The sequence below is a fragment of the Trichomycterus rosablanca genome, chromosome 9, assembly GCF_030014385.1.
Source record: "Trichomycterus rosablanca isolate fTriRos1 chromosome 9, fTriRos1.hap1, whole genome shotgun sequence".
NCBI classification, from domain to species: domain Eukaryota; kingdom Metazoa; phylum Chordata; class Actinopteri; order Siluriformes; family Trichomycteridae; genus Trichomycterus; species Trichomycterus rosablanca.
This window is the reverse complement of record NC_085996.1, coordinates 9,214,958-9,503,315: the sequence shown is the minus strand read 5'-3', so window position 1 is coordinate 9,503,315 and position 288,358 is coordinate 9,214,958. Positions and strand designations below refer to the sequence as shown.

The 288,358-nt window shown below is 41.0% G+C and overlaps 9 protein-coding genes across 11 annotated transcripts; 5 read left to right on the top strand and 4 right to left on the bottom strand.

The window, feature by feature from the left end:
* The first annotated feature begins 59,600 nt into the window (after positions 1-59,600).
* bach2b (BTB and CNC homology 1, basic leucine zipper transcription factor 2b) lies at positions 59,601-131,994 on the top strand. Its single transcript, XM_063001125.1, has 5 exons — positions 59,601-59,685; positions 104,913-105,167; positions 118,670-120,148; positions 130,751-130,963; positions 131,539-131,994. Exons 2-5 carry the CDS (start codon positions 104,925-104,927, stop codon positions 131,992-131,994), a joined length of 2,391 nt encoding a protein of 796 aa, XP_062857195.1. The 5' UTR covers positions 59,601-59,685; positions 104,913-104,924.
* Positions 131,995-142,767: 10,773 nt separating this feature from the next.
* On the bottom strand, positions 142,768-144,997 carry gja10b (gap junction protein alpha 10 b). Its single transcript, XM_063001839.1, has 2 exons — positions 143,573-144,997; positions 142,768-142,806 (listed from the first exon to the last, which is right to left on the bottom strand). Exons 1-2 carry the CDS (start codon positions 144,995-144,997, stop codon positions 142,768-142,770), a joined length of 1,464 nt encoding a protein of 487 aa, XP_062857909.1.
* A 1,585-nt stretch (positions 144,998-146,582) lies between these two features.
* On the bottom strand, positions 146,583-157,312 carry casp8ap2 (caspase 8 associated protein 2). The gene is made up of 10 exons (XM_063001953.1): positions 157,253-157,312; positions 155,777-155,870; positions 155,178-155,258; positions 154,950-155,056; positions 154,271-154,345; positions 153,979-154,094; positions 150,693-153,853; positions 148,127-150,590; positions 147,938-148,037; positions 146,583-147,823 (listed from the first exon to the last, which is right to left on the bottom strand). The coding sequence occupies exons 2-10, from the start codon at positions 155,829-155,831 to the stop codon at positions 147,761-147,763; spliced, it is 6,222 nt and encodes a 2,073-aa protein (XP_062858023.1). The 5' UTR covers positions 155,832-155,870; positions 157,253-157,312; the 3' UTR covers positions 146,583-147,760.
* Positions 157,313-161,074: 3,762 nt separating this feature from the next.
* On the top strand, positions 161,075-220,416 carry mdn1 (midasin AAA ATPase 1). Its single transcript, XM_063001838.1, has 101 exons — positions 161,075-161,326; positions 162,066-162,292; positions 162,822-163,046; positions 163,206-163,313; positions 164,208-164,400; positions 164,490-164,699; positions 165,606-165,737; positions 165,868-165,971; positions 166,162-166,276; positions 166,911-167,077; positions 169,619-169,700; positions 170,268-170,363; positions 170,689-170,801; positions 171,169-171,317; positions 171,955-172,015; positions 172,684-172,895; positions 172,998-173,101; positions 173,811-173,955; positions 174,052-174,148; positions 174,264-174,377; positions 174,731-174,878; positions 174,983-175,090; positions 175,194-175,345; positions 175,958-176,136; positions 177,051-177,406; positions 180,087-180,228; positions 180,323-180,457; positions 180,615-180,753; positions 180,884-181,022; positions 181,570-181,691; positions 181,777-181,915; positions 181,996-182,125; positions 182,273-182,545; positions 182,980-183,177; positions 183,293-183,501; positions 183,703-183,825; positions 183,964-184,161; positions 184,274-184,381; positions 184,876-185,064; positions 185,154-185,243; positions 185,663-185,926; positions 186,165-186,429; positions 187,167-187,326; positions 187,444-187,560; positions 187,713-187,921; positions 188,370-188,518; positions 188,622-188,821; positions 189,391-189,617; positions 189,802-189,915; positions 190,985-191,114; positions 191,295-191,401; positions 191,574-191,707; positions 191,966-192,126; positions 192,427-192,547; positions 192,638-192,854; positions 193,459-193,708; positions 193,818-193,944; positions 194,366-194,530; positions 194,894-195,105; positions 195,631-196,018; positions 196,120-196,232; positions 197,293-197,956; positions 198,059-198,220; positions 198,311-198,596; positions 199,230-199,468; positions 199,576-199,671; positions 199,785-199,879; positions 200,444-200,568; positions 200,730-200,912; positions 203,552-203,661; positions 203,760-203,833; positions 203,917-204,097; positions 204,256-204,409; positions 204,511-204,657; positions 204,909-205,035; positions 205,251-205,356; positions 205,722-205,837; positions 206,234-206,641; positions 207,206-207,429; positions 207,510-207,647; positions 207,803-207,981; positions 208,129-208,290; positions 208,895-209,032; positions 209,116-209,254; positions 209,470-209,648; positions 210,143-210,274; positions 210,381-210,519; positions 210,891-211,198; positions 211,289-211,456; positions 211,909-212,010; positions 212,107-212,305; positions 212,675-212,842; positions 213,515-213,672; positions 214,255-214,344; positions 214,494-214,609; positions 218,259-218,433; positions 218,536-218,609; positions 218,752-218,866; positions 219,070-219,136; positions 219,226-219,368; positions 219,546-220,416. The coding sequence occupies exons 1-101, from the start codon at positions 161,231-161,233 to the stop codon at positions 219,729-219,731; spliced, it is 16,629 nt and encodes a 5,542-aa protein (XP_062857908.1). The 5' UTR covers positions 161,075-161,230; the 3' UTR covers positions 219,732-220,416.
* A 3,778-nt stretch (positions 220,417-224,194) lies between these two features.
* Positions 224,195-236,793, top strand: katna1 (katanin p60 (ATPase containing) subunit A 1). Of its 2 annotated transcripts, none has more exons than XR_010013573.1 (11): positions 224,195-224,344; positions 227,810-227,973; positions 228,378-228,520; positions 229,353-229,533; positions 230,093-230,208; positions 231,702-231,807; positions 232,263-232,421; positions 232,517-232,643; positions 232,968-233,099; positions 233,373-233,530; positions 234,073-234,160. XR_010013573.1 is itself a non-coding variant. In XM_063001123.1 (11 exons), the coding sequence occupies exons 2-11, from the start codon at positions 227,812-227,814 to the stop codon at positions 235,569-235,571; spliced, it is 1,452 nt and encodes a 483-aa protein (XP_062857193.1). In that variant the 5' UTR covers positions 224,195-224,344; positions 227,810-227,811; the 3' UTR covers positions 235,572-236,793. The 2 variants fall into 2 exon arrangements, 1 of the variants encoding a protein (XP_062857193.1); XM_063001123.1 differs by lacking the exon at positions 233,373-233,530 and adding an exon at positions 235,373-236,793 and having other exon boundaries at positions 234,073-234,199.
* Positions 236,794-238,104: 1,311 nt separating this feature from the next.
* ginm1 (glycoprotein integral membrane 1) lies at positions 238,105-245,327 on the bottom strand. The gene is made up of 8 exons (XM_063001837.1): positions 245,181-245,327; positions 244,184-244,243; positions 242,785-242,884; positions 242,534-242,691; positions 242,081-242,240; positions 240,860-241,068; positions 240,072-240,235; positions 238,105-239,605 (listed from the first exon to the last, which is right to left on the bottom strand). The coding sequence occupies exons 1-8, from the start codon at positions 245,262-245,264 to the stop codon at positions 239,479-239,481; spliced, it is 1,062 nt and encodes a 353-aa protein (XP_062857907.1). The 5' UTR covers positions 245,265-245,327; the 3' UTR covers positions 238,105-239,478.
* A 2,767-nt stretch (positions 245,328-248,094) lies between these two features.
* On the bottom strand, positions 248,095-252,873 carry LOC134319860 (interferon-induced protein 44-like). The gene is made up of 7 exons (XM_063001122.1): positions 252,253-252,873; positions 251,372-251,423; positions 250,815-251,010; positions 250,427-250,579; positions 249,964-250,129; positions 249,658-249,758; positions 248,095-248,875 (listed from the first exon to the last, which is right to left on the bottom strand). The coding sequence occupies exons 1-7, from the start codon at positions 252,815-252,817 to the stop codon at positions 248,675-248,677; spliced, it is 1,434 nt and encodes a 477-aa protein (XP_062857192.1). The 5' UTR covers positions 252,818-252,873; the 3' UTR covers positions 248,095-248,674.
* Positions 252,874-254,528: 1,655 nt separating this feature from the next.
* On the top strand, positions 254,529-269,866 carry LOC134320534 (phospholipase ABHD3-like). The gene is made up of 9 exons (XM_063001948.1): positions 254,529-254,648; positions 256,620-256,780; positions 256,957-257,139; positions 257,678-257,723; positions 257,961-258,073; positions 265,106-265,279; positions 265,815-265,863; positions 266,069-266,234; positions 268,209-269,866. Exons 1-9 carry the CDS (start codon positions 254,529-254,531, stop codon positions 268,403-268,405), a joined length of 1,209 nt encoding a protein of 402 aa, XP_062858018.1. The 3' UTR covers positions 268,406-269,866.
* A 1,306-nt stretch (positions 269,867-271,172) lies between these two features.
* On the top strand, positions 271,173-287,947 carry prkg3 (protein kinase cGMP-dependent 3). Of its 2 annotated transcripts, XM_063001836.1 has the most exons (22): positions 271,173-271,370; positions 272,872-272,967; positions 273,194-273,256; positions 274,376-274,505; positions 275,156-275,322; positions 275,949-276,062; positions 276,240-276,345; positions 276,488-276,551; positions 277,151-277,228; positions 277,338-277,426; positions 278,034-278,099; positions 278,213-278,260; positions 278,612-278,653; positions 278,747-278,858; positions 279,019-279,155; positions 280,885-280,974; positions 281,446-281,587; positions 282,190-282,353; positions 283,027-283,143; positions 283,561-283,623; positions 284,134-284,209; positions 286,910-287,947. In XM_063001836.1, exons 2-22 carry the CDS (start codon positions 272,880-272,882, stop codon positions 286,994-286,996), a joined length of 2,043 nt encoding a protein of 680 aa, XP_062857906.1. In that variant the 5' UTR covers positions 271,173-271,370; positions 272,872-272,879; the 3' UTR covers positions 286,997-287,947. The 2 variants fall into 2 exon arrangements, with proteins under 2 accessions (XP_062857906.1, XP_062857905.1); XM_063001835.1 differs by lacking the exons at positions 271,173-271,370; positions 272,872-272,967; positions 273,194-273,256 and having other exon boundaries at positions 273,896-274,505; positions 278,609-278,653.
* The last annotated feature ends 411 nt before the right edge of the window (positions 287,948-288,358 follow it).

The window sequence follows — 288,358 nt, the reverse complement described above, 5'->3', positions numbered from 1 at the left end:
AGTGATACTCGGTGTCTCAAATAATTTGCTTCACCCTCTTTACGCCGAAGGTGGTCTGGCTATTTTTTATTTGTGAACCTCTGCTGATTTAGTCCTTCTTTCTTTCCTCTTATTTACAAGAGTTCAATCACATTGCGGGGCATTTTGAATGGACCACAAAAATCCAAGACATTTTCTGGGACGATCCGTCACGGACAGGTTCCCCAAATTCATGAAGTAATATAGACAGTCAGCCTTATAACATCATGCTATATAAATTAGGGCGGCATGGTGGCTCGGTGGGCAGCACTGTCGCCTCACAGCAAGAAGGTCCTGGGTTCGATCCCCAGGCCGGGTGGTCCGGGTTCTCCCTGTGTCTGCGTGGGTTTCCTCCAGGAGCTCCAGTTTCCTCCCACAGTCCAAAAACATGTAGTCAGATTAATTGGAGACACTGAATTGCCCTAGAGGTGAATGTGTGTGTGTGTGTGTGTGTGTCTGCCCTGCGATGGACTGGCGCCCCGTCCAGGGTGTTACTGTGTGCCTTGCGCCCATTGAAAAGCTGGGATAGGCTCCAGCCCCCCCGCTACCCTAATTGGGTATGTCGCTGATTGACTGACCAACCAATAACAAAGAAGGCAGCGTTCTCTTAGTGCTATTGGTTTAAACCATATTTTTTTTCCAGCAGCTGACAATTTGAATTGAGACTCGCCCATCCTCAGTGTAAATGTGCTACCTATAAATGAATGCGAAGAGCACTACAGACCCTTAATATTATTTAAATAATACACGACAGAATTATTACAAATTGTCAGTATGGAGTCGGACTGATTGTTAAATGCTACACACATGGATCTGCATTTAATGATATGGATATTTTGCATCATGTTCAGTTATAAAGGTTGAAATCCACTTATCATTGTATAATAACGACACTAATGTTAGGAAGAGCTGTAAGATAACTGTAGTCTTATTTTGATTAGCATTTTGAATGCTGAACTAGTTCACATTTATCAGTTAACTGTCTACTAATGATGGTTGGTTATTGGTTAAAAGAAATTGGCCAGTTTTGCATTTTATATATAGACAAAGTAAACTTTAAGCTGAGCTTATTAATATGTAGATTCAAGATTTTATTTTAATGCTTCATTTATGGGGAAGTATCAGACTTGGATATCAGGTCCAGTCCCTCACTTTTTCAGTTCTGTGTTGTAAATACCAGACTGTTGAGTTATGAATCAGCCTGTGGGCAGCCTGCATCATCTCATGCATATCTATTCTACATAAGATTTAATAATAGAAGTTGGGAACACTTTTGCCTTTACAGGGAAAACCCAGGTGTGTGTTTCAGCCCAGGGTGAGGGCTTGAATACTCACGTCTATTTTTACCCGTACAATACAGCCTGCTTTATGAATTGTTTCCCACGATGTAATCACCCTCTTCCTTTTTTGTTGCTGATGTATGTTTAGTGCATTGTGTCGAGTGAAGACGTAGTAATTCTGAAACAAAGCTAAAGTCAGTTCTTAGTCGTTTGTGCGATGGTATGACTATGTACCTGTGTGAAAAAAGAATGGCTTTCTTTTACCTGTGTTATTTTGTATGTTACACTGAATGGTTTCAGATTATAAAACACAGTCTATCACACAAAGAAAACTTGAGCAAACACAACAGATTTGTAAAAGCCATCCAGATATAGACTTTGTTCATCATAGTGCCGCTTAACCTGACTTTCCCTATGGGATTAATAAAGTGATTTATCTATCTATCTATCCATCCATCCATCCATCCATCCATCCATCTATCTAACCCAATTACACCTCAGCTTTAGTCCACAGACAAATTACCTGGGTTTATATCTCAGATCTCAGGGGTGCTACTGGCCGGCCGGGCATCTACACAGACACAATGTTTTAGGCAGGATGGCTGAAACCCTGTAGTGGATTTGGTCCATGTCCAGGGTGTTCCTGTCTTGTGCCCAGTGTTTTCCAATGATGAAATGAAATGTGTCTTAAAATATATAGGGACAGTGGTAGCATAGTGGGTAGAGCTTTGGGCTATCAACCGGAAGATTGGTGGTTCAAATCCAGGCTCTGCTAAGCAGCCACTGTTGGGTCCTTGAGCAAGGCCCTTAACCCTGTCTGATGCATGGGCACCGTACAATGCGCTCTGACCCCAGCTTCCAAACAAGCTGGGATATGCGAAGAAAGAATTTCATTGTACTGTACACATGTACAGTATACAGTGTATCACAAAAGTGAGTACACCCCTCACATTTCTGCAAATATTGTATTATATCTTTTCATGGGACAACACTATAGACATGAAACTTGGATATAACTTAGAGTAGTCAGTGTACAGCTTGTATAGCAGTGTAGATTTACTGTCTTCTGAAAATAACTCAACACACAGCCATTAATGTCTAAATAGCTGGCAACATAAGTGAGTACACCCCACAGTGAACATGTCCAAATTGTGCCCAAATGTGTCGTTGTCCCTCCCTGGTGTCATGTGTCAAGGTCCCAGGTGTAAATGGGGAGCAGGGCTGTTAAATTTGGTTTTTTGGGTACAATTCTCTCATACTGGCCACTGGATATTCAACATGGCACCTCATGGCAAAGAACTCTGAGATGTGAGAAATAGAATTGTTGCTCTCCACAAAGATGGCCTGGGCTATAAGAAGATTGCTAACACCCTGAAACTGAGCTACAGCATGGTGGCCAAGGTCATACAGCGGTTTTCCAGGACAGGTTCCACTCGGAACAGGCTTCGCCAGGGTCGACCAAAGAAGTTGAGTCCACGTGTTCGGCGTCATATTCAGAGGTTGGCTTTAAAAAATAGACACATGAGTGCTGCCAGCATTGCTGCAGAGGTTGAAGACGTGGGAGGTCAGCCTGTCAGTGCTCAGACCATACGCCGCACACTGCATCAACTCGGTCTGCATGGTCGTCATCCCAGAAGGAAGCTGACGCACAAGAAAGCCAGCAAACAGTTTGCTGAAAACAAGCAGTCCAAGAACATGGATTACTGGAATGCCCTGTGGTCTGACGAGACCAAGATAAACTTGTTTGGCGCAGATGGTGTCCAGCATGTGTGGCGGCGCCCTGGTGAGAAGTGCCAAGACAACTGTATCTTGCCTACAGTCAAGCATGGTGGTGGTAGCATCATGGTCTTGGGCTGCATGAGTGTTGCTGGCACTGGAGAGCTGCAGTTCATTAAGGGAAACATGAATTCCAACATGTACTGTGACATTCTGAAACAGAGCATGATCCCCTCCTTTCGAAAACTGGGCCTCATGGCAGTTTTCCAACAGGATAACGACCCCAAACACAACCTCCAAGATGACAACTGCCTTGCTGAGGAAGCTGAAGGTAAAGGTGATGGACTAAACCCAATTGAGCACCTGTGGCGCATCCTCAAGTGGAAGGTGGAGGAGTTCAAGGTGTCTTACATCCACCAGCTCCGTGATGTCATCATGGAGGAGTGGAAGAGGATTCCAGTAGCAAGCTGTGCAGCTCTGGTGAATTCCATGCCCAGGAGGGTTAAGGCAGTGCTGGATAATAATGGTGGTCACACAAAATATTGACACTTTGGGCACAATTTGGACATGTTCACTGTGGGGTGTACTCACTTATGTTGCCAGCCATTTAGACATTAATGGCTGTGTGTTGAGTTATTTTCAGAAGACAGTAAATCTACACTGCTATACAAGTTGTACACTGACTACTCTAAGTTATATCCAAGTTTTATTTCTATAGTGTTGTCCCATGAAAAGATATAATAAAATATTTGCAGAAATGTGAGGGGTGTACTCACTTTTGTGATACACTGTATGTATACATGACAAATAAAGTATATCTAAAAAAAAATGTAGTATGGTCAGTATCAACCATGGTTCGCTGGCCTTAAAGTACCCCAGCCCATCATACTATGTTACTCTCTTGCTTTAATACACCAGTTCTGAAGAATTAAACATGAATTAATCCATTTTAGAGTAACATGATTGTGTTTGAGCAGGATACCAGTACAACGTGTGAAGGAATGCAGGTAAAGATACTGAAGGACCAGTGTCCTAAAGTCTTAGTTTTCAAGACATACATTGGTAGTGAACTATGGTTTAATGGTACACAACTTGGCAGTAAGAGATGCCATAAAGGATACATTTTGTAGATCTTCATTGTTTATGGTTTAAACCCAATTCTAAAAAAGTTGGGACATTAGGTAAAACCCCAGTCTGCTTGTGTATGTCGATTTGCATTTCATTAGAATTCAGTATTGGTAATAATAATTAAAAAAAAATAAAAATGAAGCACCCATGCAAAAATAATTAAATAAAATAATAATAACACATGAATTACATGGCATCAGACCTCTGGCTCAGATGTGCAATTTAATCAGTTAATTGACAAGGTGCAAAGCAGATAAACACAGATGTGAGTCTAACATAAATGTTTGATTAGTGAAAACAATCACAGCTGGATCTTGGGATTAATTTCACAGTCTTGCGTTTGTATTTCATTTCCTGCTTTATTTTGTGGCTGGTATGGTGCAATAGTAAATGCCGTATTGATCGGTGTGATGCAATGTGGGTGCAAGCAGCACAAACCTGAAACGACTGCTCTGTTTCAGTGTGTGTGTGGTTAGTTTACACACGGTTGGTACTCAAGTCTCCCTGGCATGCTTCAGACAACTTGTAGAGGGCATCGTCATCATCTTTCTTGTTAGACAAGACAAAGGAAAAGTTCACTCTCAAATGTGCATCCTAGCTTTTATCTTGCCCCTGTAACCATGGAAACTGCCTGCAAGTAGGCTAACGGCAGTTGTATTTTTTTTAGTAACAGGTAAAATTTGGGTCAGAATATCTGTACGTTGGCCTATAAATTAGCTGCATGCTCTAGATCTGTTATTTCATTAATCAGACTGAATCCCCGACCAGCTGTTGAGGTGCGGACCAGGCGCTGGAGAATGAATGGCTGCACACACACAAAGCGCAGGAGACAAAGAGCCTGAGCTGATGGTGGTGTTGCTCTTTATTGCAGCAATATCGGAAATGATTGCACCCTTTATAGAGCACATGGAACAGTGTGGGACAGAAAAGCTCAAACTGTCCCATTGTGCATAGAGGTTATTTGAGTGCCTGGTCAGATGTAATCCAAGAACCCTTCCAAAACAGGTCTGTCATAAATTATAAGCTGCTAGAACATGCATGGCTAATTCTGTCCATAGTCAAGCAAGCTTTACATCACCATGAGCTTACAGGCTGCTGCTCAAGAATGATACCGTAAATCTCATTTGAGATCTGATGGTCACATGAACAAAAGCAGGAGCTGACTGAGCAAATTTGGCGTAATTGGTGTGGAATTGGTTCAAACCCAATTCTAAAAAACATTGGGACATTGGGTAAACTTCAAATAAAAATTAGGAAACATTTCATTTTCATCAACCACATTATTATGGTCAGAGTAAGGATGAGTTTGGTTTAACCGGAAACAATGCGTGCAAGGCAGGGTGAGAGTGTTCAGGTGTAAACAGGATACCCAGTTGCGAACAGCCATGTTTAGATGTCTAACAGTTTGGGGGGAAAAGCTCTTTCTGAGCCTCGTCATGTATGGAGAATCACGCTAAGCTCTCTGTATTCCTACGCCACTCAGACCGAGGCTCTGACTTAACACCTCAAACTGTTCCATTATGCATGGAGTACTTTTTATTTGTTGGGCCTTTCTTTTAAGTGGATGTATGAAGTCTTTGAGAGGTCTTTACTGATGTGGACTCCAAGAAATTTGAAGCAAGGGACTCCTTGATCAGGAGGAGATTATCGGGGGCGCCAATAATCATGCTGATTTCATCCCTGTAGCCTGTCTCATTATTGTTGTTGATTCGGCCTATCACATTCGATGGTGTCATCTGCAAACTTGATTACCTGTTAGGCTGTTGGGTTGCCAGGCAGTCAGGGGTGTAGAGTGAGTAAAGTAGGGTGCTCTGAACCAGCCTTGAGGGGTCTGCCTAGATCTGTTGGGTAGGAAATCTAGTATCCAATTACAAAGAGAAAGGTTAAGACCAAGAAAGAAAAATTCAACTGTTAGCTTGGAGAGGAAGATGGTGTTAAAGGCAGGACTGTAGTAATCAAGGTGTTTTTATGTTTCAGAGGAGTAGACCTTTTAGAGGGATATGGGATGATCAAGGTGGTCTTGAGACGTGTACGGACTATAGACTGGGACACTGAGAGGTTAAATATAACGGTGAGGACTTCAGACAGCTGGTCAGAGCATTCCCTGATTACCCGTCCTGGAATGCCATCCGGACCAGCAGCTTTCCATGTGCTGACTTTGCATAATGTTCCTCTAACTTCAGTAGTGGTCAGAGAAAGCACCTGTTCTCCTGGGAAGATGGCAGATTTGATGGCTGAGTCGAGGTTATCCTTGTCAAAGCAAGCAGAAAATAGATTTAGTTTGTCTGGGAGGGTTGAACAGGGTTGAGACTGTTGACAGTATGTTCAGCATACAGGTTGAACAGGAATGATAACAGAATGCAGCCTTTGCTTATTTTGCTAATGTGTAGGTGTAGGGCCCTACTAAACTCATGGAAAATGTGTCTAATTTAACGGATTAATTTAATTAATTTTCACAGATTTAATGGATTTTTAAAGAAAAGTGCAACATTTCAAGGCAGTCATTAAATAACGCTCATAAATTGAATTATAGGATAAATAAAAGCTACGATACACAGCACAGCCGACCTTAATAGTTGAAAGATAAAAAATCTCATTCGTGTTTTCAGCGTCCACAGAATTGGTTGGGAGTTTTCCAATCTTAATTACCTAAGTCGTGTTTTTAGCTGCTTTAGACTTCGACATCTTTAGAGTTTGCTGAGTTTATAAAGAAGTAAATAAACTGTACATAGACAAACTATCTGGAGCATAATAATGTTCTGGCTTGTTCTTTTGAGGTGCAGCACAGATATGATCACGTGTTTAAAGAAACACACTTTTCCATGGAATCCCCAAAGGACAAAATGCACTCAATACATAAACACATCAAACATTGTCTGCATTATACACCACAGAATAGTCAGTTACATTAACTTAATCGCTGTATGATTGCTAGAGTCGCCTACAACACACACTAACACACCACCACCATGTTATTGTCACTGCAGTGCTGAGAATGATCCACCATCTAAATAATACCTGCTCTGTGGTGGTCCTGTGGGGGTCCTGACCATTGAAGAACAGGGTGAAAGCAGGCTAAAAAGGTATGTAAAGAAATAGATGGACTACAGTCAGTAAGTGTTTCTATATTCTAAGTGGAGCTGATAAAATGGACAATGTGTGTAGAAACAAGGAGGTGGTTTTAATGTTATGGTTTATCTGTGTATATCGAGTAACAAAAACCAAGCGGTGTCTGTAACATCTGAAACTCAGTGATATAGTGTATATGACTTTGTGTGGGCGAATCAACAAGTGTGTACGTGGGTGTGAAAAAAAAGCGGATGAGCCCTCACACCTCACTGCTCCGAAAAACCAGTGAGTCATCTTTTAACTTGTTTGTTTAATGTCACCGTCACATCACACTCTCACACACATACAATCCTAAAGCGCTTCGTATTCATCTAGAATGACAATTACAGTGGGTTTATTTAGGAACCTATCCCGTTAATCCTGAGTGTCTGTGAGGAAACAGATTTGGGATTTTGCTCATGTATGAGTGACAGCACGTGACACTGCTTTACACACGCTGAGCTAGTGTTCCTGTGTAATACAGACACATGGGGATTATTCAGGAATACACAGGTAAAGTCAAACCATTGCTATCTGTGCATACCTGTGCTCCTTCACACAAATCAAGGGTCATAAAGATACAGTTTGTTCAGCTAGAAATCCAGTGACCTAAACAGAGACTCTGATCTCAACCCTTTTAAGCACCTTTAAAATGAATTACATTTTTTAGTTTTCTTAAAAATAGTGCGCTCTCTACATAGACTGCATTTTACGTCATCCTATGTGCACCCCCGAGAAAAAGGCTGTCCGAAATCCTAGATGCCTTAATATCCTCCCTAGTAAGGTATCTTAAAATTTCAACAGTATTTTGAGTGAAGAACGAGGGCGCATCCGAAGCTTAGTGCTGAAGGCAATCCCAGCATTCAGTGCGGCACGACTTTTCTCACCAAAAAATAACAAATGTGGCGGACGATGCAAAGCAAAGAACGGACTTATTTTCAAATGTAAATAAATTATCATTGGTTTTTAATTTGTATAAACGTGTACAACTGTATTTATTTGCAAGTTCGGACTTGTCGGGGACAGTTTAACCGTTTTCGGTACACGGAGGGAGATGTTTTTTGACATGCTAGCGTGTTGTGCCACCTCATCCCATTGGTTTGAAAGGCACGAGGCTAACTGTGTTAGCTTAGTAAGCAAAACTTGAAGTTATCGCTGTCTAAGTAGTGCGTTTGAAAAACCTGACTTATAAGTCCATGACTTATTAGAATCCTCTCTGCCTATGTAGACAATTAGACAGCAAGGCAGCTCACTAGGTTTTCGAACACACCCTACATCATGCAGAAACCCATGGCAACCAAGAGGAGGCTATCATTGCAAAGACAAGGACCAACTGCATATAAAGGCTCACAGTTTTCCAATGGCATGTCCAACAAGACTATGGTCCACATACCTTTGGCTATATAGTTAGGTCCATACTACATTCAAGGGAAAATGTGCTTAATTTTATGAACCTTGTTTTTCAAAAATCACGGACGATTGAATGTAAACCTAGAACATTCAGTGACGTTATCGTGTTTTGACACCCATCCTCTGTGTCCACAGAATTGGTTGGGAGTTTTCCAAACTCAGTTGCCTGAGTCGTGTTTTTAGCTGGTTTAGACCTTCGACATCTTGGACATTTTGACTAAGCGATTGCTAACTGAATTGCCGTAGGATTGCTTGGACATGTAAATGTGAAGCACTTGAATGGTACACAAATGAAAAATGTCACATCTGCTGAATCCCTATTAGAACAAAGGTTTTTTTTTAAATAAGATGCTATAGAAGGTAAGTGCATGTTGTTGCTTAGCCTTAGTAGTGCTTAGTAAAGAGGTTAGGAAGGTCTTTAATTTTCTTTTGAGGACAGTGAAGTCAAACAGACCAGGGGAGTTAATTGAATTCATTAATTATAAAGTGTGTCCCAATATTTTTCTCCATATAATGTACAGTACTACAAACACACAACCGTTACACTTGCCCACACTTGAAGAGCGCTGGATAGGCTGTGTGTGGTGTGTGGTGTGGAATATGAGTGAGGATGTGGCGACATTCCCCAAAGTGGGGAGACCATGTCAAACGGGTTAATCTAACATGTCAGCGTTTAGGAGACGAGCTGAACCCCAGCACTCTCCTGCATTTATCTACTCACTCACCTGTCACTCAGGGTACAAATGAACCTCTGACCTCTAAGAGAACATTTAATCCTTACCTGTCTTCTGTTCTGGTTCTCAATTTTTACCTGAATAGGAACCACATTTTTTTAATTTTAGTGTGGGCTGTTTGTTTGTTTCAAATATATACACCATGTTAGTGAAGGTATGTGAAAACCTGACAGTGAGCTTGTCGTACACTCCAAAATAATATGGACACCTCTCTTTTTTGCATTACAAGAATCTTTACTCTTTACAACTGAACATCCAGACAAACCTTCTCTCAGCATATGGGTGACTTCCCACCCTTGACAAGGAGACGACTTTTCCATGTACTTTTGTATGCATTTGTTTGAACAGACATTAAGATTTAAACTTGTTTAGTAATGGCTTTAAATTTCATTCCTAACTTCTGTTTACAGCTTTCTAGACTTCTAGACCATTCTAATGCTTGTGGCCATGTCGTATGAGCGCCGTTAAACTAGCCCTATTTATATTAGGAGTCACCGGTTGTAATCCAATTCAAAATAGCTTGCTTAAGAGGATGGCTCGATGGCTCGGTGGGTAGCACTGTCACCTTACAGCAAGAAGGTCCTGAGTTCGATTCCCAGGTGGAACGGTCTGGGTTCTTTCTGTGTGGAGTTTGCATGTTCTTCCTGTGTCCATGTGTGGGTTTCCTTCGGGTGCTCCGGTTTCCTCCCACAGTCCAAAGACATTCAGTCAGGCTTATTGAAGATAATACATTGCTCTAGGTATGTGTGTGTGTGTGTGTGGACTCGCCCGATTTAAGTACCCACCGTGACCCTGAATTGGATAAAGCGCTGGTAAAACAGACAATAAATGAATGAATAAATGTCTTGCATTGGATAGGCCTTGCTGCACCCCCCTCCCATTTATGCAAGTGCCCCCCCCCCCCCCCCCCCCCTAATATTTGGGGCAAAAAGATTGAATGCAATTAGCCCCTTTAACCGAACCACCGTGCCTCCCCCTTCAGCTAAATTGGTCTACAATTGCCAGTGTTTTGATGTTGACGTTTGTACAGCTTTGTGGTTTTTTGTGTATTGTTCTGTGTTTATGGGTGGGTGTAGGTGTGCACCTGGCTGTACAGGGAGGAAACCCTGCCTCGCACTGCAGGTAACCCGAGCAGGCTTGAGTCAGAGCGCGGTATTGTGAATGGCGGTTTGCATTCTTTCCCTCGAGGCTCCGCAATAATTGACGTAATCTCGGTCTCTGAAAGATCCACGCTGGCACGGCTCGACGTGCGCATCTTTCGGGTCTCTGTCAGGGCCTGCCTCACCTTATCGGCATTCTGGCAGGTTTCGCAGCGACCGCAAAAGCAATTAAGCTCGGGCCGAAATGAGTCATCGGCGGCCCAGGCGTGACTCCGTGCCCGAGCGTACTCCACTCGTCTTCATCTTCTAGAGGAGCTGTTTTGATTTTACACCAGACCTGATTGTTATGAGTCAGCGACTTTCGGCTTCGATTTGACATGCAATGAGTATTGCAAGTGCATTAGTGTGCTCCAAAGTTTCAGTTGAATTCATTCATTATTTGCATTATTTGCAGGAGTTGTGGCATTTATCTTGTTGTACTAATCTGTGACAGTGATTGGAATTGTAATCTGAACCCCTGCGCTTGTTGCACTTGTAGATCTGCATACGCAAAGCTAGTAAAATGTCCTTTATAGGGGCAGCCCATGACCTACAATGATTCAAAGGTTTTGGCACTTGTCATTTTCACCAGTTGATTCATCCTGTGAGTTGCACTGCTGAGACCCAAAGCAACAGTTCAGGGCCAAAAAACTAGACGTGTGTCTGATAAGCAAGGGCAAAATGATAGAAACTATTCAGTTGTAATCATTGCTGCTAAAAGTGATTCAGAGGTTCATTCATTCATTCATTCATTGTCTGGCTTACCACCACTTTATCCTGGTCAGGGTCACTGTGGGTCTGATTCATTGGCCGAACAGGTCGCCAGTCCATTAGAGAGCAAACACACACACACATTCACACTCAGGACAATTTCTAGTTACTTCAAATGGCCTGACCGCATGTCTTTGGACTTTTGGGAGGAAAACGGAGCACCTGGAGAAAACCCACATAGATATAGGAAGAACATCCAAACTCCACACAGATAGGACCCTGGCTGCCCAACTGGGGAATCGAACCCAGGCCCTTATTGCTGTGATGCAACAGCATTACCGACTGTATCACCATGCCACCTCCTTTACAATATTGCCCACTTCAATTCAGTTTAGACTTATTGATTTGTATCCTCATACCCATTGACATAACTCACTCACTCACTCACTCACCGTCTTAATCGCTTATCCAATTAGGGTCGCGGGGGGCGGGTGCTGGAGCCTATCCCAGCTTTCGCAATGGGCGCAAAGCACACAGTGACACCCTGGACGGGGCGCCAGTCCATCATAGGGCAGACACACTTACACACACACATACACACACCCGTTCACCTATAGGGCAATTCAGTGTCTCCAATTAACCTGACTGCATGTTTTGGGACTGCGGGAGGAAACCGGAGGTCCCAGAGGAAACCCACGCAGACACAGGGAGAACATGCAAACTCCACACAGAAAGGACCCGGATCGCCCCGCCTGAGGATCGAACCCAGGACCTTCTTGCTGTGAGGCGACAGTGCTACCCACCGAGCCACCGTGCCGCCCTTGACATAACTCATATACCTTAATATCCGAAATGCTTTAATTTTTATGTGAAATGTGAAATGTACGTTTTTCTAAAAGTTATATTATGGAAATGTACGAATCAGATTTAAATCTTTTAAATAGTTTAAATCTCAAGTGTCCACATGTGATCTATAGTTCTCCAAATATGGACTTATTCCAAAATATTAATGATTATGGACCTGCTGATGGTTCAGATGATTTTTTAGTTGTTTGGAGTTGATGTTTAAAGACTGTTTGGGCTTCTGTGACTCAGTTTAGGCTCATTTTTTCGTCAAGTTTTAGAACATGAAATCAATCAAATGCAAACAAACATATGATGGCACATGAGAAGAATTCATGATTATGTGATGATGAGACAGTATACAAGTCTCGACACGTTTACATGCTCTGGGAAATTTGGAAGGAGTTTCACAGCTGTTTTTTTCTGCTTTATGATAAATATGATATATATTCAAACACTTTTGATTTACATTATATGTCCAAACTTTTATGGACACCACTCCTTATTATTGAGTTTGGGTGTTTCAGCCTCATTTCTGACAGGTGCTTAGAATCAATTAATATTAAAGATAAATACAATAAAATCAATACAATCTCTAAACAGTCAAATGTAATCACTGTTAAACAAATATTGGGGTAGTAGTACCAATCAAGTTTGAAAGATTAGTAGTAGGCTAGCTTGAAGAGGTGAGTTTTAAGTTGGGATTTAAAAGTAGAGAAACAATCGATAGTACGGATATGGATTGGGAGGGTGTTCCAGATAGTGTATCCTTGAAGAGTTAATGGCTCATTAAAGTGTTATATTAATTGATTAATTTTTACTCATTGGTTCATCCTGGTCAGGGTTGAGGTCTCCCTTCTACTTTGGAAGGTGAGAAGAAATCTGAGGTCCTGGAGGAAAGCCATAAACACATGAGGAAAACATGCAAATTTTTTACAGACAGGGACCAAAAGTGGGAACTGAACTAAAAAGCTGGTCCAATACCAGTGTTCCGACTTGTGCTTGTCCTCCAAGGTGGGAGGAAAAAGCTTCCACGTCTTTCTCTCTGCTCTCCTTATCATTTTTACTCATTCAGCCACAAAGTCTGACCAAACCTCTGGGAGAATGTCCCAAAGGAATGGTCACAGTGATACAAAATTAATGCTCCTCAGTGTTTACCACTTATGCACATATTTTCTTCCTAATCTGCAAGAATATGGACACAGAACAAACCCGTTTATTTCCCTTCAAAAACAAATGTCCAGTCATGAACTTGTCATAATCTCTATGCTTCTTTTGTGAAAGCTGCACCCTGCTTCAGGCAACACTTAGGCAAACTTCCAAATGATGCTCATGGCCCAGTATTACAGGGGCACGATGGCCTGGGGCCAATCCTCATCTTTGGTCACTGTATTTGATGGATATGCACTCTGTCCAGGGTGTATTTGGATTGGTCTAATGCACAATGTTATTTGCACAATGGAATTCTGCAATTTATTACCATGGTGAAGTTAGGCAAAGAAGAAATAGGGTTTTTATTAGGGTTTTATGAAAACCCTCATAACCCCCTATTACTTTTAGTGAAGATATATGTTGAGTTTGAGGCAGTGGTTTGTGAAATGGTCTTTTCTGTTTGTGAGATTCATAGAAGAATAGTTAGCCAGGTTTGGTCTAGAAGAACTTAAATTGTCTGCACCTGTAACCTTAACCCCATTCAACATAGAATGAACTTGAACATCTACTGAAGGTCAAAAATGGTCCAACATTACTGCCAAACCTCAGAAATGCATTTTTGGTTCAAAACTGAATCCTTACATTCATATTCTGTGTCTAGAATGACTTCCTAGAATAACAGTTTATCTTCTAAAGTGCCTCAAACATACACAGCTGTATGATCATGCAGCTGTATGATCAGTCCTAATTACACACTCCAAGGAGTAAAAGTTCTCAGCTTATAAGAGACTTTTCTCAGCCAGATGTGCTGCAGAAATATGTGGGCTACTTAATGAAATAATCAAGCTCTTCTTCCCTACACACACACACTACACAAAAGACAAACACAACTACACAAAATGCTTTTAAGTAACAGCAGTAAATTAAGAGATTATTATTTAACAGGTCTGTTATTTATTTATGCCATGTTTTACACACTTTGGTTACATTCATGACAGAACAGGTAGTTACTCATTATACAAGATTTATCAGTTTACAAGTTTTAATGTCAAACACAGTCATGGACAATTTTGTATCTCAAATTCACCTCACTTGCATGTATTTGGACTGTGGGAGGAAACCGGAGCTCCCGAAGGAAACCCACACAGACACGGGGAGAACATGCACACAGAAAAGACCCGGACCACTCCACCTGGGGATCCAACCCAGGACCGTCTTGCTGTGAGGCGAAAGTACTACCCACCAAGCCACCGTGCCGCCCCCCCCTCACACAAACACACACTATGCAAAGTACAAACACAACTACAGAGAAAGCTTTTTAGTAACAACAGTAAATTAAGAGATTATTATTTAACAGGTCTGAAAACCTGTAATATTATATTTATTTGTATTACTAATATTATTATTATTATTATTATTATTATTATAGCTGTTGTTGTTTTAATCGTTATTTTATAGTTGTGTTGTTGTTATATTAATAGTATTATTTATTGTTTTAGTATTCTTATTGCCTTTATCAATATTAATGAGTTGTATTTGTATTGTTTATTATTATTGTTGTTGTTGTTTTGATTGTTATTTTATAGTTGTGTTGTTGTTATATTAATAGTGTTATTTATTGTTTTAGTATTTTATTGCCTTTATCGATATTAATGAGTTGTATTTGTATTGTTTATTGTTATTATAATTATTGCTTTGATTGTTATTTTATAGTTGTGTTGTTGTTATATTAATAGTATTATTTATTGTTTTAGTATTCTTATTGCCTTTATCAATATTAATGAGTTGTATTTGTATTGTTTTTATTATTATTGTTGTTGTTGTTATATTAATAGTATTATTTATTGTTTTAGTATTTTATTGCCTTTATCAATATTAATGAGTTGTATTTGTATTGTTTATTATTATTATTATTGTTTTGATTGTTATTTTATAGTTGTGTTGTTATATTAATAGTATTATTTATTGTTTTAGTATTCTTATTGCCTTTATCAATATTAATGAGTTGTATTTGTATTGTTAATTATTATTATTGTTTTGATTGTTATTTTATAGTTGTGTTGTTGTTATATTAATAGTATTATTTATTGTTTTTGTATTTTATTGTCTTTATTATTATTATTCAGTTGAATTAGTATTGTTTATTATTATTGTTGTTGTTGTTATTGCTAGTTATTATTATTATTATTATTATATGTATTATTATTATTATTATTATTATTTTATGTTGGTTTGCTTTATTCACAGCCTGTCGTTTTTTGTCCTGTCACTTTAATGAACATCGCTATGTGATTAATTAATCCATCATAAGTTTAGCTGATCCGGTTAACGGAGGAATCTTACCGGTGGTCGTTTGGTGGCCCTGATGCGCGCCGCCTCTCCACGCTGCGCGCTCCCGTTACTCGGATTCACTAAGCTCGTGTACGCACGCGGTTTAGCGCAGCAGCTCGCGCGCCGCTTGTGAATGAGCGAGGGGTGACGTCACCCGGCGAATGTCAACAATGTAGCGATTGAGTGGAGGGAGGGGGGAGGAGGGGGGGAGGAGGAGGAGGAGGCGTTCCGTTCAGTGTAACAAACAGAGGAGAGAGATCTGCACGCCGCATAGCATACCATCTACACACACACACATATATACACACACACACACACACACACACACTTCTACACACTGTACACACACGGGCGCGCGCTGACGTGTGCTAAACAAAACAAGGATCTGATCAATCCCAACTTGGCCGTGAAAGGAGAAAGAGAGATTTAGTTCTTGCACCGCCAGCATGGTGTTCCGTGCAGCCCGGGGGGCTTTAGGAGTACGCGAGGAAGTCATCATGTGAAGAGAAGCCCACTTCATTTGAGGATCGAGTATAAAAAGGGCTGAATTGCAGGGAAACGAAAGTGAGAAGGTGAGTGGCTGGCTTGTGTTTTTTTTTCCCTTTGCAGTGCGCGTAAAGGTGCAGATTTTTTAGAAGGATTCTTTCCTCCCTGGAAAGCGCATGCACTTACAAACTCGTGCTTTGTGTTGTGTGTGTGTTGTGGAGGACTGACGTTAGGTAATCCCACTGCTAGCTTCCAGCTTTTGATTGCACCGGTCTTCAGCAATGCACACCAAAACACGCGAAATCGAACCGCGTCCCAGATCGGAATAGTGCACCTTAGCGTCCACTGATAAGTACACTAATGCATTGTGCACAGCAGTTGTGTCAGCGCAGCGCAATAGTCGAACAGAATATTGCACATTTATATATTATGCAACTTGTGTTGTTATGGAGATTTGAAATCTGGTGCAGTTTTAAGGCAATATTAAGCAGTGCGGATTTTTGGAGCGCTGCCGGGAGTGAGAGAGATCCAGCGTGCCTCTTGTTTTCTGTGAGAAGAGAAAAGGAGCTGTCAACTGGAGAAGCAATCGGGGGAGCTAAAGAGGACACAATACAGAGAGCACAACCCCCCAACCAAGCACACACACACACACACACACACAAACACAAACACACACACACACACATTCATAGCATGAGACAGATTTTTACCTTCTGTCTGTTTGATCATTCTCATCGTTAAACTAATTAAAATAAAAGTAATAACAAATAGTTTACATTTATATTATTATTATTATTAGTAGTAGTAGTAGTAGTGGTGGTGGTAATAGTAACAGAAGTATTAGTGGTAATATATCTTTTATTAATTATTATTATTATTATTATTATTAGTTTTTAGTAGTTTTTATTATTGTCAATGTATTATCATTATCATTATTATTATTATTATTAGTAGTAGTAGTAGTAGTAACAAAAGTATTAGTGGTGATATATTTTTTATTAATTATTATTATTATTATTATCATTAGCAGTAGTTGTAGTAACAGTTGTGGTAGTGATAATATATTTTTTATTAATTTATAATAAATGTATAATTTATTAATTTATAATGTATTTTTTATTAATTATTATTATTATTACTTTTTAGTAGTTGTTTTTATTATTACTATATTATTATTATTATTATTAGTAGTAGTAGTAGTAGTAGTAGTGGTGGTAGTAGTAACAGAAGTATTAGTGGTAATATATCTTTTATTAATTATTATTAGTAGTAGTTTGTAGTAGTTTTTATTATTGTCAATGTATTATTATTATTATTATTAGTAGTAGTAGTAGTAATGGTAGTAGTTACAGAATTTTTAGTGGTAATACATTTTTTTTATTAATTATTATTTTTACTTTAAAGTAGTGGTTTTATTAGTATCAATGCATTATAATTTTTATAATTTTTATTATTATTAGTAGTGGTGGTGGTAGTAGTAGTAGTATTAGTGGTAAAATAATTTTGTATTTGTATTATTACTGTTTAGTAGTTGTAATTAGTGTCAATATAATATTATTATTATTATTATTTGTTATATTATTACAAAATAGATTTTTATCATGGTTATTTTTAGTATTTTTAGTGTTGTTATAAATGTATTATTATTATAATCATTATTATAGTCATTATTAGTGGTAGCATCAATTGTACTATCAGTAGTATCAACTACTGGTATTGGTAGCTGATAGTAGTATCAATCAAAAAAGAAATAGTTGGAAGCATGTGATTATTTTGACATTAGTGCTTTCTTTCCCATAGAATTCTATTAAGGCAAGAGAAAAAACAAGAGATTGCCTCTCCTAAAATATTCTTCATTGGTGACTGACTGTGTAAATAAAAAGCTGAATATGTGAGAGATTTAGTTCTGCTTGGAAATTGTTTTGCTCCGTTAAAGCCACACTGAGCGTATTGCACCGTCCTATTCACTGTTTGTTAATGAAGGCAGGAGGCAGTGAGCACTCTGGCTTTGTTCCTCTAGCACTGGTAGAGACCCGGAGCATTCCATTCCATTAATCTGCATTATTAGATCAGCAGAAATGTGTGCTGTGTAAGAGGGGCTGCAGGTCTCGTTCAGGAGGAGGGGTGAGCAGGGGGCTTAAAGAGGCACACAGCCATTTTTACCTGAGAAATTTGTTGGAATGTGGCCCCTGACATTGCACTGGTGTCTGATATTCAACCCAAGTGATTGATGACTAACAAATATGCAGGGTTGCCAGATTTGTAGTTTCTCTCCTTAAATATGTCATATGTGTCTATTACTGATCTGATCAGTTCTGTGAGAGTAGTTTTTTTATTCATTACAGTGCGCAGGAGTAATTCAGTAGGATGAAATTGAATGTTTGAGTGATTTGAGTGTTTGAGTAATATTTCATTTGAAAACTTGATTAATGATTATAGATCATTTTCTCAGATTTAATTTAACATAATCATTTATTAAATTTGATTAAAAATTTTAATGTGCAAATGTAATTTATTGGATTTCCTTCATTTATATTTACATCTTTGCATTTAAGCGGTCTTATTTTGGACACATTATAAAAAAAAGCACTTCTTTAGAAAATACACGTATGAATGGAAGAGTTGAAGGTAAATGAGGAAGAGGACAGCCAACAACAAGATGGGAGGATACGAGGATTAGAGGAACAATGAAAAATAGAAGAAACTCTATCCATATGGTCACCAGGAGTCAGAATTTTGAGAGCAATAATAAAATAATAATAATAATAATTTGGCTGATGAACTTCCCCTCTAGCTACAGCAGACTTGAAATTTATTTATATATTCAAAAGCAAATTTATTGCCACCTAGGTGGCACAGAGGTAAAAACACACGCTGAAACCAGAGCTGGGATCTCGAATACATCGTATTAAATCTCAGCTCTGCCTGCCGGCTAAGGCTGAGCGGCCACATGAACAACGATTGGCCTGTTGTTCAGATACGGGCGGGACTAAGCCGGATGGGGTCTCTCTCCCATGACTGGTGCAATTACGACCTCTGCTGGCTGATTGATGGCGCCTGCACAGAGATGAGAAAAGTGTTCTCTCAGGGTGTGTCTCTCCGTACACAACGCTGAGCTGCACTGCACTCGTCAAAGTGTAGGTGATAAGATGCATACGGCATGCTGCCCACGTGTTGGAGGGGGCGTGGGTTAGCTTTGTTCTCCTCAATCAGAGCAGGGATCGGCATTGGTGGAGAGGAAGCATGACGCAATCGGGCAATTTTATTACATTTTAATTTAATATTCTGGAAGACTTGGTTTAATTTTATTCCACTAGTGGAACACTAACTGACTATATGAAACACTATGTGGTTGAAGACATTGTCCAACACCATGTTGTTGGACATCCCATTGTAAATATATTGACATGCATATACAGTGTATCACAAAAGTGAGTACACCCCTCACATTTCTGCAAATATTTCATTATATCTTTTCATGGGACAACACTATAGACATGAAACTTGGATATAACTTAGAGTAGTCAGTGTACAGCTTGTATAGCAGTGTAGATTTACTGTCTTCTGACAATAACTCAACACACAGCCATTAATGTCTAAATAGCTGGCAACATAAGTGAGTACACCCCACAGTGAACATGTCCAAATTGTGCCCAAATGTGTCGTTGTCCCTCCCTGGTGTCATGTGTCAAGGTCCCAGGTGTAAATGGGGAGCAGGGCTGTTAAATTTGGTGTTTTGGGTACAATTCTCTCATACTGGCCACTGGATATTCAACATGGCACCTCATGGCAAAGAACTCTCTGAGGATGTAAGAAATAGAATTGTTGCTCTCTACAAAGATGGCCTGGGCTATAAGAAGATTGCTAACACCCTGAAACTGAGCTACAGCATGGTGGCAAAGGTCATACAGCGGTTTTCCAGGACAGGTTCCACTCGGAACAGGCTTCGTCAGGGTCGACCAAAGAAGTTGAGTCCACGTGTTCGGCGTCATATCCAGAGGTTGGCTTTAAAAAATAGACACATGAGTGCTGCCAGCATTGCTGCAGAGGTTGAAGACGTGGGAGGTCAGCCTGTCAGTGCTCAGACCATACGCCGCACACTGCATCAACTCGGTCTGCATGGTCGTCATCCCAGAAGGAAGCTGACGCACAAGAAAGCCCGCAAACAGTTTGCTGAAAACAAGCAGTCCAAGAACATGGATTACTGGAATGCCCTGTGGTCTGACGAGACCAAGATAAACTTGTTTGGCTCAGATGGTGTCCAGCATGTGTGGCGGCGCCCTGGTGAGAAGTACCAAGACAACTGTATCTTGCCTACAGTCAAGCATGGTGGTGGTAGCATCATGGTCTTGGGCTGCATGAGTGTTGCTGGCACTGGGGAGCTGCAGTTCATTGAGGGAAACATGAATTCCAACATGTACTGTGACATTCTGAAACAGAGCATGATCCCCTCCCTTCGAAAACTTGGCCTCATGGCAGTTTTCCAACAGGATAACGACCCCAAACACAACCTCCAAGATGACAACTGCCTTGCTGAGGAAGCTGAAGGTAAAGGTGATGGACTAAACCCAATTGAGCACCTGTGGCGCATCCTCAAGTGGAAGGTGGAGGAGTTCAAGGTGTCTAACATCCACCAGCTCCGTGATGTCATCATGGAGGAGTGGAAGAGGATTCCAGTAGCAACCTGTGCAGCTCTGGTGAATTCCATGCCCAGGAGGGTTAAGGCAGTGCTGGATAATAATGGTGGTCACACAAAATATTGACACTTTGGGCACAATTTGGACATGTTCACTGTGGGGTGTACTCACTTATGTTGCCAGCCATTTAGACATTAATGGCTGTGTGTTGAGTTATTTTCAGAAGACAGTAAATCTACACTGCTATACAAGTTGTACACTGACTACTCTAAGTTATATCCAAGTTTCATGTCTATAGTGTTGTCCCATGAAAAGATATAATGAAATATTTGCAGAAATGTGAGGGGTGTACTCACTTTTGTGATACACTGTATCTCTTTAATCTCTTTGCAGCTACAACAGTATCTATGCTTTTGTGAAGCCTTTACACAAGGTTGTGGAGTGTGTCTGTAGGAAACTGTGCCCATTCATTAGTCAGACACTGATGTTGGACTAGAAGGCCTGGCTTACATACTAGCTTTCGATTTATTCCAAAGATGCCCAGTAGAGTTGAGGCAACTGGATTTCCTTCACGGCAGACTCGTCAAACCATGTCTTTATGGGCCTCGATTTGTGGAAGCATGTCATTTATTTAACAGAATTTATTTTAATGCCTGTTAGCAGTGGGTTTGGTTTTATGCAGCCTTGGTACTAAAGTGCAATTGATTTGCTTTTGTCTTGACTTTTCTGTGTTCCTGCTTATTCATTGTTCCATAAACTGTAGCACTAAACAGCAGCGGGTCTGATTGGGACTCATGATAAGACTGTGTTGTGTGGTCCTGGGTGTTGGATCCATGTGTGGGATCCTGCAGTGCAGAATGTGCTGACATTTCCTAATCAGTGATGCAGCACTTTGTGCTCCACTGCAACTCCAGTGCGCTCCTTTGTCTGCTGGGTGCAACTGAATCCCCTTTATTATGGGGGTAGTCTGCTGCAAGCGACACGAGACAGAGGGCATTGGAGAAAGCTGACCCGCCTGTGCGGCCAACTATTGCAAAGCAATGATATTGTAGGAACATGTGAATTTTGGAAAAGTATGGTGGCAGAAATGTGAAATGTGAATATGTGTATGCAAATCTATTGGGGTAAAGCAGCTGTCTTTAGCCTTGGGGTCACACCTGCACGTTCAATTAACTGTGAGTGTTGCTAGCCATTTTTACACAGCCGTTAATGTGTAGATGTAGGCAAAGAAATCTTATTAATAGATGTTTTTATTTAACAAAATTCATTAGATTCATCTTGTCTTGATCACACTAGAATAGAATAGTATACTGCCAGGGTGTGGAGCAGGTAGACTATTGATTGGACGGTTGCTGGTTCAAGCCTCACCAAGGCCAGGTTGCCAGTACTGGGTCCTTAAGCAAGGTTCTGAATGTGTTCAGTCCTAATTTTGAGTTGCTCTCAAAAAGTCGCCGCTACATGACTTAAACGTATATGGGGCAGTGGTAGTTCAGCGGTTACTCGACTAGTAATCAAAAGGTCAAGGCCGCTGTTGGGCCCTTGAGCAAGGCATTTAACCTTTAGTAGCTCAAACTGTATCATTCACAATTGTAAGTTGCTTTGGATAAATTGCGTATTAAGATTAATGCATAATTGTAAGTGTATATGCAGATGTCAAAAGAAAACCATCACCATCTCCTCTTGCCCCATGCACCCCAGCCACTCCCTGTTCCAACATCAGAGCCAGAACCACCAGATTCAAGAACAGTTTTTACTTGCCAGCTGTTAAACACCTCACACCAGCAACACCAACCAGAACCAGAACACACACACTACAGACTGTTACTGATCTAGTCTCATCCTCCCAGTTTACTCAGCATATAGATCTACACACAGAGCTCCACAAGCTCATCTATACTATAGTGATCATAAGGTGCACTTGAAATGTAATTGTCTTTACACTGTTGTCTTTTTACTTTCAGTACTCAATAATAATTAATACAATATGTAGTCAGAATCAAAACTGCAGAGAAAAAAACAAATGAAGTTGAAGTTGAAGCTTGTGTATGCTGAAACTGCTTATCGTACCTTCAAAGGCGTCACCAGTCTCAGGTTAAAAGCACTTTGTAGACACGTGGAAGGTGATGTCTGTCTTGTGTGCCTGTATTTAATCACATAGATAGTTTATGAGATCGTGCTTCCACTATAAAAGGCTCATCAGTGTGTTAGTACAGGCAGTAAGTTACACGCTACGAAATGCTGAGTTCAGTTTACTTGTGTTGTGTGTGGGCTCGAGTTTTCCAGCTAGTGGATGCCTCATTGTGATGCCATAGTTAGTATACACTGATCAGCCATATGATTAAAACCACCTCCTTGTTTCTACACTCACTGTCCATTTTATCAGCTCCACTTACCATATAGAAGCACTTTGAAGTTCTACAATTACTGACTGTAGTCCATCTATTTCTCTACATACTTTTTTAAGCCTGCCTTCACCCTGTTCTTCAATGATCAGGACCCCCACAGGATCACTACAGAGCAGGTATTATTTAGGTGGTGGCTCATTCTCAGCACTGACATGGTGGTGGTATGTTAGTGTGTGTTGTGCTGGTATGAGTGGATCAGACACAGCAGTTTTTAAATATCGTGTCCACTCACTGTCCACTCTATTAGACACTCCTTTTTAGTTGGTCCACCTTGTAGATGTAAAGTCAGAGATGATCGCTCATCTATTGCTGCTGTTTGAGTTGGTCATCTTCTAGACCTTCATCAGTGGTCACAGGACGCTGCCCACGGGGCGCTGTTGCCTGGATATTTTTGGTTAGTGGACTATTCTCAGTCCAGCAGTGACAGTGAGGTGTTTAAAAACTCCAGCAGTGCTGCTGTGTCTTATCCACTCATACCAGCACAACACACACTAACACACCCCCACCACCTAAATAATACTTATTCTGTGGTGGTCCTGTGTGAGTTCTGACCATTGAAGAACAGCATGAAAGGGGGGCTAACAAAGCATGCAGAGAAACAGATGGACTACAGTCAGTAATTGTAGAACTACAAAGTGCTTCTATATGGTAAGTGGAGCTGATAAAATGGACAGTGAGTGTAGAAACAAGGAGGTGGTTTTAATGTTATGGCTGATCGGTGTATAAAGCATGAATACATGAGCTAATGGCTTTGGTAAGTGTTTGTGGTTTTCTTTAAAAAATGGCATAGCAAGTGTGTGGACAGACCTTAAATGGGTTCTTCCCTGGGCCACTGACTCATAATTGTAATATCGTATTCACCACATGGCCAAAAGTATTGGGACACCCACATTTACATTTATATGTGCTATTTGATGAGTTCTTGGATTTTCTTGGAAAGTCTTGATGATCAATGGCTAGGGATGGAGAGGTTCGAAAGCAGTAGAAAAAGACAAAATGGTTATGAAAAATTAGTTAATAAACTATTAATTATTTTGGCTAATTGTGTGTAAAGGTATGTAGGGATACAGTTAAATAAATCAGACTGTTAAATAACTCATACCCTTGCAATGAAATTTCCATAAAGAATGAATCATATTGTGTTTGTTTTATTAGGATGGAGGAAAAGAAATTCAGTTGCCCACATTAAGTGTACAATGGCAGGGACAACCCTGCCCTTTTTGCTTCTTGCTGGTAAGGTAGAAGCAAGCTGTACCATGTCAAGCAAGCTTTACCTTACCTTGGACTTGCAAGAAAGGAGCCTGTCTTCCTGCTTTTTTCTTTTTCTGAGCTTGCTTAACTGTGGACAGTGTCACCTGTGACCCAGAAGCTTCTGATTCGTCACAGATCTGGGGTTAATCAAGGATTCTTGGATTTTATCTGAGCTTTTAGACCAATTCACCTTTCTAGCAGCACTAAGGGGCAGTTTGAGTTCTTTTCTACTTTGGAAAAAGACTACTGTTCCATTAAATGTGTCACAAATCAGCGTTAGCTCTTTGATATAGCCCATACTACTTCTAGTGTTCAGCTTTATCTTACACACCTGTTAAAAATCGCCTCTAGTTAGAAACGGTGTCCACATGCTCTTGGCCATGTAGTGTATTTTAAGATTAATATGTTAACAACTTAAGTTCCTTGAGTTCTTGGCATGGCCACAAAGTCCCAGAAGAGATAACCCCCCCCTCCCCAAACCAGCCGCATTTTGGTGCTGGATTTAATCTCACAGGGACCAAAACAAGAACTGGTACCGCAGTGGAAAAGTGTGGAACAGGTCCAGATTGGGCACTAGTATTAGCACAAGCACCTAGTCATGGAATTAGGGCTTTTACACACGAGACTGTAATACAAAAGACAGATTGATGAGGCGGACTGTACAGGGAGGCTGTATTTGCTGACTCTGAGACTGTGTGTGTGTGTGTGTGTGTGTGCGTGCTGCACACAGCTGGTCCTGGCAGCGCTAATACTGCCTTGCAGTGGTGACGGATGATGAAAATGGACATGAGTGCCAGCCCAAAAACACACACACGCACACACTTGTGCCTGAATCTGGACTGAGTCAGACATGCCATTAAGATGATGTGTTGCAGAATTTGGAACATGTTTTCATTTGTGGGGTGTGGAAGGTCTTTTACAGTGAAAAGCTCTGTAGAGAACTCAGAAAGCTGATCATCTGATCATGTATGTTCACGTCAAGAGTTAGGATCAATTCAAAGCAACTTAAAGTTCCAGATTTTCTCCAAAAATAAATAAGAACCAAACACATGGAAGAGTGGTCTTCGCCAAGGTCAGGAAGAAACCCCACCATATGCTGGAATAGAACTTGGCTGGATGGTCAGACGTCATCCAAGAGCCGAATCAAAGCAAAATCAGATCTGTCGTGAATGAAGCCACTGGAGTATATGTCACAGAGTGACTCTCCACAGTCGAGCAAGCTTCACATCGCCCTTGGCTTAACGGTTGCCATGCAAGAATTAATCCATATGATCAGCCGATTTTGGTCAATTTTTAAGATGCTGATTTCAGAGCAGGATCATTCATCTTGCAGCTGGTTTGAGTGTGGACAGTATCGCTTCTGTTCCAGAAGCTTCTATTTCATTGCAGACCAGTTTTTTAGTGGTTCTTGGGTTACATCTGACAATCGAGAAACATTTCCTTTTTAAATAAGGTTACTTGAGTTCTGGTCTGGTGTTTTCCTTGAGTTCTTGGCATCCCAGACGAGACAGTTCTCCCACCCTTCCAGACCAGCAGAATTTTGATGCTGGAATCAAACTATGGGCATCATCACATCTGTTCCAGAAGCTTCTTTCAGAATAAGGTGACTTGAGTTCTGGTCTGGTCTGGTCTCCTTTGCCAAAGAGACCACTGTTCCATATAATATCTCTCCACGGGCAGTTGTTTGTACAAATGATCTCGAGACCCATCTGCCCATCATTTATCACTTGCTTAAACTTAGATGCAATGAAGAGCGGCCAGTTTACTTACTAGCATGTTTTGGGAGGTAGGAAGACAAAAGTACTTGGAGAAAATCCACACAAACAGTGACCGGAAATAATTATCAATCCTTGGTCTCCAGGACTTGTGTATCCATGTGGCAAATAAAATACTGAAGACGAAGACAATGAAAACAGGAACATAAGCAGTTAAGAATAGAAGAACAAGTAGAACTTGTTGGAGCTCCTCTACACACATCTAGGAAGCTGAGCTAGCGTGGACCCTAGAGCTCTGCAGCACTAACAGTACCTGCTGCACCGTGTGATATTTTATTAGCGTTGTTGTTTCGATCAGAGACGATTAAACGGACGTATGTGGGCGAGTCCTTACACACTTCTTCAGCATGTACACAACACACTGTTCCATTTCCTTACACTGCAGTGTGTGTGGTGCTCAGAGCGTCCACCAGCCTTCGGGCGTGCACATGACGATGTACAAAGGTCGAGAAGCTCTTGCTCTTCTTAGCAGGTTCTGCGTAGCTACAGCAGCACATGGTAATGAAACCTGAGAACCTGGTCTGACCACACACTTTCTCACACACTCATTCATGTGTTCATGTAGCTCATATGAACACTTGTTCTTTTACTCACACTCACTCCCTTACTGCAGTTCACACTCCTACATTTTTACATTTATCCAAAGTGACTTAAAGTACTGTGACAGTATATTATCTAGGCACTTGAGGGTCAAGGGCCCAACAGTGGCAACCTGACAGTAGTGGGGCTTAAACCAGCGACCTTTTGATTACTAGTCCAGTACCTTAACTGCTCGGCTACAACTTCTCTTATTTATTTATATGCCCTTATTATTACCATACACTGGTAAATATCAGTTGTTCATTTATTCAGACGTCCAGATACTTTCAGTCATATAGTGTTATTTTAAATATTCATATAAGGTTGAAGATTGTTGTTCAAAATGAATTTTACACTGTAACAGTGGCATTAACATTTACTTACTAACTGCTCATGTAGTGTGACTGGCATCACCTTAAAAGATGGGACACAAAGCTAAAATACATGACGACACATATTCACCCATTTATACCAAGAGGCAATATAGAACAGCCAAACCACCTTATGCATATTTTAGGCGACTGTCTATAATCATTGCAAACACCTCACAGACACTGACCAAAAAACAAGGATTGAACCCAAGTCCTTAGAACCCGTAATGCTTTGTGACACCCACTCCAGTCCCTGTGTAGCAGTTTAATATGCACGCTTACTGCTGCAGAGAGTTTAAGCTCTTTAGTTTGAGTCTTAGCTATCCTGGTCGGCTAATGCCTGCAGCAGACAAAATTGGCCTCCAGTCTGCTGGGTGGGAAAGACCGGACTGTAAGGGTGGGGTTATCAACCCTGTGTAAGGACCTTGGTTGCCCAGGACGCCTGTACAGAAAGTGGAAGAGGGAGGCCGACCTTACGTGCAAATCGACTGAAGTATGGGTAAATAAGAAGGGATTGGTGGACTGCGCACACATTGGGTGAATATACACCCTCCTTGTACACCATCGGGGTCACCAGCAGTGAATTGGCTACTCTAAATTGTGAGAAAAGGGGAAAAAATGCATTAAAATAAATAAATAAATAAATGTTCCAATTCATCCCAAAGCTGTACAATAGGGTTAAGATCAGGGCTTGGTGCAGGCAACACTGACTCCACGCTAAGCATGTCTTTATGGACCTCACTTTTGTGCATAGTCATACAGGAGAAGGAAATGGCCTTCCCCAAACTGTTGCCAAAGTTTCAAAGTTGAAGGATCTTGAAGCTGTTAGTAATATGTGTGGCTGAATCAGCTGAACTGACTAATTACGAAGGGTGTCTACTTACTACATACACACACTGTTGGCTTGTACACAAACAAACAGATGCGCACACACACAAACAAACCCAAGATGACACACACACACACACACACACACACACACACACACACACACATACACATACACATACACACACACACAGTTTCTAAGGAAATATTTGGGGGAAGCAGCACTGTCACTGGTCCCTGTTGGCACAAATGACTCATACACAGCCTTGCATGGTGACACTGGGTTCCCTCTAAATATAACACACACTGCGCTGCACTGCACACACACACACACACACACACACTGACAGGAAGTAAACAAAGTGCGCTGTACGTTTTCAGGAGAGCGCTCAGTTACAATCTAACTTAACACAGTCACCAGTGAAAATGAGCCGGGTGGAAGTTGGATGCGCGGGAAACCCGCTGCTCGGCCAAATCCTGCTATTAATACAGGCGTGAACTTTATTTCTGAATGAATCAGACATTAGCCGTTTATCCAGCTGAGTAAACACGACTCAATTATGCACTTGTTGTCTCAGTTTGAGCTCGTACTCGTGTTCTGTTCAGCTCCAAACAACCCAGATCAAACGGTTAATTACTGTAAAACTACATACAAGCCATGTTCATGTTCAAGAGGCTTTACTGTCATTTCAGCTTTATACAAGTTCCTCCAAGACCAGGGTGCAACACAAAACACAAGTGCAAACAACACAATATATACAGTACAGAAAGCATATATATGTACAACAGTTTAGGGAAGGTCCTTTTCTCTTCCCTGTTAAAGCATGACTGTGCCCCTGTGAACAAAGCAAGCTCTATAAAGACATGAAGAAACAAGCACATGGTCAGGTGTCCAAATACTTTTGGTCAAATGGTGTATGAAACAGACAAACCGGTTTAAATTCTCATTTCTTTTTTATTCTAAATATAAAACTACATTACATCAAAATTATTAATATTGTTAATACTAATAAAATGATAATAATAATAATAATAATAATAACAAAACAACAATAATAATAACAATAATAATAACAACAATAATAATAACAACAACAATAATAATAAAACAACAATAATAATAAAACAACAATAATAATAATAACAACAAAACAACAATAATAATAACAATAAAATAATAAAAATACAAATAATAATAATAAAATAATAATAATAACAACAACAATAATAATAATAATAACAAATAAAATAAAAAAGAGTGGAAGGTTTTACATTCGAGCATAAATGTTTATGATAAATTATGCCTTTAAATGACTGTTGAATTCTATTTATTTGATATTTTCTACATTTGAAACTAGTATTATATTTATTTTGTTAACAAAATAATAATTTAGTTTTTAACATGCATTATAAAAACATGTATGCTGTGCATTAAAGCAGATAAAATACATCATAAAAAATTGTATGATCTGTTTTATATGAATGCTGCATTTTTCCTAATGTCTGATTTAAGGGTGGTTACATGCTCATAATTAGTTAAAAATTTTCTTTATAGAAATATGGAACTAGAATAAATTCATATAAAATCATGCATTCATAATGAAGTGCACATAACACATTATCATTTCAATCTATACAGCACATTACTATTTCACCTGAATAATTGCAATGTTTACATTCAAGTAAATATAAAAAATCTAATATGTGTTTGGTAAATTTTTTCCTGCATTCATAATTAATTAGACTATGCTATAAGTCAGATATAATATCTTGTAATAGGTGTAAGTCTATAGCAGGTGTAAGTCTGTATAAGTACTGTAGTGTGGAACTATTTTTACATTTTGTTCAGAACGTAGTAACTGCTAATACGTGGGTAACACTCTGAATCCTCTGTTCATTCTGCATGACAAGGGATAATTAATGCAAAGCAACATTTAATTCTAGTAACAAACGCTGGATTGTATCAGCTCTGATCTGATTAGACCCAGTGTTTCAGGATGAAATCAGCTCTGATCTGATTAGACCCAGTGTTTCAGGATGACATCAGCTCTGATCTGATTAAATCCAGTGTTTCAGGATGAAATCAGCTCTGATCTGATTAAATCCAGTGTTTCAGGATGAAATCAACTCTGATCTGATACAATCCAGTGTTTCAGAATGAAATCAGCTCTGATCTGATTAAATCCAGTGTTTCAGGATGAAATCAGCTCTGATCTGATTAAATCCAGTGTTTCAGGATGAAATCAGCTCTGATCTGATTAAATCCAGTGTTTCAGGATGAAATCAGCTCTGATCTGATTAAATCCAGTGTTTCAGGATGAAATCAGCTCTGATCTGATTAAATCCAGTGTTTCAGAATGAAATCAGCTCTGATCTGATTAAATCCAGTGTTTCAGGATGAAATCAGCTCTGATCTGATTAAATCCAGTGTTTCAGGATGAAATCAGCTCTGATCTGATTAAATCCAGTGTTTCAGGATGAAATCAACTCTGATGTTATTAAATCAAGTGTTTCAGGATGAAATCAGCTCTGATGTTATTAAATCAAGTGTTTCAGGATGAAATCAGCTCTGATGTTATTAAATCAAGTGTTTCAGGATGAAATCAGCTCTGATCTTATTAAATCCAGTGAAATCAGCTCTGATCTGATTAAATCCAGTGTTTCAGGATGAAATCAGCTCTGATCTTATTAAATCCAGTGTTTCAGGATGAAATCAGCTCTGATCTTATAAAACCAGTGAAATCAGCTTTGATCTTTTTAAATCCAGTGTTTCAGGATGAAATCAGCTCATCTTTGCTGAGAGTGTGAGTGTGTTTTTCTCCGGTCTGTCATGGCAAAGCAGATATAAATGTAACTAAGCCCTGAGCCAAAGTTGGTCCTGCATTAAAACATATTTATGACACTTTTATATCTGCTTTCTTTTGCAATCCAAAAATAGCTTCATACTCATTTGTGGGTGAGTTTATTACCCCTTAAGTACTAAGAAACGTAAGAATGCACGATCAACATGTATCAACTTGGATCTTTTCATCTGAAGTTTTATCCACCAGCTGGTATGCAAAGTTGGAGGGAATTGGCTATGTCTTACACTAAATTGGATATGTCTTACACAAAATTTTGACTTAACAGCTTGTCATATTTGATACAGCACAATGCTTAATATCTATTCAAAATAACTTTGTCATCTATGCAGATAAAGTTGCATTAAGTCATCAGATCAGTAACAGCTTTGTACTGTTTGACCTCAGGTGAGAGCTTATTATCATCCATGATTATTCATCATTATGCACAAATGTTACACACTAGAGTTGTCTGTACTGTAGTTTCCAGCACTGCTGTGCTAAACACACACACACACACACTTACACACACACACTTTTGGTGTAGCTATTTATCAACATTTTCTCACATCAGGATTTTTTTCCGACCACATCCATCCCTCCTTCCACAGCTCCCTCCCTCCCGCCCAGTCTCCAACCGATGATCTCACCCTCTTCCCAGGAATCCGCTGATTGTTTTAAATACCTTCCACTCTGGCGCTGGACTGAACTGACTCGCAGATCGTTTCCCAGCCAGGAGTAGTGGAGGAAAAAAACAGAGAGAAACAGAGAAGCAGAACGAAAACAACCTTTGTCACAAAAACATCTTAGGCATGACTAGCCAGGTTTGCATAGGCTTGTTCGAATTTAGCTGAACGCCTTTAATCCGGTGTATAAAGAAAAGGAAAGACAGATTAAGATCAGGATCGAGGTATACATTTAGGCTGAATTATTACTGACTGCAGGCTGGATAAAATGCTGATTCAGGATGAAATCAGCTCTGATCTGATTAAATCCAGTGTTTCAGAATGAAATCAGCTGATATAACCCTGAAACACTGGATTTAATCAGATCAGAGCTGATTTCATCCTGAAACACTGGATTTAATCAGATCAGAGCTGATTTCATCCTGAAACTGGATTTAATCAAATCAGAGCTGATATCACCCTGAAACACTGGATTTAATCAGATCAGAGCTGATTTCATCCTGAAACACTGGATTTAATCAGATCAGAGTTGATATCATCCTGAAACACTGGATTTAATCAGATCAGAGCTGATTTCATCCTAAAACACTGGATTTAATCAGATCAGAGCTGATTTCATCCTGAAACACTGGATTTAATCAGATCAGAGCTGATTTCATCCTGAAACACTGGATTTAATCAAATCAGAGCTATCACCCTGAAACACTGGATTTAATCAGATCAGAGCTGATTTTATCCTGAAACACTGGATTTAATCAGATCAGAGCTGATATCATCCTGAAACACTGGATTTAATCAGATCAGAGCTGATTTCATCCTGAAACACTGGATTTAATCAGATCAGAGCTGATATCATCCTGAAACACTGGATTTAATCAGATCAGAGCTGATATCATCCTGAAACACTGGATTTAATCAGATCAGAGCTGATTTCATCCTGAAACACTGGATTAATCAGATCAGAGCTGATATCATCCTGAAACACTGGATTTAATCAGATCAGAGCTGATTTCATTCTGAAACACTGGATTTAATTAGATCAGAGCTGATTTCATCCTGAAACACTGGATTTAATCAGATCAGAGTTGATATCATCCTGAAACACTGGATTTAATCAGATCAGAGCTGATTTCATCCTGAAACACTGGATTTAATCAGATCAGAGCTGATTTCATCCTGAAACACTGGATTTATTCAGATCAGAGCTGATTTCATCCTGAAACACTGGATTTAATCAAATCAGAGCTATCACCCTGAAACACTGGATTTAATCAGATCAGAGCTGATTTTATCCTGAAACACTGGATTTAATCAGATCAGAGCTGATATCATCCTGAAACACTGGATTTAATCAGATCAGAGCTGATTTCATCCTGAAACACTGGATTTAATCAGATCAGAGCTGATATCATCCTGAAACACTGGATTTAATCAGATCAGAGCTGATATCATCCTGAAACACTGGATTTAATCAGATCAGAGCTGATTTCATCCTGAAACACTGGATTAATCAGATCAGAGCTGATATCATCCTAAAACACTGGATTTAATCAGATCAGAGCTGATTTCATTCTGAAACACTGGATTTAATTAGATCAGATTTAGCATTTCTTTATTCTCTGGCAAGTGACTATGCTGTTAAAATAATTAATTGAGTTAAACTTGCAATGCGTCCCATCACTTTTTGAAATGCATTGAACGAAATGCATCAGTTTTGTCTACCCAGAGACTATTCAAATTTAATAAATTACATTTTTGTAAACATTTCACTGTAGCAACAGGCAGCACAGAGTGAATGGTCAAAATCTTGGGAGTGTATTTATTTAATTCTTTTTAATATTAGTCATTTATTTACTGACTAATATTTCATTGTTAATACCATCAAAAGCTTTACCAAAATGTTTCGCCAGTTTGTGTGTTGTTTTGCACAGGAGATTTCATTCAAATCAGATACACTAAACGTGAAGGTAATCATCAGGTTCTCATGCATTTATATCTGTTGCAGAATATGCATGATACCGTGGCTGCGATCTCTGTAGCCGTTTTTCGCGAGCTCGGGTACATTGGTGATTTCTGAAGCGATGAACGAAAACAAGCAGATGATGCGGTTTTAGTTGTGCAGCTGGAGGTGGAGGTGGAGGTGTATCTGCGGGCCGATTGTGTTTGTTTGAATGTGGGTGGGTTGCTGGTGATTGTGCACCGTGAGTGTGCATGCATCCTGTGGGACCTGCACAGGTGGCACGGGTGGCGGTGGGGGGTTTAGAGGCAGACGTGGAGCTTTGTGACCACTTCCTGATTGTCAAATACAGTAAGTTACCTGGCTCAGATCCAGATCTGCTTATGTGTGTCTGCTGCTGCTGCTTTTATGAGCTGTTTTCTTACAAAGAAACATTAAGCTGCAGGGCATCATTGACTCTATGAAGTACCAGGAGATATAGAAATACAGAAATATCACTACTTCTGCCAAGAAAGTAAAACTCATATGATCAGGCTTTTGCCTATTTTTTTGCCGAAAGCGTATTTAAAAGATCTGGCGTGAGGTGATGATGAGCTAGGTGTCTGGAGCATATGCAAACGTTCTGGACGGATAAGTGCTCTCAGATCACATTATAAGAGAAGACTCAGCGATTAGTGATGTTGACAAAATAAGGTTGACAAAATAATGCAGCAGTACCAATAATTGAGGTCTTTTTTAATAGAAATAAACATTCCATAAACATTTTATATTGATTGTTTATATTGATGGCCATAGAACAACCGGACAGGTTTAGAGGACCAGACGAACCTTATGATGCAACCACTCTTTCCTGATATATTATATATTTGTGAATGATAATAGTCAAGTGAAGTCAAATTTATTTGTATAGAGCTTTTACAATGGACATAGTCTCAAAGCAACTTTACAAAATGCAGGACCAACAGACCAAAAATCCTTGTTGAGCAAGCCAAGGGTGACAGTGGCAAGGAAGAAACATTGAGAGGAACCATACTCAGCCGGGACCTAGCAAAAATAAATAAATAAAACCTCTGTACATACTGCTTCCCCAATTACCTCAATTTTTAGACCAGTCTACCAGTCTAGTCGTATCTCATTGCCTCCACTTTTGACAGAGGAAAGACAAGACCGACACTCATCCCTTCCGACACTTTGCAGTAGCCAACTACTTCTATTCACCTGTACAAGGTGGGTTCATATGGAGATCCATATCACGCACAGAGAGTCTCACTCTGAGAGAGACTCTCTCATTGGTGGTACTCTCACACTTCGTACATCCATATAGGCATCCGTCCTGCCTATACGGTATCAGAGCTGAGATTTGATCTTCCAAGTTCGACATGTCAGCACGGGTGTGCTTGCATGTTTTTCTGCTGTGCCACCCAAGCGCCTCCTAGTTATTCAATTTAAACAGCACTAAACCTGAATGAAAAATTCTGAATTCTCTTTTTTTTCAAGAATACGCCATGATCCCCCCACGATCCAATCAGTACTTGTATACAAGCAGTCAGAAAAGAATTACAGCTGGTCTGGAACTTCTACAGCTTTTTAGCAGCGTGAAATAAAGAAATGATTCCCTTTTACTGATATTTTCCACCTATTATGTGTGTCTGTGTGTCTGAATTTACATCGAATTTAGAGAAAGTACAAACAAAAAAGAGACGATTCTTCAGTCGAACAGCATCCTGTTTTCATTTGCTTGCCGACTAAACTAGACGACTGTGGTTTGTGCTCATTAGTAACATCTTTCCCCCCTTAAACGATTCAGTAGAAACAACAACAAATAGAAACAAACTGAAAGGTTGAAGGAAATAGCTGGTTTACTGAGATGTAAATGCATTATTTATTGTATATGAGAATATGAAGGCGTAAAAAGCTGATTTGCTTTGCATAAGTGGTGTCTCCCTGAAATTGGTCCTTCTGCTCTACATCGGAAAGCTTTGATAATAAATGGAGAATCTAATCAGATCCGACAATATCTACACTAAAAAATCAGCTGGTATTTCTCCAGAGCTTCTCTCTGTCTGCTGTCGCTGTCAGTCTAACCATCCGTCTGTCCAATCAACCCCTATAACACAACCGTCCCCGTCAGAACCTAAAACTGTGCTTTACAGTGTGTGTCTAATGCAAAACTTTGCCGGCTTGCTTTGGTTTCTCTGCACACTTTAATAACATGGTAGTGAATCTCAGGCATTAATTAAGAACAATACATTCCAGCTCTGTCTTTGCATTCACCTTGGAAGTGATCGATATCACACTGTCACTTTGATCGATTAGTGCTGAATAAAGAATAGCTTCAATATACTCCTGCAAAACTGATCTGATCTGTGGTAATAGAGGATTTAGATTTTTTACCAGTACAGGGTTTGACACTTTGGTTACATTCATGACAGAAACGGTAGTTACTCGAGGTTCTCGATTTCACAAGTTCATCAGTTCACGAGTTTTAATTCCAAACACAGTCATGGACAATTTAGTATCTCCAATTCACCTCACTTGCACGTCTTTGGACTGTGGGAGGAAACCGGAGCTCCCGGAAGAAACCCACGCAGACACGGGGAGAACATGCAAACTCCACACAGAAAGGACCAGACCGCCCCACCTGGGGATCGAACCCAGGACCTTCTTGCTGTGAGGCGACAGTGCTACCCACCGAGCCACCGTGCCACCATTTGAAGTGTAATTAAAACAATTTAAACAGCCTAGTTGTTAAGGTACTATACTACTGATTAGAAGGTCGTTGATTCAAGCCCCAATGAATGCAAATTACTTAATGCAATTTGAGAAATTAAGGGTTAAGGGCCTTGCACAGGTGCCCAACAGTGGAAATTTAAGAATTTAGATTTCTTAAAGATACAAGGTTTAAAGAATATTTGACGTGTTATTGTAGTTCCACCCAAATCACCCCTTCTTAAAAGTGCATTTAGTCAGGTGATCTCCAGGAGTTGCTTGTGATTGTCTATTATGAGTAGAAATTAAATGAGCAGTGATAAACAGCCTAGTGGTTAAGGTACTGGACTAGTGATTAGAAGGTTGTTGATTCAAGCCCAACTGTTGGGCCACTGAGCAGTGCTCTGAACTCTAAATTGCTTGCATTGTATCAGTCATATTAGTAATTGTAAGTTCTTTTATTTTTTGTTGCTGCATTTAGCAGATGCTTTCATCCAAAGCGACTTACAATTATGACTGAATGGAGTTTGAGCAATGAAGAGTTAATTGGGCCTTGCTCAGGTGCCCAACAGTGGTTATTTGGCAGTGGCGGGGCTTGAACTTTACAAATTACTAGGCAGAGCTACTACTGCCCACTGCGGTATTTGAGAATTTAGATTTCATTCGTTCTTCAAAGTGTGTTTATTCAGGTGATCACCAGGAATCGCTTGGAAAAAAGTAGCAGTTGTCTATTAGGAGTAGAAATGTAATAAGCAGTGGTGGCCTAGTGGTTATGGTACCGAACTAGCGATCAGAAGGTTGTTGATTCAAGCCCCACTGTTGGGCCAGTGACCAAAACCCTGAACTCTGCAAATTGCTTGCATTGTATCAGTCACATTTATAAGTTCCTTTATTTTTTTGCTGCATTTAGCAAATGCTTTTATCCAAAGCGACTTACAATTATGACTGAATGGAGTTTGAGCAATTAAGGGTTAAGGGCCTTGCTCAGGTGCCCAACAGTTGGGCTTGAATCAACAACCTTCTGACAACCTAGTCCTGTACCATAACCACTAGGCTATGTATCGCTCATACTAGAAAATCGCTACTTTTTTTAAGTGACTCCTGGAGACCAGCTGACTAACGCACTTTGAAGAATGTGGGATTTTAATGGAATTACAATTACACTTGAAATAGTACCTGCTGAGCTACCACTGCACTTAAATCAATGCATCTGCTAAATGCTATAAATGTAAATGCGCTCACTATAAAACTGAATCAGATGTGTATTATTAGATCTGATTAATAAAGTACAGTTATAATAAATGATCACAATGTCCAAATACTTAGAATGAATGATTAAATAAACACAAGGATGTGGAAAGTTCCACAAAAGTAACTGTGCTGTGGAAGCTTAGCAACTCATTTCAGTTCATGAGATTAGAATATTTTCATTAGCATGTTGCAGGGTGTGTGATTGTTCTAATAAACACTCATCACGATCAGGTCATCATAGTCGATGTTTTTTGTCAATAATGACATTAGTATTTCGGTATAAAGATTCCAGACGTGTTTCCAGTGTGTTATTTTCCATCCACATGTTGAAGTGTTTGTGTGGAAGATGTGATGTGTGTATTAGTACCGCTGTATAAAGGTTACACAGGGTTTGTTTACTAGCTAGCATTTATGAACTCACATTTGCTATACGACTGCTCTTTTCATTTCAGTTTCACTGTTTTTTTCCCACTGCAAAATAAAAGCGTTTAGTGTATTGGAGTGTATGGAGGTATGTGGGTGAGTGTGGGTTGGATGTCAAATTAGCCACATGTGATGCTAATGGATCTCAGTTTCTCATTTCCATGTTTATTTTAACCTTTTATTGATTTGTTTGATGACGTAAAGTACAATATTTACGTGAACGATAATTGTGAACGATTATATGAACAGATTCACTTAATACTTAGTAGTGTTGAAAAACGTCTAATTAATTCCTGCAGACTCGATTAGCCTGATTTATTCCTATAAACAAAGATTCTATTCACCTCTGGTGCAGTAACAAGGCTGTAAGCATGGCATGATGTTAAAAAGGCTTAAAACTGGAGCATGTGGCCCTCAGACACGGCGACCACACCAGTGGCACTACTGAGCCTCAAACCCTGGTGTCTGCGGAGGGTTTGAGGATTGTGATAGACTGCCAATCCACCCAAGCTCTCCAAAAATGTCATTTCATTTTACAGTGTTTTATTCTTAAAACAGCACCATGTAAAGAAAACATGTGTTGTGCTAAAATTCCACAAAACAAAGCTTCTAAAATTGTAATAAATATTAATTTTGATACCTGCTTAGTAATTAAGCTGCTTTCGACCATAGCCAGATGTTTCTCCTGCCCTGTTCTCGGCTCTTCACTCTGGTACGACTATTATCATCATTCTTCCATATATTTGATCTGGCACAGTTTTCACACCAGATCCCATTAACGACACAACCCTTTTATTTATCCGGGCTTGGGACTGGTATTAAAGGTGCACTGATGTGCTCCCACAATAGCTGGGTTCACGTTATGCCATACACCTTTTGTATTTTTGAGCCCAGCGTGGGATTCGAACCCGCAAAACTTTGAATTTCTGTTACCATCATGCCACACATGTTTTTCTTTCTACTGACACCTTTGAGATAATTTTTTTGTAAATAAGCCGTGCAGTAAAGTTCAAAACTTACTTAATTTAAAAATATGTTTTAATATGTTTTTATTCATTGTCAAATCAGGAATAAAATCTGTGTTTCTTAAAGTACTAACACATGATTTTATTTTTGTACAAATGAAGAAGTGTAACTTTGCTTTTAAAAGAATAAACAAAAATAATAAAATAATTAAAATAAGCAACACAGATCAGTGTACATCAGTGTTCAAACTAAAATGTACATTTAATTTTAACTGCACAGACAAATAAGTGGAGTTTAGTTTCAAATTATTTTCATTCAACCTTCCTAACATTTTAAATCAATTCAAAACAACCAAATGCATCAAACCTACACGCTCATGTTTAATGTCAGCATTTTGCTTTTTTAAAATAAGTAAACTGTGTTTAATTCATAGCTTTAGTATAACTGTCTTCTTGGCCTCCTGACAATCTATAAGATGGTATGACGTCTGTTAAACGATATAATGATTCCAACTGCTTATAATAAAAGCATAACAACAAAATGGTAAATGTGTCGATCATATAGAATCCAGCTGTTCAGTGCATAACGAAACAAATTGAAAGCTACTATTTTTCCCCACATATTTTCATTAATTTATTACTTTTGGATTAAAAAATAAAGTCATTTGAATACAAGACTTCTGTATTAATAGTCTGTAATTGTTTTTTTTATATTAATGATTTAAAAGTGAGTTACTTTAAGTGTTTCCTCACTTTACAGAAAATTCTCTTTCAGTTGTTTTACTAACAATCTGTTAACTACAATGTGCAAATGAAAATCTAGATGATATTTACTCATCTTATTTTTGAAACTCAGGAATGTTAATCCAAAGAACTGATAGAAACATCTGCGTTAGGACATGACAGGTTCAAACCCAGCTGTGTAATCAGTAATCTGTGCAGTCTGTCATCTCTACAGAAAGTGTGACTGTGAGTGATTATGATTAATACAGGAAATAGATGTAAAAATTTACCGTTGAGTGATTTGGTACCCGTGTAGCTGCCAGTCATGATGCGTAACACACAGTGCTTAGCGTGGTTTACACACACAGATACACAGTGAGGTTCATCTCCACGTGTCAGTGTTGCTGGAGCCGTCATTATAAACACTTCTGTAAGTCATTTACTGTTTTACTGATTAATATTGAGTGTGTTTTAGAAATGTTTTTTATCATCACGTTTATCATCTGGGGTATATATAAACTAGAAAATAGTAGCATAAGAAAAAAGATGTATTTTTAAATTGTAATAAATAATAAATTAGTAATAAATAAGTAATAAATGTTATTTAGTAATTCTAAAAACTATAATACAATTTTCAGTAAGATCTTACTTTGTGTTTAACTTTGAAGGTTTGTTGGATGGCTTTCAATAATGTGTTTAATTATTTAATAATCATTATGGTTTAATCATTGTATTATTATTTATTATTTTATTAAGAACAAAAAACAGGTCAGAGTATAAACCAATATGTTTATTTTTGATATAGTAGGGATAACAGGTGGCCTTGTCATTTGCATGTTGTGCTTAGTTTTCATGTACAGTGTACAGGAAGGCATCCACGGCTGTGTCCCAATCCAATTCATGCTCTACTAAATACATGACAAACTGGTACACAACCTTTTGTGTCGTTAATACGTTTAATATGATCAAGTCTTGCTTTGTTAGCAGCAGTCTATACAGATTTAAAAAAGGATGTTTTAATCTATTAGTGCATAATTGTATTATAATTACAGTAATGAAACTAATATTAATAGGATGTAATTACAGAGTAATGTACTGCCAGATCAAATTGTTCTTATAATGAATTTAAAACTGAAAAAACAGTGTAAAATAAGATAAAATAAATAAATAAAAATAAATGTTTAATAAATGTGATGTACAATATAATAAATAACAACAAGTGTTTAATCACTTTATTTAATAGACATCAACTGCATATTTCTACTTTTCTTCAGTTGTACACATAATTACTTTTAAAATTGTTATTATAATAATAAACAGAATTTTTGGGGGGTATTTATAAGCATAAACAAAGAATTTTATTTTAGAAAACGGTGAGGTGGAAGAGTGTTCAGGCGCCTCAATCAAGTATTACATTAGTATTTGTTTGCAAAGCCGTTGTTGAAAGTTACAGATTCGAGACATCATTATTAGCTTTTAGCAGCATTGTGGTTCACTTTTTATGCTTTCCTCTTGCCATACTCTCTTTAATTTCCTCTTTGTCTTACTTTTAAGGAAAATAACATTAGGAGATTGATTAGGCAGTGTAAGCACATTTTTGTTAATTTGGCTTTATGTTTGGGGTTGCTCATAATAAATGTCAGTAATGTCAGTTAACTTCTGAAATGTTTACTTTGTATTGTGGTATATTGATTGATTGATTGAGTACTTATATATATATATATATATATATATATATATATATATATATATATGTATGTAACTCAGGTCCTCAGGTGTCTTATATATATATATATATATATATATATATATATATATATATATTGAGTTGTGCTAAGACACCTGAGGACCTGAGTTTTTGTAGCCTATGACAATTACAGTTTTAGCTATTACTATACTAAAAGTAAATGTGTTCATATGGAATCATGAACTACTGTTATAATAATAATAAAAAATAATAATAATGTTCTGCCATCTCCGTCAATTAATAAACATTAAGTTTTTTTTTTATTTCTAATACAATATAATACCTTTAATAATATTTTTTTAAAAAACTTCACCCTGTAAAAAAAACTAAGGAAGGGCTAAAATGACGTTACAAAGTGACACGTTTATTACAGATGCTCAGACGACTTGGCTTTTTTGGTCACAGGTCCTCGACTTCTGCAGCTCTTACTGTGACTGGTTGGTACAGAGGCACTGAAAATGAGAGATCAAATTTAGCCAAGCAGCTTAATTCTGGCAACGGCGGGTAAATCTTTAACAGGAGCCGAATGACCCGAGTGACTTGCAGAAAGCCGAGAACTAAAACCTCGAGCTGAGCTATCACGAACAGATCTCCATGGAGCATACAATACGAGTTCCACCAAGACGCATCATCCTCTAAAGCAGAGAACTGAGTATTGTTAACAAATAAATATTAAAAAGACGTTTTATACAGGAAATAAGACTTCCTTTTTACAACTTCCTTTGCAGGTGCTACAATAACAACTGTCCAAATAAATATTAACCTGTGGGGTAACTGAATTATTATTTGTTTCCAGCTTGTTAGGAAACTGCTCACAGTTTTACACTAAGGTAAATTATACCTAAATGTAACTGTTTATGAGTGGCAGATGATATAGATTTTAATAGCAATAATAGTCACTAATATTAAAATAATAATAATAATAATGTCTTGAAGAAGTGCTTGTTTTATGGGTGTTTCTTGGAGGTTACTAGGGTTGTTCTATTTGGTTGCTAGGATGTTGCTAAGCAGTTGACATGGTATCTACGGTGGTTGTTATGGTTTCGCTATGGCATTTCAGATGGCTGCTATGGTGTTGCTTTGTGGTTGCTATTGTGTTATGTTAAAATGTTCCCAGGTGGTTGCTAGTGTGTTGCTAGGTGGTTGCTATGGAACCAAAAAGTTTGGTACTTTTGTCATGAAAAATGTCCTGAATTAATTTCACTAATCAAAGACCAAAATGAGTTTCACAGACAGCAACAAATTGCCTGCACAGACCTACTTCTGGTTAATAATTGGTTCATAAAGGTTGGTTCAAGGCGGTTCTTGGGTCACGTAGCAGTGCTGTGTAAGTACTACCACATGGACAGGGTCACCCCAGACACGTGACTCTGTATGAGTGAAGTGACATGGCATGTGTGGGAGCTGCCTCATTGCTTTCCCTGAGTTGATATGCAGCATGTGAACTGAGCTTCTATCTCCCAGCATGCTATTTATGTGTAGGGGGCTCGGGGCACTTATGAAAGAGACCATTGTGGAAGCCGTAGTAAGGCATGTTGCATGCGCTTATAAGTCAGAGTGGGCGAATTCGCTCCCATCATGCTGTAGGAACGTAGTTGAATGAGCGGATTGTGGGGCAAGATAAGCAGCCGAGTCTTTCGCTGACTTTGTTTTGCTTTCTCAAAAGTGCCACGTAAGACTCGGAATAACGCGGCTGTTTGTTATAGATGAAAAATTCAGTCATGATTTCAGCCAGTCATGTTGGAACTGCAGATGGTTTACATTAAATCTAGTGGCGAAAAATGGCCAAGAACTCCAGTCCCTAATGCAAAATCATGTTAGGGTCATTGCGGGTCTGATATTCCTTGAAAAGCAGTGGGGCATCGAGGCTCGGTGACTCAGAAAGCCTCGGATGTGAAGGCCGAGTTAAAGACCACCTCCAGAGTGTGATTCAGACCTTCAGACTTCACTAAACAATGACTGCCATTCAGTCGCTCTTTTTGTCCCTATTTTCTCCATTCTTCTCACCATTGATGGATGAAAGTCCAGCAGTAAAAGATTCCTCTGCACCCAGGGCTTCCCTGTCCGTGATGATGTAATGTTTTCAATGCACTAAAAGAAACATTTTATAGCGTGTAATGTCACAAACTCAGAAGAACCGACTCTATAATAGCTTACAGGTTGGTGAAGACACAAAGACCCTCAGTTACAAAGGGCTTGTGTTTATAAAATCTCAAACCTCAAACAAACATTGCAAAAAAGCCACAACGGCCCATTTAGACATAACCAATCTTGTCTGTATGTAGAAACCTGATGGGCCGATAGCACCATTAGAGACTTGAACCTCTGATCCCAGCAGTAGTCTGATTTGCTGCTGCGCCACCTGAGTGGCCTGTATAAAATCGATATATATATATAAAATATATGATATGCTTCTATGTTTGTGGCAAGTGTTTAGGGAAGGTCCTTTCCTGTTTCAGCATGACAAAACAAATGTACTCTTTTATTATAATCGTATAGACGCTAAACATCTTAAAATACCTGCAAGTGAGCATGTTGTAGGCAATATGTTTTGTTTTAAAGAAATTAACAATATAAACAATATTAATTGTCTGTAAAACACAATGAATGAATGAATATTTAATTTACTGTAGCATTACACTTAGATACCAGGACAGAAGTTAATTGTCCTGGTTTGGTACTTTCACCATGACAAATATCCTAAATTAATTTTACTAATCTTGTTTACTTCTATCTTTGCGGCAACTGTTTAGGGAAGGCCCTTCCTATTTCAGCATGACTGTTTATGTATGCAAGTTAATGTATAAAACAAATTGAGTTTTTTATTATAATTATATGGACACTAAACATCTTAAAATTGCCTGCAAGTGTGCATGTTATAAGCAATATGTTCTGTTGTAGAGAAAATAACAATAAATCTTGACGGAGGGAACAACAAACCGTTCCATTCCGTGGTGTAATTGTACTTCCGCACATCCACTATTAAGTTACGACAGATGAGTTTATCGGCTTTTATTTCTCTTATATTGTTGTATCGACCAGCTCACTTGTTTATGGGCGGAGTTAATTTTCAGCACATTGCTGCAAGATTGTGTCTCAAATCACATACGACCAGTGGCGATTTGTCTAAGACTGCAAGGGAAGCTCAGCTTCCCCTAAAATGTCCAAAATTAAATGGTCAAATATGGACAGTTGTGTTAACATTTCATTGACTACAAATGCGTTAGAACACGTTCATCTCGAAGACGAGTTTGTTCATAATCAGCTACTTATCACAAATCGACTGACTCGATTTTGTTAACTTCTCATACATTCGCGTAGCGTCAGTGCATTTACCCGTAGAAGCTGAGCGTCGTCACTTCAGTGGGACTGCATGGAAGGTTTTTTTTCATTGCGTTGAAACTCGCCGGTCATTGGATAAATGCCACGATTTTGTCCCGCCCCCGGACGCTGAGCGTCTCTGGGGGTGAATGGAGCTGTGGGCGGGTTTGGACGCTGAGCTTCTGCAAGATGATTGGAGGATCAGTCGAAAGGCTGAATCCCGTTTTGATTGACAGCTATTTTGAGATCTACACCTTCACTTAATCACTGGGGGCTTCAGTCCCATCGCGGATTTTTCCGAGTGAAGTCGAAAGACAAACTGCAACCCATTTCAGGCCATTTTCTTGAAAAGGAACGGAGGCCAGAATTTATGTGTAAATAAATTGAAAAATTTTATGATGTAAGCCGACAATGATCTTCCCCTCTTTGAAAGACCAGCAGCCGCCACTGCATACGACATACTAGGGCTGGGCGATATGACCAAAAATTTGTATCACAGTATTTTTTAAGATTATGGCAGTTTCACGGTATATCACGGTATGTTTTTCTTGTATCACTGGGACTTTTTATATGTGTGTGGCTTATTCTACTGTCATAAGTACGTAGAATATAAAACGTTTTAATTTCACCATGTATATAATGAAGGTTTTGAGTACTGTAATATTTGCTTGGCTCCACAAAATGACACAATATATAATGAAATCAATATGCAATAAATAAAAATTTTTTAATTAAGTATTGTACAATTACCCTTAGCTCTCCCTTTAACAAATAAAACCACATGTCCAACTTGACCACTGGTCTGTTGTAGAAAAGTGGACGACTTTAATGCTCTCCGCTTCCAGTTTGCTTATAACGTTGGTTTAGCAACTGACCTGAAGTATTTTCGCCCCGTAAGACATACCTGGAATCCAGTGTTTTAATTATTGCTCTGAAAGCTTCTTTCTCTACTCTCTATAGAGCAATGTTATATGATTTGCTGCCTACTGAAACCTACAGCTGTTGTATTAACTATGCTACGGTATGGCGGTATTTGAAAAATCCATACCGTATGAGGAATCAAAGACGGTATACAGACTGTACCGTCATACCGCCCAGCACTACGACACTAAATAATATTAATAGTATTAACGACACAAAAGGTTGTGTACCATGTATTCAGTAAAGCATGAATTGGATTGAGACACAGCCATGGATGCTTTCCTGTACACTGTACATTAGGACTAAGCACAGCATGCAAATGACAAGGCCACCTGTTAGCTCTACTATATTAAAAATAAACATATTGGTTTATACTCTGACCTGATGAGAGATGATATTGAAAGATTGTAATTAGCCGCTCCTGCATTTCTTTCACAGATCTGACAGGATGTTCATGATTCCGTTGCATCAAAAGTTTAAGACTAGTGATGTTTTTACTGAATGACAGAGTTTCATTTGCACAGATGGTCATGTATGCAGGCGTATGTTCCTTTAACACCTCATTCCTATTTTAATCTATGGAATAATTGCATTTTTGACGAATGCCACAACCGTCCACATGATCACAGCTTTAATATTACTGTCACTGCACAGCAGCTACTGCAGTCTGGTAACAATTTATATATATAGTTCAGACACTGTTGTGAATTTACTCACTTTGTGCCTTTGGTGTCATTATAAACACAGACATTGTTTTTTGTTTTGCCCTGTGAGATGATAGAAAAATGAGGCACCGTCTTCTGTTCCGTCTGTGTTTTGGTTTCATTCGTTGTCGACCCGGCCGCTGGTCCTCTGGGTTGTAACACTAGCTCACAGAACGTAGGTCATGAAAAACCAACTGTCCAGTCAGGAGACTGGTAGAGGTGAGAGTGATGTGGCTATTTTTGCACCCTACGTATCACATATCACCTCCAGCAATTTTTGTCAGGTGAAAGCAGGGTATGTGGGTCACTACTGGATAGCCTAGTCCCTGTTCCACGTTCAGGATCTATCCCTTTTGGATTTTCAGTTGACCTGGGAGTAAAATAAATATGTATTAAGGATTAAAATGGCATGGCTCTACCTAGTATGTGGGCACACTAATTCAAACTGTTGAGTTTAGGTGTGTTAACCACACTAACTGCTAACAGATGTATAAAAGTAATTATATAAACTTCTTTATATGAATTATGTGCTTCCAACTTTGTGGCAACAGCTAAGGAAATGATTTTTCTGTTGCAGCATGGCTGTTTAAAGCAAAGTTCATTAAAACATGTTTTAGTTTGGAGAACCTCCACACTGGCACGGCTGGTTGAGGGTGCTGAAGACTAACACGAGACCTGGGTTTGATCCACGTTTACAGGCACTGCCTCACCTTCAAAACTTCAAAACATGCAGCAAGTGGATTGGCTAATTTTAAATCAACCTAAGCTGCAAGTAAATGGAGGAGTGAATGTGTTGGTGTTAGTTGCCCTCCAAAAAATTGGCAACAGGTACAGGCCAGGGTGTATTCCTTTCCAGTGCCCAGTGTTACCAGTTGGCACCAGAGCCACTATAACGTTCACCAGTGGTTTATGAAGATAAGTACAGTGTTTCAGTCTCGTGATGCTTGCCTCAAAGTCTCTGCACTATGCATGGTCTTTCTTTACTTCACTTGCCTTAAGGGGTTTGGGTAAGGCTTTGCATTGTATCCTAGCGGTTAAGGTTAAGGACCAGTAATCAAAAGGTTGCTGGTTCAAGCCCCACCACAGCCAGGTTGCCACTGTTGGGCCATTGAGAAAGGTCCTTTACCCTCAGTTGTTTAGACAATTACAGTGGTACCTTGTAACTCATTTTACATTTTCAGCATTTAGCAGACGCTTTTATCCAAAGCGACTTACACAATGAGCTGAACACGATGAGCAATTGATGGTTAAGGGTCTTGCTCAGGGACCCAACAGTGGCAACTTGGTGGTGGCGGGGCTTGAACCGGCAACCTTCTGTTTACTAGTCCAGTACCTTAACCACTGAGCTATCACTGGCCCCACTCAACGTCCCCTAAACTTAAAATCTTTGAAACTCAATGCCCTTCGTCGAATATTTGGACCATGGAATGCATTAACAGGTTTCCCAAACATCCTTATGGGAAGAAATACCTTGAAACTCAACTCCTTTTAAACTCAACGCCAGTCCCAGAACCAAGTGACGTTGAGTTTCAAGGTACCACTGTACTGTCACAGTACTGTAAGTCGCTTTCGATAAAAGCATTTGCTAAATGCCAATAATGTAAATGTACATTAGAAGTAGGTCTTCAAAGCTTTTGGCCACCTCCAGGGTGGTCTGCCCGTTATATGTGTTCCTTTACTAATCATGCAGGTGCCTTGACCAAACAGCAAAAGCAGATAAGACGTTTTTCCACCTGAGCGTCCACAGATCCCTTTCTGGTAGGACAGATCTGTAGAATCCCTTTTCGGTCAGGGGTTGATTAATGTTTTGGAGCTTTTCTGTTGTTAAAACTTGGGTCCACGGTGGCAAAGTTTCTACTCAGTAGAGAAGGAATACTTTGACACTGGTGAACAGTCTGATTGTGGTGTGTAGGGTCAGTTCTACACACCACATACACTGGCCATATACACTGGAAATATCATTAGTGTGGTTTCACTTCAAATTTCAAATGACTCATTCTGACCTGTTGAACATTAGGGGTGAACTTGGGTGTGTGCTTTCTTGTCATGCCTGAGGCAATTTAAGGGTTGGAGATGAAGGTCAGAAAATCCCTCCTGTGTGTAAACAACCTGTGTAAAAGCAGTGTAATTCAGGCTGATCTTTCCATTGCGACTGTAGCCAGGGTGCCAGACTGGGACCAGATGTGCTGGTGGAACGTGAACACACGCTGGAGAAGCTGAAGGAGCTGGCTGCACGTCTGGAAAACAAAAATATTTAACAGAGTTACGTAGTGCAGGCACAGAGCCATGTGAGGGCCCTGGGTAATGTAACACACTGGTGTGAAAATATTAACACGTCGAAATTAGCTCACATTAGACCGACTGCTTGATTTTGAATGAACGGCTTATTTTAGGTCTCGCTACAGAATCTTTATTAGGTTAAAGTCAGAACTTTGTCAAGGTCTCTACAAAGCATTAATTTTGTTCCTTTTGAATAACAGTCATGCTGTTAGGACACAAAGAATGTACATTTATCTGTCTATGAGCTAAAGCTATAAGCTAATTGGGTTAATAACATTTAAGCTGTAGTTCATGGACAGATGTTGCTCCATTCTTGGTGCCCATAATAACAGCATGTTATTACCCACACACCATCATACTACAAAATATATTGTTCATTTGGTGTTTGCATAGCCTCCTAAACATTAGTAACTATGATTTACTACAGCTGATGACCTCTCTGTGTCAATTTGAATAGGGCTAGTTTAATTGTACCATTTATAAAGTCCATGGAACAGTGGTTGCCTGCCAAGATTAGCAAAAAAAATCAATTTTGCTAAATGGTAGTTTGTATGGATACTGAAATAGAATACCAAAATAAGGTATTTTATTCTTTAGAAGCTTCACTGTCCATAGTCAAGCATGCTTTACATTGTAAACCTCATACTTTTAATAACTCACTTTGAATTCCTGCTAAAAAAACATGTACTTAATACATCTCTGCACCTCTGGACCCAGCCCATGCTGGCTGAGTAGCACCCTACAGACTAGCATCCACTCCCATGTGTGATGTCACTGACTGCTTCTTTACACCAGCCAGCAGTGGATTGTCATAATGAGCCATTACACATATGCAGAGTCACACTATACTCCATATGTTCCACCGCTATTCCTGCTTAACCACACCTCAACCACACAGCAGGTATTCCCATTCCACCTTCCCTAAATAGAGCCAATGTGTCTATTTGATGGCTTGAAGTCTCCATGGTGGATAGCAAGCAGATTAGACAGCTGCACCAGCTGAGCGTCGATGATACTCAGGTGAAAGTGGTGATAGTATTGTGTCAAACTACAACAGCACTGAGATTATAAACTCTCCCTCTTTCTTTCCCATTATAACAGCAAGTTATTACCCACACATCATCATACTACAAAATATATTGTTCATTTGGTGTTTGCATAGCCTCTTAAACATTAGTAACTATGATTCACTACAGCTGATGGCCTCTCTGTGTCCATTGGAGAGATGCCATTCGAAATTTCATTGTACCTGTGACAATAAAGATTCTATTCATATTCAAATTCATTTGAACAGGGCTAGTTTAATTGCACCATTTAAAAAGTCAATAAACAATGGTTGCTTGCCAAGATTAGCAAAAATATCCATTTGCTGAATGGAAGGTTGTATGGATACTTGAATAGAATACCAAAATAGGGTATTTTATTCTTTAGAAGCTTCACTGATCTTTTAGCAGATTTGTGTTCTTCGACTGTTGTTTACTTAAACTAGAGAAATTAAATGTTTACTATGGAAGCACTTCTGTAAGTCACTCTGAATAAGAGCGTCTGCTAAATGCGGAAAATGTAAATGTAATGTTAGTTAAGCATGCTTTACACTGCTAGTGGTAGTTTGTGTATATCAAGCCAATGTGTCCATTTGATGGCTTGAAGTCTCCATGGTGGAAAGCAAGCAGATTAGACCGCTGCACCAGCTGAGCACCTGAACTGCCAAACCTAATCCAGTAATGATACTCTGGTGAATGTAGTCCTAGTATTCTGTCAAACTACAACAGCACTGAGATTATAAACTCTCCCTCTCTCTCTTTCGTAACCATTATTCGAGATTAAGTTCCAAGCTTTGACTTGTTGCTGGGATCTTCCCACTCTGATCACTGAGGTGTTGTGATCTGATCCATCCTGTATGAATTGGCTCATGTGGCGTGTGTGAAATGCGAGAGGTAGGAAGTCAATGAAAGCCGTGGGATTCCCACTCCTCAGGTGCCCGACGTTCTCGTATTCCTCTCGCTTTTTTTGGTCCTCTCTTGCTTTTTTTGGTCCTTCGTTCTTTCTTTCTCCGTTGGGAAACGGAAGCATTCGTTTCTGGAATGTGGCTTTTTCACGTGAAGGCGCCTTTTCGGTGGGAAAACCGGGGTGCCGAGGGGAGTCGTGTTTGGGTGTTTTTAGAGGGAAACAGAGCAAGGTTCATTCATCTAGTCGTCGTGGCTGCACGTTTTTTTCTTTCCTTTTCTTTTTAGCCAAATCCATTAGGCCTGACAAGCAAGTAATTCGAGCCAACACAAAGCTCCAGAGCCCCCTGTGCCTCTGTCTAATTTAAACCGAGTCCATTTCTTTTTCTCTCTCTCGCTCTCTCTCTCTTTCTGTGTCTTGTCTTGCTCCATCTGTGGCAGTAAGTGCTGACCAGACTGTGTCCAGTGACATCCAATATTACACCGGCGAGTGACAAGACAGTGGCTTAGTCTGCTTAATAAGGGCTGTTTAATCTACTCTATAAGCTCAACTGCAGTGCTAACAGTGTTGGATTATAACATAGGAGTTAGAGATTAACTAAATGGGTAAACAGATCTATTTATTTTAGACTGGTAATTATCAGAAGAAGTGATTTTTCTTTTATTAGGGTCCGGGCTTGGTCATTCTGAAATGCATTCTGGACACTGCTCCACTGCAGCAAATCCTGATTGTTCCCAATTGCCATATTTGTCTCACTTTAGCTTGTGTCAGCACCAGGCATGTCTGAATGTTTGCAGTGGGACACTTGGCAATTAGCTTGTTGAGTATCCTATTCCAAAACTAACTTTTGCAGCTTTAACAGTCTCCACTCTTCTGCCAAATCTTGGATTTTAGCGTTGGGAATTTGTGCCAATTCTGTAGAAATAGCATTTCCAAAGTCAGGTACTCATGTTGAAACGAGAAGGCTTGGTTTGCAATCAGTGTTCCAATTTATCCAAATATTGTTCCGTGGGCTTGAGGTCAAGGCTCTGCGCAGGTCGCTAGAGTTCCTCCACATCCAGCTTGTCAAACCATAATTAATAGATCCAGCTTTTTGCATGGAGGCTCAATGATGCCTTCGTTAAACTTGTGGGTGTGGCTGACACTCCTAAACTTAATGAACATAATAAAAAAAACGACATTTTGGATTTTATCTGTGGGAATTTGTGCCAATTCTGTAGAAATAAGTACTCATGTATGAGAAGACTTGCTTTGCGATCAGTGTTCCAATTTGCCCAAATAGTGTTGCGTGGGCTTGAGGTCAAGACAGGTCGCTGGAGTTCCTCCACACCCAACTTGTCAAACCATAATTAATAAATCTGACTTTTTGCATGGAGGCTCAATCATGCCTTCGTCAAACTCTTGGGTGTGGCTGACACTCCTAAATTTAATCAATTTAATAAAAAAAACCCGAAATCTTAGATTTTATCTGTGGGAATGTGTGCCAATTCTGTAGAAATAGGTACTCATGTTGGAACGAGAAGGCTTGGTTTGCAATCAGTGTTCCAAATTATCCAAATAGTGTTCCGTGGGCTTGAGGTCAAGGCTCTGTGCAGGTCGCTGGAGTTCCTCCACACCTAATTTGTCAAACCATAATTAATAGATCCAGCTTTTTGCATGGAGGCCTAATCATGCCTTCGTTACACTCGTGTGTGGCTGACACACCTAAGCTTAATCAACTTAGTAAAGGACGTGTCCACATACTTATGGTCATACGGTATATGTTAAATAAGTCTAGACGTACTGATAAAATCCTGGCAAAGACATCTGTTTTATAATTTTAAAATGCTGCGCTCTATGCTGAACCGCATCCCCCTGCGGACCTCCAGATCTGTTGAGTCATGTGAGCTCATGTACAGAGACTCACTACATTCCTCGAGAGAGAGAGGGAGAAAATAGAGAGAGTATGGGTGAAAGAAGGGGTGGAGTTGGGCCAGCTAGGGTCAGGGCAGCTGGCTAAGTGAGCATAGCGGGCGAGAGAGGAGTGGATAAAGAGTGAGAGAGAGAGTGCTGGCATTTCTTCTCAGTAGGTCTTGTATAAGGTAATGTCTTGTGTGTGTAAAGGGGTGGGCCGTGTGCACCGATTTATTTTAACACAGCAGGCAAAGGGGACGGGAGGAAACGAGCCGACTGCCATTACTCCGTCTTTCTCGCTCTCTTTTCATCTCTCTCCGTCCATCATTTTCCTCGTCCAGTCCCTCATCCCCCTGCTACCCAGCAGAAACATAGCAAAGCAAAGCAAATCCAGAACGAGCCAGAGTACACGAGAGGCAAGTCCCCGATGTGACCCGTTAGCCCTGCATGCTGCTGTCCGTGTACTCACCCACGATAGCATGGCCCCGCTGTGTCAGCGCTCTACCCGACGGACAGATATGGATGTGCTATTTCGGCTGGCCTGACGAGGCTACGCCAGACCCTAAGATGGCATTGTGCTAGAGCGAAGCCGCGGTGTCATGTTTCCGTTTAGCTGCGGAGCTTTACACGCTCGCTCTGATCAGATGAGTCATGCATTGCAATGGCTGAGATCTGATCAACATCAGATGTCCTGCAGGTCCCGTAGCTAAAATAAATCAGTGCATGTGTAGACAAGCTGGTCGGATCAGTGTTAGCCTTCAGTGGACTTAGTACTGAGGTCAATTAAAATAGAAGGACGTGATGACTGGCTGTTTGCCATGAAATGTTTGTTTTTACATGCAGAGTGGCTGATTTATTTATTTATTTATGTATTTTTTTGGATCCTCATATAAAGATGACATTAGATCAGATTTTATTTACATTATTAATATTTTAATACATCCTGGCTATGATGCACTATTGAAAATACATAATGCGTAAATATTTATACCATTCATTAAGCCACATTTTAGTTATATGGATGTACAGTGGTGCCAAAAGTCTGAGACCACTAGTGAAAATGCATTTTTCTTGACTTCAGTAGTAGTTTTTCCTTACCAGTCTCAAAGCTTTGCTACATTTACTTGAAGACTGAAGAAGATTTAGGGTTCTGATTGAAATGAATTTTCCTCCACTTACTTAACTTACCCCATTCATCATTTATGAGTAACAAAATCGCGTCACGGACCATTCCCATGTAATATAAATTCAAGTCAAGTCAATTTTATTTGTGTAGCGCTTTTTACAATGAACGTTGTCTCAAAGCAACTTTACAGAATCCAGGACCAGCAGACCAAAAACCCCTGTTGGGCAAGCCAAGGGCGACAGTGACAAGGAAAAACTCGCCCAACTAACTGAGTATGGAAAACTCCCAACCGATTCTGTGGACACAGGAGGGGGGAGGGTCAAAACACGGACAAGTATTTTCGGCCGCTCAGATGGCGCGGCGGTAGGGAGGTGTGGCTCTCCGTGCACAAGACTGATCTGCATATAACACTCGCCTCGTGCAGGTGAAAAGATGCAGTTGGCTACTGCTCACGTGTCGGAGGGGACGTGTGTCAGTTCGCTCTCCTCAATCAGGGGCGGGTGTTAGCACCAGTAGAGAGGAAGCATAACGCAGTTGGGGGAAAATTGGACGTGCTAAAAATCGGGAGAAAAAGGGAGAAAATGCATTAAATTAAGCAAATTTTCCCATAAAATTAGTGGGGCCCTATCTATGAGGCACATGACAGAAAAAGCTGAGCATTCAGTGACATCACAAGATGCTCTGGAATATTATAAAATCTTTTTGGGAGAACATGGATCATCAGATTTTGCACCGACTTGCAGAGTCCATTCCAGCTCGACTGCAATTTTGCTATTACAGCAAAAGGTGGAACATATGAAATGCTAGGAAGTTCTGAAATTCATGTATATTTTTAAGAAGTGCAGTTTTTAGTGCAGCAGCCTAAACCACGCTCTGTAACGCCAGTTCTCAGGGGTGTGTGAATGTGTTCTGATTGTGCTGCTGAGTGTGAGGTTCATTAGCCTCTGGATACGTCCTTGTGAAGGACACCACATTTCTCCAGACACTTTGAGAGAAACGTGTGTGAAACGTCATGCGTCGTGTCTCTGGGTACATCAGGACATAAAAAGAGGTTAAGGAGAAACGGGGCATGAGCGCTCAACCCACTTTTAGTCTATATTTGATCATGGCAAGCGAACTAATGAAAGTACGAAGAGAGCTGTTGAATTGGTTTCCTTGAACGTCAGTAGGAGTCGTGATTACATCTCCTCACATTCAAAAAATGCTTTTGAAGTATGAAAGAGGGTGTCGTGTTTGACGTTTACCCAACCGAAGGTTCTTGGTTTTTGTGAATAATCATGAGAACTTTGTGCAATTCAGTAAAAAAACAAACTGAAATCATTGACAGGGGAAAAATAGTAACTAAAAAAATGTGGTGTGCAAACCATCTTATGTGGCTGTGTTTAGAATTAACCAATCACATTAAAACTCATATTAGTAATCAATCTGCCATCAATTAAAGTGTCTCTGATTAATCCCTATTTCCTATTATTATTACCTATTATTTCCCTCCCTGACATTTCAGTTTGTCTTTTTAATTGAGTTGTACAGCTTATAGGTGAAGTTAGGGTGGAAAAAAGTTCTGAAATGATTCTTATTTGTTTACGTCACAAAAACCTGGGATTGTAACAGGGGTGTGAAGACTTTTTATATCCACTGTAGTTGCTTATTTATATTTTAGTAAATTGCGTCGTACCTATTCATCCAATTTTACGCTGCCCAGGCTGGAAACCACTATTGATTTTCCTTTTTTTCCATCAAGGTCAGGTAGCATTTATGGACAGAAAGTCATGGGTCAAAGGTTTTAATTTCCAACAGACAGTGTTTCCCACGGGTCACATTTACGGTCTGAGGATTCTGGACTTGATTTGTCTTGTATTTTGCATTTCTGCAGGATTGATTTGACTCCATGTGCATTTTTCACCTATTGATTGATCCTGTTTTTGCTGCTGTTTGGTTTTTGGATTAATAAGATTTGATTCAGCAATAAGTGGGAAGACTTTGACTTCCACCCTGATAAACTCATTTATTTGCTAATTAGTCCACAGTTAAATACACAAAGGAGCCGAAAAGAGAAATCATGCTAGAACTTGACATTTAAAAAATAAAAAACAATGCTGTGTTCACAATGGTGTTATTTATTAATCTTATTTCATTTTCATGTTTACCACTGCTTTATCCTGGTCAGAGTCATGGTGGGTCTGATTTTCTTCTAAATTACTAGCAGTTACACACCCTGGACAGAACACCAATCAAAGGTTTAATTAATAAGGTTAATTTCCTGGCAGGTTTGAACCAGCGATCTTTTGATTACTAGTCCAGTTCCTTAACCGCTAGGCTACAACTGCCCTTATCAACCTGCAAATGAAACGACACGTAAATAAGAAAATAAAGATCCATATATGGGCTTTGAAGATGCTAACACATTCTCACGTGAGAAATCTGCCATGTTGCTAGTTGCCACATATAGCTGTAACCATGGCGATGGCAGATCCGGAGCTGAACCTGCCATTAAAAATAAACGTATGGAACAATGAGATCTCCAGTGTACGAAAAAACGGGTACTGTAAGATATTAACCACAGGATAAAAATACATCATTCCAACGTCGTTAAAAAAAGGAAGTCAGATGTGACGGGCGCACTTACTTATGTCATGACCCAATATGTACATGAATAAATTCAGGAAGTTTTGTTAAACATGTAAAGCTTGGTGAAAATGTGTTGGATTTCTCCTGCTTTCTCTGCTTTGTATTCCAGTCTTGGCTGGAATATTTACATTCTCAGTCCTTGTTGGGCTCTCTGTGCTGTTGCATGTTGGCTAAGTCCCCAGAGGCTCTCGTAGCCTGTTTCCCATGGGAATCCTTTCAGCCTTTGGCTTTTCAATACACAGCATGAATTCGCAACATCTTCAGCGTACGTACTTCCACTTCCAGTGCAAATGGCTTTCAGCAAAATCCATGGGTTTCCTACCAAACTGGGAATGATTGTTTTTAAACCAATCACAGTATGTGCAGTATAGTGCAGTTGGCATGGCAATAGTAGTGGTAGTTTGATTGATAGCAATCATAGGGCTAGGGGTTTGAATTTCTGGGCCTTTCATTCTCTTTGCTCAAGAGGTGCTGCATGATGGTCAACCCTGCACAATGATCTTACCCCTCTTTCCAAAAGGCTGGGTTATGTGTAACATTAAAACCACCTCCTTGTCTCTACACTTACTGTCCATTTTATCAGCTCCACTTACCATACAGAAGCACTTTGTACAATTACTGACTGTAGTCCATCTGTTTCTCTACATACTTTTTCAAACTGCTTTCACCCTGTTCTTCAATGGTCAGGACCCCCACAGAGCATGTATTATTTGGGTGTTGAATCATCTCCTTGCTATGCTCTCCTGAGTCTTATTTTTCTAGCCGTTTTTTATTTAGTGGCGCCATGAACACCGACTTCTGCTAAGGCTGTAGGCATCTGCGCTTCTCTACAGTTTTTTTTGGATGTTTGGTGACTTCTTTGATGGGTTGTCTATGGACCTCAAAGTTTTGAAGCATCAGGCCAATCAGGCTTAGCTCAAGCGACTGAGTAACAGATGGGAACTACTTCCTGTTGGCCAAGTCTCACGTCCATATGACTTACGGTTTGGTCTGTGTGTTTCGTTGTATCGAAGAAAAAGAACAATAAAAAGAAAGAGAAATAAGAAATAAAAAGAAATAAGGAGGCAAAATCCTGACAAAAACGAAAGGGCTCCAAGATCTTTGGGAAAAAGCATCATGTCAATCAATCAGGTTTAGCACTTTTTCAAGTTTTCCCCAATTTGGAGATAGTTGCTCTCGTTGTGGTTGGATAGAGTCCAAAACCAAAGACTTTGTTCCTTACATAAATGAAACTAAAAATCGTAGCAAAATGAGCTGCATCTCAAACTGCTTACTACAGCACTACCATGTTTTGTCTTTTTGGGTTATACTATGTCGTGTACATATATTATGAGGTATCATGCTACTGGGACTTTAATTTCCTTCTGGATCAATAAAGTATCTATCTATCTATCCATCCATCCATCTCTGTAGCTCCTCGAGTCTCAGTAGTGATGATTATCAGCTCTCTATAAGCACATGCATTTGAATTGTTGAGTGGCGGCTACTCCGACTGTCCATTCCTACAATTAAATTAGCTCTCAGCCTGGAGGGCAGCTCTATCCGTTGTTGATGACTCAGCCTGGACTTATCGATTGGAGAGAGAATTGAATGCTGAAGCTCTAAGTCAAGCACTGCATGACCTTAAACCACACACCTACCAACATACTTACACACATTTTCATACACTGGTATACACTGCCATGGAAACCAGTGACCTTAAATACATTCATTTGCAGGGAAGCTTGTGAGGAATGGCTGCTTTCTTGATAAACCAATAACATTAAATCAAAATTTCTCAGTGGCATATTGTAAATCTTCTAATGTAAGGATAATGTGAGGTTATTTGTTCATGAGCTGAAGCTGAGATGACCCCTGTGCTTTGACCCCAGCCTCCAAACAAGCTGGGGTATGCGGAAAAAGAATTTCATTGTACTGTACACCTGTATATGTATATATGACAAATAAAGGCATTCTTCTCATTTGTGCTTGTACGCCGGTAATCACTGCTTGAGGCTATATTTCACCCTGAATTTGCTATCACTACCACTTCCACAATCGTCCCCCATCGTTAGCATAGGACATCCTCTTTTCCTCACTCTAAACTCATTGTCTGGTTACCTCCCGTTTCCTCCTGGAGCAGGCCAGGCCCTCAGGATGTTTTTCTTATGCATGAGAGTAAAGGGGGGCCTCTATAGGCAGGCAGCGGGTGTGGAAATATTGACACTGAGACGGGACTGGAGGAAAGTCAGCAACTTATTTACCACCGCTTCCTCTTCCCTAACACCACTTCATCTTCTGGCTATTTATTCCTCATGTCGTCTTTGTCTCCCATCATTCCTTTCTTTCACCATATTGATTGAGAGTCAGACTGATAGTGCTTGCTGATGTGTGATTGGTTGATCTAACACCATCCCCAACACACCTTGTCCCTGGACATCATTCTCCCCATGTGTAATAATAATAATGATAATAGTATATTGCAGGATTGGGAAGGATGGCGAAGCCCTGTGCATTGCACCCAGACCCTGACCACACTAAAATTAATACATTATATAATATGTGTGTACACATACACCGACGAGGCATAAAATTATGACTACTGACAGGTGAAGTGAATAACACTGATTATCTCTTCATCACGGCACCTGTTAGTAGGTGGGATATATTCGGCAGCAAGTGAACATTTCATCCTCAAAGTTGATGTGTTAGAAGCAGGAAAAATGGGCAAGCGTGAGGATTTGAGCGAGTTTGACAGGGGCCAAATTGTAATGGCTAGGCGACTGGGTCAGAGCATCTTCAAAACTGCAGCTCTTGTGGGGTGTTCCCAGTCTGCAGTGGTCAGTATCTATCAAAAGCGGTCCAAGAAAGGAACAGTTATAAACCGGCGACAGGGTCATTGGCTGCCAAGGCTCACTGATGCATATGGGTAGCAAAGGCTGGCCAAGAGACGAGCTCCTGTAGCTCAAATTGCTGAAGAAGTTAATGCTGGTTCTGATAGAAAGGTGTCAGACTCCATGCCTCGACGGGTCAGGGCTGTTTTGGCAGCAAAAGGGGGACCAACACAATATTAGGAAGGTGGTCATAATGTTATGCCTGATTGGTGTATATAAAATGTATATATTTATTTTATTAATTTATTTAGTTTATGTGCCTTTTACTAAATTTCCATCAACCACTTTCTCCTGGTCAGGTTCGTGATGGGTCTGATGGTATTTTGCTGTAGGATGGCACGGTAGCTCGGTGGGCAGCAGTGTCGCCTCACAGCAAGAAGGTCCTGAGTTCGATTTCCAGTTCCAGAGCGGTCCGATCATGTTTGGTTTCTGTGTGGAGTTTGCATGCTCACCCAGTGTCTGCAGGGGTTTCCTCCCGCAGTCCAAAAACGTGCAAGTGAGGTGAATTGGAAATACAAAATTGTCCATGACTAAAACTTGTCCATGACACTAAAAGGTGGAATAAAGGTGTAATACATTTTGGTTCTGGAACTAAGCAGATTTTCCTGAATGTTTTGCAGAACTGCTGTTTCTCTGTGGAAAAGTGTGGACCAGTTCCAGATTAAGCACTGCCTCTGGAACCAGCACCTGCACCTCGTCGCTGGAAAAGGGGTTATCCATGACCTGCTCCCAATAGTGGATAGCCGAAACATTGGGACAGACAGGAGCCCAGTGTCAGAAGACCTAGGGGTATGTACAAAGATTTACAGAGAAGATACTTCCTTGGTGCCACTGTGGCCTAGTCCATAAAATGGGTACTTTTGAAAGCATATTGTTTCTGGTCCATATTTGCAACTGCTGCATCAGAACAAAAAAGGGGGTCAGACACCTCGTCTGCATGCCTTCATTCTGGATGGCAAACTTTGGACAAAGGGACTAAGTCACTTTGGTATATACTGTATGGACAAAAGTATTCGGACACTCTTTCTAATTTTTGAATTCATGTGTTTAAGCCACTACAATTGCTAACAGGTGTAAAAAAATTAATTAAATAAAGGAAATTATTATGCTTCCAACTTTGTAGCAACAGTTTAGTTGCTCGATTTAAAGAAACTCCATTTACATTTTTGGCATTTAGCAGACGCCTTTATCCAAAGCGACTTACAGTACAGTTACAGTTACAGTTACAAGGTTAAGGATCTTGCTCAAGGGCCCAGCAGCAGCAACCTAGCAGTGGTGGGGCTTGAACCAGCAACCTTCTGATTACTAGTCCAGTAATGGATGCCTTAACCACTAGGCTACGGCAGTGACCTGCACAGAGCCCTGACCTTAGCCCAGCTGAACAGCCCCGGAATGAACTGGAATATCAATTGAGGTTTTCTTGACCAACATCATGCCCAGTGTACAAATGCTCTTTTGACTGAATGGGCACAAATTCCCACATACATACTTCTCAGAAGAAAAGATACATATACCACACAGAGGTCACTCTATTTTATTACCATTTGTTTTTGAAATGGGATGTCCAACATGCTGATGGACAGGTGTCCTTTTGGTTATATAGTGTATGTAATATTATCTAAATGAATGTGGACTAATTAGGACTAATTCCAGATGTTCTCATTTTGTTGTCATGTCAGACATGGTTTGTATCAGTGTTGCGGTTCTACTGAGTGTGGTCAGATTTGGACCGGTTTTCGGGTTCCCCTGTGTTGTTTTGTGGTAATTTTGTATTATGATGCTTCTGTACAGCAGGGACCAAAATGCCTCTGTGTTAATTTTGTTAAATTGTTGACATGATGAATAAATAAAACCGATGATAGTAAGGAAGCTGAATGACACGTTACTCACCTCACAGCCGAAACAGCTCAGCAGACACTGGTATAAAATCATGAATTCAGATGTAATGCAGGAACTGTTTCCATCACCTAGACAACCGTCGACTAAATATAGCGATGCTGTTAATACACTCGTACAGGGTGACATCAGTGTTCAACGTCTCAGCGCTCGAACACTTTCACATGCGCCTAGTGAACGTCCGATGAAATAGCTATCAAGCGATAAAAATGCCCATTTCTGGTATTTCTGAAATCCTGGTCAGGGTCCCAGTAGGTCCGGTACCATCTGGTATCAGAGGAAAGCACAAGGCAGAGTACACCCGGGACAGGGCATCATGCCATCACAGTGCATCACATACACGCTCTCTCACTGACGGATATCTAGGGGCAGAAAATGGCAGGAAACCTTTAGACCCGGGAGGAACCCACACAATCATGGGAAGAACATGCTAAACTCCTCCCAGACAGGTCTTCAGGATCCATGGTGCTATGCAACATCCAGCCTGTAAATGTTCTATAGAAAATTGGCATTTTGAGCTTTGTAATAATCAGCCATTAATTCATTCATTTTGGTCTGTTTTACCACAGCTTTATCCTGGTCAGGGTTGCTGTGGGTGTGATTCATTAAGTGAAAGGCAGGAAACACCCTAGACCATTACACACACACACACACACACCTATGGCAATGTAGTAGCTCCATATGGCCTGAATGCATGGCTTTGGACATGTGGGAGATTCACACAGACACAGGGAGAACATGCAAACTCCACACTGCAAGAACCCTGGGGAATCAAACCCAGGCTTTTCCCACAATGTTGTTTGCTATGGATTGTTATTAAATTAAGTTAATGTGGCACGTGGTCTCTTAGCATGAAGGAACATGTTCAATCTCAATCTTCAATCTGAGATTAAATACGTAGATGGAATTACTGCCCACATCTTTTTAAGACTTGGTCCTCTTGACCCCGTGCACTGCAAGTTTAGCGTTTTCTTCTCCTGCCACACCTACGTTAACCTGCACGGTTGACAAACAATGCTAGTAACCACGCCACTCACGAGGTAGCTGAGCGTAACCGTGTCAAATATGTCAGGACCTGTTTTCGTGTTTGTGAGAAGCCAGGTCAGCAGGAGGTTTACCGAAAGGTAAAGTATGAGGCAGCGTTTTCACTCACACACACACACACACACACACACACACACACACACACACAGCGTGTGTGTGCATGCGCTGCCTCCTGCTTCAGGAAGTCCGCTCACAGCAGACGTTAAACACTAAGTTCCTGTTTGTCGTGTGATTCCACCTAGAGCGACAGAACAGAGAAAACACACTTGGTCAAACCACAAAATCTGTTTGTAAAGTCACAGATCTTCCAGTGTCATACACATCTTAAAATATTCACCATCATTATCATCAGATGATCATCAGAAGATCATAACTGTGTACTTCACACAAATCTGCATAATTACATACCTTTATTATATCTATATCTATATTATTATTATTATTATACATATCTATATTATTATTAATATTATTATACATGTCTGGTATTCCCAATCTTATGCTCATGCTTTTTATTATTATTATTATTATTATTATTATTATTATTATTATTATTATTATTAATAATAATAATATTATTGTATATAATACTATGTATATAGACAAAATACCGTGTATTTTAATAGTTATAGTTATAATTATTATACTAACCATAGATATGTGTTATCTATCTATCTATTCATCCATCCACCATCCATCCGTCCACCATCCATCCATCTATCCATCCATCCATCCATCCATCTATTCATCTATTCATCTATCCATCCATCCATCCATCCATACACCATTCATCCATCCATCCATCCATCCATCCATCCATCCATCCATCCATCCATCCATCCATCCATCCATCCATCCATCCATCAGTTAAACCACCATGTCAACTCTCTGCAAAACCCAGACCTTGATTCTGAACACGTAAAAACAAAAGCTCAGGGTCACGCCTGACCCTCACACATAAAACCTCGTGTTTGGATCACGTCAGGTACGAGCTGATACTCCCAACAGAGCTTCAGGCATTCCGATCAGCATGCTACGAGGAAATGCTCCGCCCTGCCGTCTCAGCCAGACGGAGAGAGTGTTCATCTCAGCACTGTAACCATTACAGCACAGCAATTACCATCCCGCCTGTAAATCCCATCCAAGCCAAAACTGGTGGTTAAAGTAATTAGATTTTGGGAGACAAAACCCGGGAGCGGGGGCGTGTTTTTTGTTTTTTACTATTACACGAACAATTAAAGACAGGAACAACAAATGCCTGTGCAAGTCGTTTCAGAGGTACAGTAAATACTGTAATCATTTTCATGTTTTACTTCATCTTCATCCCGGTCAGGGTCACAATGAGTCAGGCTCTCTTGGAATCTATGGGACACCAGTTCATTGCAGAGTCTCGGTTGTTTGAGCCTAGGAATCTGGAGATGTGTGGCCCCAGTACTAACTACTGCATTTCCATGGTGACCATGATCAAGTTTGCAGTGAATGAAGAAACTTAAGATATGAAGGTGGCTTTCTTGGGTTGCCAGTGACGTCTGCGGTACTCCTTTCATTACTGTTGTTTTGCCAGTGTTGATTCGGATGTGTATCATATTTAACCCCCCCCCCCATTCCACTCTAGGCTAGATGCAATCCTACCCCTCATCCCTTTTCGGACATCCCACAGGCTCACGCCGTTGGCTCGTGCTCGTTATTTTTAGCAGCAGGGATAGTATTATAAGCCAGACGAGACTGATTTTGTTCGTTGTACACCTTCCATTATGTGAAATGGGATATTGTACCATGATGAACGAGGAAAGTGTGCCAGGGTGTAAATGATGTCACTACTTAAACTGAAAAAATAAGGGTTACTTATTTATTGTTCAGTGCAAACGTTTACAGACGTGTATAACTGCAGCAGTTTGTATTAGGGTTTTTTATTTTTATTTATTTATTTTTTATTTATATTTTTCCCTTTTTTTCCTCCAAATTTAGTAAGATGTATCTCATTCCAGTAGAGTTTGCAGCGTCTGAGCAGTATACATACAGGAACTAGTACAAGGATAAAAAACATGCTGTAAACACACCTGTTTCTCAGAACCAGTCTGCATTGTTTTTGTTGTTTGAGCAGGAAGTTGTTGTTGTGTTTGTTTGAAGGTAGGTAGGTCAGGGAGAGGGTTGAGGTGAGGTAAGGTCGGATACAGTGAATGAAAAGCACATTGCAGCTTACTTCTGTGCAAACTGGTAACACTGGCTCTCAGTTTTTACTGGCTGTAGTAGTTCTCTAAACAATCTAAACAAACATAACAAAAGTGCTCATTGATTGCTAACTGTAACATTGCCTTCTTTTCTTTACTATTTAATTTTGTCATACATAGAGGGTCAAATGTCTGAGAGCACTGATGAAAATAATCATATTTTGCATTTTTTAGAGTTTAAAACAATAAGTCCTTGGAGAAATGGACTTGAAGTTCAGATCTGTTTAGTATGTGGTATGTTTATACCTAAAATAGGTGAACCATGGCCTCTCAGGTGGTGCAGAGATAAAATCCGCTAGCACACCAGAGCTGGGATTTTAAATACATTGTATCGAATCTGAGCTCTGCCATCCGGCTGGGCTAGGCGGCTACATAAACAACGATTGGCTGTTGTTCCCAGGGTGGGATAAGCCAGACTAGGGTTCCTCATAACTGGTGCAATTACGACCTCTGCTGGGTGATTGATGCCACCTGCACAGAGTCAATGAATAATAGTGATCAGGGTGTGGCTCTCCGTACACAAAGCTGATCCACATATGAACTTGCCTCGTGCAGGTAAAAAGATGCAGTCAGTTGCGATGCTCCTCAGTCAGCAGTGGAGGGTTGTGTCAGTAGAGGTGAAGCGTAACGCATTCAGGGTAATTGGATATGACTAGATTAAAGGAGATAAATTGGTGAACCATGGCTGCAAACTTAAATAAGTGTCTGATGAGTAAATCAAACCCACCTGCTCGAGGTCGTCTGACCACAAGCTTCAATGGAATGGATGAGCCTCAAGGAACTCTGACCTTATGTAAAAAAGAATAAACAAGGTCACGTTCACTAATGTGCCTACTTGCTTTTCATGCTTTTCATTTATCAAGAGGAGCACGCTCCTCTCTCTGTATTCCTCTACCACCTCGACCAGCCTGTAGGACTTCATACTGAGCAAAATGACCAAAAGGACAATCATGGACAATCCTCCTAAGGTCAGTGGTTTCAGCCTTTATTGTTTTGATAAGCTTGGAGTGGAAAAACACTGTGATCAACAGCACTATAAGCACCTTGGGGATGAATCGGAACACTGATTGTGAGCCAGGCCTTTTTGTCTGAATTTGACCGCATGCACACAGTTTACCTGCAGAGATACACTGCACTAGCCCACTGACTCTGGTTTTTAGAGTTTGAATACCCAGAGGTGTTCAAACATAAACACAGACATAATTGGCTGTGTCTGAGGGGATGATGGCTGAGGTACTGTGATGGATTAGCATCCTGTTTGGGGTGCGTTTCTGCACTGCACCCAGTCATAACAGGGGATCAGATGGTAAAACATGAATAATCAATGAAATATAGAGCAGTGGTGGCTCAGTGGTGAAGGTACTGGTCTAGTAATCATAAGGTTGCTGGTTCAAGCCCCACCCCTACCGAGTTGCCACTGTTTAGCCCCTGAACAAGGCCTTTAACCTTCAATTGCTCAAATTGTACTCAGTCATAATTGTAGGTCGCTATGGATATAAGCCACTTCAAATGAGGCTTACTGACCAACATCAGCGCCCAGTTGACTGCATGGGCCAACTGTCTGTTGGCTGTTGTTCCAGCTGAAAAGATCACATAGACGTCACTTTAATTTAATACCATATATATATTATGTGCTTGTCTCCCATTTTCTCCCAACTTAGTGCAGTCAGTTTGTCTTCCACTGCTGGGGATCCCCATTTTTTTGCAGTTAAGGCGGGTATATTGCTGCTCACACCGCCTCCGACCCACACACAGCCCTTAACAAAACCCTTTTCCACCCATGCACTCTGCACAGGCGCCTCTATCCGTCAATCAGGGTCCTTACACAGCGTTTGAAGACCCCGCCCACATATTCCAGTCATCCCTCCCTGCAGGCACTGCCAATTATGCCTGCTAGATGGCGCCCAGGCGACCGGCAGCAGCGCTGAGTTTCGAACCGATGAGTTCAGAATCTCGGCGCTGGTGTGCTAGCGGAGTATCCCGCTACGCAACCTGGGCACATAGCATTTTTTATTGGAGCAATGATCTAGAACTTCATTTCATTTTTTAAAAATTCTTTTTTTAAACATTTCATAGTTTACGCTTGTTAAACGGCATTAGGTGTGCAAATGTGAAGTGAATATTTGCAATAACAAAAACAAAAGTGGTCGAACCCTCAGCAAGGGAAAAAAATACGGGAGCATGACGAGGCTTGTTGCAATGATGCAATGGTACCTTGATTAGTCACAGCTGTTTATGCGACGGTTACCCGACCGTCCGGTTTTTCAAAATGCACCTTAAAATGCGTTTCAGACTATAAATGTACAGATGGACAAAACCCCTTGTATGTATTGTTGGATGAATGGATGGGTGTCAAACTGATTTTCACCGAGGGCCACATCTGCATTATGGTGGCCCTCAAAGGGCCGATTGTAACGTATCCTGCTGTGATTGCAGTCTGCCTTTTAAGTCTTGGACAATTTATAGTTTTTTTTTGGAGGCTAAATTCTATGTTTGGTCACAAAATGCAGAATTTATACTGTATATTTGTAATGTATATCTACATTTATATTGTACTCCTTTACCACAGACACAGCCTCATAACACAAGAGACGTACCGGTTTTTCCTCTTGAAGCACAAACTTGTATTCACTTTCCCATTAAACTTGTATTCACTTTCATTAAATTACCTCCTTTTGCTTCAATTTTCTCTTCTTGTACATTTTGGGATTATTTGTAAATATTTCTCAACATCACTTGTTGGAAAATCGCCTCAGTTAAACACTGATGTGGAAATACTGCCATGTAGTGTTGGGATGTGTTCCCTTTGCGGCTCAAAAAATCGGCATGTTCTGTGGGAGATGCAGTTTATGTACAATTTTACGTTGTATTGTAAGTTGACAATTATACATCTTTTAAGCTCTTGAGGGCCACATAAAATTTGGCCCGCTGGCTGTGAGTTTAACACATGTGGTTTAAAGAAACTTCAGTGTCCTTGACCTTAACCTCACTGAACAGCTTTGGAATAAACTGGATCGATTGAGGCTTTCCTGACCAACATCAGTGCCAGCCATACAAATGCTCTTTCGACTGAATGGGCACAAATCCCCACAAACATACTTCAAAGTTGTGAGAAGCCAGAAGAGTGACTGTTGTTCCAGAAGAAAGGATGACATGGAGGTCACTCTATTTTATTTCCATTTGTGTTGGAAATGGGACATCCAACAAGCTCATGGTCAACCGGCCAAACACTGAACAGTTTATGACTTATGAGTGCATCTAAAGACCTAAAGCATTAGCTCTGTATTTAATGTCATAAAACAATACAGGAAACACTGAGGCTGAGCTTCATCTTCAACCCACACAAATTATTTCTTTTAACTTTTTTTTAATTGATTAAATGTTACCGAGGGCGGAAGAGAATTTCCAAACTGTAGCGAAGAGCCGCACTGCATCATATCATTTGAGTCGGTGGTTACGTGCTTGTGGGCCCCGATATCTCGTTCACAGGATGGAAAAACATCTTGGCATTTTAAGATCAGTGTTTTCTTTCAAATCCACCAACACATTAAAATATACAAATGAAATCAAGTTCATGCTGTCTGTGTAGGAGGATTTTCCACTGATCTACAGCTACTCTTCAAAGCACACATGTGTGGTGCAGTGGTGCTGTTCAAGGTCACGCTTTGTTGTGTTAGTAATGTATGTACAGATATGTGACAAATTAAAGGAAAAAAACAAACATGACATGGTACAGAACAGCATCCATGTACCATGGCATACATTCTATGCGTTCATAGCAGGCTGTAGTGTTTAATTAGTGTCATTTTTATAGTTTTAAAATTTAATGAGTATCCATATGCTGTTTTATCGTACAAAATGACCAAAAGTACAATCATGGACAATAATCCCAAAGTCAGTTGTTTCAGCCCCCATTGTTATGTATTATATTAAATATTAATATTATTATTATTATTACTATTATTATGTATATATTACAATGCATTTAGACCTAAAGCCAGATATGTAAATAGTTATAGTTATTATATTAACCATAGATATAAAAGTTTACTGATGTTCTTTGTTTTTTGCACAATGCTACTATTTGTAACTATTCATCTGTCTGTCTATCTATCTGTCTGTCTTTCTATATATCTGTCTGTCTATATATCTATCTGTCTATATATCTATCTATCTGTCTGATTGTCTATCTGTCTATCTATCTATTTGTCTGTCTATATATCTGTCTGTTTCTGATTGTTTATGTCTGTCTATATATCTGTCTGTCTGTCTGTCTATATATCTGTCTGTGTGCCTATCTATCTATCTATCTATCTATCTATCTATCTATCTATCTATCTATCTATCTATCTATCTATCTATCTATCTGTCTATCTATCTGTCTGTCTGTTTCTCTCTGTCTGTCTGTTTATCTATGTCATTCTTTTTTCCGTCTTCTTGTCTGTCTTTCCGTCTATCTGTCTTTCATTTTTTTCTGTCTGCTTGTCTGTCTTTCTATTTATCTGTCAGTCTATTTGTTTGTCTATCTATCTGTCGGTCTGTCTGTCTGTCTATTTGTCTTTCTTTTTTTCTGTCTGCTTGTCTGTCTTTCCGTCTATCTGTCTTTTTTCTGTCTGCTTGTCTGAATTTTCTATTTATCTGTCTGCCTATCTGTCTATCTGTCTGTCTATCTATCTGTCTGTCTGTCTTTCTATCTGTCTGTCTTTCTATCTGTCTGTCTGTCTGTTTCTCTTTGTCTATCTATCTGTCTGTCTTCATGTCTAAATGGCCTTGAATTTTGACCTTAAACGCACTTTAAAATCTCCCCAATAAAGACCACGTAGTTTTGAAATGGGATGCTGAACAAGGTTGGGTGTCCACATACTTTTGGTTTTTGATTTGCAGCCATGCTGGTAAAATCCTTTCCCCTCTATAAAACACAAGAGTAAAATATGTTGAGCAGTGCAGAGCAGTGCATTGGCATAGCAGGTAGTGTAGGTGCTGCACAGCATCACGGTTCTGGGAACCTGAGTTTGATCCTCACCAACACAGGAATGTGGATTACTTTTGGGATTGGGAAGCACAACATACTGTAATATGTTCCTGAAGATCAAATCCTGCATTAACAGAACACTTCTCACCTCAGTTTATCAGTTTTTTTTTTTTATTCAAGTCCGTGAAATGTGGCCTGAGTGTTTGATTTAAAATAAAGTGGACAGAGATCAAACTGGTAAACAGCAGTAGAAATCTGGAGAGAAGCCCAATGACATCATGGCATCGCTCCCCGGCTCCTGATCTCTTGGATTTCCATTGTGTTTCCTCCTCTCTCCTCCCCTTTCCTGCGCTCGTTGACACTCTCTGTGTATTGTTTTTGAAAGCATGGCCTCACCGAACCGTGTCCTCCCTGACCTCGTTCACCATCAGTCCTTCAGAGCGCTCTGAGGTGAGGCCGAAGCGTCATGAGCAGCGTTTATTCGATAACTGTTGATATATAGGGATGAAGGAGCTTTCGGACGTTGACAGATGTCTGTGCGTGGCGTATTACTGAATCATAAAATAGACGCCGGGACATCTAGCTCACTCAGCTGTTTTGCAAAAGGGGGATTTAGTGTTGATCTGGCATGTGTGAGTGCAGAAGAGGTCTGGCAATAGTATTTAATGTCTGTAGAGTGGCTACATCACTGCCCTTTAAAAATCACCTGTTTGCATTTTGTGCAATTTATTTTCTTTATTTACAAAGTTACACAGGGTGGCATTGTGCTGCAGTGGGTGGTGCTGTTGCCTTACAGCAAGGGTTCAATTCCCAGGGTTCCTTCTGTATGAAGTTTGCATGTTCTCCCTGTGTTTGTGTGGGTTTCCTCCAGGTTCTCCAGATTCCTTCAACACATCTAAAGTGTCCAACTGGAGCTACTAAAAATTGCTCTAAAGTGTGTGTGTGTGTGTGTGTGTGTGTGGTGTTTCCTGCCGTTCACCCAAAGAATCACACCTACTGCAACCCTAAGGTCCCTGGTTCAATCCTGAACTCCTTTTACTCTCTGATTGAGGATCAAGGGGCCCAGCAGTGGTAACCTGACAAATGTGGGGCTTGAACCAGCAACCTTCTGATTACTAATTCAAATAAATGAAATTCTGAACATTAATATGGAATCTTACTTAAACAAATATAATAGCTCACAATAATTACTCATATACTTTTGGATATACTTAGTTCCACGACACCCTTGCTGGCTGAGGAGGGCCCAGGTAATCGAGTGCCTCCTCTGACACCGGAAGTCTGGCTTAATCTTTACATACAGAGGAACACACTCCTTTCCTTTCTCCGCTGCTTGTCCCGGAACCTTGACCAGCCACTGGACTCACTGTGTCTGCTGAGTACATGGCAGTGGCACGTGGCAGTGGCAGTGGTGGGCTGTCATATTAGACTGGTTTGCCACCTCAAGCTCCTCAAAGATCTGGTATAAAGTGAAGTGAAAGGTTTCAGAATACTGCAGGATTTCTTTAATTCATTGGGATGGATCGCCTGAGGGGCTCACAGTGCTGAGAAAGAAAAAAACCTGCCTCTCCTGGAGTAATTTGGAATGAGTCCATCACTGTGGATTAGTAGCTCTTAAAGTCAGACACTGTCCTTAATAGAGGAGTCCCGAGTGTGTCTGTGCTCAGACAGGTGATGAATTATGGCTTGGGCTATTTCAGGAATGTGCGGCCCATCCTGAGGTGTAAGAACGCCTTCCTTCAATAAGTGCATGCTAATAGTGACACACTTGCACACTTTTTTCATGGTTTTGCAGCCTTTTTATATTTATGGAAGCTTTCCAGTCCAGCTTTAAAGCTGCACCTTCAAGATGCAATTTGTAACATATGTGAAGTTGGAGTGTTGGCGACCTCTCTGGTCAAAATGTGTTACTGCAAGCAAATTGCAAAAATAAATATTTCATAATCTGCTCACCTCTACCCCATTCAGATTCATTTTACGGTTGTGTGTAGTGCTGTAGGGTGAGAAGTAAATACCTGTTGATGTATCACACTATTTAATCAAAAGTATGTGGACGCCCAACATTACTAAGTTTAGGTGTTCCAATAGCCATATAAAATCTATGATATAATATCAATCTTTTGCTTCCGATTTTTGCTTCCAAAAAGGAAAGATCTTTTATGTTCCAGCATGACCGTGCCCCTGAGAACAAACCAAGGTCCATAAAGTGAGGTCCTGCCATTCGACAAAATGAATCAGATCTACCACAACTTTAAGGTCCCTGGTTCAATCCTGACCTCCTATTATTCTCTGATTGAAGATTAATAGACTTGTCAACAAGCTGGACCTTAAAGGGAGACCTTAAAGCAGCAGTATGTAACAAATATGAAGTTGGAGTGTTGGCGACCTCTCTGGTCAAAATGTGCTACTGCAAGCAAATTTCAAAAAAATATATAATTTTTTTTGTAATCGGAGTTGTGTTGCTCTCCTCTTCCCCATTTAGATTCATTTTATAGTTGTGTGTAGTGCTGTTGGTTGAGTAGTCAATCCCTAGTGATGTTTCACACTATTTAATCAAAAGTATGTAAACGCCCAACATTATTGGGTTTAGATACAGTACTTCCAGATACACTAGTTCCTATACATTTTTCAATATTGCTTCCAATTTTGGGACAACAGTTTAAAAAAGACCTTCCCTGTTTTGGCATGACCGTGCCCCTGAGAACAAAGTGAGGTCCATAAAGACCTGATTAAATTTGATATGTACCCTGATCCAGCTAAACTGGGATAATATGGAACGTTAAACATTGATGTCAGACAGTCTTTGTTGTCCTTGACACAAATGCTCTTTTAACTGAATCGAATGTTGATTGGGATCCAGACTTGTTCATCCAACATTAGTTCTATAAATGGTCACAAAGTCCCACAGATACACTCAAAAATGTGGAATTGCATAATGCATGTGGTTTTGCTATACGATGTCCAAAAAGACTTTTAATCATGTTTCTTTTGTACAAGCGTTCTTGCTTTCTTAGCTGCTTTAGTAACACAGTTTCATTCATTTGAACAAAAAATACATACTGCAGCTTTAAACCAGGCCTAACCCCTCATGTCAAACCCCAAAGCACTTTTCCTGTGGACGTTCGTTAAATTCCACTCAGATGTGCAACATTTCTGCTCTGCTCGATGAGGAATCGCTCGGGTTTCAGACTTAAGCCGTCTTGATCTGCATTCCTGCAGTTTTGGCCCCCAGTCAATCACAATCCACCTACTTTCAGGATAAAGGCTTGATTACTTGGATTTTACCACTAATTAACCTTTTGACAGCAGGATTAGTCATACAAGCGTTCAAATAAGACCTGTTTCCCTAACATTGCTTTCTGTCTAGTCTGGGCTTGTAGTGTAATTTAAAAAATGTAATGCCACTCATCAGGTTAGCTTTAGCTGTCTGTGTAACATTCGAGGACAAGATACTAAAACAAGACTTCACAAGGGCTATAGACTGTTAAAAAAATTAACACGGCATAAAACATCTAAATAAGTAAATTAACAAATAACAATTGAGGCGTTTTTAATTGAGATCTGGTGTATTCATGCTGAAAAGTGAGGCTGGTATTGTGGGTGCCATTCGACTTCTCTTGTAAGAGTTGAACATCTAAAAAAATGAGTAAGAAAAATGTATCAAAATTAAGGTTTATAAGGGTCAGAACAAGCTCAGTTAAAATTTTAGAAGCCGACCAGCTTCTGCATCCCAAATTACACATTAATGTATTGAAATATGTTTTTTTTTTTTACAATTATTTACATTTGTGCCATTTTAGCAGACACTTTAATCCAAAGTGACTTAAGCAACTGAGGGTTAAGAGCCTTGGTCAGGGGTGAGCAGTGGCAATTTGGCTTTGGTGGGGCTTGAACCAGCTACCTTCTGATTACTAGTCCAGTACATTAACCACAGTGCTACCACTGTTATACATAGTATGTCTAATGATAGTAATGCACTACTAATGGTCAAGTTACACACTATTTTGCACAAAAGGATGCAGAATTTATGCCCATTCAGTCTGAAGAGTGTGTGTAATCCTGAATGAGAAGACTTAGCTCACAATCAACATTCTAATTCATCCCAAATAAGTTCAGTGTGGCTGAGACTATAGGGCTCTGAGCACGCCATGGAGTTGATCCATACCATACTCATCAAACAATGTGTTTATGGATCATTTTGTGCATAATAGCACAGTGCTGGAAGAGGAATTACCACAGAAACAATTTGCAAGGGTGTCTGTAAATTGCACTTTTATCTGTATTTAAATACAATAATATGTAATACTATAACAGTGTTATTAAATGAAACACGAGGATGAAGGGAAGTAATTTTATTTAGCTTAAATGTATCAGCTGGAGGTAAGAATTGAACCCACAACCTCAAGCACTTTGTTTCTGTCCAGCACCCATCAGATACAGCAAGGAGCTATGTCAGAAGAGAAAAAAATATATATTTTTTTTTTTTGCTATGGGTCACCCTGTAAAGACTACAATATTAATTTGCTGTGCTGATTTTCAGGCTTATTATCTAAAGGTTTGTGTATTTTGCAACTCACACCCATCAAATTAATTTTCATGACAAGTTTGGGTCGAAATTAAACAGAAATGACAAAATATTTGTCAGAAAATGTTTTTGCAATGACATATTGTGACATATTGTGATGTCTTCAAATCCTGGGTGCTCATATTTCCATATTGCAGCTTTAATTACGGCAGTGAGCAATTGTGGACGCAGCTATAAGAAGACTTTGTAATTATTTATTTTAAAAATACTTTCTGTTACCATTTTAGTCTATGGAAAGTTTTTACGTAGACCAGCATAACTTAAACTTTGTGATATTTTTGGATGTTTTCACTCTGGGTTTCTTTCCAAATTTGCATCAAACAGGTGGATGGAAACACAGTTTAACTTACCACCTCGTTCTTGGTTTTAAATTTCAGTGAATGCACGTCTTCTTTTATTTCCACATACATCATCAGTAAGTGATCCCAGGTGCGATCCCGTCCTGGGAGAAGGGCTGAAGGGGTAATCAGCGAGGACCCATGTCCGTCACTCCCTCCTCATCAGTGAATCAGGAGAAGCCTCTCAGATTTCACTCGGGCTTTAATGTGATGTATGTTTCCCCTGACTCTCCATTAGACATAAAGCACTCGACAATGATTTTTCAATTTCTCAAGACTGAAAAGGAATACGCTTTGATTTTCTACTCATCTATAACTATTTATCTGTAGGATTTATTTACCAGCAATATTGCTCCTGCCATATTCTTTTGCAAGCAATAGACAAAATAAATACAGTAGTGTCTTTAGTTCATCTGTAGTCCTTTCTTGGACCACTGACGCCCTGAGATCCTTAAGCTTACCTGTAAAACATCAACTTCAAGAACTGACTGTTCTTTTGCTGTCACTGTGTTCCACTACTCCTTGTAATTTAATAATAAATATACGGCCATATATATGTATATATATATATATATACTGTACAGGCCCCATAGGCAACCAAGGTCATTACACAGCAATGATAACCCCACCCCTTAGTCCGGTCTTTCCCTGGAGGCCAAGTTTGTCTGCTGCAGGCATTAACCAATTGTGCCTGCTAGGCGCCCGTTGACCAATAACAGAGCCTAGATTCGAAACCGGGAGCTCAGAATCTTAGTGCTTGTGTATAAGGCCATATTTTATATACAGCTGCACTGGTCATGCTTCAAGCACATATCCTGGTAAGATATAGTTGAATCTCATTGGGTTTAAAAATATATTAAAACAGCCCTAAAAGTCTGATGAATGTTTGGGAGGAATTTGGTCTCCTTATCACCTAATATTTATGCACCAGTAATAATAAAACAGAAATCATGAATGGCTGCTTAAAGTATTTTAAACACTATGGTTAATTTACAAAGGCCAAGTTCACCAAGAACCATGCTTTTATGGACTGTTGTTCATGCACAGGGGCACAGTTATGTTGGAACGATAAAGGGACAGATCCTTTTGGCATTAAGTGTGACTAAATAACCAAAAAATACAGTAATTCGGAGAGGTGTCTACATACTGTATAGTACTGAATTCTCTGTCCACTGCGGCGGTCTAACACACTAGCACACCACTGTTGAGTTTTTGAATCTCAGCAGTGACACCAACCTGGTTGGATATGCACACAAACACAACTGGCCTCGTTTGAGGTGTGGTTGAACACTCTCGCTGTCACTGCCCTGTGCAGTTTTTGGGATTGGTCTGCGTGCCTGTGCGAGTGGTGGTGGTGGGGGTTCACATGTAGCTTAGCATGGTTCCAGCTTAGGTGGGAACCCAACACTGGCAGGTAATAAGAAGCAGCGTGGTGTGGTGATCCAGTTCTTGTTGATCAGATTAGGGTTGTGCAAGCAGCACAGGATTCACAATAGGGAACTGGAAATGACTAGGTTGGAAGATAAAATCCAAAAACATTTTTTTTTGCCATTGTGTGATTACCAGAAAAGCAGGTTTTAATGTATAATTCACCTATTTTCATTTAGGGAGCAGTGGTTCCAGGGTGGCCAGTTCCTCCCCAGACTGACTGGTATGTACAGTATAGTGCAGCAGGTGTGATGATAAATACATCAGTGAATGTATAGAATGAAAATGGATTAGCTTTGTTCCAGTGCAGATTGGTTCTTGGGTGTGTATGAGTGTGTACAGTGCACATCTGGTTGAATATGAGTAGCGTAGCTCGGGGAGAATCATTCATGCGGTATGTTTGTGAATTCATTGCTGGCTTGTGGAACATTCTCTGACTCATCTCTGGCATCCGCTCGAAAAATGATGACTCAGAGCGGGAGGCTCGCGTTTCAGTCTGAGCTTTGATTCTGCGTTTTCTTCGTGTTCGAGTCTGTGTAGAGATTTTCTTTACATCTGTACCTTTGCAGCTTGGAAATGTTTCCATGTGCTTTTAGTTTTTTATTGCCTCAAAAGACCACCGCCTTCGCCTCACCGAATGCATTTTTCCGTACATGCCTGTGTGTTTATGAGCGTTAGTTCCTGCCCCCTCAGACTGGTGTTGGCGTGCTGTACTGTGTGTGTGTGTTTTGTTTATTTGCGGCTTTGTACACGAGCTGTGGTCCTGATGATGAGTCTCAACCTACACCCTTTCAGCACATTCCCAGTCCAACACACACTGTGATAACCAGTAAGAATTTTAAATAACCGTAAGGTTTGTATTCATATAATCAGGAGCCACATAATGGACATCCCAAACCACAGGATGGTCTGTTTGCCCACTTAAACGGACCAGTTTATGTCAAGTCAGTTAGAAATGGCAGTGGTCGCACCCAGGTGGCGCAGCGGGATATTTCGCTAGCACACCAGCACTGAGATTCTGAACTCCTCGGTTCGAAACTCGGTGTTGCCTACGTTGGCTCTTTATGTCAAGTCAGTTAGAAATGGCAGTGGTCGCACCCAGGTGGCACAGCGGGATATTTCGCTAGCACACCAGCTCCGAGATTCGGAACTCCTCGGTTCGAAATGCTATTGATGTTACAAGAGCTTTGCCTAGGGAGCTCTTTACATAGACAGCATTTTACGTCATCCTAAGCGCGCTCCCGAGAAGGAGGCTATTTGACATCCTAGATACCTTAACATGCTCACTAGTAAGGTATCTTAAAATTTCAACAGTATTTTGACTCAAGAACATGGGAGCATCTGATGCTGCCTTAGCGGTGAAGACAATCCCAGCAGTTCTTTTCAAACATAAATAAATTATTATTGAATTTTAATTTGTATAAACTTGCAGTGTCATTTATTTGCAAATTCGGCCTTGTCAGCAAATTTAACCGTTTTCAGTACACAGAGGGAGGTGTTAGTTGGCATGCTAGCATGTTGTGCCACCTCATCCCATTGGTTTGAATAGCTTGAGGCTAACTGTGTTAGCTTAGTTAGTGAAAACTGATGGAATCGCTGTCTAAGTAGCACGTTCGAATAACATGACTTATAAGTCAATGACTTATTAGAATCCTCTCTACTTATGCAGCTGCTAATGTAGACAGTAAGACAGCAAGGCAGCTTACTAGGTTTTCGAACACACCCATTGACTCCTGCTGTCTGGTTAAGGCATTGGCACAAGTAATGCTAAAACATATATGGCATATATGGTTTTCTGTGAGAATCCACTGCTGGAAAATATAAAGAAGCGGCCATTGATGTCACGTGTCAGAGAGAGCAGGTGCTAGTCTATAACTGTTATGTAATAACTGAGTCATACCTTAACAGAACTAAAAACATCCTGTAGCTGTTGCACATTTACTGCACACTTGCTCACGATGCTATTTGAGAAGCGCAGTAGGTCCTGATAGCTGGTTTGCACCGAGCTGGTTGTGCGCCGATGATATCGAGACGGATCTGTTCTCCTCGGCTGACCTCAGGTTCCCTGAGCTTCATTCAGAGAAAGTACAGCATGACTCAACACTGAAACATTTCAGACAGGTGGAGCAGGAGGTTATGAAAACTTCACTTTTAATAGGCTGCGCTTTTAGAAAAACACCTGTCATGGCCCGTTGAAGAATGACTCACCTTGGCATGTAGGTTTTTGACAATCCTGTCGGGACCCACAAACATGTACACACACATACAGAGAGGGAAACAGGCATACAGCTATTTTCTTTCTGTTGAATGTACTTTCTTTGCACCAGTGTACAGACTGTAATAATTAATACTAATAAATATAAACAAAGAGTATGTATTTGAATATCCTTGTTAATAATGAGAAAGTGTTCAGACCATTTTCTTTCTTTTTGGCTGCTCCTGTATTCAGAAGTCACCACAGTTTGGGGCTTGGAACCAGCACTGAGAGCACAATGCCACACATGTCTGTGTGAGATCTGAACCCTGGATCTTCAGATACATAAATAAATAAATAAATAAATAAATGAATGAATTCACATTTAAATGTGAACCTCACAGCAAGAAGGTCCTGGGTTAGATCCCCAGGCAGGGTAGTCCGGGTCCTTTCTGTGCGGAGTTTGTTCTCCCCGTGTCTGCGTGGGTTTCCTCCGGGAGCTCCGGTTTCCTCCCACAGTCCAAAAACATGCAGTCAGGTTAATTGGAGACACTGAATTGCCCTATTGATGTGTGTGTGTGTATATGTCTGTTTCATCCAGGGTGTTACTGTGTGCCTTTCGCCCATGGAAAAGCTGGGATAGGCTCCAGCACCACCACACCCTCCGCAACCCTGATTGGATAAGCAGATAAGAAAATGAAAATGAATGAATGAATTAGTACATTTTTGTAAAGATGTTTTATAGTAGCAATTACTATCATTTTTAAAACATCAACATAATAAGCTCTCATAACAGCCCCTCATTTTTGTTGAACGATTTAATACAGGACCATGCACCTTTATTATGACTGATGCTACTTGCCTCTGCACAAGTTATTTATTCTTGTACAGCTTTAGCTTTTTTAGATTTAGTAGTTGAGTTTAGTTTTAGTAGTTAGTTTCTAGTTTGTCTTAGTTTCTTATCTAGTTTTTTAATTGATGCCTAATTTCATTTTTAATACTTTTTACATGCTATTATGTTAGTTTATTCCTGTTTTATTTGTGTATATACTTTCTATTGACGTTTGGAGTACAAGAAAAGTACAGTGTACCTGCTGTTTCTACTGCGCACATGACAATAAACCTCTTAAATCTTAAATCTTAAGTTGCCAAGAAAATTGCCAATCTGTGTTTAACCTGACAGGTGGGTTGATTTATCCGAGTGCTTGTATGCAAATGTAATATTGGTTAGTGTCTGTATGGTTCTTATTTAGAGGAGTTTTGTTTAGCTTGTAGGAATTGAGATAAATGGGGTGCCATTCACTACATATTGTTTACTGTGTAACTGTTGTTCCTGTTGCTTTAGGGTCATCCTGCAACTCTACAAATGACTTTAGTCTGAGAGCATACTGCACTTCATGGGCAAGTAGTGTAGGACTGTATGTTTGGACTTGGGTGTTTTACAGTGATCCAAAACATCAAAACTGGTTTTAAAATGGGTTAATCAGGCTAAAATTCCTTTCAGGAATACGTTGACTACACCAAAAAGTCAATTCTGTGCCATGAAAAAACACCGTTGTTGAACCAGAGGTTTAAATATTAGGTGTAAAGTTACATCAAATATTAGCTATGGTGTATTTATATATTTGATCCAGCACATTTTATGCACAGTTGTACTTCACCTGCAGGAATTAGTGATGATCTATATTCAGAACTGTGTTTTTTTCATTTATGTTTAATTATTGCCCCAGGTCAGAAGGATTTCTTAGTGAGGGAATTAACATCCCTGTTTAATAAAGACAGAGCAGATTACCGGGAACGTCTCATCAGCCGTTCTTATTGGAGAATTAATGAAGTTAAACAATACTCATGTTGGAATTTCTCTCCACAGTTTTCCTGGTTTGAAAAAACAGGTCCTGGTAGAGTGGGATTTTAAAGGGGGGATGATTGTAGGGAGATTGAAAATAAGACCCTATTGCAGCATCAATATATGCATCAATGCTCCTAATATTTGGTTGTATTTCCTTTAATTTTTTCCCCTTGATTAGATACATTTATTAGACCAATAAGCTTCTGGAACAGCTCTGGTTGGCGTTTTGACCATTTTACCTAAGAGGAAAGGTTGGTGGAGTGGCACAGACATGCCTTTAAGTACCATCCACATTTCCTTCATTGCCTCCCAATTAAGCGTAGTCAGTTTGTCTTCTGCTGCTGGAGGATCCCTAATTGCAGTCGAGGTGGGTATATTGCTGCTCACGCCTCCTCCAACCGGCGCGCAGCCTTTAGCGGAACCCTTTTTCACCTATGCCTTCTGCACAGGCACCTCTCTATCTGCTAATCAGGGTCCTTACACAGTGTTTGAAGACTCCACCCACAAATAGTCTGGTCATCCCATCCTAGCAAAACCGTGTCTGCTGCAGGCACTGCCAATTATGCCTGCTAGATGGCGCCCAGCCGACCAGTGGCAACGCCGAGTTTCGAACCGAGGAGTTCAGGATCTCGGCGCTGGTGTGCTAGCCACCTGGGCTCCTCCTGTTGCAGAAATTATTGTAACCCCAAGATATATCCAAGTCCTTTACAAGTGTATGTACCTTTAACTCCTGTTTTGTAGCTCATATTTGACTTTTTACCACCACTACCATGTGCCAAACGTCTTGTTCCCTTTTCGTTTGGCTGGAGGATTCCTCATCCACCCTGTACGACCATGTTTACCTCCTGTCTTGACTAATTGTACCTCTCAGACAGAAGTATGCAAGACTTTTTGATGCTATAGACCTGAACTTGGTGTCCTTTAAAGCTCACATCAGTCTGGACCATCTGTTCCCCGTGCAAACCCATGCAGATATTTTGGTCCCGTAAATAATAAGAGATTAGACAAAAACCTCTAGTATTCTTCGACACCATACATTTTCCCCTCCGCTTGCATCCCGCTATTTCTGTTCCAGTTTTTTTCATCTGCACATTCTGAGTCACTGTAAATCTGTGGAGGGATTAAAGCAGCTAAAAGTGGAATTGAACACAGCCAGCCGCCTCCTGCACAAACAAACCAGAGCGTATGTGTGCACTCAGACTTGGTCAGGCCGTCTGACCTGGCTTGGAGGGAATCATTTGTGGCCTGCGGGAGGGTGACCTCGGGTGGACACGGGTGCTGGCTGCTAGTCATGCTCTCCCTCACACACACACACAGGCCTGGACATACCAGGGCAGTAGTAGCTCAGTGCTTAATATACTGGACTAGTAATCAGAAGCCCCGTCACCTTCAAGTTGCCACTGTTGGGCCCCTGAGCAAGGCCCTTAACTCTCTCTTTGGATAGATTGTCCACTAAATGCCATAAATGTAAATAGACACACAAATATGTCTAGATGCTATTATGCTAGTTCGCCCCTCGTGCGTCTGTGCGGGCCAGGTGATTGAAATCCTGTAATATAAATGGCCCTAAACTATAACAGAGCCATTGGGTCAAGCATTTAGTCACTGGCCTCTAGTTACTGTTCAACCTGTGTCCATGTGGGGTATTCTGGTTTCCTTCCACTTTGCAAAAACATGCCAGTAGGTGGGCTGACTTGTCAAACTGCCTCTATTGAACCTTGGATGAATAGTATTAATAGGACAGAGACACAGTACAGACCTCCATGTCTTGCCCTGCATAGCCTCTAGCGTTAAATGATACAGGGAACAGGGCCCACCGCAACCCTGATCTGAAGTGCTCACTAATGATGTACAGTGTATCACAAAAGTGAGTACACCCCTCACATTTCTGCAGATATTTAAGTATATCTTTTTATGGGACAACACTGACAAAATGACACTTTGACACAATGAAAAGTAGTCTGTGTGCAGCTTATATAACAGTGTAAATTTATTCTTCCCTCAAAATAACTCAATATACAGCCATTAATGTCTAAACCACCGGCAACAAAAGTGAGTACACCCCTAAGAGACTACACCCCTAAATGTCCAAATTGAGCACTGCTTGTCATTTTTCCTCCAAAATGTCATGTGATTTGTTAGTGTTACTAGGTTTTAGGTGTGCATAGGGAGCAGGTGTGTTCAATTTAATAGTACAGCTCTCACACTCTCTCATACTGGTCACTGAAAGTTCCAACATGGCACCTCATGGCAAAGAACTCTCTGAGGATCTTAAAAGACGAATTGTTGCGCTACATGAAGATGGCCAAGGCTACAAGAAGATTGCCAACACCCTGAAACTGAGCTGTAGCACAGTGGCCAAGATCATCCAGCGTTTTAAAAGAGCAGGGTCCACTCAGAACAGACCTCGCGTCGGTCGTCCAAAGAAGCTGAGTGCACGTGCTCAGCGTCACATCCAACTGCTGTCTTTGAAAGATAGGCGCAGGAGTGCTGTCAGCATTGCTGCAGAGGTTGAAAAGGTGGGGGGTCAGCCTGTCAGTGCTCAGACCATACGCCGCACACTACATCAAATTGGTCTGCATGGCTGTGACCCCAGAAGGAAGCCTTTTCTGAAGTCTCTACACAAGAAAGCCCGCAAACAGTTTGCTGAAGACATGTCAACAAAGGACATGGATTACTGGAACCATGTCCTATGGTCTGATGAGACCAAGATTAATTTGTTTGGTTCAGATGGTCTCAAGCATGTGTGGCGGCAATCAGGTGAGGAGTACAAAGATAAGTGTGTCATGCCTACAGTCAAGCATGGTGGTGGGAATTCCATGGTCTGGGGCTGCATGAGTGCAGCAGGTGTTGGGGAGTTACATTTCATTGAGGGACACATGAACTCCAATATGTACTGTGAAATACTGAAGCAGAGCATGATCCCCTCCCTCCGGAAACTGGGTCGCAGGGCAGTGTTCCAGCATGATAATGACCTCAAACACACCTCTAAGACGACCACTGCTTTATTGAAGAGGCTTAGGGTAAAGGTGATGGACTGGCCAAGCATGTCTCCAGACCTAAACCCAATAGAACATCTTTGGGGCATCCTCAAGCGGAAGGTGGAGGAGCGCAAAGTCTCGCCAGCTCCGTGATGTCGTCATGGAGGAGTGGAAAAGCATTCCAGTGGCAACCTGTTAAGCTCTGGTAAACTCCATGCCCAGGAGAGTTAAGGCAGTTCTGGGAAATAATGGTGGCCACACAAAATATTGACACTTCAGGAACTTTCACTAAGGGGTGTACTCACTTTTGTTGCCGGTGGTTTAGACATTAATGGCTGTATATTGAGTTATTTTGAGGGAAGAATAAATTTACACTGTTATATAAGCTGCACACAGACTACTTTTCATTGTGTCAAAGTGTCATTTTGTCAGTGTTGTCCCATGAAAAGATATACTTCAATATCTGCAGAAATGTGAGGGGTGTACTCACTTTTGTGATACACTGTATAACTAAATGAAGTATGGCAGAACCGGTCAGGTTTGGCATAAGGTTTGGATGGCAGCGGGTAGGAGCAGGAGAACTTAACTAAAATGCTTACCGTGCAGGATCGCATGCGGACGCCTGTAGGGAACAGAGGCGGTTAGAGACACGGCCGCCCAGATGTAGCGTCTCAAACCACCACATTGCTGGTTTACCCATCTGGAAATAGCAGCAGCCTGTACGAACGCGTTCACCTCTTGTAATCCTCGTGCCATTCCGTCCATGCAGACCTGATTTTTGTGTGTTTGTGGGTTCATCTGTGGGTCAGTCTCACTCTTCCTGACTTCTGGTTTTTGGTTTCTTTGTGGTATGGCTGAAAGAGCCCACGAGTCCACGTCTGCAACACACACACATACACACACACCACTGTCAAATAATGACCTGTGTTGAGCCAGTTCACACCCACCACATGCAGGTGCTCATGCTCCAGTGGGGTCCTCACACATTTGTTGGCTGGCCTCTAATTCAGGCAACATGTGGGTGAACCTTGACAACGATTCTACAAATCCCTGGATCTGTATTGGTGGAATTAAGGACCATTTTTACAAAATAATTTTCTTGAATTGCTGTTTTGATGCAGGTGGAAAAGGGCACTGGCTCAGTTCTGTGATATCCCTGTTCTATCAACTTTCTCCGTTGAGGGCTGCAGATGTTTTCGTGAGATCACCCACTTACTCACAACCTGGGGCAGTTTGAAGCTGTCTGAACACTGACCTTGGGTAAGGATTGAACCCAGGTACCCAGGGCCCATGTCGCTTTGTGGCTGTGACACCTTCTCTACTACTGCTCATGTGTTTTACATTAGAAAGTACATGTAAGTTACATTATTAAAACAGCATGAGCTACACCACATGCACCTTCTCATGGGAAGATATACATACTGAAGGTAGCCAGACGAACCCCTGAGGGAACCACCTCAACACAGAGCCACAGCTCTTCATCAGCCTCCATTTCAGCACTAACAGGAGCAGGACGTTTGAAACCACATTCACTCACGTCTTCACAGTGTAGAACGGAATTAGTTATGAAGAAAACCTGTTGCCTCCTGCATGTCTGCGTCATTCTTTAGCATGCAGCTTCTTCACAGTGCTGAAAATGCCAGGTTTGTCAGGAAGTGGTTTCGTTCATCTCGACAGAATTTCTCTGTGATAATACCATGACTTATGTCTAGATGTACAGAGACAAGTTGTCGCACGTTAAATGCCTTTGTTTAATCGCTATAAGCTCTTAAATATACTCGTATCAAATCTGAAATGAACCTTTATGTCGTTTTGCTGATTTCAAATCAGTGCTGAAGTGATCATGTGGGTTTATTACAGACACAATGTTCTACAGGTCTGTTTTTACTTTGCTTTTACCTTGTTTTTCTTTCTCTTCTTTTTTTAAGCCCTGCTCATCTGACCTTCAAGTTATAGTCATAGACTATCAAACTAGATGAGACAGGGTTTTTTTTTTACCTGTTTACCTGGTTGATAGTTATTAATAAAAACATTATTTAAAATCAAGTCCAATTATTTTATTTTATTTAATAATTTGTATTTTATTATCTTCATTATTATTTTACTATTTTATTATTATTTTATTATTATATCCCTATTTTATTTTAAACTTATTTTACTGTTATTTGATTTTAATAATAATAATAAAATAATTTTAATAATAGTAACGATAATATTTGTATTATTGTTTTTGTTGTTATTATTATTACAATTATATTATTATTTTACTAATTATATATTTTTTCTTTTAGTATTATTATTATTTTATTATTATATCACTATTTTATTATGAATTATATATATATATTATGCGTTTTTCTCTCATTTTCTCCCAATTTAGCGTAGTAAATTTGTCTTCCGCTGCTGGGGATTTCCGATTTTTTGCAGTTGAGGAGGGTATATTGCTGCTCACGCCTCCTCCGACCCCCGCGCAGCCCTTAACAGAACCCTTTTCCACCCATGCACTCTGCACAGGCGTCTCTGTCCGCCAGTCAGGGTCCTTACACAGTGTTTTGAAGAACCCGCCGACATATTCCGGTCATACCTCCCTGCAGGCACTGCCAATTATGCCCGCTAGATGGCACCCAGCCAACCGGTGGCAACGCCAAGTTTCAAACCGAGGAGTTTAGAATCTCAGTGCTGGTGTGCTAGTGGAATATCTCGCTGCGCCACCTGGGTGCCTATAAACTTACTGTTATTTGGTTTTAATAATAATAGTTAAATAACATTATAATAATAACAATAATATTTTTTATTATTGTTGTTTTTGTTAATATTATTACAATCATTTAAATAATTATCATATTTTATTTAACTTGTAGTATTATTATTAATTTTATTATTATTTTATTATCATTTTACTGCTTCCTTTTAATACTGTAGATAGTGTATATACATGTATCTACCTTGTAGTTTGGAAATGTTTTCACTTTTTGAGGCTTTACAAATGCAAATGAACATTCCAATATCAACAGAAAACCAAATCCTGCTCTACAGGTACAATAGGTTTATTCATTAGAATTTCCTCAGCAGTTTGCAACACCAGTTCAAGCTATCGTTAGGAAATTTATTTTAGGCCTAAATAAAGTAAAGAACAATTATAAGAGTCGGTTACATTAAATAATCTGTTTAATTTAGCCAGTGCGCTGCAGTAGTAAACATTTCTACCCTTTTGTATAAGATCAAGCAAAGCAGTTATTTGGTTATTGGGAAATTTGAACCTATTAGTAAATTCTTAGTCATTGTGTCATTGTGAAACCGTTTATCATGTAACTCCCATTGACCTGAATGTTTTTTATTTTTATTTTGCATGCATATTTCTGCAGGAAAGAACTGCTGGTTTCAGGTTTAAATGTGTTATTTGTGTGTTCTCTTGTAGAAAGAAAGTAATATTGGTATTCACGGCTGGGAGAACACAACAAAGAAAAAAAGTACTAGAGTATTACTAGTGTGATGACAGGGTGATGCATTATGTACGGTGATTATTATTATTCCCGCTGCTTTCAGTCCATTTTTCATTAATATTAGTAAAAAGAAAATTGATTTATCTTTACATTTTCTTGGATGTAAAACGCAGACTTTCTGAGTCTTCTGTATAATGTGTTGACAACATGACAACATGAGCGTACGCTTAATGAACTGGGTCCTACATTTGCATAACCTAGATATAAAAATACATTTGTCCTCGTCATTTTTGTCCCTAATGTCCCAGCTCTGCAGGAAACACTCACCAGAAGAAAGCTTTCAGTGGGCCGAGACCTCCTACTCTGCACTTGATATGGTGACACTTGATTTGGTGTCAACTAATTCCATTGTGCGTCTGTCAGTGTGTGTGTGTGTGTGTGTGTGTGTGTGTGTGTGTGTGTGTGTGTGTCGAATAGGTAGAGTTTTCTCCTCTGGTTATGAGTCACGCTGGTATGCGCACATGCTAAACCCCAAACCCACAGAGTTTCTCGGTTGCGCAGGTCGGAATTCGAACCGTTCTGTTGGTGATGGCGCACACATGAGTAGGATGGATATTTTAGAATTAGCATTATTTAATGTGTGGGTGGGGGGAATGATGGGTAAATTAACGCGCGTCAGAAATTTTGCTTCATGTCACGGCCTTGTGACAGTTCAATTCTGATAAATATTTTGTTGTTGGTGGAAGGTTAAGTTGTTTATTTACATCAAATGTCTGCGCTCTAGCTATAAATAACCAGGTTCGGGTCGATTTGGTAACCGAGACGAGCACTTGGGTGGCTCAGTTGGAAATTACGCTAGCCCACTAGTGCTAGAATCAAGTGTTTGAAAATCCAGTGGTATCAGCTAGGTGGGCGTCTACATACCGACATGATCAGCTATGTTTGAGGGGTGGCCAAGGCACCATGATGGTTTGGCGTCCTGTCCAGGATGTGTTACTGCATTGCACCTAGTGATTCCTTAGAAACCAAACCCACCACGACCTTGACCAGAAAGCAGTGATAAAACTTAATCAAATGAGTGAATGAATGGTAACCAAACACTGGGTACAAGCTGGCCTTGTGACCAATAAATTTTAATAAATATTTTGTCATTGGTGGAAAGTTAAGTTGTTTATTTACTTCGGCGGCTGATCATAATGACTAACTGTAGCTATAAATAACCACGTTTTAGTCGATTTGGTAACCGAGACGAGCGCTCGGGTGGCTTAGCTGAAAATTACGGTAGCCCACTAGTGCTAGAATCAAGTGTTTGAAAACCCAGTGCTATCAGCTAGACGGGCGTCTACATACCGACAAGATCAGCTCTGTTTAAGGGGTTGTCCAATAAGCTCATGGTCAGGTGTCCAAATACCTTTGGCCACATGGTGTATATAGATATATAACATAAACAGCATGAACACTCCAGTCGTACTCAATCCCTTGATCCAGCGAATTAAATCCAGCCTCTATTTTGTCATGCCATTTCCCTCGTGTGCCCTCACAGTTGAACCAGACCTGGCACAGATTAGACATCAATAAGTCTCAATAAGAAATAATGACTGTAGTCAGACGGATCATGAACAAGGTTCTGCTAATAAAGAGCCAGGGGTGACCTCGGTCAGTCCCACTTTAGAGGGATAAAGCATCCTGGAGGTCTGACTCATCACCACAGATAGTGGGCATTAAAAGGTACCAATTATCGGTAAATACTGATGAAATACCACATTCCAGACTGTGTATGGTTTATAAGTGAGTGATTATTCTGGTGTGGTACTAACCAGGCATTTATACTTTTTTGTACCCAAAACACTTGAATTAGAATCCAGTACAAACAAACAGATCAGGGATGTAAACTACTGTATATGACCAACTTACAGTCATGTCTCCCTACTGGCATGTATTATGGAGATAGATGGATTCCAGAATCCAGAATATCTAGAAGAAACCCACAAAGAGGGTGTGACTCGTCAGGGTTGCAATGCAACCACACACCCCAGACAGGTTCCAAGCCATCCACTCTGTGGGGATTTAAACACGGGACCCCAAATGTAGTGGGCTAGCATTATAGCACAACTATTTTAAAAACACTATATGACCAAAAAGTATTTGGACACCTGACCATAAGCTTGTTGGACAGCCCATTTCAAGAACAAACTGTATTATAATAGAGTGACCTCTACGTGATCCTTTCAGCTAGAACAACAGCCACTTCTCTGAGAAGACTTCTCACAAGACTTTGAAATGTGTCTGTAGAAGTTCGTGCCCATTCAGTCGAAAGAGCGTTCGTGCGACTGGGCACTGATGTTGGTCAAGAAATCTTAAATTGATGATCCAGTTCGTTCCAAATCTATTCAGTGGGGCTGAGGTCAGGGCTCTGTGTAGGTCACTGGAGTTTCTTTCTTTATTATTTATTTATTTATTAGGATTTATCATAATTTATTTATTTAAGACAGGGAGAACATGCAAACTCCACACAGAAAGAACCCGGACCGCTCCACCTGGGAATCGAATTCAGGACCTTCTTGCTGTGAGGCGACAGTGCTCTCCACTGAGCCATAGTGTCGCCCCCTGGTAAAGTGAAAACCAAGCTTTTCCTCATGTATTTATACATGAGTTTGCTTTGTGCTTAGGGACACAGTCTTGCTGGAACAGGAAATGGCCTTCCTTAAAATATGTTCCAAAGTTGAATGCATATAATTTACTTATAAAATTGATTTATTACACCTGTTAGCAAGTGTTGTAGTTGAAACACATGAATTCAGAAATGAGAAGGGGTGTCTCAGTACTTTTGTCCATATAGCGTATGTGATATATGGGGTTTTGCTACTCATATACAGTCAGCAGCCCCAGAATTATTGCTACCATGGATTAAAAACAGAACCTTGAAAAAGGAAACTCAAAAAGCACAGAAAGAGTTGGGTGTAACTCGACCAGCTGCTCGGTCCACCAGTTATCAATCTTTATGGTGATGTTAAGCATCATAAGCATCATATGCATACCTTGCTCTGGTAAACAGGTCTCTTTTAGATGCTCTCTAATTTCCCTTGTCAGTCATTTAATTTGTCACATAGGACTTTTATTAGGGCGGCACGGTGGCTAAATGGGTAGCACTGTTGCCTCACAGCAAGAAGGTCCTGGGTTCGATCCCCAGGTAGGTAGGTCCGGGTCCTTTCTGTGCTGAGTTTGCATGTTTTCCCCGTGTCTGCGTGGGTTTCCGCCGGGAGCTCCGGTTTTCTCCCACAGTCCAAAAACATGCAGTCAGGTTAATTGGAGACACTGAATTGCCCTATAGGTGAATGTGTATGTGTGTGTGTGTGTGTATGTGTGTCTGCCCTGTGATGGACTGGCGCCCCGTCCAGGGTGTTACTGTGTGTCTTGCACCCATTGAAAGGCTAGGATAGGCTCCAGCACCAACCCCCACCCACCACCCTGATTGGATAAGCGGTTAAGAAAGTGAGTGAGGACTTTTATTAACTCTCAGACATACGGGTCAACACTGGGTTTGCCCAAACGGTTTCTCTTTGACCAGGTCAGTCTAAAAACCGTTTAATTTCTTTCCCTCTCCAGGCTCCTTAAACGCACACGTGTGCAGTCATGACATCGCACACACAGCGTGGGAGGGAACAAGTAGGCAGTTTTATGTGTCACTTCTTTCCTATGGGGAGATTTTCCATCCCTCTCGGTTTCCTGTGCAGGGTTTGAGGTTTGTAGCGTCTATGCAGGAAAATGCTAAATACTTTTTCATGCATCCACCTAACTTTCTCTGCAGATGATGTGTAAGGTCATGACCCAGCGTGCACCTGGTTTCTAATCAGTGCTCATTCCTGGGTTTGTGCATTCATGAAAGATATATTACAGCCGGTACGTGAGTTTGTTTTGCGCCGACGAGACTGAAGAATGTGCTCAAGGTGAGGATCAGCTTCACGAGGTGAAGAGGTTAAACCTGACATGGAAGAAATACCAAAACTCCTGGTATCTACTTTGCTCTAGGGCTTGATGTTACACTGTATGCTTCACTTCCTCAGAAAAGAGATAGTGCTAGCAATGCAGAGGAGTTGATGGAACTGGTAGTAATGTCCTGGAACCATATACCACATGGCACGTTTAGAGGTCTTGTGGAGGTCTTGTGGGGCAAATTAGGTGTGTGGTCATGTTCTGTGTCAACAAGGTTCGTTGTCAAAATTACTTTTTGAGAAGGAAAAATTGAGAAGGAACGATGGCTTCTGAACTAATCCAGACATACAGCCAAGTAGTTAAGTGTTAAAAGTCATGCTCATGGGTCCAACCGCGTCTCTTAGCAATTCACCTACATCAACCATCCATTCACTCGGCAACTTTAAACCTCAGCTAAATCATATTTTGCTGTGCGCCCTTGATTCATGGTTCTTGCGCATGTGTTTGTTGTGCATGTTACCTTCTCTGTGGAAGATATCTCTCAGATAACAACATCTATGTGCCGAGCGTGTGCGTCACATGTTCTCTCTTTTACCATGTTAGACAGGCGTATGACTCATGCTGCTTTTTGACCTACAAATGTGGGAAGTCATGATTCACCCGAGCTGCTTTTAACCTTCCTGGGCCAAGCTCCCCCCTCCCTTCCCCCACCACAAACACAATCACATATACACACATACACACACATACGTACAGCGTGCACAACTGACACCAGCAGGCTTGTCATCATTTCTCTGTGGGGGTTTGAATTTGCACTCTGCTGCTTCATTTGATGAAGAGCAACATGGACTTTTTTCTCAGTCACATCTGGAAAGACTCAGATTTCCCTGAAGCCTCAGACGTACCAGGACTGAACATGACTGACACCGTGACTCTTTGAGGTAACGACTCATCTGTTTACCTGTGTGTCTGTATGTGTTAGTTTGAGAGAGATGAAGAAAGGAAGTGGGCATGGGTTATGCGATGCGATGCAGCTGTTGTCCTGTGTTGAAGGTGCACTCAGAGGTATAATGCGTTGTTTATTTAGTAACGGCAGTCATGCATAAATATTTAAATGTAGCTGTAAGTAAGTATGAATCTACATGACCATATTAGACCATACACCGACGAGGCATAACATTATGACCACTGACAGGTGAAATAAATAACACTGATTATCTCTTCATCACGGCACCTGTTAGTAGGTGGGATATATTAGGCACCAAGTGAACATTTTATCCTTAAAGTTGATGTGTTAGAAGCAGGAAAAATGGGCGAGCATAAGGATTTGAGCGTGTTCGACAAGGACCGAATTGTGATGGCTAGACGACTGGGTCAGAGCATCTCCAAAACTGCAGCTCTTGTGGGGTGTTCCCGGTCTGCAGTGGTCAGTATCTATCAAAAGTGGTCCATGGAAGGAACAGTGGTAAACCGACGACAGGGTCATGGGCGGCCAAGGCTCATTGATGCACGTGGGGAGCGAAGGCTGGCCCGTGTGGTCCGATCCAACGTACGAGCTACTGTAGCTCAAATTGCTGAAGAAGTTAATGCTGGTTCTGATAGAAAGGTGTCAGAACACACAGTGCATCACAGTTTCAGGGCTGTTTTGGCAGCAAAAGGGGGACCAACACAATATTAGGACGGTGATCATAACGTTAGGCCTAATCGGTGTATACACTGTGTGACCAAAATATTTGGACTCCTGACCATCAGCATGTTGGACATCCCATTTAAGAAACAAGGGTATTAAAATGGAGTGACCTTTATGTGAAGAACAGGCACGCTTCTAAGAATGGATCTGTGGGAGATTTGTTGCCATTCAGTGGCTGGGCACTGATGTTGGTCAAGAAAGCCTCAACTGATGTTCCAATTCATTCCAGAGCTGTTCAGTGTGGCTGAGGTCAGGACTCATGGAGTCATGCCTTTATAGATCTTGCTTCGAGCACAGGAAATGTCCCTCCCTTAACTGTTGCTATAAAGTTGTCAACATAGACTTTCCTTAGTATAACTGATTTATTACACCTGTTATCAACTGTTGTGACTGAAACACATGAATTTAAATCAGAAATGGCGTCCCAATATTTTGTCTATATACTGTACGATTGTCTTTTTTTTTTTTTTTTTTTTGTGTAGTCGTGTTCAAGAAGTGTCCGATTATAACTTTTCAAAGCGTTCGGACAATACTCTTTGATGTTTAAGAACATCATGGGTTCAGGGCACGCACAAGCATAAGAGGCAAATGAAGTCTAACAATGAATGAATATTTAATAGAGTCTCAGGAGAGACAGTGCTTGCTCTGTTAGTGCTGCCAGACGATCTGATTGATTTTTCGCCCTGGAAGGGGTGCAGGTTTTATTTCAAGCTCATGCCTGGTTTAAAGAACAAAGGCATCGGCTTCCTGTTATTTGCTCTTCAACTTGGATTGATTCATCTGTTTGATTAAGTTTGAAATTCTATTAAGAAACGATATTACTATCTTACTGGGTTGTTAAGCATGATTCTTTCACTCAGGTTCTCATTCCATACAGTAACGTCTATAGAACATCACATTTAAATTTTATCCAGATAAAACCAGAGTCAGGAAAAAAACAAACTACACTATATGGACAAAAATACTCGGACAGACCTTCAAACTGATGAATTTGTGTGTTTTAGCTACAACGATTTTGAACAGGTGTAATAAATTAATGAATAAAAGTCAATAAATAATTATTCTTCCAACTTTACTTTCATGCAGTAGCATGACTGTACCCCTGTGCACAAAGCAAGCTCTATAAAGACATGAAGTAAAACTCGGTTCCTACTGAACAGCTTTGGAATTAATTGGAACATCAGTTGAGGCTTTCTTGACCAGTGCTTAGCCATACAATGCTCTTTTGATTGAGTGGGCACAAATTCTCATAGGCATACTTCAAAGTCCTGTGAGAAGCCTTCTCGGAAAAGTGGCCATTGTTATAACTGAAAAGAGGTCACTTTGTTTTAATACCATTTTTTAAATGGGATGTCCAGCAAGCTCATGGTCAGGTGTCCAAATACTTTTGGTCATGTAATGTATCACTTGATGGCCAGATGTACTCCAAAGCCACTTGCCATGATTAGTTTTAAGATGTTGGAAGATAAATTTAAACTCCTCCAATACTCGTCCACTATCACTAAGAGCCAGGTTAGAGTCTTGGCTGTGCCTCTGAGTCTGAGGGAGGGAAGGCCAGATTGGGATTCAATTCATTGCCACTGCAACAGCAACTCAAACAGCAACTGTTTGGTGAAGGCATCTGCACGAGCTTTGGTAAAATACATCAATGTACATTACATTATGTGCGTTCCGTTTTATATACGAGTCCATTGCTGGCTGGTGGAAAGACAAACCCAATGGTAAGACGTTTTAACACTGGGCGTCTGCTGCCCTGTTTGACCAGCATGGATGCTGAGTATGAGGCGGAAGCTGTGGGGGAAACTGGACAAGCCTGAACTCTAAAATCAAATTTTTGTACCATTTCTAAATTGTAAAACAGCATTTCTTGACCATGTCAGGTCTTTAATTGCTTCTGAAAATACTATCTTCTTTGTAATCTAGTGCCGCTTTATCATCAGTATCATCAGCAGTAGCTAACTGGAGCAAGTGCTGCTGTATTTTGAATAGCTGTCAAATTTGGCCGAGTAGATAACCTACATAATCTAACCTTCATAACCTACTTATCTTCTTATCAGGAGCATCTTTGATCAAAGAGAAGATCCCTGTTACGCACTTGTGGTTGATTATTTCATAATGTCAGTGGGGTTCAAAGTGATAAGCACTTTTAAATTGACGTGCGCTTGGCTAATAGCCTCGCTGCACATTCAGCACAAAGCATCCGAGCGAGGAAGCCATCCGAGCGAGATTCTGTTGATCGATACAATGAGCCGCGTAGACACGGAGCAGCTGCTGCTTTCAAGATTTCAAGAAATCCTGTTCATATTCTGATTCTGAAGTATTCTGTGCTCTTAATGTAGCATATTAGCTAAGAGAGAGCTAGCACAGTGCTAAGATACTGCAGGCTGAGTATGTGTGTCATCTCTGTTTGTTTGGTCAAATTGGAAATCCCCCAGAAAATAAGAAAGATGAGGAAATCAGTTCATTTTATTTTATTTTTTGAAGCCACTCTCTCTGTATATTGCTTTCACTTCCTTTTTTACAGTCTGTCTTTATGTTTAAATATCTAGTTATCTCTACATCTGTCCAAGATTGTGGACACCTGACACCCAAACATTACATTAACAACCATCTGTGTTTTTTTAATGAGTCTGCCAGCATCCAGTGATGTAGGAAGGCTTTTTACTAGATTAGATGTGAAACATTGCCACAGGGATTCACTTTTATTTCACCACAGTAGCATCTATAAGGTCCCAAATCTGTGTGTATGCCAGATTATAAAGTGTTAACAGTTTCTCCAGAGAATGTGAATGTGAAGATTGCTCTGGAGTCTACAGACTGTTTGCTTTACAACCCTCTTGGCTTGTGTCAGGGCTGCCTGACCATAAAAAAAACATCAGTTTTTTGTTGTAATACTGTTTCTTGAAGTTTTGCAACCAATGGACAGTCAGTTTTATCACTGATCCTGATCTGTCAGGTTGTCTTTTCAGTCTCTGTATTGCTGAGTTGTTGTTGCGTCTAGATGCTTCCACTTGAACAAACTGACGTTTTGGAATGGTGATTTCTATTCTAGTGCTGTGATAGGGATATATTAAAGTCACCAAGTTTTTTTGTATTTATTTAATCCAAATTTGCCCATGGAGGGCCGCTCAGGTGGCGCAGCGGTAAAACACACGCTAGAACACCAGGGCTGGGATCTCGAATACATCGTAATGAACAATGATTGGCCCATTGTTTAGATAGGGGTGGGATATTAAGCCGGATAGGGACTCTCTCATAACTAATGCAATTACGACCTCTGCTGGCTGATTGATAGCACCTGCACAGAGACAGGGAAAAGAGTGCCTTGATCAGGGTGTGTCTCTCCGTACACAGTGATGATGCGCACTGCACTCATCAAAGTGTAGGTGACAAAATGCATACGGCTGCTGCCTACGTGTCGGAGGGGACGTGGGTTAGCTAAGTTTGCCCATGGAGATTGCATAATCTTATGCTTAATGTTATGGAGCAGAAAGCAGTGAAGTGGTGAGTTAGTCAATCCTACTGGTTGGACGGGGTGTCGGTACACTTTAGCCCATGTGGTGTATTTATTTATCTATACTTTCTTTACTTCATTCCACAGTATTACTTACCTTCTAGTACTGCAAGTGTTATATAAGTGTTAAGGGACAGTTACATAAACCTTTTTGGTTTTAAGCGTCTTACAATAATAGTCACAAAAAAAGAGAGTGCTTGCTTATGCCTGATGGTTCTCTGTTATTTACAATTTAAGTGTTTTTATTTAAAAGTTAACGTACTCTTGTAAGTAACCCACTGATTGAAACACGTAAACCCACCTTCCCCAAAATTATGTAGTCAGAAATGTGTCAATATACAGTATATTAAGTATATAAATGTGTAAAGTTCTATAATGTCATTTTACTTTGTGGCATGGCCTCCAAATTCCAATTCTCCAAATTGCTGGGTATTATTATTGAATACAGCTGGAGTCTTGTCCATGCCCAAATAAACAGGGTCTGTTAAACAGTACATAAAGTAGTAGTCTCTTGATAAATGTAAGGTCTGCTGTAAATAAAAAGCTGTTGCAATATAAGGCGACGTTGTTTTGTAGCCTTTATACCCAATGGCGATGTAAAGCTTGCTTGACTGTGGAGCATGTTACCCATACTCCAACATTGTCTAATTAATGGCAGAGCTGTGTTCTTCATTCTTGGATTAAAGTTAATCATCTGGATACATTGAAGCTGACAAGGAACACTGTTTCTTGTGATTTTTAGTAGGTGCTGTCAAACTAGCCCTCTTTACATGGGCACAAAGTGATGGTACATGCCATTTTTGGACCCTTTAGATTTTTCCCAAAACCTACGACTTCAGAATTTAAAAGAACCTAAATTTGTGTTGCAATTATTCAGTCACAGTGGTAGGAATAATTGAAATCCCAATGTTGCCATTATGTACTGTACCTGTCTCTTACAAATACAGGTAAACTTTTAACATTAGCTGTACCTGCTGGATCCAGGACTGAACCTGAGCAGAAGTGGATGCACATGAATGCAGTCATGCTGACTGTGGTACAATAACAGGGTATGTTGGGCTGCACCAGCATGGTTTTAAAGATTGATACTGAATTACTGTTGATTGGGTTTAATAAAGCTCTGATGAGTCCTGGAGTGGCTTTATTTACCAATAGATTGACAGACTAAATCCACCCACTGGATGAATAATTTCAGTTATATGGATGTATTTTTTTTACATTTCCTGACCTTTAAGAAAACAAGAACGCTGGTTTGGCGTGTGGGTGGCCTAACCGCTTAAGACAGCAAAACAATGGAAAGATTAAAGTGCCCGTGATGATGCTCCTTACTTTTTCTTTTTTTTTTCAAAGAATTATGCTGCTGCAGTCTGCAGTTAGTGCTGAACATCATTTACTGTGATTAATTAATCACTTACAATTAGCTCTTTATTTCCCTCTGGTAAAGGTCTAATCAGTTAAGAAAAAATGTGCCTTATTGTTTTAATCCTCTCATCAAAATAACAGCGTTTTATGCGTTAGAGAAAAGCCTGTGATTGGTATCAGTGGATAAAATTAGACGAGATATTAATACCTTACGGAAAACTGTCATGAAACAGAATAGGTTTGATTGAGTGCCTGACCTTCTTGTCTCTACTGTCATTAGTATCATGTGAGTAGTAATTATAGATATTATCGGACCTAGCATCACTTTCAGAATGGACGAAAAATAACAAGAAACGATAGATTTAAAGAGCAAGCAAATATATACAGTTTACATGTCAAAAGTTTACATACAACATGTATGTTATGTCATGTTTGGTACTTTGTTGATCCCTCTTTTCATGCCTAAATTGTGAATGCATTTAATTTTTAATTTCCAGCAGTAAACATTTGGTTATAATATCCTAAATATGCTGTATTAGGTTGCACAAGAAGCAAAGCAGAGCTGCTGTGCTGAAGACCACACCATGTATTTGCACAAAACAGGACCCCCACAGAACAGGTATTATTTAGGTGGTGGATCATTTTCAGCACTGCAGTGACACTGACATGGTGGTGGTGTGTTAGTGTGTGTTGTGCTGGTATGAGTGAATCAGACACAGCAGCGCTGCTGGAGTTTTTAAATATCGTGTCCACTCACTGTCCACTCTATTAGATGCTCCTACCTAATTGGTCCACCTTGTAGATGTAAAGTCAGAGACGATCGCTCATCTATTGCTGCTGTTTGAGTCGGTCATCTTCTAGACCTTCATCCGTGGTCACAGGACGCTGCCCATGGGGCGCTGTTGGCTGGATATTTTTGGTTGGTGGACTATTCTCAGTCCAGCAGGGACAGTGAGGTGTTTAAAAGCTCCATGAGCGCTGCTGTGTCTTATCCTCCAGCACAACACACACTAACACACCACCACCATGTCAGTGTAACTGCAGTGCTGAGAATGATCCACCACCCGAATAATACCTGCTCTGTAGTGGTCCTGGGAGAGTCCTGACCATTAAAGAACAGCATGAAAGGGGGCTAACAAAGCATGCAGAGAAACAGATGGACTACAGTCAGTAATTGTAGAACTACAAAGTGCTTCTATATGGTAAGTAAAGCTGATAAAATGGACAGTGAGTGTATAAACAAGGAGGTGGTTTTAATGTTACAACTGATTGGTGTGTATATATACAGTATATATATATATTACTGATTTACTGTAGGCACCCTATAAAACAGTACTTATCATTTTAGTTCTTGGTTTTAATTCTTTTAGGCTGATTAAATTAAACAGCAGGTCCTTTCTGCTCCCTGCATCTTACAAGTCCTTCTCTTATAATTTTTGCCATCATGTTTTGATTTTTCACTTTTACTTTTTTGAGGGGAAGTCCAATTTTGTACATAGATGCTCTGTGTAATCTACTAATAAACTAATTCTGCACTGTGAGACGCCCTTTTGTCGAGTTATCACCTATATTTTGAGATGACAATCTTTACATAGTGTGTTCAGACAAGTTCAGATTCACTAAGGCAAATCTCCCAACCACCCCCGACCTTGTCCTCATGAAAAAAGCATGTTCTGTGAGCTGAGACTAGCAGTAAGAAATAGACATAGAAAAAGAGAGAGAGAGAGAGAGAGAGAGAGAAAGAGAGAGAGAGAGAGTTCTTTCGCTCATGCCTGAAAACCATCCTCTCTCATTACTGCAGTGTATGACAGGATGAAAATCCCCTGCTGTTGCTTCACTGTGAAAAAAATCAATTCATGTCTTTCTTCTGGTTTGTCCTACATTGATAATATATTTAATAAGTGCAGCTGTTTTCACACCTCGCAGTTGGTTCTTTAGACGTAGTTTTGTATGTTTCTATGAGCCTGGTCTTAGGTACCATTCTGCAGTCTGCCTAAAAATGCCAGTTGTGAATTTACTTCATGCATTTTAGGGCTCAGTGTACCATGTGTGAACATCATCAAAAAATCTAATTGGTTAAACATGACACTTTGATTTCCAGTTTTACTCTGGCAGGGAATGCGATAATAAGTGACAGTGATTGAAGTTAATAATCAGTACATGAATATATAATCAACCAGTTAAATATAATAGAATGCATTTATCTGTCATATATACATACTGTATACAGGTGTACAGTACAACAAAATTCTTTCTTCACATATCCCAGCTTGTTAGTAAGATGGGATCTGAACACAGGGTCAGCTATTGTATGGTGCCCCTGGAGCAGAGAGGGTTAAGGGCCTTGCTCAAGGGTCCAATAGTGGCTGAATAGCAGATCTGGGATTGAATTCTCAACCTTTTAATTGATAGCCCAAATCTCTACCCTTTCGGCTACCCCAGGCAGTCCCCAAATGCATATCAGTAGTAAAAGGTGGCACAGTGCTTGAGTGCAGTACCACTGAACTGGTCAGGCACTCTAAAGACAATTGTGTGTGTCTGAGGGAGGATAGGCTTAATGGAGAGTCATGTTGTCTCTGCATCAGCAACACCTACTGTCTGGTCATGGTGTCAGCATGTGTCCATCACTGGCCAGCATGAGTGCCATGCAAGCAGCACAGGTTGTGACTGCATTAGGGAAAAACTGCACTTGTATGTCTGTGGGAGGAAACCGGAGCTCCTGGAGGAAACCCACACATAAACCCACACAGACACAGGGAGAATACGCAAAGTCCACACAGAAAGGACCTGAACGGCTCCACCTGGGAATCAAACCCAGGACCATCTTGCTGTGAGGCAACAGTGCTACCCACCCATAGCCCCCTATGCTCAAACTAAATAACTGAATGTATGTATAAGTGTGATTCATTTCTATAGTAATAGGTAAATAAATCCAACAGCATTCATTTAGATTGTGGATTAAGGTCACGGGTTGCTTTGGGAAAATAAATAAGCTTTGAAAATCTAAAGAAATTGCCTGTCAACGAGATTTGTACTCCCGGATCAACAATGTACAGAAAACTACCACCACAGGGCTCTAAATAACATCAGCAGATTATAGATATAGATTATAGACCTCCTTTTATTTACTCTGCTCTTGCGGCAACACTGAAAATGAGTGTGTGTCGTCTATTCAGCAGAAATGCTATTAGAAAGCTTTCAGCTTCATTTACCATTAGATAATAGGGCATTTTAGGGAGATTCTGTGTAAACTAATAGCAATACAAAGCCGCACACACAGATACACGGTCATGCACTTGCATAAACGTCTATTATAATCATTCCTGCACAGCGAGCTGCACCAGCTAAAAGGCCACCATTAGTAAGTCTTCATTCCGCCCCACGTGTGTGTGAAGTGCAGCAACGTTATGAGCCATTAAGTATGTTTGGGAGGCGGGAGGGATGCAGGATGCCCGATGCTTCATGCTTAGCTAGATCACATCATTGCACTTCGGGGAGGGCACACTCAAGTGATAGGAGAGACCTAACCGGAGAGGCTGTTGTCATGGCACCCCTGATGGGGGGTTGGGAAGCCAGTGAGGAGTGATGGCACATGGGTTTGATGTCGGTCACGTGGGATGGGCTTTGTTCTGTCAGCAGCTCCCTGCTCAGTCACACCGGGGGGCCGTGGAGGTGGGGGGAGGATACGTAACACCATGCACATTGAGATTCTGTCACACACATTTTTTATTCAGGAGATGCTTATATAAAAATTGTTCTGCAGAAATATCAAATCTAAACAATTTTGCTACCTGTAAATGAATTAATCAGCCAGTTATTGACAATATAGACTCTATTCACAAGTCATACAGTGTAAATTACACCTGATTGGACTCCATTTACACGCTTCTCTAAGCACAGTGCATTATTTTTGCGGCTGAAGCCTCATCCGCCATGTCTGTGTTTTAAGAAAAAATGTAAATATATCAGAAAAATGGATTTAAAAATGTCATCTATGGATTGAAAACAAGGAAAACAGCTTAACGTGGTCTAACAGCCACAGGCTAAGCTTTGCAATTTACTATTTACTAGCAGAGCATCTGGCAAACACTGATAGTTTAATCCCAGCGGCTGGGGTTTTGTTGCAGGGGGCTTGTAAATGTGTTTATACCCCGTGTTTGAAGGCTGAAGGAGCAGAACCCAGTCCTCTTTGGAGCTTTCGATAAAAGAACAGTCATGTTTGGATAGTTTTAGTAGCAAAAAAAGACTGAAAGGTTTTATATTTTCAACCTTAAATAATTAAATAAGAATTTAAAAAAGCCGGAGAAAAACAGAGCAATGAACTCACCTCCCAGGAGTCAGTGCGGCAGTATAACCAGTAGGTGTGTGGTTTATCTGTCAAAACAGAGTACGAGAAATACATTTCAGAAGCGCTGATACAGACACAATGAGCTTATTGGTGCAGTTTGTTTGGGGGATTTTGTCATAAGCTCTGGCGTTACACAAGCTTTCAGTTATTAAAGGAATATAGTCTTACAAAAATGTTTCACTTTGGTATGAAAAGGCAGAGTCATGCCATTCTTACACCATTATAAGAAAAGCCCAAATAAAACTGAACCAGTGATCTGGATTATACAGAGCAATAAATCTACTCCCAGGAATTATTGTGGCAGCATAAACTTGGACGTGCTGAATTTATTTTTAAAAAATCAGTATGAAAGCCAGAGCTGAGTTCCTGTATAAATATAAATATATAGGGCGGCACGGTGGCTTGGTGGGTAGCACTGTCACCTTACAGCAAGAAGGTCCTGGGTTCGATTATCAGGTGGAGCGGTCCAGGTCCTTTCTTTGTGGAGTTTGCATGTTCTCCTAGTGTCTGCATGGGTTTTCTTCAGGTGCACTGGTTTCCTCCCACAGTCCAAAGACGTGCAAGTGAGGTGAATTGGAAATACAAAATTGTCCATGACTGTGTTTATATATTTATAAACAAAAACTATATATATTTGTGGTGCTAAGGTGTAAAATACACTAGCCACTAGCCCACTTTGAACCTTGGATCTCAGTGGTGCTTTCAGTCATCATGGACATGATACCACTGGACAGTGGTAGCTCTGCAGCTAAGATACTGGTCTACAATCGCCATTGTTGACATTGTTGGGCCCCTGAGCAAGGCCCTTAACCCTCAATTGCTCAAACTGTTTTCAGTCAAAATTGCTAAATGCTGTAAATGTATGTCTTGTTTTAGGGGGAAGGTGCACAGTGTCGGTCCCAAGCCTGGATAAAGAAATGGGGGTTGCATCAGGAAGGGCATCTGGCATAAAATCTGTGCCAGATCAAGAATGCAGACCAAAATTATCTTCCGTGTCGACCCCTTAATATGTAAGACAAAATCAGTCAAACAAGAATAAAAAACCTTATTGCTCACTAGCAATCGCCCACACCAGCATCACTCTTTAGTTTTGCTGTTCCACCTTTTTATTGAGCAGCGCTGGTCTCAGATTAGCATGAACGCTGCAGCAGTCCCGTGTCCCCTCGAGCGGCAAAAGCGGAACTCCGCAAAATCCTCCTCATGGTTCGTGCTTTGATCCGCTCTCCTCATAAAGCGAGCAAGCTGCTACGGTAGCAAGAAAGCAGAAGACGCCTTCAGAATAAAAAGATGAGAGAGAAAAAAAAGAAACGTGGGTGGGAAGGATGAAGACAGCTCTGCGCGACTCAGCACTTCTGATCAAAAAATCCGAAGCCCAAACCAGTCATTTGCGGCCGGTTAGTTTGTGAGCGCGTGCGTCTTCCCTGCATTCCTCGCTCGCTGCTGCGAGCCGGAAATAATCTGGCACGGAAAGTGCATACCGAGGACAAAACACCGTGTTTGGGTTCAGACAAAGCCTGCAACCACATCTGAAAATGATTCTTGGAGGACGTTTCATGTTGAGCCTTGGAAAACGGAGAGAAACTAATGTGGGGTGAGAAACAATAATTGGAACAGCATGGCAGACAACAGCTGAGGAAATCTGGATGCACAGACACATCAATGACTGCTCCCTTGGGGGTCTGAATTCTGTACAATGGCTTACAAAACACAAAACGACCTGCTGATCTCACAGATCTTTAGAAATATGCTAACAGCGCTACTAGTCGATTAGCCAACTTTTACCTTTGGTTGGAGTCAATTAGTACACTTTTAGGAGCTGACTAATTAGGAGCTGACTAATTAGGAGTTTCAGATGACCAGAGATGACGACAGAGAAAGTTCAAATTCAAGTTTAATTCATACAGATTTTTAATCATCTTCTTTTTAGCATATTTACATCATGGGATGTCAAATAAAGCTTCTTGATCAGCTCGATCTGGGCATGATTAATCAGCTGTCTCGCCCACAGTCAATACCTGAGATCTGAGCAACCCCACACACACACACTCACATCCTTCAGGCCACCATCCAGATCCAGGATACATTTAACACTGCGTGTCCTGCACATCTGTGGCCACGTCTTTACCATAGAGCTTCTGTCTACTAATGCTACTTGAAATGAGCTGGTCTTGAAACCACTGGCAGGTGTTGTAGCATCGATACTCAGTGCCAGCGTGCCAAGCTGAAGCGTTAACTTGCGCCCGGTCCGTGAGCTAATGGAAACTCCAGCACTGAAGAAATGACACCAGAGGCCCACGAGCCAGTTGCGCCTCTCACACCAAGTCTTAGCAAAAACCGCAGGGCTGAGAGCTCACAGTCTGCACTGTGGGAGTGTGTGCAAGTCTTTGTGTGTGTGTGTGTTGTGGGAGGTAGAGTGTTGTGGTTAGGATAAGGAAAGAACGAACTAGGACAAACACAGACTGAGAGCTTGTGGTGGCTCTATTTGTAGCTGTGACTGTGGTTGTAGATGCTGCATGCAGAAAAGCTGAGAGATAACAGCCAGCCAGCACTTTTCTGCTGACTAACGTGCTGGGAAAACCGCTGAATTTCAACAGCAATAACTGCTCAAACACACGACTGCTTCACACAAGACGGGTTTCCGTAGCACGGTCATGAAGGGATGAGCGACTTTCGAAACGTTCAGTGACAGACGAGTTTTGATTCTTATGTTGTGAGTAGTGAAACGGTTCTTCAGGCATGATATGAAATATTAGCCTGGGTTTGTCAGATGTCTCTGTATCGGCGAAAATCCCGCTGAGAAAGCGCTCATAAAATCTAGATAAATGTTCTGTAGGGAAAGCCCGCTCATGATTACGTCTATACTGCCCACAAGCTAACTCTGATATTAAGCCTAACACGTACAGTTTAACCCATCTGAAGTTAATTGTTGGGTCAAATGGTTTGTACAGACCATGAAAACAAAATAATATATATATACACTGATCAGCCATAACATTTAAACCACCTCCTTGTTTCTACACTCACTGTCCATTTTATGAGCTCCACTTACCATATAGGAGCTCTCTGTAGTTCTTCAATTACTGACTGTAGTCCATCTGTTTCTCTGCATGCTTTTTTAGTCCCCTTTCATGCTGTTCTTCAATGGTCAGGACTCTCCCAGGACCACTACAGAGCAGGTATTATTTAGGTGGTGGATCATTCTCAGCACTGCAGTGACACTGACATGGTGGTGGTGTGTTAGTGTGTGTTGTGCTGGTATGAGTGGATCAGACACAGCAGCGCTGATGGAGTTTGTAAACCTCACTGTCACTGCTGGACTGAGAATAGTCCACCAATCAAAAATAACCAGCCAACAGCGCCCCGTGGGCAGCGTCCTGTGACCACTGATGAAGGTCTAGAAGATGACCAACTCAAACAGCAGCAATAGATGAGCGATCGTCTCTGACTTTACATCTACAAGGTGGACCAACTAGGTAGGAGTGTCTAATAGAGTGGACAGTGAGTGGACACAGTATATAAAAACTCCAGCAGCGCTGCTGTGTCTGATCCACTCATACCAGCACAACACACACTAACACACCACCACCATGTCAGTGTCACTGCAGTGCTGAGAATGATCCACCACCTAAATAATACTTACTCTGTGGTGGTCCTGGGAGAGTCCTGACCATTGAAGAACAGCATGAAAGGGGACTAACAAAGCATGCAGAGAAACAGATGGACTACAGTCAGTAATTGCTGGGATTGCCTTCACCGCTGAGGAAGCATCAGTCATTTTATCGCTTTAAATTAAGGCACCTTAGTAGGCAGCATTTTAAGGTATCTAAGAATTCAGGCAGCTTCTTCTCGGAAGCTTAGGAGAAGAAGGTTGGAATTAGTAAAACTGGTTGACTAGTAGAACTATTTAGTATAACCGATCAATTAGTATAACTATTTAGTATAACTGGTTGGCTAGTCACTTAGTCAATAACTAGGTTTTCTAATTGGCTGGTCGACCAGTTTTCCAAAAACTTTTTAAGTAGTGAGTATTGATCAACTAGTTAGCGTGTCAGTCCTTATCATTTGGTTAAAGATATGAGAGGTGGTCATGGTGACTGTTGATATAGCAAAACAGTGGATTAGGGTAATGTGAGTACCTGGTCAAAGACCCAACAAGGCTGTTATAATGTTAAACCTAACAGTCCTCTCTCTGTTTCCGTCCCGTGCAGGGTGAGTGCGGTATGTCCGTGGATGAGCAGCCGGAGGACCCGATGTACGTGTATGAGTCGACGGTGCACTGTTCCAACCTCCTGCTGGGCCTGAACGAGCAGCGCGAGCGCGGCCTGCTCTGCGATGTCACCGTGCAGGTGGAAGGCAAGCAGTTCCGCGCCCACCGTGCCGTACTGGCAGCCTGCAGTGGCTACTTCCTGCAGGGCCTGGTGGCACACGGAGACAACGAGCTGGTCTTCACCATGCCCGATGAGGTACGTGTACACACCTGTGTGCTCTTCTTTACCACATGTGGCACTGCAGCCTAAACTGTGTGCAGTTTTTCAGAACTATCAGTCCAGGTAGCATACATTTATACGTACTTGGGAAGTCCAAGCATATATACGTGGGAACTATTTGGTATGGTTCCTAGATAGGTAGCATTTTTGGAAGGGTTTGTGCTCCTCAGATAAGTTTTAAAGAGGAGCATCGCTGGTCACTAGATAGGTCTCGAGATTGAGAGGTAGGGTGGACCTCTGAGCCATCGTTTTCTGTTAATTACATTCAAGAACACAAGTTTAAACCTAGCCTGATGTTAGTGACAGCATGGATTTGCCTAAATAGTCTTGTTATCTGCCCTCGACATGTCAGTTGGTGCAATGGCTACTTGAAAGTGAGTGATTAATGCACTATGATGGACTTCTGCCCTTTCCAGCTGTTATTCCTGTCTTGTCCTGTTCCCACAGACTCTTTGTCGCTCTGTACACTTTGTCACCGCCCATACACCATTTATTAATCAAAACAGACCCCTGTAAGAAACCCATTAAGCAGATGTTATTTGGGTGAAGGACCATTCTCAGCTCTGTAACGACACCAGTGTGGTAATGACATAGTAGTGAGTGTTGAACTGCTTGAAGGTATCTATCAGGTGCAGCAGTGTTGTTAGGATTTTTAAACACCTTGGTGTCAGTGTTGGGAGGAGAATATTGCTCCAACCAAAAAATCCTGCATCTTGTGATCAGAGAGTGTCCACTGATAAAAGACAGGAGGAAAATAGCTCTAGTCTCTACTGTACATCTACAACCAGTTCCTAATAAAAAGGCCAGTAAGTTTAATCAGTATTAATCAGTAATTCACAACAATACTGCTATACCTGATACACTCATACAAGTACATCATACGCTGAGCATCATCTGGTAGGTGGGCTCCTATAATGGTCCCTTTAAATTGATAAATGGGGTAAAGGTTTGATGACACTGTACCAAACAACATTTGGGCATCAATCAGTAATTGTATACCCTCAATGTTCATCTGTATGGCCAGATAGCTGTTTCTAATAAAGTGCTTATCCAGAGTACACACACTGTATTGTACATACACCATAAACCAGACCTGCTGGAGCTTATTAACATAGTTATCACACACATGACATCTGTCTTCCAGCAGATTGTTTTTCATTGTGCCGTTAACAGGAAGGTGGGGATGAAACCTTCCAAAAAATCCATCATGTTCTGGTTCTCTGTCAGAACATACATTCCCGGCTCGCAGAAGAAATCCCAGGGAGGCGGATTCCTGTGAAGTGACAGATCTTCTGCTCGTACGCTCTTTCTCATTTCTTCTGATTTAATCTTTCTAGCTCAGACTCTCAGGTGTGAGTGAGAACGAGGGTAAAAAGTGACAAGCGACGAGGTGGGAGCGGGGAAAAGACAAAACCTCAGAGAGCTCGTCTTCACCTAGAGTGAGAACGTGAACATTTGGCACCGAAACAGTGGTTTCAGTCACTGTTAAGCAGATTCACAGTACCACAAGATGCTCTGTAATTGGGGAAGGTGTTAATTAGAGATTTCCCACTGGTGGTCAGGAAAGAGAAAAGTGTCTGGAAGAAAACACTGCCAGATCTGGAATGCGGACCAGAATGATGTACAATGTCGCGACCCCGCCACACACCATTTATCAATCAAAATAGACCCCCATAGAAAACATAGTGACCAGATGTTATTTGAGTGATGGACCATTCTCAGCACTGTAACAACACCAATGTGGTAATGACATGTTAGTATGTGTTATACTGTATAAAGGTATCTATCAGGTGCAGCAGTGTTGTTAGGATTTTTTCTGACACCTTGGCATCAGTGCTGGGATGAGAATATCGCTCCAACCAAAAAACATGTCCCGTTATCAGAACGTGTCTACTGATAAAAGATTAGTGGAGGATTAACACACATTCAAAAATAGCTCTAGTCTACTGTACACCTACAACCAGTGTGAACAGGGTGTATTCCTAAAAAGAGGCCAGTAGGTTTAATTAGTATATATTAGTAAATCCCAACAACACTGCTGTACCTGATACACTCATACAAGTACATCACACACTACCATGTCATTACCATGTTAGTCACATTGCAGTGCATCTGATAGGCTCCTATACTGATTCCTTTAAATTGATAAATTGGGTACAGTGGGGTGACAAAGTGTACCGAACAACATTTGGGCATCAGTCAGTAATTGTATACCCACAATATCAGGAATGTATACCAGAATGATGTATAGTGGCAACCCCTGAATACGGTAGCAGCCAAAATTTCTTTAATTTCCTTCGGGATCAATAAAGTATCTATCTATCTATCTATCTATCTATCTATCTATCTATCTATCTATCTATCTATCTATCTATCTATCTATCTATCTATCTAAAAGAAAAAAAAAATACATGATTGATCATTCAGGATGCCCCTTATGATGCCCTTTTTGGCACACTGCATTTGATTGCCAAACTTTCTTATCCTTTTACGAAGACTGAGGTTAAAGATGCGTGTCTGGCGTTCAGCCCCTCAAGATCGTGACCTGAGTTTTTGAGAGGTCAGCTGAAGGCTGTGAAGAAATTCACACAGCAGACAAAGACTAACCCTCCCCATCCTCCCTTCATCCCCACGACCCAGCACGCTCTCGCTCTTTCCTACCCGCCGACATGACCTTGTTTATTGTTGAACGGAAGGGGCCGCTTAGAGCCGGTGACATCATCGGTGTTAGCCAGTGTGCCTATAGCACAAAGAGAGAGGGGCTATTGATCGTCTCTTTGTTAGATCCTGAACAGATCAGAAACACAACAAAGAGGAAAGAAACTTAGCATTGGTCCATAGTGTGTAGATCTATCTTCCTTTGGTGTTCTGTCCGGTCCCAGTGAACTTTGGGAACCAGAATAATAAGGACGAGTGCGTACCCACTGTTTAGGAGTTTAACAGCAACAATGTTTGGTATTCGATGTTTGAATCTTCAGCTGTGATGCTTCAGCGTGTGGACAAATTGGATTTGGTGGAATTTGTGTTCAAGGACACTTCAGACTGCCACTGAACAAGGAAATTCTAGTATTTTACGTATAAAGTGTAAATGTCCAACGGATTCAGCATGTGTGTGTTTTTGTGTGTTTTATATACCTCCACTGCAAATGTTCACCTTTATGTCCATAACATCTTTTGACTTGAAGTACACGATATGAACTGGGACACCCCTTCTGATTTTTTAAATGATGTTTCAGCCACAACAATTCTAACAAGCGTAATAAATCACTTATATAAACAGTGTAGGGAAGGCCATTTCCATTTCAAGCATACCTGTCCCCCTGTATAGTTCTATAAAGACATGAAGCAAATCTTGGTTTACAGAAACTCCAGTCCTGCCCTCAGTCCCACTGAACAGCTCTGGAATGAACTGAATCCGTTGAGGCTTTCTTGACCAACATCAAGTACCCAGCCACACAAATGCTCTTTTACCTAAATGGGCACAAATTCCCCACAGACATACTTTAAATTCTTGTGAGAAGTCTTCTCAGAAGAGTGGATATTGTTCTAGCTAAAAATATCACATAGAGGTCGATTAATAGCATTAACATAGCATAGCTTAATAGCATTTGTTTTCAAAATTAGATGTCCAACAATCTCATGCTCAGGTGTCCAAATACTTTTGACCATATAGCGTATAAACAAATAGGTTTAAAAAAAACTTAATTGAAACAATGGAAAACTATTCATTGAAATTGTATAAATGTATATATGTGATTACGATTCACGCTTCAGAGATTTTCATACAGTTTCTAATAATGAGTTGGAATATTGATTGTAAGTGATTAGCGCCCTCTAACGCCTACAGTGGGTTTCAGGTCTTCAAAACGAACCCTAATTAGAACTGTGGCAACATAAGTGTGTGTGTGTGTGTGGATGTGTGTGTGTGGATGTGTGCTTGTGTAGGTATTTAGCTGTGTGTGCGTTCACTTGGGTATGTGTGTACGTATGTATGTGTGTTTGTGTAGGTGTTAGCATGTGTGTGTGTGTGTGTGTGAGGGTGTGTAGGTGTTTAGCTGTGTGTATGTATACACTTGGGTATGCGTGTGTATGTGTGTTTGTGTAGGTGTTTAGGTGTGTGTGTGTATATGTACACTAGGGTATGTGTGTGTATGTGTGTTAGTGTATATGTTTAGGTGTGTGTATACACTTGGGTATGTGTGTACCTATATGTGTGTGTGTGTGTGTAGGTGTGTGTGTATACACTTGGCTATGTGTATATATGTGTGTTTGTGTAGGTGTTTAGCTGTGTGTGTGTATACACTTGGGTATGTGTGTGTATATGTGTGCTTGTTTAGGTGTATGTGTATACACTTGGGTATGTGTGTGTACATGTGTGTGTGTGTGTAGTTGTTAGTGTGTGTGTGTAGGTGTTTAGGTGTATGTGTATGCACACTTGGGTATGTGTGTGTGTTTGTGTAGGTGTTTAGGTGCGTGTGTGTATACACTTGGGTATGTGTGTGTATATGTGTGCTTGTTTAGGTGTATGTGTATACACTTGGGTATGTGTGTGTATATATGTGTGTATGTGTGTTTGTGTAGATGTTTAGGTGTGTGTATACACTTGGATATGTGTGTACATGTGTGTGTGTGTAGTTGTTAGTGTGTGTGTGTAGGTGTTTAGGTGTATGTGTATGCACACTTGGGTATGTGTGTGTGTTTGTGTAGGTGTTTAGGTGCGTGTACACTTGGATAAGTGTGTACGTGTGTGTGTGTGTGTGTGTGCTGCACTTGAAGCTGAGTGGTTGAGTAGTGTCACTATGATTCAGCAGCGTTTGGTGTAGAAGTGTGTTTATCATTGTGGTGTGTGAGTGATTCAGCACTGGAACTCACTCTCACACACACACACACACACACACACACACACAGGTCCACATTAGAATGCTGTTCTAACTGTTATGATTTAAATTATAGTGTGTTTTTAATGTTTTTTTTAATAATGGGAAGTGGGTGTCCGACACATATAGTAGAATTGATTGTGAGACTGAGAACCTCAGATTTCCACAGGCGCACTCCAAAATCTTTTTTTGGTTTAAATTTTTCAGTATTTGACAGTAACATATCCAAAGCAATAATAAATGACTTTTACACCCGGTAAAAAGTTGTAGCACCTGAATCTAGAACGAACACATTCATTAAAACACCCATGTAGAGGTGAGACGATCTGATGGCGCCAATTTTCACTACACGCTAAACATCAACGCCAAATCTCAAACATAACAAGGCATTTCGATTGGTGGCGTTTTATACTCGTTATCACCACGTCTGCATGATCAGAGCTTGCATATTTTAGCTCTGGCAGGTGTAATGTGGCTGAGGTGCAGAAAAAAGCAACAGCACCTTTTACATTAGCTGGAAAACTGAATTTCCTCAGGGAAGTGACAGTATCACAGCCGTCACTGAAAGTACAAACCATACATGTTTCTAAATTCAGATTAACGTTAGGAAAGGTGGAGTGTTATTTAGGACGTTTTTAGAACTCTTAACATATTAACATGGTTTTAATACTGCTTAACGAACATTTCATTTCCTCGGTTTGAAACTCAGCGTTGCCAGCAGTCGGCTGGGTGCCATCTGGCGGGCATAATTGGCAGTGCCTGCAGCAGATACTAATTGGCCACCGTATCTGCAGGGTGGGGGCCGGACTATGTGTGTGTGGGTCTTCATACGCTGTGTAAGGACCCTGATTGACAGCGACGTGCTCTCCTCGGATGCAATCGGGTATCCCTCAGCAGCGGAAGACAAATTGAAAACCGGGAGGAAAATGGGGAGAAAATGCATTAAAAAAACCAAAACAATGCACAAATGCAAGTAATAATACAGCCACTGACTGTGGGAGCACTTGTTGTTTATCTTTCTTCCAATTAAAGCATCTATTTACATACCAACAATTCCACCTAATGTTCAGTGTTTGTTTTGACAATTTAACATTATTACACTCAGGACTTCCAGGCCTTGTTGGAGAAATCGTCACATTTTTTTTTTACAAAATGAGCAGGGTACACAGATGGTTGAACTGATCTGTGCTGAACACCTCCTACATATTAGCTTGACCTGACACCAGCTTGGTCAGTAATTGGCTATGCTATGGAAGTGATTAGTATTAGTGTAGGCGGCCAGCAGTGAGTTGCAGGGTCAGCAGGGGCCACGACTCGGTCAGACTCTAAATAAAGACTAATCCTTTTCCCTGGTCTGTCTAACAGCCAGGCCTTATTTGGAAATGGTTGTGGCTGCTGGACAGGCAGAAGTGAAAGGTAAAAAAGATTTTTTTTTTCAGCCAGAATGTCAGCCACCTTTCTGAGAGGGCTTGTCACAAGACTTTGTAGTATGTCTGTAGGAATTTGTGCCCATTCAGTCAAAAGAGCATTTTATGGCTGGGCACTGATGTTGGTCAAGAAAGCTTCAGTTGATGTTCCACTTCATTCCAAAGCTGTTCAGTGGTCCTAGGCGGCACATTGGATAGTGCTGTTGCCTCATAACAAGAAGGGCCTGGGTTCAGCTCCTCAGCCATGTGGCCAGGGTCCTTTCTGTATGGAGTTTGCATGTTCTCCCTGTGTCCATGTGTTTTTTTTCTGGGTGCTTCAGTTTCCTCCCACAAGTCCAAAAACATGCAGTTGGGTCAATTGGAGCTACTAGAAATTGCTATAAGTGTGAATGTGTGTGTTAGCCCTGTGATGGATTGGCAACCTGTCTGGGAAGTTTCCTACAATAAATGAATGAATGAATTTGTCACCCCAATCCCTTTTCTCCAACACAACATTCATGAAGTTCACCACCTGAAGTAGATGATTGATGGGAATAAGAAGTATAAACCAAACCAACTTCAGTGGTTCCTAGTGACTCCCATCAATCGGCCATGGTGAGGACATGACCTCTGGAGGTCCGCAGCTCTCCGTTATCTGCAGTCTGAAGGGATTAGTTATCACACTGATTTAATCCACGCAGCGCTAATCCTGCTGTACAAACACTGTAATACTGAGAAAGGACCACGTGATCGAGCTTTAAAAGAGAAATCACAGTCTCCCTGTGTTACTAAAGTTACCGCGGTGTGTGAAGCTAATGATGCTTTAAAACTGCTGCGTCGCTTCAAAGGACTTTAATAGTAGTGCTCTTTAATGTTCCTTTAAAGGCTATAAGACTATAAATGTTCTAACGTATTCCAGAGTTGTTTTAGATCTATTTTAGTTAGAAGAATCTAGAAGCCTTTAATGTCCTAAAAAGTTCCTCAAAAAGTTCAAAAACACTCCAAAAGGCTTCAGAACCATCTAGTATCTCAACAGGTTCCAGAGCTTATTATCTTTTCTAAAGGTTTCAAAACACTTATGTGTTTTAAAACGTTCCAGACGTTTGCTGTTAAGAGGAGTTTCAGAACCCTTTAATTCAACAGCAATTCCAGAGGGTTCCAGAATCTTCCAGAATCCTGTTGTGCAGAAGTGTTCTGAAACCCCCTACAATTCTAAACAGGCTGCAATAATAAATAATAATAATAATAATTTATTTTATTTGAAAAGCACCTTTCATGACACCCAAGGACACTGTACAATAAGAATATAGAAAATCTAAGCAAAATAAATAAAATACCAATTTACTAAGCAAAAAATAAATAAAAAAAATACACATTTAGCAATAAATAAATAAAATACACATTTACTAAGCAAGAAATAAATAAAATACACATTTACTAGGCAAGAAATAAATAAAATACACATTTACTAAGCAATAAATAAATAAAATACACATTTACTAAGCAAGAAATAAATAAAATACACATTTACTAAGCAAGAAATAAATAAAATACACATTTACAAACATAGGAAACACCAAACATGTGGCACAGTTCTGAGTCAGCTGGAAAAGATGTTTTGAGGGGGTTTGAACGCTGCTGCAGATGAGATTTCTGTACTTCTGGTGGGAGGAGCCTAGCATCACCTTGGCAACCTCACGCCGTTGCAGTGACCAGAGTGAGGGAATGTTGCTGTTAGCATGCTGTTGGTAAACAGAAGTCCGACCTGAGGCTCGGTGGGAATATTTAGGCCTTTGCAAAATACCAGGGTCGCGGTGGAGCAGTAAAGATGTTGGAGGTTTATACCGTGAATGTCCCAGAGCATAGAGTTCACTGTAAGAGCGCTCCATCGTCATGATGAGACGTTGTCTAGACCAGAAAAGTTGCAGAGACTCCAGCCATCCAATCCCAGCAGCCAAAGGAGCAATTCAAAACCATCCACACTGACAGTTAGACACAACAGCAGATGTTACACAGAGCAGCGGACACAGAAAACAGTTAATCCGCTAACTCTCACTGCTCCGGATACACCGCTCCACATCATAGAAGCATCAGCAGCACAAGCACAGTAAAAAAGATCCCAAATCCAATGCATAAAATCCAGTAAAATGTTTCGTGCAGTGTTTTCGTTCAAACAGTTTCACCGGGGGAGAACCACCAACACACCAGCATAACTCTCACGACCCAAAAATGCACAAATGGCTAGTGACCAATAGTCAATAGCAATAGTCTAAATGGTTTTGAAACCATGGATGAAGTGCACCTGTAATCCTAGTGTTGTTGTTTTTTTTAATGTAGCATTTTGGAACTGTGAAATGATACACATCGATAATGATCGATGTACTGTTAGTCAGCGGATTGAACATTGCAGCATCTAAGTGTGTGTGTGTGTGTGTGTGTGTGTTACTGCATGCTTTTGGCTTGTTAGCATTCACAACATGTAGGAATTTGCCAGAGCACAACAGAGAACATAAATTAGCATAAATTAGCTATCCTCACTGTAGAGGGGTGAAATAGTGACATGGGAGAGGGAAGTGTGTATGTGTGTGTGTGTGTGTGTGTGTGTGTGTGTGTGTGTGAGAGAGAGAGAGAGAGCGGTGGGGGGTTGACAGTATTCCATGACCTGCTTATGAAGAGGATTATTTTGGCGGGATTCCTGGATGTTTCTTTGTTCTATTGCACTGCAGATCATGTGATGCTCTTCATATAATTTCCATATTAGTAAAGTAAATAAATAAAGTAATTATTTTTTAAATGTAGAAATAAAACCTGGGGGTCACAGGTAGTAAAATGCACAAGTATTGGGACACCCCTTCTAAATATTGAGTTTAACCACAGCAATAGCTAACAGGTGTAATAAATCAGCTATATAAAGGAAATTGTATGCTTTCAACTTTGCAGCAACAGTTTAAGGAAGGCCCTTTCCTTTCCAGCATGACTGTGCCCCTGTACACAAAGCAATATCTATAAAGTCATGAAGAAAAGCTCAGTTTAAAGAAGCTCCAGTGTCCTGCACAGACAGCCGCACTGAACAGCTTTAGACTTTCTTGACCAACATCGGTGCCCAGCTATAATGACGCTGTTTTAACTGAATAGGCACAAATTCCTACAAACATACTTCAAAGTCTTGTGTCTTCTCAGTTTTTATGTTTAAAAGGATCACGTAGAGGTCACTCCATTTGTTTTTGAAAAGGGATGCCCAACAAGCTTGTGGTCAGTCGTCCAAATAGTGTATTTTACATATTGTAAAACAAAAAACAACAGACACAGACAACTAGATCTAGACTCATTGTTTCAAATGGAACTTACAGTAATAAAAATGTTAGAAAAGTGAAACAGTTAAAACTTATACGGACTGTTTTTGGACTGTCCGTAACTATTGGACTGTTTTCACTAGCAATTAGTCATGTTTTTATTGTTACTTCACTTTCACATGCTGTAATTTATTTATTTTTCACATTTAACATAGTGTATCCTTTCAGTTTCACTCTTCTCAATCGGAGCGGGGGTCAGCACCAGTGGAAAGAAAGCATAACGCAATTGGGTAAAAATTGGACACGCTAAAATATCAGGAGAAAAAGGGGAAAAAATGCATTAAAAAATTGTGTATTCTTGTAAAAGTGGTAGTTTGGGTGTGCAGGTAATTTGTCCAATACACTAACATACCATAAGAAAGCCACCAATTTGGCTGAGTGTCCACAGAAACACAATTGGCTGTATTTGAGGGAGGGAAGGTCAGACGGGGTCTCTTTCCCTTTTAGGGTCTCTCTTTCTCTTTTGGACTCTGCGATTTGTCCGGGTGCCTGCACAGGGTGAGGAGGTGGGGGTCATATGGAGTAAAACAGCCTTACATTTTTTACATTTACATTTTCTGCATGCTTTTATCCAAAGCGACTTACTGTACTGTGACAGTGTACTGTCTAAGCAACTGAGGATTAAGGACCTTGCTCAAGGGCCCAACGGTGACAACCTGGCAGTGGTGAGGTTTGAACCAGCAACCTTCTGATTACTAGTTCAGTACCTTGTCCAGCTAGGCTACAACTGTCCTTGTGTCCGAACACTGGCAGGTAAAAAAAATGAAGTTTATTATCATTGCTTAGTAGGCAAGCTAATTAAGCCTTTAATATAAAATAAGAAGTGCTTATTTGTGATACTTTGGTAATTAAATTGAGCGTGGTATTGGTATTGTGATACTGATGTTGTATCGTGGTATTGTCCAGCTGTAAAAGGAAGAAGGAAATACAGAGAGGAAGAAAGCAGGTCCGGTTGAAAATAAACAACCCAGATCTGTCAGGCTGATAGATGGGGGTCTTTGTGTGTTCGTAGTGTTCGCTGTTAACAGCTCGGCTCTTCATATGTCAAAGTCCTTCCGTTAATGAGCTTCACTTCCTCTCTTTTCCCTCCTTTTCTTTGTTAATCATCTTTCATTTCCTCTTTTTTGTTTTCTTGCCGTGTAGTACTGTAGTGGTCGGTGTAGAAGCCTGTTCTTTAAATGAACGTGTGTCTGTACATAGGTGTGTGTGTGAAGGCACAGATGCTGCGGGCTCCATTGTGATAGTGTGGCTGTACGCAGCTGCTGATGTCAGCTAAAAGCAGATCCAGCGTTTGCTCAGCACTTCTACTCGCTGGGCGAGAGACATTGAAACAAAGAAAGAGAGAAACTCGTATAATCTGTATTTATTGTTCTAGCTCGCTCTGTTTCTGGGTTTTGTTTTGTCTACCACGATCATGTGTGTCCAATAGGCTGTACTTTTCCCCTTTTCTATAAATATATGCATACACACATTCACAATGCACCCGCACACACACATACACACACCACACGGAGATTACGAGTCAGCAGCTTCCTCTCAATAGTGACTGATCACTTCTGCTGCTGCATCCCATCACCCTGTGTGTCACACTGCCCATCACCATGTGTATCAAACTGCCCATCACCCTGTGTGTCACACTGCCAATCACCCTGTGTATCAAACTGCCCATCACCCTGTGTATCACACTGCCCATCACCCTGTGTATCAAACTGCCCATCACTCTGTGTATCAAACTGCCCATCACCCTGTATATTTCACTGTCCATCACCCTGTGTATCTCACTGCCCATCACCCTGTATATTTCACTGTCCATCACCCTGTGTATCTCACTGCCCATCACCCTGTGTATCAAACTGTCCATCACCCTGTGTATCTCACTGCCCATCACCCTGTGTATCTCACTGCCCATCACCCTGTGTATCAAACTGTCCATCACCCTGTGTATCTCACTCCAAACGACAAGTCCAAAGTCAAAAGACGTCATATCTGTACATTTTATAAATGTACTTATTCTCTGATAGCACAGTACTGTGCAAACAACTTAGATTTTTTTGTTTTAGCAATAGTATAACGACCATATTGTCCAAATTGATGGGATCATGAATGCTGAAACGTACAGGCAGGTTTTCATTCATCGTGCCATTCTTGGGAATGGTTTTATTTTTCAGCATTTTATCCATCCCCAGCAGATTTGGAGAAAAAAACAGCTGATAAAACACTGACAGGCATGAATATCATGGCAGTATGGGATCACCTAGACAGAGAAATAAATAAAAGACAGCCTACATCTAAAGAAGACCTCTGAGAAGTGCTATAAGAAACCTAGAACAATGTACCTGAGGATTACTTCAGAAAACTTCAGGAGAGTTTTACCAAAAGGGTTCAAGACCTCAAGAAAGATATTTTCTGTTTGGATCCATATGAAGAGATACATAAATATGAATGATCATTAAAACTTACACTATACTGATGTTCCTTTTACTGTATTATCATTGTAGCAGTTTCAGTCCAATTTCAGAATCAGTTTTTTTGCACCATGTGTTTTTCTTTATCTGGTATTTACACTACTAACTGGTGAGTGACTCACCAGTTTAAGGCATTCCCTTCTGCTTTTCTCTTTAGCTTTGCATGTTTTTCCACATGGAAAGATCTACCCACTGCAAGCCTTGCTGTTTTTAATACCCAGCTTTTCCAGACTGTCCCTCCAGGATAAGCAGCCAGAGTATGATTGCAATTCAGCAGGGCTTTCCTTTCCTAGCGCTGCTCTTAACATAAACAATAGATCCAAACAGCGAGTGAAGAGTGCTTTCTCCAGCGGTCATTGAAAACACACCGTTCCAGTGGTCTTCTCGGGTATGTGAGCTGGGATAAGTTGTCTTGCCAGAGGTTTTACGTCATCCAAACAGAGAAGAGAAAGCTTTGTTGAGGGGAAACAATGCTGGTTCAGATCAAAGTTGAGCCATTGTAATGGTTTTCTGAATCTGGAGGACCTAGTGTGTGGCCTGGACCAGAACATGACCAATAACTCAAAGGGGCAGATACTTGGAGTCAAGTCAGATTCATTCCACTAGTCTACATTTTCCACAGGTTAGGGTGCTATAGAGCTAGAGAGGGATGGGAGGACGTTTAAACAAGAAGAAGCAAAGGTTTGAATTTGATTTCAAGCCAAGATGTTCCAGAACTGCAAGACTCTTTTAATTCATCATGCTATTCCTTCTGGAAAGCATCTGATTGGGAATGGTTTTATTTTTTTAGCATGATATCGATCCCCAGCACACTGATAATGTGGTGAAATCAGATTTGGATAGAAAAAACAGCTGATTAAAATGCTGACAGGCATGGTACACACTATCTTGGGGTAGCAAACTATTGTCTAGCCCTCAGGATTAAACTTGGTACCGTACCCCTTTAAGGGTCTACCACCTAGGCCAGGCAAGGTATATAATTTCAAGCCAAGGTATTCCAGACCTGCATGAAGTCTGTTTTAATTCATCATGCCATTCCTTCTGGAAAGCATCTGATTGGGAATGGTTTTATGTTTCAGCATGATATTGATCCCCCGCACACTGATAATGTGGTGAAATCAGGTTTGAAGAGAAAAACAGCTGATAAAACACTGACAGTCATGGTATACATTATCTTGGGGTAGCAAAACTGTTGCCTAGCCCCCAGGATTAAACTTTAGGGTCTACCACCAAGGCCAGGCAGCTGACACCATCTACTCAGGCTGCTCAGGACAAAAAGATGTTTGAAATTGACCTTTGATACCTTAAAATGTGGTTAATTGTTACCTGCCAACATGCCGCCGTGGTTACATTTGATTGTGTTTTGTGTGTGTGCAGGTCACTGCCAGGGGCTTCGCTCCACTGTTGCAGTTCGCCTACACGGCCAAGTTGCTGCTCAGCCGTGAGAACATTAAGGAAGTGATCCACTGCGCCGACTTCCTGCGCATGCACAACTTAGAAGACTCCTGCTTCCGCTTCCTGGAGGCGCAGCTACGAAGCGAGGATGACAAGGCCCTGCTCTGCCAAACAAGGGCGCCAGAAAGCCACCACTCAGAAGATGAGAGCATGCAAGCCGAGGAGACAGCCGAGGAGACAGCCGAGGAGACAGCCGTGACGACGAACGCTCCGGCGGCCTGGGACGCTTCTCCGCGCTTCAGGCATCAGCCAGATCATATCGACGCAATGCGGAGGCCGGACCACGAAAGGACTGGGGCCAGTTCTGACGTCCCAGATGGCCACGTGGACCCGGAGGGACAGGTTACCTCAGACTTGCCACGCTGTCCCAAGTACAGGAAGTACCAGTGGGCTTGCACTAAGCACAACACCAACGAGAGCTCCTCACACACAAGTAGTACCTCAGGTTTTTCAAGCACACTGCTCAGTGGCCCAGCTGTCACCGAGATCAAGCAGGAGCCACAGGAGGCCGAGGATGAGCCCATCTCGCTGCGCCTGTCAGGCCACGAACATAACGGCGAGGACAAGAACAACGGCGTTATTGACGTAGAGAGGGATGTCGACGACCTGCACGGACCCTTCAAGCATGGAATCTCAGACTTGAACAACACTTCCCAGCAGCTTTTTTTCAGCAGACTGGCCTGTGTCCAGGGCAAAGGAAGTTCTCAGGAAGAGCACAAAAAGGACTACAGACCCTCGCAGGTTCCTGTGGCCTTTCCCAAAGATGCTGACAGTTTCCCTACGGGACTGTCTCCAACATCAGCGCCTTGCGATGGCGTCTGTAAGCAGGATATAGAGTTGGACCGTCGTAGCGTCATCTTCTCATCGGGTGCCTGTGAGCAGTTACCCACACCTGCGCACTCTTACCCAGGTGGCAACTTACTTGAAAAGGAGCTTGTCAACCATTCGCCCAAGGGATTGTGGGTTAACAGCAGCCAGTCACTTCCAAGTTCTCAGAACTTCTCCTCCAGTGCAGCAGCAGAGGTCCCAGCGCTTCTTTGCCGGCAGAGGCCTATCACCAGCTGTCCTGTGCCCATCAAAGTGTGCCCACGGTCACCACCCTCTGAGACTCGCACCCGTACCTCAAGCTCTTGCTCCTCGTATTCCTACGCCGAGGACGGTAGCGGCGGCTCGCCTTGCAGCCTACCCCAGTTTGAATTCTCCTCATCACCCTGTTCTAACATGAACCCATGTATGCCGGCTGACCCACAGGAATTGGGAACAGGCACCGATGTGCTCTTCGGTTCAGCTAGACCCAAGATTAAGTGTGAGCAAGCGTACGGGACTAACTCGAGCGACGAGTCTGGATCCTTTTCAGAAGCGGACAGCGAGTCCTGTCACGTTCAGGAGCCAGGATCAGAAGTAAGTGGTGTTCTCTTGCTGATTTCAAGTAGTCGGCTAGTTTTGTACTTTTTCTCCTGATTTAGCGTAGCCATTTAGTCTTCTGCTGCTGGGGATCCCAATTGCATTTGAGAAGTATATTTTTTCGCCTGTGCCTTGGTGGATTCGCACATAATGCCTAGTTCACACTACACGATTTTTGCCCTGATTTTCGCTCGCCAACTGGTCGGTGCTAGATTTGCCAGCTCGGGAGCAACTCTGCATTCGCTCTGTGATCGAAACTCAGCTCTCAATTGCTATGTGTGAACCACTTAGCAACTCGATCCAAGCGGCTCGCCGAGCGCTCAGCGACCAAAGAGAGATATCTAGCTTGTCAAACATCTGGATCTGAGTTGCCCGACTGGCAATGAGTGCTATGTCGAACAGCCAATGAGAACGCAAGATACGATGTGAGGGGAAACACAGGGAAGAAGATGTAAAAAGGTTTGACGGGGCATAATATAATTGTTCCTATTCTTTCTTCTTGATTTTACGCTGCACATTAGCACACAAACTTTGATCGCTCGCTACTTGTTGACATGCATTTTTGGACATGGTATCATTAAACACCTTGTCACTTCTCGCTTTTGTTTTTGTGACAAAACGTAGTTTGGGAGACCGGAGAAGCTCACCTGCGATTCCAGTTGGTGATAGATTGTGTCGTGCGAAACCCCTGTGATGTTGGTCGTCATCACAACCCCCTATCGCAGATCAGTCGTGTAGTGTGAAATACACACCGACTTAAAAGACTCCCAATTACAAGAGATCCAGTTGTGTAGTGTGAACTGTACAGCGACCTGACGACTTGGAAAGTCGTGTAGTGTGAATTTGGCATAAGGCTCCTCCACTTCTGCACAGACACCTTGGTCTGCTAACCAGGGTTTTTGCACAGCGTTTGAAGACCCCACCCACTTAGACCAGTCTTCCCACCAAGCCGACTCAGTGGCTGCAGCCGCCAGCCGACCTCAGCGCTGGTGTGCTTGTGGAATATCCCACCAACGGAATGGCCCCTTTGTCGTCTGGCCTTAGGCTGAAGTAGATTTACCGGCATCTGTTCTATTGGATCGATGAAATCGCATAATTTGTAGCAGCCGGTTGGTTTCTGACCGTCTCCTGTTGTCCAGATGATTTACCAAAGACTCTTTCAAAATGTATGACATGGCATTGAACAAATAATGACCAGTGAGTCTGGAAAGCTCAGACACGGAGTTGATTTACAGGGATATTGGTACTCAGTTGCTGGACGTTTATCTGCAGTGTCAGAGGCAGAGCATGTGATCAACCAATGCCAATGCAACAGCTAACAAGTGTAGGCTAAAAGAAGCTTTGTTTAAGACAGACGGCATCACTAATAATGCTAAGATTCAGGCGATGTCAGAGTGTGAGTTATCTCTGGACTTTTTTATGGGTCCTGAACATTATTGTGAAGGTCTGTAAATGTCTGTTAGCCACATTTAGCACTTCCTGTCCTGTACACCTCAGGTTTATTTGTCCAGTCAGTCAAACTCTGACAGGTCAACGGTAATCTGGGGATTAAGTGCTTGTTTACTTGCTGTCGAGCTTCTGTTGGTCATCGGTTGTCAAACATGAAGAATTTTCTCAGCGGCTAGCTAGAAATACAGATTTCCATCATTTTTTTAGTTTAGTAATAAACAGAAAATGACATTCTGTACTTTTTTTTTTTTTTCTCCCAATTTTTCTTCCAATCCCGTCATATCCAATTACTCTATTGCATTACTCTGATTGCAATCACTCTGATTGTGGAGAGTCATTACTAACACACGCCCCCTCCAACACATGTGCAGTACCGACTACATCTTTTCATTCCAAGTATGTAAAGCGTCCTTGGGATTGTGAAAGGCGCTATATAAATTTAACATATTATTATTATTATCTGCACAAGGCGAGTTCATATCAGTTGTGTATGGAGAGACACACCATGATCCTCATTATTCCTCGTCTCTGTGCAGGAGCCATCAAGAGGTCAGCCAGCAGAGGTCGTAATTGCATCAGTTATGAGGAATCCCCTCCGGCACCCTCCCAGAATACCAAGTCAATCGTTGTTTGAGTAGGAACCCAGCCTGCCAATAGCAGAGCTGAGATTCGAACCAATGAGTTTGAGATGTCAGGCACCCTCTCTGAATAACAAGTCAATCATGTTTGTGTAGGCGCCCAGCCTGCCGGTAGCAGAGCTGAGATTTGAACCGACGAGTTTGAGATGTCAGCTCTGATGTGTTAGCGTGTTTTACCACTGCGACACCTGAGCAACCTCACTTTGTGTTACAGTTTTCACAAACACAAACATCCAAATTTATATTGTGTGATGACGACCTTGATCACGCCGTCATCCCATCTGCATTTTCCTTTTATGTTCAAACACGCTATAAAAGCGAAGTCAGCTCACCTGAAGATGATGCGCACATCCGAGGGAAAAAGCTGAACATTCGCGAGCGGTAAAACGAAAATGCGTGCGTGTTAACGTAACGATAAAAGAACTGTGAACATTAAAGAAGCAAGGTGTACTTACCTGGACGTCCCGGCAAAACCGTGCGATTGCGTAACGCTGTCCTTTACGAGAGAGGAAGAGCTCACTCTTTCGGAGGAGGAGGGGAGTCGCGCACACGGCAGGAATGAACGCACAAAGTGAAAGAACTGAATAACGCAATGAAGAACTGAGGCATGAGATCTGGTTATTGCGAATAGTGATGCAGATGTGATGTTAGTGTAAATAAATTGTGTATATAGTGATTATGTATACCCAAACAGTTAATAAGGCTACCCTAGCTTAATGAATGGTTTATACCAGAATGCATTGGCGCGAACTGGAGCGCATTTAAACGGCTCTTTAGTGGTACGTCAAGAGGGGATAGCTCATTCTGTGTGAGTGTGAGAGAGTAAGGAGAAGGACTGTATATATTAGTGATTCTGTGGTGGTAAAGAATCCCAGTAGTCCTGGTTAAGAATTTAACCCAACTTGTATATATTGTATATATGTTTGTATATAGTTTTGAGTAATTTGGAGCACCTGTAAATAGTGAATAAACATGTCTGGTTGGAACATAAGTCTCTTCTGCAGTGGTTTTCCTCGCTCCTCTCCTTGACTGCTATGACTACGCAGTTAACAACATCACATATTGGAACAACCGTAAACTCCCATATGAAGTATGAGTTCAGGGTTCAGCCATGCTTATTGCTAAAGGTGAATGAAATTAGATTATTATATTGAATTGTGGGCACTCAGGTTGCACAGCGGTAAATTACGCTAGCCTGTTACCGCTGGGATCCAGGGTTCAAATCTCTAGCGATGCTGTTTGCCAGTCGGGTGTCATACAGTATAATTGGCAGGGTGGGAGATAGGGAGGATGGATGGATATATTTGTGCCTCATGCTTCCATGGAAATGGGACCTACTGTAACCCTGACCAGGATAAAGTGCTGGTAAAAGAGAAATGCAATGAAAGGAAATGAAAATAATGAATCATATCGAACGTGACTTGCAGTTGTGACTAAATATATCCAAGCAATCGCGGGTTAAGAGCCTTGCAGTTCTGCACTTCAGTGCAGATTATTATAAAAGAGACATTTTCAGCCGTCCAGTTGTCTTCAAATGTCAAATAATAAAAAACGAAACTGCTCAAATCAACAAAAGCCAAAGCATTTAGCAGATGAAGAAGAAATCCGCATTTTCCGGAGGCTGAATGGCTGGATGAGGGTTTTATGAAAGAGATCGAGCAGGAGGAAGGAAAGTCATTTCACATTTCACGAGTAACGAATACGGGGGCTGGGTGAAGCGAACTGGCACATCGCCACGGCAACGGCAGCCCACAGAAATGAAGCAGCTAGTTTTGGCAGGTTGAGTCACACATGATGGTGTACTGCCAGAAACAGCTCATCACCACGCCGTCTGAACCATCGACGCAGCTACGTGAAGCTGCACGTACTGCACAATTATTAGCTTTTATTACATCTGTGAGCGGGCATGTGCAGAGAGTCACACACACACACGTCCACACACACTTCCACACATCTACACACTGCTTTACACACACATCACACATATCCACGTGCCTCCATACACCTCCACACACAACTATACTTTTCCACACAACTCCACACACCCCAACACACATCCACACACCCCCACACACCTCCACACAACTTCATACACCCCATGCGTCTCCACACACCTTTACACACACCCATACACCTCCACACACCTTCAAACAACCCCACACACATCCACACACATTCCCATTCACCTCCACACACCTTCAAACAACCCCACACACATCCACACACATTCCCATACACCTCCACACACCTTCAAACAACCCCACACACATCCACACACATTCCCATACACCTCCACACACCTTCAAACAACCCCACATACCTCCACACACATTCCCATACACCTCCACACACCTTCAAACAACCCCACATACCTCCACACACATTCCCATACACCTCCACACACCTTCAAACAACCCCACACACATCCACACACATTCCCATACACCTCCACACACCTTCAAACAACCCCACATACCTCCACACACATTCCCATACACCTCCACACACCTTCAAACAACCCCACACACATCCACACACATTCCCATACACCTCCACACACCTTCAAACAACCCCACATACCTCCACACACATTCCCATACACCTTCAAACAACCCCACATACCTCCACACACATTCCCATACACCTTCAAACAACCCCACACACATCCACACACATTCCCATACACCTTCAAACAACCCCACACACATCCACACACATTCCCATACACCTCCACACACCTTCAAACAACTCCACACACATTCCCATACACCTTCAAACAACCCCACACACATCCACACACATTCCCATACACCTCCACACACCTTCAAACAACCCCACACACATCCACACACATTCCCATACACCTCCACACACCTTCAAACAACCCCACACACATCCACACACATTCCCATACACCTCCACACACCTTCAAACAACCCCACATACCTCCACACACATTCCCATACACCTCCACACACCTTCAAACAACCCCACATACCTCCACACACATTCCCATACACCTTCAAACAACCCCACACACATCCACACACATTCCCATACACCTCCACACACCTTCAAACAACTCCACACACATTCCCATACACCTTCAAACAACCCCACACACATCCACACACATTCCCATACACCTCCACACACCTTCAAACAACCCCACATACCTCCACACACATTCCCATACACCTCCACACACCTTCAAACAACCCCACATACCTCCACACACATTCCCATACACCTCCACACACCTTCAAACAACCCCACATACCTCCACACACATTCCCATACACCTTCAAACAACCCCACACACATCCACACAACCCCACACACGCATACACCTCCACACACATCCACACAACCCCACACACATCCACACAACCCGACACACGCATACACCTCCACACACCTCCACACAACTTCATACACCCCATGCGTCTCCACACACCTTTACACACACCCATATACATTCACACACCTCCACACAACCCCACATACCTCCACACACATTCCCATACACCTCCACACACCTTCAAACAACCCCACACACATCCACACAACCCGACACACCTCCACACACATCCCCATACATCTCCACACACCCCCGTACACCACCACACACCCCCATATACCTCCATACAAACCCCCACACACCCATAAACTTCCACACATCTACACACTGCTTTACACACGTCGCACACATATCCATGTGCCTCCACACACCTCCACACACCCAATTTAATCATAGCTTTATTGACATGACAAGTCCAGTTTGTTGGGGTCTGGGAGGGAGTTAAAGTTGGGATGATGATGTTAAATTTGGGGAGGAATTGGGTTCGAATGTGGCAGTATTTAGTGCACAAATCCACACAACCCCACACACATCCACACACCTTCACATCACATATCGCCAATCACACACATTGCATGTTACATATTACATATCATGCTGCATAACTACATGTAATAAGTGAAACAAAAATGACTGGACCACACCCTGCTCAGGTCAGAAAGAGCTGGTGCAGAACCGTCAGCCACAGCCATTGTGAGCAGCATGTAGTCTAATCCCTTGTAGTGTACAGAAATGTGCAAATCCCAGCGGGTCTGATTCCTGCACATCAACCCGACCTCTTTCACCCCGACATGATTGGTACATAACCTCCGTCTAATAAAGTTTTATAAAGAACCAGAAATTCACTACAGTATTTTTTCTCTTTCCCTCTCCTCCGGACTGTACAAGCCAACGACAGGGGCAAGCGAACACACCGCCACTCTGTGTTTAAACAGCAAATAGCAGGAGAGAGAGAGAGAGAGAGATACAGAGGTGAAACTCTGCTTTATAAATAGCAGAAGCTCACCACTGGAAACAATGAATTTAGTGGAGGTTAGTGAAGGAAGGAAGCTGTTAAACCGTAGGCTGGTGGACATGCTGACCACAATGGAGAAACATGTTGGGAGGTTCCGAATAGTTCCCTAGCTCAGGGGTATGGAATACTATTCATTTATTCTTACCCCATTGATGCCCAGTACACATTTGCACATGATGTATCAGGAAGGAGTAAATACAAATAATATATGGACAATAGTATTGGGAGACAAGCATCTGGTGTAATAAATCAATTATATAAAGAAAATAATGTGCTTCCAACAGTTTAAAGAAGGTGCTTTCCTGTTCCAGGATGACTGTGCCCCTGTGCACAAAGCAAGCTCTATAAAGGCATGAAGAAAATCTCAGTGTAAAGAAACTCCACTGACCTACTGAAAAGATTTGGAATGAACTGGAACATCAGTTGAGTCTTACTGACCACTTAGCTATACAAATGCTCTCTTGACTGAATGGGCACAGACATGAGACATAAGGAATTTTAATACCATTGGTTTTTGAAATGAGATGTCCAACAAGCTCATGGTCAGGTGTCCAAATACTTTTGGCCATATAGTGTATGTAGCAATACGTTTTGGTCAGGAAAAATCCTAAGCAACTTTGAGAAACATTTGGTTGTGTGTGAGGGCGCAGAGGATGTACAGGGGTTCTCTTCATTACTTGAGACCTTGGCACGAGTTGTAGAGGAACATATAATGTATAGTGTGATCTTCCGCTGGCAGATGGAAAGAAGATATACAACTGCACAGATGTTTGAGCTGGCTGGTGCTAGACTGCTGCTCTCCTCAGCAAGTGTAGGAGTGGTTTTGGGACAGACCCAATATGTTTCCATTTCTGCAGCCAGTGGATCATTCGTTATGTGGCTAGTAAGATCATAATCTAAATAAAAATAAATGTTACAACTAAGAGAAAATCAAGAGATTGCTGGTTTCAGTGGAAACTACATCTCTAATAATGACCAGAACAAGACGGTTAATAAAATCCATGATTTCTCCTTCTGTCCTTTGTATAGTCAGACCGTGAGCAGTATCAATCTGAACGCGTGGGCGCGATCAGAAAGTCTTCACTCTCACTTCTTCTCAGATATTTTAACCCTTTCTATCTCTCAGAGGAAGCGAGGAGCGAGGTTCGAGAGAGCTTCGTATTATTCTCGCTATGAGCCGACTGTGGTCTCGGTATTATTCTCTTCTGGCACTTTTGGTAAAACTGGAAAACCGCATGATGCATGTGCTAGACTGCTAGCTTGAAATGCAGTCTCGATTTAGACTAGTTTAGAAGATGAAATTTCAGTCGTAAAGTGTTGCGGGTTCGAGAGGCAGCACAGCACCCTAGCTAGAAAATAGCTTTAGGATAGGTTATAGGTTATAAAATTGATTCATCCTGGTCAGGGTTCACGCCCAGTCGGATTCCATCGTAAACACTGGACGCAAAGCTGGAACATCCTGGACAAAAATGTGTCTAATCATTTGGTCCCTCAGATTGAACTTATAGAACTGCGGTGGCATAAACATTCATACACAAGCGTGTGCAGCCGTTTGCCTTCTACTGTATGCAGATCTTCTGTTATGCTATCTGTGTCAGCATTAGCCTCATTACCATCCGATGCCACGATTTGATTCACAAGGATCTAAATATAACTTAGAACTCACAAATCAGTGAACACATTCACCAGTTAACATCACTTCTGAGCCACAGGTTCATTAGACTAGACAGGTGGGTTTTCTGTCATCTCATGACCTTTCTGCTCCTCCACTGCATTCCCATAATTCCCCATTCCGCTCTGAGGATGAGCTGGTGAGAAAGAAATGGGCCATGGTGCTTCGAGTAACAGATGAGACCTACTTTTTCGGTCTAGACCCATTTCCAGAGCAATGATCCATTGAAAACAGGGAGAGCAACAGAAAGGTCTGTCATCTTCAGTGCTAAATACACATCGCTTGGACAACTCTGTCCGGGCTCGAACCCTGACCCTCTGTCGTTATTTAATCTGTGCTGTAATTCTAATGAATCGTAAAGGATGCAAAGGTTACACGTCTCATCCTTCTTGAGGTTTTCAGAATACCTTCTGGGTGATAAAAGATGGCCATTATGAGTTCTTTGATCTTGGCTTTCAGCATCTTGGTACTTGTGGTCAGTGTGGATATTATTAGATATTAATGGATTTTTAGATGCTATAGTGTCGTAAAACAGTAGGATTTAAGCTATCAATGTCAAGGTTGATAGATGAGATGGTCAAAGTCTAGCTCTGCTAAGCAACCACTGTTGGTCCCTTGACCTAGGCCCTTAACCCTCTTGCCTCTATGAATGCTGTATGCTGGCTAACCCTGCACTCCAGCCTTCAAACAAGCTGAGATATGCAGAACAAAACTGAATTTAGTTCTACTGTACATGAGTGAATTTATATATCACAAAACTTTTGAATGATCTTGTTGAATGATATTAATGCTGTAGATCAGATCAGGTCTCAGGCTGTGTGTTAAACAAGAACACAAAGATAAAGGTTCAGATTGAGAAGATTCACATTTTCATCATTTTAAACATGATTTTTATCTCCCGTCTCCTTCATCTCTTTTGTTCGTTTTATCATTCACTCCTTCCTTTTTGCCTCCAGCTTTCTCTCTACTTACATAAAAACATCACATTAATTTGATTCAGAGAATCAGGATTGCTCTATACATTTTTTATTCATTGGTTTTGTATTCGAGTGAGGAAACGTGGTCATATGGCACAGAATGTGGCGTCAGTCCCTGTAGTAGCAGCTCATTAACAGCACGGATTTGCATACTCATCTTTGCTAGTAATCACCCTGCAGGAGCATGAATGAGTGATGGAGGAATATAGGAGTGAGCCAGCTGTCTCTCTGCATTCTGTCACCGGCTGCTGTCTGCCTCGGTCATGCTGACAGATGGAGGGACGCTGACTTGATTTTTATTTCTCATCATCTCTCTCTCTCTCTCTCTCTCTCTCTCTCTCTCTCTCCCTCTCTCTCGCTCTCTCTCACTGTCTTTGTTTCTCATTACCTGTGATGGAATTAGATGATTAGGGTGTGAAGTTGGCATTAACTAATCTTGGCTTTGTGGCCCATTGAGCTCGAAGTCGGGATTTGTTCCTATCTAGTGGTGGAACTCTAAACTGCAATGTGCGTTTTCAAGCTGCTCAATTAAACGCTGTACAGTACTAGCATGTTGCGATACGGTGCTGTAGACTAGAGCTGCGTCCGGAATCGCATACTTCCATACTCAATAGTACGCGAAATGAGGACGCGAGAGCGGTTAGTATGTCCGAATACATAGTATAAATAAAGAGGTACGCGAGAAGTACCCGGATGACGTACTTATTGGGCAGCCATGTTTGAGTATGCAAACGATGCACACTTGCGGTCCGCTAATGTATCCCATAATGCAACTCGAGCTGCGTAGGCGATTGAAGCGGAATAAGAAACAAGAAAGATAGCAGAAAACGGAGTCCTCTGTTCACAAGTGTAAGTAAGATAAATAAAATAAATTTTTTTAAAGACGAATAAATAACAAAAAGACGATAAATATCCAAAATTTTGGCGAGTGGGGTTTGTAATGAGTCTGTAATTATGGTGATATTACGTCATCACGTCATCACTTGACGTTGGTAAAATGGCGGACGTAGTACGTAGCGGTGTTGTGTGCATACTGCATACTTCTGTACTGAAAGTATGTACTTTTTTACCGGCCGAGTAGTGCATACTTCCTCCAATCTAGTACGTACTCTATGCGATTCCGGACGCAGCTTAGGACTTAAGGACCTGGCTCCTATCCCTGCCTCTGGTCACTCTCTGTGAGGACTTTGGTATGTTCTCCCAAACATCCATTTTCTACCAGTGTTATGCCAGACCCAAACCTTCCAAACGCATTCAGAGACTGAACTAGTTCCTAGTGGACTACTAGTTCCTCTAAAAGTTTTCTAGGTATGTTTGTGTTTTCATGTGCTGGACTGCCCACTACTGCTCGAAAGGCTTTCACTAGGGTTGCCAGATTTCAGCCCTGGTAAATCAGACCTCAATAGAAATAGAGAAAGAAACATGGTATTATTGTAAATAACCAAAACACTGACAAACTAAACATGTGCATTTGTCTTTCTTTGTAGATCAAGCTTCCTTTCCCTGTCAATCAAATCACGAATCTTCCACGCAACGACTTCCAAATGATGGTAAAGATGCACAAGCTGTCGTCGGAGCAGCTCGAGTTCATCCATGATGTGCGGCGACGCAGCAAAAACCGCATCGCCGCTCAGCGCTGCCGAAAGAGGAAACTCGACTGCATCTTAAACCTGGAGTGTGAGATACGTAAACTGGTATGTGTGACCCTGCACACGTACAATATGTTTATAGGTTTGTGGCCTGTTCGGTTAACTGGAAACACTGGGTGCAAGGCAGGAATACCCTGGACAGGGTGCAAAGACATCTCAGGCCAAGCTTTAGCCAGTCATGTTGGACATCCCATTCCTATTTATATTCATTTATATTACATATGACTTCTTTTATTTGTAGCTTCAATATCATTCACTCTTTTTTTAAACCTTTTTACAAGACTTTGGAGTGTTTCAGTCTGTGACGTCAGGCATTGATTTTGGAAAGTTTGCAGACCAGTTTTATGTCTTTATAGAGCTTGCTTTGTTCTCAGGGGCGTAATTATGCTGAAAGAGAAAGGGGAATTCCCCAAACTGTTGCCATAATGTTAAAACTATCACCTGTTAGCAGTGGATGTGACAGGAACAACTAAATTTAATCATTAGGAGGGGTGTCCATAGGGTGTCCACATACTTCTGGCCATATAGTGTATTTTGCTGACTGAAGATGGAGACAAATAAGCTTTAAGGCTGAAGATCTGTAATGAAAAACAATGTGACGTGTGTGTGTGTGTGTGCGCGCGCAGGTTGGTGAGAAGGAGAAGCTGCTAACCGAGAGGAACCAGCTGAAGGCCTGCATGGGCGAGCTGTGGGAGAATTTCTCCTGCTTGTCTCAGGAGGTTTGCCGGGACGTCCAGCTAAGCCCCGAGCAGGTCCAGTCTCTCCATCACTACTGCCCCGTCCTACGTCCTGCGTCCGACTCCGCCTCCCCCGGCCAACAGTCCCTGCCCCCCGCCAGCATCGACCTCACCACCCGCTCCGGAGCCGCGACCCCCGAACCTGAATTCGTCAAGCCACCCGCCATCAACGACAGCTACCTGGCACCGGCATCGGGCCAGTGCCATATAGAAAACGGCGAAGAAGAGACCACGTCGGGTTCAGGGTACCAGGAACAGTCCAATCAGACGGTGACTGTAGACTTCTGCCAGGAGATGACTGACAAATGTACCACTGACGAACAGCCGAGGAAGGACTGTACCTAGTAACGGTGTTTCATTTTTTTTTTGTTTAGTTTCTTTTTTGATTATTTAATTTTGATACATCTGACAAAACCCCTCTCAGCTCAGCGGGGGTAAGATGATCAGCCTTTGCCAGTGTTCTACAATATTTTTTTTTGTTGTGAGGTTTTATATATTTATGTTTTTTGGTGTTTTGTTTGTCTGTTTTTTAACAGTTGACACTACAGTTGTCTTAACAGCAGCAATACTGTTACTCCAGGTTCTCTCGGGCTCAGCCACGCCTGAAGCGTGTCGCAGAAAAAAAAACTCGCAATGGTGCTACACCTTTCCCCCCTTTTCACTGACCTCCGACACATACAGTCCACTCAAGGGGATCGGCTCCGACCACACCTTTACATTTAAGCCTTTAAGGACCTTGCAGTTCTCTTCTTTCACTTTTCGGGTCTTTTTTCCACTGCACAAAGTACCACAAACTGGTGCTAGATTACTTTTGTTCTCCAGTCTATTACCAACAGTCCAGTTCTAGTACCAAAGGCACCTGCTTAGGTTTGCACAAACTGGACCTAATGGTACTTGAGGACTGGACAATGCAAACCGTACCATGTTTAACGCTATATGGTCAGGTCTGTGTCTCAGATCTCATACTGTGTACTGAATAGTATAGTAAAATGCTAAAATTTACACTAGATGGTCAAAAGTATGTGGACACTTTTAATCAACAAGTGTATAAGATCAATTTTATAAAATACAGGATTTGCCTCCAACAAAAAACTGCACCACTGTAAACAAGTGAACCCCGTATCGACAAGGTTTGATGAGTTGGTGTTGAGATATTTTAGAGCAATTGCAATAGCCTGCACAGAGCTCTGACTTTAACCCTTTTAAACATCTTTGGGATAGATTGATCAAGGAGGACATTGATAGAACCTGGCAACATGAATGCTGCCTTGACGAACTGGGCACAAATCCTTGCAGACAAAGCCTTCCTAAAAAAGTGGAGCCCAAAGTGTGGTGTGGGGGGGGGGGGGATGCTGGGTAATTCAGGAATGGCATGTCCAACAAGCACATAATCAAGTGTCCACATACTTTTATCCTTGTAGTGTACATTAATGCTATACTATCTGGGTACTGGATGGATTTTGTGACAGGCTTTGGCTCATTGGTGCTGTTTTTTATAATATTTTCAACCTTTTTTGAACAGTCGGTTGAATTTGAAATGATTCCATTTGATAAAAGTGCAGATTTCTGAATCTTTTAGATGAAAAATTAATTTAGGAGAGCTGAATTCTAATGCCTACACAAATGTGCATTAAAAACAGACACACACACGATCATAAAACACATCTTTGATTTTTAATTGATCTAATTTGGCCTCTGTAGTGACTGTGGACCGTGTCCTTCTATTTAATCGTTTGTAATATTTTATTGAATCTAACACAGCAAAGTTTTCTAGCGTGTTCAAAGTTTTCTAGCACATCTGATTTTTTACCTAATTACGTTATGCTTTCTCTCTACTGGTGCTGACCCCGCCCCTGATTGAGGAGAATGAACTGACACATGTCCCCTCCGACACGTGAGCAGTAGCCGACTACATTTTTTCACCTGCACGAGGCGAGTTCATATGCGAATCAGCTTTGTGCACAGAGAGCCTGATCAGCATTATTCCTCTACTCTGTGCAGAGGTCGTAATTGCATCAGTTATGAGGTCCCAATCCGGCTCCCTCCCTGTTTGAACAACGGCCAAACGTTGTTCATGTAGCTGCCCAGCCCAGCCGGATGGCAGAGCTGAGATTCGATACGATGTATTCGAAATCCCAACTCTGATGTGCTAGCGTATTTTACCGCTGCACCACCTGAGCGGCCACAGCAGTGTGTTTTTGTTATTGGTCACAGATTTATTTACAAGAAAATTTGGCCATTTTGGGTGCAGAATGTCACACACAAACAAAAACTCGTGTTATCGGTGCTTTAATCTCAATGTTTTTTCCGTATTGTATCTAACAGCTGTTGGTTCAGGCTGTAATGAAGATTCAACTGATTTTCCTGTCAGCAGCAGTTAGTGTTAAATTCCTGTTGGTTTGATTTTTGATCCCGGTTTTCAATTGTGCAGTGGAAAAATGTCCTTTTATCCCTCTTTCTCTGACTCAACATGAATCCCCCTGTTACCTTTATCTCTCACAACAAAATCAGCAGTATTCAGTTCTTTTCTACAGTGTTACTTATCTCCAGCAAACACTGTGCAGCTACACCAGGTCCTGATCGATTTCAGCATCAGTGATTATCTGGGCTCAGTATTTCTCCAGCTCTCTCTATCAGAATCTTTCTCTCTCTCTCTCTCTCTCTCTTTCTTTGTGGCTCTGTGCCACAGCAAACTCAAACTCAGGAAATCTTCTGAATGTCCGACTGTAGTGGTTCATGAAAAGCAAGGATACAGACGATGTACAGGACGGAGTTTTTCATTTTTTTACAACAGCTAGACTGTAAATGTTCATATGCAAAAAGAAACGTCTTCTGTGTTATGCAGTTTTACATTTGTAGTGTCTCCACAAGACTTAATTTGTACAGACGGTCGTATCCGGAGAAAAAAAAAAACATTCCTATATGCCTTCGACAGCACTGAAACGGAGGAGGACAGACTAGGAAAAGTTTGGATTTCTAGACTTGCGTAACTAAAGCTAATGTCCCCTTTTCATCAGCAATACCCCTGTGTTTGGGTTGGTTTGATGGTGTATAAAGTGCTTGCTGGGCAGAACGTGTAGTGTATATAGTAAGGAGCATGGCAAGTGTATTGGTGACCCTGTACAGGTAGTGCTTTGAGTATGTTCCTCTTTTTTCTCGGCTTTTTCGTTGTGTCTTTGGTCTTTGGTTGCGAAGGGAAATTGGTTGCTTTGCTGTTTCCTGGCTATAGGGATGTAAGGTGCTCAAAACTCAGGAAAACGGCTTAATACACACACACACACACACATACACACACATAGACACACACTTAGACTTTTACTTATTTCATGTAGAGCCCCTTTTCTTGCATGTTTTTCTACGATTTTGTCCGATTTGCCCCACAGAAATGTGAACAGCCGCACCTCCACAGAGGAATCCTTCTTTCTAATCAGTATTTAATGGAGTGTGAGGTTTTCAGTGTTACGTTTAATACGTTATAATAACAAAAACGGGGATACACTTATATGGGTTTCTGTTTTTTCAGAGGAAAAAATATTCTGAGCTCTTTTAAATGAATTCTGCCCCTGTCTTCACTTAGGCACTTAATGTTTCCACCCCACAGTCACAGTCAGAAATCTGAGTCCACCACTGTCCACCACAAAGATTTAATACATGTGTAAGATTGCAAATTCACAATTCACATTCACATCATGCACAATTATCTGTTAATCTAATACACAGTTTACAGTTAATATGTGTATATACAAACAAATGATGTGATATAATTAATGATAGGTAATCATGTCATAACTATTTGTACATTTTTACTCAAAATGACTTCCAAGTGAAGCAGAATCCAATGGTTTGAATGGTTTGAACTTCCAACTATATAGGCCCACAAAGTTGAATCAGTTCATCTGGACACGAGTTTGTTGTAGAGATACGTTTCGTCACTCAATCCGAATGACTTCTTCAGTGGATTTGTGTACCTGGATTATTGAGCATGCATCAACAGACAACTATATAGGCATTTGCAGTTACACAGTGAAAATGATTTTTATAATTTGAATCTTTTTTCTCTGATTTAGTCAGCAAATTATAGAATAGTTACAAAACAATACTACAATATATGTAATTGAATTAAAGCCAACACATTTTAAGAAATCTGGCAAATATTTATTTGGGTATTTGTCCTATTTAGTCAGTCAGTCTGTCAGGATTGGAACCAGCATGAGTACTTAATGTTAGACTGATAACCCTCTGAACCCATCCCCTAAGACATCTGAACCCATCCCCCACCTCTTTTACAAACTCACGAGTGGAAATGTGCATTAACTGCCCATTTCGACATGTAGGCTCAGAGATCTTGAAGACTGGCTAGTGCTCTTCTGATCAGTAAGGGAAACAGAAGTACCATCCAAGCTCTGCTCTTGGCTTCAGGCCACAAATGCCATGGCTTCATCTTTCTGTGAATGAGCAAAGCCAAGAAGAAACATTATTCAAGCTGCGTCCCAAACCGAATTATGTTCTTTCTTTAATTAAGACACATCCTATGCTTTTGGATTAAAAGTATTTAAGTAAATAAGTTGTAGAACAACATTGTGCTCAATTAGCATATAGGGACTGTGGTAGAGTAGTGGGTAGAGCTTTGGGCTATCAGTCAGAAGACTGGTTCAAATCCAGCCTCTGCTATGCAGCCACTGTTGGGCCCTTGAGCAGGGCCCTTAACTCTGTCTGATGCAGGGATGCCATACAATGGCTGACCCTGCACTCAGACCTCAGAATTCCAAACAAGCTTGCATATGTGGAAATAAATGTGTAAGTGAAACTACGAGGGTTCTTCAAAAAGTTTCAGCACTTTTCAAACTCTATTTATTAAGAATTACAAAAACAAACATCACTTTTCTACATCATCCCCTTCAGATAAATTTTCCCTGCGTCGTACCAACTTATTAATGCCATCAGCAAAAAATGTTTTTAGTTGGGCACGTAGCCACTGATGCACCGCTGCATTCACATCATCATCACATGAAAATCTTCTTCCCCTTAAAGCTTCTTTGCGTGTCCAAAAAGGTTGAAATCAGATGGTGCCAAATCCAGACTGTAAGCGCCTCCCACCCTCACCGTTTGCAAACAAAAATTTAAAAGTTGTGGAAACTTTTTGAAGATCCCTTGTTGTAAGCATCTCATGATTTTGGGAGTTAAATGAAAACTGGAACACTGCGACGGGAAGCACATTTGTAACTTCTGTAACCAGGACATGTTCTAGTTCGCCCCCCTTGCTACCTGCTGCACCCCTTTTGATCACCGATGCAGCCATGCAATAGAAACATCACATGGTGGTGGACTACAGCTTGTTAGTTTGGACTCCGTGACCTTAAGCTCTTCCTCTCTCATCTCGGCGCACTCTTTTACCGTGTAGCACTTCCTAAAGGGTAGATTTCACTTTCAGAACCCTAAAAGTCTGAAACTGAAGCACTTAATGCGCACTTAAAAGTGCCCCCCTTCAAAAAATACAAGAAATAAACACAAATTATTAAAAAAATAATAAAAAATCAACCAAATGTCCATAAAACACTACAGTATGAGTTCATGCTCAGTTCATGTTTGATTATCTGTGAGACTAATAAGCTAAATCAGAGAATCATATTGAAATAAAATGAATAAATAAAAACGTTTGAATGAAATGGCTATTAAACAGCCATTCTCTTTTTGCCCGGAGTGTTTATTTGTTAGAGATTTATATCCATGATAGAATATGCATGCTGCCTGTATATTTTATAGTTTGTCTATTTGTTGGGTAATTGTAGCCCTTAAAATTTTCAATTGGAGGAATGTAGTTATTTTAATAACATTTTAAATGGATTTTAATGAATTTTATATATTAAAGCTTCTCATTTATCTACCTACATCTACTACCTGCTGGAATCCAAACCAGCTCAATTTTGACTTTGATTAATAAGCTTTTGAATTTTGGAAAAGCTTTTTCACCCCGTGGATGCAGATAAAATCAGCCCTTCAGGCGCCATCCATCAGTGATTATAATATTCTATATTTAATATCATTCTGACCCGATCTGTGTAGGATGTCTTGTTTGATTTATGGCCACATGACCTGTGTGCCGGTGTGTTTTTCTTAAAAAAAGAAAAAGTTCAAATGACACACTTACACAAACACAAGAATAGTAGATGGATTGCTCTGTTGTAGCCATTAGAGATCTAGACTTGTGGTGATTGCTAGTTTGTGCTTTTGCTTTGCTTATTTTTCACTTTGTTTAAGGTTTTTTGCTCTTTGTAAAATATTGACAGTATTTACCATTTTGGAATTTTAATCAGGTACAGAACTAAAGATTTATGAGGTTCGAACGGACGGTTGTGCACACATATGCAAGTCATCCCTATAAATGAACTTTTTTCTTTTTCGCTCTACTTGTCGTGATTTAGTAAATGTGGAAAGCATGATGCTCACTAGATAAGCACACTTTAATCGTATTAGGAATTATGTACATTTGATTTCAACGGTTTTTTTTTTACATTTAAAAAATGCTAAAAATTTAAGCTATAATGGCTTCCGTCTTTATAATTGCAGCTATGGGTTGATGTTTTGTTGTTTGTTTTGCCACGCCCTTATTGACTTCCCACCATCTTCATTTAGACTTTTTTATTATAAACAACTAATATGATGAATCAAGTGGTTCATAAACGCACCCCAAGATTTATTTGCTATTTCTGAATTAAGTTTTTGATTGATAGCAGCTCCAGTCTAGCTAGAGTGCTAGCTGGTTAGTATGCTAATTAGCCAGGTGATCATCTAGGCACTGAGTTAGCTTATCGCGTCTCTATTATTTACATCAGAAACAGTTTAAAGTCATTTATCGCTTCTGTACAATTGCGACCTCTGCTGTTTAGTTGAGGTGTCTGCATTAGCACTGGGTGATCTGGAGAACATTAAATTGAGGAAGATTTGCTACAATAACATTGGGTTTTATGCTAACTAGCTACCTAGCAAACCAGCTGTTTACCATATTGGCTATTTAGCCAGGGACTAGCATTGCAATTCAGTCCGCTTCTCATTGTATGCCCAGTCACCAATCTATAAAAGATGGCTAAGTTTATTTTTGCTAGCTAGTAAACCAACTAGATAATAACTTATTTGATGCACTAAAGTAGGTTATACTGACAATATATACATTAATTATGATTACATTGATTAACAAAGAAAAACACGCTTTTTATGCTAGCTAGTTAAGATGCTAGCTAGGTCAAAAGCAAGGAAGTTAATGTGCTAGATAATTGGCAGAGCTTAATTATAATTAGATTGCACAGATTACCAAGTAAAAGACTTTGATACATTATGCTTTCTTCTAAGTAAACAGTTCTCTATCTGCTAATCTGCTAATTAATAAGCTATTTTACTTAATTGTGTTTGCTTGCTAGCTAGCTAGGATTCTGGCTAGCTAGCAAGCCACTGATTTTATATTTGGGTAAATTGGCCTTACAAATCACCAAGTATCACTTGAGCTGTTTTGTGTTTGCTTTCAAAAGCCAACATGTTTCAGTTCATGAACAGTTCACAGGATTTACCCTTCAACCTTACTGTGTTTGTTAGCTAGCTAATTTGGATACTTGCCAGCTAGCTAACAGGGAAACTGCTTTAACTACAAGTTCTATTCCAATGCAGGTCACCACTTGTGGGGTGAAGTCAGTAAGGGCGTTGCATTGGTCAAGGCGATGAGTGGCATATTGATTTCTAGCTTGTGTGGACTCTTGTTGCTTTGCGTTTAGACCCCAGGGTCTCCACAGTCCAAATTATGGAATGTTTTGATGCAGAATTTGGGTCTGAAATAGATGCTTTTGCTTTTGTCTCTCTTGAAACGTTCTTTATGCCTCTTGGTGTCTCTACAACATCTGACTGATTTCTGTTTACTGTAAACCTCACAAATCCAATAAGCTTGTTGTCTTGTTTCATTAAGCTCCATATTTAGCAGCTGTGAATTTTCAGGGCTGTATTACTGAAACCATAACAAACTTTGCTTTTGCATGTTGTCTCAGGGTGAGTGCCAATGGTTTTCATTGCTTAATTTCTGCTTGTTTTTTTTCTTTTCTCTGACAAAACGTTAGCCTGTCATTGTTAGCATTAGATTAGAAGTATAATGTGTCTTCAAGAAAAAAAGCTAACAAGATATCAACCCATTTTTAATTTTATTGTTTGTAAGATAATACGATAATAATCTGCAGTGCATATAAGGAAAATGTGTTCACACACAGTGTTTTAAAAGGAAACGCAACATTGCAGCTTTCCAAGAGGAGAATAGGTTTAACATTAACATTATTATTTGGACTTTTCAAAGACGCCTTTTCAAAGTAAGCTTTTAATCTGACGGTGCGGTGCTTTTTGCATTATGTTACTAAGCTATAAAGAAATACAAAAATTATCTGTTTTTAATCTTGTTGAAATGCTGGTTTATTTTGTGCTGCTTTTCTAAAACATTAACACTGGCTTCTTACAGCTATTTACAAATGGGGATAGCATAATACATTAAAAAAGCATCTTGCCTTTTATTTATAATTTGCTAAACTTATAACAGTATAAAATCTGGGTGGGATGTGCAGGCTGAACTGAATTGATGGAAAGTACAGGCAAAAACAGGCAAAAAAAATGTTTACAAAGACAAGGAGACACGTTTTTACGAGTCCAATCGAACTTGCCATGTATATAGTATGTCAGTAATTGGATAGCTAGGTTTAGTATTTTTCATTTTTGTATGTTTTTTTAAACAAAGAAACTGAAAGAAAAAAACAAATGTCCTTTAATAACTATGCTTATTTCCTCAAGTTTGTTGTTTTTTCGCCCAACTTGGATGTTTCAGAGTAAGGCGAACAGAAGTGCACCTCCGACTTTTTGCCTTAGAACTTGCCGAGGCCATAGTTCACCTTGACGTGAAACGTGTGTATGCAGGGGTCTCCGGACCCCCCCATCTCTCGACTAGCAGAGCGGACTCTCTTTCACTCTTATCTACCTGTGAAATCTCTCATACCTCTCATAACTGGTCAACGACTGTATCAGCAAACCACATCAGGTGTTTTTCTACATGCTTTTTACACAGATTATCGTATTAGTAGATTTTGGTGCATCATTTTTAATGTAATAGCTCTTTGGCTTGTAGACGAGTTTTGTTATATTTTCTTTCTTGCTCGCTTCCTATCTAACTTTATTTTTCCTAGTTGACTGTTTTGTGTTAATATGGTCGGTTTTGAATAGCTGTTATTTGCTTATTCTGAAGAGTTTTTACTTTTTGTTCATTTCTAAATGCTACATGAACCTAATGAATTTAATGACTTAGCCATTGTAAATACGGTATTGTGCAGAACTCATTTTCATGCATTTCAATTGCTAGTGTTATAAAAATGACAGATTTTTGTCATGACACCATTTCTGTTTATGAAATAAAGAAACTTATCATGTACTGTGTTTTGCTTTGTTTTTTTCCCTTCAGTTTTACTAAAATCTTTAGGAAAGAACTGTACAAATTGAATCAGTGCATTAAAACTAAATAGACTGTTATAATTTTTTTTCTTTTGCTGCAAACAACAAAGACCTTTTTTTCTAATTAGAATTCTGGCTACTCAGCTTTCACCCATATCTGCAAAAAAACAGTAACTGCCCCTTTGGTTACTGAATGGTAAAAATGATTCACCAACTTTAGATTTGGATTTTTTTTTTTTGTAGAAACACTATCATTTATCTATGTGTCTTACAATTGTAACCAAATAAATCCAAACAAATAATGGGGTTAGGGCCTTGCACAGGGGCCCAACAGTGGCAAATTTGCAGAGATGGGGCTAGAACCAGCAACCTTCCCAAAACTAGTCCAGCATCTTAACCCATTGGAGCTGAATTATCAGACGTCAAACATTGTATGAACCCTGCAAAACCAAAATGTATATAAAATTAAAAGTTAGCTAGAATATTAAGTCGAGGCTAAATTATTAACAGAAACACATGGGTGGATTATTATCAACTAAAATCATCAACAATGAACAATGATGTGAAAGGCAAATTTCCGCCTTGACTGGGGCTTTACAGATGGTTAAAAAAGCAAAGTGATAAACCCTAAATTGTAAACACATTTGTGTGATCCGTCTTATTTTATTGAGTTTTTAAGTGACCAATATAGTGGGCAAATAAAAATACTAACTGTATGCGACTGTGATAAACTGGGAAATCTTTATACCAGTAACAGGTTTGTGTGCATTGATGGAAGTCCTAATTGTGATGTTGTATTGATATATATTAATGAGGCCAGTAGTTATCCGAAATGAGTCAATAGTGCCAGATAGCCAGACGGTTGACACAAATTTAGAAAGGCGACACAGTTACACCACAAGCTTTACAATGGGTCAAAAACAAAACCGGATACCTGGTCACTAAAGCTTGTGCTTACATGTGCTTTGTTTACTGTTAGATGGCATAATTAGACACTGGAAAAAAAAACTTTAAAATACAGATGTTCAGGAATTTATGATCATACGATCCAAAACAATCCAAATACATTAATTCAAAAACAAACAAAGAATGAGGAATGCTGATAAGTTATGGAAAAGCATTATTTATTGTACATCATTGTTTAAAAAACATTTCTAAAGTCAGTCCTTTGTGAATATACATTACATTACACACTTTTGCCAACATAAGATCCACTTTAAATAATTATCAAATCAACTTTCTCAAAAAAAATTAATAAAGTTTTTTTTTTTTTTTTCAATAAAGTCTTATTTGTATTGTCTAGTTCATCCTGCTTATAGTCTGTCACCAGCTGGAACCACTAACCAGAAATGCACACCATCGACATCCATTTCACTGCGACACATTTGTACACAATTGGGTGCAGCCAGTTCACCATCTGCATGTTTTGGGAGATGGAGGAAAGTCAGTATACCCAGAGGACTAGACACAGGGAGAAGAAGCAAAACCCCCTAGCTGGCAATGAATACACCCGTGAATCTTTTGCCGCAGATGACTTTGGCACAGATGACTGTGGCAACTTCAGAAATCAAATTTACAGATTATAATGACACGGTAAGTGGAAAATTGGGATTAAAAGTGATGACCCATTCCCTGGTGCTCTGCTTGGCAAGTTCACTTTTTCATGATTGAAGACAGTTCCAGGATCATGCTCTGAAAGCATAACAATGTTAGAATTTCATACATACATTTTACTTAAAAAATGTCTAATTATACGTATAACTGCTCTAATAGTAACCATCTGAGCAGATATGCAAGTTTCTAATTGTTTTATGGAGCCAGATCTGATCTTGTAATCCTGTAATAAGTATTTAAATCTAGTTCTGAATGAAGCCAGTTTCAAAATCCAATGCCTTATGAAGACCTCATAGGGCAGTTGTTGAAACCACTCTTTACAATTACTACACCTCCAGTGGTATCATAATACACATAATATACAGTAGTACAGAGGTTACCAACCTCTTCCACCAACCTTCCAACAACCTAACCCCAAAGGCTTTTTATGGCCCTCAAGAAGATTAAAATGAATAATTCTGATGTACTTACTGAAATAATGTATGTATGAGCTATCAAATACTCAGTGTTCATGTTAAAGAGCAGAAAGTTGAAAGAGGAGGTCAGCATTATGCTTTGTATTTGATCTTAAGTAGCAGATACGACATGGAATATGAAATCAGAAATCTCAGCTCTGGACACTGATCAAACTGTAGACAGCGGGATATTGGGTCAGTGTTTTCTGCTCTCACATTTGCAGCAACTAACCTTTAAAAAGACACACTCAAGATTAATTTTTTTTCAAGACAAGATCTGGCTCCAGGACAATAGAGATGATGCAAATGCCTACTAACATTGTTCTGTCACTGTAAAAATATTATGTAGTAAAATACATCTAGTAGCTGTTCTAAAACCAGATTCTTACCATTGACATACGTCTGTCAGTGCCAGGTGAAGGGGTCATGGCAGGGCTTTCACCCTGACCAAGCCTCTTGACTTCAGATTCTGAGCCACTTTTTGATGTTGGACTGCCTTGTGAAATGACCAGCCTGCTTTCAGAAAGTCCTCGGGACATGAAGCTGGCTTTCCTATTTGTAGGGTATTCTGGTGATTCGCTCTCCTCGCTCAGGTCTCTGCAGGTACTCACACGGCTTTGCTTGCATGCAACACTCTGAATGTAGGCTGGGATCTCCAGGTTGCTGGCTCTGAGGGATGCCCGAGGAATAAGCCCAGCACTTCTCGGGGGGGCAGAGCTCCTAGGACCTGAGTCGTCACTGCTGGAGGAGTGAATACGATTGTCCAGGGTGGGGCGACGCTCTGTGGCCCCTAGTTGGCAAATGGTCTCGAACTTAGGCTGGCTTAGTTTATGTGGTTGCTTGTATTGTTGCTCAGATCCAGAAAAGGCATCACTGTTAAACGCCCCTGGGGTTGGCAGATGGTTGCTATGAGGGAAGTTGTGAGGCAAAAAGTCCACTTGCTCGTCTGGCACTAGTGCAATGGATGTCTGGCTTATTTGGCCAAATTTTTGAGGAAAGGATTTGTAGGAGACACATATTTGCTGCATCATGGAATTATTTTTCGACCTGCAGACACTCTCATCATCTTCGACATGCTTGATGCCGTAGATGCTTTGCTTGATTTTTTTTACTCCCAGGTGAAAGATCTCGAGGATGTTTAGAAAAAGGGAAGCACCAGCAATGACAAGCATGAAGATCATGAAAATGTTTTTCTCAGTCGGTCTGGACACAAAACAGTCCACAACGTTGGGACAAGGGTCCGTGTCACACTTGTAAAGTGGGGAGAGTCCAATACCATAGAGGGCATATTGCCCAACTATAAAGCCCACTTCCACCATGGATCTGGTTAAGATATGAAACACATATGTGCGTAATAAAGAACCTCTCAGCGGGGCTTTCCTCAATTTCTTCTGCTCCTCAAGTTTTCTCAGCTCTCTCTCAATCCTTCTGTGCTCATCAAAGATGCCCTCTACCTCCTCCAGCTCCACCTTAAGCTGGGCTTTCTTCCTGTGCCTTTCCTTCTCCAGAGCACGCAATCGATACAGTGCATGGCCCATGTACACCAAGGAGGGCGAGGACACAAAGATGATCTGCAGGACCCAGTACCTGATGAGGGATATCGGGAAAGCTTTGTCGTAGCAGACGTTCTTGCATCCTGGCTGGTCTGTGTTACAAACAAACTCACTTTGCTCATCATCCCAGACATCTTCAGCGGCAACACCAAGGACCAGCATACGAAAGATAAAAAGGATGGTCAGCCAAATTTTGCCCACGATGGTGGAGTGGATGTGAACTTCTTCTAAGATGCTTCCTAAAATATTCCAATCTCCCATATTTGGTATCACATAGCCTAAAGCTGAGATGAGCTAAACATACTCTTGAACGATGTTATAATCTAAGGGTAATGAGCCGAATATCAGCCAGTAAATAAAAATAAAAAGACCTACATGTTTGTGTCACAAAAGTCAACCAATATTTCCCCCTCTTTTAAAGCAGACAAGCTCCTCTCTCTGGTCATAGCTTCAAAGAATGAAGTGCTGACCCAACTCACCCAATGTACAGATACAAGGTTTCCATTGATCTCTGGGTGGCTGGACAGTGACCTGAGGGGAATAGTTAGCACAGTCACTGACAACATAGGCAAAGGAGGGGGAACATGTCAATACTCACCCCTAAGCACATCATTTATTAAACTGCCTTATTATAACTGTGATACATATGCTTCATGGTGCCAGGTACATACAATAACATTTCACTCCCAACAAATAATGTGCCATGTCCAGTTCATAGTATACTGCTAAAAAGCCTATTTTTGGCTGTGGGTTACATAAGCGATTGAACAAGCCAATTGTATCAACAGTGGAAAGCAAATTAGGGGGATTGTAATGATGTTGTATACACCATAAAAAGTTTATACAAGGACACCAGGTTTGTTACAGCATTACAAAAGATAGAACAGTTCAAAAAGGGTATAAGATGGACAAAGGTCTGCTGAGATGACTGGACTCCTAATCACTGACCTCAGTATTTATTAAGGTCCTGTTAAACTTTGGTCATGGACATGGGAATTGTTGTAAGGTTGAAAAATAATAACCTAAACTAAATGACCCACAAACATTTCAGCCATGCTATACATATGCATGTGGATCATCCAGGCTGATGAATTCTCTTAAATTCAAGTCTGAATCTGGTAATAGTCATAATAAATCTGTTAAAAGTCCCAAAAGAAATTTAAAATATAAAAAAACTGAAAAATCATGTCATTTCTATAGCACTTCATTTCTCAGCAATTGACATGAGGACATTGTTTATTATGGCAGAAGGGAAAACATAACTGTGGGCATCCTGCAAAAAAAGTAAATAGAACACAATGGTAACAATGGACCTGCACTTTCTAGAAGCCATTTGCTAAAGTGTCTCCATATTTCTATTGACAGCTAAGAGTTTACACCAAAACTGAACCCTGAGCTTGCATCAGTTAGGAACAAATAATGTAACGTGAAATGTAAGCTCAGAAAAATTTTTTAGGGTAGCAGACAAATCTGAAGCTGCATGTCAGATGATGCCACAAACCAAAACGAGCCAGTTCATCTATAATCAAATAGATTAAAAAAAGTTTTTAATTAGTGTTCAAGAATTAAAACATTACAATTATGTGTGTTAGTTTAGGAAGTTTAATGTTTGCCTGTATTACAATTTGAATGTGGTCATGTACAGCAGATATGTAACGCTAGCGGTCCCATATACAGTCACTGAGGGCCCTTAGGAGTGAATAGTAACAAGGGTTTCAAAAGATGTATTGGTATATAAGCAAAATTTAAAAAAAACCATACACTGATGTCTCCAATAAAAGCTTTTACGCCGAATAAATAAAAGAATCACACAGCAATACAGAAACAACAAATAAATTAGCTTTATTTTTAAAAGTGAAAAAGCTTCCCACAATGTACAATATTTACAATATATTTATTTGAAATAAAAATTTCAGAGAACGCCATCTTTCATACTGCTTTTAGAACAAAAACAAACTAAAATAAAACAGAAGTATTAAAGAACTAAAAAAAACTCGTATTAATCAATATGCACAAAGCAAGCCATGGGGCTTAATATTTTGAGAATCATGGAAATTAAGATTCTTCTAGGGCTAAAATATTAAGGAGGCAGAGAGACAACAAACAGCAACACTTTTATGTAATATTGAGATACTATTATGAACTTGTTTAAAAAAAATGCTTCTATTTATTCAGCTGTCGCCTGGACAAGTAATTTGGGTTTTAACTGTACAATGAAAAGATCCAACACAATTGTCGTACAGGTACGCTGTGTACCACTTGATCATTTTACTTCTTGATGCAGACATATACCAGACTCTCAGAGGTAGATATCAGAAGACAAAACGACTCCAGTGTGTGTCTGGGCAGTCAACAAACTGCCTCTATGAAAAAAACCCTGGTGGCTTTTGCCTTCATGGTTGTGTAGAGCCACACAGGAACAGACGTTTAGAAGAATGAGAGATTACTTTTAAATTGGGCCAAACAAATGCTTGTGAAGTCAGAGGTTGCAGAACTAGCAATGACAAACATGTCATCTTAATCATTGTAAGAAATTACTACACTTACAATTATATCATTACTAACATTTTGTACATGAACATGTGGTTCTTAATGCAGCCAGAAAATCGACTGTAAGCTTGCCAAAACTGTCCAATTAAAAAGAAAGCAGTGGTTAGCGTGGGTATAAGTGTGCAAGCTGTGAGCAAGACCTTCCTGGGTTTTTTCTTTCTTATGAGATCAAGGGTGGTCCTGCAAGACTTCCACCCTTACAAAAAAAACTAAAAAATAATCACCTAAATCTCTGTTTCTCAATAGATCAAACACCATCGACAATACATTTACAGGCAGTAAGTTCCTGAAACTGGTAACAGAAGCTCCTAACAACTACTGGATTCTCAGCACTTGCCTTCACAAAAAGCTGACAGAATCCTCTAACAAGCACAACTGACTGGTTTTCGACATCTGCGCCGGTGGCTTGTGCACCGTCCCGGCTCCCAGAACAACAAGACTTGATCGTCTTGTGCAGATTTAAGAGAGATTGGCTCAGCTTTCCAGCTTTTCTTTCTTCTTAAACAGTTTCATTAGCTGATTGAACCTCTCCTCAATCTAGAACAAAAGAACACGGTTAGCACTTTTCAACAGCTCAAATCTATTAGCAGTGTGTAGTTGAATGGCCAAAGGTTATAAGCACAATCAATATAACTGGAAATGAAAACACACCTGTCCTTGTGACTTTCTTAACTTGGATGAGAGGGCAGCAAATGTCTTCGATGATGGTCCTTTCAGTTTAAGTGCAACAAGAATATCTCGATCTTCCTCCCTTTAAAAAGAAACATCAATTATCAGGCTGCTTGCATTTAATTCTTGGGAACGACTGACAAGGAATATTATGATGTAGTCTTTTATTACCTGGTCCAAGTCACCACCACTTCCCCTTTTTTTCTGATTATATTCTTGGCGGAAAGACTGTTTGGGGACAACTGAGGACTTGGTGATGGAATCTTCTTAGAATGAGTTTTATGGCTTTTTTCCTTGGAAGATTTTGACCTCTTCTTGTGTCGTTCTTTTTCATGTCCGTCTTGCGATCTCTCTCTTCTGGAGCGTTTTGCCTTTGAACCTGAATGATGTTTCTTTCGCTTCCTGGTTTTTTTGTGGCATTCAGGCAGGCCGTCAAAGACGTTGTCTTCGGATTCAGTGGCAGAAGTAGTTTTACCATCAGCTGAGGTAAGTGAGATAGCAGGATCAGTGGATGCAGTGTCCCTAGTGGCATTAGGGTCAACAGTAGCTTGCTCAGCTTGGTTTTCACAGGTTTGAGGCAAGTTGGCAGAATCGTCTCCTTCAAAATCACCATTGAACAAATGGTTAATTGAAATTTGAGCTTCACTTTGACAATTTGAGGTTGCCAGTGGCTGAGCAGCCATGGACGTAGCACTGCCAGGGAATGCTGACGCTTTGTCTTCTTGACATACTGCCTTGGATTCTGCTTCCTGCGTTGGTTCACCGTGAACCCCAGCATGTCTGATCCGCACAATAAAGTGATCATTGGACCTCTCCATTACCTCTGCTTGCATGGGCAAGTTTGGTTTAACCTGGAACACTGCTGAATTTTGAGCCTCCCAGGCTCCCCCTGTACTTGACGTGCAGCTTGAGTTGTCTGTATCGAGAGACAGGTGAATGTCTTGCTCAGTAGCATCTTCTCCATCGAGAAGTGCATCCTCACTGTAGTGAGCGCTAATAATGTTGCTTGGTGTGGACAGCATTTTTACATTCGCAGGGTTCAAAAAGCTTAAGTGGTCATCCGACTTCAAGGGTGAGGGAATGGTCAGAGAGACAGCTAAATCGTCGGCCAGAATGGAGTAGGACTTGTGAGAGTTTACTGAAGTAAAAGCAGGAAGAGCTTGGTTTGGAAGAGCATTAGATGGGACTTCCAGCAAGCAGCTTTCGTCAAGGAGTGCTGGATTTACAGACATTTGAAACTTGCTGTTTGGGGAGGTAAATTTATATGGAGAAACGGGGGCCCATGTCATGCCAAGTTTTAACGGTGTTACAATCTTGCTGGGTGTCATGACTCCAATCAGACTTTCCGCAGACATACCTTCCTTACGTGGAGTGTTTAATGGCCAGTTTTGATTATCACCTAACGAGACACTAGCCTCCAGCAGGTCGGACCCTTGCAAGAGGCACCTGAATATATCTCCCATTTGGGAATCAGTTACCAAATTAAAGGTCAGGCTTGATGCCTGCTGCTCTGTGAGAATCTCAAAGTCTGATCTGTCCTGTATTGATGCATTGTGAGAAAGACGGCGAGCGAAGGTGGGCGTTTGCTCCTGGACAGGAGCGGTTTCTGGAATATACTTTTCCAAGGACAAAACCGCAGATGCTTGTTCATCTGGCAACTTAGCTCCATCCTCCATGGTGGCCTTTATGTTTTTACCACTGCTGCCTAAACCTCGGCCTTTAAACGGCAAGCTGTGCAATGTAGTGGTCTGGTTTGTATGCGGTATGTTTTCAGCCATGCTGAGAGGTTCTTTACGTTGAATCTTGCAAACTGCCGGGGTCAAATCCTCTGTTTCTCTAGGATTTGAAGTTTTGAACCTGGAATGATCGGACACACTCTTAAGTGCTGCTTTTACCTCCTTAAAGAGGAAATCAAACTGTCCATCCACAAAATTCCAGAGCTTCTGCTTCAGATCATCGGCTCTCTGCTCAAAGATGCGGTTCACGATGCCATTGTTGGAGACCTTGCTCATGACATTCGCAATGATCTTATTGACCCTGGGTTTGATTTCCTTTTCTTGGGAGCAAAACTTGTGGAAGTTAACGGTGTCTACAAATTCTGTGAAAGAGGCGAGTGACATATCGATGATGCCACAAAAAGCTGTTTTGGTGACATTTCTATGGAGTTTCATGTACTTTCTCCTAAGCTCTGACCGAATATATGATAACGTGTTCATAAACTCAACAGTGGATGAAATAGCTGCTTTGGATGGAACGGTAACCGTTTTGAATCGCCTTTTACTGGAAGTGGGGCTGTCCGTAGAAGTAGGAGTTGTATTTTTCCCTTGTTCGCAATGGTTGGGAGTAACGGCAGTTTTTATTTGATTAGTTTTTTTCAAAATTGGTGATTTGGGACTGGACTGAATCCTTGATGATGATCTTTTTCTGACTGGAGGACTCTGAATGACCAGAGCCCTCTCCTCATCACTCTCACTGATTATTTCTCCTTCTTCCAGTGCTTCTTGAGTAGCAGTAGAGGTAAGAGCCTCTTGCTGATCTTCAAGTGTGCTAGGCATTACTGGCGAAAGAGGCCGTTTATTCTCCTTGTTCATGTCCATCTTGGTTGCAGTTTTATCGGTGGTGCAAGTTGAAAAATCTGCAAAGACAAACAGATTTTAAATTGTCATTAAATTAAACTTCTAAATTGTGGACTAGCTTTAAGCAATGTTTAATGTACAACCCCAAACAGTATACTAACCTTTGCTAAGACACTTGACATGTTGCTCATTGCCCAAACATTGCGGCTGGACTTTCTTTATCTGGCGGACCGGACTTGTTAGAGGACTTATAGCTTCAGGAATTACTTTGATGTTGCTCAGGGTCAGCATCATAGAATCTTCATCATGCTGTACAACTACTGAACCTGAAGGCTTTGAGTTATTCATCTCATCCTCTGTGGAATCCGGCTCGGAGGAGCTTGCTTGTTCAGATGGAATTTTATCTTCCCTTATAGTGGTGCCAACACTGAGTGTCTCTGCCAGTGACCTTTCCAACGGTTCTATTGGTTTCTCAAGGTCTCTTGAGATATTCATATTCATAACCGTTGGTTTATCTGTACAAGCAGCTTTGCTTTGAGGATTGACATCTACACCGATAGTGCTGGAGACAACTTCCAAAGAAGCAGAGGAATCAACAATTGAACAAGTCTCTGAGGTTGCGTCTACTTCGACAGAGATGGACACTTCCTGCCCAAACATGTCACTCTGAACTGATGGTGCAGAATTCGACTCTGGATTATTATCTACCAGGTTTTCTTCACTTGTATTCCTACTACCAGTAGTTTGCTCCTCTTGTTGGTTCCACACAAGAATGGGGTCTTGTTCCTGGCACAGGTTACCTAAGGGAACAGGTCTATCAGCTGGCTCAGATTCTTCTGTTAAAGGAGCTTCAGCAACCACAGTGTTATTAACCACACTTTGAGGCAATGTTGGACAGATGCCGGTAGCTGATTTATTTAAATCATTCCCTTTTGTAATGAATTCCATTTCTTGCATTTCTGAATCCATACTCAAAGTTTTAGCTTTAGCTGACATGTCACCATCCAAACTGTTAAGGACTTCCAGGTCTTTTTCATTGACTTTTACATCTTGGCATATTGATGGCTCTGGCTCTGTAGAACCAGTGGGTACATCTTGGCCCTGATTACACTGGATGCTGGTATTGCTATGTTCAAGTGGCAGAGCACCAGCTGTTGTAACTGCAGAGTCCTCCATAGCATCTATGGACTCTTGGCAGTTTTCGGCTTCATCAATGACACAGAATTCTTCTCCAAGCTCAAATGAGACTTGGTCCTCGAATGAATTGCTAACAAGGGCCTCATCTGGCTTACCTGGCTCTTTAAGTGTGTGCAGGTTTTGATTTTTAACTGGTGACAAAGTGAGGTTTAAAGTTTCCATGAAAGATAATTTTCTATTTGGACTTCCCTCCTCCGGCATGGTGGGCATGTCAGAGCTGCTGGTTAATGTCCCTGAAGACTTCCTTTTTGTGCTTTGGCGGTCTGTCTGACAACTCTCAGAAACATGACTATCCTTGACAGTTTTGGATTTTTCAGAGGATGAAGACCTCATAGACTTTTTAGAACATCTGTCACTTTTTGATCTGCCTTTCTCAGAGTCAGTGGATGCACCTTTATCTTTGGCACTGTGCTCAACAGTGGTTGAATGCCTGGCATGGGCAGCAGAGCTTTCAGCACCTCTAGAATCATCACGACTGCTCGAAGATATGGTCCTGGGTAACTGCTTCTCAGTAGAGCTTTTACCACTTCTAGAACCATCACGATTGCTGGAAGATTTGCTCCTGCATAACTGCTTTTCAGTATAGCTTTCAACACTTTTAGAATCATTTCGACTGCTGGATGCTTTGCTCCTGGATACCTGCTCCTCAGTAGAGCTTCCAGCACCTCTTAAACCATCACTAATGCTGAAATCTTTGCTCCTAGATGACTGATCCCCAGTAGAGCTTTTACCACTTTTAGAACCATCACTACTGCTGGAATCTTTGCTCCTGGATAACTGCTCCTCAGTAGAGCCTTCAACACCTCTAGAACTATCAGGACTGCTGGAAAATTTGCTCCTGTGTAACTGGTCCTCAGTAGAGCTTTTAGCACCTCTAGACTCATTTCGACTGCTGGGCACTTTGCTCCTGGATAACTGCTCCGCAGTAGAGCTTTTAGCATCCCTGGTATCATCACGACTGCTGGATGCTTTGCTCCTGGATAGCTCCTCCTCAATTTTGCTTGATTTTTTCCTTTTGTTATGATCCTTCCTCTGATCAGTTTTAACAGGAGAAGCATTTTGGTTACTTACAGGAACATCACCACGACTTCTGTCCCTCCCTTCTTTTGTTTGTCTTTCACTGACTTCTTTTGGCATTTTGGAGTCTCGGTCGCTTTCTTTTGCACTCCGTCGCTCATGTTCTTTGCGGGTGTCGGAGCTGGTGCTTCTTTTGTCTCCTCTGCTGCTACTTCCACTCTGTTTAATTCTTCCTTCACTTTCTTGCATCTTCTTTGGCTCACTTTGCTTCATTCCATCACTTCTAGTGTGCCTCCTTTCCGAGATGCTTGTATCCTCTTGCCTTCTTTCCTCTTTTCGGTGATGGTCCCTGTTCCCTTTGTTCTCGGTTGCTCTGTCCAGGGAGGAACCTGATTCCGCAATGCTGCCTTTTATATTTGCAGATGTCTCCAACTTTCCACTTTGTTTTTCCTCTCTCTGTTTGTGCTGAAAATCTTCCTTTCGATCCAGGGTCTCTGTATCCGTTCTAGATGGTCCTTTGGATGACTGAGAGTCACTTCGGGAAGAGGAAGTAAGCTGTGTTTGAGAGACAGGACTTCTTGAGCGCCCAGATCTCCTGGGTAGAACAGGATCGTCGTCTTGCTGATGTTGAACTTTGCTGGATGCACTCCTTGTTGTACGCTCGTTCTGTGCTTTTTTAGGTCTGTTATTATGTGTATTTGTTTGAGGTTTTTCTAAAATGTCTTTTTCTTTAAGGTCTGAGGCTAAACTGTTCGAGTGTGTTGTGAGATATTCTTTACCGCCATCCCTGCCATCTTTCCTAATCCTTGTTATCTCAGGAGCAGTCTCTGAACCTGTATTAACTCTGTCTTTGATTTGAGATGTTTGTTCAGACTGGGAATGTTTGTGGGGAACAGACGACAAATACATTTCATGCCGTTTCAGCGTACTCTCAGTGTTACTCCTGGTGCATCGTTGTGTCTTCCCAGCAGCTGATTCGTCAGGTTTATTTACCCATTTAGTTCTCTCATCCCCTCTAAAATCCTGAGACCCCCTTAAAAGACCAGAGACATTGTTTGAATTTTGGTATCTGTCTAGTGCAGATATATGGAAAATGCCTCGATTAGATCTGTAAGGACATCAAAAGAAGACAACAGAGATGACATCAGAAATGATGTAGAGTATACAATGTGTGTTTATATTCATCTTCATTCATTAAAACAGACAAACCAAACAGAAAGGGGAATCATTTACCTTTTGCTAAGTTTACTTATCTCTTCATCCTTCCTAACAATCTCCATCTTGGCAGTTTTAATAAGTGCACATATGTTTTTCTTAAGAAGAGTGTTTTCCTTGTGTAAACTTGAGTTCTAAAAAAAAAACCAAAAAAAAAAACCACACACAAACATCATATTTGCCGTTTTCTCAAAAGATCAGTTTAACACAGCCTTCTTTCTGGAGGTAAAGCAAAGCCTAAATATTTAAGTTCTTTAATTTCTTTTTCGCTCTAATTATATTTTCAGTCATTCATTTTAAGTATACACACCTTTGTTTGTATCTGCTGCAACTTTGCAAGCAATTCCTGCACTTGGTTTTGAGCAGCATCGAACTTACTTTTCAACTATAAAAGAAGAAAAAAAAACCCAAACCAATAATTAAATAACAACAGCAATACATTGTATGGTCAAAGTATTTACACAACACTTTTAATTTGTGGGTTAATCAATTGCAGCACTGTCTACAGTGCATAAAATCAATCCCAAACACAATGTCTCAAGATATAACTGTTTTTATTACCTAAGATACCAGTCTTAATGCCAAGTGTCAGCTGGAGTGATGTAAAGCACACCACCAGTAGACTGGTGGAAATGTGTTCTCTATAGTGATAAATCTTTACTAAACTGTAGTCTGGGTTTAAGGAATGGCAAAAAATGCGTTCTGTCCTAATTCATAGAGCCAGTTATAAAATACACAACACAACAGCTTGAATGGTGGGACTTATTGGGATGGTTAAGCAAAGATGTGACTGGTCGGGGGATCATCATTAGAAAAGGGCCTACAATCTGGTCAAACAATAACATTTTGTTGGGCTAAGGTTTAAGCACTGAGGACAGTGGAAAGAAGAAAGTCATGAACAATAAACAGTGTTGGATGTTACGTTTTAGCATCCCAATATCTACATCCAGTTTTGCTGTATCTGAAGAATTACAGTCATGACTACTAACCTCACTGTAAGTTGCGTCTTTCTCAACTTGCTCCTTTGTAATGAGTTCCTCATACAAATCCATAGACTCTCTTAATCTCTGTGGTGAGAAGAAAGTTTGCTCTTTACCTGAGGGTAAAAAAAACATTAATTATTATTAAAACATAATAATTAAACGTATTCAACACAACCAAAAAAATCAACTACAAAGGTTGAATGCAATGGGTTTCACTCAGTAGCCCAAACTTACCGCTCCCTCTGTTGTTTTTGGGACTGCCCTCCAGTCCTGAGTAAATATCCACAGAGTCTTCATCATAATTCAGGCCAGAATCTAAATGAATTTAGTTAGAAAAACATTACATCTTACCTGATTTTATTTAAAGCCTGAGCATTAAAGAGCTCAGTTACAAATGTACTTATGTCATTACTTAACAACAATGTACATATAAGATTTAAAATAGACCTTCACACTGAGTAAGTGATGAATGGTTGTCTAGTTGACAACATTTTCTAGTGCATTTTAATTCACTTAAAAATACTCGGCATTGCTCCATGAATCAAATTTAAAAACAATGCACCTTAACTCCTGATTTGGCTGTGACATGAACCAGGGGAAAGGAGGGTAAAAAGAGTTGACTCTACTTTACTCTGGTATTTACTCAAGCAAATGTTAATGTCTTCTATTTTAACTTTATTATATAATTCGAATTAATTATGGCAGACGACCAGATTTGATGAAGTAAATTATATGCAAGGCTTAATGTGTTAGTTAAAACTCATATTTATCTTCTCATATTTGTCTTCTACTTAATCAAACACTGTGTAGAAATAAAATAGTGTTAGACCTACCATAACGATCCTGGTCCAGATCTCCATAAAGCTCATCTATGGCACTCATTTCCATGTTTGTCAGTTATTAAACGTCACTCATTGTTCAAGTTGTCTAAAGGAAACATACAAGATAAGTGCAGTTTTGTCTATTAAAAAACAGAGCATAACAGAGGAATAAAAAAAAAAAATTGTTAACCATGTTCAAAATCCCTTACTGACCTGGTAAATTCACAACAATTTGGAAATGAGATCTGTGACAAAACTAGCAGATATAATCAACCGATACACTTTTCTAAGAGTAAGAAAGAAATACCAAGTCACAGTGATATTACCACCCAAGACATATTTTCAAATACTGTGCCACAAATCTCTCAATAACAGTACAAAATATTCGATTCAACCCTATATTTTATATAGGGTTATAAGGTGCAATAGTGTTGTTGGGATTTTTAACATACTAATGCCAATACTGAAAGAAGATAGAGCTCCAAACAGAAAGTATAAGCTGTAAGTGATTGTAATCCATCAAGCCAAAGGAAAAAATCCTTATTGCATGTGGAAATGCTGTTGGATGTGTTCCTAATAAAGAGGCCAGTGATTATATTCTGCAGCAGCTAAAACACTTGCACCAAAACAACACTTACTACCATGTTCCTGCCATGTCAGTGTTACTGCAGTGCTGAGAATGGTCCACCATCTCAATGGGACTCATACCGGGGTCCCTTTTCATTGATGGATGGGTTAAGGGATTAGACTTATTGGGCGTTTTCTCGAAATAAAACAAAATATGTTATTAGGTGCAGCAGTGTTGTTGGGATTTTTAACATACTAATGTCAATACTGAAAGAAGAATACAGGTCCTACCAAAAAGTATAATCTGTAAGTGTTTGTAATCCGTCAAGCCAAAGAAATGATATAAAGTACAGACGGGCTACAGTCAGTAATTGAATACTTATAATACTTATCAAGTGCATCTATATAGTAGGTGTAGCTCATAGAATGTACAAGATAAGCGAACCTAATAGTGTCCGGTGAGGGAGCATTTAGATTAAAATGTCTGAAGCAATTGATAAACACTACGTCAGAGGACTCGTCAGATTCTAATTTGTTAAATGTTCAGTTAAATATTCAAACTATTATTCAGCACGTAATAATGAAAACAATGAGATGTGCGCCTACAATGGACTGACAACCTGTTGTACACAGGCTAAATTACAAATGGCTTTGTACAGCATACAAAGTGCACTAGAAAGAACACACACACAGCGTTATTCTATACAACACAGAGTGCGCATGTGTAGGGAGCAAGGAGAGATTTGCATCACAGCCAGGTACAATAGCAAGCTAACTGTATCTAGATGTTATAACCTAAACTTCATAACGCTCCAACACATTTATCTATCGACTCTCTGTTAGTCACCACAATGGCCCTCTAAACACACACCCTGCGTGCGAAAATAACAAAAAATAAAGCGTAATTTCATCATTTCTTACCATTTTAGAACAATTCCGTGCATAGAGCCAACAACCTCGGCGCCAACCGAAGCCTTCCGCAAAACAGGAAGTGACGACATTTTCCCGCGGTCTTCCAAGGTCAACTTCCGCTGTTTTCATAAACACAAGTCAAAGTAGCAACAGAATTCAAAACATTGATTTCTGTCTTCACTTAATATTTGTGATTGTTTTAAGTTACGTATTGCAATTATTTTATCCACCCCAAACTACGGTGGCCGAGAAGTGCAAAACAAATTTACATTTCAGAAAACACAATTACAAAAAAACAAAAACAACATTTACAATGAAAGCAAAAACAAATTTACAAGTGCTTGGGTACCCAGTGTTTGTAAATTTGTTTTGGCATATGTAAAAGTGTTTCAGCACTTGTAAATTTGTTTTCGGCATATGTAAAAGTGTTTCAGCACTTGTAAATTTGTTTTCGGCATATGTAATTTTGTTTTCTAAAATGTAAATTTGTTTTGCACTTCTCGGCCGCACATTTCTGACGGAAAAGGTAGGGACAATAACACCGGAAGTGCGTGTTGCTTACCTGCTGTCAATCAAACTGTTTCTCAGTGGTAAAGTGAACGGAGTTTGTGATGGTGACGATAAACAAGGTTTTGTCTAGTTTGTGGAAATCATTTTATCCAGTTAACCCGCTATTTGTTTTGCACTTCTCGGCCACCGTACCAAACCCATATTGTCTGATAATAAAAAAGCTCTAGGAATAAAAGATGCACTGAATAAACAACTGAATTGTTCTTACTGTTTCAAATAAACATAAAATATCTGGAGAACACAGTTCAACAGAACTGGTTAAATAATGTGGTTAATACTATTATATAATAATAAAAACAGAGTCAGAGGCTTGTTTACATCTGTCCTGAAAATCAAGTTAAAAGCCCATTTACCTGGGGAACACACGGCACCAGGATGCACTATGAGAAGAAGGCAAGCTGGCGTAGGCAGTGTGATGCTTTGGGCAGATGCCATCCATCTGGATGTTACTTTGACACGTACCACCTACCTAAGCACTATTGTAGACCATGTACACCCTTTCATGGAGACGGTATTCCCTGATAACTGTGGCCTCTTTCAGCAGGATGATGCGCCCTGCCACAAAGCAAAAATGCTTCAGGAATGGTTTGAGGAGCACAACAACGAGTTTAAGGTGTTGACTTGGCCTCCAAATTACCCAGATCTCAATCTAATCGAGAATCTGAGGGATGTGCTGGGCAGACAAGTCTGATCCATGGAGGCCCCACCTCACAACTTACAGAAGTTAAAGGAGCTGCCGCTAACATCTTGGTGCCGGATACCACAGCACATTTTCAGGGGTCTAGTGGAGTCCATGCCTCAACGGGTCAGGGCTGTTTTGACAGCAAAAGGGAGGCCAACACAATATTAGGAAGGTCGTCATAATGTTATGCATGCTCGGTGTATATATACACACAAACACACACATACACACACATGGGGTGGCACGGTGGCTAAGTGGGTAGCGCTGTCACCTCACAGCAAGAAGGTCCTGGGTTCGATCCCCAGGTGGGGTGGTCCGGGTCCTTTCTGTGTGGAGTTTGCATGTTCTCCCCGTGTCTGCGTGGGTTTCCTCCAGGTGCTCCGGTTTCCTCCCACAGTCCAAAGACATGCAAGTGAGGTGAATTGGAGATACTAAATTGTCCATGACTGTGTTTGATATAACCTTGTGAACTGATGAATCTTGTGTAATGAGTAACTACCGTTCCTGTCATGAATGTAACCAAAAGTGTAAAACATGACGTGAAAACCCTAATAAACAAAGAAAGATACATACTGTATATACATATCTATAAAGAAATAAGAAAACTATAAGAAAGGTATACATGTACAAATATATTTTATTCATTTGCAGTTTTGATTGACATTTGTAGCTTTATAGCTGAATGATTGAATGATACTAATCTTTAATTGTGTAATTTATTTTTAATAGTTTTTATGTATGTATTTGTATATTTAAATGTATTTTATCGGTAATGTATTGTTTTTATGTATGTATTTGTATATTTAAATGTATTTTATCGGTAATGTATTGTTTTTATTTATGTATTTGTATAGTTAAATGTATTTCTTCGGTAATGTATTGTTTTTATTTATGTATTTGTATATTTAAATGTATTTCTTCGGTAATGTATTGTTTTTATTTATGTATTTGTATAGTTAAAAGTATTTTATCGGTAATGTATTGTTTTTATTTATGTATTTGTATAGTTAAATGTATTTCTTCGGTAATGTATTGTTTTTATTTATGTATTTGTATATTTAAATGTATTTCTTCGGTAATGTATTGTTTTTATTTATGTATTTGTATATTTAAATGTATTTCTTCGGTAATGTATTGTTTTTATTTATGTATTTGTATAGTTAAAAGTATTTTATCGGTAATGTATTGTTTTTATTTATGTATTTGTATAGTTAAATGTATTTTATCGGTAATGTATTGTTTTTATTTATGTATTTGTATAGTGAAATGTATTTTATCGGTAATGTATTGTTTTTATTTACGTATTTGTATAGTTAAATGTATTTCTTCGGTAATGTATTGTTTTTATGTATGTATTTGTATAGTTAAATGTATTTTATCGGTAATGTATTGTTTTTATTTATGTATTTGTATAGTTAAAAGTATTTTATCGGTAATGTATTGTTTTTATTTATGTATTTGTATAGTTAAATGTATTTCTTCGGTAATGTATTGTTTTTATTTATGTATTTGTATAATTAAATGTATTTTAACGGTAATGTATTGTTTTTATTTATGTATTTGTATAGTTAAATGTATTTTATCGGTAATGTATTGTTTTTATTTATGTATTTGTATAGTTAAATGTATTTCTTCGGTAATGTATTGTTTTTATTTATGTATTTGTATAGTTAAATGTATTTTATCGGTAATGTATTGTTTTTATTTATGTATTTGTATAGTTAAATGTATTTCTTCGGTAATGTATTGTTTTTATTTATGTATTTGTATAATTAAATGTATTTTAACGGTAATGTATTGTTTTTATTTATGTATTTGTATAGTTAAATGTATTTTATCGGTAATGTATTGTTTTTATTTATGTATTTGTATAGTTAAATGTATTTCTTCGGTAATGTATTGTTTTTATTTATGTATTTGTATAGTTAAATGTATTTCTTCGGTAATGTATTGTTTTTATTTATGTATTTGTATAGTTAAATGTATTTCTTCGGTAATGTATTGTTTTTATTTATGTATTTGTATAGTTAAATGTATTTCTTCGGTAATGTATTGTTTTTATTTATGTATTTGTATAGTTAAATGTATTTTATCGGTAATGTATTGTTTTTATTTATGTATTTGTATATTTAAATGTATTTCTTCGGTAATGTATTGTTTTTATTTATGTATTTGTATATTTAAATGTATTTCTTCGGTAATGTATTGTTTTTATTTATGTATTTGTATATTTAAATGTATTTCTTCGGTAATGTATTGTTTTTATTTATGTATTTGTATAGTTAAATGTATTTCTTCGGTAATGTATTGTTTTTATTTACGTATTTGTATAGTTAAATGTATTTCTTCGGTAATGTATTGTTTTTATGTATGTATTTGTAGAATTAAATGTATTTTAACGGTAATGTATTGTTTTTATTTATGTATTTGTAGAATTAAATGTATTTTAACGGAGGCTTTGCTTTTGTATTTGTCGCTGTACAGGCGGTGTAGAGGCGCTACAGTGACCCGGAAGTGATCAGGGCCGCGCACATGTGGATGGTTGTGCGTTAGTGCTGCTGTCGCTGCTGCTCCTGTTGATGATAACGGAACGTGGTTGATCTCTGGCAGTGATGATGTGATCGGTTCTGTGCGGGATCAGAAGTGATGATGATCAGACTGATCTTGTGATCTGATTAAGTGTAGATCTGAGTTATAGAGGGAGCAGATCAGTGTGTAGAAGCGTTATTGACAGCATGGAGACTTTAGAACTGAGTGTGTCTGCACTCAGCACCATTTCACTACACTGTGAGAAACACCAGTCTGAAATCAAAGCCTACTTAAACAAACAGGTAGGGTTATAAACACTCATATACTGCTTATAAACTTAATCTTAATGTGTCCCTGTGTGAGCAGAACCATGAGCTGCTGGCTGAAACTGTTTACATGTGGACTGATTCTGGATTCTCCTAGTCCATGTGTCATTTTTGTGAAGAATAATAAGTCAGGATGTTTAATAATGTATAATTGTAGTATGAATGCAAAGTAAATAATACATGGTGAATAGTGACAGTGGTAGCCTAGTGGGTAGAACTTTGGACCATCAATTGAAACGCTGACAGTTGGAATCCCAGCTCTGCCATGCAGCCACTGTTGGGCCCCTGAGCAAGGCCCTTAACCTTCTCAGATTCAGGGGTCCCATGCAATGGCTGACCCTGCACTCTGACCCCAGCTTCCAAACAAGCTGGAATATGCAGTAAAAAGAACTTAATTGTACTGTACACCTGGACCTGTGTATATGACAAATAAAACAGTAGCAGGAACAGTAGCTAAACACAACGGTGGACGCAACAGTTAGTTACAGAGCAAGCTGGAAGGTTAAATAGGATATACATGGTTTATAACTCTTATTTGAACCCAAGTTCAAATATGTTACCTTTAAAATCAGAACTGTACAGGTCTTGCCTATTTCTTTTTCTGTCTGTCTTTTACAGATTTAAATGGTGTATACAAATAAAACTAATTTCTTAATGCTTTTTTGTCAGAACATTAAGTGTGCTAAGCATTGTTTGTTTTGCACCTGGCCTTCAGGTATGGAACCAGCAGGACAGACAGGCAGTCTTGGCCCTCTTAGCTCAGCTCCTGTTAGAAAAAGAGTACACGCTCTTGATTGCCCGGCATCTACGACCGCTGGTGCTGGACCTGCTGGAGAGGAACGCTGAGCGGATCAAGAGGGACGTTCGCCTCAACCACGATCTCCATGAGCGACTATGTGTAGCCCTCAGCAAGCTTCTCAACATCAGCCCTGATGCTCAGGCGTGAGTGGAAACGTTTTTTTTTATGTGGGGCACCACTTAGCCCTGTGTAGAAATCAGTCAAATAGATTAACACTTTAAAAATTTACAGTCCCCTCCCTAAAACACAGCCGATTATGCTTGTGTGGACGCCCGGTCAGGTCAGTGACACTGCTAAGATTTAAACTTGTGAGTTTGAACGCTCCACATTGGCGTGCTACACTGCTTTGCCACTTAAGTGCCCAAACAGCTCACTTATAATTTTTGACTTTGGTAAAATTTGCACTTATTTACCACACTACACCCACAAAATAGAGATTTTACTCTATTATTATTATTATACTCTACTCACAATGCCTTGAAAACAAATATAACTTTGCCCCCTTTTTTGCTTGTCCAGATGCATCGGACAACTGTACGAACGAAAGAACCATCAGGCTTAAATCCACCAATCAGAAGCACTGTGTGTAGCTTAATGTAGAAAAACCAGTCGTCCAGTGATAACCCTCGTATTCATTCACCTTTGGTTCACCTGCTGTCCCTGAATCTGCAGGTTTGCAGCGAGGTACTTCAGCAGCGCGCCTCCCGTCTTCCAGAGACTCTTCTTCACCAGTGAGGAGGCCGCGTCCATCCAGTACGGCCCCAGACGCATGAAGCTCCGGGACCTGATGTGGGCCACGCTGCGCTTCCTGCAGAGCGACTGTGAGAAGTTTCGGGTGTTGTGGGACTGGAGCGTCTGCGTCTCTCAGCTGCTCACGAGTGACGTCATGGTTCGAGGGTATGATCGATAGACAAGTGGAATTCTGAAGCCTGTTTGACTTGGAGAGTGTATTTGGAGCTTGAAAGTTGTTGAAAGGGGAATCCGAGGGAATCAGAGGCATGTTACATCACTGAATTGCTGCTTTGAATATTGACAGAATTTATTTTTTCTTTTCAGTTATACGGCACAGTGTCTTGCCTTGGTGTCCCACATGACTGATAACCAGAAAACCATCTTCCTGAGGAAAGTTCTGTCAAGTGAGGAGATTCTCCATCTCAAAATGAAGTATGTTTCAAAGTTATAATATATATTATATTTATGTGAAACCAGTAGGGTTTAAAAAACATTTGGACTCTGGTCAAATTCTGTGATTGGTTGATTTTTGAGTCAAATTTATTTGTATAGAGCCGAAGCAGCTTTTCAGATTCCAGGTCCAAAATCCCCTAATGAGCAGCCAAGGGTGACAGTGACAGGAAAAAGTTAGTAGGAAACCTTGAGAGCAACCAGACTCATCAGGGACCCTCATCCTACTAAATAGCTCTCAGCTCTGTTACCGGTTGGCTGGGCGCCCTCTAATGGTCACAATTGGCAGTGCCTGCAGCAGACAAAATTGGCCGTCAGTCTGCTAGGTGGGAAAGACTGGACTAATAAGTGGTGGGGTTTTCAAACGCTGGTCAAGGACCCTGGTTAGCAGCCCGAGGCGTCTGTGCAGAAGTGGAGGAGCTTCATGTGCAAATCCACCGAAGTGTGGGCAAATAAGATGGGATTTGAGGGACTGCGGACGTGTCGGAGGGGGTGTGGGGCAGGCGAATATACCCTCCTCGAATGTGATCAGGATCCCCAGCACCGGAAGACTATTTGGCTACGTTAGAATCAGGAGAAAAAGGGAGAAAATGCATGAAAAAATTAGAACAGCGTTTGATATTGATTTGAATCCCAGTAGTGATGTTGGCTGCCTGTTCATCTACACAGACTTTATAGGCTATGTCTCTGCGATGGACTGCCTTGCGCCAAGTGTTTCCTAAAAGAACCGGACCTCGGGGCTGCCTTTATAGCATGAATGAGCAGTACCACTCACCAAAATATGAACATCATTTCTCAATCCTAATGCAGTTGAAACCACCAGAGACTGAGCAAAGCATCAGCATCGCCGCTCACTTTGTCATTTCATTTTATCAGGTCTCTAGAGGAGACGCAGCAGCTGGAGGTGGAGCGAGCTTTGGTTCTAGCTAACCAGGGTTCTGTGCAGAGGCGAACGGAGAAAGGAAATAAGTTTACCAAAGGTCAAGTGATGTGTGAGGATCTCTCTCAGTGCGTCACCCCTGTGTGTGGAGTGATTTTACCGAGACTGAGCCCTCAACAGGACGAGCAGGTACCTTTTAAATAGAAGACAGATTGATTTACCTTAGTGATCCTACTGATCAGTTTCAGTTTGTAATTGTGCTCTGCTCTTATTTTTAGACATCTTTGAAAAATCTGGTGCTGGTGGATTCGACGTGCCGGAATCTCAGGCGCCTTGCTATGGCCGTGGCGTCCCAGAAACCCGTTCTTCTGGAAGGTCCTATCGGCTGTGGTAAAACAGCTCTGATTGAATACCTAGCAGCAGCCACCGGGCACAACAAAGCCCCAGACATTCTCAAGGTTCAGCTGGGAGATCAGACAGACAGCAAGGTAAGAAGTCTTTCATTTCATGGAGTCTTTTTGGGTAGAGGCAACAAGGTGGTCAACATAATAAATGCCCTAGGTCTGGACGTTGCCAGTTTAACCTATATGCTTTTGAGCTGGAAGTGAATTGGTTGTGGTTTTTGTATGAAAGAAGCAACATTTTCCAAATCAATGATGCTTCGCTGGGTTTACGTGTCTTGGGGGTGGCACGGTGGCTTGGTGGGTAGCACTGTTGCCTCACAGCAAGACGGCCTTGGGTTCGATTTTCATCTGGGGTGGTCTGGGTCCTTTCTGTGTGGAGTTTGTATGTTCTCCCTGTGTCTGCGTGGGTTTCCTCCGGGAGCTCCCGTTTCCTCCCACAGTCCAAAGATGTGCAAGTGAGGTGAATTGGAGATACAGTTCATGTGTTTGACATTAAAAACTTAAACTGATAAATCTTGAGTAACCAGTCACTGACTAGTGTGTAAAACATGTTAAAAATCCTAATAAAATCAAATAAATCGTGATAAATGTCGTGAAGAAAGCAGGTGCTAGCCCTTTACTCACACATGTCATAGGGGAGCTTAAGAAAACACATAAAGTCTGGAGGCTTTTCATTTTACCTAACCAATCAGGACGCAGCACGTAAAGCTACCTAAGTTTGGTAGTTCTAATGTTGAACTGATTATATGTGATCAGCTAACTAGCATCTGTAGCAATAATGCTAGTGTTGACATGCTTGCACATGGTATGCAGTCTTTTTTGTATATCAGCCCAAAAAAGCTGTCATTATAAACGTCCCGTCATTCTACTGGTGAGGGTGCGTGTGCTCTCTGTTTTTACTTTCTTTAGGCTGCCTTGTTATTCTAATTTTATTAGCTGAAGCATTTGCATTGACGCTCACCACCGCTATCTATCCCCGATGTGTTGCAGATGTTGTTAGGCATGTACCGATGTACAGACATTCCTGGAAAGTTCGTGTGGCAGCCTGGGTCCCTCACTCAGGCAGTATCCAAGGGCCACTGGATCCTCCTGGAGGATATCGATCACGCTCCTCTGGACGTAGTAAGTATTTTGCCTGATCTCTATTAGCTGTTCTTCAACATTCTATATTCAGATCCTCACCGTCTACATACCCCCGGATGGAGTGATTTAAGGTCGGGGTGTAGTTCATACTGTCGTGTGTTCTGTTCAGATATCTGTGCTGCTGCCATTGATGGAGAACAAGAAGCTTATGATCCCAGGTCGAGGGGACTGTATTCAGGTCGCGCCCGGCTTCCAGTTTTTTGCTACGAGACGGTAAGAGACGTGTTATAAATTTGGTAAATCACAAAAATGTTAGTTGTATTTCTGTACAAAATGAGGAAGGTCTTTCTTTTTTTGGTTTCTGCATGTGACATTGGCTGTGTCTCAGAGGGGATGACCAAGGCCCCATAATAAATTGGTGTCTTGTCCTGGAAAGTGTTTATATGGTACTGTTTTCATTCAGGATGTTCTACAGTGGTGGAATGTGGCACCGGCCTCAGAGTACCCATGCCACTCTGCTGGATAAGTACTGGACGAAGCTGCAGATTGGCAATATGACCCGAGATGAACTCAAACAGGCAAGCTGGATTATTTGTACTTTAGATCCTCTTTGGCTGTGTAGAATGTTTTCACACCATCAGCTTTCATTCTTCTTAAATCAGGTTTAGATTTTTACATATTGTTCATTTTAATTTTTATTGTAGTTTCAAATAAAAAACTCATAGATGTTTAGAATTGAACTGGTTAGTTTTTCTTGAAAGCCTGTTTGTATTCCGGACTATTAAACGAAAGGTCGGCAGTTCAAGCCCCACCACTGTCAAGATACCCTGCCATGCCCTTGAGCACGGCCCTTAACCCTCAGTTGCTCAGGGTGTATTTGGTCACAATTGTACGTCGGTTGGGATAAAAGTCTGCTAAATACTGTAAATGCAAACGACAGGTACGTTAAATTACAAGAATTTATTAGGGCAAGGGCAAGCCGTAGCCTAGTGGTTAAGGCACAGGACTAGTAATCCAAAGGTTGCTGGTTCAAGCCCCACCACTGCTAGGTTGCTGCTGTTGGGCACTTGAGCAAGGCCCTTAACCCTCAGTTGCTCAGACTGTATACTGTAACTGTAATGTAAGTCGCTTTGGATAAAGGCGTCTGCTAAATGCTGAAAATGTAAAATGTAAATATTAAAAGCTGAGTTATTGCTGCTTGGTTTCTTTCAGGTTCTGTCAAGCAGATTTTCTAACCTGGCTTCAGTAGTGGATCGTCTGCTCGATATTTTCTGTCAGCTGACTGGAGACAGACACCACGTCGCCGTCAGCTCTGACTCGCAGGCTCCACAGAGTGAGGACCGGACCACGCTGTTAGAGGGTCGAGGACTTTCTCTGAGGTAGTGTGAATACAAATCCAGCCAAGTTTACATACATGTGTAACTCATGTTTTACACTTTGGTTACATTCATGACAGGACAGGTAGTTACTGGTTTCACAAGATTCATCAGCTCAAGTTTTTAACGGTCACGTGCTGTGAGGAGACAGTGCTACCCACCGAGCCACCATGCTGCTCCACTAAATAAATCTGCTAGGTCCAAAATATACATACAGCTAATTATACAGATCATTTGGTTACATACAGTGCCTTGCAAAAGTATTCGGCCCCCTTGAACTTTTCAACCTTTTGCCACATTTCAGGCTTCAAACATAACGATATGAAATTGTAATTTTTTGTGAAGAATCAACAACAAGTGGGACACAATCGTGAAGTGGAACGAAATTTATTGGATATTTTAAAAAAAATAAAAAGTGGGGCGTGCAATATTATTCAGCCCCTTTACTTTCAGTGCAGCAAACTCACTCCAGAAGTTCAGTGAGGATCTCTGAATGATCCAATGTTGACCTAAATGACTGATGGTGATAAATAGAATCCACCTGTGTGTAATCAAGTCTCCGTATAAATGCACCTGCTCTGTGATAGTCTCAGAGTTCTGTTTAAAGCGCAGAGAGCATCATGAAGACCAAGGAACACACCAGGCAGGTCCGAGATACTGTTGTGGAGAAGTTTAAAGCCGGATATGGATACAAAAAGATTTCCCAAGCTTTAAACATCTCAAGGAGCACTGTGCAAGCGATCATATTGAAATGGAAGGAGTATCAGACCACTGCAAATCTACCAAGACCCGGCTGTCCCTCTAAACTTTCAGCTCAAACAAGGAGAAGACTGATCAGAGATGCAGCCAAGAGGCCCATGATCACTCTGAATGAACTGCAGAGATCTACAGCTGAGGTGGGAGACTCTGTCCATAGGACACAATCAGTCGTACACTGCACAAATCTGGCCTTTATGGAAGAGTGGCAAGAAGAAAGCCATTTCTCAAAGATATCCATAAAAAGTCACCTGGGAGACACACCAAACATGTGGAAGAAGGTGCTCTGGTCAGATGAAACCAAAATCGAACTTTTTGGCCACAATGCAAAACGTTATGTTTGGCGTAAAAGCAACACAGCTCATCACCCTGAACACACCATCCCCACTGTCAAACATGGTGGTGGCAGCATCATGGTTTGGGCCTGCTTCTCTTCAGCAGGGACAGGGAAGATGGTTAAAATTGATGGGAAGATGGATGGAGCCAAATACAGGACCATTCTGGAAGAAAACCTGTTGCAGTCTGCAAAAGACCTGAGACTGGGACGGAGATTTATCTTCCAACAAGACAATGAACCAAAACATAAAGCAAAATCTACAATGGAATGGTTCACAAATAAACGTATCCAGGTGTTAGAATGGCCAAGTCAAAGTCCAGATCTGAATCCCATCGAGAATCTGTGGAAAGAGCTGAAAACTGCTGTTCACAAACGCTCTCCATCCAACCTCACTGAGCTCGAGCTGTTTTGCAAGGAAGAATGGGCAAAATATTCTGTCTCTCGATGTGCAAAACTGATAGAGACATACCCCAAGCGACTTGCAGCTGTAATCGCAGCAAAAGGTGGCGCTACAAAGTATTAACGCAAGGGGGCTGAATAATATTGCACGCCCCACTTTTCAGTTTTTTATTTCTAAAAAAAGTTTAAAATATCCAATAAATTTCGTTCCACTTCACGATTGTGTCCCACTTGTTGTTGATTCTTCACAAAAAATTACAATTTCATATCGTTATGTTTGAAGCCTGAAATGTGGCAAAAGGTTGAAAAGTTCAAGGGGGCCGAATACTTTTGCAAGGCACTGTAAATAGGGCTAGTTTGACTGCACTCTAAAAAGTACATAAAACAGTGTCTGTATTGTTAGGTGTCATCCGAGAACCATAAAAAAATTCTGCTCTGAATTACGAGCTGCTGGAACATGAGTGACACTGTCCACAGTCAGGCAAGCTTAACGCCACCATAGGCTTAGAGGCTGTCGTGCAAGATTGATGTCCCTGGATGAAACCAGGCACTTTACAACTTGGCAGAATGTATTGTTAATCACACTGTCAAAGAAAAAGCAGGACCAGGGACTAATTCCACCCCACGCTTGTTGCTACAAACTTTTAAAATGATAAAAAACAGCTCAAGATGTACTTACATTTGCACGCCCTTATTTTGGGGTGGATTAACGAACTGGCCTTGTCGGTCTTGGTTAGTTGCTCCACTGGTTCAGACAACAGTCAATGAATCATTGATTTCTACTCCATCTCCACTTAGGAGACCCAGACGTTGTTCTCAGCTCTCACAACTGACCTCCAGACGAGCTGGATATATAAAAATAGAAGAGAAATGTTTTATAAGCACTTTTTTCTTCAGGAGTTTCGTTTCTGCTAAATTCTGATAAATGCTTGTATTGTAGTGTGTACATGCAGAATGATCAGATTTTGGTTTATTTATTGGACATTATTTCAGGCATGTATTCCGTAAACTATATAGTATATTTATTACTCTGATGTATCTGTTGTGTGCAGGGACTTGCTGAAGTGGTGTGAACGGATGTGTATAAACTTTGACAGCTCCTCCTCCACCACAGCACAAAACGTCTTCCTGGAGGTAAGAGCTTTTAACACCTAGGTTTGATTTTTACGTTTTCCTCAGGCGTAAAGTTTCATTTCACACATGCATTTTTAAGCCTAGTGCACACTACACCACTTAAAAATACATCATTATACTGTGCATACTGCTCTACTTAAATCTAGTACATACTACATCAGTGGTTATTTATTACCGAGCCGCACAGAAAGAATAAATAATTAGAGATTGTTACAAGAGCAATTAAATTTTCAATACTGTTCGGGTGTTATTGTCCCCAATCACCACTAGGTGGGAGCAGCATCTCGTTGCAGCGAAAGCAGCTCAGGATTCACACAGATTTTCCATTCTATAGTTATCCTATTTTAAATCCCCCTTCCCCTGCCGCTCCATGAAATTATATCTTATATGAAACCGGTCCGCAATTACAAAAAAGTTTGGGATTGCTGCCCTACATCACTTAAAAAAGTCACTACACAGTGCATAGTACTCTACTTAAACCTAGTACACACTACACTACACTATAGTGTACACTACAACTACATTATCAGTGTTGTCTGGGGTTGTAACATGCTAAATATCATGCAGGCTCTGGACTGCTTCACTGCCATGCAGTCCAAATCTGAGAGCAGGCTGAAGCTGGCTGAGATCATCGGCAGCAAACTCAACATCTCCAAAGAGAAGGTGAGCAAGAAACTTTTCACTGGGTATTTACACTCTTAATATGTTTTGAGTTTGTACATCTAAATATGAGCAATGCACCAATAAAACAAAGTAGTGGGAGAAAAGTATTTGGACACCCCCAGTTGCTGATATTGCTATTGATATTAAGATGTATGCATTTTTTTTTTGCACTGTTGCTAGACCATCATACTGCTGTCTGACTGTATGCGCATTGTAATATCCGTGGAAACGTATTAAACTTGCTTCATGACGAGCCTTGACTCTGTTGCCACCCTGACATTACTCTATGACTTGGTGTAACTCGAGCCTCTTCGGTGTTTTTCAGGCCCAGCACTTCTGCCAAATGTACCAGCCTGCTATCAGTATAACAGAGCTCGAGGTGACGGTGGGACGCACCACGCTGCAGCGCAAACAGAGTGATGCCGTGCGCCTCGAAACGTAAGATTATAGCCAAGGGCACAAGTTTTCTGTTTAGCACTCTGTCTGTCTCTTTCTGTCGGTTAATTAAGCACTGTGCCAACATTCAAACGGAATTAATAGACACCCTGCTGGCAAATTGAATAAACATTGAATTGATCGTTGACTACATTGGCACAGGGTTCAGCACATTAATTGCATCGTACCGCGGAGCTTTCCGGGACGCAGGGTCATCTGAGGGTGTCCGATGTACTGGCACAAAGAGACATTTTGTAACATGAATTAAACTGACAAAGTAAAAATGTGTGTGTGTGCATGGTCCAGATCCATATAGTGAAAACATAAAAAAAGTCAGTGTAAACAGGATCGATTACACGTGTGTTTACAGAGATAAACAAACATTCGCCGCCACGCGCCCCTCGGCTGTCCTACTGGAGCAGTTGTCCGTGTGTGTGACGAAAGGTGAGCCGGTGCTGTTGGTGGGAGAAACAGGGACAGGAAAGACCTCCACAGTGCAGTACCTTGCTGGAATAACAGGTAAAATTCTCTCATACATCTTACAGGACAGTAAAGACACATGAGGTCATACGCTGTCATGCTAAAGTTTGTGCACCTCCTCACATTTTAATGCATAATTAATATAAGTTATTAATGAAACGATTTGGTACAGAAGTCACGACATTGGACATAAATATTTAGTGTTTTAATACTGCTTTATCTTGATCGCTGACCACTTCTTTACACCAGCAGTGGATCCTCAGTGTTACTCTATCGTTTCAAATAGCAGTGGTCAGAGTTTTGCAGTGGCAGTGCTGAATTTTTGACCTTTCCTGGTAGCTGGTAGCTCGCTGAGACTCAAACCTGAGTGCTGAAACACTTTATGGTGGCGAGCTAGTGTAGTGAACTGCCCCCCAACCCTATTAGTGCCGAATTTCTATTTATTTGATGATTTCTGAAATCAGTGGTTTGTTAGGGGGTGTTACTACTCGCTCCCAGTTATTCCTGGCAAACCAGACCCACCAAGAACTTGACCAGGACAAAGTGATAATGAAATATGGAAATAAAATACAGTAAAATGAAAAACATATGACCTGGAAATGTGTCAAATAATGAAGAAAACAGTTAAGTATTTGTGTGTAATATAAGCAATTTATCCACTTTTTTTGCTCTACAGGACACAAACTGCGTGTGGTCAACATGAACCAGCAGAGTGACACTGCAGATCTTCTTGGGGGGTGAGTGTGGGGCTGAATACATGGAGCTAGTTGGTGTGACAAACATGAGCATGACACTGTCTACAGTCCAATGAGTTTTACAATAAGTTTTACGTTGGATCTAGGGCAATTAGTAGCCTAGCGGTTAAGATGCTGGACTAGTAATCGAAAGGTCGCTGGTTCAAGCCCCACCACAGCCAGATTGCCAAGAGACAATTGCTTAGACAATGTACTATCATAGTACTGTAAGTTGCTTTGGATAACCCACAGGGTTAACAGCTGTGGCACGGGAGCTACATTTGTTTGTTCATCACCTGGACAAAGAAGAAGTCGGTAAGCCCATGCTGATGTAAAGCTTGCTTGACTGTGAACAGCATCACCCATGCTTCAGCGGCTTGTCATTCATCTCAGTGCTTCTTGGGTTCCATCTAATCATCCAGTCAAATGTTTTATAAGCGGAATGTGGCGCTTTGTGTTTTTCTGGTGAGAGACAACTGTTCCATGTGCTATTTAAAGAGTGTAGTCAAACTAGCCCTGTTTATATGGGCACAGAGGTTACAGAGTTAAATAAAAACACTTGCCTCCATAGTTTCCAGCATTTAGTAGTTGTTGAGAATAAGTGAATGAAGCAGCTACAGAAACATTACTGTACATACATTACATTAATGGCTATTGTTTTTGGCTGGCAGGTACAAACCCGTGGATCACAGGCTGATCCTGTTGCCCCTGCGTGAGGCATTCGAGGATCTCTTCTCACAGACATACTCGAGGAAACAGAACATGACCTTCCTGGGCCACGTGCAGACTTGCTTCCGGGGCAAACGCTGGCAGGACCTGCTGAAGCTCATGGACCACGTGTGCCAGTCAGCCCTCACCAGGGAGCTGCAGGACAAACCCGACGGTAACAGCAGCCGCTTTATTAAGCAGCGTTAATGAGGGGAGGGATGGAAGGTTGTAAAGGTGAAATTTATTCCTCTGAATGTGTCTGTGTTTGTTTTTTTAGCTGCGCTGCTTCAGGAGAAATGGGAAGCGCTCGCGCTTAGACTCAGTCAGACTCAGGAACAGATCAAAGCCCGGGAGTCGATGCTGGTGTTCGCTTTCGTTGAGGTAAACGCACTATACATTTCTCTTCTGTAACAGAAACGTCCAGGATGAACTGCATGATATGAGATCTTCTTACGAATGAAAAATGCTGACAGGCACTCATTTTTTAGATTTCAGTGGGGATTTTAGAAATAAGAAACAGATGATTTTATTCCAGATCACAATTTATTTTTTGTGTGACTTCTGACATAATTAAAACCAGAAAAAAGCTGTGCTTTAAAATTACGAAAGACTGTATCATTACACGGGCCTGGGTTCGATCCCCAGATGGGGAGGTCTGGGTCCTTTCTATGTGAAGTTTGCATGTTCTCTGCGTGGGTTTCCTCCGGGAGCTCCGGTTTCCTCACACAGTCCAAAAACATGCAGTCAGGTTAATTGGAGACACTGAATTGCCCTATAGGTAAATGGGTGTGTGTACGTGTGTCTGCCCTGCGATGGATTGGCGCCCTGTCCAGGGTGTTACTGTGTGCCTTGCGCCCATTGAAAAGCTGAGATAGGCTCCAGCAACCACAACTAAAGCTAAATCCAGACTATAAGCTCTCTCTCAGTCTCTCAGATCTGGCCAATTACTACTCCTCCATCTTTTCCAATGAAAATATAAAAGTGCGGAAACTTTTTGAAGATCCCTCGTAGAAGCTTGTAATGGAAAAGTGAAATATGATCCAGTATTCCTAGACTTTAAGATTAAGTGTGTGTGTGTTTTTGTGTGCAGGGCACGTTGGCGCAGGCGGTGAAGAAGGGGGAATGGGTTCTGCTGGATGAGATAAATCTGGCCGCGGCTGAGACACTGGAGTGTTTGAGTGGACTCCTGGAGGGCAGCGCTGGTTCTTTGGTGCTGCTGGACAGAGGAGACACAGGTCAGTCAAATACATACAGATATTCAGGGTGAAATCCTAAAAGCATGTGTAAAATGTGTAGTGTGTGTATTTATCTCTACAATATCCTGCATGCAGAGCCTCTGGTGCGCCACCCTGACTTCCGCCTGTTCGCCTGCATGAACCCGGCTACTGACGTCGGCAAGAGGAACCTGCCCCTGGGTATCCGGAACAGGTGCGAGAGAATAGGAGTAAATCTTTTTTTGTTTTTACACAAGCTGTTAGTGTATACTAATTGTGTGTGTGTGTGTGTGTGTGTGTGTGTGTGTGTGTGTGTGTGTGTGTGACAGGTTTACTGAGCTGTACGTGGAGGAGCTGGAGAGTGAAGGAGATTTACGGATCCTCGTCTCTGATTACCTGAAAGGACTCAACCTGAACAGGAGCCTGATACATGGCATCATCAGGTCAGCTGGGTCATACATACTGTATGTTGGCACTAGTAAACACACTGTGAGTCTGTCTAAAAACCTAGTGTTCTCTCTACGTAGACGCATTTTACGTCAAGGAAGCTCACTAGGTTTTTAGACAGACCCTATATGGCCAAAAGAATATGGACATCTGACTATTCCAAAATTACTACAGGCTACTATGAACTGTTTCAGCCCGACCAGGATAAAATCCATTGAAGAAAATGAATAAGAAATGAACGATTTCTTACACTAGTTAACAGTGTATGTTGCTGAAACACCTAAGCTCCATAGTTAAGGTTGATGTGTTAATTATTACTAACTTTTTTTGTTATTGTTCCTTGTTGCAGTTTTTATTTGGCCATCCGTAAAGAGGCCAATCTGCGACTGATGGACGGGACCGGCCATAAACCTCACTATAGTCTACGTACACTGTGCAGGGCCCTAAAATATGTGGCTTCTAACCCCTGCTACAACGTCCAGCGTTCCCTCTATGAGGTGATTTTTTTATCTGCTCGATCGCTAGATCACGCTTGGAGACAGATTAAGCACAACTGGACTAAATGACGTGTGTGTGTGTGTGTACGTGTGTACGTTTACAGGGTTTCTGCCTGAGTTTCCTAACACAGCTGGACCGCAGTTCCCATCCTGTGGTAGAGAAATTGGTTCGCCAGTACATTTTAGGCGGAAACGTCAAGTGTCTCAAACAGGTAAAGCATGCACAGGACATCACACCCATTTACACTTGAGTGCAGAAGGTTGTGCAAAGGGTGCTAAGTTCGAGCGACTTCATATGTACCACGTCTCTTGCAGCCCATTCCAGAGCCGCGAGAGGGAGGCTGTTTGAATATAGAAGGCTACTGGTTAACTCAGGGCGACATGGACCCAACTCTGGACCCTAACTACATCCTCACCCCCTCGGTGCACCTCAATCTGCGAGACCTGGCCCGCGTGGTGTCTGCTGGGTAATTATCACCAATGTATTTACATCAATGTGCAGTTCTGTTTGGCAGAGATACCCAGTGCAAAGGCCAGTGGTTCCCGAACTATGATAAGAGTACCAGTTGTAAGTGCATTAGGTGCAGCAGGCTTGTTGGGATTGTGAAACACCCTAATGTTAATAAAATAATTAGAATATTGGAGATGTCATGTGATCATTAAGTGTCCAATGATGAAAGACTAGAAGAAGATGGACACACATTGTGTCTATAACAGATGCCGGTACGTTTGAGCAGTATTTAAAATTCCCAACATCACTGCTGCACCTGATACACTCATACCAGTACCATGTTAGTGTCATTGCAGTTCTGACAGTGCTCCAAAGCCCTAATAATTTTTGGTTGTCCTATAAAGGTTCCTTTCTATTTATGTATAGGGAAAATATGGGTGGCAAAATGAGTAGTGGTATACCCCTAGTTTGTGTATTTTCCTCTAGATTTACGTACATCTCCAGTATTTGCATGCTTTTTCTATGCAAATGTGTGCAAAAGTAGATTCATGTATATGATGGTTGACCCTGTGTGTGCAAAATAATTTGCTTGTACTGTACATGAGTTTTTCTGCATCTGTTTTTTCAGCATCCACCCAGTCCTGATCCAGGGAGAGACATCAGTGGGTAAAACCAGCTTGGTTAGATGGCTGGCGTCTGCTACCGGGAACCAGTGTGTAAGGATCAACAACCACGAACACACAGACATCCAGGAGTACATAGGCTGCTACTCATCTGACGAGCAGGGCAAGCTCGTCTTCAAAGAAGGTATGGAGGCGTTACACCTGGCTGTGAGTGTAAAATAATAGACAGGTAGCAGGAACAACAGTTCAACACATTAAGCTGCGCGTCCAAAACACTTTGAAGTGATGCACCCTAAACTGACGAAACAAAAAGTATTTGGACAAAAAAAAGAACACTAAACTGACCAAGTATTGATGTGGGAGCATCACGATATGGGGCTTCTACAGTACTAATGCATTAATCATCAAAAGAAACATTAAAAGGGCAAATTTACTGGGACATATTAAAGGAAAATGCATTCTCATCCATGTTTGATCATATGGGTCCAAAGAAGCTTACAAAGCCATTTCTAAACCTCAAGGACTCCACAAAACCACAGTGAGAGGCATTATATCCAAATAAATTTATTTGTTCAATTGCACATCCAACAGCCGTGCTAGCCAAGATGGACTCCAGACCTGCACACGGCCCTTCCGACATGTCTTAGTTCATCCTGGCTCTTCTTTTGACCAACTAGTGGCAAATTAATAGTTCTATTTAACATAGAGCTGTAACATGCAGGAAGGAACATGCTAGTCTGAGGTATTCCTGGCTGCATCCCAAACTATTAACTGATTATAAAAGGTCACAAACTGTTATTAGTAAAGGAACATAAAGTAATATGAGGTCATTGTCTGGCACAGTGGTGTATTATGCTAGCCCACTACTCTGAGATCCGGGGTCGAATCTCACTGGTGCTATTGGCCAGGCAGGCATCTACACAGACATGATTGTCAAAGCCCTTCGATGAATTGGTGCCCTGCCCAGGGGGTTCCTGCCTTGCGCCCAGTATTTCCCAGTGAAACCCGTCCTGCCGCAACCCTGACCAGGATAAAGCGGTTGAAGAAAATTAAACCTAAACCGTTGCTTAGCTACAGGACTTGTGATTTCTCTTCAAGGTGTGCTGGTCGATGCCATGCGCAAGGGTTACTGGATCATTCTGGATGAGCTGAACCTCGCCCCCACCGATGTTCTCGAAGCCCTGAACAGATTACTGGATGACAACAGGGAGCTTTTCATTGCCGAGACACAGGAAGTGGTCAAAGCACATCCCAGATTCATGCTGTTTGCAACCCAAAACCCTCCAGGCCTCTACGGGGGCAGAAAGGTCCTGTCCAGGGCGTTTAGGAACCGGTTTGTGGAACTGCACTTCGACGAGTTACCCAGTAAGGAGCTGGAGACCATCTTACACCAGCGCTGCAGCCTGCCGCCATCTTACTGCACCAAACTGGTCCAAGTCATGCAGAACCTGCAGGTGAGGACCTCGGACTGTCTCGTCATATTTATTAGATTTGAACGGATTTTACTGTTCGTTACTCTTCCCAATGTTAATATTATGGGCAGAAATCTAACATTTAGGGTCACATGGTTTCTTCAACCCCCAATATCCTTGTCCTAATAGCCTACCTTGATGTAGACACTAAACAAATGGTTTACAGTGCACTAAGTACAGTGAAGCCCGAAATTATTCATACCCCTGGCAAATTTTGACTTAAAGTTACTTTTATTCAACCAGCAATTTTTTTTTTGACCAGAAATGACACAGGTGTCTTCCAGAAGATAATAAGACGATGTACAAGAGGCATCATTATGGAAAAAAATATTTCCCAGCTTTTATTTACATTTGAACAAAAAGTGGCATGTCCAAAATTATTCATACCCTTTGCAAACTGTCACAGTCTATGGGAAAATCCAAAGTTCTATACCATTCCAAATAGTCCAAGCTGTTCTAAAGCATCCTAATTACCCTGATTCATTGGGAACAGCTGTTTTAATCAACTCAACAGGTGAAAAACAGCAACTCTCTGCAGTTGGTTTGTGGACAGTCATGGCTAAGACAAAGGAGCTCACTAAGGACCTGCGGCTGTGCATTGTGGCAGCTCACAAGTCAGGAAAGGGCTATAAGGCCATATCTAAATGTTTTCAAGTTCCAGTGGCTACAGTGCAAAGTATTATTAAAAAATACAAGACATTCCGCACTGTGAAAAATCTCAGAGGACGTGGTCGGAAGCCAAAAGTGACACCTGTGCTGGCCAGGAGGATAGTGAGAGAGGTGAAAAAGAATCCAAGGATCACCACCAAGGCCATCCTGGTGAATCTGGGCTCTGCTGGTGGCAACGTCTCAAGGCAGACAGTCCAACGGACACTGCACACTGCTGGGTTCAACGGACGCAGACCAAGGAGGACGCCACTTCTCCAGAAAAGGCACACAAAAGCTCGCTTGGCCTTTGCAAATGCACATCTGGACAAAGAAGAAGACTTCTGGTCTTCTGTTTTATGGTCAGATGAAACAAAAATTGAATTGTTTGGCCACAATGATGTATCCTTCATTTGGCGTAAAAAAGGAGAAGCCTTCAACCCTAAGAACACCATCCCCACTGTCAAACATGGTGGTGGGAACCTAATGATTTGGGGGTGTTTTTCAGCCAATGGACCAGGGAACCTAATCACAGTAAACGGCATCATGAAAAAAGATCAATACATCAAGATTCTCAACAACAACATCAGGCAGTCTGCAGAGAAACTTGGCCTTGGGCACCAGTGGACATTTCAGCACGACAACGACCCAAAACACACAGCAAAAGTGGTGAAGAAATGGTTAGCGGACAAAAACATTAACATTTTGCAGTGGCCCAGCCAGAGTCCTGACTTGAATCCAATTGAGAATCTGTGGAGGGAGCTAAAGATCAGGGTGATGGCAAGGAGACCCTCCAACCTGAAAGAGTTAGAGCTCATCGCTAAAGATGAATGGGCAAAAATACCAGTGGAGACATGCAAAAAGCTGGTCAGCAATTATAGGAAGCGTTTGATTGCTGTAATAGCCAATAAAGGCTTTTCTATTAATTATTGAGAAGGGTATGAATAATTTTGGACATGCCACTTTTTGTTCAAATGTAAATAAAAGCTGAGAAATATTTTTTTCCATAATGATGCCTCTTGTACATCGTCTTATTATCTTCTGGGAGACGCCTGTGTCATTTCCGGTCCAAAAAAAAAATTGCTGGTTGAATAAAAGTAACTTTAAGTCAAAATTTGCCAGGGGTATGAATAATTTCGGGCTTCACTGTATATGTCTGAAATTCTGTGGACACCTGGCTATGAGCCTGTTGGACAGCCTATTCCAAAATCAGTGACAATTTTGATTTGCCCTCCTTTTTAGCCTCCCTTTTCTGAGTCAGCTTTCTGTAAGAATTTGGAAAAGGTCTGTGGGGATTTGTGCCTATTCAATCAGGAAAGCCTTTTTTTCCTCCCCCGACGGCATCCAAGGAGGGTGTATATTTGCCTGACACACACTTTCTCCAATGTGTGCGCAGTCCATTAATCCCTTCTTATTCTCCCAAACTTTAGTGGATTTGCGTGTTAGGCTTCGCGTATGGAGAGCCACGCCCCAATCTCTGCACTTCTCAACTTCCTGTACAGGTGCCCTGGGCAACCAAGGTCCAAGGAGTTGATAACCTCGCTCCTTAGTCCATTTTATTCCCACTCAGCAGACTGAAGGGCAAGTTTGTCTGCTGCAAGCATTAGCCAATTGTGCCTGTTAGAGGGTGCCCAGCCGACCGGTAGCAGAGCTGAGATTCGAACCCGGGAGCTCAGAATCTCGGCGCTGGTGTGATAGCATATTATTGGGCACTCGGGCACCAAGAAAGCATTTTCAAGGTCAAGTGCTAATGGTGGATAAATAAACCCCGTGTCAAATAATGCAATTCATCCCAGGGGTGTTTAGTAAGGTTAAGGTCTGGGCCCTGTGACCAAACTCCTCAAACCATGTCTTTATGGACCTGGCTTCATACCCATCACCCACCCAAAAGCAAAGGGCCAAATACCTTTTCATTGCACTTATGACTAATTTCTGTAGGTATCAGCTGAAGGATGGATATCTTAAGGTGTATTTAAGTGCATGTGATAACAGGTTTCAAACTCACTTGTATTTCCAGTCACTGCGACGAGGATCGAGCGTGTTTGCTGGGAAGCAGGGTTACATCACTCTGAGAGATCTGTTCCGCTGGGCCGAGCGTTATAGGCTGGAAGAGCAGGCCGACTCATCACGTGATTGGCTGCAACATCTAGCCGATGACGGTAACGCTTAGTCATAGTTCTTTTAGAAGTTGGATGAGAGTGAAATCAAGATGAAGTTTCCATGATTGGTTGTGATGTTTATGTTTGTGATCAGGGTACATGCTGTTGGCTGGTCGGGTTCGTAAACCAGAGGAGGCTTCAACTATCAAGAACATTCTGGAAAAGCACTTTAAGAGAACAGTAAACCCTGATGCATTGTTCTCTGAAGCTCAGGTCACCTCTCAGTTCAGTGAGTTTAACCCAGGACACACACACACACACACACACCTTTCCACCAACAGACCTAGTTTAACCCATGTAACCTTAGAGGGACCTGGTGGCTACCAATTATGAAACTTTACACACTGGATACAGCTGACGTATTTTTGACGCTTCACTTGTCATAGGTCCGTTTGTAAACAGCATTGCTGGCATGCCAGAGGAGTTCGGACACGTGGTTTGGACGCAGGGCATGAGGAGGCTCGCAGTGCTGGTGGGGCGTGCACTTTGTTTCGGAGAGTCTGTCCTGCTGGTGGGGGACACTGGGTAAAATTAGATTTTCTTTTAACACAGCAGTGTTATGCTAATTGTTAGATGATGTTTGATGTTGAACGCAGATACGCTGTCATGGCAACCATGTAATATGAACCCGGTTGTTTGAATGCTGATTCTATAGGTGTGGAAAGACCACTATTTGCCAGCTGTTCGCTGCCCTGTCTGGACAGAAGTTTTTCTCTCTGAACTGCCACCTGCACATGGAGACGTCAGACTTTTTGGGTGGTTTAAGGCCAGTCCGACACACCGGAACAGGACAGGTAACGTCCAAACAAGCACTCCACAATATACAAACAGTCCAAAGTAAAAACAAACACATGCGTCTTGTTAATCTGCTGCTTGAACCCCTGATCTGATCACGAAGAGCCAAATCACCACTTGCCCCCTCCGTCATGTGTCCAATCAGCTCAATTCTTATCACCTGTCAGTGTTACCACCCCACCAACCCCCACCTCCTTGTTTTTTCCCCTAATTTCTCTCCCAATCTATTCGTATCCAATTACCTTGCTCTGACCAAGGAGAGCCGTGATTATTACCTCAAAGAAGCCAGTTATAGGTGCCCGGTAGCAAAGATGAGATTTAAGCTCGTGGCTATAACCATGGTGTAAGCACAGCATATTAAAACTAAATAAATAATTACAATTTAAGCTTGCATGTTCGAGAGGTCAGCTCTGCTGTGCTATGTGGCATCTGCCGTCTGTGCTACGTGAAAGTCAGACAGTTTGAATAAACATGAGGTTTTTGTGTTTGTTATTATACGTGCACTTAAAAAGCATCATTCAGTTTTTAACGATCAGTTTTTTTCAGGAGGATGGGCGTCTGTTCGAGTGGAGGGATGGACCCCTGGTGCTGGCTATGAGACAGGAAGGAGTCTTTCTCATGGACGAGATCTCGCTGGCTGATGATTCCGTACTAGAGAGACTCAACAGGTGAGAACAACACACAGGATATGTTATCTACAGAAATACAGGTGTCATGTCCACACTGTTTCTCATGCCTCCTGGTTCTGTTTAGTGTTCTAGAGACGGAGAAATCTCTGGTCCTGGCAGAGAAAGGCAGCAGCGATGACGACGACGTGGAGCTCATAATCGCCGGGAAGAAGTTCAGACTAGTGGCCACTATGAACCCCGGTGGAGACTTTGGAAAGAAAGAGGTTTGTTCAGCATCAGATAAGGAAAGTACTGATCAGAATTGCTTGAAAGAGAGTTTAAACGTGGGATTGTGTGTGTGCAGCTTTCTCCAGCGCTGAGGAACAGGTTCACTGAGATCTGGTGTCCTCAGAGCAACAGTCGTGCTGATCTGATGAAGATCATCCAGCACAACCTGAGACCAGGACTTTCATTAGACCAGCGAGACCATCAAGGTGTGTTGAGTGTTTACTGGATAAGACTTTGTAACAGAAAGTCACTTCTAATTATTTATTTATTTTATTTATTCATTCATATTTATACACATTTAAATTGAACAGAGATGTTAGATGTTTGATTGCAGCTTGCCCTCTTCTCTCCAGGTAAGGACATCGCTGAACTGATGCTGGACTTCATCGACTGGCTGACCAATCAGGAGTTTGGAAGACGGTGCATCCTGAGCGTGAGGGACATCCTGTCATGGGTGGACTTTCTGAACTCCGTGTGTGAGAAGGATGGGGAACGAGATGAGAACAGCTTTATGGCACTGGGGGAGGAGGAGGACGAGGAGGAGCTGGAGTGGGACCAGAGACTGGATACCGTCACCGCGTTCATCCACGCAGCATGTCTGGTTTATGTGGATGGAATCGGATCAGGTGAGTGCAGAGATTTAGTCGTTTTCTTCAGTAAATAATACGTTTATCTAAATGTTTACGTTACTCCAGTGGGTTTTTGAGTTTTGGTGCAGATAAGAGCCATTTGGACAGTCTTGTTTGTCTATCCATCCATCAGTCAGTCCGTCAGTTATCTGTCGAATGTCCAATCCCCCCATTTGTTGGTCTGTGCATTGGTCCATCTCTTTGACATTCAGTTGGTCAGCCCCCCCTTTTTTTTGGTCAGTTGGGTATATCCGTCAGTTGTTCTGTCAGTCATCTGAGAATCCCTGGGCTTAAGGTTTTGGTTTCATTTTATGTTCCAGGTATGATGGCGTTTGTCCTTTCTTCTGTAATGCTTGTGTAAGATTCAATGATGTATCTACAGCAAACGTTCACAATGTTTAAGCAGCACGTGTTTGATCTGTGGCGCTCAGGTACGACAGTATCGGCAGCAGAGAACGTTGCAGTGGCTAGGAAGGCATGTCTGGCATTTCTGAAATCAAGGCTGAGCAGAATCACCACGCTGGATGAGAAGATGCAGGAAGCACTGAGGGTTTATGACATCAGCCTGGCCAGAGAGCCACGCTGGGGTGACGACTTCTTCGGCATCGAGCCCTTCTACATCATTGCTGGTGAGAGAAGCGTCTCTGTTTATTAATAAAATAATATTAATGCATAAATAAGTTGCATAAGTTTTCCCCACATGTTTGATTACTCAAGCACTAATGCAAATGTTTTGATATGCAGATCTTGAGCCAGAGAGTCGCACTCTGTTGGACTACACCCTGGGCGCTGGCACTACAGCAGTCAATGCCATGAGGGTCTTGCGGGCGCTGAAGCTGCAGAGACCCATCCTGCTGGAGGGGTCGCCCGGTGTGGGCAAGACCAGTCTTGTGGGCGCTCTTGCCAAGGCCTCCGGGAACCAGCTAGTCAGAATCAACCTCTCTGAGCAGACGGTATGGCACTTTGAAACAAACAAATTAAAGGGTTAGACATTAGAAGGAATTTGAATCCCAGCAGTAGTGGTCTAGCACAATTCACCACCTGAGTGGCAATATATTCATTCATGTATTAATATATTTCATTATATATGGGTGTATGTTATAGTTTTGTATGTTTGGTTAACCTTATTAAGTACATTTTGACTTTTTGTGCAGGATGTTACTGACCTGTTTGGAACAGATCTTCCAGTGGAAGGAGGTAAAGGAGGAGAGTTTGCCTGGCGGGACGGTCCACTTCTGGCTGCTCTGAAAGCCGGACACTGGATTGTACTAGATGAGGTAATCTCACCATGGTGTTGGCGAGGTAAACCCACCCATCCGACACCAACACCATGCCACGGTTGCATCTATACAGGGTTGCGACTTTAGACCCAGTGCACTATAAAGCATTATAACATCTGTGTTGTTCTGTTTTAGTTAAATTTGGCGTCTCAGTCCGTGTTGGAGGGGCTGAATGCTTGTTTCGACCACAGAGCTGAGATCTACATCCCAGAGCTGAGCCTCCGTTTCCAGGTCCAGCAGGAGAAGACCAAGATCTTCGGCTGCCAGAACCCGTTCACACAGGGTGGAGGGAGGAAAGGCCTGCCCAAATCCTTCCTCAACAGATTTACTCAGGTATAGCTCGTTTATGATCATCTGTAAGCCCTGCATGTGCCTTCCTTGTAGTTTTTCTCTAGCTTTTCTTATTTCTGTGCATTAATAAGAAGTCTGAGGTTTATTGTTGCAGGTGTATGTGGATCAGCTCAGCAGTGAAGACATGAAGTTTATTAGCAACACTATTTTTCTCGATATTGACGAGCCGATCATCTCCAAAATGGTTCAGTTCAGCAACAAGGTACAGTTTGATTATCATGATCTATTTATTTTCTGAGTTAAAAAGATCATTATGGGCATTTGGTTGGGCAGCGGTCCATACAAACACATGTAGTAACGTATGAGGGAGGGAAGGTCAGTCCGGGTCTCCTCCCATTTGTCTGTACCGGCCAGCGATAGATTCTTATAGATAGCCTCAGCGCGTACAGAGGTGAGGACGGTACTCTCTCTTTATTCATCTACCTATTTTACCAGCAACTTACCTGCAAGGGGTGAGTCTTTATCCAGCCTCCTTTCCCTCAGACACGGCCAGTGGTGTCTCTTGACCACCCGATCAGGCTGGCACCGAAGAGACTTGAGCACGAAGCTCAACAATGATGAGCCAGGGAATTTCACTGCTTTGCCACCTGAGAGCTATGAATCTATGTCCTGCTTTCAGAGATTAAGTCTAGGCTAAAACTATCTAGATGGAAAATATCAGTTATAATTAGAACTAATTACAACACTGTCTTTCAGCTTGTACACGAGGTGACGGTCGAAAGGAAATGGGGACAGAAAGGAGGCCCCTGGGAGTTCAACCTGCGAGATCTCTTCCGCTGGTGTCAGCTGATGCAGACCGACCAATCGCCTGCCTTCTATAACCCGGGTCAGCATGTTGGACTGGTCTATGCAGACCGCATGAGAACAGAAGTTGATAAGGCTCAGGTACGAGTGTTCTCATTTATGTGGGTGAAGTGAAACATACAAATTTACAAATGACTGTTGGTAATCGTGTTCGTGTGTTGTTCTTGCAGGTGCTGTCAGTGTTCAGAAAGGTGTTTGCTGAGGATTTTGAGCCATATTTGGGCTCCAGGCAGTTCCACATCACTCCCCTCAACCTTCAGGTTAGACAGATGGTCATTGCTGGTACAATAGTGAGTCTTGCAGACTGAGTGAGGCACCGGCACAAGCAGTAGAGGAACACACAGAGCATACTGTGGCTCTCCATGCACCGTGTGCTTCTCTGTAAGAATCCACTGCTGGCTGGTGTAAAGAAGAGGCCAGCAACTGCACACGTATCAGAGAGGGGTGGGGTTGGTGGGAATTCTAGTCAGTGCCATCATCGTCCTGCATGGCAGTGGTACTAAGCACATATGACTTGTTTTGTATTAGATTATGGACTAAATTGTTTCAAATGAATAAATGAAGCACTAGATGGTCACTTTGGTAGGCAAATGCTACTAATATAATAACTACTGGGATTTTGAGGTTTGCAGTTTGGAACATGTTCACCAGTGTTTAATCTCCACTTTCCTTTCTGTAGGTGGGCTCCTCAGTCCTGCAACGCAGCGGTGGTGCACCCGTCACTCTTGACCCTCCTCTGTCTATCACCCATCAATCTCTGAGGCCTCTGGAGTCTTTAATGAAATGCGTGAAGATGGGCTGGATGGCGATCCTGGTGGGTCCCAGTGCCAGTGGGAAGAGCAGCCTGGTGCACCTGCTAGCCCTGCTGACGGGACACAGGCTCAGAGTGATGGCCATGAACAGCGCCATGGACACCACCGAACTGCTGGGAGGGTTTGAGCAGGTGAGTAATCGAGTAATCGGCAATTAGTCTATATAAGGTATACACACATTCTGGCCAGTATATTAGAAACCCCCTGATATTATTGAGTAGTGTGCCCCTTATGCATAACCTGGGTTTGACAAGAACTTTAAAACGTTTTGGTCCATGTTGACATGATTGCATCACTTAATAAAGTAACAGTCTATAAAGACAACACAAGCTGATGATCTTATGCATGGTCGTACTCGTTACCCTGCAGGTGGACATCATCCGACCATGGCAGCAAGTGTTGGAGAGCATGGACTACGTGGTTGCTATGGTGACCCGACGTGGACTGATGTCTCTGGACGGGGCCGTGCAGGACACCGAGTTCCTTCTGAGCACGTGGAGCACGTTTCTGTGCTGGCTGCGGGCAGAGGGGCTCGATACGGCCGAGGGCACTGTGACCTTTGAGGCTCTGAATAAACTGGAGGTCATCATAGTGCTGCTGCACAAACTCAACACCAAGCTCAAAGTCTTCACAGGTAAAGCATACATGCTTAGATATGCGCCTACAAACACAGTACACCCTTGCAATTCCCTACTTTATGTCACTACACCTACATGGCTTTGTGATGGTTGGCTGAACAGATGGGTCAGCTTTCTTTACTGTCCACTGTTTTGTGTCACTTGTAGCAGACTAGCCCCAGTGATGTTGTCAATCCAGCTTAATACAGCTCCTTTTCTGTTTTGGCCCTCTTGTAAACTCGCTCAGTGGTCATAATCTTCCTCCACTAGATTTGTAGCAGTTCTCTGATCCAATTGTTTTCAGTGTAAAGGGCAAAGCTATATGCTAAACCTCCATATGACCCTTGGGCATAATAAATTGCCCTCTAGTATGTTAAATTCACCAAATAAATAGAAACTATGTGCTTCAATTTGCATAAGAAAATCCATATTTACGTTTCTATTCTGGAATTGTGGTATTTGATCTGTTTACAGTAAAGGCTAGTTTATACCAACTGTTCTTTTATGTTAAAGAATTCACACTTTTTTAAACAAGTTTTGATTTCACAACATTCCCACCATGGCTGATAGCAGATTCATCCTGCATTTGCTCACTCCCAGTGTGTGTAAGACCGCCTTAAGATCGAATGAGTCCCAGCATGCCCCCTCAGCCTTTTGGAGATGTAAATCTCCACACCACGACTCCTCATGGCTCTGGAGATCTCGTCCTGCTGTAAGAGGGGACTCTTAACACTTTTTTTTTTCTTTTTTGCAGACATGTCCAAACTACAGATGGACTTCACCCTTCTTAAGGAGCGCTTGGCTCAGATGGAGGATGGTTGGAGTCACGGTGGCTTCGAGTGGCTGGATGGTACCCTGGTTCAGGCTCTGCAGGCTGGAGACTGGCTCCTAATGGACAACGTCAATTTCTGCAGGTCAGCCACTGCTGTATCCGTATTCATTTTATTCTTTATATGTTTTCATCTGTATGTTTGGAAGTCGCCCAGTGTTGAGACCAGTGTGTGCTGATCTTTCTGTGTGTTGGATCGTAGCCCGTCTGTGCTGGATCGTCTGAATGCTCTGTTGGAACCGGGTGGGTGTTTGACCGTCAATGAGCGTGGAGTCATAGACGGTACAACACCGAGCATCACTCCACACCCCAACTTCAGGTACGTCCATTCATATACCTACCAACAATGCATTAATGAATCAGATCAATCAAATCATTCATCAAAAATAAATCAAGACTCGTTTGAGACTTTTTTGGAAAATAGAAAGACCTGGAATATTGTATGAAATTTCTTGCTTTCTTCTCTTTCAGGTTGTTCCTCACTATGGACCCTTTACATGCAGAGATCTCAAGAGCCATGAGGAATCGTGGTGTGGAGATCTACATCCCTGGAGAGGCCGAGGGGGCGTGCTGGGACTCACTGGATCTAAAGACAGTCCTACACACGCTGGGAGTGACCGGAGATTGTGTGTGTGACGTCCTGACCAGCGTTCATTCTGAGATCAAAGCCGCTATCTGGGGTAAGTGTGAAGAGTCCAAGTACATTTTTGCTATCATTTTATCAGGGTTTGAAATGAATTCCTGCACTAGCCGATCACCATGAAGATTTTGGGCTCCTGAGCTGGAGTCTTAGCGGTGCTACCGGCCTGGCCAAACACTGAACGGGGACACTGTGTCTGTCTCCTTATTCCTGCTGCAACAGCAGTTTCAACCATTGTCCTTTCTCCTATAGAAACCTATGTAGGCGCCCAACCGGGTGATAGCAGAGCTGAGATTCGAGAGCCCGAAATCTCAGCACTGGTTGGCTAGCGTGTTTTAAAATCAAATTCTTAGTACAAAAAAAGTGTTAATCAAAAAGTAAAACATTTGGTGTAAAATAGCCTTGACTGTGTAAATAGGAACCGAACAATAGTGTATTAAAAAATTCCAGACCTGATTACTTAGCCGAAATTTCGATGTTTCTCCCAGATTCTCCAGCTTCCTCAGTATCATCTCTGCTTCACGCGGCTGCCCTGTTGTCCTGCCAGCTTCAGAGGGGTGTCGATCTACCCAGTGCCATGCTGCAGGCATGCAGTGAAGCATACGCCTTCTGTCAACGCACCACTGCCCACCAGCAGGTACTCAAACATGCTCAAATGTGTGCATTCAGTCACACGCCAGTCAAAACGCAAAATGGCTGAAGAGAATTTCACTCTTCTGTGTTTTCTCTCGAATCATCAGCTGGCTCAGGAGCTGATAGAGAAGCAGTTGGCAGTGTTGGACTCTGAGGAATGGGGCAGTGGGTTGCTGTGTGCCGGTGTGTGGCCAGATCGTGTACCGTCAGCCCTGCAGTCTACAGAGGACTCGTGCTTCTCCAGTGTCCAGAGGGACGGACAGGTCCTTCTCTACTGCCTGAACACACTTAGCCTGCATGGCAAAAGGTTCGAATCTCTCACAAACAGCTTTACCTGAATGGCTTATTCTCTAAATGGTAATACTTACGGTTTTCCAATGTAATGTCTAACAAGCTTATGGTCGGCTGTCCACATACTTTTGGTCATGTAGTGTATATGGAGTTGAGCAAAATTAGCACACACAGAGTTATTGGTGAAAAATGTACCTACAGCAGTGTAGATTATTTATTTGGTGGTGTAGAACTTTGTGGCATGTCTCCCTCAATTCTCATATAAATGACTAAATAGAGCTAGTTTGACTGCAAGGACATGGAACAATAGTAGCCCTGCCAAGGGTTGGGGAAAAACCCAAACTGTAAGTCAAAATGTTACATACACATGAAGGGATCATGTACATATACATACAGAGCCAGTTGTAGCCTAGCGGTTAGGGTACTGGACTAGTAATCGAAAGGTTACTGGTTTAAGCCTCACCAATTCCAGGCTGCCACTGTTGGGCCCTTGAGCAAGGCCCCTAACCCTTAATTGCTTAGACAGTGTACAGTAATAGTACTGTAAGTCGCTTTGGATACATCTTTATTTTTGAATTTCTGCAGGGCACGGCCGCTGAGCCTGACTGATCTGCAGAGGGCGATGCAGAGCGGTGCAGCACTGGAAGGCCTACAATTTTCTTCTGTAGCTGGATCAGAGGGCGGAGTCAGTGATGCCCAGCAGCTCCTCCCCACAGCAGTACGGATCCTGACTGAGAGAGCCTCCCACAGTGACTGGGTCCTGCGTACCAGTTGGCTCAGCCACCTGACCAAGACCTACAAACATGCACCAGGTGGGAACCAGTGAGACCTACAATGGTCGTATCATTAATAAGTTACCTTCAACAGTTGATTAAATTATTCATAGAAAGACTTTGTTGAGATTTGCTTTGTTAAGCCTCCCCAAGCCCCATGTGCCCAATAACCAACCCCTGGCCAGGATTGAAGGTATATATTTATTTACTGTTTTATTTTCAGAAACAGCCCTGATGCAGCTGGAGGCTGGATGCCAGGCTCTCAAAGCAGTCTTCAACAGCAAACTCATTGGCAAGGGCAAATACCTGACTGAGCACCTTCAACCACACAATACAGGTACACACACACACTTACATATATATACACACATGAAATGTTTATTTTCACTTTGTTACATACAGTTTTGGGATGTTTAACCAGCACTATGGTTCAATTTTGGCCAATTCTTTTTTATCAAATTGCATTTAGTTCTGCAAAGGTATAAGGACCCATTTAACTGACTTGCAACACGTTTTTTTGAGATTTTAATAAGATTCAAGTCAGAAGATTGGTGCAATCAATTTTTTTTGTTTAGAAACTGAAGAGTATTATTTTCAGACAAACTTAAAAATACAGTTCTTTAATGTTTCTCTTGATGGTTAATGCTGCAGTACAATTTGCAAGGGAACAGCCCAATACCACAGCTGAGATTTAACTGAGGTTCAGGGGTGGGCTAGTGCACCTCCCAAACTCTGCTCTGTATTCATAAGTACAAGGTTAATAAATAAAGTGTAAATTTGCACTAAAGGTTTATGACAGAGGGTGCCCAGGTGGCGCAGCGGGATATTCCGCTTGCACACCAGCACCGAGTTTCTGAACTCCCCGGTTCAAAACTCGGTGTTGCCACCGGTCGGCTGGGCGCCATCTAGCGGGCATAATTGGCAGTTCCTGCAGCAGATACCAATTGGCTACCGTATCTGCAGGGTGGGGGCCGGACTATACGTGGGTGTGTGGGTCTTCATACGCTGTGTAAGGACCCTGATAGGCGGAAGAGACGCCTGTGCAGAATGCATGGGCGAGAAGAGGAGGGCTGTGCACGTGTCGAAAGAGGCATGTACAGTGGGGCCAAAAAGTATTTAGTCAGCCACTGATTGTGCAAGTTCTCCTACTTAGAAAGATGAGAGAGGTCTGTAATTTTCATCATAGGTACACTTCAACTATGAGAGACAAAATGAGAAAAAAAAATCCAGGAAATCACATTGTAGGATTTTTAAAGAATTTTTTTGTAAATTATGGTGGAAAATAAAAAAAATAAATAAAAAAAGGTTTATGACAGGACATGTTTGTGGTTGAACTGTTGATTGCTCTCACTGTAACTGTAATTGTAACATGTTGCCTGAAATAAATTTCTGATCCCTTTCTTCAGATGACTACAGGATCCTGGTGGACATGCGTTGGAACAAGCAGTACTTGGACATCCTGGCTAACACGTGTAACTTTGAGGATGAGGAGAGATGTGTGGAGTTTATGGAGGCTCTGTATGCTGTCGCCAACAGGTACCATTCTGATTCTGTTCCAGCAGAAAACCAGGATGGGTTTATGTCATGTGATCATGTGTTAACATGACCAAACATTGAAAAATAATGTTATGAGCCAGTAGCTTGTACCTGTAGGTCACATACAGTAAGTTGAGGTATTGTTTATGCAGCTCATGTATTTGGTTTGTATTATTTCAGGATTATTATACTGTTGGACCGAGAGGAAAGAGCAGCGATGGACAACAGTGCTGAAAACTCACCACCTCACACCAGTGCCCTCAGACTGGCTTCTGCCTTTTCTAAAGGTAAACATCCACATACATGTCATTATTGTTGTAGGGTCAGACATTATATAGAACAGGGTTTTTCAAACAAAAGATGGGTTGCAAATAAATAATTAAATCAACAATTTGTAAGATACAATTTGTAAGGTCACACTTGTGTGCTGTTTTATCACCTGCTTGTTTTTCTTTGAAGGGACTGTTGATATTGGGCAGCTGCCACACCCCGTCCTGGTACACCTTCGCCCTTTCTTCGATCTTTGGGATTCCTTTGTGCTTCAGGCCGCACAGACGGACCAACCCAACATCTCCGACCACCTCATGTTCGAGGTGCGTGCTTATGCTTACTTTTGTTATGGTCTGTTTTTTTGTTTGTTTGTGGCCGTGTCAAAGAAATCCTGAATCTTCAGTAAAAAATGAGTTGGGTTCAATGTGGATCTGTGTAGGCTAAGGAAAAGTGCAGCAAAAAGTTGCTTGCAGTTAGTTGCTCAATCCTGCCAGAGAGGTCTGCACATACCCAACCCCCAAAAAGTGACATGCTGCAGCTTAAACAAGCATCTGAACGTTCTTCGTGATCGGTATGTGCAGATCCTGCAGCTGCTTCAGTGGAGGGACCGTTTCTGGAACGTGTGTAACTCCTTGCCGGCCGACACTCGCGGCACATGCGTGCTTTCCTTACACTGGCAGTGGGTCCACAAACACCTTGTCCTGCGCCTGCCCCAGCTACTGATGGGTGACGGAGATTATGAGTGAGTTCCTTTCAAGCCTGTTTTGTTTTACAAACTGTGATATTTGAAGAGCTTGGGAATGAGAAATAAAACCTGGAAGTGTTGTACTGTGAGCTAGACCTTTCAGCTTCTGTAGTGTTTGCTTGACTTGTTGATGTTTACTATGCCACCACTTACCCGGGTACCATTATGTGATGATATTTCCGGATTGTAGTTGTAGGGTGCCATGTTGCATTGACCAGAGCAGAACTTTTTAATGATGATGTAGTTCTTTACAGCACATTTCACACATTCATTAATTTTTCTTTTGTTTTATTCCAGAGGGCAGCAGGAACTTCACACCATCTCTACAGCCATCCAGAACACTCTCTCCAGCTCTGTGTCAGTGGCGCTGGCACTAAAAAGCATTCAGAAGACACTGGGGAAGCCTCTGCCATTTAAGGTACAGTTAAAACCAAAAGTAGATTATTATAGTTAGGATTGATGAATTGCCTCGTGATGCTTGGATGTAACAGCTCGTTTGTTGTTGCAGCTGGAAAGTGTTGCCGAATGCTTCAACCGTCTCCGCCTCCTCAGTAAGATTCTCGACGTTAAAGACTTGCGGCTGACCGACAACACACCGTCATCCTGGAAACGGGATGTGGCCCGACTCAGAGGTGTTGCCATGGGGACAGACTCAAAGGAAGCCTTACTACGAGGTTGGGGTCTCATCCTGCAGGCCAACCTTCTGATCGATCCTCAAAGCACTGGTAAGGTAGCACATAGCTAACACTGTGGTCTGTGGTGGAAGAGGGGTTTCTGTTCTCCTGATGTTGGTACAATAATGCATTAAATGGGGATTAAATCTACAAACTGGCTCCTTTCTGAACTGAGCTAAATGTGTAGCCTTTGAGCATTGTGAAATATGATTATTAATAATAAATATGGGATGGAGGATTTCACATGGTAGCGTATCTCTCTGTATGTGATATGGCAGGTGTCTGCTGAGGAGTGTGATGATCTGGCTCTCCTTGATCAGATATGGGGTTGCGCAAGCGGCAGCTGATTCACAAGCAGGAATTGGAAATGACTAAATTGGGAGAAAATACAATGGGGGAAAAATCCAAACCACACCCAACCACTCATAATAGTGTGTCTGATTAGCGCACTACCAATTTGGCTGTTAAACACTATGTAGAACACTGGAAGCAGGGAATGGAAATTACTCCCATATGCTGTGTAAACAGTGTCATCCTGTCATAAAAATGGATTTAAGCTATTATGGCTAAAACAAATATTGTCAGTTAAGTTGGAATAATTTAATTTAAGACTTTTCCTAGATATATTCCCACCCAGTTCCTAACCTGTTTGTAGGTGTGATGGAGAGATTGCTTGGGTGTGTGGATCAGCAGCACAGTCACATGACCTCCTGTGGTCTGCTGGATTCACAATCACAATCCGAGACTGAAATCGAGGAGGACGTGGGAGACGGCTTCGCTCCTGAAAGTAAGGATCTCCTGCAGCTGGCTCGCAGAGCTCAACTGTGGCCCGCACTGGAACAGCTGGCCATCCTCAACCAGATGAAGGTCACTACAGATCTGCTGCATCTGTCCATAACACAAAGGTATGATGGGTGACGTACATTTAGTAATAAAAAAGGTCTGTGGGTGGGATTTATTTTGTCGCCCTGCTCCCATGTCCATAATTTTTTTGCTTTACTATCTTCTCCACAGAGAGAACAAAGATGATGAAACACAGCTTTTCCAGTCTCTGTCCAATCATCTGCGTTTCTGCGTGCATTCCACACCCATGAACGTCCGCCTGCTCCAGCCACTGTGGTTCCTTCTCAATACAGAGCGGGTAAACCATTTATATGACGTCTGCTATGGTTCTGTGAAAAAGTAATTGCCCCCTTCGTGATTGCACTGAATTATTTAGCTCAACAAAACATGGGTCCATGAAGAGCTAAACAACATGTTACATTTTCTGGAACAAGGAACAAATCTTCAACACCCAGATCGCTCTTGAGGAAAAAGTAATTGCCTCCCTAGTGTCATAACTGGTACTTCAGTGTGGAGCTGCTTTATTTAAATCTTACTGATGGGATTTCTGCACCAGTTGTTCATTTATTTTGGATAAAGAAGCATGTTCCATTATTTAGTCACAGAAAAAAACTGTTGCAGAAATCATTTTAATCCCATGACTGGCATGACATGTCCATTACAGGTGTATGTAAACTTTTGACTTCTGTTTACTGATGTTGCTGTAATTCCTCTCCCAGCCTGTAGACGAGCTGCCGTTAGTGTGGTGTGAACTGCTATCTGAGACACTGGCGTCGCTCTGGAACGGCAGTGTGACCTCTGATCCTGAACGCTGGCTCACATGGAGCCCCCTAAATCCAGAAGAACAGAAGAGTTCCCGATCACTCCTGGGTCCCTCTGAGACGGTGCGTTTGTTCGGTTGTTTTTAACCTATGTTTTTCTTTTGTGTCAGGTTGGAACAGGGGAAAGTTCTGGAGTGGGCTGGAGTCTTGACAATGCTAAAGCTAGTCGAGCTTAGGAGTCCAAGAGAGCTATTTGAACAAGTATTAATTTCAAGCAAGTCTGCAAAATGAAGCTGCATGAATTTTGGTTTGAAAAGGCATTCAGGCTTTTAATGTGTATCAGAGGAAGCATGTGTTAGCCATCATGCTATTATATGAAGAGTAGTATGTGCCGAGAAACTATGCAGAAAAAAAGGGAAACAAAAACATACAACTATATTAAATATTACATTAATTTAAAGTCTTTGACGTCCGTTTGTCCTGCAGGGTCCTGGCATGCTCAGTCGTGCTGTGTGGTCCCGGTGCGTACAGGGAGTTTTGAGCAGTGATGTTGGTGGACGGTGGGATCCGTCCGGCTCCTCGTTCCTCTCTTCGTCACGAGTGACCCTGGGTGAGTGGAGGGAGAGAATTGGGCAACTCCAGGACCTCAGTGCTGTACTATGGGACAACCTGGCCATGCCAGAATTTGCTGACTTCAGGTAGGAATTCTGATCAATTGTCTTTGCAAGGTCAAGAGTCACTTGATTTGTTTGTCTACAAATTACCAGCCTTCATTGACCACATTTACGGTTCTGAATTTTTATGGACAGCCTCCCAATATATTTTTTTTTTGAGGCCATACAAGCTCACATTTGCAGTCCTACAGGTCCTACAGGGTTAAATAGACAAGCTGTGGCCTCTGCTGAGACTTTAACAGCAGTCCAGTTTGTGCACATTTGTCATTATTCCTTTATTCCTATGTCCTGCTGTTTCTTTTAATGCTAACACTGGTTTTTGCTCTTAGTGGTTCCCAGCCAGCACAAGCAGTATTTTTGTTAATGGGTGAAAAAGTAACCATGTCTGGTTTTCAATTACTGTTTGTCACCAGGTAGCAACTGTTTACCAAGAGCTGCTTTAATAATATTAGATCATGGCACATCTTAGCTGCTCTAAAATAAACATCATATGTAAACATCTGGCCTAATCATTTCCTAACAGTACATATATCTGTTCTTTCCCGACAGATTAACAGACCGGCGGTTGCAGGGGTTGGTGTTGTGCCGGCAGCTGCATGCCCTGTCTGACCTGCTGTCTCCAGCCTTACAAGAGAGCTACACGGAATCCTGTGAGGCTCTCGTCGATGGTGACAACACAGTCGTAGCTGCCCAGGAGATTCAGGCTACCCTAAAAGAAGGCTTGCCCGAAAACCTGCTCCCAGAGGGCTTCTTGGACACGCTGATAACCTGCTTAATCCAGTTCTCTCACAACCGTGCATGTGACACCATCCAGCTGGCCCGCTCTGGCGTTTTCTGGGTGAACATGGGTCTTCTACAGATCCAAGTATGGGCTCCACAGACCATTTTTGATCCGGCGGTAAAGAGGGCTTACAAATTGAAATATGCTCAAGAAGAGGTGAGTCCTAGAGGTTATGCTAGGATGCATGATGAGGCTCATTTAAGTTTCAAACTGAAATAGAATCAAACTGTGTGAATCATTTCATTTTGTTTTCTCAGCTTGCTCTGCTTCAGGATGAATGGAGGGGGCGGAGTCTCTCCTCTCAGCTGCTGACGGGGGCGGAGCTAGAAGAGAGCAGCACCACTGATGCCTTCCAACACCCTCGAATCAGGTAGGATACGGCTTACGTACCTTTTTGGTTCTTAATGCACTCTTAGTTTATTTGGTACACTTTAAATTATGATAAAAAATAAATAATTACAAAAATAAACTAAGTTATGGCTAGGTTTGATATTGTATGAAATATTTTATATTCAATATGGAAAATGAAATAGATTTTTAAACTGTGCTAAAATTTGCAGAAAATTCCATGTTTACATGCATTTTTTTTTAACAGGGAGGTCCAAACTTTTTATTACACCCCAAACTATTACAGCTGAGGTCATTTATACAAAGCTGGTTTGCCACCAAAGATCTAGTTCATCCCCAAGGTGTTCACTGAGGTTCAGTCAGTGCTCTGTGCAGGCCATTGTAATTATTGGACCTTGCATTGTGCATTGGGATAAGTTCATATGGTTATGCTTAAAGAGAAAACAACATTTCCCAAAGTGTTTATATCCACTTTACTAACTAATAACACTTTATATAAATTTTTTTTACACCTGCAGTCTATAAGTAAGGCCTAATTTGCGTCTCAGACCTCAAAATTCAAAATGTAAGGTTTGTGTTTAGCAATTTAGCATTTTTCGTTCGTGTAGCATTCAAGTGCCTCACGTTTACTGGTTAATTTGCACTATAAGGCGGTCCTAGCAATCCTACGGCAATTTAGTTAGTAATCGGTTAGTCAACATGTCCAAGATATCGAAGTGTAATGCAGCTAAAATCTCTACTTGGGTAACTGAGTTTGGAAAACTCCCAACCAATTCTGGACGCAGAGGGGGGGTCAAAACATTGACGAGATTTTTCATCTTTGAGAAGGATGTTCTAGGTTTACATTCGACCATTAAGGTAGGCTGTGTATTGCACTTTTTAGTGAAATTTGTGATTTTTAAAAAACCAGGTCTGTAAAATTAAGCAAAACTCCCAGTTAATTTAGTAGGGCCCTAACTATAAGGTGTCCAAATAGTGTGTCCAATCAGCTGTGTGTAAACTGTGGTGTCTCTAAAACAATTTAGTTGTCGTGAAACATTTCCGTATTAATCTTTAGCGTCTTCTTTGTGTGTGTGTGGCAGGTACCTCTGGATCAGAATGCAGCAGGTAAAAGAGCAAATCTGCGAACTTGGACGCAAGCAGGCATGCCGCCCCGCCGATCCCCAGTATGGGCGGCTGTACCAGGAGCTCCAGCACTATCTGTGCAGCATAGGCCAGCCAGCAGCTGTTGGCGACCTGCTTTCACACCTCCTCAAAGCTCTACAGGACCCCGGCCCCAAATCCAGACCTGGAATCCAGGGCCTGCTGAAGGAGGAGGCCGTCTGGCAGGCTTCACAGCAGCGCTTCTCCCAGCGTTTGGTTGATGAGTACCCGCTGTACCCGGATGTGGTGGTGCCGTTACGCTCGGCCATCCTGCACCTGCAGCATGGTATGCGCTTGTTGGCCTCACAGGTGGCATCTTCACTGTCTTCACTGCCAGGTCTGGCACGTCTTATCTCTACGCTGATGGCCTTCCCTGCACCACTGTGGAGCTCTGATTTGGCACGTGCTCAGTTCCTGTGTTCACGAACGTGCATGGATACTATTAAAACTCTGGAGAAGCTTGTACCCGATGCCGAGCTGGCACGCGTGGTCCCTGAGCCCACAGTGCTGCTGCTTAGTGCTCTGATGTGCTTACAGAGTCACGCAGTAAGTGCCGGAGAGCTCGGGTCTGAGGCACAGACATTGCTTAGACACGTCTGTCAGGTGAGGGTCTAACACACAGGCACCTACATGCTGTAGTAGCAGAGCTCCAAAAAGATCTAGGAGGGACCAAACCTAACACCCTTCATGTCTGTGCGTGCTTAGGCTCTGGTGAACGAGTGGGACGAGCAGGAGAGAAGGGCGAGGGAGAAGGAGCAAAGGGAGGCCAGTCTGTACCGCAGTCGGTCCAAATTGCATGGAGAAGGCCTCACTGAGGAGCAGGAGGAGGAGCGGGACTTTAGAAGGTCCTTCCCCACCTACCATAAAGTGAGCAAAACCTCCTCCAATCATTTTACTCTGACTTCAAAACCTAAAATGTGCCGTCTGTGATTAGGTTTTTTTCTTGCCTTCTGTTAGGATTTTGCTGACATCACTGCAGAACCCAGTCTGGAGCAACCAATCATCATCGAGGATGATGAGGACTGTGATGCTGAGGTGGCATCTGACAGAAACAGCAGCTTCGTGGTGGCTAGCTGCCAGAACAGCATGGTTCAGATACATCAGAAACTGTGCCTGTCCTTTGCCCAGTCATTGTGGTACCAGGGCAGCCTGCCAGCCAATCAGTGCAGAGAACACATCAGTGCTCTGGTCTCGTCCTATCAGATCACTGCTCCTTTGATATCTCGCTTCTATCATTTGATGGGTAAAGAATTGATTCTGTTTTTTCTTGCTTATTAAAAACAGCCAGAAGTATTGAGACACCTGACCATGTGTTGGACAACACATTCCAAAACCATGAGCAATAATATGAAAAGACCCCACCCTTTGTGGCTTTAACAGTCTCCACTCTTTAAGAAAGGTTTGTCGCATCATTTTGGGGCATCTGTGGAAAAATCAGCAGCACAGATAGATGGAAATTTAAGCCGCTTCTAAATTCGGCTCGGGTGGGTAGCACTAGCCTCACAGCAAGAAGGTCCTGGGTTCAATTCCCCAGTGGAGTGGTCTGGGTCCATTTTCCCTGGGAACTCCGGTTTCCTCCCACAGTTTCAAGACTTGCAGTCAGGTTTGAATGTGAATGTGTATGTATGCTCTGTGATGAACTGGCGCCCCGTCCAGGGTGTTTCTGTGTGCCTTGCACCAATTTACAGGCGGGATAGGCTCCAGCAACCCCACGATTGGATAAACAGTGACATTTCTGAGCTGCCTCTAGGCCTGTATGAGCGATAGTGTAAAACAGGCTTTAGTCATCAGCTAACTACCGATGTGTACTTACTGCATTTTTCGACATAAAAAATACTAGACGTGGTCCAAATCACTTCTATTTCTCCTCCCACAGACTGTGAAATGGACCCTGGATTGACCGGCTCTCAGCTTTTACTCAGCTCTCTGCTGCAGAACACGGTTCAGGGATCTGGAGGTCCAGCTGGCCTCATCCTCCAAACCGAAGGTCCGTATGACTTCTACAGGGATCCCAATATGTGCCAGGCTCGACTGTGTCTGCCCGCCGTCGAGCAGCTGGCCCGAGCTGTCGGCCAGCGTCTGGAAGACTGGCCTGAACATCCAGCTCTGGTCCAGGTAAGAACAAAAAAAAAAATAACAGTGAATGAACAAAAAGCTTTTTGGGATCGGGAAGAGGGAGGTGTAGAGATAAAAGTGCTCATCTGTGTTGTTCTGAACACCAGATTACTGTGGTGATCGAGAGGATTTTGGGCTTCAGTTTGTCCAGCTCTCTGGCTAAGTTTCTCAACGGCCTGGAGATCTTGCTCAGCAAAGCACAGGTGAGGAGTTAAAACTTAACTGTAATATTTTATCGATATAAGCTCACGTGTTGGTGGTATCTGTGCGAAATGTGGATCTGTAAACATTATTCTTCATTTCAAACCATCCTTAGGACTGGGAGAACAATGCCAGTCGTTCTTTGTCTCTGAGGAGCGAGTTGGAGTCCATCACACAGCTCATCATCCAGTGGAGAAAACTAGAGCTTAAGTAAGTGCAAAAACTGCATACACACGCACACTGTGGGAGGAAACCGGAGATCCCGGAGGAAACCCACACAGACACGGGAAGAACATGCAAACTCCACACAGAAAGGACCCGGACCGCCCAACCTGGAAATCAAACCCAGGCCCCTTCGGCTGTGAGGCAACAGTGCTACCCACCAAGCCACTGTTCCACCCTGTCAGTGATCTATTAAATGTTGGGCTGATTGTAGTTACCTGTAGTTTGCATGCTAAATAAAGCACATATAAAAATACCTGTGTGATCAACGGTGGGAGGGACCTCAACAGTAAACCACACTGGTTTTCACATCTGTCAGTCTAAAACAGGATTACTGATGCAGACAGGTAAAGATTGTAAAAATGGTCCTTGGTCATAAGAATCCTGATTTCTGCTGCTTCTGGATCCTGAATTCATTGACCCATCCCATCTTGTGTCTACAGTTGAGGCAGGTGATGGTGGTGTAACTGGACTTCTGAATATTACTTGAGCATTGGTTGCTGCAGTCTGGTCGGCCTAACTTATGCTATATGAATTTGTGCATGTTTGCAGTTGCTGGTCCAGCAGTTTGGATAATGCTCTGAAGAGACATGCAGAGAACTCTAACAAGCACTGGTTCTCCATCTACCAGCTCATAGAGAAATATCTACAAGAGAAGAGGACTGACTCCAAACCTGGTAAAAATGTCCTTTACCTCTAAATAAAAAAGCATACTCACCAGACGCCGCTGCTGCAACCAAGAGCAGTCAACCAATGGTTGAGTTCCAATGGTGTGAGAAATTCATACACATAGACGCATTAATTTCATTTTCCTAAATCGGTTGCATTTGTATCTCAGAGGGAGGCATGAAGGATGAAGATGTGAATGATGGAGGTGTGAAAGAGTTCCCCCTGTCATCAGTCTCATCTACGCTGCAGGGCTTTATTGAGGGCTCCACGCTGGGCGGGTTCCACGCGCGATTGTCCATGCTGCTTGCTTTCCACTGCCACGTCCTACTGGCCCCTAAACAGGATGGGCAAGGTAAGTCCTTTTCCTCTTACTATCTGTACAGGAAATATAGTGTACTATGGTTTCTGCTTCATGCCTGAAAGACTTAGACGAGTAAGGGCTGTAGACACTGAGGTACATGGTAGATCTCAGCTTAGGTTTCGGTCTAAAGAACCAGACCACAGAAATATTGACAGGACTTTCTGGGTTCAGTGTCTAAATTCAGAAATCTTCTGGCTTGTATTCATTAAATAATTTAGGTAAGGAACATTGACTGTTTATGTAATCTTCACCAAAAGAATTGACTATATGTGTCACAATAAACTATATAATAGGGGTGTGCTATATCGTATCGTTCACGATAATACGGGTATAATTTTTAAAACGATACCAAAAAGCCCATATCGTAATAATAGCGATATTCTGCGTTGTTTGCGTAATGACGTCACACAGCTACGCAAATGGCGTACGTTCGTTACGTGGGTCATTTGGGCACAGCAACGAGTATGGCGGAAAGCGGCTCTGCGGTGGAGGAGCTCGTTCCAGAAACTCCAAGTCCACCATAAATTAATCTTTGGCAACCCAAACCCCAACCACCGCTTTGCCGGCAACTTTCGCCCATTGATTTTTATGAGATTTAAGGCTTACCAATACAAAGTAGGTGTACTATCTCATTTAGAAAAAGCCGCCTTTTTTATTTTGAAGTTTTTTAAAATACATTATTATTAATTATATCATGAATGACGGAACTATTGAACATTAAAACCACATACAATTGCTGTTTTTTGTACATGTGGATCTATCTGCTTGTTGCATTATAATTATTATAATTATTATGATGCCAAAACATGGCGCCATTGTGGCTCGGTGGGTAGCACTGTCGCCTCACAGCAAGAAGGTCCTGGGTTTGATTTCGTTCGTGGGGGAACGTTCAGGGGGAACCGTGGGCGAACGTTCGTGGGGCAACATTGGGGAACGTTCGGGGGAACATTGGGGGAATGTTTGTGTGGAAACGTTGAGGGAACGTTCGTGGGGGAATGTTGGAAGAACGTTCGGGGGGAACGTTGGGGGAACGTTCGTGGGGGAACGTTGGGGAAACGTTTGTGAAGGAACGTTGAGGGAACAGTCGTGTGGAAACGTTGGGGGAACGTTCAGGGGGAACATTGGGGGAACGTTCGTGAAGGAACGTTGAGGGAACGTTCGTGTGGAAACGTTGAGGGAACGTTGGGGGAACGTTCGGGGGGGGAACGTTCATGGGGGAACGTTGAGGGAACGTTCGTGTGGAAATGTGCAGGGAACGTTCATGGGGGAACGTTGAGGGAACGTTCGTGTGGAAACGTTGGGGGAACGTTCGGGGGGGGGGGGGGACGTTGAGGGAACGTTCGTGTGGAAACGTTGGGGGAACGTTCGGGGGGGAACGTTGGGGGAATGTTCGGGGGGAACGTTGAGGGAACCACCCAAACGTTTTCTCAACAGTCCACCCAATCATTCCCTCATCAAGAAAACGAGTCGTTATTCGTTTCAAAAACCAATATAAATATACAAGCGCATGCACGCGCTGACATGCATGTATTTACTTCATATACAGTGTAAATCATGCAAGTGTTGAGAAAGTAATAATAACATAACAGTGCGTCTCCTGTTGTTCTGACTTGTGTGTTTGTATATGTGATGTGCATATATCTGTAAAAAACAAACATTATGGGGAGTGATTTCTGTACTGGATGTTGTACGTGGTCATGTTAGTTTATACTGGATGATCGCCCGACGTCGTCATTTATTTATTTATCTATTTTTTATCGTATATCGCCGTTCAGCGAAAAAATATCGAGATATTATTTTTTATCCATATCGCCCAGCCCTACTATATAATGCAAGGTAAATTCACCCTAGGCTGCTCAGCGGTAAATTACGCTAGGCCATTAACACTGGGATCCAGTGTTTAAATCCCCACTGGTCAGCCTGTCCGATCGGGCATCTACATGCAGACGTGATTAGTTATGTCTGAGAGGTGGGACCGCTGTCCAGGGTGGGTGAACACGACATTAAAATTAATGCTATTTTAATTAAAGGGAAAAACAGTGTAAATATTTTACTCAAATGTGTTGGTCAATTGTGGCGCCCACTTGACACAGTGAGATATTCCGCTAGCACACCAGGGCTGGGATTGTAAACTCCGGAGTTTGAGCCCCAGCTCTGCTACTGGTCAGCTGGGCGCTCTCTAGCGGGCATAATTGCCAATGCCTGCAGCAGATAGAAATTGGCCATTTAAAGTCTACCGGATGGGTAGAAAGACTGGATTAATGTGGGTGGGGTCTTTGACCTTGGTTAGTAGCCCGAGTTGCCTGTACAGGAAGTGGAGGAGCACGGAGATCAGTTCGTCAATGGACTGCGCATGCCCCGGAGAGAGAATGAGGCAGGCGAATATACCCTCCTTGGACATGACCAGAGTCTCCAGCAGCAAAAGGCGAATTGACTACGCTTAATTGGGAGAAAAGGGGAAAAGTGCATTACATTTTATAAGTATGGTAAATTTTCAAACAGTGCAGGGGAGTCTGGGAAATGTAGTCAGCAATACATTGTTGTACTTTGTGCAACAAGTTTAAAACTACCCGTTAAACTTCAGGACACAGTGTGACCGGTTAAAATAAGGGGCGCTGCTTCTCTTACAGATTCGGTGTGCAGTCTGCTGTGGAACCTGCACAAGTACTACTCACAGTTTTCTGACAGCGTCCAGGCTAAAATCACCCAGCTTAGAGCGCCCATCGAGAAAGATCTTAAGGCAAGTTCACGACTATAACTAACTGTACTGAGATTTAAAACAAAGTAATGCACCATATGTGTTTAAAGCCTCCTCGTAAAGATCTGTTTTATTTGTAGGACTTTGTCAAGATCTCCAAGTGGAATGATGTCAGTTTCTGGGCCATCAAACAGTCCGTGGAGAAAACGCACAGGTAAACGTTACGGCATCATGCCACACATGTGAACTGACGATGACAAATGACAGGTGAAATCTCATGCGTGATTCTGTGTACAGAACCTTGTTCAAGTTTGTGAGAAAGTTTGAGATGACTCTGGCTGAACCATGTGCTCCCTGCCTGGTGGAGCAGAAGAGCAGCGGCAGTGTGGACAACCTGGACAATATGGAAAATACGCCACTACACAGGCTCTACCAGGCTCTCAATAATGCCCTACCAGGACGGGGTAGAGACCTACAGGTGCATATTTATGATTTTTAGAATTCTTTCACAATGTTGCTGTTTGTTTCCAAGAGCGTTTGGAAGCTTATTTGGATCCTATTTTAACAAAACAACATGTGATTACAAATTCTAACCTTATGTTACATAACGTTCTAACCCTATGTTTGATCGTTTAGAACGACAGTCAAGAAGTGGTTCTGTCTGGCCTGGATCCTTCATCGCTGCGAGCTCGTCTGCCCGTCCTTACGAAAAAGATGAGGAAAATGTGTGTGCAGCTGGTGAAGAAGGCGCCTCTTCCCGAGCTGTCAGAGGATCTTGACCAGTTCACAGGTAACCCATCTTGCTTGCAGGGTGAAAATTCATCTCTAATGAGATTAAGTCTGTCCATGCTGTTGTAAGATTTGGTCTCCAAATGTGTGTTTTTTTTCCAGTGGAGATCATCAGTAACGTCCAGGCGCTGCAGAGTCTCACGGTGGACCGGTCTCTTGAAAAGGAAAAGCAGAAATCTGAGGTGAAACACATCCTCCAGCAGAAACTGAGAGCTCTGGTCGACCTCTTCAAGATGCTCAGGCAGATTGGTTAGTTAATTCCACACAATTCACAAAATTACAACAATGACAGATTCAGGCATTTATCATAGGGATAGAACCCATTAAACTTCTCGTGGCACCCAGCTGGTCGATAGCACAGCTGATGTTCAAACTCATAAGCTTTAGACATGATCAAGTGTTTTTTCCTGTATAATCACATACAAGTAAATCTGAAGCAAGCCAGATGACGCCCTTCTTTACTGGAATGTCATAGTTTGAATCTATTTTTTGCGATTTAGGTCTGTCCTATCGTAAAGGCCTGACTTGGGGTCGTACAGCAGATCCGGAGGAGCCGCTCTGTTTGCACCCTATAGAGATGAAGACTACACTTTCTGCACTGAGAACCCAGGAACATACAGAAAACATGTAAGATCACCTTATACACCTGTACAAGCTCTTAAAACTGTGATTTCTGCATTTTCTGAAAAATTCTGCTCAGATGTATTAACTCCCACTCTAGTCATTTCTATTTCCTTACTGTGCATCTGCTGCAGCTTGCACAACCCCGATCTAATAAAGTAAAGCCTGTCTGTGTCACCTTAGTGTTGGGTTCCCACTAATCTACTTTTTGTCTATTTCAGGCTGTTTGATGAAATGTCTGGTGCGTGGGACGGCTGTCAAAAGTATTTCTACCGTTCCTGGGCCAGACGCAATGCCATGCAGGCTGCACTGCAGTCAGCTGTAAAGGTTTGTGCTTTACATTATAGTATTATTTTATTTGCCAGGTCCTTCAACTTTTGTAACTTACGAGGTGGATCGTCCTGCAGTCCCAGTGTCCACATGATTTTGGAGAAATAATGGTTTGTTGGACCAGTCCCCCTTCCCCCATTACATTGATGTCTAGTTCATTTGCCTGCTGGCCCACTGTAGACAGGAGTTAGCATGGGCAATCTAGCACACGACTAATGCGGCTCCATACACAGAAAGGTTACAATCCACTGAGCATCCAAAATATTGAATCTGCTAATTGTACTATGTGTAAACTACAATGTAATCCTGTATGCGGCTGTGTGTCAATAATTCTGCGACCTGTGTTATGCTGTGTTGTACAGGAACTGGGTTTGGGAAATGTGGAGCGATGCCGGGGCTTTTCCTCTCACCTGTTCAAACTGCTGCTTCGGCAACGGCGCAGACTCGCCAAACTTACAGAGCACTTCATACACCTCAGGTACAGTCATTCTGTTATTGAAACAAAGACCAGCACTAAAACCCTGTTACCTTCACCAGCAATGGGAGAGATTTGTGTCATTTTACACCTAAACAACCCAGTACATGTTAAGTTCTCTATACATAGAACTAATCAGTTTTAAATTGAAGTTGTTAGGTTAAACTTTACTCTGTTTAATGAGTCATTAACCAAGTGATTCATTACTGATTAATTTCTAATTACAGACTCATTACTGGGTTACTCTCACCACAGATTTAAAGAGTGGTTGAGTTACATTATCTCTCCTGTCAGCACAAACCAGTCTGGCAATTGTTCCCTGAACTGCCGCTGATCTGCTGCTCACTGGATGGGTGCACAAGACTATTTTTCCGTCTGCTGTCCTCTCTTTTCCTGCAGGAGGTTAATCGACAGTGTGAAAGACGTCCAGAATCACCAGATTCCCTTGAACGGGAAAGACGACTTTGCCATCCCACCTCAGGACTCTCTCAGTCGCTGGGTAGTGAGAGTGAGGACCCTGGCTCAGCAGTGTTGCACAGCCCTGCAGCAGTTTCACTGGGTGCTTCAGTGCTGCCCGGAAGGTTCTTCCATCAAAGAGGGTGAGGTTGGGCAGGTTAAGGCTACACTCAGCCATTCATCACCCCTGCCATCTCACATCCAACCACCAGCGTGCCTGATGAGGAGGGGCGAGACAGGCTGGACGGAGGCGGTGCAGAGTGTAGAGACGCTCCAGAAGGACAGTGTACAGCTCAAAGAGAGACTCAACGCACTGAGGGAAGAGTCCACCCAACGAACCATCCACACCAGGTATGACTGAGCTGCATGCTGAAGATCTGCTGTAAATAAGGACTAATTACAGTTTACTCTGTATGGCCAAAAGTATGTGGACGGCTCTTAGAATAAATGAGTTTAGGTGTTTTAGCCACACCATTGCTATCAGCTGTATAAAATCAGTGATTTAAGGGCCTTGCTCAAGGGCGACAGTGGCAACTTGATAATAATGGGGCTTGAACGAGTAACCTTATGATTACTAGTCCAGTGCCACTGAGCTACCACTGCCCTATTATTTTTGAATTAACCCAGTTGAACATCTTTGGGATGAATTGGAATGTCGATTGCAAATCAGGCATTTCTTGCTCAACGTTAGTGTCTGATTTGACTAAATGGGCACAAATTCTCACAGGCAGACTCCAGAATTGTGGAGTGGAGGATTTTATAGCTGATTGGGGCAACTTCATATTAATGGTGTCTCCATACTTTTGGTAATTTGTAGGTTATGTACTGAATTTGTGTGGCATAGTTACACATTCTAAAATGTTCAAATCAACTACAATTATTTAGCTGATAAAACTCTGGTGGTTTGTTACCCAGGAGGCACTTGGATGAATGCTGCTCGTGCGTGCACGGTTTGGGAAAGCTGGCAGACCGGATGGCGACTCTGGAGCAGCTCTTCGCCTTGAATGGTAGCACAACACCCCGTCCCCAGCTGTGCTTAATGCAGGGCCTGCACTCCATCAGAACTGAGGTGGACTCCTGCATCGTCGAGTTCACCACCTGGAAATCTCAGCAGCTGTCACTCGGAACAGTATTCAAAGGTAAGGTGGTGGAATTAGCCAGCTTAGCCAGCTTATCATGCATTCAATCTGTGTTCTGAGTATAGCTTGTTCTCTCACAGGTCCTGCTACTTCGTTCCGGGTCGAGTTCTCGGAGCAGGTGGAGAGAACCATAAATACAGTTCTGTGTGCGGTACAGAGTTTGGTAAAGAAAAGAGAGCGAGAAAAAGACGGAGAGCAGCAGGAAGAACCCAAAAGAGGTTTGTATTTTAACCCTATTCACCTGGCCATGGCAGATATGATAGTACATACTGTCTCTGCAAAAGGATATTTGGCTTTACCGCTATTATATTGTATTAGCATCCAAACCGCAGTGACCGGCTTTAATGCTAGAATATGTACTTACTTGTTTCAGAGAGCGATTCTGAGGTGACTGAGGAGCTGCTGAAGCCTGGACACCTGAGCAGGTTGTTGGAGGAAGACCTGAGCGGAGATGTGTCGTGTCTTTCCCTGCCTGAGGTCATCGGAGTCACTGAGAAGTTGCTGCAGAGGCTGAGATCTCACAGAGATGCGTGTCCACCACAAAACCTAGGGGTGAGAGTTGCCTTCCTGATGATGTTTAGTCATCTTTCGATGGTGTCTTACATATCATGTAGAACATGAGTAGAAGCTGAATAAATCTATCACCCAGCACTTAATGTTAAACCTTGTGTTATGATAACCTTATTATGTTATGTGCAGGAACTGATGGAGGCCTGCAGAGACCTGGTTCAGTTGGAGCCCATGCTGTGTGTTTATTCAGAGCTGGTACGCTGGTACGTGGCAGTTTGTATGGGTGCCCACCGCACAACGGGAAAACTGCTGTCTGTCCTCGCCAACCTCTTTACTGATCTTGCTCAGAAGGTACTACCACCGCTTTTTCTCCCTACATAACCCCAAAATACATTTTTCATTGATTCTGTACATAAGTTACATGATCTTGCTTTTTAAATTGAACTATATACATTATTATTATTTTTTTAAATTAAATAATCCTAAATAATAAACAGGGAAATTGTTATGAGGGAAGTTGAACTCAGTTAATCCTTTTTTCAGTATTGTGGTTGTTTTCACAGTAATTACAAACTTGTAAGGATACATTTACTACCTTTTTTCCTGGTCAGGATCACGGTGTTTCTGGCTTCTGCAGTATCGCTTGTAGGAATGCAATAACCTACTCTGGACAGGAAGCTAATTCATCGCAAAGCCTCAGTCACACATTTTCCAGACATAGCCAATCATGTTTGTATGTAGACACCCCAGCGGCCAATAGCACCACTGACAATTTTGAACCCTGGATCCCACTTGTAGTGAGCTAGCATAATTTCCCATTTATGCCACCATATGTGTATACATACCCTGGCCCTTCACATGGGAAGCACGTAAACGGCTCTGAATCATTTGCACCAGTGTGAGGATCACAAGATTTTAACATAACATGTATTTTCTTCTCTCTTTGCACACACAGGGCTTTTGTTTGCCCCAGGAGTTGATGGAAGGAGGTGATGGAGAAGGTGCTACAGAGTTCCATGACTACGAGGGTGGCGGTATTGGAGAAGGAGAGGGTGTCAAAGATGTCAGCGACAAGATTGAGAATGAAGATCAGGTAACTTTCTACACAGCCATAAAGAAGATGAGTTTTTTTAAATAACATAAGATGTTAATAAAATACTTCTGGTGTTTTATCAGGTTGAGGACACGTTCCAAGAAGGACAGGAAAAGAAAGAAGAAGAGCAGGACCAGAGAGATATTAAAGCAGAGGATAATGCCATTGAGATGTCTGAGGACTTTGATGGGAAGATGCATGATGACGAGCCACGAGAACCAGGTGGGTGAACTAACCAGCTTGAGTTTTCCTAAATATTTAATTCAACCTAAAAGAACTGATGTCATAAAAAATCTGTTTTACATAATATTTTACTTAATCATCCAAGATGCTCAGTATTTGATCAGTGTTTGGCCCCGATCTAAGACTCATCAGTCTCCATTGACAAACACTGATAAAAGTAAAAGTGGATAATCATTTTTGTATGTGTATTACAGGCGAGGATGAGGAGGACTCTGATAAAGAGGAGAATGAGGAACTGGATAAGAAGATGGGAGATTTGGGAGATGGACCTACCGACACCCTGGATGAAAGGATGTGGGGTGATGAAGATAATGATGATGATGACCTGGATGGCAGCGACAAAGAGGACGAGTCTGGGCCAGGAATGGATCAAGTAAGGATTTAATTTAAAATATGTTGGTTAATAGTCTGTTGGGTAGCAATGTTACCTCACAGCAGGAAGTTCCTGGGTTCGATTCCCAGATGGAGCGGTCCAGGTCCCTTATGTGTGGACTTTACATTTTCTCCCTGTGTCTGCGTGGCTTTAATGCCCTTAAAGTTATGGAACAAAAATGAGTTGTGCTCAGGTGACACAGCAACCTATTACTCCAGCCAGGTTAGACATTCTTCAGACATGATTGGAGGTCTGAGGGAAAGAAGGTTAGATGAGAACAGAATGTTTGCATGTTATCACTCCATATAGGAGTCTGTTGCTGTCTGGTAAAAAGAAGAGACTGTTCGCAATAGATATCTATGGTCCAGCACTGGGTAAAGTAGTAGGTCTCAATATTTAAAAGGAAAATATAAGTAAATCTTTCAAATGTATTAAAAAAAACAGAATTTTGAAGTCTTGTCTGACGTTTTTTTGAATGCTTTGTGATTGTCCAGGGAGAGTCGGAGCTGGTTGCTAAGGATGACAACACAGATGCAGGCGAGTCCAACAAAGATAAGAAGAACCAGGACAAAGACAATCCGATGGATAACGAAGAGCAGGAGAAAATACACGAACAGGTTGACGAGGTGAGTCGTTTTAGTAGTGTACTCCTGACCTCTCAACACTGTATTATATACTGTACTGTACAGTGACTCCTGTATTGATTCTGTCTCTCTGTTTGGTGGTGTGTAGCGTGAGTTTGATGAGAACGAGGTGGACCCGTACCATGGTAAACAGGAGAAGAAAGCTGAACCACAAACTATGGATCTGCCTGAGGAGCTTAATCTGGACCAGAATGAACAAGGAGAGGAAGAGGAGGGGGAGGAAGAGGGTCAGTACGATATAAAGGAACAACAACAGAAGCATGTATAAGTTTGGGGGGCATTAAAATAAGGTCACACAAGTAATAAATGACAATGTGTAATATGTGAATATAGGTTGGATCTGCAGATAACACACACACACAAGTAACTGTAGAGAGCGGTGTTGTGTTGATAGTTTTTTTCATTGTTATAAACCTGTTTATTCAGATCAGGGTTCAGTTATATCGTGAAACACTGAGAGCAAGGCAGTAATTTTGCCCTAAAATTCTGCCCTAAGAATTGCCCAGTGTCTGCCTTCCTGTAGATTAAAATTTGTAAATTTTAATCTGCGTTTGCAAAAACTTTTTTTAATTCAAGACCCTCTATTTCCACACTGCAGGTGAGAACCCACATGACATTGATGATAAACCCATGGAAGTGGACGAGGCTGAGGGAGAGGAGAGGGAGGAAGGAGAAGAGCAAAGAAACCAGGAGATGACTAATGACATGGAGGACGGTCAGGGAGAAGAAGAGGGAAAGGAACAGAAAGCAGAGGAAGAGGACGGAGGAGAACAACCAGACCCAGATACGGACGAGAGAGGAGAGAATAAAGCAGAGGAAGATGAAGAAGATAAGGAGAGGGGACAGGAAGAAGGAAAAGATGAAGACAAGGCGATGCCTTCTGCTGATCAGGGCCAGAAGCCAAAGGTTTGATGGATTCAGCTTGGTGCTAATACTGGTTTTGAGATCTTGCTTTCTGGTGGGTGTTCCAATTCTTGTTAAACATTCTTCACACAGGATGAGGAGGAGGATGGTGAGGAGGAGGAGGAGGAGGAAGATACCAAGATGGAGTCTGCTGAGAGAAAGGAACATGCCACAGACGGTCAGACTGGCGAGGAGAACGTTCAGAGTGAAACAGCGGTGGAGCTGGCCGGAGAAGCATCTGAAAAAGACCAGGCCAAAGAGGTACAAATTCAAATAGACATCAAGCTCGAATTACCTAGAGATGGTGGCCCATGTAAAGGAGCTAGTTCGACTGCACTCAAACAATAGGTAAGTCATCAAAGCTCACCGCATGTGTCAAGAAATGAATCATGGACTTGTTCTAGAAGCCGTTTCTAAGCAAATTTAGTACACGCTATATGGAACAGTTGTCTCTTTGCCAAGGTTGGAAAGAAAATCTGTCCAGATGCTCAGATTAACATCGAGAAGTATCTTCCATAAATGAGTTCTTCCATAAATAAGAAGCTTCTGGAACACGTGTTGCTGTCTTCAGTCAGGCGAGCTTCATGTTGTCATAAGCTCAGAGGCTGTGGTGCAAAAAAACAAGCCTTCTGTAGTCAAGCCTACTGAACCCTGATCTATTCAGACTGTTTCAGTTACACACACACTCACTCATGGCTTTGCATGTGCTTCAGGAACATGGTAGCGGGGCAGCAGATGCCAGTCAGGCTGAGGGGCACGACTCCACACTGATGGCCAGGATGAGCTCTCAGAGGCAGAGACAGAAACAAACTCAGGTCAGTGTTTATATTCAGTAATAAAACACAGAGAAATATGGACTACTGACGTTCTATTAATGCACGACTAATCCGAGTGTGTGTTTGTGTGTGTAGAGTTTTAAGCGGAAGCCAGGCAGGGCAGATAATGAACGCTCTCTAGGTGATGCCAGTGAGCAGGTACGTAAGAGACTGCGTACAGTGGAAAGCGCAGAGCGGCGAGAACAGGAACAAACTTCCAGTGATGCCATGCAGGAGTCCGACATGTACGAGCACATCAAACAGGGAGAGGAGAAGTACGACATGCAGACATATGGTGAGACACAAGTACATAAATAATGTACTCATTCCAAAGTCACATACCCTGTGTAGTGTACTGTAGGCTGTGGGGGCTGGTGCACCTGTCCATGACTGTTTGGGCCGGTGCACCTGTCCAGGACTGTTGAGGCTAATGTGCCTGTCCTGAACTGTCTGGGTCGGAACACCTGTCCAGGACTGTCGGGATTGGTGCGCCTTTCCAGGACTGTTCAGAATGATGTGCCTGTTGGGCCTGGTGTGCCTGTCCAGCACTGTCGGGACTGGTGCGCCTGTCTGTTAATGGAAATGGAAAAATGCACTAAATGTATACTAAATAACAGAAACACAATGAATGTAGTTTGCCATGGGTCTGTTTTCTTTTCTCCAGATGCAGCTAGTACCGAGCAGCAGAGGCCTTCCACAATGAAGAAGGATGATGATGATAATGAAGAAGATGAGATCGCAATGGATATGGAGGACGAAAAAGAGCTGCAAGCAGTAGAGGCACCAGAGCTGAAGCCTGAGAAAATGGACAGCTCCAAAGCCTCTCAGAGAGGTACCTTATACAGAAGAGGTCAAACTTTTGCATACATTGTGTGCACAAAAGAATGTGGTCACCTGACCATGAGCTTCAGAACCAGGGTGACACACTAATGCCGACAGTGAAGTGGGTGGGGTAAAATAACTTGAGTCCAATGGACTTTGGCCTAATTCCTCCTCTCCAGTCCCTTCCTATGAGGTGTTTCATATATTATGTCCATGTCCATAAGTTTCCTCAGGGTAGTTTAATTTTCCAACCTCTTCCCAACATGTTCTGGGTGTTCCTGCCTTGGGCCCAGCATTTCCATTTGGCACCCATGATGACCCTGACCTGAAGGAGTGGTTAATAAAGAAAACGAATTACCGTCCAGAACTTAATTTGCTATAAAAGGGGGCCACTGTTCAACCAATAAAAGACTGTCACTACCAAGATGGAATTTATAGGATTTGTTATAGTATTGCTGATCTGTAATTTTCTTCATTTAAAAAATGGAGAGAATAAGGACATGAAAATGAAGGGTCACACAGGCAGTAATTATTTTCTGCAGCAAATGGCACGTCTGCTCACAAATATCCACCTCTGGTCAGCTTGTATTTGGGCCATTTGTCATCTCATGCGCAGTGGAAAACCCTCTGTGAATATTTTTTTTATTTATGCTTGTGTGTTTGTGTTTACTTTTTCTCTCAGGGCTGGAAAGTGGAGAAATGGACACCCAGAAGAAGGCTGATGAGCAGGAGGAAGAGAAACCAGAGACGAAGATGAGCTGTGATGATGAGCAAAAGCAGGAGAGGAGTAATGAGTCCACCATTCACACAGTACCTGAGCTGCTAATGGAAATGCAGAAGGTTAGAGAACCACACATTGTCTGATTTTGCTAAATCAGTCATTTGTAAATCTGATCATGACTTGCTTTAATGTGCCTTAATGTTTTACATTCATTCATTCATTTATTGTCTGATTTACAACCGCTTAATCCTGGTCAGGGTTGCGTTGGGTCTGATTCATTGGGGCGAAAAACACCTCAGACTGAGTGCCAGGCCTTCATGGCAATTTCTAGTAGCTCAATTAGCCTGACTGCATGTCTTTGGAATTTTGGAAACCAGAGCCCCATTGAGAAACCCACATGGACACAGGGAGAACAAGGACCCTGGCAACCAAGCCAGGGAATCAAACCCAAGTCCTTATTTTTGCCCACAAGAATCGTGCAGCGACATTACCATGGCTAGCCAACACTACCAATGTGGCGACTTATAACACAACAACCAGGGAAATCTGGACAAGACCTGGCAGGAAGACATAGGGGTAATTTTAATGGCAAATGAATAATTTTGCAATCAAACTCCACCCTTGCTGATCCAGAGATGCATGTTAGTCAGTAAAATCATGACTTTAGTTTCAGTTTCAAACATACTACATGTGTTTTACAGTTGGAGGTGAAGGATCCAGAGCTGCTGAGGAGAGAGATGGAGCTGCAGTTGGAGGCGTGGCAGAAACAGACCCCAGGATCTGCGGAAGAGGTACTGTATGTCTGGCATGTCTGAATTTGGCCCATGACCTCTCTCATACAGTAACCTTAAAAGTGGCTGATTGTTTTTTTCACTATACCTGGATCACCCAGTTATGCTGCAACAACACATCATGTGTCATGTATGTAACTGTGTTGCAGGAGGGTGCAGCAGCAGCAATGTGGCAGCAGTACCAGGCTCTTACATCTCCACTGTCCCAGCAGCTTTGTGAACAGCTTCGTCTCATTCTGGAACCTACACAGGCCGCCAAACTCAAGTCAGTCCCTATTTATTTATGTTTTTTCTCTCTTTTTCTCCCAGTTTAGTGCAGCCAATTAGTCTTTCGCTGCTGGGGATCCCGACTGCGTCCAAGGCTATATTGGCTGGTGTGCCAGCAGAATAGTCAGTCCCAGTTTTAGCCCTGCTAACAGCCCCTTTATTATTTAAAATAGTGTGTGTGCTCACCTTTGGGATGAAATAGAATGCATGTTGCGAGCCAGGCCTTGTCATGTAACATCTCTTGTCAGCATCTGACAAAAGCTCTTTTTTAATGAATGACCTCAGATTCCCACAGACTGTTAGAAACACAAGGGTAGCAAACTTGATATAAACGCACATAGTTATTAAATGGGATGTCCCAAATAAGTTTATGGTCAGGTGTCCACAAAGTTTTGGCTATAGTTCTTATGGCTGTAACTCCAAGTGCATTTAGATTTGTTATAATAATAATAATACATTTTATTTATATAGCGCTTTTCAAGATACTCAAAGACGCTTTACATAAGACAAATAATCAAAACAAATACGTACATACACCATACAAATCATAGTACAAAATCAAAATAGTACATCAACATCAAGAATAATTAAGATAAAAACAAAGAGAGCAGCATAAGACAGTTCATTAAAAATTAGCTAAATTATGAGAGAGAACAACAAATATAGAACAATTTCTTAAAATTAGACAGAAGCAGGACAGATTTACATGCAATCAGGAAACTGAAAACTTTACAAGTTTTAGGATCTAGGACTTCACATTTCTGTCGTGATCTAAGTATAAAAACTATTAAAAAGAATAGCAAAAATAAAAGCATTTATTTTGTGTTGTTACAAGTTAAATGCCACTCTGAATAGATGAGTTTTGAGAAGTGACTTGAATTTGGACAGGTCAGGACAATCTCGTAGGTGTTTGGGGAGAGCATTCCATAAAGATGGAGCAGCTATGGAAAAGGCCCTGTCACCCCAGGTCCGGTGCTTGGTCCTAGAGGGTATGGACAGTAGGTTAGCCTCAGAAGAGCGAAGGCTACGGGAGGGAATGTGCTGATGGAGCAGGTCGGTGAGGTAGGATGGGGCCTGATTATGGAGAGCTTTGTGAGTGAATAGAAGAATTTTGAATTGAATGCGTTGAGCAACGGGAAGCCAATGAAGTTTTTGTAGAACAGGTGTAATATGATCACGGGAGCGAGTATGAGTAAGGAGGCGAGCAGCTGAATTCTGGATATACTGAAGTTTTTTTAGGATTTTGTTAGATGTACCATAAAGGATGCTATTGCAATAATCAATTCTGGATGTAATAAAAGCATGAATCAAGGTTTCGGCGGCAGAAAAGGAGAGTGATGGACGTAGACGTGCTATGTTTTTTAGATGAAAGAAAGCAGTTTTGGTGATGTGATTTACATGGCGGTCAAAAGAGAGGTTGCTATCAAAAATTACACCAAGATTTCGGATGTTAGAAGACGGAGACAAAGTGTCATTATCAATGGTAATTTGAAAATTTTTTGTGGTTTTTGCCAGGGTTGTAGGACCTACGATGATCATATCTGATTTTTCACAGTTTAATTTGAGGAAATTAGCTTTCATCCACAATTTCATTTCAGTGATGCAATTTGTCAGAGTGGAGTGAAGTTCAGTATTAATGGATTTGGAGGAGATGTAAAGCTGAATATCATCAGCATAGCAGTGGAAATGTAAACCATGCCGACGTATGATGTCACCAAGGGGGAGCATATAAAGAATAAACAAAAGGGGACCTAACACTGAGCCTTGGGGAACGCCTTGGGACAGTGGAGCAATGGCAGAACTACAATTGTTGATATTAACAAACTGTTGTCTGTTTACGAGATATGACCTTAACCACAAAAGGGCAGTACCAGTGATGTTGACAGAGGATTCAAGGCGGGACAGAAGAATGGAGTGATTAATGGTGTCAAAAGCTGCAGTAAGATCAAGGAGGACGAGAATATTAATTTGTCCAGAGTCTGAGGAAAGAAGAAGGTCATTTGTGACTTTGAGGAGGGCTGACTCAGTGCTGTGCTGGGGGCGGAAACCAGACTGAAATGATTCAAATAGATTATTGGAATTTAGGTGATCTTTGAGCTGTGAGGCAACAACACGTTCCAGTATTTTCGACAGAAATGGAAGATTGGAAATGGGCCGAAAGTTACTCATAATGTTAGAGTCAAGTCCAGGTTTTTTAAGTATGGGAGTAACAGCAGCCAATTTGAGTGATTGAGGGACTGAGCCAGAACTAAGAGAGGAATTGATTATCTCTGTGATAAGTGATGAGATAACTGGAAAACAACCCTTAACAAGTTTTGATGGAGCAGGATCCAAAACACAAGTGGAGCTTCGCATCCCTGTTAAGATCTCAGATAGGTCCAAAAGAGACACAGGTGAGAACTGAGACAGAGGCTGGGTAATAAATTGAGATGAGATAGGCGGAGAAACAGAGATGACAGGGGAAACTGTCAGAAAATTGTGGATATTCTCAACTTTTGTTTGAAAAAATGAGAGGTAAGAGTTACACTTGTCAACTGTAAAGGAATTGGTAGTATTGTCAACTGGTTTGAGAAGTTTATTTATTGTGGAAAAGAGAGTCTTAGGATTTGTTGATCCAGCATGTATGAGTTCGGAATAGTAAGTGGATCGGGCTGCCGTAAGAGCGTCTTTGTAATGTTGAAGATAATCAGAATAAATCTGATAATGTACTGTTAGACCGGTTTTCTTATAAAGTCTTTCAAGCTGGCGTTTACGGGATTTCATTTGGTGAAGCTCAATTGTGTACCATGGTGCGGAATGACTAAAAGAAACAAATTTGGTTCTCAAAGGAGCCAGCTCATCAAGACATGAGGCGAGTATGTCATTATAGTAATCGACAAGGTCAGATGAATTACTAGACAGTACAGGACAGACAGACATCTTTTTAACAAGAGAATCTGAGAAAGCAGAGGGAGAGATATATTGAAGATTCCTGAAGGATATTTTACGTTTAGCTCTAGTGATGGGCCTAGTGACCTCAATGTCCATGATGATTGTCAAATGATCAGAGACAGTAAGGTCATGGCTGGACGGCTGATGAACTAGGACACCAGTAGAGCAGACAAGGTCAAGAGTATGACCTTTTTTATGAGTTGGAAAATGTATATGTTGTGTGAAATTAAAACACTGTAACAATTCCAAAAATTCCCTGGCAAATTTACAGTTGTTGTCATCAATATGGATGTTAAAATCACCCATAAGCAGTACAGAGGATGAGAGGGCACTAAGCTGGGTTAAAAAATCTGAAAAATCAGAGAGAAAGGAAGCGTTTGGCTTTGGCGGACGATAAACTACAGCAGTGACCAGAGGAGTAGGCCCTGACAACTTGAAAGCCAGGTGTTCAAAAGAAAGAGCAGCAGGAAAAGACAAAGTGGTTATTTTAATATCATCCCTATAGACTGCAGCAACACCACCACCTCGCCCTTCCATACGAGGTTCATCAATATACGAGTATCCCATTGGCGTGGTCTGATTTAACGTAAAATAATCCAAGGGTTTATGCCAAGTTTCAGTGAGACAGAAAAAGTCTAGTTCACTAAGTTATTCTGTTCTGTTATTTATCAACATGTATCTTCTGTGGTTCTTGTGTGTATGTGAACGGTAAACAGGGGAGATTACCGCACAGGTAAACGGCTGAACATGCGGAAGGTCATTCCCTACATCGCCAGTCAGTTCAGAAAGGACAAGATCTGGCTGAGGAGAACCAAACCCAGCAAGAGAGATTATCAGATCTGCCTGGCTGTAGATGACTCCTCCAGCATGGTGGATAATCACTCCAAACAGGTACAGCTGAAATAAAGCAGACCTTCAGACATTTATCTGACAGATCTGTAAAATTGTATTAACTTCTGCCTCATTTATCTCACCTGTCTGTGCACATTGTAGTTGGCATTTGAGTCCGTCTCCGTGATAGTAAATGCTCTCACTCTGCTGGAGGTGGGACAGGTGGCAGTGTGCAGGTCAGTCCTTTGTTCAGCCACAAATAATTGTTACTGTGGTACGATTATCCTTAGTATCTTTAGTATCCTTATCCTTAAAAAGTAGTCCTTGATGTTATAATTAAATTTTGCATTTTTTATAAACTCTGTTAACCTTTTACAGCTTTGGCGAAAGTGTCCAGCTACTTCATCCTTTCCAGCAGCAGTTTAACGACCAATCAGGAGCCAGAATCCTGCGGCTCTGCCAATTCCAGCAGAAAAAGACCAGAATAGCGCAGGTCAAGATCTTCCAGCCAGTTGATTTATGCTTAGAATTATATTTTATATGACTATCCCAGAGGAGATGTGCATAGATTTTAATACAGAAGTCACTCTGGGAAACTATACAATACAAATATGACTTCACTTGTTTTGAGGTGTAAAAAATTAAATACAGCTCTTTAAAACTGTTTGCTGACGTTATCATTTTATTTTCTTGTAGTTTCTGGAGACGTCAGCTAACATGTTTATGGCAGCTAAACAGCAAAATCCTAGCGCTGCAAATACAGGTACAGTGATTCAGCCTGAAACATTTTTAATGTCTTTTTTACTTACTTTTATTCCAATCCTGTTCAACAATCTCTGTTTTTCTGTGCAGAGACGGCTCAGTTGTTGCTGATCGTGTCCGACGGCAGAGGTTTGTTTCTGGAGGGGAAAGAGAGAGTTGCTGCTGCTGTTCAAGCTGCTCGCAGTTCCAATGTCTTCGTCATATTTGTAGTGCTGGATAACCCCAATTCCAGAGTAAGCACAAGTTCAACCTACATTTAAACTGATGTTTTTGTGTACAGGTGGCACAATGTGGACTTTTCCCCACACCACATCATGTATTTTTATATAACTGCATTTACACGTTAGTAGTAGGTGTGGCTGAAGCTTACCTTCATGTATGCTGACCTTCTTCTTGTCTATTTGTTCCAGGACTCCATCCTGGACATTAAAGTGCCCATTTTCAAAGGACCGGGCGAGCTGCCAGAGATCCGCTCCTACATGGATGAGTTCCCGTTCCCGTTTTATGTGATCCTGCGTGACGCCAATGCCCTGCCTGAGACTCTGAGTGATGCGTTGAGGCAGTGGTTTGAGCTCGTCACTGCTACAGACCGGTAACGACCGATCAGGTTGCTGCAAAATCCCCAGACATTCACCTCAGTCCGGCTGCTTTACATGTGCCTTTTCTTTTTATTAATTATGGGATTATTTTATTGAATTGTAGTTTGATAGAAATGCTGCTATTTGGTTTGAACAGTATTTTTATTTTTTCCCTTTTTGTTGTTTAACCCTTTGCACACTATTTACTTTTTCTGATGTGAAACAATATGATTCTCTTTCATTCTGAACATAACATGGTAAATGTGAACTGGTTCCGTGTACACATCCAGTTTGAAATGTGAATGCTGTGAATGGTGCTCTATGGGTGTCCAAACCAAAAGTGCAGATGATGTGAATGATCTCTGCAGAAATCTAGTAAAACTGTGCCTTCTTAGAACTGTATTCTCATTTCTGGACGCAAGTCACCATCTACACACATTTCCAGGATTCTGACTACTCTTTTCGGCTATTTCATCCCACACTGTTTGATTCAAGGCAGCTTGTCTAGTTCATGATGATCTTATCTACATGCATGGACAAACTACTTTTCATCAGAAATACAGACTTCAAATACACTTCATAAACACCTTTTGTACTTTTTAGGAGAAACAAATGTTCACAGTATTTGGTCACTGTGTGCTGACTGCATCTGTGCTTGTAACATCAATAAAAGATTTCTTCAGCAGAAATGAGTTGGAATAAAGCTGAGACTCGTGTATACTTTGAGTATTTTTACATTTCAGTTGGAATGTTTTAATCATAAAATTTTAGAATCTGTTTAGCACAATAATGATTTTCAAATGTCTATTTTAATAAAAATGGTTGTTTAGTGTTAATTTAAAATACTGTGTAGACCATTCTGTACTGTATTACAACCATGTTATCAATACCAGTCACCTTATACCATAAAAAATGAACATAAATTCCATGGTTAAAGTATACGAGTTTCAGAAAGAAAAAGTGAGCTCTAAGAAAAAATTGCTAGGCCTAATGTAATTAGACAACTCACCCCAACTAATAGCATTATGAGTTTGCAATCATGCCCTTACATGTCTAAGTTTAAAGCAAGATTTTTCTTCTTAAGTTCTTCTTGTTAGATAATAATTTTACTTGTGTGGAGCTGGTATGTTTGCTGATACAGATGTTTATGTCCCTTATGTAATAGGAGTTCACAGAGAAACAAATTGGGCTCCTAAAGATTTTTAATTGATCTGTCAATTTTATTTTTTTCCTTAACGGCTGCTCCTCTATTTACCACATTGTATGTTTAGAGTTTGAGTAAAAAGTATCGCACGCCACTGCTAAGTACTGATTGCTCAGATGGCACAGTGGCTAAGTGGGTAGCACCGTCGCCTCACAGCAAGAAGGTCCTGGGTTCGATCCCCAGGTCCTTTCTGTGTGGAGTTTGCATGTTCTCCCGTGTCTGCGTGTGTTTCCTCCCACAGTCCAAAGACATGCAAGTGAGGTGAATTGTAGACACTAAATTGTCCAAGACGGTGTTCGATATAAACTTGTGAACTGATGAATCTTGTGTAATGAGTAACTACAGTTCCTGTCATGAATGTAACCAAAGTGTAAAACATGACATTAAAATCCTAATAAACAAACTAGTTGCTCAAAGGTCTTTGTCAGTCACGTGTTTTGGATGTGTTGTTTTAGTCAGCGATAGTCAGAAGTAGTGAAGTGCGATACCGCAAAATGTGGTATCGATCCAATACCAAGTAAATACCGGGCCAGTATCGCCAATACCGATACTTTTTACTTTGTTTACTTTTATGTAGGGCATTTATTACTATGATGAACTAAGTCTGAGGTTTTTGTTAAGAACCAACTATATAATAATAATAATAAAAAACATAATTCATCCCTTTCATTGCACTTTTCTGAGATGATCACCACACACAGCTCCTCTCTCAGCCTCTGTTCTCTCTCTCTCTCTCTCTCTCTCTCTCTCTCTCTCACTGCTGTGTGTTCGGTCTCTCAGTGCCCTTAGTCACGTGACGGTACCACAACAACTAAACAACAGAGCAGGAGGTGAGCATGGAAGATGTGAGAGGAGCGGCGTCTGTACAAACATGGTTTCTCCTTTCTGAAAAAACTGGAGAAACGTGCTGAATGTAGCGGAGAAAAAGTAAACACTTAAGTCTTGTATTACAGATGGAGTAATATTCATTTGCGTAGGGTGCGTCCGTACTTTACGTACATACAGGGGTTGGACAAAATAACTGAAACACCTGGTTTTAGACCACAATAATTTATTAGTATGGTGTAGGGCCTCCTTTTGCGGCCAATACAGCGTCAATTCGTCTTGGAAATGACATATACAAGTCCTGCACAGTGGTCAGAGGGATTTTAAGCCATTCTTCTTGCAGGATAGTGGCCAGGTCACTACGTGATGCTGGTGGAGGAAAACGTTTCCTGACTCGCTTCTCCAAAACACCCCAAAGTGGCTCAATAATATTTAGATCTGGTGACTGTGCAGGCCATGGGAGATGTTCAACTTCACTTTCATGTTCATCAAACCAATCTTTCACCAGTCTTGCTGTGTGTATTGGTGCATTGTCATCCTGATACACGGCACCGCCTTCAGGATACAATGTTTGAACCATTGGATGCACATGGTCCTCCAGAATGGTTCGGTAGTCCTTGGCAGTGACGCGCCCATCTAGCACAAGTATTGGGCCAAGGGAATGCCATGATATGGCAGCCCAAACCATCACTGATCCACCCCCATGCTTCACTCTGGGCATGCAACAGTCTGGGTGGTACGCTTCTTTGGGGCTTCTCCACACCGTAACTCTCCCGGATGTGGGGAAAACAGTAAAGGTGGACTCATCAGAGAACAATACATGTTTCACATTGTCCACAGCCCAAGATTTGCGCTCCTTGCACCATTGAAACCGACGTTTGGCATTGGCACGAGTGACCAAAGGTTTGGCTATAGCAGCCCGGCCGTGTATATTGACCCTGTGGAGCTCCCGACGGACAGTTCTGGTGGAAACAGGAGAGTTGAGGTGCACATTTAATTCTGCCGTGATTTGGGCAGCCGTGGTTTTATGTTTTTTGGATACAATCCGGGTTAGCACCCGAACATCCCTTTCAGACAGCTTCCTCTTGCGTCCACAGTTAATCCTGTTGGATGTGGTTTGTCCTTCTTGGTGGTATGCTGACATTACCCTGGATACCGTGGCTCTTGATACATCACAAAGACTTGCTGTCTTGGTCACAGATGCGCCAGCAAGACGTGCACCAACAATTTGTCCTCTTTTGAACTCTGGTATGTCACCCATAATGTTGTGTGCATTGCAATATTTTGAGCAAAACTGTGCTCTTACCCTGCTAATTGAACCTTCACACTCTGCTCTTACTGGTGCAATGTGCAATTAATGAAGATTGGCCACCATTGGCCAATTTAGCCATGAAGCCTACCACACTAAAATGACAGGTGTTTCAGTTATTTTGTCCAACCCCTGTATATTTACACTATTATTTCCATAAATTTGCCCCTCAAAAACCTACAATCTTCCAATGCCTACCAATGTACTGATGTCTGTTAGGATTTTAACAACATAACAACATGACGGTACCACAACAAAACACAGGAGAGCAGGAACAAGGTGAGCATGTAAGATATGAGAAGAGCTGCTGCTGTCTGTACACACGTGGTTTCTACTTTCTGATGAAATGGGAGAAACGTACTGAATGTTGTGGAGAAAAGGTAAAACTAAAGTATCGATCCCATCACACTAGGATCGATCCGATTCCAACACCAACGTTGGTATCGATAATATTGACATTTTTATCATATATTATTTATATTATTTTGCACGAAGAGTACTTAGTACATATGTTGAAATTTTACATAACTGTACTTGATTACTGTCCTGATTTGCACACATTCACTTAAAACAATGGTTCTTTAGTCAAGTCGATGGTTCATTTGCATGATTAAAGGCTTCTTTCCATTATGAAATTGGTGTTCTATGTGAAAATACACTTAAAAAAGATTGCAAAGATAAGTGGTGGGATCGATCCAAGTATCGATAGTATCAATACTTTAGTTTTATTTTTTCAGCAGAATTAAATAACTTAATGACTTTAAGTTATTTAATAAATTTGTGTATTTAGTTTATTTTACAAAAACAACAGAACAAATACAAAAAAATGCAATGAAAGGGATAGATTATGTTTTGTTATTATATAATTGGTTCTGAACATTACAGTAATAAAAGTACTTTTTTTGCCTAAAAACTTTTAACATACACATGATTGACTAATTAACAGTAGAAAGTAAAAATCACAAAATCATTGAGTGGTCATGGCATATTGATTATACATTTATCTCTTAAGTCACGACACACTGCTCTCCCATACATGAAAGTATTCACTCACACGGGAGTCGACTCTTTGAGAATCGAGTAGCCTTTTGCCAATAGCCGCCTGGCGCATGCGCGTCAGATTCACGCATGCGTACGTCACTTCAACGGCTTTCCAAATGTGTTGCTGGACAAGTGGCAGAAGGAAGGCTAGTTAGAAACTTGTTGTAAATAATGTAGAAATTTTTGTATTTTGTATTTTGTATTTTACAGTCTCAGTCAGAACTTATGGTTTATTCTTACATCATTTTGGAAGTAAGTGTTCTTAACTTTTGTATTCTGATAGCTAGTTGCTGTGAGTTGAGTGAATTGATAGGCTAATCTTGTTAAAACAACGCCAATAACATTTAATGAGGACAATAACTTTAATAAAGAACTTCTATATTTGTATTTAAATGTTTTATGGACTTAAATAAATAAATTCACTTGAACTGTAGCTAAGCGATTTGAACTAATCAACAAGTAACATTTGAATGATGTATACACCCGCTTTTATTGGCAGATTTCAGCCCAGCAGTGTAACATTATTTATAATAATCCACATTCAGTCATCATTCAGTCATGTTTCTTTTATCTAATGTGCTAAAATGTAAACAGTTCGAGTCAAGCTTTTAACTTGTGGAGCTGTTCTTTTTCTGTGACTGAATGCTTGGAGAACCTACTGGATCCTGGTTCGTTTATGTATTCAGGTTTTTTCAAAGATTTATTGAATCTGCTTTGTCAAATATATACACACATAAACTTTAATTCTTCATTTGCAATAAATTACTTTATTTTCTACACTCTTTAAAAACACTATAGCAATATTTCAAAAACTACTTGGCCAGAAATGTTCAGATAATGTGCAAACAAATTAATACTCTTAAGTTGAAACTTTCAACAACAATCACCACCAAACCAGGTTTGGTCAGAAATATACACACAGGAACACAGGACTTAATTTTTTTTAATTATACACCTTAAGTGTAGCACTGTCGCCTCACAGCAAGAAGGTCCTGGGTTCGATCCCCATGTGGAACGGTCCGGGTCCTTTCTGTGTGGAGTTTGCATGTTCTCCCCGTGTCTGCGTGGGTTTCCTCCGGGAGCTCCGGTTTCCTCCCACAGTCCAAAGACGTTCAAGTTAGGTGAATTGGGAATACTAAATTGTCCATGACTGTGTTCGACATTAAACTTGAACTGATGAATCTTGTGTAACGAGTAACTACCGTTCCTGTCATGAATGTAACCAAAGTGTGTTAAATGTGACATTAAAATCCTAATAAATAAATAAATAAATATCCTTGTTGGAGATTATGATTGATTTTTCTGTGCCACAGCAAAGTTACAGATCTGTTATACACAGAAGCTACAGAGAGTTTAGAAAGGTGCTGAATTTTACCCTGTTTGCAGATGTACAGAAGAGCGTGCTACAGTTACAACTCATTCAGGGATACCTTTATGCTTTAAATGATTAAGAACACTATTATGCATTAAAACAATAAATTGAGATTTTTTAAATTTCTTAAATTAAGTTATTAACGAGGGCAGTTGTAGCCTAGCGGTTAAGGTGCTGGATTAGTAAACAAAAGGTTGCAGTTTCAAGCCCCACAAATGCCAGGTTGCTGCTGTTAGGCCCTTGAGCAAGGCTCCTAACCCTCAATTGCTCAGACTCTGTATTGTGCTGTAAGTCGCTTTGGAAAAAGGCGTCTGCTAAGTGCTGAAAATGTAAATGTAACGAGAAGCATGTTAAACTTTTCACATGTGGATTTGTGTGTAGCATCATTTGTTTACAAAATTTGCTTCAATTAATTTGCATTATAGCTAGACTAATGTTGTCAGGTAAAGCTTTAATTTACAGACTGCATCAGCATTCTTTGATTTGTTTGTTCGATTAGTCCCGTCTTACAATTCTCTGTTATCTGCTGACTGCTGAACTAGTTTGGATTTTTGTATGCATTAAAGCACTGTTGACATGAAACTCAAAGATTTTATATATATATATATATATATACGTGTACAGTGTATCACAAAAGTGAGTACACCCCTCACATTTCTGCAAATATTTCATTATATCTTTTCATGGGACAACACTATAGACATGAAACTTGGATATAACTTAGAGTAGTCAGTGTACAGCTTGTATAGCAGTGTAGATTTACTGTCTTCTGAAAATAACTCAACACACAGCCATTAATGTCTAAATAGCTGGCAACATAAGTGAGTACACCCCACAGTGAACATGTCCAAATTTTGCCCAAAGTGTCAATATTTTGTGTGACCACCATTATTATCCAGCACTGCCTTAACCCTCCTGGGCATGGAATTCACCAGAGCTGCACAGGTTGCTACTGGAATCCTCTACCACTCCTCCATGATGACATCACGGAGCTGGTGGATGTTAGACACCTTGAACTCCTCCACCTTCCACTTGAGGATGCGCCACAGGTGCTCAATTGGGTTTAGTCCATCACCTTTACCTTCAGCTTCCTCAGCAAGGCAGTTGTCATCTTGGAGGTTGTGTTTGGGGTCGTTATCCTGTTGGAAAACTGCCATGAGGCCCAGTTTTCGAAGGGAGGGGATCATGCTCTGTTTCAGAATGTCACAGTACATGTTGGAATTCATGTTTCCCTCAATGAACTGCAGCTCCCCAGTGCCAGCAACACTCATGCAGCCCAAGACCATGATGCTACCACCACCATGCTTGACTGTAGGCAAGATACAGTTGTCTTGGTACTTCTCACCAGGGCGCCGCCACACATGCTGGACACCATCTGAGCCAAACAAGTTTATCTTGGTCTCGTCAGACCACAGGGCATTCCAGTAATCCATGTTCTTGGACTGCTTGTCTTCAGCAAACTGTTTGCGGGCTTTCTTGTGCGTCAGCTTCCTTCTGGGATGACGACCATGCAGACCGAGTTGATGCAGTGTGCGGCGTATGGTCTGAGCACTGACAGGCTGACCTCCCACATCTTCAACCTCTGCAGCAATGCTGGCAGCACTCATGTGTCTATTTTTTAAAGCCAACCTCTGGATATGACGCCGAACACGTGGACTCGACTTCTTTGGTCGACCCTGGCGAAGCCTGTTCCGAGTGGAACCTGTCCTGGAAAACCGCTGTATGACCTTGGCCACCATGCTGTAGCTCAGTTTCAGGGTGTTAGCAATCTTCTTATAGACCAGGCCATCTTTGTGGAGAGCAACAATTCTATTTCTCACATCCTCAGAGAGTTCTTTGCCATGAGGTGCCATGTTGAATATCCAGTGGCCAGTATGAGAGAATTGTACCCAAAACACCAAATTTAACAGCCCTGCTCCCCATTTACACCTGGGACCTTGACACATGACACCAGGGAGGGACAACGACACATTTGGGCACAATTTGGACATGTTCACTGTGGGGTGTACTCACTTATGTTGCCAGCCATTTAGACATTAATGGCTGTGTGTTGAGTTATTTTCAGAAGACAGTAAATCTACACTGCTATACAAGCTGTACACTGACTACTCTAAGTTATATCCAAGTTTCATGTCTATAGTGTTGTCCCATGAAAAGATATAATGAAATATTTGCAGAAATGTGAGGGGTGTACTCACTTTTGTGATACACTGTATATATATATAGTTTTTGTATACTAATGGGTTTATTATGACAGCTGTCTGTTAAATTAATTAGATAATTTCTCTACATAAAACCAATAGCAAACTATTCAAGGAAGCGATGTGTCTTCTCCTCTTCTCTAGGAATGAGTTTGGCAGAAATCAACGAAAATGTGAAGCTGGCAAGAGAGTACGCCTTGCTGGGAAACTACAGCTCATCTGTGGTCTGCTATCAGGGAGTGCTGGAACAGATCAAAAAGTACCTATTTTCAGTGCGAGATTCATCTGTGCAGCAAAAATGGCAACAGGTAAATACTGTCTTCTTGTCTGAACAGCTTAGCCATTGGAAGGAGCATTTAGAAGTGCTCTGTCACTCCTTAAAAATAAGAAGGGTTGTGCCATGATTGGTCATCCGACATAAACACTGTTCCAAATCATGTATGAGGACCTAAATCATCTGCTGTGACGACCTCTAAAACTACGGGATCAGCTAAAAGAAAAAAAACTTCAAAGTGTGTAAGGGCACAAGTCACATTTTAAGTTTTTTTTTCTATAAGAGCTATAACTTTTTTTTTTTTCATTTGTCATTATGAGTGTTTACTCCCGGGCCGGTCATTTATGAAAATCCCCCCAGATTAAGAGATCAAAGGTACAAACATCTTACATATAGATGTGTTAATACTCCTCTGAACCTCATGCTTCCTGTGGGCAGGTATGGCAGGAGATAAACGAGGAGAACAAACAAGTGAGGGACATAATGACTACTCTGGAAAGCTTCCAAATGGACAACGCCCCTCCCAAGCCAAGCAGTTTCAGCCAAGAGAGCATCATGATGCCCATTCAGGTGGAACATAGGTATGCTGTGTAATTCTCTAGCTAATGGTATTTATTTCTTTCACTTGTATGTATTACAGGCTGCACTGTGCAGCTGGTAAAGATTGGGCTTAACATTACTGTGGGGGGCCTGTGTTTGATCTTCACCTCTGCTTTGTTTATAGGGGTATGGTTATGTCGGATTCCTAATACCTCCCAAAAAGATTCAGAATGAGGACTGACGGCTATAAATGCCCCTTAGTTTTAAAGTCAGTAACTGAATGGTGGAGTGTGGTGTGCCCTGTAATGAATAGGAAACTGGTCCAGGCTGCATTCATGCCCTGCTTATGGGTTAACAAGTAGCACCATACCCACCCTGACCAGGATGAAGTGCATGTTTTGAACCTAGGAAATTTAGCAGTAGTTTGTGCCTATGTTGTATGTGTGGTGCAGATGAGTTGCTGCAGTTGGGTGTTTATTGGTGTTTTGTACCTCTTTCTTCAGTAATACTGGGCTTTGTTAGGGAATTCTACAGAGACTTGTCATGTGAGCTGGATTAATGTGTATTGGACAACATTTTGCACATGCACAGCCCTCAATGTTTTTGTGTCATGCCACTGTTTAATTTCACATGTGTAATGTAGTATTGTTAGTTTATTGTTATAACATGACATAAACAAAGTAAATAAACAGAAGTGTGAGCATCAGATGGTCATTTGTGGTTTGATTTTTAAGCAACACTCAAAGTCTTTTTGAATCCTTTGGTAGCCAGCTATGAGCATGCCCTCATATGTTCCATAGATCTCCTACTTTGTTTTTCGGCAAAGCAAAAGTTTATTTTAGTAATTCTACACTTGTGATTGTGTGTGTGCAGGTCATCCCCCTGTGCAGCACGGAAGGCTCCTGTACCGTACAAAGACTCTAAAGCTCATGGCAGCAGACAGAGCTTCGGCCCTCGCTCCCAACAGAAGCAGTCACCACGCGTCATTAACGGAGGAAAACCTCCAAAGGGCAAAGAGAAGAAAGAAAGCACCTCAAAGCAGAAAGACGACAAGGTGCGCATTGAAGGGCAGATGACTAGATGGGTGCTAGACAAAAGGCAGGGCTGCATGTGTTCTCCTCTGCCTTCTGACTCATCCTTGTGTAACTTGACACTTGTATTTGATCTGTAGCCTCCAGCTGTATTTACTTTAAATGACCAGCTTGTGATACCGGTTTTCTTCATCAGAGCAAATACAGGCAGTTAATGAGAGCTAAGCTGTCATTTTTTTGTGATTAAAGCTGAAGGTAAAGCTAAGGTGAAACTAAAGCTTGACCTAAGGTAGCTTACAAAATAAAGACAACAGCCGATAATGTTACATATACGTAAGCACATGGACAGTACAATACACTTTTTTTCCTGTATTTATGGCAGAGTAGGCCTACATACTAGAACAAACCTAAAATGGTGTTCATGTCCATGTCGAGCAAAGAAAATCAAGAAAACTGACACGTTTTTATTTAAACCACTATTTTATGTGGAACTCATTCAATATGTATTCTTATCTGTAAATACAACCAGATTGGAACTGCACAGCTTCAGTTAAACTGTCTTACCCTTTTCTATGTCTCCAGAACAAACCTGAGATGTCCGAGCCAGAGGTAAAGAAGTTTGACAGAGGAGGAGAAGACAAAGACCTGATCGAAGCATTAGAGCGAGACATCATCTCCCAGAACCCTAATGTCAAGTGGTGTGTTCTCACCCTCTCCTCTATTCTTTAATTCATAGTGGTTTTGATTATGAGTATGTGATAAAAAGCACTTCAGTCTAAATATAAGTGCTGCTAATTATAGACAAAAGCTGTTTTGTACCAGGTTACATCTCATTTGCATAGTTTTGCAACATCATGTTTGGGTAGACTTCCTTCTGTTTTTATTTTTCTGTTCAGGTCTGTGTGAGTCACAAAGTCATAATCTTCCTTGTAGGATAGTACTTGAATTAGTAGAGAGCAGATCAGTTAGTTATGCCTTATATTAATTTATTAGTCCAAACAAACCATCATTAAATGTCAGTGTTTATTTTTAGAGTTTTGGAATTTACACTTTACAATTTATGGAAAAATTAATAAATTACTCTAGCCCACTACCACTGGAGTTCAGAGTGCTAAACCCCAGTAGTGCTATCAGCCGGTCGGGTGTCTACATACAGACATGATTGGCTATATTTTGAGGGACTTATGACCGAGGCCCTGTGATGGATTGGTGTCCTGTGCAGGGTGTGTTACTGCAATGCACCCAGTGAGTCCTGGAAACCAGACCCACCCCAACCCTGACCAGGAAAAAGTGGTGGTATATCATGAAGATGAAATAAAACAAGTGAGCGTTAATACTGTAACTTGAAGCACATGCTTTGAAGAACCAATGAACAGTTTTGCACAAGTGTGCCTCAAACTCTAAAATTCATGTATTAAATTAAAGAAAAAAGTAAAATAGAAGCATGTTCACTAGTGCTGTCAGACTTTTAGCCGTATAGTGTAGGGCTCTGTAGACCTTGACTTCCCAAAACAGAACTGATACATAATCATGTATGCACTGTAAACTGAACCACGTGAGTGCCATGTAAACAGCCATCAAACAAAACAAACTCTGCAGAACTTGTTGTTTTAATTCATGTTGTTGAGAGTAACTTAAAGTTTCCAGTTGCATCTTGAGCATATTTAACTATATTGGAATGAACTGCTAGCTGCCCACTTTCTGTGTTTAAAATACACATTCTGACTGCTCAACTGCTCTGATCTTGATGTTTATCCTAACATTACTGTTTTATTTTACTGTAACATTATATATATACTGTATATTTTTTAATTTATGTAATATATCCCAGAATAGTGTTGATGTCAAATTCTTAGACGTTTAATATTTTGTTTGGTGGTTATAAGGTTGTCTGTTAATGGCTACGTCTCAGTCAGTGACAGTCGGGTTATTATAATCAAGGAAAATTTGCATTCCTAGGTTGTGCCCATGTTTTGCTTCCTCTTTTGCTGACTACAGAATGAATTATGACTTGCTTTGTTTAGTCATGGTCCACAGCTGTGGTGTGCTAGAAAGAATGGCACATCAGAACATTTACTCATCCACAAATGAACAGAAATTTTAGAGCATCACCGCAGTAAAGCTTTGGTTTGTCTGTGTAATCTGCTGCAGCCTCAATGTCATGAAGTCTAATAAAAGTCTGCACTTGCAGGGATGATATTGCTGATCTGGAGGATGCCAAGAAGCTTCTCAAGGAGGCGGTGGTTCTGCCAATGTGGATGCCCGAGTTCTTTAAGGGAATCAGGCGACCATGGAAGGTACAGCGGAAGCTCCGAAGTAGCACTTGCATCAAGCCAGAGAAATGCATTTTCTGAGTAATTTCTAATCTAACAGCGTAGCCAGTGGGAGGTGCTCTTGCAGTGCGCTCTCAGTACTGGTCCCAAGCCCAAATAAAACCAGGAAGGTTGGAGAATCCTAAAATATGAAAGCAGCCGACTGTGAAAAAACTCACGTAGATTGAATTCAAGGGCTGCGTCCCATCCATGTGCCACCAGATGCATAGGCATAAAATAGTAAAGACTAAAACAAAACAACTATAAAAACACAGTTCACAGTACCAAGTGATGGAGCCTAACAAGTTTTATAAAAAAAATCTGTTCACTTTAAATGCAATGGACTAAAATGATGGGATTCATTGCCATGTGCACTAATAATTTTTAGGAACTATCTAACATCCCGACTCTGTGTTTGTTGTTCTGTTGTATCACTCCAGGGCGTGCTGATGGTGGGTCCCCCCGGCACCGGCAAAACTCTGCTGGCGAAAGCTGTAGCAACAGAATGCAGGACCACCTTCTTCAACGTCTCCTCTTCCACCCTGACCTCAAAGTACAGAGGGGAGTCTGAGAAACTTGTACGGCTGCTTTTTGAAATGGTGAATGCATCTGCACAATCTGTCTACTTGCAGACTTTCCTCTATGTTTACTAAGTCATATGGTGAACTAATGCAAGTCATGCTACTGTGTATAGGCCAGGTTCTACGCTCCAACCACCATCTTCATAGACGAGATCGACTCTATGTGCAGCCGCAGGGGAACATCGGAAGAGCACGAAGCCAGCAGACGAGTCAAAGCTGAACTGCTCGTGCAGATGGACGGTATGTCTGTCGGAATTTGTGCCCATTTGGTCAAAAGAGCATTTGTATGGCTGTGGACTGATGTTGCTCAAGAAAGGCTAAATTAATGTTCCAGTTTATTCTAAAGCTCTTAAGTGAGATTGAGGTCAGGCCACTGGAGTTTCTTCATGTCTTTATAGAGCTTGCTTTGTGCACAGGGTCACAGTCAGAAACTTTCGAAGGGGTGTTCCTATACTTCCATATCATGTACTTACGATTAAATTCAGTCACTAGCAAATATCTGCAGGTAAAGTAATTCCAAAATAAATTCCAGTCTTTTTGAATGATTGATGTTTGCACGTGCAGGTGTTGGAGGAACGTCTGAGAATGACCCATCCAAAATGGTGATGGTCCTGGCAGCCACTAATTTTCCATGGGACATCGATGAAGCTCTAAGACGTCGACTGGAAAAAAGGATCTACATACCTCTACCTTCAGGTACCATAATATTCGAAACGTCTTAATAGATGTACACAACTGGAGTCAGATTAAAAGTCCATGGAACGGTGGTCCGGGTCCTTTCTGTGCAGAGTTTGCATGTTCTCCCCGTGTCTGCATGGGTTCCCTCCGTGAGCTCCGGTTTCCTTCCACAGTCCGGAAACATGCAGTCAGGTTAATTGGAGACACTGAATTACCTTATATGTGAATGGGTGTGTGTATGTGTGTGTGCGTATGTGTGTCTGCCCTGCGATGGACTGGCGCCCCGTCCAGGGTGTTACTGTGTGTGCCTTGCACCCATTGAAGAGCTGGGATAGGCTCCAGCACCCCTCCGTGACCCTAACTGGATAAGCTGTCAAGAAAATGAGTGAGGTTGGGGGAGAGGAAACTTGTCCAGATGGTCAAATCTACGCCAAGAACCACCAAAATAGGTTTGTCATGAACAAAGAGCAGCTGAAACCTGGGTTACCCTGGCCACAGTCAAGTGAGCTTTCCATTGCCATGACCTTAAAGCCTCTGCTCCAAATCTTGAACCTCCATTAAATCACACACTGATCACAGAAACAAAGATAAAGCAGCAGTAGCTTCTTTTTTTGCACAGCGAAGTACAAGCCCAAAGTGCCATCTAATTCATTGCCAGAAGGTGCCAGTTGCGTTTTGGCAGGATGCCACTGTTCCAAGTACTTTAATGGGTGCAGTGAATCTAGTCTTATTTATATGGGCACAAAGAGGTGACCAGCTGTAGTCAGTTGTAAATACTGACAAGGAAAAAAGAAGCCAGATTACAAAGTTAATTGACATTATAAAACTCAGACGTCTTTGTCTGAAAAAAAACCCTTTTCCCCCAAAAAATAAAAGAATTTGCTATGAGCTGTTTGTGAACCGCTGCATGTTTTAAGTGTGTTCTTGTCTGTGCATGTGTGTGTCTGCAATCATGACGCTGTGCATGTCTGCATGCTTGTCTGATCTGAAGCTAAGGGCCGGGTTGACCTGTTAAAGATTAACCTGAAGGAATTGGAGCTGGCTAACGATGTGGACATGGACAAGATTGCAGAGCAGATGGAAGGTTATTCAGGTGCTGACATCACCAATGTCTGCAGGTACTGCCTATACTTTTATCTTTTATTTTTGATGTTGCATTAAATAACGAGCTGTTTGTTTGTTCTGTCAACATTAGTGGTGGCTGATTTCTTTATGAACGTATTTGAACTTTGTGTGTATTGTTTAAATGCAAAATACAAACCCTTAGTCAGACCTGCACAACCTGCCAATACCAATCAAATACATGCTTTGATGTGTGTTTAAGGGATGTTCAATAAATGACCTTGCTGGGGCATAATGTGGTAAAGCACACCAGCCCACCAGTGCCGTCATCTTGAGCTCACAAGTTCGAATCTCAGTTATGCTAACAGCAGGTTGTGCACCTACAAACAGTGATTGGCAAAGGGAGGGCTGTATGTGGGACAACCAGAAGTCTAGAGCCAGAGGATCTGAGAGAAGGGTTGGGACAGTAAGGAAGAAGCAGCTCACTGATGTAGACAGCGGTGAGGCCATGAGGCAAGGCCAGATCATTTTGTATTTAATACAAGAAGATGGTGGAACCAGTAAAGCTGATGGAGGATTGGAGTGATGTGGGCAGAAGGCTTAGTAAATCTGAGTTACAGCCGGTTTAGCAGGAAGACCAATGAAAAAGGAAGTTGCAGTAATCCAGGCCTGAAAAGATAAAAGCATTTACAGACGTTTTAGGATCTGGGTGGGTCCATGCGATATAAGTGGTAGTAATCACTCTTAGTGGTAGTTCTGATGTGCAGCTCAAATTGAAGGGATTAAATAAAGACACTTAAGTAATTACTTGGACCGGTTTAACAGGTACACCATCCACGTTTACAGAAATGTGTGTACGTGTGCTGCCCTGTTATGAGTGTTGCCATGTGGTGTCTGCTGACCTAGTACAAAGCCATTTCAATTTTAGTGCTGAGCAAATCATCTTGTTGATTATAATTTTAGTTGGTCGTGCCAAACCAGCATCATGTTAGTGGTTAAAAAAAAAAAAAAAAAGATCAATTTATATCAAATCGATCAAATTTGAGTTTTTCTGTCTGATCCACTGGTATATTTCATGGTGTGAAAGCATCTGATGTTCACTGTGACTGGACATATAAACGTAGAGTCTCAGCAGCTCCTTTGGCCTGGTCGATGCTCTGTGTCAGAAGGAAGAAAGGCCAAATTGAGAGTCACTGGTTATCAGCCACCAATAAAACTGTCTGTTGCAGGGATGCGTCTCTGATGGCCATGAGGAGGCGGATTGAGGGTCTGACCCCGGAAGAGATCCGTAACATTTCCAAAGACGAGATGCACATGCCCACCACCATGGATGATTTTGAATCTGCCCTGAAGAAAGTCTCAAAGTCCGTTTCTGCTGCTGACCTGGAAAAATACGAGAAGTGGATCACAGAGTTCGGCTCCTGCTGAACCACCTCACCAGTCTGGGGGTCAAAATGAAGTATTATCCAGTAGTACTGTAGCACTTAAGTACTGAAATGTGGAGGGTTAAATATCTGTATCTTTCATGTGCTGTAGTTTTTGTCACTAGGATTATTTAGTGTCAAGGGGGAAGTTTTTCACCCGACTGAAATTACAAGAAAAAGTCCAACTGATTAAATTCACAGCTTCAGGTTTCCAGAAATAAGTGGCTCAGGGTGAATAGTTACAGTTTAATATAATTGGCTGTAATATGTAACTTTTTCCTACTGGTTGTTCATACTGGTTGGCACAGTTTTACACCGGATGCCTTTCCTGACACAACCCTCCTTGTTATACCATATTGGGTTTGGCACTGAGAGCGCACTGACATGAGCACCTCTGTTAGGCCTCGTAGAGGAGGTGCCTTAAGCATAAGTGTCTTTCACAAACATGTTCTACTGTTCTATCATTCATATTTCAAAGCACAAGTCTCACTCAATGCGGAGTGGTTGTTTATATTGTTAGGCTTCAGCTAAAGGTGTTTTATTTCTGTATTGTGGCTGTTTTGCTTTACCTCAGCAGAGTTATTTGTGTGTACATATACAGGTATATGTCACATTGTGCCTTCTAGTAACAATATATTTTTGTTTCAGCTGAAAAAAGAATCAGTAATGATATTATTATAACAGAAACGGATCAGTTACATTTCATTCATGCGACCTGCAACCTGATCTGGTGATTCAGCACTGAGAGGTTGGTGGACCAGATAAGTGCTTCTTTCTGTACACTGTGAATAAGGTTTCATCTTTTATACTGCTTTACACACACACACACACACACACACACACACACCTACAGCACAAACAGACTGTGCTGCTTTGTTTTCCAAAGGCATTGTCTCTGAGGCCAGGTCTGTTGATCTGTTGTGATCGTGTATGTACATGTAGACCAAATATTTTATTTTCCAAGTGCCTGAAACGTTTTTAATATGTCTGAACATTTGAATAAAAAATCCAGTGATACAAGCTGCACAGCAGCCATTACTTCTATGCACTACTGCCAATCAGTGGCCTTGTTAGTGAGGTAGTGAAGCAAGGGTTTTTCTGTACCAGTAAATGTTTCACTCTGGTGTTGCCAGTACGTCTGTGGGTGACTGTGGTGTGAAAAGTGATAATACATTTGTTTATGTAAATTAACTAAGTTCCATGGAATAAAGTGTTTCACAATAAAACTGTTGGTTTGTTTTTGCTTTTTGACCTTCTTTGTTTAGAAGGAGAGCCCAGCAATTTATTTTTATCAATTAAGTTATACTTTCAAAATAATTAAAAATACTACAATTTATGAAAGGTCATTAGGTAGTCCAGCAGTAAATCACACTAGCCCAACACTGGGATCCAGGGTTGGAATCCCAAGCTGTGCTATCAGCCGGTCAGGCATCTACGAACTAGACATGATTGGTTACATCTAAAAGATGCACTGACGGTTACTGCATTGACCCAAAAGGATCACCTCTGACCAGATGATGCACGTCAATGACACAAACATGGTAATGACATGGCAGTGTGTGTTGGTATGAATGTAGCAGGTGCCACAGCATTGAAATGTTTAAACGTTTCAGCCTCTGGAACACATATCCAGTCAGCACTGGTTGTTGATGTACAGTAGAAACCAGAGCTAATTTCTTTTTTTAAAACGCTTTTTGACCTCAGGATGCTCTTGGCTTTATATTTTTTAAATCCCATCAACACGACGGCACAAGCTAATTCAATAATGGCTATAGCACAAAACAATGGGAAACAATTACAGCACGATGCCTTTGACCCTCAGTAACTTGCATTTTATTGGTCACTATAAGTCAACTTAGATAAAAGCCATCTGCTAAAAGCTGGAAATGTGAATGTACACTCTATGTAGTGCATTATGCAGCATGTATGAAGTGATTTAGGGTGTTTCTAGCTGACTTGGTTTGTAAGGGAAGGAGTTACAGTGACATTTTAACTATTTATTTGCATCCCAGTTCATAAATACTCGTCCTGGTCAAAAAACAACCTACAGATGTGGACGTGCAGGTTAACCAGTGTTTTTGTTTTCTTTATTTCATTTTAAGTGCCTGTAACCACTGATCACCACCGATCCTTTATTAATATTTATTAATTATAAGGGTTAAAATGCACTATATGGTCAAAAGTATTTGGACACCCGACCATGAGCTTGTTTGACATCTTATTTAAAAAACAAATGGCATTAAAATAGTGACCTAAAATGTGTGATCTTTTCAGCTATAACAGCAGACACTCTTTTGAAGGCTTCTCACAAGACTTAAGTATGTCTGGAAATTTGTGCACAGGGTGAAACAGTAAAGAACTTTTCAGCCACAGTTAAGTTGGATGCATATAATATTCTTTATGTAATAACCTGTTAGGGCTGAAACTCATGCACTTAATCATTAAAAGGTGTGTTCCAATACTTCTTTCCATATAGTGTATTACTATAAAATATGATTCTACAACAAAACATGCAAAACAAGAATTCTGACCATAAATTAAATCCATTCACTGATTTGTCAGATCAGAAATGAGGACAAAGTTTAATGGTTTTGTTTCAATACATGTATAATTACATCACGCATTGCAAGAATCAGTTCACATGCTCTTAATGATATAATATCACAAACATCAGCTCAGAAGCAGAACTGTATTCCATATATTGCTATTCAACATAAATACAATGTTTCCATCAAACAAAAGCGACTGAGAGTTTCTGTTATATAGGGCATCATCCGAACGTTGCGTTCACACTGGCAGTTTGCTGCGAGGTGGTTACCACTGGATGCTTCACTTCATGATCAGGGTTTCCAGATGTCTGCTGTTGCACTACCAATTAATTGGAACTGCAATAGAGTAGACTTGTATCCAGCCAACAAAAATGTTATGTACACCCACAGAAATCCCAATAAATTACTGAAAGGCAGTTTATAATCTTTATTACTTCACTAAATCTGCCCACCCTCATCAGTAACAATCATCATCCCACCAGCATCGCTGTGGCTTGCCAGCCATTATTAAATAATACTGACTGCTGAACATTTTGTGCGTTTCTGCACTGCCAGTGTAAACGTATTATAAAAACCACATGGTTACATTTTTGGTAATCTGGAGTAAAAAAAAAACCCCCGAACAAACATTGTTCAACTCGAGATGAAACCCAGCTCACTGATGACTTTGAAGTATCACAATGAAGGTGGGTCCAGTGTCACCTGGAAACACTGGTAAACTGTTTAGGATGTATTCCTGTCTTGTGCCTAAACACTTGCAGGTCAGGATATGATTACCCATTCACACATTAACACACTTCTGGAGGCAATTTAGAGCAGCCAATCCACCTTCTTCAGGTTTTAGGGAGGTGGAAGAAAACTGGAGTACCCAGAAAAAATCCCCATGCAGATATTTAAAAAGAGCATGCAAAAATCCTTACAGTCAGCGCCCAAGAGCCTTTAAAACATCCGTCCATTGTTATTTCCTGCTTCTGTTATAATGACCAGAAATGTCTGGATGGTGGCTTTCTTGGAGGTGTACATACATTTACCAATCCACAAAATGTAATGGTCCCAATACTACACCGTGTCCTATTTGATGACATCTCAATCACAGAGTGACGTGAGTGCATAAACACATCATCACACACAACAGAATCGTTTTCCATCAGCACAGCGCTGTAGCAGCTGGCCAGAACGAAGAAGAGAGGATTTTAAATCTAATGTAATGCTTCAGTGAAACGACAGCACTCCATGTTTTCAATAAAGAAGAGCAAAGCAATTCATCTGAGTTTATAAAGTGCTACATTTGGAAAAGAAAACACTCACAGGCATCCGTACTGAAGGAAATGCCACGAATGGAAAAGACAAAAAAGATCACATTCAGTACAAGTTCTCCCTCAAAGGGTTCTTCTCTGTCTCCGTCTCGTCCTCCAGCTCCATGTTCTCCACCAGGCTCTGCTTCTCTTCGTCCGGCATCAGAGTGTCTGGATTCAGGTGAAAAAATCCCCTGCAAATAGAAACAATCTTTAAGACTTATGATTACAGCAGACTTTAATTATGGCTAAAGGACTTCATTCTGGTCTCGCACTTTGTGATGTTTTTCTGTTGTCTCAGACTTGGTCGGCACGGCAGTCTCGTCGGACCGTTTAGTCACTAGTTACTAGAGTTAAGGCAGAAGAAAGCTGGACTTGGAATCTGTGTTTCATTTCATCCCCAGGGTGTTTAGAGTTCAGAGTTCTGTGCAGGCCACTGGAGTTTACACCAAACTTGTGAAACCAAGTCTTTATGGACTTGATTTGTGCACAGGGGGGCAGGAGCAGTAAAAGCCCCTTTCCAAACTGGGAAACCGCACATGTTCATGGGTGGCTGAACTCAAATCACCCGATAATTAGAATAGGTCTCCACATACTTTTGTTCATCTAGTGTAGCCGCATACGTAAAATCGACCCAATGTTAGCATTAAGATTTCTTACTTGTGTTCGCAAGTGGGAAACAGAAGGTCCAGGATCTTAATGATGACGGCAGAGCCAACGACGCCCACGACCACCACCCACATGATGAGGAAGAAGAGGGGCAGAGATTCAGAACAGAAGCGCTTCAGCCTGTCCCTGAGCTCTTCCACCCACCTACACACCATCTGCACAGATACAGAGCAAGAAAATGCACATCAAAAACTGAGAACTCTTGTACTGCAGTGTACCACTGTGTTCAAGGCTTTATCACCACCAATGCATGAGGGCTGGTACGAACCAGCATACTGGCATTTCTCTCTCAAATTCCCATACCAATTGTCCACACTGCAAATTACCACATGACCAAAACAAATTTGTACTCATCACATTTTCTTCGCATTTTACCCCCCTTTTCTCTTAATCTGGGCCTGACTGCAACTCTTCTGTCTCTTGTACACCCTCTTAGACACATGTGCAGTCTGGCCACTTGTTTTTACATGGCAGAGGTAGAGAACATTGGTAGTGTGTCATCGCTACTTTGCTGTGCAACAGCGACGCCTACTGTCTGGTCCAGGTGCTGCCACTAATGGCAGAGGAATACATAAAGCATAGCCTGATTCTCTGTGTGTAATAAAGTCTCTATAAGAACCTGTTGCTGTCTGGTAATCAGCTGAAAAGAGACGTGAAATAAGTCAGAGTAGACGCAAGTTAGACTGCAATCGCAGGTGTGATGGGGAATTGAATATGATTAAATTATTACATACGTCTATACACCTGCCTGTGGATACTGTTAGTGTTTGGTTCCTTACGTTGTAAGAAGAAGGTGCCTGTCTGAGAGGAACTTCTGGGAGCAGATCATCTGGATTAATTTTCTCCTCTGGTGCAGACTCGTACATCATGTTGGGTTCCATGCGCAGTGGCGTTTCGGGGAGTTTTCCCGGGGCGGCTATTTCCTCCTGTGTGGTTTCAGCCTGCCGCAGTGGGTAGTGACTGGTGGTGTGCAGGACCGGGTCATCGTCTAGAGGTGAACAGAGTTAGGTGAACTTCTCTATATTACTCTTTTAAAATAACTCAATCTTCATTGTTTTTATATATTCATTCCTTTTTTATTTTCATCAACTGCTTCATCCTGGTCAGGTTTGCGGTGGGACAGGTTCCACCCGGAAACACTGTGCGCAAGGCAGGAATATACTAAACAGGTAATCAAATTATTGCAGGGCTTTGGCCATCAAACCTCACCCACTAACCCAACTTCCCCACCCCAAGAACAGTGCCAATTAAGTATGTGTTGACCCTAGTAGACATTTTATTTTTTTTATATATTCTTTATGTATTTTCTCCCCTTTTCCTACCTTTTAGCGCGTCCAATTGCCCCACTGCATCATGCCTCCTCTCCACCAATGCCGATCTCTGCTCTGATTCAGGAGAACCTCCGACACGTGGGCAGCATGCCGTATGCATTTATCACTTACACTTTGACGAGTGCAGTGCAGTGCAGCTGCGTGTATGAAGGGACACACCCTAAGAGCACTCTTTTCTCATCTATGTGCAGGCACCATCAATCAGCCAGCAGAGGTCATAATTGCATAGTCATGGGAGAGAGACCCCATCCGGCTTAGTCCCGTTCATATCTGAACAACAGGCCAATCGTTGTTCATGTGGCCGCTCAGCCTTAGCCGGCAGGCAGAGCTGGGATTTGATACGATGTATTCGAGATCCCAGTTCTGGTTCCAGCGTGTGTTTTTACCGCTGTGCCACCTGAGCGGCCTGGTGAACGTTTTATATTAAACTTTTCAGCAGCGGGTTCGAACACAGCCGTACTGTGTATGAAGACTCACACTATGCTCTCTGGAATAATAGGAATCCACCATTCTTCATGTTGGCACCCAACCTTCCCTCGCTCAGACATGCCCTGTGAGGTCAGTAGCACTTCTGAGATTCAAACTCTTGTACTTACTTGTATTTGTTAAGTTTTGGGGTTTTTGCAGCTGTATCTGTGGGTTCTAATGGAATCTAAAAAAAACACCTACCTTTTTTAAAGAAGTACTCTTCGAACATGATGACATCATTTTCCCGAGGCATGGCTGCAATCTTGCTGGATCTTGCGGGATAGATGTTGTGTACTTGGGTTACCTCCTCAGAGGTTTGATTCATTAACATTTTCACCTCCCACACATCCGGCTGCCAAACCTGCAGTTTCACATGAATCATACAAAAACTAATCAGGTTCAGTAGTAGATTCACTTTCATGACAATGTGACATACAAGTACTGGATCAGTAGTAACACCACCATGGGCATTGCACCAATTGCACACACTAAAGTTACATGTGGTTTAGGCCATGATGGATGCCATCATTTGAAGTACTGTGGCTGTCTGCAGATTAAGAATGGTAGGGGTGGAGCTTAGTACACTATTTTTAATGCGAGTAGAGATATAGCAGCATATAAACCTGTTTACATTGTGTTAACTGGACATATTACCTTCTCCTCACCCAGCTGGATCATCTCCTGACCCAGCGTGAGCAGCAGCACTTCGTCTCCTGCATCGTTCTGCATATACGAGTGATCCAGCATCAGTCTCAGCACGCTGCTGATGAACATATCGGCTCCGTCACTCAGGCTCGCGTTACTGTCATCCACTGGGACGGAGAAAAGAATGGTTAGAATAAAGAGAACAAGAAATAATGCAACACGGGTCTGATCACGATTATGCATTTGCTGTTGAGCCTTACAGAGCAAAGCCTGACACGGCATCCTGGTTACTTCCGAGGGCTTGAGAGGAATTCCATTAACCATGGTTTTGTTGTCCACCAGGGAAACATTCAAGCTAATCTAAAACAGAATCACAGAAAAAGAACACACACATTTCAGGGCTGTTTATTATTAATTATCCATTTAAATTATGTGATTTCATTTTCATAAACCACTTTATTCTGGTCACGGTCACAGCAGGCCCAGTTTCACTGGGGAACACAATCCGTTGCAGGGCTTCAGCCAATTCAACACCCCTTTAGCACACATGCCAACTGATAATGATCAAAAAAGCTTCAATTGATGTTCCACTTCATTCCAAAGCTGTTCAGGGACTGAGGTCAGGGCTCTGTGCAGGCCACTGGAGTTTCTTTCTTTCTTTTTTTAATGCATTTTCTCCCCTTTTTCTCCCCCTTTAGTGCATCCAATTGCCCAATTGCATCATGCTTCCTCTCCACCTATGCCGATCCCTGCTCTGACACTGCTAACCCACGCCCCCTCCGACACGTGGGCAGCAAGCCGTATGCATCTTATCACCCACACATTGGCGAGTGTTGTGCCACCTAGCGTTGTGTAGGTGCCTCTAATCAGCCAGCAGAGGTCGTAATTGCACCAGTCTGACAGAGAGAGACCCCATCCGGCTTAGTCCCGCCCATCTGAACAACAGGCCAATCGTTGTTCATGTGGCCGCTCAGCCTCAGCCGGCAAGGCAGAGCTGAGATTCGATACGATGTATTCGAGATCCCAGCTCTGGTTGCAGCGTGTGTTTTTACCGCTGCGCCACCTGAGCGGCCACTGGAGTTTCTTTTAACCAAGGTTTTTTTTTCATGTCTTTATAGACCTTGCTTTGCGCACGGGGGCACAGTAATGCTGGAACAGGAAAGGTCATTCCCTAAACTGTTGCTGCACAGTTGGAAGCGTATAATTTCCTTTGTCATTAAATCATGTAACCTGTTAGCAACTGTTATGGCTATAACCAGTGAATTTAACAATTAAAAGGGGTTTGCCAATACTTTTGTCCATGTAGTGTACTTGTTTACAAAATTACATATTTAGTCCCTCTATGAGTTTTTTTTTTTAAAGATGCCAAAATATACACACAAATTCTCTCAAAATACACAAACCCTGAACAAGCATATTTGGGGAAAGAAATATTATTTTAATGTGTATTTAATAACTGAACAACCAAGGCTTCAGTGACATTCATGTCCCTTAGAAGTGTGCGTCAAGTTTCCAAATAATCAGTTCCTCTTTTCCTGTGGGCATCCTTCATCCTGATCTATGAGATCTAAGCCGTGTGACTCCAGGGTTTACAGTAGATGATACTTTTTGATTTAAGCAACTGAGCAATTCATCAGCTATCGTGTTGTTTATGTTTACCTGCACATTGTAGGCTGATTCCTCATTTTCACTGACTGCTGTCACGTTGATTACATTTTCCTGTGGACAAACATATATTTCATATAACAGCATAAAAATAATATTAAATATAAATGACGCAACGACTGAATGCCACTACTGAGCCTGAAATGCCCTTAACTTCCTTTGCTTAAGGGATGCTGCTAAATGGTTGACTCAAGCTTTAAAAAAAAAAATGGGTTATGCAAAGAATTCCATCTCACTTTTACTTCTGTGTGTATGTATGACAATAAAATGGCAATTCTAATCTATCAAATATATAGAAATATTTAGAAGAGTATCCAGTAATATGCATTCTACTCAATCCCATGAATAAATAACAAACTACTAAATAATTCAAGACAGTAGATAAATATAGAGTTTCTCATATATTGATGATCCTAGTAACCGAACTGCACTGTAGAATTTCATTTGGATCTGCACTGGGTAAAGTATATTAGCATGCAAACCAGTAGGTATGTGTATTATCGGGTTAGATCACCACTAGCGGTACAGCTACTGTTCTTACATACTATCCTGTACTTAGTATGCGTTCGGTTTCGTAACGTCGGAGACATTTTAATCCTACCCGTTTTCACATAAATCCCACCTCCTTTCCTATGATTGGCCACAAAGCAAACTCCTAACCAGGTCAATTGTTTTATTGGGTAATTGTGACTATGTTTATTATTTTTTAGCCAATTGTAAGACAGAAGGCGGGACTTACCTGAATTGAGGTGTGATGAGCAAATACAGTTAAAAACAAATACGCTAGCAAGACGAAAACATACAACATACAACCAAGCTATAACAGCTGAGTAACCCAAAATCACCTCAGAAATAAATAAATAAATAAATATTATTTAAAGACAACGAATAATCAGCAATCCGTAAGGTATCGTTAGCCAACATCAAGCGATAACTAGCAAATAGCCTCGAATGGTCTGTTGCCAGCGGTTTTAGGGTTTAATTCACTCACCGTGTTAAACAGTCGCGTCTCTGTCGAAACATAAACAAAAAGTGAAGCGAAAATTAATGAAATTATTCGCCAAAACGACGCCATCGTTGACAAATACAGCGACGGGTCCTTCGTCTGTCAGAAGTCTGAACGCGAAGAGGCGCTTTAGTGCCGCCCAACGGATAAAACAATGCTGCCTTCAAGTGCTGCTCTGGTTTCTAGAGTTTTCGGTTTAGGAATTCCTTGCCAAACCGGTTTTACTGACAGAAATGTTTAAGCTCCTTCACATTTATCATGATTTGTTCTCACTTTGTAGCATTTTCTCAAACAATTAAATAAAGCAATAAGCCACGAGAGGCCGTGCATTACTGTGATTTTAGCACGGGGATGACGTTTTTGGCACGACGCGAAGCGGAGTGCCTAAAACTTCTTTCCCCGTGCTAAAATCATAACAGTAATGCACGGTCTCGAGTGGCTTATTGCTTTTATAAAACGGCGGTCAACAAAAAATATAAATGTATTTATCGTGTATAAACTTACAATAAAGCATTCTTCCGCGACGCAAAATAGTTCGATTAACAGTGTTGCTAGGCAACATGAGGGCGAAAATAACATTAACTTTTTCGATTCAGTGGCGTATTAATATGGAATGATGTGAGGTGGTCCTAGGTGTGAGTTTATCGGGGATTTTACAACGGCTTCGAACGCGGCTCAGCCAATCAGATTTTAGGACCGGAACTATCCGTTTTATAAACGCATTTTTAGTGAAACCAATTGTAATTTGGATGTAAAGTTTATAGGACTTTTTTTTTCAGGTGCTCTTGTATTTGAGGGTCACCACAGTCGATAATTCTGGTCTGCATACTAGGGCTGGGCGGATCGATCCAAATATCGATAGTATCGATGCCAACATTGGTATTGGAATCGGATCGATACCTCAGTTTTACTTTTTTCCGCAACATTTAGTACGTTTCTCCCGTTTCATAAGAAAGTAGAGATCATGAGTGTACAGCAGCAGCTCCTCTCACATCTTTTACATGCTCACCTCGCCCCTCCCAGGAGGCTCTGCTGTGTTTTGTTGTGGTACCGTCACGTGACTGAGCGGCACTGAGCCCAAACGTGTAGCAGTGAGTGAGAGAGAATGGAGTTCTTTTTGAATGCTTTGCAGATACAGAAATAGGGGCGATTTTATGGAAATAATACGTATTTAAAGTACGAACGTACCTTACGCACTTTGCGCACCTTCACGCAAATTCACGAACAAGGCTAAACGTAGGTCAGGTTCGTGAATCGGAGCATGCGCAGTGAGGCTTTCATTCCGTGTTTGTGTTTTGATGAGTAAGTGCTCTTTTCTTTTGAATTTGTGCTTATAAATGTAAACAGATTTGTATTTATTTTTTATTTTAAATTAACAAGGACATATATTCGGTCACTGTTAAAAATGTACATATTTATTCACCTGGCAAGCACAACTAGGTGGTATGAGTTAGCCGCTTGGTGGTGATACGCCATGAGGGTAACGTTGTGAGAAAGTAAAGCACCAGAAACAATAAATCTACAACCCTACTGAGAGCAGCTACTTACAAAGAAATATGTATTACAATATTAATATCATAGGGTTATAAATACAAAGTAGTTATAGAAACAGAAATCACTGCAATTAGCTTAGCAGCTAACACTAGTGACTAAGCTAACAGGTACCAATGTTGACCTTGTATATTAACTCACAGCTGTAATGTCTTTCGTATAGTTAGTGTACTGCACACAGTGCACAAGTCTTTATCTTTCATAATAATAATAATCATGGTGTATGAGTTATTTGAGTTTTAGTATCTCTGCTGTGAACTAGCTGGCTAGTTTAGGTGTTGACACTTTCACACTGCTGTTCTAACCTTATTGGTAGGGGTGGGCAGATCGATCCAAATATCAATAGTATCGATACCAACTTTGGTATTAGAATCGGATCGATACTTCAGTTTTACTTTTTCTCCGCTACATTTAGTACGTTTCTCCCGTTGCATTAGGAAGTAGAGATCATGTGTGTACAGCAGCAGCTCCTCTCACATCTTACATGCTCACCTGGCTCCTGCCCTCCTGCTCTGCTGTGTTTTGTTGTGGTCACGTGACTACGCGGCACTGAGAGACCACACGTATGAACAGGCTGAGAGAGAGGAGCTGTGTGTGGGGATATTTTTAGAAAAGTGCAATGAAAGGAATAATTATGTTTTGTTATTATACTTGTATAATTGGTTCTGAACAAAGCCTCAGACTTAGTTAATTATAGTAATAAATGCCCTACTCATAAATCATGACACACTGCTCTCCCCTACATGAAAGTAAATAAACTGCTTTTATAAGTAAAAAGTATCGGCAATACTGGCTCTGTATTTGCTTGGTATTGGATCGATACCAAATTTAGCAGTACCGCACACCACTACCGAATACCTGATTTGGTCTTGGGACCAGCACTGAGAACAAACTGACAAGTGCGCCTCCCAATAGATAGGTTGTTGTGGCCATCCGCCCCTCAGACATAGCTAATCATATCATGTCAAGATGCCAGACTGGCCGATAGCACTGTTGAAATTTAAAGCCCAGTTGGTAGTGGGCCAACATACTTTTTGCTGCGCCACCCGAGCACATATAAATATTCTTGAACATCTATAACACCAACAGTATGTAATTTTTGTATATTTTAAAGAGCCATTTTAAAGAGGGTAAAATGTAGAAATTGTTTGCATTTTAAAATATGCATACAAGACAAAGTAACAAAACAAGTTCAATTAATACATACTTTAAACTAATAATGTTCCTCTACAAAAATAATTTTGAAGGTTTAGAATAAGCAGCCCAGAGGCACTTTTGGTTCGAAGGCAGTATGAAATGCATTATTAATTTATATTAAGAAAAATGAAGGACACACAGAGCTTTTTATTTTTTATTTAGAGTAATGAAATGTTCAAATACAAAATAACAAACACTATGAATCACAAAATGTTTGTAAAAATCATAATACTGTATACACATAATGCTATGCCAAAAGTTTATGGATCCTTAATCACAATACAGCTAATATCAGATGTGTGCAGATGTACTTTTGAACTAGCATTAACATTTAAACAAATATGCAGTAACCTCAATGGCAACAAAAGGAATGGCAAAAAAGTTTATTTTTTTTTTAAATATAAGCTTATTTCATATCTAATGCCTGCAAGATGTTCCAAAAAGGTTGGGACAGAAGCATGTTTTAGCTCACCTTACAAGAACATGCAAAAGGTGATCTGTCTACTTCAAATTGACCCTAGCTTACTAGTGTAATTAGTGTGAATAAACATATTTATCACTTTCTTTGCTACGAGGTGTTAATTTACCTTTTAAGGAGACTACAAGAAATGTGATACAGACACATGGAATGATTCAGATTTATCTGCTGAAGCTGTTACAAAAATCGTATAAGCTTGTATTACATTTAGGGAAACTCAATTAAATTCAATTCAATTCAACTTTAGAACTGCTCAATCTGGCATTACAAGCATTTTCTTAATAAGATCAGGGTACTGGTCCTCATGGGTGTCATTCACAGCGTGTAGGATGTTGATAACTGCACTAAGAAGCAGGATGTCGGCGTTGCAGTCCACTGCCAGCAGGGAATCGTAGTTCTTTATTGGCAGCACATAGGACAATGGCAATCCCACAACCTCTGCTGCTTTTTGCATCTGATTAGAGACCAGAAACAAACCAGAGACAGATGAGAGTTCAGTCTACAATTTTTAAACATTCACAAATCACAGAAAAAGCCATAAAAGTTGTAAACACTGGTGAAATTTAAATGTTTGTGAAGTACTTTCATTTAAAAACACTCAGTTATAATAAGACACCTCTGCATTTAGGTTAAACTCTCTTGCCGAGTCTTCTCTTATAATGCTGTGAGGAAGAATCTGAGAGCACTCCTTCATACAAAATCTCTGGGCTACTAGGTGCTCTTTCATTTATGCTCCTCTTTACTCCACCCTACATCTTTCTAATGTGACTGAGGTCTTAAGACACAGCCTAACCATGACAGCTTATAATTCTTTGCTCATCAAACCCTTTTTGTGTATTTTTGTTTTCAATCTTTGTCCTGCTGGAGGATCTAACTTCAAACCAGCTGGATGAAAAACAGCCAGAACATTACAAATAATTCAACATATTACAGTGTGGACGAGGCTGTTTTCTTGATTATCAAACGTCTATTGCCAAAAGCTTTACTTTTGACCGCAGAACCCAGTTCCATTGTAGTGAATTTGTGGTGTTAACATTTGTGCTCTAACCAGCTGTTTACTTTTATTAAGCTGTTTAATTTTATTATTAAGCCTGGAGACAAAATACAGATTCATCCTTCTTCAAGCAGGTTCAGAACAGCAGATCAGTGGTTACTTTTTATAACCATTGCTGATTTATTAAGATCTTTTTTGCCTTGTGATCTGAATGTGAAAATTTAGGCAAGATGGCTTAATACCTTTTGCTGCACAATTCGGCTTGAGTAGACAAACTTTACATCCTCTTGTACTGCCTGGCACACCTGGTCCACGTGAGTGAGCACGATCAGCTGAGGAATACCTGAAAGTTAATAGAATAGTCATCCAGGTAACAAGGTTCCTGATTCATGGTAGTTGATGTTTTTTGGGCACATTTTCCCTCCCAATCTAGTTGTATCCAATTTCCCAGTTGTAACTTCCTCTAGTGCTGCAGATCCCCACACACGTTTTCACCCACTTTGATTTCTCTTTTTCCTCCAACTCTAATTAAAAAGCTGAATACAGACCTGACACAGAGGTGTGCAGTTTCCTAAGCATGGATTTCAGGCTGCTGGTGTACGATGTTAGCTTGGAGGCATCAAGCACAAAGAGGACACAGTGAATCTGGTCATTCAGGGTGGGAGCTGCTTTGTATCCACTTACTGTATCACTGATAGAAAAATCACGCTGGAACTGAAGCAGCACAACAAAAACTATTCAGATTTTTTAGAGGTAGTTTTAGAGGCTTCATACAGTCAAGTTTGGGACAACCTTCTAATTTCACCATAAATAACATGTTACCACAGTGAAATGATGTGAATACACATACCACTAATGTCCAGAGGTTGCATTTGTAAGGTTTAGCATTTACAAACTGATGTTCTTTTATGTGTATTGTTTTAAGCTATTTTGATAAATGGTAATTGTATAGTCATTAGTGGCTTGTTAGTAGTAACATTTCTACACTTTACTTTTGCCCAAACACAGTACCTTGTATCCCTCTGGGACGTAGCCTTTGATAACAGCCAGTGCATCAGACAGAGAGAGTCCTGGAGAGTCTTCATCCCCTACTGCCATCACATCACACAGACTGAGAACAGTGGGAGATCTTCCTTTCACTTCCCGGATATGATACGTAGTTAGCTGTGTAAAAGAAGAAACGAAAAGCAAAAAGTAAAGAGAAAAAGCTGACTTTTTTATTCCAACCCAGAAGCTGCTTATAAATATTTTAAATTAATAGTATTTTAGAAACCTACAAAGCTCAATTTCACAGTGACATGTGACATAAAAATCAAGACTAAATCAACTTTTAAATAGAAAAAGTACAAAGATTAAATATTAAATGCTTCATCTTTTGTAAATATTGACTTTTTACAACCTTTTGAGTGAATCCGTCCACTGCTGTGCCGATGTTGGGCAGGTGTACAATGCGTTTGTACATTGTGGATCTGATGGAGTTGATGAGGCTGGACTTTCCAGAACCCACCGGACCTAAGAGCAAAACCTTTATCTGTGGCAAAGACTCCAACAGCATTTTGTAGCTGACAAAATCCTTCATCAGGCTCTCTCTTGTTCTAAACAACACAGAAGTTTTAACACATATGTTACTGTCCAGATACAGATTCGTTATGGGGCTGAAAGTGTGTGTACACCACCACTAATTATTGCTAATTATCCAATTTTCTGCTATTTTTAGCAGTAAAATCATGCTAGCCTACTACTGATGAGATCTGGGGTTCAAGTGCCTTGACCTCAACCCCACTGAACACATTTTGAACACAAGCTAGACTTTTATCTCAAACTAAATGGGCACAAAAAAACACTTTCTGTAAGAGTCAAGGTTGTTATAGATGCAAGGAGCTCTATCTTTATGTAACTGTATCAGGTGTCCACATACTTATGGCTATATGAGGTATTTATGTAATCTTCACTTACTTATCTGTCCAGGACAGTTCTCTCCAAGGCATGGGTAACAAATCTCCCACATCTAAAACAACAGAAACATCAGTCAGAAGGCTAAACCTACAATCCTTATTCCTGTGACATAAACATTTACCAGGGTAAATGGATACTACTAGATAGGGAATAAATAAAAACAATGCAATAAAAAACAATCCATGGAGGACATTTGTGAAAGTTATCTTGCTTTCCTGTGAATGGGTGAAACACACCTTTTTAAAAGCGCTAACAATAAGTCTAGCAGGTACAACATTGTTGGGATTTTTTAAACAGGCCAGTATCAATGCTAAGAGGAGAATAGTGCTGAAACAAAAAATATAAAGCCAGCAGCATCCTTTGATCCGAACTGATAAAAAATAAGAGACAGCTCCTGTAACAACATGCCAACCTTCAAATAACAGCATTTAAATCACATCTTCACTTTACCTGATACACTCATACCAGAACAACACATTACCATGTTAATATCATTCAGCAGTGCTGAAAATGGTTCACCACTAAAACATCATCTGGTCAATGTGGGTCCAATGTAGATCTCTTTTTCAATAAATAGCACAGGGAGTGTCAAAATGTACAAAGCAGAAACAGAAAGGCTATAGTCAGTAATTGTACTGTATACCCACAAAGTGTATCTGTATTATCTGTAGCATATAAATTGATCAGTAAATGTACTCTCTAATTTTAACCATTTCCAATAGCACTGAAAGTACATTTGTGCACTACGCATGCTCAGTAATATTCTCTATTAGGCATTTTACATTAAATATAATGATGGATTGCTGTTACTCATTGGAGTGACATGCTGATGTCATGATAAATGAACTTGATGATGTGTACAGTTTTCCACCTGAACATACCTTGAACACGGTGCAGCTCCACACTGGTGCAGACCACACTATTCTCTGCAATCCATCCAGTACCATAGATCCCATCTGAGCCAAAGTTTGCATGCATGGACTGGTCATTTTCTTGCAACTGCAAACAACTTCCAAAAGAAACTAAAGATACAGACTGAACAGGAGTTACAGGTTGACCAAAAGAAGCATGGCCAAACACAGAACCAGAGTGCTGTAGTGGTTTTGGTTGATTGGTCGGTACATTGATGTCAACTGCTTTGTCAGGTTTTAACACTGGAAACTTTTTGGCTCTGTCCTTATTTATTTCAAACACAAATGCATCTGTATCTGCAAACTGCTTTCCATGCTTCAGGGACTTACTGGTGTAACCTCCTCTGATCGATCCTGACTCTTGAAACAATACAAGTACAAACTTTCCTCTGGAATCAAAGCTGTTGAGAAGCTGCTTGATAGTAGCTCCATGATCATTGCTCTTGTACAGCAGATGGAAGCGAACAAGCCTGGAGAAAAGGTTCTGCAGCTTTGCCTCTCTCTCATCACCCAGGGAAGATACAACAGAATCCATGACAGAAAGGTTTTAAACAGATGTAAATACCTGAGCCAGGATTGTCAGGAAAGTGCGCCACGTACACTGCAAGTGGTGGAGAAATGAAACTGAAACTGAAGCATTATCTGTTGATTCAGAATGGCGCATGATGCTGGCACTTAGCCCATAGTTCAGCACTGTTTAGTGCAAGTTATTTACACATCATTGTGATTATTCATCTTTTATATGTAGGTCAAAGTTGTATGGTTAATATGTATTTGTTGATTTTAAAAATGTATTGAACCTGAAAACATGGAAGACTTCCTTGTTAAATGGCTAGGATGTTATGATACACACAGAGAGACATACAGTATGCACTTTAAACACATTAATTCTATTATGAACAAATGAAAAAAATAGTGTTTTCTTCTATAAAGATGAGACCTACATTTTTACACTTCTATACACTTGTATACACTTCTATACATTTGTATACATTTGTATACACTTCTATACACTTGTATACACTTCTATACAGTTGTATACACTTGCATACATTACTATACACTTCTATACACTTGTATACACTTCTATACAGTTGTATACACTTGCATACATTACTATACACTTCTATACACTTGTATACACTTCTATACAGTTGTATACACTTGCATACATTACTATACACTTCTATACACTTGTATACACTTCTATACACTTGTATACATTTGTATACACTTCTATACACTTCTATACAGTTGTATACATTACTATACACTTCTATACACTTGTATACACTTCTATACACTTCTATACATTTGTATACACTTCTATACACTTGTATACACTTATATACACTTATATACACTTGCAATGAATGTAGAAATTGTAGCAGTTTGGATTTGTGTGACTAGATATTGGGACACTTTGTTAATAAAAAAAACTTTAAGAATTTGAAATGCAGTTTTCTTTCCCTGTTGATCTTCTCTCTGATTCAAAAACATAATGTTCACATTATTTAAAATCCAAAAATTATTTGCGAAAAAGTTTGGGGGCTGAATACTTTTTCAACCCTACTTTACTACATGTTCCTGTTTCTGTCACTAGAGGACGATGCATCTCAGAAACAGATGACTTCCAGTCGTTAAAAATGGTAAATCTACTTTCTTATGTACAATTAAAAATGTATTTCTATTAATTCTGCTTAATTCATCTTGTTTTCTACAAAAGGATTTAAAACGGACATTGTTTACATTTTACGAGGATATTTTTACACGCAACATTTAAAGGCAAGTTCGAGGACACCAGCGGGCAGATGCTTTATTGAGATGCCGGGCTGTTGGTTGTTTTTCAAATGGCTATTTGTTCCCTAGTTAGGTTGACTACGATTTTTTTTTTGAAATAAGCTTTAGTGCGCCCTGCGTAGTGCACTTCGATTAAGATGAAAGGGGTTTAGTACTGACAACTCTCCAACGTTCCTTTTAGTTCATTCTGTTGTTGTGAGGTTTATTTCTTATTGTTTTGTAAGTCTGTAAGATTCGCTATTAAATTAGTTGTTAATTGTTTAATTAGCGATTGTGTTTCTATAAAATTTGACTTTATTTTGTGTCTAGCTTAGAAATCGGCTGTTCGCCCCGGTTATTTGCCCTTTACCCTACATTAGTCGGGGAGAGGAAGTTAGTAGGTTATTACAGGAGCTGTCAGTGTGTGTTTATACTAAATCAATAATTTAACCTTCCAGTGAATAAAAATGGCATCATCTCAGTCTGAGCTGGGGAAATTCTGTATGGAGTATCTTTCTACACCCTGTACACTGGTTTTAGGGGCAGTTACTGCCTCAGTGCTGTTACTGTGGGGCAGAAAGGTTCAGGTTTGTACATTTCAGTGCTTATTATAGTGTTGCAATGAAATTGTCTGTGGTTTTTACTCTTGTTTTATTATATTGTTATGTACCTGTAGTGTCAGTTATTGTTTTTTGATAGTCGTAGTGCTGTTGGACTACAGTTCTGTTGTCATATCTGTAAATCAAACAAAAATCTGTAAATAAAAAAAACAAAGATGTTAGTGTCCAGATACAGATTCATTATGGGGCTGAAAGTGTGTGTACACCACCACTAATTATTGCTAATTATCCAATTTTCTGCTATTTTAAGGTGCTCGGGTACCACAGCAGTAAAATCATGCTAGCCCACTATTGATGAGATCTGGGGTTCAAGTGCCTTGACCTCAACCCCACTGAACACATTTTGCTCTCAAGCCAGACCTTTATCTCAAACTTCAGTGAATTCTGGTTTGACTAAATGGGCACAAATTCTTAAATTTTAATCTTAATCTTAGGAAACACTTCCCGTAAGAGTCAAGGCTGTTATAGATGCAAGGAGCTCTATCTTTATGTAACTATATCAGGTGTCCACATACTTATGGCTATATGAGGTATTTGTGTAATCCGCACTTACTTATCTGTCCAGGACAGTTCTCTCCAAGGCATGGGTAACAAATCTCCCAGATCTAACACAACAAAAACATCAGTCAGAAGCCTAAACCTACAATCCTTATTCCTGTGACATAAACTTGGATATTTAAAAAAATTCCATACACATGAAAACTGAGCTTTAGTTATTGAAAAGTGGCTTTTTGAAAACACTGTTTATGGGACGCTCGGGTGACACAGTGGTGAAACCCAGTGAGATCTCAAGTCCGAATCTCAGCTCTGCTACCGGCCGGTCAGGCTCTTACAGACATGATTGTCTAACATCTGCCAGGTGGGAAGGCTAGGTAAAATTCCTCAAAATCTAAACAAAATCTTTTTATATATTTTTTCATTTCATTTTTGTATTTATTAAAAAATTGTTGAATCAAAAAATACTAAAACAAGTGGTATTTAGTTAGAAAAGTGCTGGAATACAGATGACACTGCCCGCAGTCAAGTGAGCTTTTATCAGCCATGGGTCCGGGTCCTTTCTGTTTGTTTGCATGTTCTTCCTGTGTCTGTGTGGGTTTCCTCCAGGAGCTCCGGTTTCCTCCCACAGTCCAAAGACATGCAGGTGAGGTGAATTGGAGGTACAACATTGTCCATGACTGTGTTTGACATTGAACTTGTGAACTGATGAATCTTGTGTAATGAGTGGCTACTGTTTCTGTTATGAATGTAACAAGAGTGTAAAACATGATGTTAAAATACCAATAAATCAATCAATAAATTATTAGCAATGGGCTGAATGACTGCTAAGTAAGAAAGCAGTCTATGTTACAAATTTGCCACCTTAAAGCTCAACTAATGTTTGTCACTAATCACACAGACAAAGAAAAGGCAGAAAAATTGGGGTTCTTTCTTGCACAACAGCTTTAATGGTGATGTAAAGCTCACTTGACTGTGGACAGTATCCTGTGTTTCAGCAGCTTTTAATCCACTGTAGACCCATTTTTGTTGTTACTTTTGACCATCCAGAAAGATGTTAATGTGCTATTGCTATTGGGTTGTAGTGTTGTGGGACCTAGTTTTATTAAGCTGTAGCATTATAATGTTATGGACCCCTGGTGTTATTGGGCTCTGGAGTCCTTTGGTCTCTGATGTTGGGCTTCAGTGCTCTTGGGTTGTTGAGTTTTAGGCCACAGTGCTGGGCAGCAGTGTTGTTGGTTTGTTGTGTTACTGGACCACAGTGTCTTTGTGCCTCAGTTCTGATGGGAATACAAAAACCCTTCTCAGATCTCTCACTGATATAAGACTGAAAGCAAATATAGAAAGCATAAATATCACAAATGTAAACAAGGGCGTTAGCAATCAAATAAACAAACGAACAGCTCTCATTTTGAGCCGAAATCTTCTTTTCCTTACTCACAGGTACCGGTGCTGGTGTGTTCTAATGGCTTCCGGACATTTCTACACATCCACTGCCCTGTGGTGCTGGAGCGTTTTCGTCCTACACCTTGGTGTTGCGGCGGCCGGCTACAAACACTTGTCCGGGTGTTTATTCAGTCCAGTCCTGCTGTCAAATACCGCAAGTATGATCTTTAAATATCATGGTTTTCTTTCTAAATGAGGGCTGCTGCACTTTCAACCTCAACCTTCAGACTTTAATACCTAATGCTACTCTGTTAGAACCAGAAATCAAAATCAATGTGATTCCATGTGACTCCTTTCTCCCACATTCGCTCTTACGTCTACTTCTCTCTTTTAGTGAGCTGATCAGAACAGATGATGGTGGACAACTCTCTCTGGACTGGGTGGATAACTCAGAAAGTGCTAAATATCCACAATCCCTGTCCCGGCCTACGGTGCTAATCCTGCCCGGTCTGACGGGAAACAGCCAGCAGACGTACGTCCTGCATATGATCAGACATGCCACGCGGCATGGATACAGGTATGTTGGTCCAATCAACACTCGATTACACAAGATTAAGTGGCAAATAGTATTAAGTAAACTTTTTACTGATGATAATTACATATAGAGAGCAATGAAAATATATGAGAGCTGGAGCGTAAATTTAAAGAGACCAAACAGACATGGGCAAACGGAATCAGTTAAAGGGAACTACTCACAAAACTAAATGTGTCTCAGTCCCAGTGAAATACTGTTTGTTGTGAGCTTTACAATAAGTCAAATTAATACGGTCCAGTGAGTCACTGTATCTCCTACATGCTAATTTATTATAATAGTAAAAGCAGGAAGCAATTTCACTGGACCATGTGCACGCTATAGTGCAAATGCTCTTTCCTGATAGCACTCTCATATTACTAGAATATTATTTGCCCAAATGTACCACTAAAACTATTTAGAAGTGGTGTTATAAGCACCAGATTAAAGTCAAGCACCTTCCATGGCCACCCAAAAATGTTCCGGTCAAGTACAAGTATGTTGGTGAATGTGATCAGTGATTTTATTACCTTTTTTATTTCAGGTGTGTAGTGATGAATAATCGAGGTTTTGGAGGAGAAGAGCTGCTGGTAAGGAACTATCTCTTATAGTTGTAACCTGATTTATTTATTATTTCTATAATTGATTTAGTTATTCATGTATTTTACCAACCACTCCATTCTGATCAAGGGTCACAATGGGTCTGACGTCACTCCAAAAGGCAACAAATAACTCTCTCTTTCTCTCTTTCTCTCTCTCTCTCTCTCTCTCTCTCTCACACACACACACACACACACACACACACACACACACACACACACACTCAGACCCCTTTGACATTCTGTGCTGCTAATACTTCTGACTTGGAGGTGGTCATCCATCATGTGAAAGAGCTGTACCCAGAGGCACCTATGCTTGGAGCTGGGGTGTCTCTCGGAGGGTAAGAAAACAACCAACACAAATTCATATGTACCTGTAGGCCACCATTACACTTGCTGCCTGATTATATGGACGCTATATGGCTATAAGTATGTGGACACCTGACCTTGACCTTGTTGGACCTTGTTGTATGGAGGTGGACAGGGTTTTTCAAACTGTTTTTAAGCGACCCATATTTTGTCCATGATTTTTACTGCCACCCAGGCAACACAAGCAACACATCAAAACGAAACACAAAAATAAATATACTTATTTATTAAAAGTGGTGGCAATCTGGTCCCACTGTGGCTGGATGTAACGTAAAGCCTCCTCATGGGGGCGTACATGGACAAGTTCATTTCGTGTTAGTGCCTGTTAAAATTTGTTTATTTAATTATTATTATTTAATTATTATTATTTTTCTCTGCGACCCATATTTTTGAGTTTGAAAAATGCTTTCCACAAGATTAAAGAGAGAGTGTGTGTCTGTGTGTTTGTCGCAGTGGTGTATAAAGTACCGGAAGGCCATACTTGAATAAAAGTACAAGTATCTTACCAGAAATTTACTTTGATAGAAGTAAAAGTCACCTTTTAGAATATTACTTAAGTAAAAGTCTAAAAGTATCTGATGTTTAATGTACTTAAGTATCAAAAGTAATTTGATATTAAATGTACTTAAGTATTAAAAGTAGAAGTAAAAGTAAATGTTGTTAGTGTAAATGGAAGCGATCATTTTAAATATAAAGATTGTTTTTTTAAGCCTGTAAACCACCTTAACAATTAACCTGTTTTCTTCCTTTCATCTGAACATGATTTGTGCCAATTCATGATCATAATCAACTGTTGACATCACCTGTTTGAAATCATGACATTATTTAGTTGTTTTTTAACTTATTACTAGCCCTAAATGTTCCTGTTCCAACGTTTTTAGAATGTGAGTCGATGTAAATGTAAGAAACACTGCATCTATTTTATTTGCATTTTCTATACTGTCCCATTTTTTTATTTGGGTAGTATATTTCAATAACAAAAAAATTATTTTGGCATAATTAATTTAAAGCAAAACTCAAGAGAGTTTAACAAAACATGTGGCACTTTTATTCCTTTAATGATCTGTTCAACCATTAATTTAAATCAAAATATTTGAGTAAACTAAGCTGTATTTAAATAATATTCTTTGGGGCCGTATCTACTCACTGAATGGCATGTGTTAAACTAAAAAAATATTGGTATTCTTACTTTAAGAAAACACAATTTCTAACTTGAAGCCAACAGCTGAAAAATCATTAATACAACCCCTGGCAAAAATTATGGAATCACCACTCTTGGAAGATGTTCTTTCAATTGTTTAATTTTGTAGAAAAAAAAAAAATCACAGACATGCCACAAAACTATAATTTCTCAAACTGTCAACCCTATGGCATTAAGAAACAATAAAAAAAGAAACAAATATAATAGTTGTGGTCAGTCACAATTGCTTTTTTTTAGATCAAGTAGAGGAAAAAAATTATGGAATCATTAGAAAACACTGCACCATTATTACTTTGTTGCACCACCTCTGGCTTTTATAATGGTTTAAACTCTCTGAGGCATGGAGTTAACTAATGACAAACAGTATTCTTCATCAATCTGCCTTCAACTGTCTCTTGCTGTTGCCAGATCAGCTTTGCAGGTTGGAACCTTGTCATTGACCATTTTCTTCAATTTCCACCAGAGATTTTCAAGTGGATTGAGATCCGGACTATTTGCAGGCCATGCCATTGACATTATATGTTTTCTTGAAGGAAAGTTTTCACGTCCTTTGCCCTATGGCAAGATGCATTATCATCTTGAAAAATGAAGTCATCATCACCAAACATCCTTTCAACTGATGGAATAAGAAAAGCGTCCAAAATTTCAATGTGGACTTTGGCATTTATTGAAGACCATCTCCCCTGTGCCTTTACCCGACATGCAGGCCCATATCATCAACAACTGTGGAAATTAACATGTTTTCTTTAGGCAGTTATCTTCATAAATTTCATTGGACAGACACCAAACAAAAGTTCCAGCATCATCACCTTGCCCAATGCAGATTCGCGATTCATCACTGAAGATCACTTTTATCCAGTCACCCACAGTCCACGATTGCTTTTCTTTAGCCTACTTTAACCTTGTTCTTTTCTTTTTAGGTGTTAATGGTGGCTTTTGTTTGGCTTTTCTGTATGTAAATCCCATTTCTTTTAGGTGATTTCTTACAGTTCAGTCACAGGCATTGACTCCACTTTCCGGCCACTTGTTTCTCATTTGTTTTGTTGTGCATTTTCTGTTTTCAAGACATATTGCTTTGTTTTCTATCTTGATGCTTTGATGTCTTACTTGGTCTACCAGTATGCTTCCCTTTTACAACCTTCCCATTTTGTTTGTACTTGGTCCAGATTTTAAACACAGCTTACTGGGAACAACCAACATATTTTGCGACATTCCACAATGATTTATCTTCTTGAAGGAGTTTTATAATCCTCTCATTTGTTTCAACTGACATATCTTGTGTTGGAACCATGATTCATGACAATCTGCTTTGTGCAACAGCTCTCCGAGGTGTAAGCACTCTTTTTAAACTGAAGAATAATTAGCAAATCTAATCTGCTGCAGATGTTTTGTTTTTAAACTGCAAATTACAGAGTGATTCCATAATTTTTTCCTCAGATTTGAGTGATTCCATATTTTTTTCCTCTACTTGATCTAAAAAAAGCAATTGTGACTGACCACAACTATTATATTTTTATTGTTTCTTAATGCCAGAAGGTTGACATTTTGAAAAATGATAGTTTTGTGGCATGTCTGTGATTTATTTTTTTTCTACAAAATTAAACAATTGACAGAACATCTTCCAAGAGTGGTGATTCCATAATTTTTGCCAGGGGTTGTAATAAGTTGGATAAGTTGAGTTCTTGTTGAGATCATTAAAGGGTTAAAGACGTGCTGCATGTTCCTCAGCACCATGAATCTCTCCTCTGCCGGTCTAATACAGAAGTTATGAGGAAATATTTGTCCGTAGGTGAGTTTTTGAAAATAATGGACGTGTCTTCATGAGTTTTGCAGTCAATGAATTCCAAACAAATTTAGTGAAACGTTTTATTTGTGGTTCGAATGTAATCGGTAAAAATGGTAGGTAGATATCTGAACAATGTTAATGCTAATAATATGAAAAAAACGCTGATGCTGCAGCTTTACTTTGTTAATCATTGTTAACTTACATCAGTGTGTTGGACGGGGAGCTTCTGAAATCTCCATATTTGCGTGTCTTTGGGTGAACGACGCACTTTTAGAAAACTGATAGCGTTTAGAGCAGCCTTTCTCAACCGGGGTGCCGCGGGGTGCCAAAATTATTCTAAAAGTGATGAGTCGTTCGCTAACGATCCGATTCTATTGAACGGCTCTTTAAAATGAACAAAAGGAACCGAGTCGCACCTCTGGAAGCCGCTATATATGTATATATTTTTATTTCTGCGCAATTCTTATCGACTGTAATCCACCCATTCCGCTTCCATCAGTGAAGGGAATTAATCAGTCATAATAAGAGCTGTTTATTGTCGAAATTCAAATCCGAAAACGGAGAGCGAGCGACACACACACACACACACACACTCACACACACAAAACTCAAAAACTCAAAAGAAGCTTTATTGGCATGACAAATAAGGACATTCGTATTGCCAAAGCAAGTTACAGAGAAATAATAAAAATAACAGTAAGAAAGAACAAATATATACAAAACAGTTACATGTGCAAAAATATAAAATAGAATAAAATAATAATAAAAACAGTGCAAAATATTAACAATAAAAATTATAATATTTACATTAATGAGGTAGTAATAAAGATCAGTTAATGTGCGCACACACACAGAGAGACTGATCGTTATTACTACCTCATTACTGTAAATATTATAATTTTGTTATTACTTTGCACTGTTTTTATTAATATAATATTTTTTTGCACTTGTAACTGTTTTAGTAAGTAAGTAATTTATTTATAAAGCACATTTACATCCAAAGTGCTGTTTTGTATATATTTGTTCTTTCTTACTGTTATTTTTATTATTTCTCTTTAACTTGCTTTGGCAATACGAATGTCTTTATTTGTCATGCCAATAAAGCTTCTTTTGAGTTTGAGTTGAGAGAGCCGTAACCGAGCTACAGAGAGAACATGCAGAAAAGAAGCAGTGCTCTTAGTGTAATGACAAATAATTGAGAAATAAACTATAAACTTGTTTAATTATGGTAAATCTGATTCGTTCATGGCGCGAACTGAGCTTTTCGATTGTAACTTGCATCAAGAACAAGAACAGGGAGCGACTGAGGGCTCTGGACCAGGAGCTCCGTTTCTGCCTCTTATCCATCCCTGACAGAATAGGGCGATTGTGTGCATCATCCCAGGCTCAGGTTTCCCATTAAAAGTAAGTCACGTTTACCCCTCCCTCCCTAAATGACACCTTATGGTGTGTGTCCGTGTGTGTTAGCAGTCCGAGGGATGCAGAGTAAGTTTTTTTAATACATTTTAGACTGGAGTGACTTGAGATTTTGCATACTCACATCATTTAACTTTCATTCTGTAGTAACGAGTAACGAATTTACATACAGCGAATGTATCGGAGTAAAAGTACACAATTTCTTTAGAAAATGTAGTGGAGTAAAAGTGAAAGTTGCCGAAAATTGTTATACTCCAGTAAAGTACAAATACTTCAAAAAACTACTTAAGTACTGAAACGAAGTATTATTACTTCGTTACTATACACCACTGTGTGTGTGTGTGATATTTAATCAAAAGAGCATTTGGGAGGTCAGGCACTGATGTTTCATGAGAAGGCCTGGCTTGCTATCAGTGTTACAGTTTATCTCGGTGCTGCACAGTGGGGTCGATGTCAGGGTTTTGTGCTCATCAAACCTTGTCATTGTTGTCCTTGCTTTGTGCACAGGGGCACAGTCAGGCTGCAAGAGGAGAGGGCCACAAAGAGTCTCATTTCTGTTATATAAATGATTTTTATGCCTGTTAGTAAGGGGTGTGGCTGAAAAACCCAAATTCAAAAATACTGTGGCGCCGGCGAGCAGGAAGGATAGCATCAGGGCTGCAAGTGAGCTGCCTTTGGCAGTTCATTCAGTGGTTTAAGAACAGACACCCATTCATGCACACATACAATCATACAACAGACAAACATATAAACTACTTACCCAACCCTCACCGCAGCCACCCCACTCCCAACAACGGGATACACGGCTACGGTGAGCTTAGACACCACTGCCGCAAGGCTTTCTGGGTAAAGCCCGTGCCAGCCCCCAGTGGCGACGCTACACTGCCCCCTCCCTAATGGTCAACCGTCCCGGTGACCCACTCACCAGCGTCCACTGGGTGGCTCCCCGGCCAGACCGCACCCCATTACACTGCCGAGCCACTCTTCCACCCACTGCTGGACCGGGCACCCAGCCCCTACAGCCACCTGGGCTAGCGCACTCAGACAGACCGGACATATTGGCCCACTGTACCACCAGAGCCACCCAAATGCCACAATCCCACTTCTGACACCAATGTGGCGCCGGCGAGTAGGAAAGAGAGCGTAGGGGCCGCGAGTGAGCTGCCCTTGGCAGTTCACTCAGTGGTCTAGGACAGACACTCATTCACACACACATACAATCATACATCAGACAAACATATAAACTACTTACCCAACCCTCACCGCAGCCACCCCACTCCCAACAACGGGATACACGGCTACGGTGAGCTTAGACACCACTGCCGCAAGGCTTTCTGGGTAAAGCCCGTGCCAGCCCCCAGTGGCGACGCTACAATACTAACGTACCACTGATGTATCTTTGACTGTATAGTAAACGTGTGCACAAGTGGCATGTGTTCTTTGTGCCTGGAGGATTAAAAGAGATGTCCACTAGAGGGCAGGACAGCATTTAACCTGTATTACAGGCAGAAACAGTGAATTGAATTGAAACTAAGCAGTGAGTGGTGCAAATGACAATAGATATTTACTTGCTATGTGTTTTATCAACCAGTGGTTCAGCTGTTAGACAGTTGGGATGACATTGTCATGTCACTCCTAGACATTTTCTTGTCCAATATTATCACTTGTAGCTGATCAGGCCAGCTCTGTTTATAAAAGATGGCCGGCATCAGGCATTCAATGTCACCTTTTTCCATTGTCCCAAGTGGTATATATTTAATTTCACTCAGACGACCTCTGCCGGCTACACGCAACCGAGGGTGTCGGCAAGTTATCACCAATGGAGTAAATTTCGTTTCAGTATTGGAGGAAAAACAAACAGTGCAATTTCTCTAAAACAATTCTGAGAGGGATACCAAAGGTGCAACCAAAAGCACAGTTGTTTTCAATGTTTTAATTTGCCTACAAGAATGGCATGTAGATGACACACTATAGTCGTCTTTAAAAATTATAGAGTTATTGGGGAAAGTCAATTCTAGGGTTTGTCCTGTTTTTCCCAAGAAACGATTCCCAGGATTTTCACCCCTGGCTATCACACAGATTTTTAAAGCAAGGCTTATTATGTGTGCAGTGATAGCTCAGTGGTTAAGGCACTGGACTAGTAAACAGAAGGTTCCCGCCACCACCAAGTTGCCACTGTTGGGTCCCTGAGCAAGGCCCTTAACCCTCAATTGCTCATTGTGTTCAGTTCATTGTGTAAGTCGCTTTGGATAAAAGTGTCTGCTAAATGCTGAAAATATAATGTAAATATAATATAAATATAATGTACAGAGTTCCACGCTTCTCTTCATACTTATATTGTGTGGTTGCCTTGACCAGATAGTAGTGGTTGCTGTTGCAGCAGCAATAAGGCTTACTCTCTCTGGCACTGGAATTGGTTATGTTTTCTCTGCGATAAAGAGCATATTTTCCTCAAGACCTGGGGTGTTAAATATAAATTGGAACGTTCTATGCTGGAAAACATGTACTTTTATCACAAGCTTGTTTTTCTAGCATGTGCTTGTGAATAAATAAAAAGAAACTACAGATTATTTATATATTATTGGATGTTCTCACCTCCAGGATGTTGTTGCTGAATTATCTGGCACGTAAGGGACATGACTCCAAGTTGATCGCTGGTCTTACCATGTCTGTGATCTGGGACACGTTTACATCCTGTGAATCTCTGGAGCAGCCAATCAACAGGCTGATTTTCAATCGCCACCTCAGCAATAATCTATGTAATGCTGTCAACAGGTAAGTGCCAACCAGTCTTACCAGAATCTTGCAGCATCTTAGTGTAGATATGTTTATTTATTCAATCACTGGCAGAAATACATTCACTGCAGGGCAACACGCTCTCACCCATTCACTCACTCATTTGTTTCAAGAGGCAATTTAGAGTAGCCTTGAGGAAAACATGCATGACTTAAAGGTAAACATTAAATCCGAAGACCAGGACCCATGTTCTAGTAACCCTAAGAACACTGTACCTAGAAGCATGGTGGTGATAGGGGCTTTGGGCTGTTGCCCCTGGAAGTGGTGCTCTACAGCAAGTGGACAGAATTATTTTTTTATTTTATTTTCGTGTTTTACCTCCACATTTAGCATTTTTGGGTCTTTGAACACTGGATCCCAGTGGTTGTGGGCAGAGCACAGATTTACTGCTTTACCACCCAAGCCCAGTACATTTGTCCATTTAGTGTACATGTCCTTTCTGAGTGTTATGAACTTTTGACTTCACCTGTACAGAAGTGTTGCACCTTGCTTCTCTTTCTTACTCTGTTCTCAGACAACGAAAGATCCTGGGGAAGGTGATTGACGTGGATCATGTATTAAAGGTATTCACCCTCATCCATACTATTTCTGAAATAATTCACATGTCCAGAAACATGTAGACACCCTTTGTAATTATTAAGATCATGTGTTTTAGTCAAGCCTTTAGTCAAGCAGGTGTATAAATGAATTATATAAAATAAATGTGTGTGTGTGTGTGTGTATAAATAATTATTATTCCTGTTTCTCTTTGATTTATCTTCTTTTTAGGCTCGTACAATCCGAGAGTTTGATGAGCGCTTCACGTCAGTGATATTTGGATACAAGTCCTGCACTCATTATTACCAGGATGCCAGTCCAGGTTACAAACTGCCCCAGATTGCTGTACCTGTGCTTTGTCTCAATGCTGCTGATGACCCCTTCTCCCCAAAACAAGGTAAAAAAAACCCCCAAAACATTTAAATATACTCCTAACATGATCAAGATTTACCATCCAATTAAAATTAACACAAAATAAACAGCTAGCACACCACTTCTGAGATCCGGGTTTGAATATCAACAGTGCTGTTGGCCAGCCGGGTGTCTACACAGACATGATTGGTTTTGTCTCTGAGACGGGGGATGGCTGAAGCCCTGTGATGAATTGGAACCCTGTCTGCATAAATACTGCCTTGTGCCCAGTATTTCATTGTGGAACTGGACCCGCCGAGACCCTGACCAGAATAAAGCTGTTGATGGAAATTAAATGAAATTATAGTATCAACCAATATAAGCAAGTAAAAGCATAAGAACTGCCAATGCCCTAGGGTGGGGTACCAAACATAATCGTCTTTGAGTCCTAGTGGTGCCATCTGCCTGGTGGGCACTCTACAGACATAATAGGCTGTGTCTGAGGGAGGAGGGGTTGGATAGGGTTTCTTATTGTTGCCGCTGCAAAAATGTGACCTCTGCTGTCTGGTTGAGGAGCCAGCATGTGTAATGGAGGGTTCTACTTGTCACGCGGTGGCTTAGGACGAGCTAAGCGGCGGACACACACGCAGAGATGTTACAAAAACAAAGGATTTATTAACAACAAAGGATAAAACTAGACAAAGTAAGCAAACATGGCAAACAAGGTAAACATGGCAAACTAAACTAAACACAGCTAACTAAGTCTAATAACTAGTGATGGGTCGTACTGTGCCGAGGCTTCGGAGCGTGTGTCGAGAAATCTAGGAAGTCTTTCGTGAAGCGCGTATCGAGGCTTGCTTCTTTAAGAACAAGTGACGTCACGGATGACGTGTGAAGCCGGTTCAGGAAGTGGTTCGAGTACTGGCGTGATTTATGTGAAAGGGTTTTTTCAAAAGCTGGAGAGGTCCTATCAAAAAAAAGAAACCGCCTGAGTCCAAGCACAGTGGAAAAAATACTGTTTCTAAATAAAAATGAATAAAGTCCATCTCACCAGTATTCACAAACACAATCCTAACTAAACACAACTAAAATTTAAACATGAATAGACCTATATTACTTTTTCCCACTTAACAAAAATCATATATGAAATCATGAATGAATGGATGGATGGATGGATGAATTAACCACACAAAATCATAAGATGTTTTTATTTCTATTCTTGGCAGTGATTATTCCCATGTTAACACTTGCATGGGAGGCAGGGGTCATCACATCAGTTGAAATGACAATAATAGTTTTGACCAGCAGGGGGGTTTGTGTGCAAATGAAGCCTCGAGAAATGAACCTTTTCTCGAACCAATTTGATGGAAAGCGTCAAGGCTTCACGAGGCTTCATCAGCCCATCACTACTAATAACTAGAGCTAGGAACATGGCTAGTAACAAGAGCTAGGAACATGGCTAGTAACAAGAGCTAGGAACATGGCTAGTAACAAGAGCTAGTAACATGGCTAGTAACAAGAGCTAGGAACATGACATAACATGACATAACCAGAGCCAAACAAAGCCAAAGTCAAACAAACCCAAAATAGTTCCTAACTCTGTGTTCCAGCGCACCTCTTAAATAGAGGGCAGCTGGAGCTAATTAGTCCCAGAGACCCAATAGTGAGAGGGGGTGTGGCAGGAGACAGAGTGTGCTCACGGAGAGGGGGGTGTGGCACACAGAGGGTTCAAGTGTGACACTACTTCTCCATTCGTTGTCTGACCCAGAGGGTAGAAGGGGTGCAAACAAAATGCAAGGAATTGCATGCAAGGACTTTAAACATACTAAAAAAAATAGGGGAAAAAACATCATGTCCTGCTGGGTTTTGCTGTTTTGATAAACTGTGCAAATGTATAGCTTATACACAGCACCACCTACAAAACTGCCTTTACCTCTTAAAAAGATACATAAGGTGTGTTTGAGAGAGATGTTGATATTGTTAGTCTTATTTTCATTTTTGTCCTTTTATTTTTCTCCAGCTTTTCCTTTATCTGATGCTCAGCGTTTGCAGAACGTGGCTCTTTTGGTGACTTCCCATGGTGGGCACATCGGTTTCCTGGAGGGCCTGTTTCCCTATGGCGATAGCTACATGGATCGTGTGTTTAAACAGTTTGTCCAGGCTGCCTTTGAGAACCTGGAGGACCTGAAAAAGGCCTGCAGCATTAGTGACAATTAACAAATAACTTTTTCTCATCATGCACTAGGTTTTCTAATTCATTAACCTTCAAATCAAAGTGTGTAATAAAACACAATTTAATCAAAGTATGGACTATACAGAAAACTAGATGAAGAACTAAACGTAGGAGGACTGATTACCAGGGTGCATGTACTACCTCATTTATAACACTTGTCCAAAACTCACAGTATCACACAGAAATGCAGACAGAAGGGAACAGTGGTGCTGTTTCTGCCTGTGAGCTGAGGGCTGGGTTTCAAATCTCAAATCATACAGTGTGCTCAGACTTGCTGGTGGAGCATTCATTTTACACACTATGTAGTCATGATTGTGATATTTTGGACACAGCAGCTCTTATTATTTAACCTTTATTACCATACAGTTCCAAATATAACAGAAATAGCTCATTATCACTGTCTGTATTTTAATCATGTCATGATTAGAACTCACTTCAACAAATCACACATTTTTTTTTTATTACATGTATTATCTTTAATGGTCCAGGAATGAATGTACTTTTAATTCTTGCTAGTTTAAAGAATTGCACCAACCTCCAAACTGAAGAAACAAGACAGGCACTTAATGTCTTTATATCTGATAATGTTGAATAGGATTTTTAATGAAGTGTTAATTGTTACAGTACTGTAAAACGATGCAGACCTGCCTTTAATTTCCGATTGTATTCAATATTCAGTCCTGTGTCCTTTTGTACTTTGTAGACTGCAAGTACAGTGTTTTTTTTTTTATTGAAGTGAATGCCATCATGTGGTGCTGTTGCAAGATAATATGGAAACAATGTGGCATGTAAATTTGCAAAAGCAAAAAACTTTCGAGCCCCAAATAATTTTTTTAAATATTACATTTTATTTTTTATTGAATCACCTTTTTTTTACATTTTGTTGTGCAGCTCATGACTTTCATTATTCACGTGTTCATGCCTACAGACGCACAAATGTCATTAAATCATAAAGGAATCATAAAACAGCCCAAAATTCAATATTAATATGGGACAACATGAACGCATGATCAGTGTTTTTGTGTTGTTGATTTTATTACAATGGGTTTTATGTTTGTAATTGTTGTCATTTAAGATATTTTTGAATATTTGATGTGATATAACTCATCTACGTATCATGTAGGCACTGCTATATGCACTGATGTTTTAATTTCTTTTAAATGACCAGAGCTGCTCTTATAAACTAAGCATTTAATGATGTTCTTTAATTATCTAATTTTCATTCCCTTTTTATTGTTTTTAATTGTAATTTTTTTAATTTTGTTATCATTTATTTTAACATGCCAGCTGCTATGGAAGAGCTGAAGGTTGTGTGTGTGTGTGTGTGTGTGTGTGTACCTGGGAATAGTCTGTTTGTGTTTGGGGCCAGAAGTTTACACAGTTATGGACTAAATTGTTATTAATGTGGTATGGAGATTAAATAAATTATGTTATTGTAATAATCATTCCAAATCTTTAAAGTCATCTGTGATTACATGTTAAATACTTTTTTAAACTTGAAATTCTCTCAACGTCTCTCAGGATTTATCGTGGATTTTTAGGGGAAGGTAGCAGGTGGATTGATGGTAAAGGCTCAGAGTACTTCTGTGACATAAAACTAAACTTCAATTTTGCTCACAAGTAAAATGTGTTTTCTTTAGTTCTTGCTGCAAGTGTATGCACTTCCTGTCACTGTGCACTTGCTGTTGTTACACAAAGAATCTTAAATAAATAATTTAGGAGGTCATCAAAAATGCTAATACTGCTTCAGTGAGGACTGTCAGACTGGACTGTGTATTGTAAAGCTGTGACTAATCTTTGTGGTCTGATTTGCATCAGTATCACTAAATCAGGCGTTCCTTTTCAATCCAAGTCTTAATTTATCTTACTTGTTATTCTGTCTTAATCATCCAGCATCAATACAATGTGAAAATGTCAAAATTTTAAATGTTTACATTAAAAACTCAAAATTAGTAATGAAAATAAAATATTAACTATATAAAAAAGTAAACTATTAAAAAGGTATATAAATGTATATACATATATATGATAAAAATAGCCTGTGATAAATATAGCCACTTACACACGTGTGTGTGTGGCTATATTTATCATACCGTAGCATTACAGTTCTCTACTGTGCCGTCTGAGGGCTCAAAGGTCACACATTGTTAAACAGTGATTTTACAATAGCCCTGGCCCAATAGGGACTGAGATTTCTCTGCATAACCTGAATCTTTTTACAATATTATGTATGGTAGATGGTAATATACTTAAATTATTTGTAAAAAAAAAAATGTATTAAATAAAAATTTTCTGAACTGATTGTTAATTCTCTCACGTTCTTTGGTACCCCTGTCCCAACTTTTATGAAGTGTGTTGCAAGTACAACACACTAAATGTTTATATATTTACAAAATAAAATGAAGTTGATCCATGTAAAAAATTAGAAATCTTTTCTTAAAATTTTTTTTAAGCTTGAAAAAATTCAAGACAATGAACACATCACAGATTCTTTTTTATTGTGTTTTACAAAATGCCATGACTTTTTTGGAAATGGGGTTTGTAGATGGATCATATTCAATATCACAAAAACAGCAGGATCTTAGAACTTATTTTGATACATTTATTACATGTGATGTGGACTATAAATTTTCCAGGTCATGTCGTGAGGGGGTGGAGGAGCAGGTTAATGATCAGTCTCAGGCTGATAAGGAAACACACTCTAGAGTTACTGGATTTGACAGAATAGTGAATGACAGGGTGAAAGGAATACAAGTGTCTATGTATTTGTGTGTGCACTATATTTTGGTCAGTTGCTTAGCTCTTGTTGTGTTATGCATTAATTGGGTGTTGAGGAGTTTGGGCCTTCTAATGATTTTGTAACAGAACCCAGCAGCTGGATTTGTCTTTGTCAATGATTGTATACAGATAGTGGAGTGAAGCGGAAGTCGCTGTCACCTGCTTGTTCAGGTAAGAATGTAATGTATTATTTGGGATCAGATGATTATTTGATTTATACCTGTATATGACTTTCACTTAATATGGCCATTGTTAACATCGTAAATTTAATGGACCTGCTGCTGGGCTGAGGCCATAATGTTACAAACACTTGTAGGGAAAAGCACATCATGTAATCTTGGTAATTGAATAACTTCTGCAGGATTAAATTATACATCCAGCATTTTAGATGATTAATTTGGTGCATAAATGATTAGGATAAAGGGGTAAAGCCAATCATTTTTAAGCACAGTTTTCATAAACATTGAAATGAACATTAAATAAAAAGCACTTTAATAATTATTGAATTAAATAAATTTAATAATGAATTGAATAAAGCTGTTGAATAACAACATAAGTTACAGAAACTGACAGATGTGTGGGTGTGTAATGTATCTGACATGTTACTACGTGATTTCAAAGAGCTCTGTCTGACTCATAAACCATAAACCATAAAACCAGGGACCATAACTTGAGCTTATCATTTCTCAAAGGTTAACTGAAGTCTCAAAATCCTGATCATAATCTCGTTCCTATGCAAATCATGTCTGTATAACCCTGGAGTCCATAAATAAATGATTGTTCTTGTTCAGTTCATTTGAACTGTGCAGCTCTGGTGAATTATTGAACCTTGTGTGTTGGTGATCAGTTGATAGTTCAGAACGGAGGTCCAGACTCGGACTGTTAGCTGTGTGTTAAAAGCATTGAATACATTAGCAGAGGATGCTTGCAACTTTGTGAGCAAAATAAATGTTTCACTGAGGGGTTAAATAAACCTTTCTGGTTTGATATGTGTGCATGTAGGGTAGCAACCTTTAACTTCTGTGTAGGTTGTACTTATCTTTTTTTAAGTCAATATTTTTGTGTGTTATATAACAAAACATATCCAGCTAAATTTGTGGACACCTGGGATAATGTTGCACATCCAGTAATTTGTGTGGTCAGACAGATGCTGGACAAGAATGCATTCAACATTACAATTTATCCCAAAAATGTAGGGCTGAGGACTGGGTCACTGGATGTTTACAGAAAGTTGGAATGATATCACCTTTTATTTTTCTATATTATTTTTCCACTTCTTTTCACCTGCTAGAGATGGCCTCTCACAAAAAGCAGTATTGCATATGTAGAGTCACACACTGCTACCAGTGATTCAACCAACCATCCACCTTTGACCACCTGACAGAGGCAGCAGCAATAAGGAACCTAGTTTAACATTTCCTCCCTCAGGCACAGCCAATTGTGCCTATTGGATGCCCGGTCAGATTGCACCACCCAGGCACCCTATGAGAAAAGTATTTTTTAATCATGACCAGTCCGATGGGTGCACTGAGACTCAAACCCGGTTCTCTGCAGTGGTAGGCTGGCTTAATGGACTGCTGGCTTACCTAAGCGCCCATGGCTGAGTGTTTAAAAAAGCTGGTTGCTTTACTGCTAATAATAAAGATTTTAATCAAGATGTATGTTTCTGCAGTGGAAACCATGGATACTAAACTAAAGGAACTGCGACAAAAACTGGAAAAACAATGCAAGCTCAACCAGGAGCTACAGAATGAAAAACAAGAACTGGGTAAGTATGACTGAGTAATACACTGACACCATGACTACAATGATGCTACAGATCAGCTGGTCCACAAATCTAATTTACAAAGGTACAAATCTTCTGTTCTGAAATCTGAATGGGTCCACTGGTTCATCTGAATTGACTATTATAACACTGTAGGGTTTTTTTTTTTTTCAAAAGCTGTATGGTATATAGTATTTTTTATGAACACTTTCTTTTCCATTGTTCTCAGAGAGAAAGTTGAAGGAGAGGGATAAAGTCCTGGAGAAGCTGCAGAGTCGTTTGGATGAGCTTGGTGTGTACGAGCCTGTTTGTCATTAAACAAAGTTTTCAGAAGCACGTAATGAATTAATGTTTCTGGTTTTTCTGGTTTGTGTTTGGTGGAAAAAGAGGAGGCAGAACTGGAAGCAGTGGTTACATGGCATTCATGTAAAATTCCACTTCACAGATTTATTTCTTCTTCGGTTTGTACTCTCATTAGTCCAGATTTGTGACATTAAAAATTTGTCAAACAACAGCAACTTCTCTGAGAGGGCTTCTCACAAGACTTTGAAGTATGTCTGTAAGAATTTGTGCCCATTTATATAAAAGAGCATTTGTATGATGCCAGTCCCTCCATTGTTGTTCTAGTTCATTCCAAGGCTGTTCAGTGGGGCTGAGGTCAGTGCTCTGTGCAGGTCACTGAAGTTTCTTTAAACCAAACGTTTCTTTATGTCTTTATAGAGCTTGCTTCATACACAGGGACACAGTCAAAACCTTCCCTATACTATTGCTGCAAAGTTGGAAGCATATAATTAACATTTTCGGCATTTAGTAGACGCTTTTATCCAAAGCGACTTACAGTTGCGACAGTATACAATCTAAGCAATTGAGGGTTAAGGACCTTGCTCAAGGGCCCAACAGTGGCAACCTGGCACTGGTGAGGCTTGAACCAGCAACCTTCTGATTACTGGACCAGTACCTTAACCACTAGGCTACAACTGCCCTAATTTACTTTATATAATTAATGTATTACACCTGTCAGCTATTGTTTGGCTGAAACATATGAATTCAGAAATTAGAAAGGGTGTCCACACAGTATAGCTTGTTAGTGAGGCAATAGTTGAAAAAAGGTCTGAAAAGTGGTTAAAGAACATGATCAGGACTGAAAAATGTCACGTTAATAACTGATATAATGCAGCTGCACATCTGATTTTTAATCCTAAATACTCCCTCATCACCCCTGTGGTCTTGCTTCTACAGTTCCCCTGGAGATTTCATTGTTATTGAAACTTCTTTGTTTGTTTCACAGATTTTAATTATACAAAGAAAGGCCGTTATTTAGAAAAGCAGAGTCTGTCCCTGTGGTTAGCTGGGGTAAGTCATTTTCCAATGTCAATCGTGATGCTTATTAACTCTGTGTTTACTTTATCAGACCACTCATCTCATAGAAGCAGCAGTGAAAATACACTGGAAGTACGACAAAGCAGGGCAGCAGTCATGGCACCAGAACCTATTCCAGAAGACCTGGACATAGCTGCTACAAGGGTTAAAAAGAATCCCAGGTAAAAATCTTGCTCATTACATCTTATTCCATAAAGAAGCTGTCTAGTGTTGATTACCTGACCATGTGTTAAGAGCTGATTGTAATTATGTATTATTAATCAAGGTTGAAATAGGACAGTAAGCACTATACCAACTGTTAGCTTAGTAATTAATAGGTAACTGTCTGGGCACCAGAGGGCACTGCTGGCTAACCAGGTTTAAAATAAGCTCTGACAGCGATTTGATTCTTTTTTTATGCTAATGGGCCCTGACTAGACATGTACTCCTACATTTACCCTGTTTGTAGTACAGTACTTCTAACCAATCAAACTGCATGAATAATTTAGAGCACTGCTTGTGCGGTGATAAGGCTAGCAGGTGGTCCAGTCAGAATCCAGTCAGTTTTAACATTTTCCATCTTGTAAACCAAGCAAAGTAGCAGTTACACACAATGGCCTGTTTCTGATCTGCTAATTATGTATATAAACAAATGATAGGTATATTGCGCCAACTAGCCTAGCTTTGAACGTAAACAGGAACTCCTTGGGTTTGCAGTGCTAACATCCTGACACAAAAAGTTACGTAATTCTTAATTCATTACAGATGAGTGTCCAGTGTGAAACAAAGCTAGATTGATTGAATTACACTGTTGTGTGTGTATGTGTGTAAGTGAGCGGGCTCAGATCATTAAGGCAATGGAGAAGAACGATTTTCTGAGTCGCCTGGACGAGGAACAGATTAGCATGATGGTGGAACTGCTTTGCTCTCTGGACCGCTGCCCCGGTGATGAGATCATCAAAGAGGGGACCGAGGGTGACAGCTTGTATATAGTTGCAGGTAAGTGAGTGTGAGAATCTGTGTTTGGGTGTGTGTTATGTGGTATTTATTTATTTATTAGGATTTAACGTCATGTTTAACACACTTTGGTCACATTCATGACAGGACAGGTAGTTACTGGTTACACAAGATTCAACAGTTTAAGTCTTTAATGTCAAACACAGTCATGGACAATTTTGTATCTTTAGTTCACCTCAATTGCATGTCTTTGGACTGTGGGAGGAAACTGGAGCCCAGGAGGAAACCCACACAGACACGGGGAGAACATGCAAACTCCACACAGAAAGGACCCGTACCGCTCCACCTGGGAATCAAACCCTGAACCTTCTTTTGTGAGGAAAGCCCAATGTGCTATGTGCTAACACACATGGCATAATGTAACTCTTTATGTGGTATGGCTTTCTGTAAGAATTCACTGCTGGCTGGTGTAAAGAAGCAGCTGGTGACCGCACACATGTTGGAAGGGGTGCTAGTTTGTGGCTCTCCTTAGTCAGAATACAACAGGATATTTGACTTAAAAAGACTAGATTGGGAGAAAAAAGGGGGAGGGGTCATATTCCAAGTTGCTGTATGTATAGTGTTTGATTAGCATATGAATAGATGTAATACTTCCTTCTTTATTTTAGCGGGTGAACTCAGGGTCACTCAGGCAGGACGACATCTACGAACTTTGACATCAGGAGATGTGTTTGGTGAACTGGCTATTCTCTATAACTGCAAACGGACAGCTTCAGTCACAGGTCAGTTCCTCACCTACCACATATGATCATAACCACAAATTCTTCAAGCCTGTCAACACCTTTGCTTGCATTTAAAGGCTCAACAGGAGCCTGTTTTGTAAAATGTTAAACCCCCATCCACCCCACTTTTAAGAAGAAGTCATTTGGTAATAAAGTGCTCTAATTTCTCCCCACTAGCGAACACGGCTGTTAAGTTATGGTGCATCGAGCGACAAATATACAGAAGCATCATGGCAATCAAGTCCAAGAAGAAACGTGAACAACTGAAGGGTTTCCTTAAGACGTAAGACATTTCTTGATTTGTTTCTATTAACTGTTTTATTTTTGACTAAACTATTGAGTCAAATGCTGAGACAAGTCTGAAAATATGTAATATAGATTTTATTATTATTATCATTATTATTACTATTATTATTGCTTCACAGAGCTCGCACTTTTAAATCCCTGAGTGAAGGACAGCTTTCCAGCATCATTGACTCTATGGAGGAGGTTTGTGACTTTGGTACCATTGCCCTCACAATACTGCCTCTGATACAGTTTCTGCCTTTGCATTTAATTAAAAATGTAAATACTGAACAGCTTTGGAATGAACTGGAATTTAATAAAGGCTTTCTTGACCAACGATTCAGAATCACTGGGCGCAAGGCATGAACACACCCTGAACAGGGCACCAGCCCACTCGTCCATGAAATTCAAACCCTGACTGGGCAAGTGTAATAAGCCGCTGTGCCACCTGAGCTACCACAGAACAAACGTGTCTCCTTTTATATACAGTATAATGAATACACTTTTTCACATTTCTTACATGCATTTTTTATTTGTAGAGAATAGGTTTTGTTTGAAATTGTTTAACAAAGTAAAGTGTATTCATACATTTCTCTGAACAAAAAAAACAAATAATATAAAATCAATAAAAATGTCTCTTGGGGGTGCAGCAGTAAACCCTGCTAGTCCACTATCACTGAGATCCAGCTTAGTTTCTTATTATTAATACTTTTAATACAACTTTGCATCTTTGACCTTTTACAATAAAAAAATCTATTTTTAGCATTGCATCCCACACTGATCCACTCTTTTCTTACTTTTAGGTGAAGTTCCAGGACAATGAAGTGATTGTACGTGAAGGTGCTGAGGGAGACACATTTTACATTATTCTCGGAGGGCAGGTGAGGCGGAACAACAGCGTGACATCACATTTCTTTCAGGTCACTATGGTGCACATTCATTAAGGTTATATTTACTGTAAATTCATTTGAAATTTGCTTCTTTCGTCAGGTCTTGGTGACAAAGAAGGTGAACGGGCAGCAGAAAATGATCCGTTATATGGGTCAGGGGGAACATTTTGGAGAGCTGGCACTCATACGGTAGGAATATGAATTGATGAATGCTACTTTACTTTATTGATAAATTAATTTATTATACCACCAAAAGTATGTAAACATTTGACTATAAGCTTGATAGATCTTCTATTCCGAAATCATGGGTATGAATATGGGTTTTTTTCCCTTGATCTCCTCTTCTGTGGCTATACCAGCCTTCACTTATCTAGAAAGGCTTTCTATTTGTAGCTTTTGGATTGTGACTGTGGGAATTGTGCCCATACAGACGAAATCGAGCAGACATGGCTCAAAATGAAGATTCCAATTCAGTCCGAAGAGGTTCAGTGGGGTTGAGGTTAAGGCTCTGTGCAGAAGTCTTAATGGATGTTGCTTTGTGCACAGAAGTGCAGACATGCTGGTAGAGCAAAGGGCCTGTTCGCAAAGTAAAAGAACTATTAATTTTTATATAGTTGAGGTCCACATACCTTTGGACAAGTGCTGTATCTGCTAATGGATTAAACACCAATTTTAAAAAGTCCTGAGCGTGTTCCTGCTTTGTGCCCAGTGATTTCCAGTGGAACCAGACCTACCTCAGCCCTGACCAGGACTAAGTGGGTAATTAAAGTATTCCAGATATGTGTTTGTTTTTCAGTGAGATCTTAAGGACAGCTACCTGCACTGCTGTGGGTGAAGTCACCTGCTTCTCTATTGATAAAGAGTAAGATTTATTCACCCTATTCAACCAACCATACACAGAAAGTTCATTTTTACATAAACATGAAGTATTTTTCTGGTTTATGTCATGTAAAAATGTTTGATATTCTTTTGCAGGGTTTTTGAGGAGACAGTTCCAATTGAGAGTCTGGAGCTTCATGATGAGTACGGTGGTTTTATTTCCAGATCCTTCATTTCAGCACATACATGCTGAGCTAAAATAGCAACACACCACAATTTGATCACAATGAAAAATGACTGGATGCTATTAAAGCATATGCACGTCCTCCAAATGTACCTTCAGTGTAATTTATACTTTGTGCTGATGCGTCAATACTAAATGTAAAATAGATACAAATTATTTTTACACATTCTGCTGATATTACAAAATATGCTGCTGTCAGATATAAAATTAGGTCTTGCTTAGTACTGTAAGATTAAATAGTGTTTGTTGGCAGCAGTAGGATCATGGATTTGGGTCATGTATTGATTTTGGACCTTTTCTGTTGTAAGCAGTCCAGATCTTCTAGATAATGTTGACACTACGGAAAAAGTGAGGTAAGTTTCTTGACATCTTGCATGTTTGATATGTAAGTCAGAGAGTGGATAAAATTTTTGACTGTAATGTCTGTCTCTGTTTGTTATTTCCAGTCTAGTGTCCTCCCTGCAGCTGAAGGATCTAATCCCTGCCCTGTATCAGGAGGGTCGTTATCAGGGCAGCCCTGTCACCCTTGGACTGGGAGGATTTGGACGTGTGGAACTGGTACAGTAAAATATTGAAATCAGTCAGAAATGACTGAATGTAGGCACATCATCTATATTAATAAAAAATTAATTAATTACACCTGTCAGACTTCACACACAGTCATCATCTGGCTCAGAATCGTTCATGATGGTACAGACGACCTTTGATTGTTTTAAAGGTAACCACGCTGAATCATGGAAAATATTATGCAATGAAAAAGGTCAGCAAGAAGCTGATTGTGGAGAAGAGGCAGACAGAACATATCCTGTTTGAGAAGAAGCTTTTGCTGGATATTGAGAGCGACTTTATCGTCAGGTCAGCTTTTACTTCTGAAAGCATTTGAACCTTCTTAATGTATACAGTGTATCACAAAAGTGAGTACACCCCTCACATTTCTGCAGATATTTAAGTATATCTTTTCATGGGACAACACTGACAAAATGACACTTTGACACAATGAAAAGTAGTCTGTGTGCAGCTTATATAACAGTGTAAATTTATTCTTCCCTCAAAATAACTCAATATACAGCCATTAATGTCTAAACCACCGGCAACAAAAGTGAGTACACCCCTAAGAGACTACACCCCTAAATGTCCAAATTGAGCACTGCTTGTCATTTTCCCTCCAAAATGTCATGTGACTCGTTAGTGTTACTAGGTCTCAGGTGTGCATAGGGAGCAGGTGTGTTCAATTTAGTAGTACAGCTCTCACACTCTCTTATACTGGTCACTGAAAGGTCCAACATGGCACCTCATGGCAAAGAACTCTCTGAGGATCTTAAAAGACGAATTGTTGCGCTACATGAAGATGGCCAAGGCTACAAGAAGATTGCCAACACCCTGAAACTGAGCTGCAGCACAGTGGCCAAGATCATCCAGCGTTTTAAAAGAGCAGGGTGCACTCAGAACAGACCTCGCGTTGGTCGTCCAAAGAAGCTGAGTGCACGTGCTCAGCATCACATCCAACTGCTGTCTTTGAAAGATAGGCGCAGGAGTGCTGTCAGCATTGCTGCAGAGATTGAAAAGGTGGGGGGTCAGCCTGTCAGTGCTCAGACCATACGCCGCACACTACATCAAATTGGTCTGCATGGCTGTCACCCCAGAAGGAAGCCTCTTCTGAAGTCTCTACACAAGAAAGCCTGCAAACAGTTTGCTGAAGACATGTCAACAAAGGACATGGATTACTGGAACCATGTCCTATGGTCTGATGAGACCAAGATTAATTTGTTTGGTTCAGATGGTCTCAAGCATGTGTGGCGGCAATCAGGTGAGGAGTACAAAGATAAGTGTGTCATGCCTACAGTCAAGCATGGTGGTGGGAATGCCATGGTCTGGGGCTGCATGAGTGCAGCAGGTGTTGGGGAGTTACATTTCATTGAGGGACACATGAACTCCAATATGTACTGTGAAATACTGAAGCAGAGCATGATCCCCTCCCTCTGGAAACTGGGTCGCAGGGCAGTGTTCCAGCATGATAATGACCCCAAACACACCTCTAAGACGGCCACTGCTTTATTGAAGAGGCTGAGGGTAAAGGTGATGGACTGTCCAAGCATGTCTCCAGACCTAAACCCAATAGAACATCTTTGGGGCATCCTCAAGCGGAAGGTGGAGGAGCGCAAAGTCTCGAATATCCGCCAGCTCCATGATGTCGTCATGGAGGAGTGGAAAAGCATTCCAGTGGCAACCTGTGAAGCTCTGGTAAACTCCATGCCCAGGAGAGTTAAGGCAGTTCTGGGAAATAATGGTGGCCACACAAAATATTGACACTTCAGGAACTTTCACTAAGGGGTGTACTCACTTTTGTTGCCGGTGGTTTAGACATTAATGGCTGTATATTGAGTTATTTTGAGGGAAGAATAAATTTACACTGTTATATAAGCTGCACACAGACTACTTTTCATTGTGTCAAAGTGTCATTTTGTCAGTGTTGTCCCATGAAAAGATATACTTAAATATCTGCAGAAATGTGAGGGGTGTACTCACTTTTGTGATACACTGTATGTGCTATAACCTCTGTTTAACCATCTCTCTCTTCCTTTAGGTTGTACAGCACCTTTAAAGACTCGCGCTACATCTACATGGTGATGGAGTTTTGCTCTGGGGGAGAGCTTTGGACCAAGCTCAAAGAAGTGTACGTTTAGTCCACAATTTTCATCCAATCCTTATGATCATTATTTCAAAAATATACTCAGTTTTACTGTTATGGGGGATGTCACACATTTTTACTGTAAGGTCTGTTAATAAGGTGTTGAACACTATGAGCAGAGCTTCAGTGCCTCCTGGCAACAATTTTCAAAGTCTCTTGAAGTGTACTAAATTAAACGGTTTAATGATCCTTAATCATTTACTTTTACAAATATGCCATAACAGAAAAGGGGTAATTATTTTTTACACCACTGTACTGTGCCAGATGATGTCCCCAATGCAGTCTGTCAGTCTTGTGATTAAAACTCATAACTTTTCATTCACTTAAACAGCAACATTTGACAACCATTCATTAATGCTCATTTAAAGCTACATGTATGGTGTGTGTGTGTGTGTGTGTGTGTGTGTATATGTGTGTGTGTGTATATGTGTGTGTGTGTGTGTGTGTGTGTTACAGGAATCGTTTTGAAGAGAGCGTTGCTGTATTTATAACAGCATGTGTGGTCGAGGCATTTTCTTATCTCCATAAGAAAAACATTTTGTACCGAGACCTGAAACCTGAGAATCTCATGCTGGACTCTAAAGGATATGTCAAGCTGGTGAATACACCTTTTTCATTTCATTATTCATTTTCATCACCTGCAAGGTGGTAACACCTGGGACAAGGTGACAATCCATCGCTAATCCATCGCAAAAAATGTGCTTCCTCCAAATCTGTGCAACATAGCTGGTAGCTGCATTAGAAACATTAACACTATTTAATGTATTTTATCACATTTTAAGGCATTAAACGGAGTCGCACCCCTTTATATTACTGACTTGCTTCATCTTTACCTTGGTTGGAGGTCACTGTTCCTTTTTGCTGTTCCATGGTCTCACCTCGAACTCCATACATGCATCTTCTGTTATAATGTTCTTACAAATATCAAAAGATAAATAACACAACAGTCTTACAGCTTTTTTTTTTTTGCCAAAAAAGAGGCCAAAATTATTTTAGGTCAAGTGATCTAGTGACTAATAAACTAGCCACTCAGTGACATGATAAAAAAGATTTCATAAACATGGAATGACTTTGACCAGTTTCCTGTAAACAATAAAATATGTTCTTACAATTCATATAACTATTTTAAAAGAACACAATGAGTGAAAGTGTTTTACCCATTCAAGAAAAAAACTGTGTTTCACTGTGTTCTGTCTGCAGGTGGATTTTGGCTTTGCTAAGCGGTTACAGAGAGGACAGAAGACCTATTCTTTCTGTGGAACACCAGAATACATCGCTCCAGAGATCATTCAGAATCAAGGCCACGACTTTGCAGCAGATTTCTGGTCACTGGGCATCCTGGTTTATGAGCTTCTTGTAGGAAGGTAGGAGGAAATTAATCAAACAGCAAAGTCACACCAAGGGCTATCTTGCTTTAAAACAAGTCGATGTAGGAGTGTATGCATCAAGAAGGGTAATTTGGTGTAATAACTTCCCAATCTAGTATGCAGACCAGCTCCACGGTGGTGAGCCAAAAGAAAAAAGTACATGCACATCACATTTGTTATGCTGGATTTTGATTTTACTGCATTACACTGTTTGTTGCCAATCAAATCTAGCATGCCCAAAATATCAATAAGTGCCATTTCCCAGAATACATATTTCACATATGGGTATTTTAGCATCTGAACAATCTGAGGCATTAATTCCCCAGCAGATAGGAGTGAGTGACATAATGTGGAAAACAAAACTAAATAAAATTTGGCAGCTGTGTTTTACAATGATGTTTAATGCCAAATGTACTATTTTTGTTTTGGAAAGGTGTTTAATTATTATTGTTATAATTCTATGAGCTATTATCATCAATAAATCAGTAGGTTATTTTCCCTAATGATGTTTTAATGATGTTTGCTTTATACTAGCCAAGTACAACATGTTAAAGCTTACACACCTGGGCATTGGCTTTAGATAAGCTCATGATAATGTGCCACCATGTTAACAGAGATAAGCACGAATTTTAGTATTTTGTTTGTGTGTGCACATTTGTGTATGTTCTAGCCCACCTTTTTCGAGCTCAGAGCCACAGAAGATCTACACCAAGGTGTTGGACGGGGTGATTAAGTACCCACCACTCATGGGAGAGGCGGCTAGATCTCTAATAAGCAAGCTCTGCAGGTACAAAATGCAATCATTTGGACAAATAGATAATTATCATTTCATTTTTAGTAGTATAACATCTTTACTACTGTTTGACAGTACCTTTTTAAAAACACAGTAATGTTTTGGGGACTAAAAAGACTCAGTTGGTCCAGTTTTTAAATATTTTTGTCATTCTTTTGTTATGCACACAAGGAAGAATGGCAAAAACATTGGCTTTGGCACTGAAAGAGCTCCCTAAATGGTTTTTTTTTCTGCTGTGGCTTGGACCTCTTAAACTTTGCATTTTACAAGCTGTCCCAACTATATATGATTAGACTAAAGGTATATACCATTAACATAATATCTGAATCACCAGATAATAATTTGTTGCTGTTGTTTTTATTATTTACATAAAATCAAATTGTGATAAAAGATTAATGCTGTGTTCTGCAGACCACGCCCAGGTCAAAGGCTAGGAAACACCAAAAATGGAATCAAAGATGTCCGTAATCACAGGTAACTCATTTGTCTTCTAGTTATAGTACGGCCAACATTATCTGGACACCTGTTCTAATAAAAGGCTTCAACTGTTTTAGACTCACACATTACTAACAGGAGCATAAAACCAACAATATAGAATACAGGTCCATTGTGTATCATGTGTACCCTGCCTGAGTCCCACACTGCCTACAGAGCATATCAGAAGCTTCGTGAATTAAGTTTTTATAGTAAAGAAGTCTTTATAAAGCACCAATTCATTGTAGGGCGACAATTATATTCACTTTCCCATTAAAGCATTCCAAAGTGCAGTGTAAAGTGCACCCACTCTACCAGCTGTGTTACACAGATCCCAACAGTCATGATCCAAACTGTAGTAGAAAGCCTTTAATTGGAGGTGAAGGTTAGTGTCCACATGTTTTGGCCATATATTGTACCTGTATCTGTCTATTCATATCCATAATGTATTAAATAAATATGGACATTATGGAGCAGCATGTATGTAAAAACTCCTTTCTGTCCTGACAGGTGGTTTACAAGTATAAACTGGCACAAACTGAGAATGACCCAGATCGAGGCTCCGACAATCAAGCTCATCCGAAAGGTCAGACCTCCAGCTTCATATTGCTTGTAAAATCTCTGATGTGTGACGGTCCGAGGTTCCTTTAGAAATACTTAATGACCAGCAACAGACTTTTTTTAACGACAGCACAGCGTATCCAATTCCCCAACTGTAGGTTTCTCCGACTATCACAAGCACGGCTGAGAGTTTAGGATCTCCAGCTAGAGCAAGGGTGGGCTAGTTCATTAGACCACTCCACTACCTGGCCTGACTCATGCAGACATTGTTTACTAGTGCTTACAAGTGTTGTCCTGGCTGTTTTTCAGTCTGCTCTCTATGTCCTACATAGTGTGTAATTAAACCATTCAAAATGCACAAATTTAATACAGACACAGACTGTGCAGACACAGTCGCTGTTTGAGGCACAGATTGTTTCTCTCTGATAAAACCCATTTAGGCAAAAATCAGCTAAAACATTCTCCAAACTCTCATTAAATGTCATAAGTATTTGGAGCCTAGTGGGGCAGTTGTAGCCTAGTGGTTAAGGTACTGGACTAGTAATCAAAAGGTTGCTGGTTCAAGCTCCACCTCGGCCAGGTTGCCACTGTTGGGCCCTTGAGCAAGGCCCTTAACCCTTTATTGCTTAGATTGTATACTGTCACAGTACTGTAAGTAACTTTGGATAAAAGCGTCTTTTAAATGCCAAAAATGTAAATGTAAATAAATATTTAGTTATTTTCTATTTATACTGTATATTGTGGCTGGTTTCAGATAGAATTTAAGTGCATCATGTGCCAGTACATTTATTATCTTTAACCAAGGCCATAGCCATGAATTGAATATTGGAGGGGACCAAATCTACCACCTGGGGTTTCTGCTACTGATGGGAACACCGATGGATCATAAAATTATGTAAAGCTATTTGAGTGGAATATATTTATTTATAATTTTTAGGGCTGTATACTGGGTGGGGGATTTTGAGCATATTTAAATATTGGGAAAACATGTTTCCCAGTATATATTATGATTACCTTGTCTTCAACATTTGATACTTCAATAATTCTTCCTTTTAAATCTTGCTTCTTTGTAGTTCATTACTTTATTAAATACGTCAGAAATGATTAAGAGAAGTATGGGCAGATTGTAGAGTTTTAACAGCAGTGCCGAATTAAAAAAGCATCCTAATATCCGTATGCTGTTGGTCCCACGTGGTAACTGAAATATACCTCAGTTCTCTGGCCAGCAGATGGTCTGCTGCATCTACAAAATCGGCCAAATGTTTCCAGCAGTAGAAAAAATACTTCTGATTACTAAAATGCTAATAACAAGCTCAGCTGGTGGTGTGGGTTTGACCAATGCTCCCCGAATTCTGTTGCACTGAACTGATGAGAAGCTGTATGTGCTTTTAACATCTGCTTTTAGGAATAAGCAAATTAAAGTATGCACATGTTGCTGCCTGTAAAGTGTGGAAACATTACTGAAATCTACAAAAGTTTTATTTGCAGTAAAATAATCAAAAGGATTTGCATACAATTTTTAATATTATTCCTAGTATTAATAAAAATTCAGAAAACAGCAAATCTGTTACTCATTTTCTTGGCTACGTTTGGTCTATGGATAACATACCGGGAACACAGGGAGCAAGGCAGGACACTCGGGCGAAAACATATCCAGAAAAGAGAGCATCACAGGAGCTGAAGCCCAGAGATGGATTCACTTCATGTCCAGGATGTGAATCTGGGTATTTCCGGGTGAACCGTTCCTAATCAGGATTAATTAGTTGATATAAAAATAAAAAAATTGTAGGTGCCCAGGTGGTGCAGTGGGATATTCCGCTCACACACTAGCACCTATTTTTTGAACTCCCGGGTTCGAGGCTCTGTGTTGCCACCGGTCGGCTGGGCGCCATCTGGCGGGCATAATTGGCAGTGCCTGCAGCAGAAACTAATTGGCCACCGTATCTGCAGGGTGGGGGCCGGACTATGTGTGGGTGGGTGGGTCTTCATGCGCTGTGTAAGGACCCTGATTGGCAGAAGAAATGCCCGTGCAGGAAGCGCGGACGAGAAGAGGAGGGCTGTACACGTGTAAAGAAGACGTGGGCAGCGGCGTGCTCTTCTTGGATGCAAATCTGGAGTCTGTCAGCAACAGAAGACAAATTGGATGCGCTTAATTGGGAGAAAGATGGGGAGAAAAATGCATTCAAAAAAAAATTTAATCTGAACATTTTTCTCCTTGACATAATAGTGCATTTTGCACCCACTTATGCAAACTGTACATAAGATTATTACATGCCATTCTCCATATTTGCATTTTATAAATTACTTTAAATTTCAATTAATCACTGCTGGTGCTGAATAAATTTCTAATTATCCAGTATTTTGTGCCACATAGTGCACATTCATTAAGGCAAAAGGGATGCCATCCTGCATATAGTTTTCAGTTCACCAGCTTCCATGTTTATTTGCTGGAAATATCAAGTTTCAGTATTTCAACAAGCAAAGTTGTAAACCAAACCAAAGACCTTAAGTACCAAAGAATTTAAGTACTGATGTTGCCAGCACACTTGATCCAGCTTATAATGGCTTAACAGTTTTTTAATAAGATGGATCAGATGTGTTGAAAATAAGAACTTAAATCTATGCAAGACATAGGGCTTTCAAAACTGACATTAAAAAAACTGGTTATAGAGCAGGATTTCAGATAGATGTACAGTAGTTATATGGTGGTGGTGTCTGTTTTCAGGGTCCATGCTACATCAACTTTGACCGTTTCCCCCACGATAAGACTCTGGCAGACGAGGAGTTCTCTGGGTTTGATGAAAATTTCTGATTAGCGGATGAGTTCACTTGGACCTGCTACTCCATCACAGTTATGTGGAGTTCTTTTGGCTGATCTCCTTTCCTGAAAGTTCTGTCTTGAATATGAAGAAGAATTATTCAGTCTCCCAATCTCACCTCATTAAGAAGAAATCAGAGTCAGTTATGGAGGCCATCTGGATCATCTGGTGGTGAGAATACTAGAGTTTAACAGATGTCTAGAGAGCTTCATAAAGTTTATACTGTACAACATTACCCAGGGAGAGAGACGTTTTTTTTTTTTACAGAGTAGGGTAAGGGTTGGGGTTGGCATTCATACACTATATGGCCAAAAATATGTGGACAGCTGACCATGAGCTTGTTAGACAAAATGGTCAATAATTTGTATTTGAGTTTGCACTTTATGGTAGCTGTAATGAATTAAAGAATTGTAGTGTATCTGTGGGAGTTTATGTTTTTATGCCTGATGTTGCATGATAAGGCCTGGTATGAAATAAATGTGCCCATGAGCTAAGGCCAAATGGTTCTGTGCAGACCGCCGGTGTTTTTTCACACCAACCTTAAACCATGTCCTTATTGACCTTACCTTACTTTATTTAACTGATTTTTTACACCTGGTACCAATGGGTGTGGCAGAGCCACCTAAACTTATTAATTAGGAGGGGTGTCCATATACTTTTGACCATATAGTGTAGCTTTAATTTTTGTTTGTCTAATATATAACTTCTTTTTGTTTGTTTGTGAGATCTCTGATCTGATTTTGTGTAGAATTGGGTTATACACAATGTAACATTGGTTTATGTGCAGGAGTGTATAATGTGGACATGAACACAAAAAGTACCATCTGTCATTCATCAATCATTACAGGAGACCCGACCAAGACTAACAAATCGTGTTTATAATTTTCACTTTGAATGTATAAAGTCTAGTGAGATTCTATAAAGCTTTTACAGACTGGAATTAATCTGTCTCTGTATTTTTTCCATTTCATTTTCATTAGTTGCTTTGTCCTGGTCAGGGTCGCAGCAGGTCAGGCTCCAGCAGAAAACACTGGGCATAAGACAGGACTAATCTAGACAGTCCAATCAGGGATTTAACAACCCCTCCAACACATAGCCACATATAGCCAGTTATGTCAGTGTAGGCCACTGACACGGCTGAGATTCAAACCCAGATCTCAGCAGGGGTGTGTTAGTGCAATATCTGCTCCAACCCACTGCCTCTGTACATTATGCAAAAGCAAATAATTAGTAAGAATTTAGGAGGCCATGCCATGTTTATAACATACATAAAACATGACATTATACTATATTTTGGTACTAGACTGGACTATTATGGTTCTATTCATTCAGTTACCCTAAACAACAGTTGCAGA

Excerpts from the sequence above, each read along its gene's own strand:
- ginm1 (XM_063001837.1), bottom strand. The coding sequence starts at position 245,264 with ATGGCGTCGTTTTGGCGAATAATTTCATTAATTTTCGCTTCACTTTTT. Across the intron at positions 244,244-245,180 it reads AGACGCGACTGTTTAACACG|GAAAATGTAATCAACGTGAC; the intron begins GTGAGTGAATTA and ends GTTTGTCCACAG. Across the intron at positions 242,692-242,784 it reads GCCGTGTCAGGCTTTGCTCT|TGGATGACAGTAACGCGAGC; the intron begins GTAAGGCTCAAC and ends TCTCCGTCCCAG.
- mdn1 (XM_063001838.1), top strand. The coding sequence starts at position 161,231 with ATGGAGACTTTAGAACTGAGTGTGTCTGCACTCAGCACCATTTCACTA. Across the intron at positions 181,023-181,569 it reads GACACACCGGAACAGGACAG|GAGGATGGGCGTCTGTTCGA; the intron begins GTAACGTCCAAA and ends AGTTTTTTTCAG. Across the intron at positions 207,982-208,128 it reads GTCCACCACAAAACCTAGGG|GAACTGATGGAGGCCTGCAG; the intron begins GTGAGAGTTGCC and ends TGTTATGTGCAG.
- bach2b (XM_063001125.1), top strand. The coding sequence starts at position 104,925 with ATGTCCGTGGATGAGCAGCCGGAGGACCCGATGTACGTGTATGAGTCG. Across the intron at positions 105,168-118,669 it reads TCTTCACCATGCCCGATGAG|GTCACTGCCAGGGGCTTCGC; the intron begins GTACGTGTACAC and ends GTGTGTGTGCAG. Across the intron at positions 130,964-131,538 it reads AGATACGTAAACTGGTATGT|GTTGGTGAGAAGGAGAAGCT; the intron begins GTGACCCTGCAC and ends GTGCGCGCGCAG.
- casp8ap2 (XM_063001953.1), bottom strand. The coding sequence starts at position 155,831 with ATGGAAATGAGTGCCATAGATGAGCTTTATGGAGATCTGGACCAGGAT. Across the intron at positions 154,095-154,270 it reads TGCAGCAGATACAAACAAAG|AACTCAAGTTTACACAAGGA; the intron begins GTGTGTATACTT and ends TTTTTTTTTTAG. Across the intron at positions 153,854-153,978 it reads ATAAGTAAACTTAGCAAAAG|ATCTAATCGAGGCATTTTCC; the intron begins GTAAATGATTCC and ends ATGTCCTTACAG.
- LOC134320534 (XM_063001948.1), top strand. The coding sequence starts at position 254,529 with ATGGCATCATCTCAGTCTGAGCTGGGGAAATTCTGTATGGAGTATCTT. Across the intron at positions 254,649-256,619 it reads TGTGGGGCAGAAAGGTTCAG|GTACCGGTGCTGGTGTGTTC; the intron begins GTTTGTACATTT and ends CCTTACTCACAG. Across the intron at positions 266,235-268,208 it reads CCCCTTCTCCCCAAAACAAG|CTTTTCCTTTATCTGATGCT; the intron begins GTAAAAAAAACC and ends ATTTTTCTCCAG.
- prkg3 (XM_063001836.1), top strand. The coding sequence starts at position 272,880 with ATGGATACTAAACTAAAGGAACTGCGACAAAAACTGGAAAAACAATGC. Across the intron at positions 278,261-278,611 it reads AGTCTGGAGCTTCATGATGA|TCCAGATCTTCTAGATAATG; the intron begins GTACGGTGGTTT and ends TGTTGTAAGCAG. Across the intron at positions 283,144-283,560 it reads CTAATAAGCAAGCTCTGCAG|ACCACGCCCAGGTCAAAGGC; the intron begins GTACAAAATGCA and ends TGTGTTCTGCAG.
- LOC134319860 (XM_063001122.1), bottom strand. The coding sequence starts at position 252,817 with ATGGATTCTGTTGTATCTTCCCTGGGTGATGAGAGAGAGGCAAAGCTG. Across the intron at positions 251,424-252,252 it reads GGAGCTGCACCGTGTTCAAG|ATGTGGGAGATTTGTTACCC; the intron begins GTATGTTCAGGT and ends CTGTTGTTTTAG. Across the intron at positions 250,580-250,814 it reads TGGACGGATTCACTCAAAAG|CTAACTACGTATCATATCCG; the intron begins GTTGTAAAAAGT and ends TCTTTTACACAG.
- gja10b (XM_063001839.1), bottom strand. The coding sequence starts at position 144,997 with ATGGGAGATTGGAATATTTTAGGAAGCATCTTAGAAGAAGTTCACATC. Across the intron at positions 142,807-143,572 it reads CTGACAGACGTATGTCAATG|AGCATGATCCTGGAACTGTC; the intron begins GTAAGAATCTGG and ends TTATGCTTTCAG.
- katna1 (XM_063001123.1), top strand. The coding sequence starts at position 227,812 with ATGAGTTTGGCAGAAATCAACGAAAATGTGAAGCTGGCAAGAGAGTAC. Across the intron at positions 230,209-231,701 it reads CAGAACCCTAATGTCAAGTG|GGATGATATTGCTGATCTGG; the intron begins GTGTGTTCTCAC and ends CTGCACTTGCAG. Across the intron at positions 233,100-234,072 it reads CTACATACCTCTACCTTCAG|CTAAGGGCCGGGTTGACCTG; the intron begins GTACCATAATAT and ends TCTGATCTGAAG.